The sequence below is a fragment of the Patiria miniata genome, unplaced genomic scaffold (genome assembly GCF_015706575.1).
Source record: "Patiria miniata isolate m_02_andy unplaced genomic scaffold, ASM1570657v1 HiC_scaffold_17, whole genome shotgun sequence".
In the NCBI taxonomy this organism is placed as follows: Eukaryota; Metazoa; Echinodermata; class Asteroidea; order Valvatida; family Asterinidae; genus Patiria; species Patiria miniata.
In genome coordinates, this window is record NW_024037055.1 from 13,222,807 (window position 1) to 13,506,473 (window position 283,667).

Below are 283,667 nucleotides of genomic sequence, written 5' to 3' on the forward strand. Positions count from 1 at the left end.
ACCTGGCTACCTTCCAGCGCAAAGGGTCTGTCGGCAGTATTTTCCCCCACCCCTCTCCGCATTCAAATTAGTCTGGCGAGGCCCCTACTCACCACTAGGCTTATCATGAGTGAGGTTTCAGTGGAACGGATGGTATTTAGACTGGACATAAAAATTAATTTGTTTTCAACAAAAAACTCGCATTTATTTCATTTCTACATCCGGTCAAAGTGATAAAATTATAAAAAAGGATGAAAACAGGCACCGCGTGGCCACCTGTTTGGTTATAAGTCCCATGCTAATTCCGTACCTAAATTTGGAACTAATTTATAATTCCCTATGGACGTTTAATTTGTATCCAACCCTGATGTGATGCGGGTATCCGTTCTGTCAGAGTATAACGATCCAGATCCAGATATATTTTACATAACCCTGCATATATTATACTTGATTATACGTTTTGGTCATCAGGCAAACCAATCGCACACAAGGAGAAGGAATACACATTATAAAGATCCAATATTCGTTTTGCACAAACCAGCATTTTGATACGTATTACATTTTAGATTCTGCAGCCATCGTATTGCAGATAAATGTACAAAAAGACGAAAAGGACAAACATAGGAACTTAGCGAAAGCTGCATATCTCATTTCAAATTATTTTGTGGTACAATTTATTGATATATCATGATTTAAGTAACTGTATGTTGTACTGGTATTTGTATTAGTTTCTGTGTGTGACCCGGATGGAGCATTTGTTGAGTTTTTGGGTGTGACCCGGATGGAGCATTTGTTGGCTGAATTTATAAATGAATAAATTATTCACGGTTGATTGACTGGTTGACCGGTGCACTGGTGTCCGCCAGTTGGCTAAATGTGTAACTTGCCATGGTCATGCGTGGTTTGCGTTTCAGGCTTCCCTATACTAATTACATGTACATTCCCGACAAGCTGGCCTCGTTTGCTTGTACGTCTGGTCCATTTGTTACTTTGTGTCGGTTTCGCAGTCGATCCTTCGAAGTCTAAGACCGAGACCAAGACCGAATTCGATACCCAAACCTTTCCTGAGAGCCACATCACTGGTGTGTTTGTATGTTTTCGGGGTTTTTATTTTTTAAAACCTACGGGCCTAGACCTTTCTTTCGTTTGTAAACACTATGCGTCATTTTGTATTGGCTGCCGCAAGGGAAGAAATTTAAGTTGTGGTTCGCAACAGATTTTGCCCCCCAAAAATTCACATATCACGTACCCAAAACAGGCATTTCTTTTACTTGCATGTATAATCTTTGGTAGTGTTTGTTGGTTATTTTGCGTTTTTAACAATCCAATGATGTGTTTGGAAACATTAATAACTATTCAATTTTGCAACTTAGACCTTCATTAACCCGTGTTTGGCAAATGTTCCAAACATGACTTTGCGCTTGCAAAGAAAGGTCCGTGTTCGATATAGAATGCTTAACATCAGCTTTGCTATTTTGTGCCGAAAGCTATACCTCCAAGGGAACCAATGATACCAATACCAAGTTCAATACCAAGACCAATATAGGACCCACACCATCGTTGTTTGCCACATTTTGTTTTACATACTATTTAATATTATTTAGACAGCTGAACCACCAGATCCCAGTCATGCAGTTGGACGAAGCTCTACGCTACAACTTTGGCCGCTACCAGACGTTGATGTTTGTTGTCGTCAGCACGGCTGGGAGTGTTCTTTCTGCCTGGCAGAACCAACGAATGTTATTCGTCAGTTTGTCGGATTGCGCGTGCGTGACAAACTGACGAATAGCATACAAACAGTGTGAAGAACAACCGGATATTGCAGATTAATGTAATTTGACAAACTGACGAATGCGTTTACGATCAAATAAAATCATATCGCACAACTTCTCTGATTAAATAAGTGACCTGGTGGATACTTAGTTTCATATTTTATTCAGAATATCTACTAACAGTTTTTTTATCGAAACATTAAGGGTAAAATACGGCGCCCGGAGAAGTGTCCAACTTCAAACGCGAATTACTCCAAACAAGGTTTTCGCTTATTCGTCGGTTTGTCAGCTCTGCGACGAGATGATGGCCATGGTCTTCGTATCACCGACAAGCCGGCCAGGTACCAGTGCAAGATCCCTCCATCTGCCGGCCATGATTAATGCATCTAACCGCTGGTATCGTGCTAACATCTCCGAGAGTCTGCCCCGAGACGACTACTCATCAGTCGTGATGAGTGACGTCCCGGAGTGTTTGGTTAACAGCTCGGAGACTGGGGACCAGACTGCCTGCACTGAGTGGGACTACCACTTTGAACACGGCAAAAAGACCATTGTTAGTGACGTAAGTTGGTTTCCATATTTTTCTCACATGCACCCATTGTCTGTCAGACTGATGTTCCAGAATAGGAGAGATATATACATTTGGAAATTGGTTGCAGGCAGGCGAACTCCGTGTCTAACATTTTAATGTCATAGCATTTAACTTTTAAACAATTTCAAAAACAATGCCTTGTACTCAGACATAATGGTGAAGTACGACTGTGTGCATTTATGAGTTAAACATGATGTTTAGTGTGTCTAACCAGAACCGTTCACTAAGCGTTTATATAAGATAAACACCAGTTAAACTCCAGCTGGACAATGCAATCGGTATCACGGTTTGTAAATTGTTTGCCTGAAAGTCCAATTTCTAGTACAAGCCGCTGCAAACTTCCACCGGCTCTTTGAGGCTTTTTTGGGTACATGGAAACTGCATATTAATGAATCTGACTAAACATTGAGCCACCTACACGCGTTACAGCGTTTATAAATTGTTGCAAAAAAGCGTTTATAATGTGTTCAAAAGGTAAACACTGGGTTTAGTTTTACAGTGTATGAACCTGATTTCACGCGAATTGTTGACGAATTTGTACAAAATAACACTTAATTCTAGTAATTCGTGTATAAACAGACCATAATTTGAGCTCATGGTAGATGAGAAACATCACATTACTTAAACTTGTTGCAGTATGGTTTGGGGGTATTTACCCCCCAATATTTTGAAAAGACTGCCCTTTTCCATTCAAATGCCCTTTTTTCACCGGCACTTATCCCCGCCCTAATATTTTGTAAAGAGTGCCCTCCCCCCCCCCCCCCCCCAAGTGCCCTTTTTTCAAGAGTGCCCTTTTTTCTGAACAAGTGCCCTTTTAAAAAAGAATTCGTGCCCTTTTGTGTCCCATCGGCCGTTCCGGCTCCCGGAACTTCCGGGAGCACCATATAATATAAAACCGATGACTGTGCACACTAATGGACAATATTATTGTCCATTAGTGTGCACAGTCATCGGTTTTGAACAGCGCCCCCATTGACAGATGGTACCAGCCATCACTACGGTATGAATTTCCTTGAATCAAAATTGGTGTCGGAAATGTAAGCCCAACCGCAGGCTCTTAATAACGGAGAACGATATCCACATTCGTGCGGCAGGACGCGTAGCGACTCGGACTTAATTTGCCTTATGAACTCGGCTTAGAGGTGCCTCGTAAAAAAGCCAAACTTGTGCCAGCCCCCTTTGTGACCTTAATCTTGCAATAATCTGCAGATCGCAGAGTGTTTCCAATTGTTTGCCCTCCGGTCATAGAACTGAGTGTGGTCTTTAAAGTTGAACCAACTTACTTATCAGGCTTCGGAGTGTGCCGACGACACGCGCTTGTTCCTTGCTCTATGGCTTTATCAACAACTTGATGCGGATACGCACGCATAGCGCATGCGGTACAGTACATTGTACCCAAGTACCAAGGGAGTTTGCTTTACTAGAAATGCGGTAACATATTTTGGTACCAGACTAATTGATTCCATTCCTCGGAATCGATAGCACCACGGTCTATCGAACATTTTGAAAGTAAGTCAGCCGTGGTCAGATTATCATAAAAATTTATTTGGTTTTTTTTTGGTGTTTTTTTTAACAACAGAATAATAAGGTTTCGTTTGCTCGAGACCCCGTTTGATCTCGAAACTTTTGATCCGAGACCGAGACCGAGATCGAGTTTTTTTAGTCGAGACTTTGAACTTGTCGAGATCTGAGAAAATCGATCTCGAGACCGGTCTCGATACCAAGACCTGCCTCGAGACCTACATCACTGCTCTGTTGATGGAACAAATGCTTCTCTGAAGTCAATGAAGGTCAGGACTGCTGTCGGATTATTGCTCTTAACCTTCTTGATTATCGCCTCGACAGTTGTTGACCCCGAATCCATTCTGGTTATCTCTGAGCTAGGTGTGGGTTGATCGCGTCGCGTAGCCGATGAGTATCATGCGGTTGAACATCTTGGCGATCGTATGTTGTCAGTTTTTACCGAGATCACCAGATTTGGGCACGGCTACTAGTACGGTGTTTGACAGCAACCACTAGCTGCCTGTTGACTTCGTTGTTGATCACAGGGCAAGGTTGCAGGTTTCCAGAAACGTGTTGGCAATCTAACCATTCTTGAAGACTTCCGGAGGCATAGGAGATATGCCGTCTGGGCCTGCGCTCTTCCCCTTCTGCAGTGTCCACTTGACCTTGGCCAGCTCAGTGGCGGTGAGTGGTCCGCCGTCGGTGTTGAGGTTAGTGAGGATGTCATCACTATCGTCAGGAAGCTTTGATCGCGAGCACTAATCTTAACCCGCTCCATCTCCGGAACACACTCCCTCATCGCCTTATCAGCATTTGCTGTGACAAACTGCTCACACCGATCACTTGGGTTGTTTGATTCCTCCAGAATCTGGAAGCGGTTGTGCACAGTACACCCTCACGTTGACATCCCAAATTATTGCTTAATTGCTTTCAGTGTGGGAATTTCCCTTGTACTTCCGGGATGCAATTGTTTTGTGAGCGGGCAAGTAGAGTCATTTACCTTAATACGCATGCGTGGAACCTATAAAGTGCATGGGTACATTTTCTTTCTTTAACTTTGTTATTTAATCAAGAATTGGTACTGATCGATGAAACAATTTTCCCCTGTGTCATGGATGTCTTGAGGATTGTTTTAAGTTAAGTTCGAGAATCATTCCGTTACCATGCGCATTATGGTCATTGACTGTACTTGGTTGCCGGAAAACAACGTACTTGCTTCCCAGTGTCACGGTCTCACTTCTCCGACGTGCTAGCTTCTCCGGATGGATTCGGCGGACAGTTGAGCTCGTTAGCGTGCACGTTACATGAGCACGATACATGCTGATGTGTCCGCTATGCTTACTTTTCCTCGGGCTTTATTACAAAGCCTATTAATAACACAGAGAGGGACATCCAAGAATGTGTTATGTAACACTTCCCCCATCATTCTGATTTGTGTTCCCGTCGTACGTCATGCATGTGTGTGTGTGCGTGTGTGTTCATGGAGGAATAATTAAGAACCAACTCCTTGGTCCGTGTTCCTTGCTCGTTCTTGGTTTATTTTGTCTTTATTTTTGCAACCATGCGGCTTAAAATAAATGTGCATTTCAAGTCTTTTTTTGGTTATTGGGATCATGGAGGAAGGAAACCATGTTGGGAGTTGTGCGCGCCACGAAAATTCTGGATTCGACTGGTACCCATACAAATATCCTATGATATTACGTGCACCAGTACAACCCCGAAGAACTCAGCACACAAATAAAGTTGACAAAAAAATGTACCCCACTGCGCAATTATGTGAAATTTCCCTTTCGGAGAAGCTAGCACACTGGAGAAGTGAGACCGTGACACTGGATGCTGCTACTGATCATACATGTAGGCTAAATAATGCAAACGAACCAGCAAAGTCGCGAGTGCCTTTGATTTATGGCTGAGCCTCTGTTAGTCTGATTCCTTGACCTGATTCCCCAACACCCCGACGTCTATGATTATCGTAGGTCAGGCAACCGCCATCAGGCTAAAAATAAATATGATGGTCCTTTTTTAAAGCTCGGCTTCATTTCCGCTTTGGCTTAATCATTGATATCATCTGACCTCAGTCAACCTCGTACCCAGTGCTCACTTTATTTCCAACCTTGTTTCCAATAGTAAACCCCGGATAGCAAGCTTTCTTCCTGTATCCTGATTCGATACCGCAATTGGCTAGTAATGGATTTTTATCGTGTACTTGGTGCTATTATTCGAAACGTACAGTACATGTTTTCGCGATCATTCGTCCACGCCTTCTCGAAAATACTAATTTCCTTTCCAATTTGCATATGAAATATGATATACTGCATGTTGTCTCGATATAAGATCGTAACAGTTTAATTTTAAAAATCGTGTTTTCGTAACTCACGCCGTGCTCGCGCTGCGACGAATTGACTCTGTTTTTACCCCAGACACCGCATACAAAAAGAAACGCTAATGTAACGCATATTCAGGCACCAGACTGTTGCTCATTTGCATACGTGTTCAAAAATGTTGCACATGCAAATGATCCAATACCAGGGTAAGAGAGCAGGTAGTGATGGGCGCGTACTGTTCGACACCCTGGGGACGAGGTTGGACCTCAGTATCCTCAGAAATAGTCAGAATCTTTTGGTCTGGGAACCAGACTGAGTCTCTTTGTTATCCGACTAAGACCGCTTTTGACTCTGACATGAAATACACGTTTCAATGGGACTTCCGCGTCTAGAATTTACTCATTATGATTTAGTTCTTGCGGCATTATTATCTAGATGTAGTGTAGCCGAATTCTTTCACAGAACGCGAGGGATCGTGTCGTCTCACTATAAATTGGTAAGTAGCAATAATCATTAACCCTAACGTTTATAGTGCTCTTTGGGGGGCAAGTACCGAACACCACAGAATATACACGTGTTGTGTACACTTGTATAAGAAGTGCATACTACAGCGTGTACAGAATTACTACTCAGTAGTATTTTGTAGCTTTATCAGGTGAGGTTAGTTAAAGCAATTGCTCTGCGGACAGGCTGTTATAGGGGGGAAATGTCTTCCCGGTTGCAATTTCACCTGCGTAAAGGATGTTGGAAAGCAGCACATTTAGAGTGTGGGCTTGGAAACTCATTATTGCTGGTAGTTTATAGACAGGCGCTTTGGATAACCTCCTTTGTTTAATTATGGATGATGAAGACTTTAATAGGCCTAATGGTGAAGGGGAACATTTCAGTCGAATGAAAAACAAAACGAAATCGAACGGTTACATATTGTATCGATTGTTAACAAAAACGAGGAACTGTGGAGATAAAACGGAGTTCAGTATAAACAAAAATATAGTTTAAAGGGATTTTACGTGTTGGAACTGTGCCGCACCCAATTGGGCTACAAAATGCGTTTTAAAGTTTACAAAATGCGAATTAAAGTTAACTGGAAAGAGCTTTTTTTTAAAAGTAGGTCTTAAACGCCCACACAGCCATCCTTTAAAAACTGAGCGTTTTGGACTTTTGTGTTATTCTTGCGAGAACGAATTTCGGGGGGCAAAATTTTGACTCTCAAAAATTGAGCTGTTGGATGCTAGTCGTTAATCCTGCGACACAATGTTCCACCAGTGTATCGCGTTCTGATGACGTGCGAGAAGCAACATTTTGTGTTTTGATGCTGTGTGAATTTTATGATACACACATAATGTTACAGTGTGCCGTATATTGAATGGATCGATCGACACGGCTGGAAATACGTAGGTGCGTGCCACAAAATGTCCATCGCGCCATAAGTAATCAATCGGTTTGTTTTCTCGTCTTTTTTCGGGAACGGTAAGACATCAGGTTATTTTCCTTTTAACCAGACCTGTGAAATAGGATAGGTAAATAATCCAAAACATTCAGGCCGTAATGCCCCTTAAAGTCATTCATAATGGTCAAACGTTCAGCGTTGACAGCTTAGTCAGAGTTTCCTGTTCAAGTCCGGGTCTGAAGGTTATTTCACTTCACCGGTATGTGGTGATTCCCCCGTGTGTGTTTTCCAGGAACGTACGTGGGTCCACTGAGGTCAAAAGGTGACGGGTTATTTGCTTTAGTTTTGATTGAAGCTGTCAAATGGCTGTTGTTTTGGGGATGAGGCTTCCTTACATTGCAGGCCTATCCCTATATTTCATCATTAACCGGCCGCCATTGCTCGTGTTAGTAAGGCGACGCAACATTTGAAGACCATGACCTTGAACATTGTATGTACGACCCTTTGACATTTCAATTGCATTGCATGCATTATGAAAATCATTTGACCGCAACTTGAACCACGCACTACTAACGCGTCATGCTGCACAGTTATGCACGTCGATCGTCAAGTATCCTGTTGAAATTCTGTTGAATGACTTCCAGTGGGGATTTCCAATATTATGTGGGCTTGTAACAGTACATGACATTATCATTGATAGACAGGTTGGGATATAATGTGTTACCACTGGAGCTTCGGCATGCCCGGCCATGATCCATTCCTACCAGGTTTTGGGGCGTGGTATGGGAACAATAAATTCATGTGACAGTATAGGGCTGGGTCGGAATTCTCACCAACTGGTCATGGATTGTTTTTGTCTCATTTTTGCCTTTAACTCCAAAGAAAAAAATCTTCAGTCCGGTGCAACTTAACCTTCCCTTCGGGCGCAGGATTTCTTAATCATTTATCGTTTGTGATATTTTATATTATATGACTTGAAAGAGAAGTTTTGATTTGGTATACATATTAAATCACTCTATAATTATTTCTATGGAACGATTGAATTGTTTCGAAACAAGCACGCACCGGCACCTATATACGTGTTCGTCACCTTTCATAATGTGGTTTTGATAAAATATTAAAATAATGGCCTTGTGGTTTGCCACCAATTAAAAACTTCACTTTCAGTAAAGGCATACCGTAAACATAGTATAACACTTTGTCTTTAAAGATCACACTGTTAATATGCAAATCAGTTGGGCCCAAACCAGCGCCTTGGTTCAAAATCGTCCCTTTGAGGTTTTGGGGGCGGTGCATCGCTAGATTGGGTACAAGTGATATGCATAAAAACAGTGGCCAGGTGAGGTTGCTGTTTGCACTGTATTTTTAATGCACTGCATGCATAGCGCCAGCTGCGCTAGCGAGGATATCGTTTACCGCGCTACGGCCGGATGAATAACAACTAGCGCCTTGACCAAGGCTAACGAATCAGTAGCGTGGCAAGGTCAATTTTATTGGGGGCGGGGTAGATTTGAAAAAAGGGCTCTCGCCCATCCGTATATACTGAAAGGTAGACATGTTTTTTTCACCGCTCATCCGGACTCCGTCAAATAAAAAAAACGAGGGGGGGGGGGGGGCTTGGCTGGACACCATCTTCCTATGGGGGGGGGGGGGGGGTTGCTGTTTAAACTGGACGATTATGGGACTATCGGAACAAAAGATGGCGAATTTTAATGGCAGCACAGTTGACGACGTTAGCGCGATATTCCAAGAAAAGACACTAGTTAAAAAAGGCGCTCGTTGAAAAAAGAAAAGGGCAGTTCTGAATAAAGGGCACTTTTTTACAAATGTTGGGGGGGGGGGGGGAGGGAACCACCCCCAACCTCCTCCACCCCCCACCCCGCCACCCCCATCCCCCGCTGGCTTTGCCACTGCGAATGTTGATGGTGTTGGTATAGGTTAAATTTTAACTGTAGATTGTTGCTTCTTATCAACTGGTGGAAATGCGAGTTATAGAACTTTCCACCAATGACAGTCAGCCATTTATGCATTCAGCGTGTGACGTAATCAACAGTCCAATGAAATTACTCGAGATATCCGCGCGTCCATGAACACGTTTAAATACCTACTGCTTTCATCATCACAACATGTGGGTGGAAATCAATTTTAGAACCCCTGTGATTATTGTTCCAGTTAAAAATACAACTTTTAAACTGTCAATTTCAGCTGTATCGTGTTTTTAATCCTATAATCACATTAAAGTGTAACCTTTTTTTCATGATTATTATTTTTTTAAAAGACAATTAGAAATATTTAGGTTGGCAACTGGCGGACAACTGGTAAATTTGAATTTGCATGCCATGTGTTTTTTGTCCGTGCATTTTAGGCGACGCACTTTAACAGAAATAACTAAACAAATCAATTTTCAAAATATATTGCTCTTTTTTTTCTGGCATTACAGCATGCATGCAGTTATGAGTTATCCATACCCAATTTTTATGGGGGATTTTTTTTTGTAAATTTATTAAACAGCTTCGGCTCCGGCTATTAATTCCCCAATATATTAACGTGTAACTGTCTCATAATAAAAAAAGCCTTTGAATGAGCAGATAATGAGTGGAGTGCCGTGTCTTTTTATTCTCTCGAAAGTATAGTTCAAATCTAGTTTTCTCTAATTTCTCTAAAGTAGGACGATATCCATAATCATAATTTGGAAAGGAGCGCATTGATTAACTAGCACGTTAATGTTACTTACATGTTCCTCCGTACATTTCAGGTTTTAGCTGATTGAATTTTCAACATGGTGTTTGATCAGACAGTCCACGTATGCAACTCCTCGACAGAGAAAATCTACGTGCGGACGACGTACGAGAAATGGCAGCAGCTGAAATTCTCCACGGAGGTCAAGCTTCTGTCCGGCACTACTACCGGAGGAGGCTTCAATCTTGAGCAGGCCCGGGGCGACTTCACAGAGGGTTTCACGGCGCTGGCCCCTCACCACACGCTCAAGATGATCGGCTCCTTTTTCTCAGCCGAGGCCGACCGGACGGATTCCGTTGAGGCTAAGCGGGTCAACATCAGCCGTAACTACCGGGTGCCTAACCGTCACGCCATCATAGTCACGCCGCAGAAGACCCTGCAAGTAGTCCGTGGAGGTGACCGATGGAAGAAACGATGCCAAGAGTTCTGCCCCTTCGTGTTCCGTAAGGATTCCGAAAAAATAATGTGACCTTTTTTGCTCAGAAATGATTGACCGATTAGCACACTTAAAATTTAACTCACTATATGAAGTGTCGTTCCCCCTATAACTTAAGGGGATGACACACCAAGGAGTAACAGCCTTTGAAGTGTTGTTTATCCTTGGAGGAAGTAATTGAAGAGGTTTTACAACGCACATACCGAAGGCATCTCATCTTTTGGGTGTGGTTATACGCATGAAAAAAAGACTCTTTACAAAACACAATCCTATTCATAAGATGAAAGTTACGTCCGGGTGATGCAAATTCAATATTGAGTTTTGCCCTTCACCGAAGTGTAAATGTTGCGGGTAGGAAAGTTTTCCAGTTCGTTCGTGACGTCATAGGCGTAGAATTTTCTTCGTCAACAGAGGGCGCTCTCAGCGCGCCAGCATTGTCACATATTTGTCAAGTTTGTAGAAATCCGTCAAAAGGTTCCTTTGATTTTGCATCATTATTCGATACGCCCAATGTTATTGAACCGCATTCGCATTCGCATTCAACTTCTGAGTGTACAAAACCCGTCACACATTTTGCTATGGTACAATACATGGGAAACAGTTAAATCGTCATCAAAGGAGTCCTTTTTTGTTGTCATCCGTCACATTAAGTTCAATAACAGCGTCATAAATCGACAACATGAGTACTACGTCACCAAGTCATGAAGATGATGTCAAGCCGGAAGATTCGGCCAGTCAGTGCAGCCATACGACAAGCACCTCATCCAGCAGGAGAGCCAGAATGGAGGCCATGGTGAGGAGTGCTGCACTTCAAGCAGAAGTTGAAGCTCTTAAAGAACAACAAGAGCTTGAGCTACAGGAATTGAGGCTCCACCAAAGGAGAACTGAGCTTCAAATGAAAACCAAGCTCAGCTGTGCAGAAGCGGAGGCAAAAGTTTATGCCCAGTTCGATGACGAGAAAACAACCCCAGTTTCTTCATCTCAGTCAACACCATCTCCCCCTGATGAAGACTCCCCATCGCAGCCCGATCCATCACCGCATGATGATGATACAAGCGGTGACACAGTCCCATACCCCATTGAAGATCATCAATCGTCAACGCCGCAAGAAACGCCACCCCCTACCGAAGCCATCCATGAGATGTTGCGACAATCAAAGCAACAGCAGCAGAGCCTCATTGAGACATTGCAGTTACCGAAAGCAGAGCTGATGTGCTACGAAGGAGATCCCCTCAAGTTTTGGGAATTTTGGAGAGCTTTCGAGGTGAATGTAGACAGCACGACAATAAGCAACGCTGCCAAGCTGACAAGACTTCTTCATTACTGCAAGGGGGAAGCACGCAGAGTGATTCAAGCATGCTCTGTGATGGAGTCGACACAAGGTTATGCTCGAGCCAAAACCTTGTTGAAGGAGAGATTTGGAAACAAATATAAAGTTGCTGATGCATGGATGAAGAAAGTCACCCGAGGCCAAACAGTGTCACCCCATGATGGAAAAGCCATCAGAGAAATGGCAGATGAGCTGAAAGTCTGCTACGAAACCCTCCAGGCTATGGGCTACGAAAATGAGATGGCACACCAGAGTTTTCTGAGAGACATTGTTGAGCGCTTGCCCAACTACTTGCGCTATCGATGGGTCCGAAAGGTCAGAGACCTCGAAAGGAAGGAAGATCGAATGCCGAAGGTGAAGGATCTTGTGGCCTACATAGATGATGTAGCAGAAGAGGAGAATAACCCTGTGTATGGTACATCTACTTGGGAGAGAAGCCGTGATGTTCCTCAGAAAAGACGCACACAGCCAAGACAGAGAGGGTCCTTTGCAGTGGCATCTGTACCAGAGAGAGTAGTCACCAGAGAGTGTTCTCTATGCAAGGGAGAACACACCCTATTTGGTTGCCAGCAGTTCAAGGCAAAGTCACCACAAGACAGGCTGAGTTATGCCAAGCAAGAGAGATTGTGCTTCAACTGTCTGCGCAGAGGTCACATGACATCAGCGTGCAGGCTGAACAGGACATGTACTGTTTCTGGTTGTGGAAGGAAACATACAAAATTCCTTCACATCCCGCAGACAATGCAGCAGCGTGAAGAAGCAGCGTCCCAAGCCAACACATCACTAGATGCCCCGGTACAGAATGGCTACATTGATTCAGCCGCTGAAGCAAGTTGCAGTAACGTCACAGGGGCCGGCAGGACCGTGCTGCCCATTGTCCCTGTTCGAGTGAAAGCTGCCGGCGGCAGTGTCTTCATCCGCACCCATGCATTGTTGGACACTGGTTCCACAAATACATTCTGTACAGAACACTTGGCACGACAGCTTGGAGTTGAAGGGGCCAAACAAAGGCTCAACCTGACAACACTTGACAAGATGGGCAGCTCCATAGACACCACAAGAGTGAGCTTGATTGTGGACTCGGGACCAGCCACAGACCGTATAGAGTTGCCAAATGTGTTCACCAAACACAAGATCAACATTCAGAGTACCCACATGGCCAAGATGGAAGAGATAGCTGGACTACCCTACCTGCAGGGTATTGACCTACCGTTTGCAGGCGAGAATGAAGTTGGACTCCTGATTGGTCAAGATATTCCGAGAGCACTGATGCCTCTCGAAATAAGAAGAGGAAAGGCAAAGGACGGACCCTATGCTGTGCGAACGGCATTGGGATGGTCGCTACATGGCCCAGTGAACAAAGTCGGCACAACAGAGCAGAACACTCATGCTACCTCTACCTTCATTCAAGGAGACATCGGCCTGGAAGAACAGGTTCATAAGTTTTGGAAGCTGGAGGCATCCGATACACTACATGATGAAAGAGGCATGTCAGTGAACGACCAAAGAGCTCTGAAGATGTGGAAAGGTGGAATAAGCATTGATGGAGGACATTATCAGTTACCAGTGCCATTCAAGCGTCATCCTCCATGCCTGCCAAATAATCGGTGGTTAGCAGAACAGAGGTTGCAGAGTCTTGCAAGAAAGCTTGGCAAAGATGACAGTCTCCGTCGTAAGTACCAAGAAGGCATCGAGGACTTACTCAAGAAGGGGTATGCTGAGGAAGTAGAGAAACAAGAATGTCAGTCTGAAGATCAGGCTATCTGGTATCTTCCTCACCACCCAGTTTTCCACCCCATGAAACCCGACAAACTACGCATCGTGTTCGATTGTGCAGCTAAGAGCGGAGGTGTGTCTCTCAATGATGAAGTTCTGCAAGGGCCAGATCTGACAAATAAACTTACCGGAGTCTTGCTGAGATTCAGACAGGGACCAGTCGCCTTCATGGCAGATGTGGAGGCCATGTTTCATCAAGTTCGAGTACCAGTGGAAGAACGAGATGTGTTGAGGTTCCTATGGTGGCCATCCGGCGACATGACTCATCAACCAAAGGTGTACCGGATGTGTGTGCACCTGTTCGGCGGGACCTGGAGCCCCAGTTGCTGCAATTTTGCACTGCGCCAAACAGCCGATGATAACCAAGACCAGTTCAGTCCTGAAGCTGTAGAAATTGTGAAGCGCAATTTCTATGTTGACGACTGCCTGGTTTCCGTCGAGTCTGAAGAGAAGGCTGTGAATCTATCGGATGAGCTGAGAAATCTGCTGCAAAGAGGCGGATTCAAATTGACCAAGTGGCTGAGTAACAAACCAAGTGTCCTGAAGTCCATCCCTACTGAAGAACGATCCAAGCAGTTGAAGGGTCTTGACCTAAACCTTGATGCTCTACCTGTTGACAGAGCCTTGGGCGTCAGCTGGGATGTTGAAAGAGACTGTTTGGGATACAAGTTGTCACATAAGGACAAGCCCCTGACGAGACGTGGGCTATTGAGCATTGTGTCATCAATCTATGACCCCCTGGGATATGCCAACCCGTTCATCCTGAGAGCGAGACTGCTACTCCAGGAGCTGACAAGAATGAAGCTGGGATGGGATGATCCAGTGCCAGAAGAGCACCGACAAATATGGCAAGGTTGGTCAGAAGAGCTAGCAGAGATGAAGGAGTTTGAAGTTAACAGATGTGTGAAGCCACATGGCTTTGGCACAGTGACAGAATACCAGTTGCATCATTTTGCAGATGCCTCAGAGAAGGCTTATGGAGCAGTGTCCTACCTTGTCATGAAGAACACCAGCAGTGAGCTACACAGCAGTCTGGTGATGGCCAAGTCTCATCTAGCGCCATTAAAAACAATGACGATACCTCGTCTTGAGCTTGCAGCAGCGACCCTTGCTGCTAAGCTTGATGTTGCAGTGAAGAGAGAGTTAGATGTACAGGAACCGATCCACTCGACATTCTGGACAGATAGCACCATTGTGCTGCAGTACATTAGAAGTACAGACGGGAGGTTTCGCACATTTGCAGCCAACAGGATAGCTACCATACATAATGCATCAGAAGCAAGTCAGTGGCATTATGTAGACACAAAGTCAAACCCTGCTGATGACATATCAAGAGGGATGTCAGCCGGTGAGCTTAAGAAGAGCACAAGGTGGCTACAAGGACCAGAGTTCCTCCTAATGCCACAAAAACACTGGCCGAAGGAACCACAAGTTATGGATCCCCTAAGACAGAGTGATCCGGAGCTTAAGAAAAGCAAGGAGCAAGTGCAGATATTTGCTGTAGATTCCGAAGAGAACAAGGGGACAGACAAACTACTCCAACACTACTCATCGTGGCACAGGCTGAAGAAGGCTGTAGCATGGATCTTGCGAGTGAGAGAGTACTTGCAGAACAAGAATGGACGTGTGCCAAGTGACATGAAGAAGCCACTAACAGTAGATGATCTTGACAAGGCAGAACAAGCAATCATCAGACACGTTCAACGACAAGCCTACACAGATGAATACCAGACACTGCACACAACCGCCAACCCTGTGAAGAAATCCAGTCCTCTCTACAGACTGGACCCAAAAATCAACAGTGAAGGAGTGATGTGCGTCGGAGGGAGATTGAAGAATTCCAAGCTGCAGACACAAGAAAAACATCCTGTCATCCTTCCAAAGAAGAATCACATTGTCGAGCTATTGGTGAGACACTTTCATGCTGTATCAGGTCACTCAGGGAGAGAGCATGTTATGTCGTTGATGAGACAGCGGTACTGGGTGATCGGAGGAAGAACCACAGTACGACAGGTGTTGCATGATTGTTTTGTGTGCAAACGCCGATCAGCTTCACCCAGCATTCAGAAGATGGCCAATCTACCTGAAGACCGAGTAACCCCTGAGAAACCGCCATTCAACTACGTAGGGGTAGACTGTTTCGGGCCATTTTTGGTCAAGCAAGGCCGAAGTCAAGTGAAAAGATACGGCTGTATCTTTACCTGTTTGGCGATTAGAGCAGTTCACATCGAAGTTCTGCATTCTATGGAGACCGACTCCTTTCTCAATGCCTTGCAGCGATTCATGGCCAGACGCGGTCAACCAGAACTTATCAGATGCGACAACGGCACCAATTTTGTCGGAGCTGAGCGTGAGCTGAGGGAAGGGATTAAACGATGGAACAAGCAGCAGGTCCACGAGTATCTTCTTCAAAAGGGAATCAGATGGAAATTCAACCCACCGGCAGCGTCCCACATGGGAGGACCCTGGGAGAGACAGATCAGAACAGTCAGGAAAATTCTGAACACTGTAATGAAGCAGCAAGTTCTGCATGACGAAAGCCTATCAACCATGATGTGCTTGGTTGAATCAGTGATCAACGGACGCCCACTTACAGTAGTATCTGATGACGCGAGAGATCCAGAACCCTTGACGCCAAACCATCTTCTCCTGTTGCGTCAGAACAGCGCATTGCCAGTCGATGTATTCCAGAAGCAAGACCAGTTCAGCCGTAAAAGGTGGCGACATGTGCAGTATCTTGCGGATGTCTTTTGGCGCAGATGGATACGAGAGTATCTACCCACACTGCAGCAGAGAGGCAAGTGGAACGAGCCAGTACGGAACATTGAGGTCGGAGACATCGTTCTCATTGTGGAGGATCAACCGAGAAACCAGTGGTCCTTGGGGAGAGTCGTCGAGATCTACGCTGGTGAAGACAAGCTGGTCCGATCGGCAAAAATAAAGACAAGGTCAACCACACTCGTCAGGCCCATCCACAAGCTATGTCTGATGGAGTCTGCAGAAGCCAAGGAGAAATGAGGTATCAACCTTTATATTGGAGTGCTTTACACCAGTTTTGGAGTACGGAGTAGGCAAGAGGAGAGCATCATTGTGTCATTTGTGGAATTTACACATGTAAATGATGTCATGCATTGAAGTATGACAGAGGTGCGAGCCTAGCGCCGCCTCTTTTTTGAGCCTTTGAATTGGCCACACTCCACCCTACATGTATCAGGCTGAATCGCACACCTGTGGAGCACCGGAACAAGTCAAGAGAGAAACAGTCATCTCGGACAATCGAACATTTCTGAGTTGGACTGCGCAATCTTCGAGAACATTGCAAGACATATTTTATCCATGATTGACAATGATCAGAGTGCCACTTTAAGTTTGTCAAATCAAGTGATTTTCAGATTTATGCAAGTTGCATTGAAATGTTGCTTAATTGTGTTATAATTGTTGTTATTACTGCATATGATTACTGCCCAAATTGGATCTCATCTTGAAATTCTACTGATTGTGGTAAAACATTTTTCAAGACACCGTAGGTATGTGATTTGTATTGCATGTGACAGTGTTGCCAATCTCTGAAAATAGTTTGGATTTGATTATGCATGGTTTGAATTCCTTGTGAAATTTGCTACTGCTCAAGAGAAAGTTACAGTGGAATTCTGAGTAGATGAAGCACAAATGCATGTATTTCTATCAGATCTGGAGTCAAGTTGTAAAACAAGCAGTTTTTCTATTTGCAGTTGATTTCCCCATGATGGATCAGTTAATGTTCAGCGTATTATAGCCACATGTTAAAATGTTCATGTTTGTTATTTACTAAAGTAGCAGTTTTAGAAACTAGTTCATAGTTCAAGTTAAAGGAGCAACATAGTTCAGTGTAATTTTAGTAAATGATCATAATTTAGTATTCTCATTTAAGGGGCCGGGATGTTGCGGGTAGGAAAGTTTTCCAGTTCGTTCGTGACGTCATAGGCGTAGAATTTTCTTCGTCAACAGAGGGCGCTCTCAGCGCGCCAGCATTGTCACATATTTGTCAAGTTTGTAGAAATCCGTCAAAAGGTTCCTTTGATTTTGCATCATTATTCGATACGCCCAATGTTATTGAACCGCATTCGCATTCGCATTCAACTTCTGAGTGTACAAAACCCGTCACACATTTTGCTATGGTACAATACATGGGAAACAGTTAAATCGTCATCAAAGGAGTCCTTTTTTGTTGTCATCCGTCACAGTAAACACAGACTGTATTACCCCCCCCCCCCCCCCCCCACCAGTGAAGTCAGAAAACATCACTTGGGTGGGACTCGAACCCACGACTTCGTGCTTTCTAGTGCAGAAGTCTTACCATTCTAGATCTGATCGTCCACCGACGGTTCGATTCTGATGTAGCAGCCGGGGGGGGGGGGGGGGGGGGTAAACACACTGCGTATACAGTGTTTATACGTCGGTGAATGGCAAAACCCTATATTGAAAACACAATTCATTGTATTATTTTAATTCGTAGGAGAAAAGAAAAGGAGTCCGTCTCTTTGGCAACGGCTGCGAGGAACTCCACCGAAAGTTAGAAAAACGGAAACATGCCAGGTCTGTGGCCGATGAGGGCGCTCGTCAAACAATCTCGAGATCTCTCTTGGTGAGGAGGAGCGTGTGGGGCTTCGACTTCGGCAACAACCGTGTATAAACCTCTGTGCATGACTTCGCGTAGTGATGCATAATTCACTAGCAAACTATACCTGACCGCTAAACGTATTTTTCCCCAAGTGGATCGAGTCAAGCCTTACAAGTGCGCCCTCTGTCGCTGCCAACTTCCCCTGAAATTGAATCTTCTGCACCGAAATGATCCATATTGCCGGCGATCCTAGGAGGGGGAGGGGGTGGGGACAGGTGGGACATGCCCCGCCCCACCCCAATATGTTTTGGGAGACGCAATGGCGATGTCCCCCAATATTTCTCGCATTGCATATAGATGTTTGTGTTTACCATCCACAGTGACCTTAATTTTCAAAATGTTATTTCCAGCTTGTCATAACGCAAATGTTTTATAATTCCAACACCCTTTTTGCGTGAATTCATCAGTGAACAGGGAGCACGTTCCCCTGTGCCCCTTGAGGCTTGCTCCCCCTCCCCCTGCCGTTCCTCCCCCTCCCTGAGGCTCCCCGTGATACGGCCCCTCCCCGCCCGGGGTTGAGGAACGCAGAAAATGATCGTTTCATTGTTAGAAACACGCTGTTAAGTGCCCTCTCTATAAAATAAGGCCCCGCTAAGTGTCCCATACAGATTAAAATGACCATCAGGCCCTTGTGTCTTTTAGCATCATTTCCCTTCATGTCCCAATTCTCTCAATACCACACAAGATCCAACAAGGACTGCTAATAAGTGATGCTCTTGTTAATGTGAGGCTTGTAAATAATTACTTCACTTTCGTACGCTTCTGTGTTTTTTTTTAAATGTATATATTATTTGTTTTATGAATGTTTACCTATTTTTTAAGTGATTTTTGTGCTCCAGTTTTAATGCTTTTTATGCTCTTGGTCCAAATATCGTTAGAGACTCTTTTTATTTCTTATTGCTGGACAATTTAATGGTACTTTAGTTACATTTTAATAATTAATCAATTTAATACACTAAGCAATACAGGACAATGAGGTTTTCGGCCTATAATGTTTGAAGTAATGATATACCTAAGACAGTGATTTATACATTTCACTGCCGACGTTTTGAGGATTCTGGGTATTTTTTTATTTCTATATGGCCGCAGGCACTCGTCCTCTAGAAAAGAAACGGTGGTCATTGCTTCATTTACCCAGCACCATAATAACTAAATAATCATTTTACTGTTCCAAAACGCGATATTTTGTTTTAGAATCCTTTCTTTCTTCCTTACAAGTGCAGACTTCATGGCTGAAGATAATCGCACTGCCAGAAACACCGGGGCGAACCCCCTTCTCTTAGCGATAAGTGTACTGGGTTCTTTAACGTGCATTAGACATTATACAACACACGGGACCTACGGCTTCACGTCCCATCCGAAGGACGAGCCTAAGTAAGTGCCTTGCTTAAGGACACAAGTGTCCGCGCCCGGGCTCGAACCACGTCACTGTTGCCTCTGAAACACCAGAACATGAGTCCGGTGTTCTTAACCGCTAGGCCATGACACTCCTGCTATCTCCTGGCTGCCCAAGAGCACTTAGATGCTTAAACAAAACTTAAGAATACAGTAAGGAAAAAATTGGAGGTCAGAAACAGTTGTTATACTGTTTTTATTCTATAAAAATTCATAACCTCAGAAAAAGTTTCACTTTTTTTCATATGGGTATGTCGCGTTATGGAAATAAACTCTTCTGTTGTTGCGTAGAAATTAGTGCAACAATAATCCATTTTAAAGGAATGGAATCACATAGCGTACATTTGAGGCGGTGAATGGCAGTTTATTGATAATGCAAGGGGGCACGAATGTTTCGGTTGGCTGTGAAGTCTGTGGGTGTTTTCGCATTTGAAGGACGTAAATTTTCCACGATGTTGTCCCTCAATTTTTGGGGGGGAAATTGTCCAAAATGTTCGTGATGCTTCTCAAAACAATATAGTAATGGTGAAATACGACTGTGTGCGTTTATGAGTTAAACACGATGTCTAACCAGAACCGTTCACTAAGCGTTTATAAGATCATCACAGCTCAGTCCATCTTCTTCGGCGGTGTCCTCGCCGGGTCCTTTAACTGAGCGGAGCCCTGTTTGATGTATTCGGCCGGAAGACGGTGCTGATCGGCGCCTCGTTCCTGGAGGGCGTCCTAGGGACCTGCCTGGCCTTCGTGTGGAGCTACCCTGGGTTTGTTGCCCTGTGGTTCTTCGTTGGTGTGTTCGAGCAGGTACGAAGTTTTATAGACATAAGCATTAATCGAGGTTTTTTTTTTTGGGGGGGGAGGGGAGGGGAGGGGGACAAACTCTCCTTGTGCACAAGATGGCACAACGACAGCAGTCGGATGTGTCCATTCCCTGTCCATGTTGAACAGCGCCCTTGGTTTCAGATAATGCCCGTGCCATCCTTTCGAATTCCCAGCGGTCGGTAAATTACGCAGATTTTTTTTCTGGCTAGGGTAGGCCTATACCTGCCCTTCATTGCCTGTCGGCAAACAGTGGCCCTTCGTAGAAATTGATTTGTTCTACCATGGTATAGACCATGTGACATTTTGTTTACAAAATTGGATGTTGTGGTTACGTCATGAAACATTTCTACAATAATTATGTCGTCCGCAGGCGGGATCTCCACTGATAGCTCGTCAGAGGGCGAAGTCAAGGACAGTGATGAATATGAATAGGGCGAGGGTATATCCCTCTGCATGACACCTGCCAAAATGTCGAACTCCCCTCTGTCTCTGTCGGGGGTTACCACTTTGGAGCAAGTTTCTGTGTACATCGACTGTATGGCTCGCAGCGGGTTCGTTCGGACTCCGTATGCCTTGAGTATCGTCACCATCCTCCCTCTGTCGATGGAACAACTGCTTTTCTGAAGTCAATGAAGGTCGGGACTACTGTCGGGTAATTGCTCTTAACCTTCCTGATAATCGCCTCAGTTGTTGACCTCTTCTCCCTGAATCATGCCATATTTTCAATGGGGAGCGCCAATAAAATCCTACAATCATTCAGACTATATTAACAACAAATGAACCCTTGTCACGACTATTTCTTTAGGGGGAGACCGTGTACATAATCCTTCTTTTTGCTAATGCAATTTTTTTTTTACGGAAATTATTTTTTTTTGGGGGGGGGCTAGACATTTTTTTGGGGGGGGGGGGGGGGGGGCTAAAGCCCCCCTTCTAGCCCCCGTAGAACCGCGCCTGTTCCGGAGGTATGCCGTCTGGGCCTGCGCTCTCCCCCTTCTGCAGTGTCGACTTGACCTTGGCCAGCTCAGTGGCGGTGAGTGGTCCGCCGTCAGTGTTGAGGTTTTGTGAGTATGTAATCACAACGTCATCAGGAAGCTTTGATCGAGCACTTATCTTGACTCGCTCCATCTCCGGAACACACTCCCTCATCGCCTCATCAGCATTTGCTTTGACAAACTGCTCATACCGATCACTTCGGTTGTCTGATTCCTCCAGAATCTGGAAGCGGTTGTGCACCTCCACGGCGTACTTCTCTTGTAGGTCTGCTCTTACCGCAACCAGAGGCGTAACAGGGGATTGGGAGCGTAGGGGCGTGGGGAGGGGGCTTGGGATACGTTTGTCGGCGAATAGGCAACGAGGACGATTTTGACTTGGTTGTTGTCGAACTTGGCAATCAGGATCCTCTCTAAGTGGAGGCAAACCCCCCTCCCCCAAAGAATCCTTCTGGCAAGAGGGCTGAGAAGCAGTCCCACCCATCCAGTAGCTGCCTGCATGCACTGCATTCCTAGCCGATGAATTGACGAGGTAGCTGCCATTCACTCTCTCGAACACAAGCGGGTCCGAGTAATATCTCCCCTGCTTCAGCACTCCAAAGATCTCCAATCCACACTCCAGGCGATTGAGGCGACCTCTTCCCCTGGGGTTTGGGGGCCACCGTCATACTGCCAGGCCGAGACATGACCAGCGCCGCAGCCTGCCGCTTTGCTCCTGTCTACTCCCGGGACTGGAAGTATATGATTTTTGGTTTTGGGGTTCCAAGCCGTTTTGGGGTTCCAAAGCGCATTTTTACTCCGAAAGGATGATAGATAAATGATAAAGTCTTTGCGACCGCGTTGCTTAAATGCTTTTTGATCTGAATGTTGTTGGATCAGTTTTCCCACCGTGAGTGAGTTGTTCTGATAATCATCGTATGCGGCGTCAGTCTGATATCAACAACTTTGGCTCATATTAGATTACATTATTTATAGATTGAAGTAAATAAATGTTTTCCAACAATTTCTCCACGAGTGCAACATATGTGCATTTTCCCTGACGCACGGGTAAAACGAGAATCGGGTTACCAGTAGAAGACAGTCCGAAGACAAGAAAAACCGCAACATTCCCTCTATTGTCAGCAACTCTAATCCTTAACAACACTTAACAATGTGAATATTTGTGGTGTCTGAACGGTAGGGCTATGTAGCTTTACGGTGTAAACTACATCTTTCGCGAGCGTCTGTCGAGCGTTAAAATGCACACAAACGTGAATTCTGTTTGGGTTATCCACGTATAGCCTGATTTTCATTTTGAAACTTCCCCACATTTGTCTGATAAGTTACTAAGTAATAAAGTTGATTACGCGCGGGTACCCGATCCTATAATTTGGAACCGGGTCCTGACATCAGCGGTCGGGTAATTGAGTGCTCGATTCTGATCGAAGCGCCCGACAACTTCCTGAAGGATGACGACGTGGTCTCGCTTGTAGCTGCACAGACCACGGTGAAGTCACCGTCAAATGTCAACGACAGCACCGGCAATGACGACACGGCGATATGCGACAACGGGCTTGGAACAGAAGTCAAGATTGACCCCGAAGGGCGCCCTCCAGCTTCTAGAGACACGTTTCGGTTTGCCGAGTTGCTGATCCGAAATGCGTTCATCATGTTCTATAGTTGGTGAGAACACTATTAGCAACCTCGATTTTGCAAAAGAATTACATTTCTATTCATAAAAACAATTCATTACATCGACTTCCTTCTCCACTAAAACAACTGCAGTGTAAATTTTACACCGGTGGTCACTCTACATGTATAATTGACCGGTGGTGTTTGCGGTGTGAAAGTTAACTTACATACAACATTTGCTTTTGCTGTAAGTTTCAGAAATGGATGGATTTGGCGGTTAGTATTTAATAGCAAATATCGTTACACCGACCTGTTTAAAGTTTTGTGATTATAGATGCTGGAAAAACGAAGAAAAAAACCGCTGTTTTTGTAGTGTGGTTCCCTGACCCTACTTCTGGAGACACCAAAAAGTATTGGGTCACCTGATGATCTGGATTCCTTTTTTTATGACCAGGGACTTTTTAGAGCGAAAAAAATTGCCTATATTCGCTGACGAAACAAAATGGTAGGCCTAAAACCAATCGCAACCAAATGAATTGATTTGCACATGTTTCTGTTTTTGTTTCTATAAAAACTATAACAAGCTTCAGTTTATGCTTGCATCTTAATTATAGTAGAACATACATACATACATATAGGCATTTTTATAGCGCCCCACAAAGATCGGAGCGCTTTACAAAAGCTGACGAATTAATTAAAGATACAAACAAAAAATGCATTGATACGGATACAAAAAAATATACAAGCAAAATAACATATGGCATGATTAAACAAATAAATGGGTTTTGAGTCTATTTTTGAAGAGCTGAAGTGTGTTGGCTTCCCGGATGTTACGGGGTAGGGAATTCCACAGCCGGGGAGCAGCAGCTCGAAAGGCACGATCTCCAGTACGCGACTTAGTTTTGGGGTTATGGAGACGTGTTTTATCAAATGATGAGCGGGTGGCATAGACAGATGTGTTGAAAGAGATGAATTCTCGGAGATATGAAGGTGCCAGAGAGTTGATACATTTGTATACAATGACAAGAAGTTTGAAATTTATGCGTGCTCGAATTGGTAGCCAATGAAGGCGACGTAACAACGGTGCGCTCGGATGGTCACGAGCAGCAAGAAAAATTAGTCTGGCGGCCCTGTGTTGTAGCCTTTGCAGACGAGTTAAGTCACCTTCATTGGCACCGTAAAGCAACGCATTTCCATAGTCAATCCGGGAGAAGATTAGCGACTGAACAGCCATTTTACATGTCTCTTGGTCCATGAAACGACGAATGCGTGATAAGTTCCGGAGATGAAAACTGACACATTTAACGATGGAAGAAACTTGGTCACTCATGCTCAACGGAGGATCGATGACAACGCCCAAGTTACGCAACGATTTAGATGGTTTAATCGTAACGTCGCCAAGAGTCAAAGTAACGTTGGAAAGGCGGGGGGGGGGGGGGGGCAAACCTAGCAGAAGCTGCAACGAAAAACTCTGTTTTTGACTCGTTTAGTTGCAGCTTGTTAGTTGTCATCCATTGCTTAATTTGTCCCACACAAGATTGTAGTTTGTGGAGTGCCACTTCGCATGCACCGTCCTCTCTCGGATCAAAACTCACAAGGATTTGCGTCGCTATACCGAACACCGCTATACAGAACATTCGGCTATATCGAACATCGTCTTTGGCTTCCGATTTTTCTGTGCAAAACGTTCTGAACATTGTTGTTGAAAAATATAAACAGAAAGTAACAATCATAAGTGGCAATCATTTCCCCAAGGAATAGAAGGGAAAATCCACCAATTGCTGTAGGTAGTAAGCTCAAAGCAATGTGTAATTACATAATTCAGTAGTCAGCATGTGTTCAAAACCGTCCTTCAGTAACTACAGGGTGAAGTTCTGAAGTTGAATTCGCAGTTAAACCTGCAAAGATGTGAGAGCCAAGTTATTTTTAGGAAGACATTTGGAAATATTATATGATTAAAGAATTTGGAAATTGAAAATATGATTGATTTACCTTCTCTTCAACAAAACTCGGGGAGTGGGACAAATTGGTATGGTACTTTAGATTTTTCCGAAATTACAATTTAAATGCTTAAATTTTAAGGCTAATGTTAATTAATAGCAAAATAGCATTATGTGCTTGTCAAGACAAATGGAATTACAATAATCAATAAAAGTAAATAATTTGTAATTCATCAACATAGGCCTATGCTTTTTTTTTTTATAGGTAAGATGCTTTAACCACATCCTTCAAACAGCACGAACATAGTATTTGAATATTCGTTTGTTAACGCATTACAAGGAAACCAGGCGCGGTTCTACGGGGGGCTAGGGGGGGGGGGGCGCTGTAGCCCCCCCCAAAAATTTTGTCTAGCCCCCCCAAAAATAAATTCCTTAAAAAAAAAAAATGCATTAGCAAAAAGAAGGATTGTGATGTACATGCGAACGGTCTCCCCCTAAAGAAGAAATAGCCGTGACAAGGGTGCATTAGTTGATATAGTGTGAATGATTTTAGGATTTTATTGGCGCTCCCCATTGAAAATATGGCATGAGCCCCCCCCCCCCCCCCCCCCCCCCCCCCACACTCACACACACCTATTGATTTTCGGAGGCTTAAGTGTCTGGACAAATTAACCGGTCAACATTTCAGCACGCCTCCCTGAAAAAATTCTGGATCCACCGTGCTAGCCCCCCCCCCCAAAAAAATATTGGTTCTAGAACCGCGCCTGAAGGAAACCAAACCAAATAGTATGTTGGTGAATTGGCGATTAAATGGTATACATGTAATAGGAGTTTAAGAGCAAGTACCCCCTCAACGTTGACACCCCAATGTATTATTTTCAGTGTAGGATCTTCCCTTGAACTTACCGGACGGATTTTTTTCTGGAGTCAAAAAGGCATTTACCTTAATTCGCATGCATGGAGCATATCACGTGAGTGACTTCTTTTCCAAAATTGTGTTCTGAAATAAATTTCACTTTTTTTCTGATTCGTGGCTCTGGAGAATTGATTTTTCAAGGTCGGAGTGACAAGTCCGATAACAGTACTCCGTTACCAACTGGCGCGTGTGACTGGGTGTCATTGACTATACTTGGCTGTACAAGGGCGTCAATCGCTTCTGAAAAGTGTGTGTGTGGGTGGGTGTGACTACAAATTTTATATCCTTGTGGAGACACACACACAATAGGGAACAAAACATTGTAAAGGTCTCCACAGGGCAATTTCTATAGATGAATAGGTCTCCACAAGGTTTTCACGAAATAGATATATGGGTTTTACTCAAAAACTAGGAATTTCCAAGGTGGGTTGATTCGTCGCAAATGGAAGAGTTTTACAAAAGGGATATTAAGTGCAAATTTCAGCCAAGGAAACTAATTCTGGTTAAAATAAGAGCATTTTGAAACTTCACTTTCAAAATTGAACACTTTACTACACGAGAACAAAGGAATGTCTCCACAAGGATACAAATTTGAGAATGGGTGTGTGTGTGTGTGGGGGAACCTTAATTGATCAGAACTAAAGCGAGCGCAAGACGCGAAGCCATAACAGCGTAGGGTCGGGGCCCGCTGAAGAGCCCGAACAAAATTTGGCTTATTCTAGATGCTGTGGTGCGATCTGAGGCAATTTCTGACCACTTTTCCCAGTTTTTTTTAGCAAAAGATAACCATTTAAACATCATTTTCGAGTTAAGAGTAATTGAATTAGCTTTACGGAGCTGCAGTATAAAATATAGGCTACAATTTTTATTCGGGGATGAAAAACAAGTGGGGGGGGACAAACGATATAATATCCCCACACTTTAAAAAGTGAGGGGGACTTGTCCCCCCCCCCCCCGGGCCCGCCGTCACCCACCGATTGACGCCAATGTGGCTGTAGAAGCGAAATACTTGCTTCCCGGATATTACAAGGATAGTTTTAGCGCAGGCGAACCAGCAAAGTCGCGAGTGCCTTTAATTTAATGGCTGAACCTCACTCTATCATGCATAAGCCGAGATCATTTCGACAATAAGGCACGTTTCAATTGTACTTTACTTCCGCGTCCAGAATTTAGTTACGATTCAGTTCTTGTTAGTTCTCGATGTAGTGTGGTCAATGTCCTCAACAGAGTTCGAGGGTTTGTGTCTTCTCACTAATCGGTAAGAAGCAATTTATCATATACATGGACTTTAATTGTTTTCTCAAATTAACGCGTACTATACGGACAGGCCGATTGGTCCTATAATTAGGCCTACACCGAATCTCTTCGTGATGGCACATTTACCTGCGTATTAAAAGGATGTGTTGAAATGAAAAGCAGCATATAGATAGCGGGCTTTAATTGGAAACTCGTATCGGAGGTAGTTTTCAGATGGCCGCTTTGAACATCCCTTATTTGATTGCGGATAATACCAGACTTAACATTGAAGGGGAAATTTTAGTCAAATTAAAACAGAAAGGAAATCCAACGGATACACATTGTATTGATTGATAACAAAAAAGAGGAAATGGAGCTAAATCGGAGTCAATAGACATGACACAGTACAGGTAACGTAATTTAAAGGTTGTGTGGGTGATAACGTGTCGTTCAGTTTAGTCATTCATATAAAAGTACAAGCGTTCAATGTTGACTATACGTACAGCTCTATCACAGTTTCCCGTTTCCGAGTCTGAGGGGTATTTCCATTCTCACCTGTGTGGTATTTCCGACTCCGGTTTTGTCTCCGGAACGTCATGAGCGTCAAGGTCAAAATGTGAAGGGTCAAAGCTTGATGGTTTGATTAAAGGTGCAAGCTTTTGTAGAGTATTTTTTTCTTATTTAGCCAAGACTTTCTTGTGTTGTGGGCCTGTTCTAGACCAATCCAGGCATGCTATCGCTTCTTTTACAAAGGCCCCCCTTCAATAGCGAAGACATTGTGCTAGCTATTGTTCAGACAATCTGCTTTTTACAACAGCGAGCATAGCATAAATAGTTTCTCCATTGAAGCTTCCTCGTAGAGTGTACAGCGATCACGTGATCACATGCAGTTTCGTCTTTATTATCAATAACCGGGCCCAATTTTCCAGCAGCAACATGAAAATGCCATCATTAAAACTTTATTTTCGCCAGTATATTTTACAGTTTCATGACACGGTTTGATAGTTGCAGGAACCGTACACGCAACTTGAACCTAGCGTGTATATTCGACAATATGTCTGGGAAGGTTTAATGATTATCCACCTTGTCAAGTAGACCTACACTAGTGCATGTTTGTTGAATGAATTCAAATGGAGAGTTTCTAAAATTGGTTCGTGGTGGATCATGCATTATCACTGAAATTTAGATACATTGTAACACTTCTCATGCATGCCCCATGATTCCTCACTACCAAGTTTTGTCCCCCGCTTATACGTACCTGTTTGTCACCTTTGGCTTCTACCAAAACGCATTTATACATAATTGCTCTGTAAATTGCAACCAATTAAAAACTGAACTTGAATAAGTACCAGAAAATCATAACATATAGAGACTATTCTTTTAACTTGTCATTGTTAACAGTCAGAACACGACATTCAAATGTATGATAGACCCGATCAGTATTGATAAGCTCCCGCGTACGCTTGTATACAAGCATACAATTCACCGTGTGGACTACCGAACAAAAGTTGTCCACATAAACCAGGTAGCAGCGACGTTGTGTGGACTTGCCCACGCCCACACAAGGTTTTCCCCTCTCTGGAAAACAGGTGTAGAGACATTTTTGGGTTAGGTTTATGGGTGGCTAAATGAGGAGAAACACTAAAGGGAATCATAGAAAAAAACGCAGTTTAATTCATTCGCAACTACGCACATGCTTCCACGTTTACAAGCATTGATTTTCGATATATACTGGTGATCAATGTTAACAAGTTTACAGCACGCCAATTAAGTCATAACTTTCCACCACCGATAGCAAACCACATGTTGCGTAATCATTAAACACAGACGCCTTAACTAAACTATAATGAAAATTAAGGTGGGGGAACTGGCGTTAAACTGGTATTTTTGATTTTGTTTTAACCGTTGCATGTCAAGGTTTGTATCCGTGCCTTTTAGCTAATCCAAGTATCATCCTTTGTTCAAGGGAGTGCTCTCCTCTTTTGTATACCCAACGTCTGATATTTTTTTATGCGACTCCTCGAGCCAGCCAATCGGAGTCGGCTTTAGAAATTGTGACGTTATTTCGACCAGAAATATGTGGACGAAGCCGTTAATAGGTCAATTTGGCTGCCATGTTTTGTAATACAACAATGGGTTTACGGAAGACCATATAGACTGGCGCCCACTTAATGATCTTCATCTTGAGGTCAATACGCAGTCTTGTGTTGCAAATCGACGAATCTGCTTGCATATCATAGACATCTGCTGCTGTGCAAGAGGATCATTCCATAGACTGCCTTTTAGCCATGGCACTTCAAAATTAATGAATCGATTTTCACATTGATTTTCTCATTATCTATAGCATTACCTTAGAAAGACATTTGCAACGAGTTATCAAACGAAAAGAAATCAGTTCAAGATAAGTAACAGTTTTTAGGAGACATTATTTGGTAATTTAGGATTTTTGCGTGCTGCTGTAAATTCAAAAAGACATCAATCTTTACAATGCTTTTGAACGACCAAATAGAAAGTGGAAGGAGGTGTCGTCTAATTCAAGAAAATTATAGTTTAGAAACGTTTGAACTATTTCCTTTAATTTCTTTTATAAGCAGGAATATCCAAATACCAAATTTGAAAAAGAGAGCAATGATGCTAATACATTGTGCTCCCACGTACATTTCACACTACAGGTAACAGTTTTTAGCTGATTGAATTTCCAATATGGTGTTTGATCAGACAGTCTACGTATGCAACGCCTCGGCAGAGAAAGTTTACGTGCGGACGACGTACGAGAAATGGCAGCAGCTGAAATTCTCCACGGAGGTCAAACTTCTGTCCGGCACTTCCACCGGAGGCGGATTCAATTTCGAGCAGGCCAGCGACTTCACGGAGGGTTTCACGGCGCTGGCTCCTCACCACACGCTCAAGATGATCGGTTCCTTCTTCTCGGCCGAGGCTGATGACCAGACGGCAGCAGCAGCCGGTGCTGGCGGGGCGGGTGCCGCGGAGACCAAGCGGGTGAACATCAGCCGTAACTACCGGGTGCCCAACCGCCACGCCGTCATAGTCACACCGCAGATGACCCTGCAAGTAGTCCGTGGCGGTGACCAATGGAATAAACGATGCCAGGAGTTCTGCCCCTTCGTGATCCGTAAGTCTACTTTGTTGCGAAACCTGAAACAATAACTTGACCAGGTTTTTGTTTTGTTTTAGAAATGATTGACCAATTAACACACTGAACATTAACTCGTATGGAAGTGGAGCTCCTCCTTTTCCTGGACTGTCGCGTAAGTATTGATGAGATACACCAAGAGACACACCAAGGAGTACTAACCTTTGAGGTGTTTTTTTTCATTGGAGGAAGTCTTTGGAGAGGTTTTTACAGCTCACATTACATAAGGATTTCATCTTTTGGGTGCGGCTATACTCATAAAAAGATTCTTAACAAGACATTCGCTCGTACCCCCGCCCTGCAAACAGGACGCTGGTAAGGGCTGACGTCATTTCAGCTCTCATTGGATAGATTTTGCACGACCTGTGACGTAGAACGCGTCACACAAACTAGCTTCCGGTGTAGCGTGAATATATCCGACTCCATGAAATGTGGACTCATTGGCAGTACTGCGCACGCGTGAGTACGATACTGTGCTATTTTTAGGATCATTTCGGTAGAGTGACCTGTCACGTGCGAGGGATCAACCAATAATAGGGAAATAGGGGTCCGATTTTCATAGGAGTCGAATTTTCATGTGACACCGGTACCCATCATGCGTTGCGCGCGCTAGCTGCATGCAAAGGTCAATCTGTACTTCCTTTACAAGATTCTGTGAAGCTCATCAGCCCTTACCAGCGCCCTGTTTGCAGGGCGGGGGTACTAGCGAATACATGGCACAAATCCTTTGTATTTTTTTAACTCACAGGAGAAAAGAAAAGGAGCCCGTCTCTTTGGCAACGGCTGCGAGGAACCACGCCGAAGGTTAGAAAAGCGGAAACATGCCAGGTCTGTGGCCGAGGAGGGCGCTCGTCAACCATTCAATAGATCTCTCTTGAGGAAGGAGCGTGTGCAGCTTCGACTTCAGCAACACCCGTGTATAGGCCTTTCTTTTGTTTGTAAACATTTGCGCCATTTTGCATGGGCTGCCGTAAGCGCATAAATTGAAGCCGTGGTTGGCAACATAATTTTTCCAAAAAAGTCCTCATAACGCTATCAACACATAGTAAAAAGGCATAGGCCTATGTGGGAATTATTTTGTAGCTTGGTTGAGAATGTTGTATTTTCAAGTATCAAATAATATTTTGATCTGTAATAACTCTTCTTGATTTTTGCAATGTTGGACCTTCAATAGTTTTGCAGTCCGTGGTTGGCAACATGCAGTTTGCCAACCTAGCGCAGGTCTATAAATTTCTGTGCATGACTTTGAGCTACTATTTCACTGGCCAACAATACCCGCCCGCTGAACGTCTTTTTTTTCCCAAGTGGATTAAGTTAAATCTAACAAATGCGCCTTCTGTCGCTGCCACTTTCCCTGCACAAAATTCTTGCTCAGAATTTGGGGAAGACAGAAAATGAGCTCTTTAAAAACACGTCCCAAACGACATCCACATATGGGTGTACGTTATGGCGTTTTTGGACTTAACTTTTATGTAAACATGAGACGAAAATGTAAAATTAGAAAAAAGGGGAATTTGAACGTTATAAAATTTGGAGTTTTTTTCCCTTAAAAAAATCTTTCAAAGCCTCAGGTAAGAAAAGGAAATAAATTCGGGTGCAAAACAGAGATTCGAACCCGCAACCTGGTGCAAAATCCTACCCTCCATTACACTGCTCGCAACTACGTGGGGAAACAAATAATGATATTCGCTCGTACCCCCCGCCCTGCAAACAGGACGCTGGGATACTCTGATGAATTCGCGCTCTGATTGGTTGGATTTGGCGTGACCAGTGACCTGCGCGTCATCAAGGTCGTGACTCTGCAAGGTTTAAAACGGCCGTTAAGACTGTTTTCATTACTCTTTTTATTCCAGTCTATGTTTTTTCTCGTTAAAAAGTGTAATAATGTAGGAAATTCTGTAAAACTTATCTGTGTTGTAAATTTACAATTCCCGTCCACTCGCTCAGACTCCAATTCGAATCACAAATGGTCGGATTGCATTATGCAACGCTGAAAATTTTGTCCACATGGTCCACATGGTCCGCAATGACATCCGGTATGGAATACGCGCAATTCTATAGGAAGTTTTCGGATAGCATTTGCGCGCATTGTCTAACTGCAGTCTTGAACAGCTGCAGCCAGATGCTTTATACATAGGTCATAGGCCATTTCCTTCACAAGATTCTGTGGATCTCATCAGAGTATCCCAGCGTCCTGTTTGCAGGGTGGGGGGTGCGAGCGAAATAATGATATACCTGCGTGCGTATCACAAAAGTATCGTAGAGGGCGCTAAACAACCATGTTTGTTCGCTCCTACCCCCGCCCTACAAACAGGACGCTGGGATACTCTGGTGAATTTACGCTCTGATTGGTTGAATTTTGCGTGACTTGTGACCTGTGCATCATCACGATCATGACTCTGCAAGGTTTAAAACGGCCGTTAAGACTGATTCCTTGGTCTTTTATTCCAGTTTAGAGATTCTTTTCGTTGAAAAGAGTATTAATGTTGGGAATTCTGTAAAACTAGTGTGTTGTAATTGCTCAGGTTCCGTTTCGAATCACGAATGGTCGGACTGCATTATGCGACGCTCAAAATGTTGTCCACATGGTCCGCAATTAAACAGAAATCTCATCCAGTATGGAACGTGTGCATTTCTTGTAGCATTTGCGCACATTGTCTAACTGCGGTCTTCAACAGCTGCAGCCAGATGCTTTATACATAGTTCATAGGCCACTTCCTTCGCAAGATCAGTCTGTAAAGCTCATCAGCGTATCCCAGCGTCCTGTTTGCAGGGCGGGTTCGTACCCCCCGCCCGGCAGGGGGCTACGAGCGAACCAAGTTTGCGGATGTCATTTGGGAGAAAAACATATCGCGGCCCGGTAAGTGTCCCCCCCCCACAGATTAAAATGTCTATTAGGCTCTTTTGTGTTTCAGCATTTTTTCACCTCCCTTCATGTCCGAGCTCTGTGCTAATAAGCCATGTTATTTTTAATTTGAGACTTGTAAATAATTACTACTCTTTCGTAAACGCTTCTGTGATATGTATTTTTACATTGTATATTATTATTTTTTTATGAATCTTTACCTTTTGTTTTGCTTATTTTTTTGTGCTCTGGTTTTAATGCGCTTTATATGCTCTTGGTCAAACCAATATTAACGACTTTTTTGTTTTAATTTCTTATTGACCTGTACAATTTTATTGTATTTTATGGTACTTAAGTTTTATTTTAATAATTAATATGCAAAATATGCAAGACACGAAAATGAGATTTTCGGACTAAGTAATGTTTGCATTAATTACTTACCCTAGACACTGATTTATAAATCTCCTTGCCTTTTTGTTTACTTTTAATCAAAAGTGCACTTCATTAAACATTTAAAATTGTTCATGCTTTTGCAGACAACAGAGGGCGTTGTTGCTGTGATGTCATTTCAGGAAGACACTGTTCAGTTGAGGGGTTTTCTGTTCAAAATGTGAACCCAAAATTTTGTTCATTTCTTGAAAACCTTTCTGAGGAAAGTTTGCCCATTGGCTTACTGCCATGTACTGGCACAACTAGGAATCACACACTTTTTGCTCATGAATATGTAAATTTGCATTAGCATAAAAATTACAAAAGCTCCAAAATACCCTTGAAAATGGAAAACGAAAATTAACAATCAGGTTCAAATGGACACTGAGGTGAATCAAGAAAATGAGACTGCATGGGCCCTTAAAAGATTGAATTTCTTTGGGGTAATATAGGTACCGGAGTCTTATATAGCCCACGTATCTACCAACAATTTGGTACTCGCTGGTAATTATGTCTATTTTTAAGGACAGGTACAAGCAGTTTACCTGTGGGTATCATCACTGCAGTGTTCCAGTGGTTCATGAGTTTAATGTGAATCTGTACAGGATCAAACAATTTTTTTTTGCTTTTTCGGGGCATTTCTTTACCAATATTTTTTTGATTAAAATGTTTTTAATTTTGAACATGTTATTTTATTTATTTGTGATTTGAATGCCCCCCCCCAAAAAAAAGGTTCGAGAACGTATCTTAAGGCTCCCTTAATTAAGTACACACAGACCCATTTGTTGCCAGAAAAAAAATGCTGCCCAGCACATGCTTGGCAACATCCAAGTGGTAGTAAGGGCTCTTATTATAATTACAGAACTGGCCAACTTTGAGCGAACTGTGTGACGCGTGTTCGTACGATACCCATGCCCTAAAAAGCAGTACAGACCCACTGATTGACAGGCATTTTACAGGGTCCGGGTGTGTTCAAGGCACCGGCGATTGGCAGTTGATTCGTGGACTGGTTGGAAGTAGTCCTGACTTCTAATTAGGTGATCCGAGTTCGAATCCCAGTGAGCGTTTTTCACTTCTCATTTTACCTTTTAAACAAAAAGTGAGAAATGAATATTTCTCACAAGACACAAAGCCTATATTGGGTTTGTTTGTGGAGAAAAAGACATCAGGTATGCATGTAATCGGTCATAAATGGTTGCTAAGGCAAAGCGTCTGTCATTAAGCAAAGCTAATCCGTTTACGTACTTAGACGATATAGCAGAGCAGTGAAATTCATGAACCACACAAAACATGGCCTTTTAAACGTTGTATTTATCCGAAAATATGCTATGTGTGATTGAAATTGCAACGGAAGAGAAAACTCTCAGCTTCATGTGAAAAAAAATCACCGTCATCGATGCCGAAACGTCAATACTGGTTACTGGTATAGCTGACCTTCAAGTCGGGAAGACATCGTTCGAAAACTTCCCCAAATCTATACGTATTTATATCAATTTCTAGGAATTTCACGAGTAGTTGAACACATCATCTAAGTATGTTCCGAATTTCAGCTTCTATAATCTGTTGTTGCCAACGCTAGTGTTACACCTTGAACTATCTCCAAGGAAAATAATGTCAACGAGGATTTTCTGCCTGCTCAACCCACGTGCATTGTTCAGCAAAGCCCGTAAACGTTACGGTTGACCGATTTCGGCCAAGCGACCCAATAACGTATGGCAGATTGGCATATTCATTAGCGTCACTCGGCGTGTTTTGGCGTGGGTCTCGGTATCGACCAATTGAAACCAGCAAAAAGGGTGATATTTATCAATAAATAACTCATGAAGGAGGCTTTTCTCCAAATTTGTACTGCACACAATAATGGATAGGAACCTTATTAATAGTCGTGAGGCTGGAAAAGATTGACAGATATTGCAAACGCCAGTGTTACAGCTTTCAAAAATGCACGTTGCCAGGCCTATTTTTTTCCAATTTCAACGAAAAGCAATTAACATATCAAAACGATTTTTTAGCACATACTTGGATCATTATAAGGGAAATAAATATTGAAAGTTGCATGACGATACGGTCTTCCAAACTGGAGAAATTAACTTTTAATGATTTCACCCGCCAACGTGAACATGTTTGTGTACATGTAGTTTCATTCAAAATAAAGTGCGTAACCTTTAGAAATCGCCCTTCACGACCACATGGCTGTAATGGACCTCTCAGAAGATGGGAAACGGATGTCGTTTGGGGGAAAAAATTGCAGCTTGGCCGTGGGTATAGTCTGATGAGTATCACCCGTTATCCACGAAGCCAAGTCTCCTGTATAACGTCTGATATGTCAAAGCATGCAGATTTATGCGATCTCGAGCCTCAGCCAATGGCAGTCGTCTTTACTAAATCGTGACGTCATTTCGTTCCAAAATCAAGACTAAAACTGCGATTGGTCAATTCGAATGCAGTTTTTTGTAATACAACAACAGCCGGGCGCGTGTCGCCTAACATAATACATAGCGTGTGACCGCAGCCTTTGTTTCTGTGTCTGTTTTTTTTTTTATCCATGTCTATGACGCGACAACAATAATCAACGACCCACCAATTATATGATGGGGATTTATTCAAGCGTTGTATAAAATAAAATACTACAAATCAACTTTTCAAACCTGAAGTTGAGTGTGATTGTCGAGCTTTGACTAGGAAATATTGATGGGAGGGGTGGGGATATTTATTCATATATACCAGATCAAAGTTGTGAACAATTTTTTGTCAATATCAATGGAAAATATTCATTCCGAAATTAGCAAAATTTTCAACGTGAATGTTTAACACAGAAAACATGTTATATACAATCAGATTCATTTTATGTCTTCATCAAACAAAATGACCACTGATGGATTAACTTACCACTGGTGGATAAAAGACCACTGGTGGATAAAATGGCCACTGGTGGATAAACTTACCACTGGTGGATAAAATAACATCTGGGGGATAAAATGACCACTGGTGGATAAAATAACCTCTGGTGGATAAAATGACCACTGGTGGATAAATGACCACTGGTGGATAAACTGACCACTGGTGGATTAAATGACCACTTAGGGATAAAATGACCACTTGTGGATAAAATGACCACTGGTGGATAAATGGTCACCGGTGGATAAACTTACCATTGGTGGATAAAATGACCTCTGGTGGATACAATTACTCCTGGTGGCTAAATGACTACTTCAGAAACGGTATCTATTAAACCTTAAACTTCTAGCAAAACAAAGCACCCGAGGATTATGACTTCCTCTCATTGCAATAAACAACATACTGCATAGCCATTCTTTGACATATTTTGGCTGGATAAATAACTCAACATCCTTCACAAATGGTATGCTTGCTCATGAAAAGAAAGTTTATTATCTACGGTACAATAAATTTAATACAATTTGGTCAACCATTCAAACCGGGTAACATTCAAATTTGTATTCACTTCATCACAAATCATCCACTTAGCTATTCAACTGAAATGTGACCAAAGCGCTGCTTTAGCATTGTTTGTGCCCCGATATGTGCGACTTCATATGCCCAGTTATGTGCGTCTCACTGCTGTCATTTTCGGGAAAAGAGGAATTTACCATCATTTCCTCGCGATGGTTAGGACCAAACCATCATGATTTCAACAGAAACGTATGCTTTGCATCAAGAAAATGATGAGACATTTTCAGTAGAATTAAAAAGGATATCTACTCAGCTGAAATTTCGACAGGTTAGTTCTTTTTTAGCCTATTTCAGATTCATTGTATTGTTCCTTGAATCAGCAAAGACCAGTGGCGTAGCTACGGGGGGGGGGGGGGGGGGGGGACACCCCCCCCCATGAAACCTTGTCGCCCCCCCCCCCCTGAGATTTTGAGTTTGGAAAAAAACTCATTGATCTACATGACGCCCCCCCCCATGAAATGTTTCAGCCCCCCAGCGCCCCCCACTGAAAAATTCCTGGCTACGCCACTGACAAAGACCCATCTTAATGGTGTCCATTACCTCCAACTTGTGAATCTTTTGATTACAACTTCTACTTACACATCTGAGTTTCATGAAGCAATTAGTTTCTCAAGGCAATCTGTCATGACCACAAATCATGGATGATTTGCAACATAAATGTTTAACCAATTGAATTTGAAGTGATTTGTTAACACACATGCTATGTGGTTTATCTTTATATTTTAAATATCAGGACAATTTTCAGATAATTTTCAGAAACTTAATGAAGCCAAATTCCACAGAAATCCAAGGGCTTCGTTGTCTAGTGATCATAATCAGTGTAATTTTTGTTTTCATTTTGTTTTGTTTTGTTAGTTGACTATTCTATTTATCTGTTTTACCAGTATTAAATGAATTTAAGCTTTGTAATAAAATTTAAACAGGTTTTAAAACCACTGTTTTTGCATCAGAGCAGTTACTTATAGTCATCAGAAGACGCCAATATTTCAAAGCAATATTTAAACTTCTTCTAAGTTTTAATAAACAGCTACTGACTAGAATCTGGGTATAACAGGAAATGAAGATTACAAAAGCGTGAAAACGTTCCATTCCTTGCTTCTTTGTCTGATGTCTAATTCAGTCCTTTGACAAACCGCTGTTTTTTGTTTTCTCGGTGCTCTTTTCACCGTCTAGGAAATTTTTTTAAATTAATTTAAATTTTTATCGGGGAGGTAAATTGGATCTGCATGGGTTAAGGTTTGTATAAAATCTTCTTGTGTACTATTTCAACAAACAATCAATATATCAGGTTATATGATCCATGATGAACAAAATTCACATTTATTTTTTTTATATTCCTCAACGTCACACTTGTAAAAATACTTGGGTGTTTATCACACGTGTGATCATCAACATGTTTTTAGCCTGATTGATCAGAAGTTTTGTGGGGAGATTTATACTGTAAAAAAAGTTTCCCCTTTTCTGGGATTTGCTGATGGACTTGAATTTCCAGGGAAACATAGGTAGACAGAGATAGAGTGTCTTTTTGATCAGTTAAACCACTGAATCATCGACATCCACAAGTAGGTCAGTGTCTCCGAAGTTCATACAGGATTGCAGGGGTGGCTGTGGAGAAAATACGGTTGAAACATTATTTGCAAAAATAATTTAACACAATAGGTCTGATGCACACCAGTTGAAGCAGTAATGTAGCTTTGGCAATTTTATTAAGAACCCTAACAGAGCTCAACCCATCAAACCCCAACAGCATGTTTTGTTGGAATCTGTCAGGATGGGTACAGTACCCCTAACCTGACAGTCTTTTACATTGGGTTGGCAAACCTCCAGAATCAAAGTCAGAAATATGTGAGTGCAGTTTCCCATATGGTGTTGGAATTTGCCAGGATGGGTAGTTCCTAGTAAAGCATGCTGGGGAGTTTTGGTTAATAGGCTTATTCAGCAAATGTTACAATGAAGCAAAATAACCAGTACTTGTCTGTTGTATGAAAAGCGTTGATTTTATTTTTCATTTTTTACTTTATAATTACAAGAGTTAACAAAGAACTTAAAATTAATTGGAGAATAAAAGCTGTAACCTCTACAATGATACCGTCTGTCATTTTCAACTGGTCCCGAGCACGGTTGAGCTCACCGCTGGGCAAGAGCAATCAGGGGAGAGGCAGAGATGGCACAGGGTTGAGAATTTTGAAGTGTTGAATGTTCGTTTTCACCCCAGCATTGCCCAGTGGCCACCCCAGAAATTTTGTCTAGTGTAAAAAGGCCTCAATACTCCTAACATTTTGACTTTCAGGTTTATTCCTGGGCCACACTGTATGTTATTATTGTATGGATTCCAATATAAGTGCTTTGAACAGAAAATTTTATATATACAATTTGACTCTTCCATTTGAATAATAGGTTTGGACAGCTCAGATACAAAAGTGCGGGTAATAATACGTGGAAATTGCAAGTATCTAGGTCATCTTTCCTTGTGATCAATTGGTTTCAATGATCAATGAGTTTCAGTTAACGATTGCTAAGCTCAATCATGACATTGCTTAGGCCCAAAAAAAAGTCTCCGGTTTCTGGTATAGAGCTTGCCCCAAAAGTGGTGCGGCAACGCGGTTTTTTTTTTACCTGTTTTTTTTTTTGCTTCAAATGTCGGCTGATGACTGCAAATGGTGCCCGACTAAACTTAGTGCAAATATAATGGGAGTCCAGAGAGGCTACATAAAGCTTATTCTCGATCATAACCCCAACTAAAAACACGTTAAAACTGTGCAGCAGCAGGATTCCAGTCAAACCAGTGAGTTTGGCGGTTTTGAGACATCATCTTTTATTGAAAAAAAACCCCCTTTTTCATTTTGCCGACGTGCATGGCTACGGCGACGCGCACGCATACCAGAAACCGGAGACTTTTTTTTTGGGCCTTATAGTCATTTGGTGATTTAAAAAAAGTTAAATAGGTCTCTCTCAAATGACGTCACTTCCTACATTTCAAATTTTGGGCATCAAATTAATATCATGACGTGAAATTTCAAGCAACATGCGCGCGTGTTAGAACATTTTAGACACTGCGCAAACATGCACCAGATGGCGTTGAACACGCAGTTGTAATTTTTGAAGATAGCTGTCTATGAGAGGGGTCTTCTTATCCCTATCCCAAGATAAAACAAGCCAGGGCATTTTTTCTTTTACTTAAAAACTTCTTTTACTTTTACTTTGCTTGCCAAGTAAAAGGTACCTACCTGTTTCTTTTGGCTGACATCCTCGTTGCAGGAGAATGGAGACGTCTGCAAATCCAGCATCTCCTCCTCTTCACCAGCTTCAACATCCTTCTGACTCGGTTCGTCCCATTTGGCTGCTTCTTGGGATGCTCCACCCTTGCAAGCAGAATCGGCATCATCCTGGAGACTTCCCCAGCTCTGAGCAGGCAAGGTTGGATCTGCCCACTTGTCAGCCAAGGCAGGGCTCTCAGATGAACCATCAACATCAGTAGAAGTCCAAGCAGGACTTTCGCCATCTACAATGGAAGCTGCTCCAGCTACGAGAGAAGCATCTCCAACAGCGTTGGAACGCCTAAGGCCAGACCAAGGCCTTTTGGTTGCCTTCTTGCTGGACTTCTTGGAAGAGCCATCAGAACTTGCAGAGCATCCAGAGCCTGCTGACTTGGGCCTCTCTTGGGATGATGAGCTTGCTCTACTGCTGGTACTAGGCTGGTTCTCATCACTGTCGCCATCTTTGAACTCACCAGGGCCGACAGCAAATATGGAAGCATCAACAGCAAGGTTGGAGGTGCTGCCATCATCAGGCTCAGACATTTCATTCCATCTGTTAGTCAGATTGTTAATACTCTAGATGAATTCATCTACTCAATCTGGGGTTACCCTTTTGCTTTATCAGCCTATGAACTAATATCTAAGGATTATTAAAAAGCCTATGTTTTATGTTAATGTTCACATACATTATACATGTTAAGATTAACATGATTTTGAAAGTGCTACATGTAGAACTTCACTAAAACAATAGTCCCTACATTTGGGTTTCGTTTTTTTTACTCACCCAGTATAACCCACACTGTGAAATTTATAATGCATTACCCAATAGTCACCGAGCACCAGAGACTGCCCTACCTATTACTCACTGTAGTGCCTAGGAACACTCTATGGTTTTATTGATGCTTCAGTGAGTAAACACAATGTTATACAATGTAGCACAGAGCAAATGGGTTACATTAATTTCATAAACTAACTGTTTAGGAGTTGTTAAATCTTTTTCTCCACTTAACCCTCCGAGGAGCATAATCACTAACATTAAAATAAATATTTACATAATCAGTTACTTTTGCTTACTTTTTGGCGTGATGCCTCTTGTACACAATGAAGACCACAGCAGCAATGATGAACAGGATAAGAAGACTGCAGACCACACCAAGGGCTACCTTAGCTCTACAGAAGTTAAAGGATCCATAAGATGAATGTTTCTTAGGGACATTTGATACAACTATCTACTGTTCTACTATCTTCTATCTTCTGTTTTAAGTATATAAAACAACTGAGGGAGCAGTAGGTGTGATGTCATTTTCAAAAAGACATGGCTCAGTTTAGGGGTTTTCTGTTGAAATTGTGAACCTAAAAATTTGCCGTTGAAACCATTTGTTAGAAAATTTTGCTCACTAGATTACTGCCGTGAAGTTACTGACACAACAAATCAACGCAGAAAACAAATATAAGACAGCAACATACCAAAACATTCCGGCAACTTTTGGTGCTGTAATAGCTGTAATAATATTATGAGGTTTCTGCCTGAAATGACATCACACTTCTGCTCATGAATATAGAAATTTGCATTAGCATAAAAACAAAAAAGGCTCCAAAATACCCTTGAAAATAGCAAAACGAATTCTAAAACTAACGTTATAAATGGGACACAAAATTTGGTGTATTTTTCAAAGATTGCATTAAAATACTTTTCATTGCATGGGCCCTTTGAAAAAAAGTGGTCAATATATGTCTGTTTGGCTTATTGTCTATAGTTAATTATCTGAAACATATAATTCAGGTTCAGAAACAAACAGACAGTATTGAATACTGACGCCCAATGCAGGTCGTCGCACACCGGATCATTCAGCGGACACGCACACGCAAATCCATCGAGGTGATCATAGCAGACGTATGGGTATTCACACGGTGTGGACTGACACTCATCGTAATCAGTCTGGCAGATGTCGCCCACCCAGCCGGGCTGACAGGCACAGAAGTAGAACTCAAAACTGCTACTTCTTGCTGGGGAGGTACAATTAGGGTCTTCAGTAGGACCTGTAATAAAAGTAATAATAATAATGGTGAATTAATAAACATACGTATCCACCATTATTGGCACTGTAATCTGCTATATCATTATCACCCTTGCTCATTGGGCCGATTAAACACTAAAAACAAATCTCAGCTCCCTGGGAATGATACAGCTCGATTCTGCCATCTTGGTGCAAAGCAGCTACAAGCAATAACAATAACCATCTCTGCTCATTTACCTCCTAGGTTGGGAGAAGCAATGAGCAAAAAAGTATCTTGGCTGGACCCCAGGCTGGACTCGAACCCGTGCAGAATTACCCACAGACCATGAGTTAAGTGCTCCAGATCAGATGGAAAGAGGATTGACAAACACGTTCATTATTTTGTGCAATTAAAGCTAAACATCTTTTCAATAAACACAAAGGAGATGTGGTTGTGAGGTTATGGGTTTCCTTACTTTTAACTCGGTGAATAGTCTACTGCTTGTATTTTTTTCCCTTGAACAATGCTAGTATTTTTTTCATAACAATCCTTTCAAGCCCTTGTCGTTTACACTAGTGTCAAACTACGCACTGATTTAGGAAGCAATTAACCCACCTCTGCAGATGCCTTCATGGATGCAAGGGTTAGTCAGCACGGCAATCTGTACCTCTAGTATCTGAGACATGGCTCCAGACAGGTCCTCCGCCAAGACAAGGAAACTATCCCTGCCGTGGTAGTTAGGGTTTGGAGCATAGGTGTACATGGATGTTGTCCAACTCATGTCCTCCTAGAAGGAGATAAACATCACAGTGAAATGTGAGGGACTTATAGTGGGGTACTTTCAAGGGTTCTTGGTTCAACTCCTTAAGGAAAATATAAATAAAGCCTGTAGTCTATAATTTGTCTTTACTTACCCCGTCATGCGGTACCTCAAGTCCACAAGGGATGGTTGGCTCTTCGCTGTCAACAGAGGGCTCACTGCAGTTCTGGGTTGAGGGTACTTCTTCCGACTGGTGTGTTTCTTCCAGGGTTCCATACGATGGAGGCTGAGTTATAATGGTCAGGTTATCGTTGATGTCAGGGTCATAGGCTCCAAGCACAAGAGTCAGATCCTTGTAGGCGACGTTGGACCCGGTGTTCTGCTCAACTATGAGCTGCCGCAAAAACAAAGCAAAACCTTTGTAAATACGATCTGATAAAAGAACTGTAACAAGCTTGCGTCCATTCACAAGGGTTTACACAACTCTTGGGGAGACTGAGAGTACACATACCCTCTTCCAAAATGTAAACACTGTTTTTCTTTCAATTGGTTCCATGAGAATCTAACAAGCAACTGCAAAGTTTTTTTCATCACTGAGTTTTGTATCTTACCTTGTAGCTTGCTTCTCGCTCAAACCCAAACCCAATTGAACAAACTTTTACCAACATTGACTGCTATTTAACATGATGTTTATGCCTGAGATGGTGAGGTCGTGGTCATGATTATGCTGATGTTTTATGGATATGGATATATTTATGGTTATATGATTTGCATATACTTATGATAAAGTTATTGTTGATTGACTTACCAGAGCATTCCGCCCATTTCCAACAATGCTCCCATCCTGTGCACTGAACAAGGTCGGGTTATCATTGACAGGCTTGACCTCAATAAAAATGTTGACAGTGGTAGACAGGGGCGCTATCTCAGCAAAGGTCTGAACTTCTCTCACTGACAGAAATAATGAGAAACTAGAGTTTCGCGTTTGTTGAGTTACAAACGCAGAGTGGTCGGGCGGACAGCCTTTTCATTATTCACTGCCCAGTTAAGTTAGGAATATATGTTTATGTAGAAAAAAGGATCACGAAATTAAATCACTTCAAGTACAATCAATGTTTCAAAAAAGTATCTTTAACGGTGTGATAAATTTCAGTAAACATTCTATGTGCACAAAAAGTTATTTCTGGCTTGATGACGTCATCAGTCAAAAATGGTTAGTGAGTACTGATAAAGTTCGGAGAGGATAATTTTTCATTGTAAAGTTAAAATAACGTATGAAAATATGGGAAATATAATTGTTCGTATCAATAACATCTAACTTCCGCTTTGATGACGTATTGATAACACCTAACTTCCGGTTTGATGACGTCACAGCATTAGAGATCCAAAGGTGAACATTGTTTTGGATATCATTATTTGGACTTCGAAGATATGACAGGGATCAAATGATAGAATTAAATTAAAACTATGATCTTTTTCAAATTCTCCTTAAAGTAACTTCCGGTCTGATGACGTCATGAATTTGAAACCTTGCCAAGTTAATTGTGGTTAATCAGAGAATGTCAAGGGGCAATTTGGTAAAATTTGGACGGATGGTTTTACGATTAAAGAAGGGAAACTCTATTTTATGTGCCGATAGGGGGCGCCCTTTCGGATGATGACGTCATCACACTGTTTTTTGCGTCTTGCATTCCTCACTTAACACTTTCATAATATATATGTCTGTAGTAAAATCCTTCCGCTTTTGAGTTATATTCAGTTTTTATTGCACTTCCGGTAACACCGGAAGTAAATGTCAAGCGGTTTTGCGTCCGGGAACACGAAATGTTTCCCACGGCATAGTCTACAACCTCACGAAAAAACGAACATGATACTCTATTTAGTTCAAAAGATATAACGCAAACTATTTTGTCAAAATTTGCCCTTAAATCGCTTGTAATTTGATACCTGATGACATCATGATGACGAAACAAAATTTATAACATCTTCGTAACATGGTACAAGTTCACACAAGGTTTTGTGATCATACCGTGAACCGTTCGGAAGAAATGTTGCTTAGTTTTGATGTCAGGCTAACGTCTTCATTTTGAATTCACCTAACTTTGACCTTCCGGTAGACCCAGAAGTAAAGGTCAAACGAGTTCACGTACAAGACAAAAAATGTTTAGCGATTAATGGTCTATCTGATCACAGAATACAGACATCATTGATTGTTTAGTTCAAGAGTTATAGGTGGAAGTAATTGGTCACTTTTTCAGATAAAGTTACTTGTCAAATTACTAAATTTGACACCTGATGACGTTATCATGACGTCATAGTAATATGCACCACTTCGGATGAGGGTCGATATATATTGCAAGTTACAAGTTCATACTATATACCGTTTAAGAGAAAACCCATGGGGAAGTATTGTCCGGAAAAAAGAAAGAGAGAAAGAAAGATTAATTGTAACAGATCCAACGAGTGGTCGGGTTGTGCCCGACCACTCAACAAGTAAAAATAAGTTGACTGGCAAAATGGATAAGATTGAGGATCCTTCTTAAACCCAAAATCCCCCAGTAGTCCTGTAGTCTCCTGAGAACGATCAAAGCATACTGTCGTGTTACAGAACCAGTTCTTGAACCAAGAAAAAATTGACTACCTGGTGCTAACGTGATTTCTTTACAACTTTCCACCACGCAAACCTTCATGTCTTACGTAAGATTAAGAATGTAGCAGTATAAGAGTCAGTTTTTTTCGTTCATTTTGATACCGGCACTGATTTTGTTGTTGTCAAAGTAAAACATTTAGCGTACAGATGACAAAACAACCCTTGAGTGGAAAGGGAAAAGGTGGCTATCTTGTGCAACAGTACGGACGGACACTATATATGTGCACACAATTAAGGTAGAGTGTAAGTCAAATATCTGACTGGACTAGGTTTGTTGTATAAGAGAAAGCATCCCAGTGTGGGCCTAAAATGACAGCAAGTTAAAAAACATAGACTTTTCCACATTAATGTAAGAAACACCGACATACTGGAACAAAAACCTGCACGCACACTTCAGGGGACCATTGACAGTGGTTCTGTGACAGCATTCATCAGACACACTATATACATGTATGTTGGCATAGGACTATTTCCATGGGTATTGCTTTTTGGTTGACAAACTCATGTGTCTGGAACGTACCATCTACTGTCAAATAATATCCAATATTATTCACTTGCAAAGGGATCCCAATTAGTCAGATACCAGCCTCCAACCACCCCCACCTTTTTGGTACCAGAGCATGAATGGTCTGCTGGCAAATTTGCTGTCAACATCTCCCACCCCTATCAATTTGGTCTGGCAACACCCCCCAAAACTTCCCTATTCACACCAAACACCCTACACAGTCTGGTATTGAATATTTACTGAAGTCTCACCAGTGATTTGCAGGGTGGCGGTCCCCTGACAATCCAGACATGGTGTGAAGCTCAGTACTCCATCCTTGGTGATATTAGCTTCTCCTCTCAGGTCTCCAATCTGGTCAACCTCAAAAGCAAGGATGTCATCCTCGGGGTCGCTTACTAGAAGTGTGTAGACCAAAGTACCTGCGGAACAAACAGGTATATGGAAACCAATTGTAATGTAGTTCTGGCAATGAGGCTAAAGTTCACTTCAAATAAAGGAGTGTTCACGCATATAATTAACCAGCAAAAAAATGTATTATTATTTAAAGATCAGGTAGATCATTTGCCATTTGTTCGTTTTGTTTGGGTTGAAGCAATAAAAGGGTCCAAATCTATCGGTGCTAACTAACCTGATGAAGTTTTAGCTCAGTGAATGCTGTATATTGCAAGAAGTTGGCAAGTCATGTTTTGAATTGCGCCCGAAATCAGCATCCAGGACACAATCTCATTCAGCCATCTGCAGCTACGCGATGGGACGCAAAAACCGACGAATAATAACGGCCGCGGGCGCGTTGTGTCAACGCTTGCACGCACCCGTTCACAGACTTGCCGAATTACAAACCAACCTGTAACGGATGTTTCCAAAGATGCCTCACTTGACACATCTTTGGAAACTATTGTTTTCTTCAAAATGACAGCATGCCAGAAAGAATAATTTCACAGGGAGTTTACTGCCATTAATTACTATCTGTAAAACAAGTACGCTTCTCAACAATAATTTTGTCAGTTACTTTTTGGAAAGCTGCAAATGATCTACTATTCTACTCTACCTTTAAAGGCTACGCATATAGACAAACCTTGGTCCTCATTCATGTAGAAGTATTCAGGCAGATCTGAGATTTCCGGCGGGTTATTTGGGATGGCAGTAGTGACCTGAGCCAGTGCAAAATGGGTCTCACGGCTGAAGAAGGGTGGGTCTGATGCCTGGCGTCGCTTGCGTGTCGCCTCTGTGGGTGATGAGACTGATGGAGACCTCGTAGAACAAACCTAGGAAGAACACACATTGCTTTGTCACATAAAAAGTCCAAATAGTAAATGAATTTATGGTCTGGTGGAACCATGAACAGATTATCTTATTTGGTGTTTCTACATCTGCTATCATAAACACAAACAAAACATACTGGATCGTTTACACTTCTTGCATTTGTTCCGATAATAACACCTCTCAAAATCCAAGGAAAAAATGTTCAGAAATGAACCTGTTGAAGTTTCAGCTGAGTGGAAATATGAGTTTTTGAGAAAATGGTAATAAACTGTGCACCACCTATTGATCACAGAACACGATTTTGTCCATAGCATTCTTCTAAAAATCTGTCAATTGACTGGTCTTTGAAAATCACCTACATTTCTAGATTTCTGCTAAATGACATCAAGCCACATGGAATAATTTCACAGGGTGTTTGTAGTACCTGAACACGATCTTTAATCCAAGTGAACTTTAAAAAAAATAATATTCCGGTAGGTTACTTTTGGGATAAACACGAATGATTCTATGTGCCTTTAACCAGTTTGCGCCAGAGGTCGTGTATACATGCAAAAGTTGTGTGATATTTGGAACGGATGACAGCTAAACACGCAGGGAGTGAGGTCGGAAATATTTGTCAGCGACCCACTCGCAGCAAGCGAGGCTGGAAATATGAGTGTACTGTCTAAGCAGACCTGCCAACCTTTGGGATCGAAAAACTGTATTCTGAATCTCCAAAAGTTGTATTTTTCTTTAAAAACTGTACTTTCCAAATACGAACAAATAAATGTGGCTGCAATGCTCCATTTTAAATAATCTTAATTCAAGTTATAAAAACAAATTACCAGAGGTCTCCCTGCGAGTGGTAAACTCAATCAATTTGCATGAATAAGGATATTGATCATATACCTTATTCATAAACAAACTGCTTTAAAAACTATTCAATGCTAGTCTACTTAAACATAAACTAAAGACTAGACTTCCTCATGTTTGAAATAAATAAACCTATAACGCAGGTGAAACATTCATATGACTTCCTAGTATAATCTAAACTTATTCATGTTTTATCACGTCGCCGCTAAGTGCCAGTTTGATTCTTGAATCATAATTCACGTGCGTGCATGCACTGAATGTTAAAAATAAGTTTTGTTTTAAACTTGGCCTGCCCGAAAAAAATTTTTTCTTGCATTTGCTGGCTGATTTATTTGGTTCGGTTTGGGCTACCTGCTTTAACTGTTGCTGATTTTTTAATTCGTTTCAGAACGTAGTATCAAACTATTCAAAAATATTTGACATAACGGGAACACCACGTGCACGCACATAGTGACTATCATACAAGAACGTCAAAGTGTATTCTGTGTATCGTGCGTGCACTGAGACAAAAAAAGTCTGTTGACTGCACGTGAGATCTGCCGTACGTACTCCTACTAGTATGTGTGTACGAATACAGACATTTATTTTTGCGGCGGGGTGCCACTGCTTGAAGTATCGGCACTCCGGGAATGGACTGGTTCTAGTTTGTGATACTGTGTACATAATGTACATCGAACAGTGGGAACAGCGAAACCAGATTCAGTTCGTGCATGCAGCACATCGTTGCTTGGCTGCTTGCAATTTACGTTGTTTCAGCCAATTTTATCTGGCAGAAATCTACACTCACAACCGCTTTGAACTAGGATTTTTTCAGGCGTTTCAAATTGGTCATAACCCGTATTTTAGTATTTTTAACAAATTCCCATACAAAATAAGGCAGAATCGTACTAATTGGCAGGTCTACCTTAGGGTGATGGCTTCAACCTGCCAGGCTTGAGGTCGAATGAAAAGTAATCCCGCGCTTCGTTCTGTTCTTGTCAAAATAATCCCGGCATGAATTGGTTAAAGGAATTACCTCAACATTGATTTGTGCTCCATCATCAGTGTAAGTTATCTTATCCACTTCACTGCATGTCTTGGCTGCATCTCGCCATTCAGCGTTATCTACACAAACAAAATATTACAGCTATGCCATTCAGCGTTATCTACGCAAAAAGTATTACAGCTGTGACATGTTTTTGTTCACACATTTGCACCCTTAACGGAGGTAAGTAGAATAGTTGGGACATGTCAAGAAGAGCACAGGCTGATCAAATTGAGAATCCACACTGCTCTCCCAAGGAAACAAATTTGGAATGCTTTGGATAAACTTTTACTTGATATGTGCACATCATATGTTCACTCAAGAATAGCCTGTTTCAGTGGTGGAACCATTGTTTTATTTGTATTAAAAATGTATTTCAAAATGAAAGTTATATTCCAATTTTGTAGACATGATACCCCAAAAGGAATCACTTATTTGTTGTATACTTGTATACAGTAGTTTCTTACCAACATCCCAGTAGATTAGTCTAGCCTTTGTGTCTGTCCAGTTGCCCAGTGAGCTGAGAGTAAGACTGATGACCAATGGTCCATGCAGCTCTGTCTGCCCAAGACTGGTGATGTAGAATGTTGGTTCATAGACAAAGCGTACCCTATAGAATGCAGCAGAAAAACAATAAGTCATTTATTTGCAACAGTGCAATGTGCGCAAATCTCTGTTGTGAATATGTGTGGTAATAAAAGAACTGGTTTACATTTTACCGCGTGAAACAGTGTGCTATGTCTGTCTTCAGGAAACTGCAGAACTATAGAGTGTCCCAAAATGCCCGCATCAATTTTTTGTGAGGCTCTATAGTATTGCTGCGGAAACACGTACCGCCATTATTTTTATATAATTTTAAAGCTTGGAATCTTCACTTTATCCCTGCTAAGTATTGGTTTGATTTTTAAAATGGGTTGGGTTTAAAATTAGTCGTGTTCAAATAAATAATTCAACCGTTTGCAAGGGAAAAAGAATCTGATGTGGAAATGCTTCATCATGTTCATCATGTGACGATCTTGTTGCCTCGTACTTTCTGTGTTTCCTTTTCTTGTCCATCCACGTGGACTACACGTTAAATAAATTCACAATGTTTTTCTTCATTTCAATTTTAATGTGTATGTAATATAAATCCACTGTTTTTTGTGTGTGTTATTTCCACAGCATGTTGACTTGAGTTTGCATCTGATGTACCGCATCATCCATTATTCTCCTTGAAATCAGTTGAATTTGATTTTGACATGCTTTTATTCGAAACACAAGTAATTTTCAAACTCTTTTAAATATCAAACCAATACTCGCCAGGGGTAAAGTTAAGATTCCAAACTTTAAAATGGTTGAAAAATAATGGCAATACGTGTTTCCGCGCTGATGCTAGAGCCTCGCAAAAAACGTTTCGGGTAGTTATCGGACATGCTGTACTAGAGATGCAGAGTTTACATGAGAACATGGATGGTCACTGGAGCAGGACTTTCATGGTCCAGAGTATACTACTTGAGCTCAGGCAAATTAAGTATAAACAAAATAATATGTATACATACATTTATAAATATCTCAGATCAATATTCAATTTCATTTGCCCAAGTAGTTCAGATTTGTTCAAACCAGAATGCAGAGCAGTTCAACATATTAATTTGAATCATAGATGTTTGAATGTACTGATTCCACAAAGTTAGTAAACAAGTACCCTCAATAGTCCAAGACAGATACTAGATACTTTAATGCATGAATCCAAATCCATATCATTGCGTGTATTCCATGGGAATCCACACTAAAATGGCTGGTTCGATTTTAAGCAAAATGAATGCGATTTTGTGATGTCCAAGCAAGGTTTTCACAGTGTTGCAAATCCATAAAAACATTTCCTTTCACTGCAATTTGGCTTGACATCAAGTTCACTTCACATCCACATTCTTGCAAAATCTGAGCTGGCTCTTATAAGCATGAGTGAATCATGTGCAAGCATGCACTGTGACCTCTGCTTATGGCTCTTAGCAAGTAGTTACACAGTATCAGACTATTCATAAATGTACTGATTTCCACAAAATCAGTTAACAAGTACCATACTGTTCCTGCAAAGTGCCATACTAACTTGTATTTTTTAATGAATTCTAAAACATTCAGGACATACAAAATTTATTGTTTGTCAAGTAATTTATTTTATTCAAAACTGACTTTGGGGAATCAGGTAGGGCAGGATTCTAAAAGGCACCAAAATGGGGTTCATTGTGTTTTTGAAAGAAACTCTTCAAATGGCAGTCAGACCAACCTGTGCCTAAGCAGTCTTGATGTGTACTGGATGGTGTTCAGGGGATTAGTGATGTAGGGTGTATACTCGAGCGGAGCGTCTGATGTGAATTCCTGGTTGGTTCTATTGACATCCAGGAGGCCTAGGATGAGTGAACCACCCTGGGGTAGACCTGCAATACAAATCAAGTTTGGAGTTCAGTCTTCAATTAATCAGCAGTCCATTCATTTAAGGATTCTGTGCACAATTACCTGCTCAATAGTTAAATAGACAGACTGATAGGGGACACCACAGGGATGCACTGGATGTGTCTTGATCCACTGGGTCTCTCAAACATGTTCACAAAGCATTCATGCAAGTCCATAAGGTAATGTCTGTATAACACACTGTCTGAAAAACAGCCTGCAAAAAGCAGGTGTTCTAGCACACATGGGCTGGTTTATTTCGTCGCTGACGCGCCACAAACTTACACCTTGTTTGACCCCCCACCCGAATCCGCGCCTGAATAGCCCTTCTGCATACACAATACAAGGCAGACAATGTTTTGTGTGCCCTAAAGAGCTAAACGTGTGAGAGTAGTCCTGTACGTTTCCCACGGCGCTGGATCACATAATCTGGATTAAAACAAACAGGTCCGAAGTACAAACATCAACAAGGAAAAACAAAGTGGTCACCGTGACATTGTCTACTTCTTTGGCTAATACTAGATTCTGTATTGCATTGTGCATTTGGGGTCAGGTCATAGTTTTGCTTCACAGGCTGAGGTATTCCTGCTACTGGTAAGCAGTGTAATCCTGTACAACCTGTTTGCGGTCAGTTGGTCTGGTGCCTAAAGTGTCTCAAGGATGCTCAGTTTATGCAGTTGTACAAGAACAAACGGGACAAATCCGACTGTAACAACTATCGCGGGATCTCCTTGCTGAACGTGTTCGGGAATGCTGTGGCTAGGCTAGTGCTCAAGAGGCTTCAAGTTCTGGGTGAGCTAATCTACATGGAGAGTCAGTGCGGTTTTAGATCAAGAAGGTCATTGATTGACAAGGTGTTTACCCTTCGACAGCTGCAAGAGAAATACAGGGAGAAGCTTGTGAACCTCTACACCGCATTTGTGGACCTCACAAAAGCCTTCGACATGGTAAGCCGAGCCAGGTTGTACAGAGTGCCGGAGAAAATTGGCAGCCCACCAACGTTGCTCAAGATTGTCTAGTCATTTCATGACGGGATGGAAGCCTGCGTCTCTTTCGATGGTGACATGTCGGACAGTTTCTCTGTCAGGTGCTAAGTAAAGCAGGGCTGTGTGATGGCGCCATATGTCTCTTCAACATGTCTCTACAATATCTACACCATGCTTTGGATGGCAACATTCTAAGAGTCTACTTGCACAGACGCTTTTAAGGCGGGCTTTTCAATGTGCAGCGTTTCCGAGCCAAAACTAAGGTGTCTCGCTCCACTGTCACGCACCTCTTGTTTGTTGACAATGCCACGCTCATTGCTCATGCAGCAGCCGATCTTCAGACCCTGCTGGATCGTTTCACTTCCTACTGTGCCATTTTCGGACTCATGATCAGTGAGTCAAAGATAGTCCTTATGTGTCAGGAAGTGGAGAGCCAGGCAACACCTCAGGTGTTCTGAGCAAACGGGAAGATGCTAGCAGTGGTGGATGAGTTCTGCTATCTCGGGTCCTTCATTTCAAGTATGGCCAGCATGGAAGCGGACCTTAACAGATGCATTGGACAAGCTGCGGACTGCTTTGGACAACTCACGAGGTACGTGTGGGCAAACAAGAAGCTTAGGCTGAAGACAAAGATCGCAGTCTACAATGCGTGTGTTCTGTCTACACTGCTGTATGTGTCCGAGGCCTGGTCGGCTTTTGCTTCGCAGATCACCAGGCTCAAAAGCTTTCCACCTGTGCAACCTGAGGAGGATCCTGGGTGTCAAGTGGTCGGATTGAGTGTCAAATGCGGAGGTTCTACAATGCACTCAATGTGCGAGCGAGCACACCATCCTCACAGTGCGTGCCGGCTCAGATGGTTCAGACATGTCTGTGCGATGCCACAGGACCTTCTTCCCAACAGAACCCTCTTCTTGAGCCCGAGCTCAAAGAAGACCACATTTCCAAGACTGCGTGCAGGACGACCTGCAACACTGGCAGATAGAGATGGAGAAGCTAACTACTGAGAGAGGAGCATGGCGGAAAGCGGTCCACGAAGGGGCAGCTGTGGCAAAGAAGAAGTGACGCAAGGAGGGATGGACACGCCGGAAACAAGAGAACCAAGGTGCGGTGGCACAATCCTCATGTATGGTACGCGGCCAACAAGCATTGCATATAACATGATTTGTACCTACCTCCCTTTGTAGCCACAGTGAAATCAAAGTGGTTGCCTATATCCCTCTTTCTCCTCCTCTGACCTGTCGATGATTTCAGGACGAGGTCTGTACCATTGGGTGACGTCATCATCATATCACTGTCCTCTAGATAGATCAGAGAGCAATACCAAACAAAATTGTAAATTGCAGCCTTTACCAGCAGTACATGTGAAGACTTTATTTCTAAAATGCAATTTACGCCACTTTATTATCTCTTCGAATTCTGCTCTCTCCTGGCAGTCCACAATATCGGAAGACAATAAAATGCAAAATCAAGTTTAGAAAAAGTTGTTATACTGCTTTTAGTCTTTAAACTTTGATAAACGGCCAGATTTTGCTCTCTTTTTGTCAAATGGATATATCACGTTTTTGAAATAAACCCTTCATAAACTGACATTCAAAGTTGCCAGTATAATGACCAATTAAACAAGTGAACTTTGTCTGGCTGCAGTCTGGAAGTCTATTAGTTTTAGAGTCATGCTGGTTCATCACAGTGCTCTATAGCTTCTCATCCTAGAGGATATACTGACCCAGTATAGTGCTTGTTCCTGCTGGTGTTGTCACGCAGAGTTTGGCCGCATTGCACACCTTCAGCCAAGAATGGAGACTCCTGCGCATTAAAAAGAGAATAAATGTGAATGCAATCAACAGGGATTATTTCAAAGAAGGCAATTATTAATGTTGGCCATGGTAGTGATGGTTCAGCAGAGGATATATGTCTACAAAATACCCACTCCACGAATGGTAAGGTAAAAATCAAATAACTTGACACACTGCCTGTATACACTTACTTGCCAGGTTCCATTTTGAACTTTGGTGGGATGTCAATTATCTGGGTGGTGTCCTTGGGTATCTGGAAGTCATCCAGCTTGTATCTCTCCTCCCGGTGCCCGGCTCGTATGATAATCAATCCGTTCTCGATGGCCACGGAGCCGGAGGAGTTGCCTCCAACCACCATGCAGGGAATGATGTCATCTAGGAGGTTGGCGGAGCTACTCACGCAGTACTCTGGGGGTGGAAGGGGCATGGATGGTCACAGTTAATTAAATGATATGATCTCTATGAACTGTAGATGGTGTTGGGTGACTATCATGAGAGCTCCAGTGTGAGGGACACAGTGAGTGCATGTACAGATTCAGGGCGAGACTAATTTTCATCACTAGTAAATTTTCATCTGGGGCGGATTGCAATAACTGCTCTTAAAGCTGTCTATACGCATAATAAGACGATCTTAAAGCTCTGGCTGTCAGTTGGTCTACACCATTGCAATGACATGGTCTAAGTATTAAGACAATCATTAGGCTGGGTCGGGCTGGCTTAAAGCGGCTGTAGTAGGGATACAACTAATGTGCATTTCAAATGTCCAAAACCAGGATTGCCTTCACATGGTGGCAATGACATTCAAGTGTTCATTACATCTGTCTGTCTTTCTCATTGGTGATGGGAAACGTATGCACTGATTGCCTACAACATGATTAGAGGAGCAACAGTTCAACTTACTGGTCCTGCGATGATTTGTGTCAAAGTGGGCAATGAAGTAATATCGTGGTTGTCAAACTCGGTCCAAGAAAAAGTAAAAAGAATCACTCTCTTCCCCAAACAAATCAATGTGACTAAATCATTTGACAGAGCAACACATTTTGCAAAAGTCGTACCATAGCGAGCCACAGATTTATCCTTGGATTTAGACCAGGAGGTCCCAGTCTTGGTTGGGTCGGTGCTCTTCTCCACATCGGGTGGGTACACTTCCTCCTTAAACTTCTCGCTGAACATGGAGGTGGTGTTGACGTCATCTGCAGCAGGCTGTTCCAGCAGAACAGTTACACCTGAGAAAGCAGCCAATGTTCAAGTCACATATTGTGCATGGTGTTATGATACCATTGCTCATCAGATCTATGTCATGTCGTTTATTTGTTTGTCTGTACGTCAGTCTATCTCTACCTACCATCACATTGTACTATGGTTTCTAAGCCTGCTCCTTTGATAGCCTTCAGAGTCACATAGTAAGTAGTGATGTGATGCAGTAATCCTGTAACATCACTGTAACACTGTCTATGTGTTTGTCTGTACGTCAGTCAACCTCTACCTACCATGCATCACATGTTACTATGGTTTCTAAGCCTGCTCCTTTGATAGCCTTCAGAGTCACATAGTAAGTAGTGATGTGATGCAGTAATCCTGTAACATCACTGTAACATTGTCTGTGTGTTTGTCTGTATGTCAGTCTATCTCTACCTACCATCACATTCCACTATGGCTTCCAAGCTTGCTCCATTGATAGCTTTGAGAGTCGCATAGTACGTAGTGTTGTGATGTAGTAATCCAGTCAGATCAATGCTAGTAGCTGTCTGGTTTAGCCCAACGTTGACAAAGTCCTGCAGGTCTGTGGTCCCTCTGGAGGTTCCTATGGCCCAGTAATGCTCCTGAAAGTCAAAGTTTTCCAGTGCCGGTTGAAACATCATTCATTTCCTAATCTTCGTAACTGTATACCATTTGTTTTGGGCTAAGACTCACAGATCTCAAAGGAAAAACTATTGAGCATCTTGTGTTGCAGTGTCCAGTCATACTAACAAACACACATACCGGTACATGCTGTTGTCCTTCCTAGTCTCTTTATGGTCTCTTGATGCATTCTCTCACTTTTGACTTGTTAAATATCAAAGTTCCATTTTGGTTTACATCATTAGTACTACATCCCTTTGTTGCCATATGGCAATACCCTTCGTGAGCCACCCTTTGGTCTCCATACTCATGATAAAACTTTTTTTCAGAACGCTGCATTTCGAACTGTTAAATATATCTGTTGAGCTGAATTTTGTATGTGTCACGTCCCATAAACATTAAACCTGAATCTGCAGGACGATTTCTTACAAAGATCAAAATTTGGAGAAATCTCAAATTTTCTGAAATCATGAACAAACCTTTATTGGACCTTCTGCAACTCCACAGATCATATCAAGGGGCACCACAGACAGGCCAATGTTTTTTTACTACATTCACCGTAATGTAAAGTTGTAGACTGCTCTTTGTCTTTAACACTTAAATAATTGAATTTTTAATGAGTTAGGAAATTGTGCATATGCATGGGCATGCAGACCTCCAAGTCAATTATTAATTGTGACAAAGTGTCACGCAACTTAACAAGGAGAATTTTTTTTCTACCTTTACGCCACTCTCCATGTCCAGGAAGCTCCACAAGACTTGAATGATGGAGGCCGAGGACTGGTATGATGTGGGCTCAAACTCATTGAAGTTGGAGTCGGTGTAGAAAAATATGTCCAGCTCTGCTGGGGTGTCATCGATGTAGAAACCATTGGAGGAGGCTATCACTGATTTGCCGTTGCCTAAGTAGGATTGGACTGTCAAACATATCAGAACAAAATCTTTCACCACATATGCTAAAAAGTTCTGGCCCGAAATGTGCAAAAGATCAATGTGTGATAGAATTCTACACACACTGCCCACAATTAACCCAAACATGCAATGCGGGCTTAGGTCATGTGGCTCATGACCTCTGTATTAAGAAATCCAGTAATTGGAGGAAAACTTTGACAAACAAATGACAACTGGGTTTGTAACCAATCAAAATAAACTTTACATGAATCAAAAGGAAATTTTATTCTCTTTACAAAACCACTCCCCCACTGTACTGCACCTCGACGTTCGGTTGTTGAGATATGTTGATTAAACAACTGGTAAGACATCTCTCAAAAGGAGTCATTTTCATAATGAAAAGTTGATATAGGCAAACGGACATAAGCTCAAATACGCGCATCACTGCATACACACACTATTACAGAACACACGTTACACAACAGGCGCGCACATTTATATACAATGTACATAATACACGCGCGCGCGTGTGCCTATGTGGCTAACCATGGGCTGACCATGGACTAACTAATCAAAACACTGACTGGATAGATTTTTCAAGCGAAAATGGTCGTCGGAATTTATTGTCCAGTTAGCATGCTTCTTATATCAGCGTTAAGGGAATTTTATTAACTTTATGAATGTTGTCACCCCAAGGTTGCTGAACTTTTCGTTTTGACGCTGTGGTAAAAAACACTAGGACATGCGTGCTAAAAAACTAGTTTGCGCTTCGTGATGTGTAGTATTGAATAGGAGCGCAAAGCGTGGATGCGTTTATTTAAACTAAAATGGTCGTTATTGGCCGAGCACTGTCATTGCCAAATTTCATCCCTATAGAGAGCTGAAGATGTCTTCTTTCATATTCTGATCACCCCAGATTTGTACGTTGCCTAGTTTTAAAGATATGCCTGTTTTGGTGTCTCAACAACGCACGCGCACATATACAAAGCGTGTACACGCAGTGTTGCGATGAGCAAATGTCCAAAACTTTTCATTATGTGCTCCTCTCCATATACCCTACATTTTTAAGGGAAAAAAGTGATCATACTTGTTTTTACTTTTCCAAGCAAAACATACATAGACTTTAATCCAGAAGAATGAATTTTCTGATCTGCAAAACTTGTGCAACGTTTCTGAAAATACAGGGTTTTAATGGAAAAAATGGGCTTCCTTTTGGTCTGTTTTCCTTATTAGAGCTTGTGTAGAAACCTCTGGTCCAGCAGCTGATGTGTGCTACTTTTCATTCAAAGGCACCAGACTAGATATAGCTGAAGTGACACAAACACCTTTAGTTGATAGAGAAAGCCAGCACAAAAAGATGTAAATAGTTTTTGTGTAAAGAATGTAATGTTTCTGTCTCTGGATAGTGGATACTAAAATTTAATAATGCTTATATTACAAACAGAAGCAAATAGTTTGATGTTGAATTTGCAATTTTCATAATGGATGTGCAACACACGGGTTATTTTACTTCTCACATCTAGGTTCGTATGTCATCTCTTAATAATGCAAGATTTTTTTTCCATTTGGATTTAACATCGTCGAAGATCAAACACACCATATCTTCTGAAACTGATTTTTGTCAGTGAATGCTTTGACTTTATATCAGACAATGAACTTAATACTGAAAGGAGAAAATCAAACATGAGATTTAATGTATAGGAAACTGGGTCCTCGCGACAAAACACAGAAAGAATTTTTTGTTAACTTCAACAACCGAATAAAAACACAATCAAATTTACACCCAGTTTAAGCACTCCCTCAGAATATCTAATACAAGCAATTTCTCAGCAAACCGGAAGACTGCAATCAATACTATTTCCTTATAACTAAATAGGGTCTTTTGCTTTTCACATATTATTAAAGGTACAGTCCATCATTTGCAGCTATATCCAAAAAGTAACTGACCAAATTACTGTTTAAAGCATACTTGGTTTAAAGATAGTAATTGGACTAAACTCCCTATAAATTTATTCGTTCTGGCAAGCTGTCGTTTTGAAGAAAACAATGAAAGAAGGCCATTTCCAACGATGCGTGTAAAGACGCACTCTTGGAAATCTCGGTTAGCAGTTCGTTTTTTTAATTTGGCGAAGCGCGTGCAACCATTGACACAATCTAAACACAGTTGCTATAATTCATCGGCTAAGTGCACGACATTGCGTAGCTGCAATCGGCTGAATGAAAACGTGTCGTGGACGCTGAATTCGGGCGCAATTCAAAACATGACTCGGCAACTTTTGATTTGAAATCCAGATCCTAGAATCTTGTTTTTGTCAGAATATACAGCATTCACTGAGCTAATACTTCATCATCAGGTTCGTTGTTAAGCACCCATGTTTACATTTAAGCACTTTTGTTGCTTCAAACGAACATAATGCACAGATTACAAATAATGGATGCTACCTTTTATGAGCTCACCTGTCAAGAAGAATGGAAACTCTTGTCCCTCTTCCCTAGGAGCAGGTGTAGTTGCATTGGTGTTGTTATCAGAGCTGGTCCAATTCAGGAGTTCCAGCCTGGGCAGAGTGAGGTTGGTGAGTGTGAATGTGATGGGTGCAGCGTCCATGGAACATGAGGGATCACACTGGTAGCGATCACACGGATTGATGCAGGGGACACATGGCTCTGCAACCTGTACAACATAGAGGCAGAAACAGTGACTCTGCTTTATAGCTATTCAAAGTCTGGGTATGGCTGGCAAGATTCATCTTCTGGTTGTGATTTTTCAAACACAATGCAGAAATAAGGAAGGTGAACATAGTTGTAATCTAGTCAGTCATATGTCAGCCACAAGTCATCCTGTCTCATGCACGGTGACACGCTATTCAAATGAACTGTGACAGAGACATTCATTTGTCACTGTCATCTCTGAATTGTAAGTTGTGACCTGGCTTAAAATTCTCAATTATAAAGGCTGGTTTATACTTCACACAAATGTGATGAATGCAAAGCGAAAATGACATCAGGAAACATTCGGTACAGAGATACCGGATTTGAAGTGTGTTATACTTTCTTGAATTCACACTCCGAATACTTGCCATGATGTCACAAATTTGCTTTCACTTTCACGTCAAGTACGAACCAGCCTTAACTCTAATAAAAGGCATCACTGACGATCATGACCCCCCCCTTTGAAAAGAAATCTTTTGAAATCAGATAAACCTGCCCAAACTTTATGAACTGACATAAATTTTGCTTCGTAGTGGTTAGCTAATCCACAGTTCATTACCATGCAGCCTTACCTCCAAGAGCGTCAATCGCTTCTCGAAAGTTGGGGGACATACCTCGATCAGAACTAATGTGAGCGCGGAGCCCTAACGGCGTGGGGTCTAAAATATTTTGGATTCTAGACGCTCTTTGGTGCAATCTGGGGCAATTTCTGACCACTTTTACAGAGTGAGGATGTTTTGATAGTTTAAACCTCATTTTCGAGTTTGGAGTCATTGAATCAGCTAATCTGAGTGACAGAGTCAAATGTAGGCCAACAATTTTTATTCGGGGATGATAAAAGTGGGGGAGGGGCGGGGGGGGGGGGGGGGGGGGGGCAAATGATATGATAATAACCCCATCCCCCACTGATCGACGCCCATGCTCACCTCTTCAAATGCAACAATATCTGTGGCCCCTGCTTCAGAGCCGATACCAGCAAAGTAGCGTGAGACAGGACTGGTTCCAGCCCTGAATGGTGCCCCGTACCGACACAGCTTGCTCTGATCAGGCGGCATCCTATACATCACAAAAAAGGACAGAGTATTCCAATGAATGGCACGGATACACATGCTATAGTACTGTTAACCAGCAGAAGCAGAAAACCCAATGAAACTTGTAGTTAGAACATTGAAGAGAACATTAGACAGACCTCATATTTCTGAGTGTTGCCGAGACAGATGGAGGATTGAAGGGGTCCAGTAGCTCAGCGACGTAGCTGTCTCGATTGAAGACATGAAGGATGAGCTTAGTGGATGAGGACAGGACAGGTATGCCAGTCACTGAGGACAGCAGCTTACCACCAATGTAAACTTCAAACGACCACTCATCCTGTGACGAGGAAAAGGTGGAATGATAAAGGAAAGAGTCTCCTTTTTTTAGAAACTCCTCAACTGAGCTCAGAATCACTGTTCAAAATCAATGCTAGCTCACAAAAAATAAAAGCAGTAACAGTTGTGATCAAAGGATAATAATATCATTAACTTTTACTATTTATCTACCTCCTCAGCATCGAAGGGCATAACCTTGAAGTTGATGGCATAATGACGTTCCTCCACGGAGGGGTCAAAGTCTAGATCTACGACACTGGACGACATCGGCCACTCATCCTTGAAGTAACGGCACCACAAGACTGCCTGCGATACGTTGCCGTCTGGCAAAAGAAATTCATGACAATATTTTGTGATAATATCAAACTTAATACAAAATAATGATCAGCTGGAGACTTCTTGGATGGATGTGACAGGAATGCTTTGGCCTCGCATCCATCCATCTGTTTACAGTCCGTCTATCCCCAACCTCGAGGGTTGGACTTCATGATGATCATGTCTACTTGGCCGGATTGCCTTCTTCCAATCTACACGGTTCAATGCCAGATTGGCATTGATTTGTAGACATTGCAGGTCTTTGTTGATGTTGTCAATCCATCTTTTCTTTGGACGGCCACTTTAGATAGTTGCCAGCGATCTGGTAGTCGAGAATCTTCCTTAAACCAGTTGTCCTCAGTCGTACACTAAAGGTGACCAAAGCAGGCAACAACCACCTCATCAACTCATGAATACAAATCCATAGACTGCTGGGGCAGTTTAGGGCAATCTAGTGAGTAATAGGCAATTTGGTTTCAAGCGTGGTAGTGACTAAAGGGTTATCACAGAATGCTTGTGTACACTGTTCATGGGTTACAGATGTTACAGTCTCAAACTGAACTCAGAACAAAGTGGTAGGAAAACAGTTTTTCAAGGGTTCAACATGATTATTGTGCTCAAGTCTGGACAGCAATAATCCACAGTCACAGGCCAATCAACTTACTTGGATAGAGTTGCAAGCCGCATGCTCTCTGCTGAATCCATCTCCCCTTGTCCTCGTCAGAGACACTGTCTCCATCTTCGTCTGGTTCCTCAATAGACCAGGGTTTATAAGCCTCTGTGGTGAGCAGTGGCTTGGTGGCTTCGGTTGTGGTAACCTCTTTGACAGTTGGAACGGCATAGGTTGCGTTATAGTCCTCAGTGACACCCAAGAAGTCTGCACAATCGCACAACGGGCAGGCAGACTGCGGAAAGGAATGTAGGCGATAAGGCCAAAAAAAAATAAGTCGGTCTCTGGTCAGCGCGCGCGTCGATTTTAATCATGTGCGTCAATCTTTTTTTTTCCCAAAATGTTCTGCGGTAGCTCCAACAGCGCCCTCTATTGCCGCACCTCCTCATTTTTTTTTTTATCAAAGAGCACCATCGAATGGGAAATTGCACCAAGGCAAATGATCGAGAGCACCAAGTCAAATTATGGAGGACACCAATGTACATGAGGACACCAAACCCCCCCTCCCCCCCCCAAAAAAAAAATAGCACCCCTCCTTGTCTGTACAATCCAAGCTTGAAGAAAAAAAAGGAAAAAAAAAATTAAAAATAAAAAAGCCGCGTCCCCGCGTCAATTTCGGAACTTTGGTCTGACCAGAGACCGAATATTTATTTTTTGGCCTAAGAAGAAACCATAATTTCATTTTCAGTGCAAGTTGTTTTGGGTTGTTATGCGGCTTTGCAAAGAGGTGAAACTGCGCTTTATAGATGGATGTGATTGCGGATTGTCCAAGCCTTTATTACGAGCTGACGATCAAAGCTCTTCTGCCTACTTTAAATATCAATGCAAGTGAATAAGACAAGGCCCCATTGTGATTGAAATACAAGCAGAATACGGTGAGCGAAGTCGGCTCCACAGAGTTTTAGCTGCCCACTGCTGCCACAACGGTTACGGGGCTCATGAGTTTGTTTTTAAATCACATATTAGATAAAATCTGAATCAAGTTATATATTTTCAGTTTTCAAAGTGATATCTCACTGAAATCCACACAGACCACAAAGAGACTGTTGACTTATTACAATATTCCAAATCAAATGCAGCATATTGTTCTCTTCATTAAATCAACTGTAGATGACAAGCGATATACAAAAATAACAAAACTCACCAAGGTCTCTGACATATCAATTTTGTACTAACCTGGTTGAGAGGCTTGATATAGCAGCACTGACATATCCCTTCTTGCCAGTTCTCCCGTCCACCAAAGTCATATTCCCCGATGACTCCATCCGGGCCATCCCAGAACAGAATGCTGGTCACACTGTGCAGGTCAGGCGAGGCAGCTTTCAAGTCAAACTAGAAATCCAAATGACAAAATAACACGTTGAAATCCAAAAGACACTATTCTTATTAAACAATTTTGTTTTTCAATATGGAGGTAAATATAGCTACCTTGTATAAACTCCCCCCCCCCCCCACAGTAGTGTGGTTGGGGTCTACGAGCGAATACTTGCCTGTAGAGCGAATACTACATATGCATTGTTCCCTATGCCGGCAGGCAATTTGCTAAGAGTTTTACACAATAGCGCCCTCACGTGTCCTACCCACGACGCCCTGTGACATGTGCACTACGTTAGCGCCCTCTTTTTCTCAAGCGTTACTTGCGTAAGCACTCAAGGAATCGAGTATAGTGGGGAAGGAGGGAGGGGTGCTCTACAGGTAAGTATTCGCTCGTAGACCCCAACCACACTACTGTGGGGGGGGGGGGGAGTCTACATCACTCTACTTACCTGTAGAGCGAATACTACATATGCATAGACTCGCACCGAGTAAGGCGGTGTGTATACGCGAATTACCGTATGTCTACAGGGGTGTAGGACATGAGGCGTGTCCAAAGGCAAACAACACCAACCAAAAAACCTACACCCCAGACGCTCTAGGTTTCACCTCGTAAGGGGAACCCAAAGAGCTCGTGCGCAAAAAGTCAGGGGGGTGTAACCATTATGGGGATGAACCCATGATAGGTACACCTAATTAAACTTAATGCCCATACAAATATATATGTATATTTATATATTTATATGCTCACCCGTTAGTGCTTCCGTGAGGCTCGACTGGCCGCCAGCAGCACTTCTCTTCCAGCCTTGCCATCTGCCTGGAGGACATCCTTCAGGTAGCATTCGGAGAACGTATTAGGGTTCTTCCAGCAGGCTGCCTTGACGATGTCACCTAGGGGGACACCCTTAAAAAAGGCCCACGAGGTGGACACTCCCCTGACCTCATGCGCTCGAATGGGTCCCTGGGTCGCTGGCCAGCCGCCCGGTACGGAACGGATAGCTGTCACTATCCAGCGAGTGATTGTATCGCGGGACGCCGGCCCATGGGGCGGGGTCGTAATGATGAACAATTTGTTGTGTCCCGTACGAAGTGACTTCGTACGGTTGACATACCACTTAAGTGCTCGAACTGGGCACCAAAGTTTGTCGTTTGTCTCGTTCGAAAAAGACTCGATGTCCGGGACAAAGATGTCCGGGGGCGTAAAGGTCTGCGACTGGTTCTTTGCGAGAAAACCGGCCGTAGGGATCAGGCGGACACCCCCCGGTTCCCACCGGATGTGTCCTGTCTGCATCGATAACGAGTGTAGTTCGCTACGTCGTCGGGACGTAGCGACAGCCAATAGAAAAGCTACTTTGATGGAGAGTTGTAACAAAGTTGAGCAATTCATTGGTTCAAAGGGAGCCTTCGCCAGTGTAGATAATACACTGAAGAGGTCCCAAGATGGGATTAATGTGCGTACTGGGGGACGAGTATTAAACATCCCCTTGATCAGTTGGCTAATTGCAGGGTTGCCGGAAACGGAGGAACCGTCCGAAAATCCCTGATGGATCACGGCAACGGCCGATCGATAATTTTTGACCGTGGCCGTCGTGAGCCCACTGTTAAAAAGGTATAGGAGAAAATCCCCCACTTCCCCTACAGAAGTATTGGGGGGATGAATGGATTGCCGTCTACACCATTTAAAGAAATGGCGTAGTCGGCTATCGTACACCTTTCTGGTTGAGGCTCTACGGGACTAAGCTGCAATTGTTGCAGCTCGTCGCGAAAGGCCTGCTGAGCAGAGGGATCGCGTGACAATACCCAGCACGTCAGGTGAAGATCCCCCGGAGCCTGGTGACTGATTCCCGAGCTGGGCTGATAAAGGAGATCGGCCCTCCTCGGTAGAATTACCGGGCGGTGAACCAAGAGTCGGACGAGCCGGGGAAACCACGGCTGGCGGGGCCAGAACGGGGATATGAGGAGAATACGGCAATCCTCCTGCTCAATCTTGGTCAGCACTCGAGAAACGAGGGAGATGGGTGGGAAGGCGTAGGCCAGCCGCACCGACAGTGCATCGGTCCGCCACGCGTTGGGATCTGGGCCCCTCGCGCAGTAGATCGGTAGCTGATTGTTCATTCGCGACGCAAATAGGTCCACATGCGGCCGGTCGATTAGTCTGAAGATCGACTGAGCCACCTGTGGGAGCAGTGACCACTCTGTCGGGGCGATCCAGCCTCTGGAGAGAGCGTCGGCTGTGACGTTCTCTTCCCCCGGGATGTGTACTGCCGACAGTGCTATCCCGTGATGTATGCACCTGAGGGTGAGATCCCACGTTAGTGTACCCAGATGGCCTGACTGAGTGCCACCCTGGTGATTGATGTATGCCACCACTGTGGCGTTGTCGCATCGTACCAGGACTGCTTGCCCTCTGACGTCCGACTGGAAATGTTTTAGTGCGTTGGTGACTGCCAGCATTTCCAGGATGTTGATGTGGGATGATTGATGTGCGGGGCCCCACACGCCCGCGACCTGTCGCGGGTGGAGGGTAGCCCCCCAGCCGTACCCTGACGCGTCGGTTGTGATAAGTACCGACAGGCGGGGCGGGCGGAAAACGCAGCCCTGCGATATATTGGCCTCGACTAGCCACCAACGAAGGTGGGGGACTAGCCAAGACGTAGTGGGCACCGGATGGTCGATCGGGTGCCAGCGGGGTCTGTAGAAAGACAGCAGGTGAAGTTGAATTGGCCTCATCCTCAGCCTGCAAAAATCCACTAAGTCCACCAGACTGGCCATAAGGCCCAACAGCCTGAGCCAGGCTCGGGCCGGAGCCACTACCGTCGGGAGGAAGAGGGACACGCACTGCCGAAGGTTCAGCAGGCGGTCCTCTGATGGACGGGCCAGTCCCCTGCGAAGATCGAGGGATGCACCTAGAAAGGTGGGAACCTGAGAGGGGACTGGGTGGGATTTCTTGGTGTTGATGAGAAATCCCAGGTCGGAAGCAAGGTGCACATTAGTTGGAGCGCCGCTTCCGTCTCCCCTCGAGAACAACCCACTACTAGCCAATCGTCGAGGTACATGAATATCATGATCCCTCGTCGCCGCAGTGCCGCCCCGATCGTCTTCACGATCCGGGTGAACACCCGCAGAGAAGTGGATAGCCCGAATGGGAGCACCACAAATTCGTACAGTATATCTTTGTATACGAAACCTAGGAATTTGCGGTGCTTCGGCCTGATCGATACGTGAAAATACGCGTCTTTCATGTCTATACTGGCCGCCCACGCGGGCGTGATGATCGATTCGAGAATGGTCCGTAACGTTTCCATGCGGAAACGTTTCGGACGTATGAACGTGTTGAGGGGTTTTACGTTCAATATTGGACGCCATACGCCGGTCTCCTTCTTGGGGGCCAAGAAGAAGGTTGACATGAAAACTGCCCTGGTCCCCCCTTGGGGAACAACACGAACTGCTCTCTTTAGAAGGAGGGCGTCAATCTCCTCCTCGAGGGAGCGGCGTTTTGCTGTGTCTGGCGGTACGGGCATTGTCCGAATAAGCATGTCCGATGGGGGGGGGGGGGGGGGGGGGTCCTCGTAAACTCAAGCGCGTAACCGCTGCTGATCGTTTCGAGGACCCACCGGTCGGAAGTCACCTGCACCCAGGACCCCACGAACTCCTGAAGGCGGCCTCCCACAGGTCCAGCGGCGGGAGGCCGTTCGGAGACGCATAACTCATTTGCACCATGCCCCGGTGTACCGGTATGTGGTTGTGAATAACGCGGGCCCACCATCTTATCGGCGCGCCCACGAAATCCACCACGGGCCGCCCTGACTGGGGGGCGGCGTCGGGGAATGACAAAAGAAGGTTGTTTCTTTGTCTTGTCCGCAGTTTTCAACTCGGCCGGTTTCTTGAGATTAATTATCTCAGTGGCCTTGAGGCGCTTTGCTTCGGCCTCCATGGCCTCCTGGAACTTACCAGAAAATAAGTCCGGGCCTGAAAGCGGAAGTTCGTCGAGATGCTTACGTGCTCCCGGTGACGGGAGGAAAAGCGCATCTAGCACATTGGCGCGGCGTGACGATGTTGCTAAGGTCGACACTCTAGCAAACTGGTCGAGAGTGGAGCACAGGCCGCGATCGAGGCAATGGAGAGCAGCCACCATCATGTCGGCTGGTATCACCGAATCTTCTTCATATCCCAGTGCCAGGTACTCTGATAGGAGAAGAAGAAAGGACGTCGCACGCATACCCATGCGTGCTGCCGAGTCCATTCTACGGGTGACATCCTCCAGTTTTCCACGGGTCTTGTCCGTAAAAGGAACTTTGGATGAAGCTGTCCCTCGGTCAGCAGCGAGTTTGTCAATGGCTGAGTCCGGCAGGACTGGAGTTGAGAAATATTTCTCAAAATCCCCTGGGGGAAAATGATAATACAAGTCTACGCGCTTAGCGTAGGCACTCCATGTCTTTGCATGCATTATCCCATCGATGTGGTCAACGCACACGCGGTCCAGGGGCATTGTGGGAAACGCCCGGACCGGTTCTGTCGTCGGCCCCGATCTCTTCTTGAATGACTGACGCTCAGGAGGAGGAGGAGGTTCGGTCCCAGCAGGAAGATTCAGAACTCTGATCATATCCCGTTGGACCAAGCGGATTTTTTTTATTTTTTTTTATTTTTAAATTTTTTTTGCGGGTCAGCTCGCTCTCGTCCGCCGAGTTGTCAGAGTACGGGGGCGAGTTGTCACCGGGGAATGGGAACCAGGCCCCGGGGGCGAAGCAGCGCCGTCACGGTGTCCCGGTATCGAGCCCCGCTTGGACTCTAGTGACACCGATGGGTGTAAACTAATACCGGGCGGTGACGCCGGTGCACGGCTCTCCGTGCACGGCATTGTCCGCTGGTCTGTAGTCACCCCACCACGGCCGTGATGACTGGCGGGTGGGGGCTGTAATTCTGGAGGGGACTCTGGCGCACGGCTAACCGTGTGCGGTATGTCCCTTTGGCCCGGAGTCATCCAGCTGTGACCGCAGTCTCCCTGTCGGCCCGACAATGAGGCCGCGAGGGAGTGAAAAGCCTCCAAAAAATCATCACGTGAAATCGGGTCGCCACCCTTGTGGCATTTCCCACGGTGTGATCGACCCGATGACGGCGAGAACGGCGGTACTTTTTCAATTTTTTCTTTTTTTGAAGAATGACTCCGAGTAGTTGCCGAGGATTGCGGGGACACGGGGATGCCCGAAGAACGAATAAAATCCGATGTAGAGGCATGGCCCTCCAAACGTAGCGTTAACGGTTAAAGGGATTCGGCTCTACGCTATCAATAGCCCGGGCGGCCGACAGCGCCCCCACGCCGGTAACATAGGCGGGTGCTGTACGGTCGATTAGCCGGCCATATAACAGCCCATCCCCAGGCATCGTGGTAATCACGGGGCTGGGTGGGCCTGGGTGCACTGAGCCATGGAGGAGTACTTCCTCCGGCTGCGTGTGCCACGTAGACGGGCCAGGGACAGGCACGGTGCGCCCCGTAGCGGGGCCACCTTTTGCTGTACGTCCCTTTTTGGGTACTGCCCCGGCGTCAGACAATTTCCTTGTCTTGCCGGTGCATTTCCCCTTCAGTTGGGCGGACCTGTGAATATTGACCGAAGACGGTGGGGTTGTACGGCCCCCCGCTTGGTCAATGGGTCCGTCAGCTCCGACAGCCAGCAGTGGCTGAAGGGGCCGACTAGGGGACTGCTGCCGCGGTGACGTACCATCACCGGTGCAGTCCCCCGAGAACTCGGGCTTGTCTGGTGGGATGTACGTCCCTCCATTATCGACACACCCAGTCCTCCCCAACTTCCTAGATTTACTCATTTCTTACTTCACTTTCACTCAAATACTTCACTAGAACAACTCTACAATAAACACTTTCTCTTTATTTCTTCTAAATAGCTTTCTCCAAGCAAAAGAGGTACCAATAAAATAGTGAAATTCAGGTCGATTGAAATTCCACGTTAAACCTCGCCTGCGGCTAAGAGAAAAAGAGGACGCTAAGGTAGTGCGCATGTCACAGGGCGTCGTGGGTAGGACACGTGAGGGCGCTATTGTGTAAAACTCTTAGCAAATTGCCTGCCGGCATAGGAAACAATGCATATGTAGTATTCGCTCTACAGGTAAGTAGAGTGATGTAGACTTTTATTTTTGGGTTATCCCTTCACCAACATAATTATCAACCCCCCTCCCCCTAAATACCAATTGTTCAAAAACCCAAGTTTGAAATCCATTTGAAAATTTTGCGAACTATTCATGGATTTCCCTGAAAAGTACTTTATGATCTCAACTTTCTGGATAAAAATCACTGAATAGACATCACTACATGATTTTCATTGAAAATGACTAACCAGAGAGATATTATTGGACAGGTTTTTTGGGGGTTGAAATATCTCTGAGAAATCAAGAGACAGTAATTGGCAGATAGAAGTAACTGGTTAGACATGACTGAATACAAACCTCTAAAGGTAAATCAACGGATGAATTAAAGTCACTCCAGAGAACGTACTGGACAAAAAATGGTAAGCAAAAAACAAATCACCTTAGTGTAACATTCGATAGTTGCGAGCTTTCCTGCCAAACATGAGACTAAGCGGTTGCAGTTATCAGTTGAGAGTTACGCGGGCAGGCCCTACACGTTCGTGCAACACAGAGGTAATTTACGCGCAGTTTGTGAGGTAATGTATGCAACGCAGTGCTCATGAGGTAATTCATATGCAGTGCAGTGTATATGGACTAAGCAGTCATTTTTCTGGACTGGACACGTGGCCGTTCTAGACCAATGACATTACAGCATTGAAGACACGATTTAACAATGATATGTATTTTATTTTGTTACACTTGATCTAGTGAGTAGAGGACTGACCTCATATTCTGAGCTCCTGACAATCTGTGCATTGGTGACGTATGCTCCAGACAGCATACGAGGCCCTTGAGTGTCTCGCTCCATCTTCACTGTCAAACTCTCCTCAGATGCAAAGATCTGGGTTATCAAATCACCAAAAAAAGGGGGAAAATGTGAATTAAGCACAGAACCATCCACCAAAATGGCCAGGAAAATGCCGCAAAAGTAAACTCTCAAATCATCTTTTGGTAATTAGAAATTCCTTTACTGTTGTCCTGAATTTTGCACAATTTCTCCATCATTAAAAAACATGGGCTTGGCCTCCACAGTCACAGGGGACGCTGCCCCAACACTACAGTGAAGTCACAACATGGACCATCAGCTCTAGAAACAGAAGGATGCCTACCTACCTACCTAAACAACAATAATGTTGCAATACTAAACTACACCAACAGTTATTTATCAGCTGTTAGCATGAAATATTTGGTATGTCTTTTGCAGTGCCTTTTGTTTGCAAAAGATGGTGAAAAGATTTCCAAGACGATTTTGTCAGCCTATCTGTTGTGACTGGAGGGGGAGTGCGGCCTTGTAGTTAGGGTTCGTGACACACGATCAGAGGGTCAGGGGTTCAAATGCAGCTGCTGGCCATATAACGTTGTGTCCTTGGGCCAGCCACTTCACTTCCACTCACCTTTCTCCAGGCAGGAGTATACAGGGGTACCAGCATTAGCTGGGGAGTAACCTGCAATGGACTAGCATACCATCCAGGGTGAATAGAAATGTTCTCGGTCGTTTGATTCCACTAAAATTGGATATAAACGTAGGCCTGATGGGTCATATTGGCATGATTAGTTAACAACCATTGGATTTTGTGTGTCTAAATTGTTTTTAAATCCTGATAATTTTCAGTATGCAGTTTGTTCATTTCATTTCAGAAATGTGTAATGCCTCCACTTAGTAGTTTTCATGTAACAATTGTTTTGTTTTCTAAAGTGCTTAGTCATGTGGAAATAAATGTTTCTGAAATGAAATGAAATGAAATGTGACACACTTGACTTGACTTTACCTGTTGTGACTGGTACTCCAGTTCCCAGTTCTCCCTGTTCATGCTCCAGAGTCCCTTGAAGTCCATCGCTGACCACTGTGGATCAGTGAAGGGAATGTCTCTCAGCGGACAGGGTGGGCCCACTGGGTTGGGCAAGTGTAGGATTGTGCCTGTCAAAGTCAAGTCAAAATGTGAATTATAGATTTTAAGTTATGGATTAATTTTATATTAGTCCCAACCTCTCTTTTACTTAAATAACCCCATTTATATTTCAATAGCCCCTTCAATATTTCCATTTACCAGCAACTTGGGTTCTGTCTCCGCTGTCAGTGAGGTCCATCTTGAAGTCCATTCCATCAACCACCAGTCCTGCAGTCGGCTCAGACAAGTCAACAAAGATGGGTCCCACTTGGGTCTGGATACTATCTCCTGCCTGGTTGACAGCTAACAACTGGACAAAGTAAGGGTGGTTCATCTGGAAAAGAAAAGCAGATTTAGAAGTTGAATTAAAAGGAGTAAAAATAGTGATTTACATTCAATATGTTGCTTTAACTCAGTATAAAATATATCCTATATACTTTTTTTACAGAAAACATAACAATTTTAATAACAGATATGCAAAAATATGTTGCCCAAGATCCAAATTAAAAACACATGCATTAAATCCCAGTACAGAACTGTTCAGTAGTGTAGCGAGAAATGTTTCATGGGGTGGGTATTATACAAATATTGAGTGGCTAAGAGTGGAATGGGAGGAATATCATCATCAGGTAAAATCTAGAATTTTCTGTTTCACGAGGTGAAATAATTTTATGGCATTGCTGAAATTTTCTTCCTAGGAGACTCAACAATACAAATGTCACTCCACAAAACAATCAGCATGTCTAGGAGGTGAGGTACCTTTAAGGTTTACGCATTTTTCCAAATAAAAGTTAAGACAATTTCTCTGCTAATGTTTCAGCAGCATAATGAAATCAGCCTCTGTTCTTTGTGAAACCTACTGGTTGGCAAGGACATTGGACATTAACCCTTGCACTCTGACAGCCTGTTGACTTTACAAGCAAAATGTGCAAATATTGAAGTGTTTTGGATAGTGTAGCAAAGCAAGGGATATGGTCACTAGTATTGTTCATGCTTCACTATTTCTCAAATTTCTTACCTGTAGGTTCAAGTCCACATATGTAAAATCTCCAATATCCGGGCCGAGTACCAACCAGTCCTGGCCAGGTACCGGCATCGTGTTGTTGTCGTCTTCGACATCACATGACGCAGCTTGCACGAGACGTATGTTGAATGATTTGATTCCACTCTCATCATCCCTGAAATCCTCCCATACCAATGGGATTGACTCGATGCTGTCCGTGTATGTCACAGGCTGCAGGGAGTAAAAAGAAATGGAGGAGTTACAATGCTCTGATGAGTGTACAATGTGAGTAGAAGACTGGTCCACCACACAGCCATACCAATGGGATTGACTCGATGCTGTCCGTGTATGTCACAGGCTGCAGGGAGTGAAAGAAATGGAGGAGTTACAATGCTCTGATGAGTTTACAATGTGAGTGGAAGACTGGACCAGCACAGAGCCATACCAATGGGATTGACTCAATGAATAAACTTAACATTGTTCCAGCAAGCACTTACCATGCCATAGAACGGTCCGGCACGCAGTCGACCCTCAACGGGTGGAGTGATATCCACAGAGAAGTGACTGGTAGAGGAGTTACACTGACCTGCTTCATTCATCCCTGAAAGTAAGGAAATGGGTAATGAAACGACAGACAGAGCGTCACAAATAGGTTACTACGTGGGCACATATCTGCAGTATTTGGCACAAATTACAACTAGAAAGAAGAAATTCTTCAAAATTATCATCCTCAAGTGGACGTATGTTATAATCATTGATTTGTAAATAATTTTGTTTTTAGGCAACCATATTTTTGAATATCCAGCAAATTTTAAAACTTCTAATACATTTTTATCTTGCACGTCATATTTCAAGTGTGTTCAACAGTGGAATTTGCCGGTTTAGATTGCTTTTGCAATAGGACTGTTTGTCACTCACCCACAACAGTGACATAGTAGGATCCTTCCTGCGTCAAATTCAGACCCTTGACATCCACAAAGGTGTCTTTGCCCACAAAATACATGGGCTTCTCACTGAAGGTAGCCTGGGATTGCGCCGTCCCCAACAGCATATCCAGGCAGTCCATGTCTTCAGGTGGGATGGAGGCAGGGGAGGGTTTGCCCAGGCCGACGTAATAGAGCAGGATGGGGAAGGTGGACTCAAATTTGCCCCACTGGAGCTCCACCTCAGACAGGGAATTCACAAAGTCTGGGATTTCAACCTCAGTCACTATAGGTGGCAAAACAACAACAACAAAATATGACATTGAGTTGATAATGCCAATGCAGACAGAATAAATTCCTAACCAAAGAATACAAAGTTTTACGCATTGTATAAATCAGTGGAAATTTCTGAAAACTTATAAACATCAGTTTCCTTGGGAAGCAGCCTTCGACCCAATACAGGGTGGTTCGAAAAAAAAAAGGACACCCACTTTTGACAGCAATTTTAACCTACTTGATGAACTTATTTTAAATATTTTTTTCACATAAAAGTGGTAAGTATAGGCCTTTAACCATGAATGGTGAATAAAGCTTAGTAAAAGTCGCAAAAATAGTGATATTATGCTAATTTGAATACAAGTCAGTTTTGCCCACGGATTATTCTATGTAAATTTGACGTTTTTGTAGTTCATAAATATTAAAAAAACTTCCAACCAAAAATATATTTTGCCCAGGTAACTTTTATTGAAGCTGTCCAATTATTCATGTCAGTGTTAAGATTATCTACTCAATGAGCTGTCGGCTTAAGTTCATTGTTGCATAACATTACATAACATAACAATCAAATGGCATGCCCTTTCAAATGTTAAGATGGGCTTCTTGTTAGCGCGTTTTTTTCAAATGATAATGTTCAAGCATGCATTGGTGCATTCTGCGTTGAGAGTACATGTAAACCTCTGTGGACACACAGGTTTCGCATATGAAATGTTCAAATTACCATAACTCAACAACAAAATGTGCAAATGCAACGATTTTTGCGTCACATTTGCTTACAGGTCAGTACTTTAACAGCTACTAATCAATAGTTAAAAATAAATTTTAAAAATAGGTGAAAATTGGTGTCAAATGTGGGTGTCCTTTTTTTAACCACCCTGTATGTACAATCTCAACAGCTAATTAATGGGGTCATTGGAAACACAGCAACAGAGTTGATATTTACCAATGACTTTGCTGTCCACACCAACGTTGATCCCAGTTGATGTCACCTCTGCCGTGGAGAAACTAGCGCTGTGTCCCCTGACCGTCACGTAGTACGTAGAGTCTAGGGCTTTGAGGTCAAGATTTCTGAAGGTGACCGTTGTGTTCTGACCGACGTAGGTGAAGGGCACTGTGTTGTCCCTGGTCTTGGGGTAGCGACGGTCGGTACCAACAGCTGCCTCATAGTAATCCACAGTTTGCTGGGTGGTCTGGTCATTGGTAACTTCATCATTGCCTAATGTTGGGAACAGCGGAAAGATGTTAGTATGATTCAGCAATGATAAGCACAAAACAATGGTCAGGTATGAGTCCCCATCATTTTGAATTATATTTGGTTGAGCTATAATGTTGAATATTTTTGTTGAATATTTTGTTCAGGCTAAATAAAGTCACTATGATGACACATTAAGAAGTGGAATTAGGTATTGGGTTACAAGATTCAACTTCAGCCATACAATTTATTTAGAATTATGTGACTAAGGCATAAAGCACCGTCGACCAGGTTTTGAAAGTATTTCAAGCATGGCTTTTCGAATGATCACCCAAGCATGGCTTTTTGAATGATCACCTATGGCATATGCCACTTTACACGCTGGCACTAATGTAAAATAATTTCCAAACTTACACACAAAGCAAATGGGATTGTTGCTGGCCTGGTGTTTTTCTCTGTCAGTAAAACACTCAGGTTGAGGGGGATTGGTCAAATTTTTTTTATAACTTTGGAACATGTGAAAGAATACTTTTCAACAATAATGGAGAAATTGAAAACTTAGCAAAACTGTACCCCAAAATGGAGCATCCCGATTTTTAGAAGGGTTTATTAAGGGAATGATTTCACTCTTTGAAAGACAAGCCTGGTCAACAAACCTGTATGCTCCACGGATTCCTTGGGTTGTGTCCCCTCTCCAAAGCCCTTCCAGCTTGCCGATATGCTATCAGTCTCCTTCTGGTAAGTCAGATCAAAGCCCACTAGGAGGCCATCATAGACCTGGCCAGGTATCAAGGGATCACGCTTGACTGTGATTCCATCAGATCGGACCGTGACGGCCAGGCCCAGGGCGTTGGTAGCCCGCACGACGGAGTAGTAGGTCTCATCATCTACCATTTTGACGTCTGTATTGGAATCTGATGTCAGCTCTGTTTTAATGAAAGAAAGTCAAAGAGTGCCAGTAGTTAACTAATTGAGTTAACTCGTAGAGTTATGAGATTGACAAGTTGCACAGGGTTAGCAATCATCATAGGTATGCCAACTAAGAGCATCTCTTAGATCAAAAAGAAGTGGCAATCTAAACATATATATCTAAACATATACATGACAATATTTTATCCATAACAAATGTCATAAAATGTATGCAGAGATTAAGATTTTGCCTGTATATTTTTTTGTAGACTATAGTATGGTTTATAACAGTCAGAAAAAATGAGAATGCAGAAAAATGTTGGAGGAATGTGGCCTAGTGGTTAGGGTTGGTGACTCATGATCAGAGGGTCAGGGGTTCAACTCCATCTACAGACCATACGTTGTGTCCTTGGGCAAGCCACTTCACCCCCACTTACCTCTTCCTCTACCCAGGGGTATAAATGCCACTAAAACCGAAGATAAACACAGGCCAGATGGGTTTATTGGCTGTGTGTGCATTCAGTGCTCTTTTGACAAACGGGGTTAAACAAATGTCTGAGCACCTCAACTTGTTTAATATACATGTAAGAGTGGTACTGCCTATTCTTATTGCATTTGACAGATTTAATAGTCTTTACTTTGAGCAAAAATCAAAAGAAAATTTTTCCTGGAAGTGATTGAATATGAATATACTTTTGTATTACCTCCAACATCAGTCAGTGGCTGAATTTCTTGCTCATCGATTCTATAGATGGCCCACTCGTACTTCTTCATTGGACACGGATCCCCGCTGAAATCCCAGGATGCGCTCATCTCATGCAGCGAGGTCTGGAAGTCTGAGTCTTCCAAGTCTACATCAGTGATTCCATCTTTGACTTGGAATGGTCTGAGAGGTTGAAGTCCAGCACTGAAGCGGCTCACATAGATGCCATTGGACACGGCAGTGCTAGTCAGGCCGGCTTCGTTGTAGCCTCTTACTGTAGCGTAGACCCTACGGATGCTACTCAGATCAATGTTGGTAATAAGCTCTGACGTCTGGTCCCTGGACACCTCGTAGAAAGGTTTGATCTGAGACCCTCCTGGTGTGGTGCCCAGGGCAACCTCATACTTGGTGATCTGGGTGTCTTCATCGGTGAACGGCTGCCACAGGATCTGCAGCTGGGTAATCGATTCCAGACACTCTCCGTCCAAGCTCAAGCATTCCTCATCGTTTGTACAGTCCCATTCTGGCAGGTCGATAGGATCACTGAAATTGTATCTGTACACACCAGACAGCTCCACTACAAGGCCATATGATGGAGGTGTATCGTCGATCTCAATAGGACCAGAGAATGCCATTGTGCTTTGGTTGACAGCATTGAAGGCCTCCACCGTGACATAGTAGACTTTGTTGTGAATCAGATTCAGATCTGCAAAGAACAAAGTTGCATTTCTGCAATTACCTTCTGGTCACTGAAGTTTGAAGAGTTTATTTCTAAATTACGATATATGTCATTTTGTTCCCTTATGGATCCTGCTCTCTCCTGGCTGCCAAAAAGCAATTTCTATGGTTATTATTTACTTAAGGAAAACTAAAGAATACAATAAAGCGATTTAAAGTAGATTTAGTTCTGATAAGAACAGCTTAGTTCTGAGAAGAATTTGTCTTGCTTATTATCTACTTTCGCTAAAGTAGGTTGGAAGGCAGTGGGACTTCTCGCAATTATCTTCACGGAGGCTGAGTGAGATAAGTTTGGTCTCAACGTTTCAACTAGCCTACTCCCTAGTCATCGTCAGGAGCCTGCTCTAGTCATCGTCAGGAGATGACTAGAGCAGGCTAGAGCAGGGAATAGTTGGCAAAGTTTGTGTTGTTCACGTGAACACACCCGAGGTGCTCACAAGTTTATACACATTCGAAAGTAAAATTTTGTGTTTTACAGAATTGTGCCATCATTCATTGGAGAGGAGACCACACATCGCCATTTCCTTTTCATGCATGGAGTCAATTACTGACAACAGTACTAGGATTTTAGTTTGAAGTGTGCATGCATGGCTAGTATAAAATGTTTGCTGAAGAGCTAAAAATCCATTTACTTTATTTCTCACAGATATTCTTAACCTAACTACTTTATTGACTCCATGCATACAGGGGCATCAATCGCTTCCAAAAGTGGGGGGGGGGGGGGAGACATACCTTGATCATAACTAATGCGAGCGCGAAGCCCTTACGGGGTTGGAGTCATTCGAGGGTTGGAGTTGGAGTCATTCAAGGTTGGAGTCATTGAATCAGCTATTCTGAGCTTTAGGCGGGCCCCGAAAAAAATGATTCTAAATGCTCTGTGGTGCGATCTGAGGCAATTTCTAACCTCTTTAACCAATATTTTCTTAACAAAAGATAATAATTAAAACATTATTTTTGTGATTGAAGTAATTCAATCAGCTTTTCTATTCCAAGATAAAGGCGTGGGGTTCGGGGCCCATTTAAGGGCCCTGAAAAGTTTGGATTCTAGATGCTCTGAGGTGCTATCTGAGGCAATTTCTGACCACTTTAACCAATATTTTCTTAACAAAAGATAATAATTTAAACATTATTTTCGTGATTGAAGTCATTGAATCAGCTTTTATATTCCGAGATAAAGGCGTGGGATTCGGGGCCCATTTAAGGGCCCTGAAAATTTAGGATTCTAGATGCTCTGTGGTGCGATCTGAGGCAATTTCTGACCACTTTAACCAATATTTTCTTCAAAAGATACATTGTATATAATAGGGCCCTTGTAAATGTGACACACGAGTTCAAAAATCTGGGGGGACAATTTGATATTGTGTCCCCCATCCTTCAAAAAGGGGGGGGGGGGGGGGAGACATGTCCCTCTTCTCCCCCCCCCCCAGGATTGTGACGCCCATGCATGCACATACCCCCTGTGCAGTTACAAATGGAGAGTTGGGAAGACCACTGGGAGGGACTGTTGCACATATTGCCAATGTCACCTGATGTTCCGTCCCCCAACACACACAAATTATAAATACAACCAAAGAATCCATTGTTTATGTGCAGAGTATGTGTAGCCAGTACAAGCACATCCTGCCAAGCTGCCTGTCTGTTGAATACTGCAAGCACTATTAATGATGATGACATCATAAAACTAAAATTCTATTCTGAATGCAGACTAAAGCCGCATCGAAATTACATGGTCAATGGCCAGCACTAATGCACACACCTATGGAAGCAACTGAAGCCACTATCCATAGTGTAACATTCCCAACCATAGCCGAGTACTTTAGATGCAGCAGAAAAAAATCTAGTTAGTTGAAAACCAACCTTTGATGCTGTAGTGAGAAAGATGCCCGGGCAGGTCACCGGATAGGAACACTTCGTCAAGACCCTGTGCTGTGCCAACAGACATGCGGTAGTGGCCAATGCCTGACTCAGCATCCAGGAAATCAGACCAGCTACACAACAGGGCACTGTTGGCATGGATGAAAGCAGGGCACTGGACCTAGGAAGAAAACCAACACAAGTATGCTGACAAACATGAGTCTGTGGTTAGCTCCACCTCTTGATCAGAGTCTCTTGTATACTGGTAGTCTCCTTATAAGCAGATGAAAGAGGAAATTTACTCTTATCATCATGCTTCCCCCTAGTTTCAGTGTAGGAAAGGATGAAGATATTGCTATAAATGAAAAAGGTCACTTCTGCTTACAGGCCAGTTATCAAAGGAAATAATAAAATGACCGTCATTTGGCAATGATGTTCTGCAACAAAGGATATACATACCTGACCAACACTAGGCGGCGTGTTGTCAGCAGTCATACTAGTGGTATAAACAGTCCGCTTCAGCCCAACGCTGTTGATTGCGCGTACAGTGAGAATATTGGGCAGCCCTGGAGACAAGAAAACAAGGTGGTTACTCACTGGCCAAATTAGAGGAGCTGTCGATCTTCAGGATTCTTCACAGGTCAATCACAAGTCCTTGTAACAGCCTCAAGTCAAGTCACAAGCTATTTTATTGTGACAAAGGCAGTCCTTTGTCATTGATCATTGTCGTTCTGATGGTAGATTTGTGATGTGACTTACGGACTGATAACTGGAAAAAATGTGTTCATACACCCCATACTCAACTGAATTGATATTGGTTTGTGCACATATGGACAAATATTAGTTGTGCCTACTTTGGTGGGCAGGTGGCCTAGTGGTTAGGGTTCGTGGCTCATGATCAGAGGGTCAGGGGTTCCAATCCAGCTGCTGGTCGTATGTTGTGTCCTTAGGCAAGCCACTTTACCCTACTCCCCTCTCTCCACCCAGGAGTATAAATGGGTACCGGCATTAGCTGGGGAGAAACCTGTGATGGACTAGTATCCCGTCCAGGGGGAATAGGAATATTCCCAGTCGTTTCATGCTACTGAAACCGGTGCTAAACCCCAGCCTGATTGGCCACGTACATTGGCTTGTGACAGACTTTACTTTTACTCTACTACTTTGTGTAGTGCACGAAAACAAGTACTCTCCCACAATGTGTCCTTCGCAGCCAGGCCCATCACCCCACCACCATATCAAATACAAAATACTTATGTATAGCTTTTGCCGTTGGGGCGGGGGGCAAGTGCTCGCAAGGGGGGGGGGGGGCCAGCCCCAACAGGCCCCCCTCCCCCCCTTGGCGATAGGCCTGCTTGGAGCTCTTGAAAGTTGGCATAATTAAAGCTCTGTCTAAAGTTTGTGAATGGTGTCCATACCAAGGCGAACATTCCAGTTGAAGCCAGTTCAAGTGGAAATTGGTGGCTAGCATGGTTTCACGCTGGTCTGACTGGTTTCACACTGGTTTAACTGGTTCAACACCAGTTTAACTGGTTCCAAGTAAAACCAGATTATTGGTTTCAACTGGGATTTTAACCTAAATAACTCTGAAACAATTCCAATTGCCATACCCATGCAGCCAGTCAACAAAACTGGCAAGAGACCCACTACATGTACACATCCCACACAGCCAGTTGGGTGGTCGGACTGACCAAATGCCAGATATACAAACAGGGAAAAATAAAGTTTAGTATTCAACAAGAATCCTCACTCTGTCACACCATACCTATATCTGTAGGAGTTATCAGCGCTAATGGAACGTAGGATTTGTTGGTTGGTGTGACTGGATACACATCGCTTCCTCCTGGGTACTGGCCCATGGAGAAATAGGTAGCAGTAATATCACTCTCTCCGTCTGTGGCATCCCATGTGCCATCGATGGAGTCTGTGTTGGGTTGATACAGGACTCTACCGCCTTCTAGGCTCTGTAAATTAAACAGAATATTATTCAATTTGTCAGTTATGTCAATGTGTAGATATTAATATGAACTGAGGTCCGCACTTGAATACTAATTTTTTAACCAGACAATAAGAGTAGATTGCAAATTAACCCTTAAGAGGCAAACTTTATTTGCTAAATATATATGAAAATTAGAATTTGTAAGTCTTCACTTTGTTTAGGTGTAAAGCAACAAACTTTTTAACTTTTTGCTATTCAATTGTTAGAAGAGAAGAAAGTAATTATTAGAAATGGTAATGCCTCATCATAAATGCTCAGAAAACAAAAGTGAGACATCAATTATATTTTATATACCTTATTGACCTACTAAAGGTGAGTAGCCCAGATTAAGTACAACAGATACATACATTTCAACATGTGCATCACCTATTGGCATAATCATCCCAAAATCACAGCTTAGTGTTATTGTCTAGGTCGCACCAGGAGCGTACAGTGAAAGACAGGCAATTATCTACTCACCAGGTCCACGCTTGCATCGTACTGGCCCAGGTCAGTGATCATAATCTCTGGTGGAGTGATGTCCACTGTGAAGCCACTGGATGTGGATTCTAAGACATTGTCTGCATTGGTGATGGCTCGTAGTGTGCTGTAGTAAGTCACTCCGTGCTGGAGGGGCAGAGGGGACTGGGCCTTCCCCTTGGCAGCCAGTCCTAGAGAAACGAAAAATTAGAAAACAAGAAAATGTTAGTTAAAATTAAGTTTATGAAAGATGCAAAGCGCAGGAGTGTCATGGCCTAGCGGTTAAGAGCACCGGACTCATGCTCTGGTGTTTCAGAGGCAACAGTGGCGTGGGTTCGAGCCCGGGCCTGGACACTTGTGCCCTTAAGCAAGGTACTTAACCATTATTGCTTCTTCCTTCGGATGGGACGTTAAGCCAGAGGTACCGTGTGTTGTATAAGGCCTAACGCACGTAAAAGAACCCAGTAACACTTTTTGCTAAGAGAAGGGGTTTGCCCCGGTGTTTCTGGCCTCCTAGTTATACTCTCTTGTGGAAGTCCTTAGGAGAAGATCCAACTAAGTAGCAAGTACCAAGTACAGAATTATGTGACTAGCCAAAATAAGTTTGCAGTGAAAATAAAATAATATGTTGCTTCGGGCTGGTTCTTAGCTTACTTTTCTTGCATATTATCTTTTAAAGCTGTAGCACAGCAAGAAATATGTTTCATGGGGGGTGTTCTAAAATGTCAGTATGTTGGACAGCAGTGTTGATGGTTTTAACCATGTCTGCATACAGCACGCCACGTGCAAACAGGTCCAGTACGTTGATCTTTATGTGTGGCTTCACACCCCCTTAATACCCCCAGAATGGACACTGCATGGGGCATACTCATTTATAGACATTGGAGGGAAAAGAAATATGAAATGACCCTTGTGTCCAAGTTTCATGGAATTCTGGCGAATACTTTGACAATGAGAGTAATTTGAAAAACTGTAACATACAGACATACGGACAACGGTCATACGTGTCTCCCAGCGGATAGACAGTTCCGGGGTAGGAACATTGTTGTCCTTTTGTCTCTATTTCTAAAGATTTCACTTGTGGGCCACCCTTTTTTCCTAAAGATTTCACTTGAGGGGTACCTCTCTCTTTGTTCAAGTACCCCACAAGTGGTCCATGGTAAGTACACATAGAATTTAGGACTGGTAAGTGTCTCCGGAAACATTCGTTTAGGCAACACAAATATGTTGTCGAAAGTTATCCCTGCATTGCTATTAAATGTCGTTAGATGTTCAGCAAAGTCTTACCTGGTTCCCCTTCATCACCGCCAGGCACTATGCCATCTGAGGTCAAAGGTTGTATATCCTCACCCCCAGGGGTTGTACCCACTGCCCATTCATAGTGAGATATGCCATGCAACTCACTCTGTATTGGAAGACAGTTATAAGAGTCAGCAAACTGTTCAATTATTCTCTAAGGTTAGTGAATTTCCGACATCAGACAAGAATTTGGGGAGCAAATTTTGCAACGTTGATTTCAACCTGGTGAATTTCACTGCGAGTGGTCCTTGGCATTAAATTCCCTTTTCAAATGCATTTGCGCGAAGTTTAACTCACATTTATGCAGGCAGAGTTGAACAAAAAACCAGTTTTGCATCGTGAACAGGTTGCGCAACAAATCCTTGGTTTACAGTTTGAAAGTTTATGATTAAAACTACGAAGTCCACTCTACCTCAAAGTCATCAAACCAGACAGTGACGGTAGTTCTCTCTTGCTGTGCATCGATATCTTGTAGCATGGTTGGACCATCAGTAACGTAACCTGTGAAAAAGCAATGAGGAATGGAAATCAAGTTTATAGAGAATCCAATGAAAATATCCTAACTGTGTAAAATAGAGTCCTTCGTCTCCATTGCTTGATGTGCTCGTATGGCACATTTGGAAAGGCTCAGCTGACTACAGATAGGATTGGAATCAGTGTTTTTCACTCTCAAGATTTTGAGTTAGGGAATAAATAATTTAAATCTTAGAAACCATTTTAGCCTAGGGTTGATCGAATTACAGTCCTTTTGACTCAATCCAGGCACGCTATTAATTTCATCTCAAAGGTCTCCTTAAAAGGCGAGAGCATTGGGCTGCTGTTGTTCAGATAATCCGTCATGGTGCATTTGCTTTGTACAATAGTTTGTACAATCAAGGGCGGATCCAGAGAGGTTACTGCCGGGCGAGGGGGAGGGAGGCTGTGCCAGGGGGTGGAAGGGCTCTCACAAGTGAAAAATGACCTTATTTGAGAACATTTTGGTCACTGCCGGAGGGCGCGGTGCCCCCTCCACACCCCTCTGGATCCGCCATGACAGTTGCTGCACTGTTCAACACTTGCTGCAAAGTTTTGTGACGTCAAATACCCTTTGCATTTGAAACTGGCCTTTACTTCAAAAGAACCCACCTGTCTGATCTTCCTCCACCACTCTGATTGGTGAGGAGCAGATGACAACACTGAATGCCCCTGCACCGTTCTGACTTATGACACACACACGTCATAGTGTATTACTTCATAAGAACCCACCTGTCTGATCTTCCTCCACCACTCTGATTGGTGAGGAGCAGATGACATCACTGAATGCCCCTGCACCATTCTGACTCTTGACACACACGTAGTAGACAGGCCGACAATCCACGGTGAACGCCTCATCACTACATGTTGATGGGTCGGTCAGTTGGAGATTCAGGTCTGATATGATACCATCGCTCTTGGGGCCCAGGGAGGAGAAATGTTGGATGTCTTCAGAATCTAAAGAAATGATTTATGAAAGCAGCAAATTCAATTTTTTTGGAGGGTCATTTATGCCCAACCTCCAATTTTCTTTTTTTGTGCTGAAAGTTTACATCTTGACATTGATGAGCTATAGAGACTATCGGATATTGTAGCTGAAGCTGTTTTCTGACTCGGCAAATATGAAAGTTTAAAAGGCAAACCCAATACTTTGTCCTCAGACTTAACTGAAATTACTTTATGAACATCATCATATCTTAAAAATTCATTAAAGAGCCATTTTCCCTTGAATTTACCGTGAACTAAATTTTCACGGATTTTTCAACATATTAAGGGGGATCAGGAGTCCGTGAAAACACCCTTAGGAAAGTCCTTTGTTTACCCATGGATATACACCCAGTGTACCGTTATGTATAACCAATGATAATACTCAGTGGCCAAGGTCATTAAAAAAACGTGAAGATACTCTTACAGGATTAGGCCTCCAGGAAAATATAGGATTGGGTTTTCAATCCCCACCTGATTTCGTGAGTTTTCCCCAGAATATTTTTTCTGGGGTTTTCCTCCCACCTCTTCAGCTGAAATTTATTCTCACTGTCTCCTCTCTGCAGGTTTCTTCAGGCTTGCGAGCTACAGTTGCTAGGGTGCTTTTGAGGAATCCTTGGTTTCATTACCAGAAATAAATAAAAATAATAAAAACTGTTTTTGTTTAAAGACATTAGTTTGTATGTTTTACTGACATGGAGCAGTTCCCACTGACACCCAGTAGCTTTTGATGCCACTCTGTCCATCTACAGCCAGCCAGGAGGCCTGGATGGTGCTGCGACTGTTCTGATACAAATATCCATTGACGACTTCTTCAACCTCCCCGTCCAGATTGCCTCCGCGGACATATCTCATCTACAACAGAAATCATGATCCCTTTGGGGTTATGGGAGGGTTTTTGTTTGTGCACAAGTCTATGGGAATGTCTCCGTAAGGTACCAATTTTGGTAATAACAATCTCTCTTTCTATCATTCACAGCTTGATTGAATATATCCATACATTACAAACTGTACGGATGAACCCCAGGAATAGTAATGGATGAAAATAGAACAAGGATGCTACATTAAAAGATCCATGTGATGAATTTTTCTTAGTAACACATTTTGTGCAACTTTCTACTCCTCTTAAATATATGAAACTATTTGACATCCCTTTTTGGGTTAAATTTACTGAAAAGTGCACTTCTTTACACATGTACACAGTCAATGCTTTTCTGAACAACTGAGGTTGCTGTTGCTGTGATGTCGTTTCGGGAAGACACAGTTTTCTTTTCAAATTGTGAACCCAAACTTTGCTCATTGACTAGGCTTGCTTCTTGGCTTACTGCCATGTACTTAATACAACAAATAATCACTAAAGAAAATATAATTTACAACAGCAAAATATCCAAAATTCTAGCAACGTTTTGTGCTGAAATAGCTGTAACATTGAGGTTTTTGCCTGAAATGACATCACACTTTTGCTTATGAATATGAAGATTTGCATTAGCACAGACACCAAAACGGCACCAAATACCTTGAAAATGACAAAATGAAAAAAGGCTAAATGGGACACAACGGTGCATTAGGATTGCATTAAAAATAACATTGCCTGGGCCCTTTAACTCACCAATGGAGGAGTAGGATCTACCCTGATACCACTGGTCTCGTGAGAGGCTACCAGTTTAGCCTGGTTCTTTGCCTTAACATGTGTGATGTAGATAGACCCGCTGCGCAATGCCAGACCGGTCTGTGTGTGGGACTTGGCGTTGGCGTCCGGTATTAATTCAAAGCTGTTGGGGTTTGAGTCTGAAACAAAGGAGAAAAAATTTGTGTATAAGCATTCACAAAACAGACCATGTCTAAGATTTACAACTTCTCTTTGAAACATTATCTCACAATTTAACACTAATTTTCCTAATCTCACCTGCGGGAAAGATCTTGATTTTTTTCCCTTGTCGCATCTCGTATATAGCCAACTCAAAGGATTCAATGCCAGACTCATCGTCAAAGTAGTCCCAATGTACAGAGAGATTGTTGAAATTTGCCTGCATGTAAAAAACAAGACATCAGAAATGAATTCTCTCACTGTACACTTTCTTATTAGACAATGATGCAATAGTTCAAATTCAACACCAGCCTCTGTCTGAGTTAATGTGCTTAAAACTGACGGGGCAAAACTGATAGAATCCAACCATATTTTATGATGTTGAACATCATTAGGAGGTTCATGGACAGAGTTCAGAATCTTAGTTAATACTGGAGGGGTCAGGTCTAACTCACCAGGAAGTCAGCATCAGGTGCTTCCAGGTGTGGGGATCTGATCTACCAAGAGCCCATTAGTGAGCTGGGAGTTTCAGTGCCACTGAGGGTGTGACCAACATGATGCTTTTTAACTCACCTTTAGAGTAAGCGTCTTAACCCACCACCAGCCGATCTCCAAAAGTTAGCAGGGGTCAGGTCTACCAAGAACCAGTTCGTCCCAGTATTAATGTCATTTTGCAGCTGAATCTGATCATGTTAACCCACCTGGATGTCAGCATCTTAGCCCAACACCAGCCCATCTCCAAAGCTTTGTAGCATTGGGAGAGTCAAGTCTACCAACAACCCACTGCTATAGGGTTATCAATATCACTCATCAGTGCTTGATGATAATAATGCGTATTTATAAAGCGCACGTATCCACCAGTATTGGTGCTCAAGGCGCTACATCATTATTACCCTGCTCATTTGGGCCAATGAAACATTCCAAATACCATCTCACTTGGGAGTATACAACTTGATGCTGCCATTTTGGCGCAAAGCAGCTAAAATCAACCACAATAACCATACCTGCCCTCACAGGTACCCATTTACTCCTGGGTGGAGAGAAGCCATGAGTGACAAAGTACCTTGCCCAAGGGCACACGCACCATAGCAGCATGCGGGACTCAAACCCACAATCTGCAGAATTACCTGCAGAAAACAAATTCAATGCTCCAGACCACAAGGCCACGGCACTCCACAATGATCTACATGAAGATGTTAACTCACCTGACCACCACCAGCCCACCTCCTGGAGTTCACAGCATCGGCAGAGTCAGATCTACCAAGAACTTATTAGCAGTCCTTGGTGATACTAAGGTTCTCAGCCCAAGGTTCTCAGCATTGGAGGAGTCAGGTCTTCCAAGAACCCATTATTGGGAGTATCAATTTCACTCAATTCCTGACGATGATGTTAACTCACCTTGAAGTCAGCATCTTGACCCACCACCAGCCCATCTCCAAGAGTTCTCAGCATCGGAGGAGTCAGCTCCCCCAAGAACCCATTAGGAGTATCAATTAATGCTCCTACTTACAAGATGATTATAACTCACCTGGAAATCAGTATATTGACCCACCACCAGCCCATCTCCAAGAATTCTCAGCATCGGAGGAGTCAGGTCCACCAAGACCCCATTAGGAGTATCAATGCTCCTACTTACAAGATGATGTTAACTCACCTGTAGGTCAGCATCTTGACCCACCACCAGCCCATCTCCGAAGGTTCTCAGCATGGGAGGAGTCAGGTCTACCACAAACCCATTATTAGGAGTATCAACACTCCTACTTACAAGATGATGTAAACTTACCTGGAAGTCAGCATCTTCACCCACCATCAGTCCATCTCCAAGAGTTCTCAGCATCGGAGGGGTCAGGTCTACCAAGAACCCATCCGTTGGAGCATCAATGTGATTCAGTGCCTGGTTGATGGTGCGCAGGTTGACATAGACCTGGTCCTTGTGACGGAGATGGAAGTGATGCCACTCAATGGAGGCTGTCTCACTGCCTACTGCCTCTGCCTCATGGATGACCTCAAAGTCATTGGTGTCATTAGAGCTAACCATTGGATTCAAAAAAGATTATTCATACCTAAAAAAATTGATGACTACTGCAATATCTTTTCTAATAACCATATTAAATCAAATGAACAAACATTTACACTTCCATTAATTTGGATTACTTGAGTCAATCAGCTCTAAATCTCTATCAGATCAAAAGCAATCAGATACATGTAGAGACTAATGCAAGCATATCACGAAAGTATAAAGTCAAAGTTTCAACCAATACAACTTCACCTGCCATCGTGCTTGCGATAGATTGTAACCTGGTAGTCATCGATACCAGAGTCAGGATCAGAAAATCCTTGCCACTGAGCCTCCACTGTGGCTGGCTTTGAGGAGAATTCTAAATCAGTAGGTCCAGGCAGCAGGCCGTCATAGACACTGCCTTGTAGTGGTGGAGTCAGATCCACAGTCACTGAGGAGATAGAAGATATCAAAAAATCAATATATGATCCAGATAACAAAAAAAGGGGGGAAGTCTAGATCTGTAGGTCCTGGCAGCAGGCCGTCACAGACACTGCCCTGTAGCATTGGAGTCAGATCCACAGTCACTGAGGAGACAGAATATATCAAAATATCAATATATGATCCAGATAACGATAATTGAGGCGAATTCTAAATCAGTAGGTCCAGGCAGCAGGCCGTCATAGACACTGCCTTGTAGTGGTGAAGTCAGATCTACAGTCACTGAAGAGATAAAAGATATCACAATAACAATGATCCAGGTTACAATATTTGAGGAGAATTCTAAATCAGTAGGTCCAGGCAGCAGGCCGTCATAGACACTGCCTTGTAGCGGTGAAGCCAGATCTACAGTCACTGAAGAGATAGAAGATATCAAAAAATCAATATATGATCCAGATAACAAAAATTGAGGAGAAGTCTAAATCTGTATTCTGAAGGTCCTGGCAGCAGGCCGTCGTAAACATGCACTGTCTTGTAGTGGTGGAGTCAGATCCACAGTCACTGAGGAGATAGAAGATATAACAATAACAATGATCCAGGTAACAATATTTTAGGAGAAGTCTAGATATGTAGGTCCTGGCAGCAGGCTGTGATAGACACTGCCTTGTAGCATTGGAGTCAGATCCACAGTCACATGAAGAGATAGAAGATATCACAATATCAATATAGCAGTAGTTTCTCAAGTCTTTTTCTCACTTTCGTTTTAAACCAGATTAGTTCTGTCACTGTTGCAGTGTTAACTTTGTAACATGAACTCATTGCATTAACTGGCATTGCTACTAAGGAAATTTTGGCTTTGGCCATTATCAGCGACCAGTCTCCTGTTATATCATCTTTAAACACATCATTTTATTTTTTGATTAATGTCTTTTTTGTGTGGAGTTGACCATCTTTGTATGTTAAATTCTAAATGCACAATATAATGTTACAGTTATTTTTTGCTGAATTTGTGGTGACCACCCCCGCGCGAAATTTGACCTGTCAACATTTCGTCATACTTTCACGTGTGGCTGGTACCTGTACATACTATGTGTTCCACCAATAGACTTTTCGTTGGTTTATGAGCACGTTCCCTTTTTCTAACGTTGTATCGTCGACCTTACGTATTTTAGAAGTGCCAAGTTTGCCAGTTTTCATCATCGTCGTTCTTCATCAATTTCAAGTTTTCCAGTAGTTATTTAGTACTCGTTGTCTTAGTCCGTCCGTCAGTAACTATGTGAATGTTTGTACATACACACTTGTGGAACTATCGCCCGTTCTATCTTGCGGTAGTCGAGACAACGTTGGCCAGCCGCCGTGCGGAAGAACAGTGCAGGAAACACGCATCGAAACAAGTTGGGATGAGTTGACACTAAATTCATCAATGCCAAGAGTTCTTCTCTTTTATGTGATCATTGCTTTATTTGTGTTAAAAAAGTCTGAGATGAAATCTCTTGCACCAGTACAATGATTTATTGGTCATTCTATAAGGTAAGGTACCAAAGTGAGACATTTCTCCTGTCCCTGTTAACTTGGTACTTTGCATTTTGCCATCCAACTTTCATTAAGAATGACTTCAAATGATTGTTTTATTTGGTAGGTAGTTTGCTATTTATAATCACTCTTTGAGAAAAACTTTGTTAAGAGTGTGTCCACAATTGTAAAATCGTAGATGTCAGATGTAACAGGGACAGGAAAAAAGTTGACCCCAAATATACGAGCCTTACGAGGAGTTGAGACAATGACCCCTTTGAGGAGTTGTATATTCCAACCATGAATATCTATTCATGGAGAACTAAAACACATTTTATGGACTGATGCTTTAGTCAGCCTTCTCTTTCTAATAAGCTAATATTTTTGATCAGATGTGCCCAGCGTGAAGATGAAATCGTGATCACCATGGCAATTCCGGTAAATATATATCAGATACGTGTTCAATAGGCACACAGCAAGGGCTTGCTCACAAGTCCAATTAGAAAATTCCATTGGGGCAGAATAAATTTGCAGCATCGTCATCAAGCGCAATAATGCAATCCAGGATTGAGGACACTACCCTTCATTTCACCACCTGACACCGATCTGGTAACATCTGAAAAAGATGTTGCCTAAACGTCTCCTTGTTGGCTTGATAAGCCTTTGTCTTATGATCAGATGCACTGGTGGCAATGAGAGGTGTGCGGCCTCCATTAGATCTACAGTCACTGAAGAGATAGAAGATATCAAAAAATCAATATATGATCCAGATAACAAAAATTGAGGAGAAGTCTAAATCTGTATTCTATAGTTCCTGGCGGCAGGCCGTCGTAGACATGCACTGTCTTGTAGTGGTGGAGTCAGATCCACAGTCACTGAGGAGATAGAAGATATCACAATAACAATGATCCAGGTAACAATATTTGAGGAGAAGTCTAGATCTGAAGGTCCTGGCAGCAGGCTGTGATAGACACTGCCTTGTAGCATTGGAGTCAGATCCACAGTCATATGAAGAGATAGAAGATATCACAATATCAATATGTGATCCAGATAACAACAATTGAGATGTCTAGATCTGTAGGTCCTGGCAGCAGGCCGTCATAGACACCGCCTAGTAGCGGTGAAGTCAGATCTACAGTCACTGAGGAGACAGAAGATATCAAAATATCAATATATGATCCAGATAACAATAATTGAGGAGAAGTCTAGATCCGTAGGTCCTGGCAGTAGTTTCTCAAGTCTTTTTCTCACTTTCGTTTTAAACCAGATTAGTTCTGTCACTGTTGCAGTGTTAACTTTGTAACATGAACTCAATGCATTAACTGGCATTGCTACTAAGGGAATTTTGGCTTTGGCCATTATCAGGGTCCAGTATCCTGTTATATCATCTTTAAATACATCATTTTATTTTTTGATTAATGTCTTTTTTGTGTGGAGTTGATCATCTTTGTATGTTAAATTCTAAATGCACAATATAATGTTACAGTTATTTTTTTGCTGAATTTGTGGTGATCACCCCCGCGCGAAATTTGACCTGTCAACATTTCATCATACTTTCACGTGTGGCTGTACCTTTACATACTATGTGTTCCACCATAGACTTTTCGTTGGTTTATGAGCACGTTCCCTTTTTCTAACGTTGTATCGTCGAGCTTACGTATTTTAGAAGTGCCAAGTTTGCCAGTTTTCATCATCGTCGTTCTTCATCAATTTCAAGTTTTCCAGTAGTTATTTAGTACTCATCGTCTTAGTCCATCTGTCAGTAACTTTGTGAATGTTTGTACATACACACTTGTGGAACTATCGCCCGTTCTATCTTGCGGTAGTCGAGACAACGTTGGCCAGCCGCCGTGCGGAAGAACAGTGCAGGAAACATGCATCGAAACAAGTTGGGGTGAGTTGACACTAAATTCATCAATGCCAAGAGTTCTTCTCTTTATGTGATCATTGCTTTATTTGTGTTAACAAAGTCTGAGATGAAATCTCTTGCACTAGTACAATGATTAATTGGTCATTCTATAAGGTAAGATACCAAAGTGAGACATTTCTCCTGTCCCTGTTAACTTGGTACTTTGCATTTTGCCATCCAACTTTCATTAAGAATGACTTCAAATGATTGTTTTATTTGGTAGGTAGTTTGCTATTTATAATCACTCTTTGAGAAAAACTTCGTTAAGAGTGTGTCCACAATTGTAAAATTGTAGATGTCAGATGTAACAGGGACAGGAACAAAGTAGCCCCAAATATATTACCCTTACGAGGAGTTGAGACAATGACCCTTGTCATGCTTGTGAGGAGTTGTATATTCCAACCATGAATATCCATTCATGGAGAACTAAAACACATTTTATGGACTGATGCTTTAGTCAGCCTTCTCTTTCTAATAAGCTAATATTTTTTATCAGATGTGCCCAGCGTGAAGATGAAATCGTGATCACCATGGCAATTCCGGTAAATATATATCAGATACATGTTCAATAAGCACACAGCAAGGGCTTGCTCACAAGTCCAATTAGAAAATTCCATTGGGGCAGAATAAATTTGCAGCATCGTCATCAGGCGCACTACTGCAATCCAGGATTGAGGACACTACCCTTCATTTCACCACCTGACACCGATCTGGTAACATCTGAAAAAGATGTTGCCTAAACGTCTCCTTGTTGGCTTGATAAGCCTTTGTCTTATGATCAGATGCACTGGTGGCAATGAGAGGTGTGCGGCCTCCATTAGAGGGGCGTGTCCTCCTGCTTGGAGCCAGTGGGGTGACAAATGCTATCGAAAACTCAGCGACAAACTACAATGGGCTAAGGCAAAACAGGAGTGCATCAAGATGGGAGGTGTCTTGGTCATGCCACAGTCTCAGGAGGAAACTGAGTTCCTTCAGACCAAGCTGAACCCCTCATTTTGGATTGACTGCAGCGACCAAAAAAGTGAAGGTTAGTAAAAGTGAGATCATTTGAAAAAGTAAATCAAGTTATTTTTTTGGAAACAATTTGATCATGAGAAATCTTGCATGTTGCAATCAGTGAGCTCATGTGACCCATTGTTAAAGTTTGAAAGTGACAACGTTCGTAGAAATAAAACAAAAAGGAAGGAACTGATCATTAATCATTCCGAATTATCCTTTTCCATGCCACACCAACTAAGATTACAACTTAACAGACTTTTAAACAGTCAACTTAGTTGTTGAAAAGCCTTTTAACGACAGAAAACAATCTGAACATTCTGTGTGTCTGTTTAATAGGTTCATGGGTGTGTCAGGACGGCACTACTGATGTGAAGTACAGAAACTGGGGGGATGGTGAACCTAGTAATGGCAACAACCAGGACTGCGCGTTGCTACAAAAATCTGGTCAATGGAATGACCAGCAATGTGCAAGAATCCATTCTGTAATCTGCAAACAACCTGCTCCATTGATACACTTTTAAGCAAACGTAGGACCATTGGTAATATATATTTACAACCCAGAAATGAACCTACCCATTTAATGAGAAAACCTTTGCTGAAAGTAAGGAAAGGACTATTACCAAATACCAAATACCCAAATTGTTCCGCTTGACTAGTACTGTTTCAAAGAAAACAACTATTGAAGGTGGTTTAAAAATGTTGGCATTTGGGCACACTTTTATAAATGTTTACGATATTCGTTAGATAAATGCAAAGATCACCCATCAACTGTGACCTTGACGTCACCTACACTATTAACTGGCTCAAATAATGAGAATCATGTCCTGAGTACTGATTTGGGGATTGGGTGCAATTCAACATATGATACATGGTAACTTTGGAGTGGGAAGTGCTATCATTTCGCTCTTTTCACACTCAGCCATTGGGCATGCAGAGCCTCGATCTGGCAACTTTACACAATAAAAATAGCCGGTTCAGTGATCTGAGCCCCGACACGGGAATCACTGAACCGGCTGTATTTATTGTGTAAAGTTCCCAGATGGAGGCTCTGCATGCCCATGGCGGAAGTGTGAAAAGAGCGAATGGAATCAACTTACAAGACCCAACATTTCTCTGTTTTCTAAAAACGTATGGCATCAACTGAGCTGAAATTTGAACAAGTCAGTTGTAATGCGCCCTACTTAAGACTTTGAGCATTTTGTTGCTTCAAATGGAACAAATGCACAAAAAGCAAATGATGTAGCGTTACACAATACTGCAAGACGAACTGATCAATGGCCAGAAAATGAGATACAATATGACTAAAAAGGTACATGGCTACAAATAAGACATACAGACACAGTAGCAGTACTACAGAGTGGTAAAAACAACTTTACACTGTTTCATAAGGTGCAATTTTCTCGGAATTGGGGAGGCATGTTAAAATTGATATTCCTCAACTACAGCATGCTCATGGTACGTGGTGAAAATGACGGTGAAAATAAAGCCTAAATTAAGAAATAATGATGGTTTAAAGAAAAAAAAGGTCAAAAACCAGTTTGTCCAACCATACAGTAAGTCTATTCAACACAATATCATTTCGTGCACAAAGAGCATGCATGACTGCCATGTACAGGGTCAGAAAAAACGAAACCTAAATGTTGGAACCAATGTTTTAGTGAAGTTCTGCATGTAGCACTTTCAATATCTAGGATATGAAAGCCAAATTCATAAGCTTTCTTTTAATACCACAGCTGCACTTTTAAATGACAACAAACGACTGTTAATCAAATTTAAACCCCCCAAAAATCAAAAATACATAATACAGAATGGTATTGTAGTGTTTTAGATCCTCACGATTGTGTTCAATTTGTACTCCACACTATTAATGTATTACTCATTGCTTTTCCATGCACATAGACATCACCCACACATACAAGTGTGTATTTGCCTGCAACCGGGGACACCCTATTGTCCTTTTTTTGTTTGAACATTTTAGGAAGACCTCCCATGTGTTTTGTATACACAAATTTAAACTGGGGACCTCTCAGAAATTGGGGACCCTATTGTCCTCTAAAGAGTACCGAAGTGTGATGTCATTTAGAACCAGTAAGTGTAGTGCAAACGAATTGGAGTACGCGCGCGTGTTGGTTCTCGAGCTGAATCACGCCCTAATGTCTTTCACATACATTTTGTGCACGTAATGAATTCACTTCGGTACTCCTTTGTTCAATGTCCCCTATTGAATGCAGAAACAAACTCAATGTCAGTGCTACCAGTGTGTATTGTTTTCTCATACAGAGCATATGACTTCAATTATTGCCCACAGGTTGTTAACCTAAAGGTTCTCAGTACATGTATAGCTGAAGTTACTAAATCATTGTGCCGAGTTGTTATCACTCATTTATAGTCATCTACATTTCTGTGAATCAAGGAAACCAAGACATGACAAAAGGGCCTGTCACACTGTCTGGGATCATATGCACTCTCACTGCGTCCTTGAAAAATGGCTGGGGCGCAACAACAACTACTAGATAGCAGTGAGAACTACATAGGTCGCCTGATTGGCGCCGGAATTTTTGAACATGCTCAAAACAATCGCAACACCTCTGCGCTTTGGCCAGGGCACCACAATGATGCAACTCGGGCGCTGTGCGAGCGTGAATCATGTGACATTGAAGTGGCATTGAGGCAAGGCAGTCGATGTAGTCTCAATGAGAAAGTAACACAACTGCGATGAACTTGTCAAATACATTTGAAACTGGAATGCGGATTGACCGATTAGTCGTGGTATTTATACAGTGCAAGTGACGTCACGTGAGCGTATTTTGGTCAGATAGAGAGCGTGACGCAAGCTACTAGGATGTATCAACAGCGAGCAGAGTGTAGTGTGAGCACAGTGACAGTGCAGCGGCATCAACTAGATCAAGTAATTGGGCTTGACAGGGGCGCATAGAGAGCGAGTTGAGAGCATCGTAAGCGCGGGAGTGAGCGCAGAATGAGCGCAGAATGAGCCATTTTCTGGCCACTTAATAAAGAAATTTTCTTGTGTCCTTGCTGCGATTGTTAAATTTATTAAATATGTTTTGTCGCCTATGAGAGTGCATATAATGTGACAGGCCCTTAATGAGCAGTTATTTGGTTCAATTCAGTTCATTCATGCAATCATGTAGTCGGTCAGTATTCAGTAATCCCTCAGCAGTTTTTAGTATTTGTTCCATGTTCTCTATTCGTAAGTTCGCTTTTTAAGCACTTCAGTCTCGGTTTATATTTTAAAAATTGTTGTCGAATAAAGTCATGGTTAAGTCCTCAACTAAAGAAGTGTGTATTGACTACATATTACTCAACAAATTGGTAACCAAGTGAGCACAACAAATCGGTGACACAGTGAACTTACTAGACAATTAAACTTGATCATAATTGAATTGCTACAACATCGATGAACCATGGCTATACTCCCAACACCACTGTCAACCCGTCCTTCACTGCGGTTAGTTTAAAATTGCTACCTTTCTGCCAAATGACCCACTCATTTGGTTCATGCAAATTTTTATATGAGGCCCAATTTTTAACTTGTGGTGTGGCTTCATAGAGGAGACGCAAAATGTATATGTAATCTTTTCCCTTCAAACCCTCCATCACACAAGAGATGCTGTACATTCTTATCCACCTCCCTTCCATCCAGCCCTTCACAACATTGAAGGAGGAGCTAATCAGGAGGACGTCCGAATCAGAGAAGAAACGCTTACAAAGACTCCAGACAACTGAGGAGTTGGGCCACAGGAAACCATCCCAACTTCACAGAATAATAAGCAACTCATGTTGGCTTCCGATGATGTCGACATTTAACAGTTGGCCACACTGGCAGAGAGAATTGTAGAAGTTGCCCCTATGTCCACCCTGGTTCCCATGGTAACAGCTGTGGAGAATTAACCAACACAGGCTACTCGATTCCAACAACTGAATGATCAAATAGCCATACTAGTGAGTTGTAGTTCTGAAGATAGCACACTGTTGAAATGCATGTTCATCAATGTTGCGTCAGTGCCACAAGGCATAACAATAAGCGAGACTTTGAAAACTGAGCCATTGGAAACGAATTGCACCTAAAGTTCTGTAGATATACAATGTAGGTTTTTGAAAATGTATCTTTAATGTGACGTCACACGGTATATTATGACATCATCATGACGTCACTTCAATTTTCATCCATTACACATCCTGGTCCAGGTAAATACCAAGTTACAACCAAATTGGACATTCAGTTCTGTAGATAAAGACATTTGAAAAAAGAACCTTTAATAATGAAGATGTCAAATATCATGTGCTGAATTTTAATCTATAACAATATCTCGGTTTAGGTACATACCAGGTTATAACCAAATCGGAATGACAGTTCTGTATTATAAAATATAGACCTTCAAAATATGCACCATTAATGTGATGTCATGTAACACGTGATGATGTCATGATGACATCAATGTTCAGTACACATCTGCAGGTGCTGGTCTATGAGTGCGCCCAGCATAAAGGCAATCGGATTGATGTGTACATGTCGGTGCTCTTAGTGCAATGCACGATGAAAACGTGTACAAGGAGTCTAGGGGAAAACAGATCTAAACAAAATCTTAACGTAAATGAAGGCTGTTTCGGCAACTTGCCGAAACAGCCAATTAATGGTAGAGTAAGATTACTTGTTTATGATAATATAATAATGATAATGGATTTGGCAATCAATTGAAACCAGTAATGACCTCTACGATTTTCATGGTGACTATTAGGAAATTAACCACAACGACTACTATGCTTGTTTAATACTAAGTCATGGAAGGCAGAAGTTCCAACAGATCATCCTGAGACGCACACAAAGTTAATACAATGTCAATAAATACCTCCATCCGAAGAAGCAGACACGTTGAGTTTATCATATCCACCATGGAAGGCTACCAGCGTTGAGTAGTACGTCTCCCCGTGCTGTAGGGTCACATAGCCAGAGCAGGCGCTGTGCTCGTGGCGAGAAACTTGAATAAAGTCCACCATGTTACTCAGGCCAGGCTGGGTCCCTACCGCCCACAGGTAGGAGAAGATCCCAGACTCGGGGTCATACCAATTGTGCCAGTTGGCACAAATCTGGGCAACAAAGCAAGGAAAAGAATGAAACTTTGAAAGAACTTACCAAATAAACAACCCCATCAAGTTGAAAGCTATATTCAAATTATACAAGTTTACCATTCAGTTTAATACATTCAGTTTTATTAATTTCTTGGTGGTAATTTAAACTTATGCTGACCCTGTTGTCAGGAAACTTCTCTTTTATAGAATCAAATACCGGTATTGTACGGCAGCAGCACTTCTAAATGAAACTTTTTAAAAATCTTTTTTTTTTTTTTTTGAATTCTAAAATTGTGTATAAACACCACATATTGACTATCATCTTTTGAAAGCTCTACACCCAACCTTTATGATCAGGATTTAAAACTTTCACTTTTCAGGTGATGTTTAAAGATGTCAGATGTCTGTGCTTGCAATATGGCCACAGTGGTCACTGAATGATTTACAGCAAGATCAATCGGTTGTGCCTAATTCCTTACAGGTACAGAGCCAAAATGCTAGACCACCACATGAGGCTTATTACTCTTTGCACAAAATGAGCCAATATAAAAATGGTCAGTGAGACAGCAAGCAGCCATATCACCTCCAATCTCACAGTGCATTGTTTAATCCTATCTAATATTGGCAATGAATTCCATAGTCGAGGCGTTAATGATTTCACTTCTCAACACACTTAAACAGCCCATGTATTATTAGCTGATATAAAATATACAATTTTGAGGACACTTTTAGAGCTCACCTCATTCCTGTCCTTGGTAAAGACCAGATCTCGTCCAGCATAGGGTCCATCAAACAGGTCACCAGCGATGGGTGGACTGTCATCAACCAGAATGGGCTCATCCGCGTGATCGATAGTTCTTAGGTCGACTGTGAAAAGGAAGAATATGGGAAACAGTTAATACTTCTGCACACATTGGGTATCTCTTCAATCGGAGGGATGGATAATTTGTGTTTAGAATAGGTTATTTTTTTGCTGACAATTGGGGTTTTTGATGCCCATCATTCTCCAAAATACCACTCTAGGTTTTTCATATACCGTCTTCCAAAAGTCCAATCTTTATTTACCGTTGTTGACTGCTCTGACTTTAACCCAGCAGGGTATGCCGTTGGGTATCTTGAAGTCCATGAAGAGCTGTTCAGCCAAGACGTGAGCCTCCCAATCACGCAGTGACTTATCCCTAGGAGTCCTGCCTGCTGCTAGGTGATACTCAAACAGATGAGAGTCCGGATCGCTGGGCATTTTATCAAAATACAATTATGTGTGAAAACTTCTGAATGAGTATATGTGTATGTGTGCAACTATACAAGAATTCTACTTTCTTTTTAGGCATAAAGAGGGCAATCTGTAGTTAAAAACATTTTGACTTTTAAAACTTTCGTGGCCATGCCACAATAGTGCACACCTTATGCTTTCTCCTGACATTACAACTTCTGACATCAGTGGACAGAGTTGTAATTGAGTCAATCACAAGTCAATTCACCAGTCAATTCCCAATTCAGGTCAGAAATAACAAGAGATGAACCACAGTTCATTTAAATAGCTTGTGAGTTGACTAGGGACCGGATGACTTGTGATGGACTTTAATATGTTGACTTGTGATTGACTTTTGACTGACTTGTGATTGACTTGTGATTGACTTGTGATTGACTTGTGATTGACTTGTGATTGACTTGTGATTGACTTGTGACTGACTTGTGATTGACTCTTGATGACTTGTGACTGACTTGTGATTGACCCTTGATGACTTGTGATTGACTTGTGTTGACTTGTGATTGACTCTTGATGACTTGTGATTGACTTGTGATGACTTGTGATTGACTTGTGACTGACTTGTGATTGACTCTTGATGACTTGTGATTGACTTGTGATTGACTCTTGATGACTTGAAGTGACTTGTGATGAATTGTGACTGACTTGTGATTGACTCTATTACAACTCTGTCAGGGATTTTCTTATACAGAATGTGAAAACCTTCATAAGTGTTTGAGCAACTCAGTGCTGCCTGGAAACTTGTGAGAAAACAAGCCTCCTCACGTGGGACGTGAACCCTGCACCTCATACTCAGTCATTCAGATGTGATTGAGATACTTGCACTAGTATCCTGGAGGTCAAGGGTTTGAGTCCCAACCGAAGAAGGTTGTCATTTTTTCAGATGAAAAAGCTCACAGGCTCTAGCTCTCCTGAAAATGAGTGCTTGATACAAATTTCATATGAGGCTTTTACAGCATATGTTCTATGAAGACAAATAATTTTAATTTGAAAATGTTTTGAGTAAAAGCTTTTTTTAATCTTGTTAAAAACAAATACACAAACTTTTGCCCCCAAAAATCTGACTGCTTACGTTGCGTTGACCTGCAATCCAATTCTACCAATGGAGGAGTCATAGGTGATGCCATCGATGCTGTAAATGATGGGCGGAGAATTGTCAACAATCAGAGGAGTGGTGTGACACACAGTGAGAGCCATAGGACCGCCAAACTCTACCTTGTTGAGAGCACGCACCGTGATGAAGTATGCATCATCTAATGACAAAATGGAAAAAATATTAGATTGTGCATTGACAGTTCCAATGAAAGTTTGCATTAGCCCTTCCCATCTTGTCAATCTTAATTTTTTGCATATAACTGAAGAAATCCTAAATTTCCTAAAATATAGGCACACAATAAAGCAAAATTTCAGTTCAGGAAACTGAATTCTCTGTACGCTTTAAGTCGATAACATAGTATCCACACACACACACACACACACACAAATGCAGGAAAAAACACTGCATCTAGTCACCCTTTATATATGGATCTGCTACAGATTAATGCTTTTTTAGACAGAATTGGGCCAACAATTAATCAAATTATTGAAGCCTTTTTACATATTGTGGCATGATTAATCCTAACAAATTAGCAAATGTGTAAAACCTTGATCATTAAATGAAGTATTACCTAGTAGATTGACATTCACAACCAGACCCCGGTGGGTCCATTCTGACTCATCAAACAGATGAGTGTGGGGATCAATATAGACCATTCAATGGACGCCCTTGGGAAGATAGTTTCACTACCACTAGAGAAGTCAATAGTTGTATACAATCATGGTCAATTAAACAATGTATATACGTTGATAATCAATGAAGATTTACCTGACAGATTAACATTGACAACCAGACCCTGGTGGGTCCACTATGACTCATCAAACAGATGAGCATGGGGATCCATATAGAACACTCAATGGAACACAATGGGAAAGTAATTTGACTATACCACAAATAATTGCATACTACCATCATGGTCAATCCTTGATGAAGATTAACCCGGCAGATTGACATTGACATCCAGACCCTGGTGGGTCCACTCTGACTCATCAGAGGATCAATAAAGAACACTAGCTAGAACCTCTTGGGGAAAATAGTTTCAATTTTCTTCTCAAAGCAGTCAATAGTTGCATACTATCATGGTCAAAGCAATTAATAGTTGTATAGTACCATGGTAAATTAAGCAATGCATAAAACTTTGATCATTGATGGAGATTTACCTGGCAGGTTGACATTCACAACTAGTCCTTCATGGATCCACACTGACTCATCAAACAGATGAGCACGAGGATCAATTTGGACCCCCTTTGGAAAAGTTTCGCTATACCACTCAAAGCGGTCAATAGTTGAACACTATATCACGGTCAATTGCAAAATGCATAATACTTTGATTGTTGATGACGATTTACCTGGCAGGTTGACATTGACAACTAGTCCCTCGTGGGTCCACTCTGACTCATCAAACAGATGAGCGTGGGGATCAATGTGAATGCTGACATCATCCTCACAGACAGCATAACCAATGGACCAGGTGTAGCCGTAAATACCGGTCTCGTTGTCATGGAAACCATCCCAGTTGGCTGAAAAAAAAAAAAGGAAAATGTGGCATAATAACTTTGAATACTTTCTAACATCACGGGACAACTCGAATTAAGTAAGTTGTTTCAAGCTAATGTGCCCCATCTTGTTCACCGGGCAAAAAGAAGACGCGTTGCTAGACGTGGGCACATTTTGGAATGAACGCATGCTGACGTGGAAGCACAAAAGTGTTCCATTGATGATGTATACACAGCAACGTGTGTAAAATTGCCCCGCGGGCAAGATGACGCATATCACTGTAAAACGCCTTATTAAAGTGAGGATTTAGAAACAGGCTGATATGTTTCTCTGTATTATTACAGTTGTTTGGTTTTGAGAAGACCGGGTTAAAGGCATGTAGGAACATGGGTACTTACCTGGAATTGTACCTTTTAAAACTAATGACAAAAACTACCTTCAAAGTGAAGATGGGACTGGTCCCAATACCCTGTGAACTTATCCATCAGAAATGGTTTTGATCCAAAGAAAACAATAATTGTAGGTGGTTTTAAAAAGTGTGCCCATAGCCACACTTTTTTATGTGCATTACCAATGACATCTAGTCAAGAGTCCCAAATTTGTTTGCATATTTAAATTTTGTTTTCTCCAACTGTAAAGTGGCTACTGAACTGAAAGTTCAACAGGTTATGTATAAATAAGCCTTTACCCAATTTTGTTGTTTCAAGCGAAAAAGTGCACAAAGAGCTAATGATCCTATTAACATAAGAAACGATGTGCTGCACTCATCTTCAAAAGAATGCAGTACTATCAGAGATGTGGCACAATCACCAAACTCTTGATCCTCCATCATGCCGACCTTATTACAAGTCTCGTTACAACTAAAGAATGCAAGCACACATGGAAGGTGTTGAATATATGCAGTAGTGTTGCACTGAATGTACAAGTGAAGCACACCTGTATAAACTCAGATCTGTAAGGTCCTCCCCCTTTTTCCTACCAGGCCCCGGCCATCCCTTACCTGCCATGAAGGTATTGCTTCGGGTATACAGCATATCCACTAGTTCCTCATGGCCGTTGAATACTGTCATAGAACCAGAACCATCAGTGATATACCTGTAGATAAGCATTGAGATAAAATAAACGTTGTGGATGCAATTAGAGAAAAACACAAAACAGTTCTCTTCAGAGAAGGTTTTTTCCATTGAACTGTTAACCAATAATAATAGAAAGGCCATGCACATATGGTGCATACACTCTTGTTTTACTATACTCTCAAGGACAATGCTTTGTGTTTTCCTTTGTCCCCGTAATATAACACTCTCCCATATAAGCACACAAACTTACTACAGAGGACCGTTTTGACCCAACTCCCGAGGACTGAAAGGATTTGTTGTTCTCCCTTGTGTGTCAGTCCTCAGGGGTTTTGTAGAACATATACAACTATACAGTACCTGTCCAAATATTCTAAAATCCACACGGCAATCAAGGGTCCTTTACATAGAAGGAATGTTAACTCACAAGTTTGGCTGTAACTAGTACAACTATATTTTTATGGAATAATTTTCAGTTGAGGACCATGAATTCCATCTTCTTGAATTACTGAATCTCATTAACCCATTAGCACCTGGTCAATACACTGTAATTATAAAATCAAAAAGTGGCATTTTCAGGCGCTACATGTCACTATGAACATTGGGATTCCTTAAATTTTCATGAAAGTCCACTTCTCTAATGAGAGTTAATGACAAAAGAATTCAGCACGCTCTAGAACAACATCTTTTACCGTGAGTGCGACTGTTCCTTCATGCAAATTTCAGCGACAGGAGAATTTATTAGGGAGAGTGTAACAATTACAGTATACAATTGTTGACATTTTGAAATTAGTTCCATTTCTGCTTTTACATGCAGTATGATGACTGACCCTGTACAGTGCCACTTTTTATATTTTGTGACTGGATATTAGCATATACAGGGTGAGTCAGGAAAAGCAGAACCCAAACCCCCCAAAATAAATTTCACATTTATAAAATATGTAGAACCAATCATAATAATGACTGGAAAGTCAATTTAATAAGCTACTGTTAGAAGAAAAAAATACTGAAAATGCTCAATCCAAAGAATATCACAATTTGAACACAATGACTCTAAAAACCTCTTTCGTCCCAAAATGCATTGCAAGAATCGTCGTCACAATTGGCTTCAAACATCACCAGCGATGAAACCTCAGTTTAAAAGTTTAAAATATTCAACAAAGCCCTTTTAAAGGCCTGTCTTTGATAAAAAAGTGGATTTTATAGATCATATTGTTTGCCTAACTAGGTTTGTTAGTAAAGATATTGTGTACTACAGTTGTTGACAGTTGTTGAAACAAGTATTCTGTGTTATTTGCTTTGTTCTTCCAAGCAGTCAGAATACACAATAAACTGTTTTTTTTTTATGGAACAGGTCATTGTGTTTAAATGGTGATATTCTTTGAACAGATTGAGCAATTTCAGTATCTTTTTTCATCTTAAAGTAGCTTTTGAAATTGGCTTTCCAGTCATATATGTTTGGTGCTACATATTTTTTTAAATATGAAATACATTTTTTTTGGTTTTGGGTCCTGCTTTTTTTAAAACTCACCCTGTATAGGTTGTTATTGTGTAACTGCAGATTATTTATATTCTAATGGCAGTGGTTTTACCGATGGTTATCTAGCGGTGTGTCTTCAATGCATCGTCTCTCCCATTCTTCTGGTGTGAACTCCACGCACGCTTCACGCACCACCTCATCCCTGGTCCCATTCATGATCAGCCCTGGCTCCGGTGTTGTGAAGTCCGCTACGATGCCAACGGACGAAATTATGTTCTCATACGCCACGTAGTTCAGCAGCTCTATGTTGAAGTAGTAGAGGTTGGTGTGGTCTAGTCGGAGGGACTCGTGGTTGAACTCTACAGCGTGACCCACACCGAGGCGCTCATAATGGGTGAAGAGTCCCGACTGAAATGCAACGTCAAGATTAAATGCATGCAAGTTCGGGGGCTGTGCAGGATTTGTTTGTGATTCATTTATTATTAGTAAATGATTGCACCTTCTTGAAACTGATGGCATGGATTTACCAGATTTAAAGTTTACAGTACAATCCACAACTTAAAACACTTTTTAAAAAATAATTTATTACATTTTCACTGCAAGAGAGCACAGTTGTTCCTACAGCCTGTACAGTATGGGCGTAGTCCAGTCCATCACAAGGCCCTGCAAGTCCATCAAAAGTCATCTAATCAAATGAGCTTCGACAAAGGCATTCCTTTGTTATTGGTCACTGTTTCTTGTGACTGGAGCTGTTATCAACGGCGGATCAGAAAAAACTCAACCCCCTTTTTTTTTTTAAGTGACAAAAACGAACCCATTTTTTTTTTTTAAGTGAGATTGCAAAATAGGCAGCCACTGCATACACCACCATCTTTTGTTTAAAAAAATGTGTTAAAGTGGTCAGAAATTGCTTCAGATCGCACCACAGAGCATCTACTGTAGAATCCAAAAAACTAAGCGGGCCCCAAACCCCATGACGAAATTTTTTGATTCAACTTGTTTTGAGGAACAAATTTGTTTTTGTCCCCCCCCCCAAAAAAAGTGTTCTGGATCCCCCATTGGTTGTGATTTACTTGTGACTGGACTTGTGATGGACTCAACTAAACTCCTGCTGTACAGCTTGGTTCATAGGTGCTGCAAAAACAGAAGCTCAAGTGAATTTATAACTCCACAGCAACTGTTCACAATGCCAATTCACAAATGAAAGCTGATATATTTTAACCTCAGCAACTTTTGATGAAGAATGGTTTGTGATGTAAAATTCATTTGGCATTCATATTCGCTTTAGCATGAGGTATAAACTGGCAATTACTTGCATTACACTCGCAAGTTCATGCAGTCATGTTTTACTATACTCCTGAGAACAATGCTTTGTGTTTCCCTTTGCCCCTGTAATATAACACTCTCCCATAGACTAAGCACATAACCATACGATCGAGGACCGTTTTCGACAAAAGACGCAACATCCGAGGACTGAAATCTGTTGTTCTCCCTCACGGTCCTCGGGGGTTATGTAGTACATGTACATTTAAACACTTGATATCATGTAAACACTTAACAACTTTTCATCTGCAAAGGAAAGGAATGCCTTTGCAAATGTGAATGCCAAACGAAAGTGGACTTCTAGGCCATTTAGGGAGTCAGGTTGGCGTAGCGGTACTTTCCTCGCCTTCGGGTTCGAATCCCGCCTGGGCCAATATGTGGATTGGGTTTTCAGTCCCTGCCTGATTCCGTGGGTTTTCCCCAGAATATTCTTTTGGGCTTTTCCTCCCACCTCTAAAATTGTAACTTCTTCTCATTGTCTTCTCTCCATTTATCCATCCTGTTATTGGCGCTTGCGCTGTTGGATGTGGCTGAAATAAAATAAAATAAATTCTGTTGACCGAGATGAAACCATTCTACCGACCTCATGAACTTCGACCCCATGACCCTCAATCTCCTCCAGCAGTTCACAGGTGAAGTCCCGATAGTCGTAGTTGATACTCAGACATTTGCTTTCTGGGAGGGCCAGGCAGTCCCTCGCACAGAAGTTGGGGTTGCGATGGATGATAGTCGACGTTGGCTTGGAGATGAGGCGGCCTTTTTTGGCAGCGGTGAAGTAGTCAAGGTCATTGTCTGTCAATAAGAACAGTGAAAAGAATGTTTGCTAACTTCCTTTTGGAAATATTGTTGTATTGAACAGCAAGACTCCAGAAATTATTCCATAGGCTGTGCAGCAGCGTATCCAGCTTTTGATGTCAGGGAGGGGGCAACCGCACATCCGCGCCAAAATGTAGACATGTTTTTTTCTCTGGACACTTGTCCTCCATAAAATGAGAAAAAAAAACGGGGGTGGGGGGGGGGGAGGGGGCTGGTACCCATCTTCCAAATGGGGGTGCTCTTCAAAACTGACCTTTCTTATGCATGCTACAAATAATATGGACATTATCACGGTGCATTGTAATGGTTGTTGAGCGGGTGTTCTGTGGTGGGATTGATGTAAGAAGAAGTCTATAAACATTTATTTCAATCATTGCTGACAAAAAAATAATTGTCAAAAAAATCTGCCGCCCCCCCGGATACGCCACTGAGGCTGTGTAAGTGTACTGTTTCATGAGCTTCAGTGATGAGAAAGAAATCCTTAACAGAATTTTGGTAACACATTAATTTATTTTATGTTGTGTAAGTCCTTTTCTTATCTGTTAAACTTTTAGTACTAATCATTCCTAAATGCTGTAATGTTATTATATAAATTTATTGATGGGCTTATCATTCAATTTTAATTTGTTTGGACCTTAGTTTTTAAATTTTATCACTTAAATGATCAAATTGTTTATAAGCAGGAATATCGATTCAACTGGCTCTGTTTTGATGTCTGATAGTCGAGCAGTCCCTCTGCATGGCAATATTTGTGCATAAAGCCCATACACACGGCTGGGATACACGATACCTAACGGCTAGAATAAACCAATTAGAGCACGGGATTTCTAGCCCATTGGCAAGCAAGAAAAGTTTGCAGCATTCCATTCAGGATGAGGTGATTTTCAGCCAATGAGAAATGGGCGGCAATGCACATTTGGCGGCAAACCAAGCCGTGTTGCGCATTTTTGGCGGCAAACCGAGCATGCAGTCACTTTTGTCTCAGCCTCCAACGGACAAACACTGGAATAATTGAATGCGTCTCCAAAATTATGCTTGTATTATTATTGTAACAATTTAGGTTTTTCCCATTTTGTTTAGTCTTGGAGACCATCGCAAGTTAAATTCGTATGTATTCCAGCGCTGATGACGCCTGACACCTGACGCTCACGCGAAGACACTGTGGCTAATTGCTTTGGCACATTCAGGAAGTCATATGTCGGGTGCGAACCGCTACAGTACAGTATGCATGTGCACAGGCTGTGTGTCCCGTCCACTGAACTCTCACAAGTAGTAAATATTCACCCTCTTTTGTTGGCACACGGAGCCCATACTTACCCAATGTTCCAATTTCATCCTTCTCTGTGAGATCAATGGTATTCCACGGTACAATCTGATCGCCCCAGATTTCGGGGCCGAACCCGACCCCTTCCTTCTGCATCAAGAGGACAGAATCGTCGTACACCACAGCCGCGGCACGGAGTATGTACGGGTGACTGGTGGAGGTGAAGTCTGGCGTGATGCGACCCGTCGGCAGAGTGATGTCAAAGGTCGGCAGGCTGCAGGTAGCCGTGGCGGTGCCTCCCCCGTTGTTCATGGCATGAACGGTGAAGTGGAGAGGATGGCCTCCTAGCAGAATCTATAAACAATAAGAACAAGAACAGTAAACTTGGTAAAACTGGTTGGCAAACTCTGACTCGTAGATATCATCTTAACTTAATAGGAACGCCTTCTTTCTTGTAGACAGCAACCAATACAGATCATTTTGCACATTACCAAGTGTCGAAAGCTAAAATGGAATTTGTTTTTAATAATCTCATGTTTACCTTAAACCCTTCTGAATCTTGTTTGCATGCATGTTGCTTTTTTTGGCCTAAACTATCAGGATCCTTATTACTATTGACATTTAAATTAATTTTTCCACAGTGATCCTAAACAACTCAAACATGCCATGGGTGTGTCTTCCCTATGTCCCCTTCCTGTTAAATTGTGTGCATTGACCAATTAGATCTTGACTTTTGTTCAGGTGACAACAGTAGCTCGGTCAAACTTAATCACAAGCATTGTGGGATATGTATACAAACCGAAGATTGGCATGCAGGGCCAATGGCCAAATCCACAACGGATTTTATACAGTGTAACAACCCATACGAGACAACTTTCAGTTTCAATAGGCCTAAGACGTAATGACGCCACACTTTGTCTACATGTGCGCTTTCCTATGTAGTAGACAGATATTATGGACAGAGCCAATAATGTCACTTATGTGAGGACAGAATTACTGTCAAGCAGTGAAGGCAATGCTTACTTGTGAGATGATGGCTGAGGGTCCTCCAAACTCTGTCCTAGTGAGAACATCGCTGCCTCCTGGTGCTGTGCCGACCTGGTAGAAGAACGTGACTATGCTCTTGTCATCAGCTGCGACCATCTCTAGCTGGAAGGCTGGCTCTGTGTAGTCTAGCCCAGGAACCTGCTCCACGCCGCAGTTGTTCCCTCCTGCACTTCTGGCTGCAACATCCTTTTGATAAAAAAAGTTAAAAAGCCATTTTAGGATATCAAAAGATTTAGAAACATAATTGTACACTTCCGTGTTAGACAACAAAATAATTACATGTACCATAACAATATGGCACAAAATCGCTACACAATTGATCTTTATCTGTTGTATATGCTCACTGTTTCCAGCAGTTGCATATTCAAACCAATATATTAAATTGGCTTGCCATAAAGCTAGAAGGTAGAATATATCAATTGCAGCTATACAACAAGTAATTATTGTTGAAAGCTTACTTGATTCAAAGATAGTAATGGCATTAAACTCCCTGTGAAATTATTCTTTCTGGCATGCTGTAATTTTGAAGAAAACATTGAAAAAGAAAATTTTCAAAGATACGTCTAAAGAAGATTTGTGGAAATTTCCGTTTTCAATTCGGCAAAGCCATGAATGGGTGTGCGCAAGCGTTAACACGATGCACACGCAGTTGCTGTTAATCATTGGTTCAGAGCGTGACATCACGTAGCTGCAATCTACTGAATGGGAACGTGTCCCGGACGCTGATTTCGGGCGCAATTCAAAACATGACTCTGCAACTTTTGAATTAAAATAGAGATCCTTCATCAGGCTTGTTGTTAAGCACACTTCTTTAGATTTTGAGCACTTTTATTGCTTGAAACGGGGAAAAATGCACAAATGACAAATTATATTCTCTACCTTTAAGAGTTAAAGGGGCACTGCGTCCTGAAATCCCTGAAAATGTTATGTGTCGGATTGTTTGCTTAGCCTATTTCAAACATCGGTTGAAAGGAAACCAACCTAATGTCTCACCGTTCCTGAGAAAAGACGAAAAAAAACCCTGATTGTTTACATCGGACACCACAGAGTATGATTCGTGTTTCCTGTCGTTTCCATACAATATGTACGATACACATTGATTGTGTCTAGTTATTACACACGTCCACAGCTGTGTGCTCACGGACAGCAGTGACCAATCACTAATGCACAATACGTGATTTCTTACACGTCCGCAAAGGCAAACCCTTTTGGCTGGAATCAAAACTAGCACGAACAGCCCAACTTTTTGGGGTCGCAAAAGTGGAGCCCGAAAGACATTCTCGCACGAATAACAAGAATATGCAGCCTTGATTAACCCTGTTGTTTGCCGTAACATGCACAAGAAGTTTGTGTATGTTCTACTTGGGCTTGTATTTAGAGTACACTTTCAAAATTCAATCCATCTAATTTAATTATGTTCATCAAACATGCATATGAAATCAAAAAGTCTGCGCCCAGGATGGCTTCAAAGCGTCTCCGCGTAATTAGCACTCTAGTAATTTAATATAGCTCTATGGCCATGACAGACAATGAGAATGATTTGTCATGTCCCGGCAGCATTTCCACTGTGAATTCTGCACCACTATGGCAAATTATGCTGGAAGTATAGGGATTAGATTGTGATCAATTGAAAAAGAAAAATCCTGAAAACAGACGAAATGTCAGAAAAATGCATATCTTTCTATACAGCTACTGTCTTGTTCTCAAATTCAAAAGGTCAGATTTCAGACAAAAGTTTGAAAAGTCTCAAACCAGGTTGGAGGTAAAATGTGACCTGCTAAGGCTAAATGAGGAATGTCCCCCAAAACTTTGTTATGAGTTTTCGGCGCCTGAGGTTGCCTATGTGTTAAAAATCATGTCAAAATTAGATTTTGGAAATTTAAATTTTTGAGTAACCAGGATTTCTAAGATTCACACTTTTCATTTGGATTTTGATGCTGTCTGAACTGGCCTTAGCATTGGCAATTATAGGCCCTTGCTTATCCAGAAAAGGGTAGCATGTGCTTGAAATAATTTTTTTTTTTGGTGTTCAGAAGAATTCAGGCTTGCCTTAGGCACTTGTTATATCTACTTCACAGTATTTACCCCTTGATGAATACATAAAACCAAAGTGCTGGGGCGGTTTGGGGCGGTATAAGGAGTCACAGGCAAGGCACTTTGGGGCAGTACAGAGACTGGTGGGTTAATGAGATTGCCTCCAAATTGTGAAACATTTAAGCACTTCTGTTGGATCAGCAGATTACCAAATTTGATTATTATAAGACTTTAGTCACACTGTTAGTCTGTTACCTGAGAGGAATATTCTGAGATCTCTGGTGGTGATGGGTCAGGATCCTTGGTCTCAATGTGGAATATGGTGCCACCAATCGGTCGAGTTTGGTAGCGCCACAAGTCCCTCTTATAAAGCGTTTTCTTTCCAAAAACGTAGTTGACGGTCACTTTGCCTCTGAGGACAAGGGTAAGTGGGATCATTTCTACTTCCAATTTTAACCTACAATGAAAACAGAAAATAAAGAAATTCTAGAGATTCAAATAGAGAAAAGTATAAAAGAGCAGGTTTAGATATAGGTCACGTTCAAATGACGTCATTTACTACAGACCATCCACGAGCATCGGCTTTTTAAGCGTCAACTGGCATAACGCCCATCAGCTGCGTCGTATTTTGTGTATGGAACATTTTCAACACTGCGCAATGCATGCTAGATTACGTAAAAACACAGTTGCACTTCTCCTACAGAAATGGCCGTCATTGAAAGAGCCCCATTAAATGGAATAATAGTGTGGGAGGACTGGGAGAGCATTTTTGAGCTGTCTGGTTTAAAACCTAGCAGGGGCCTGGTCACCGATAAGGCGAGGGTCATTATGAGCAATGGGCCGATTTCTCGAAAGTCGAAACTCGTCTTATCTTGCGACTCATCTTAGGACTCAGGATGGGTCCCCCCCCCCCCCCGCTCAAAGATCAATATTATAGCTAAGACGCTTCCTAAGACTGATTTTTTACTAAATCCATTTTAGGCCAAAAAAAAAAGTCTCCGGTTTCTGGTATGCGCGCGCGTCGCCGTAGCCATGCGCGTCGGCAAAATGAGAAAGTTTTTTTTTCAATACAAGATGATGTCTCTAAACTGCCAAACTCACTGGTTTGACTGGAATCCTGCTGCTGCACAATTTTAACGTGTTTTTAGATGGGGTTATGATCGAGAATAAGCTTTATGTGGGCTCTCTGGACTCCCATATATTTGCACTAAGTTTAGTCGGGCACCATTTGCAGTCATCAGCCGACATTTGAAGCCAAAAAAAAAAAAAAAACAGGTAAAAAAAAAATTAAAAAGCTGCGTCGCCGCACCACTTTTGGGGCAAGCTCCATACCAGAAACCGGAGACTTTTGTTTTGGCCTTAAGCAAGACGCATCAATTTGGTGTTTGTTTCACGATTGTTTTTACCGCTTGACGAAACAGTCGTTAAAAAGAAAAGTGCAAATCAACGTATGCATAGAACACAAACTCCTGTCACAGAAATTACTCTGTTCAATTAAATTCACATGCCAGGTATTTCTACATATACCAAAGATGTGATAGAGGCATTCTTACTCATGGAGTCATGTGATAGAGTCATTCTTGTAAAATTAAATTTTGTAAGCTATCTACCCACCTATAAGAAAACCTTTTCAGCTCTGTTTCTGCAGCAGTTTTCTTCCTCGAAACTATAACTCTAGACTAAAATTTGTCTTTAACAAGAACAAATTGCAATGATTTCTAGACGATATACACATTAACCCAAGAATTAATGTGATAAGATGACCCTCAAACAATCTTAAGTTAAGACGAGTTCAGCCGCATTGCTAAAGAAGTTAGGGCATGTTCAATGCATCAAAAGTTTGGTGACATTAATCCTAGGACAAGTCGCGAGTTAAGACGAGTTACCCTTCTTAAGGCCTTTCTTACCATTTCATGAAATCGGCCCCACTGCGGCCCCTACCTGGTTTTAAACCAGTCGTTAAAACTGCTTCATCGCACTAATAATCCCATTCACAAATACCTTTATGGTCAAAAATGCAGAAACTTCCAAAATTCTGACAATGTTTTGTTTGTAAACGTTAGGCTAGATTGGTATCCATGCAGTTTTTGAGCCTTGGCTGCTTCTGATTTGAAAAAAAAAAACAAAAAAAAAAACATCCACAGACATAAAACTTCCAAGGTCTTACCCAACATCCAATGGAAACTTTGAGAAGAATATCTCAGCTGTTGTGGGGAAGGTAGTTCTGAGCATCTCTGCAGTGAGTTCCATCTCTCCACACATCGGCCCGAGACATATACGAACGCCGGCTGTTGCATATGCTCCAGCTGATAGTATCACCCCACCCTGTGAAGCATGAGACTTTCTATGATCTTCAGTAACACTACTACTTTTAATACTACAAAGGCAACTGGAGTCATTTAACTATAACTCCCTGACCGTCTTTTGTCTTCAAGTAAACTTGAATCCTCGATCCTGATTGGTCAATTCATGGCATAAAGCTGTGCTACATATAACCATGTAGCATGGCCTCGGTCCATACTGCACTCTGTGTATTGCGCTTTTCTAATATTGCATACACCATGCACATAGGGTAACAGCTTAAAAGTTTGTGTACAGCGTGCGTGTTTCATCCTTATTGTGTGTAAACTTTGCTTAAAGATAAATTTGTTATCGCGCTCACGCTCGTGGAACACGGAAAATGTAGTGCGTCTGTGACCCACATACCTTCGGCCTCGTGGTATGTGGGACAAGGACGCACTACATTATTCCGTGTTCCACTCGCGCTCGCGGGATAACTTATATTACTTAGTACTGGACCAAGTCTGCCAAAATCTATCACTGACCCTGCTTCACATAATGCTTCAGGACCAAATCCAGTGAAATCCACCACAAGACCACCATTACTATCGGTGGATTTTGATGGACTTGGGTGCAGATTGCTTGAATGTAAAAGTCCCCCCGAAGGGGAGACAGGTTATTATGGAGTTGGGAAGGTTACGGTTCAGGTAAGAATTACAGGAATGCCAAGTGTGTGACCATGACAGAACCATTATTTGCATAGCATCACAGAGGAATTATAGTCAAAGTCCACTTTACCAATAGCTACAACACTCACACTTATTTACTTTGTTTTTTGTTTACAATGCATAAGACAGTCTGTACATAATGTTTATTTTATTTATGACTGAACAGTGAAGAGCAGATTAGCTACGATATAGTTATATAAGGAGTATGAGGTTGAAAGGTAACCTCTGCACCATGTTTTTTGCTCTGAATCATAATGACATTCAAGGTGGCTGTTTTGCAAAACAGAACAGGTTTACATTCACTTCAAATGACAAAGGAATCAGAAAATCAGTGGGGGAATTTTATCGGTCACAACATATGATGATGGTAAGTAGCACATGATCAAATGTGTATTTCACTGATAAGTCATGAGTTGAAACCTAGCTGTTCAAGTGTAAAAGCAGTATTTGAAAAAAGTGTGTATTTTACCGTGGCATGCATTGAAACAAAGTAGACAGACATTGGTATCTCCATTTCACAGAAACCACCAGCTTCAACATCTGAAACAAAAAGCAAACAATATTGTTGTCTCTCAAAATAATGCACTTAATTCACAGTGTTTCATTGAGACTCAAATCATTGCCAAAGCTTATTAGAAAGGGTTTTCAAGCAAATCAAATACATTTAGCCAATGAATGAACTACAGGGGGAGGGCTCATGGCGGTTGGGGGTTCCCCAAGTGCCCCCTAGAAGTTTAAGCCTAATTTAATATGCCACTGCAGTTAGTGTGCTGGATATGTCATCATTTTGTGTGGTACTTCTTGTGATGCAATACGCAACTCACTATCTGCTACGGATATATCGTGCGCTACCCGTCGTTCGTGTAAAACGTACAGTAAACTGTCAATGTTCATCCTCTTTTCTGATAATTGAATTTGGGTGATTTTATTGAAAAAGGATACGTTTTTTTTTAAAGTGATGCCATTTATCTGTATTTCAAAGCAGGATTAGTCGTAGATACAACGCTTTCACTGGAGGCCACCAAAGTTTTTTATTGATAACTGTTCCGATGACTGGGCATATGCATATGCTACAAGATCTGAAACAACGGAGTGGTCGATAATGGTAATTAAGTACTGCTATACACAGCTAAATATATGCGTACACGTATCCATTTGGATGTGAAATCATTTTTAACAGTCCCAACTTGGCCACCATTTCCACAATGTTTGAGTCACAAGCAAGGGTATTTTGATCACATTGACATCAATTACATAATGAGCAGCAAGCACTAAATTGTAGAAACCAACAAGGAAAATTGACCTCTTCTTCATTACATTCATGGGTCTGAGCATGATTCCGTATGATGACATATGCGACAGTTGATTACATATTCAAATAGGGCTGAGAAACGACGATAGTCAATGAGGGTGATACTTACAGAACTGTAGCCTTATAAAACCACCAAGGACGGTCGTGTATGATTTCTCGAAATACACCCCGTCTTTCAGCGGGTAAGTAATTTTGCCACTCAGCACAATGTCAAACTGCTCGAACGCATCTTCGGCAATGCCTTCAGTGACTACATCAATCAGTTCTTCTGTCTGAGAGTGGGTGGAAACAAAATGTAAGAGCTACATCAGCAAACTCAACTGATAGGATTGCCTGGAATTGAGAATCCATGGGGTGTACGCAGGTGTTTTACTACCACATGGCAGTGTTATAGTACTCGTACTTGGTACTCGTACTCGAGTACTACTCGAGAACTTTTTTGGAGTACTCGTACTCGTACTCGTACTCGAATGTCAAAGTCCAGACAAATACATTTAACAGAAAGCCGTGAGTGGGTCTATATATCGGTCTGATTGGGCCTGGGCCAACTACGCACAATAAACCAATTGCCGTATGGCTGTATTCGGAAATGCGAGTACTTGTACTCGGAAGTACTAGTACTCGTACTCGGAAGTAAAAGTACTCCTACTCGGAGACCCATTCTTGTACTCGGAGGTACAAGTACTCGTACTCGGCAACCTAAGTACTTGGCAGTACTCGGTACTCGGAAAAAAGTACTCTACTACAACACTACTACATGGCTTTTTTCTGTATGCAAAATCTATTTTCACAGCTCTTTCTAAGGGTGGCAATTTCTTGTTAATGTTGGGTTGGATTGGGTGGGTGGGTAGGGAGGGGAGTTGGAAAAACCAGATAGGGAAATTTGAAAACCCTCTTATTGAGATAGGTGGTGGATTACCATGGGTGGTAGATGACAGTGGAGATAATACAAAGCATCTACAATGTATATGCACTTGGAAAAGGATTAGGGGTGGGCCATTGCCGTTGGCACATTGGCATCCCACAAGGAGAAACATTGGGGGGTGGGAGGACCACCCCCCCAAAAACAGGTTTCTTTCACACAAATATATGCTCAAATAGAATGTCCTAAAGACTTAGTATAGCAATGGCAACCAAAATGTATCTTACTCTGCAATCTTGCTATAGTCTGGTAACTGCTTGTAAACGATATAATAACTTTGACTTGGAGTCATTGTTACACGAGAAAGCCCACCTCATTTTTAACACAAGAAACTCTTAAAGGGCAATACGGCCTGAAATTTCTGAAAACTTTTATGCTGTGGACTGTTCGCTTATTCTAATTCAAAGGTCCGGTTGAAAGGAAACTAACCTAATGTCTTACCATTCCTGAGAAAAGAAAAAGAAAAACACCTGGTTGTTTACTTTAGATGTGGTGAACATTTTGAGGCACATAATAAATTTTAACTCACAAAGGTTCTGTAAAGAGAGCGTAAGTCCTTCATCAATTGAACCACAACGATCGGGTCGATGTTCTGAAGATCCAGCATTGCTTCCAACTCCCCAATGGTCATGTTGGCTATGCGCTTTTCGAGAGCATCAAGACCTTTCACTGTTAGACATCAAACAATCAAAGGCACATTAAAAGCCAAAAATAACATTTGCTAAAAAAAACCCATAAAATTATCAAATTAATTTCAATTTAGCTAATTGTAATAAGTAAATTATAGTACTGATGAAGCATTGGGCGAAATCTTAGGAATATTGTAACACTTTCCAATGATCACCGGCTGAACAATTGTTGGAAAACAGTTTTTTTCCATATGCCGCATCCAATAATTGGTATGAGCCAGCTATTGACATTATGCGCATGTTCAGTAACACAATGTACGTGTATTTTTTTTTTTATATGCACGACAGATGCATATTGTGCATTGTAACCTAGATGGCTTACTTTCACATGAAACTTTAACAACCAAGAATTCTGTATCAAATCTCAAAATGGCCACTACCTGTGTACACAGCACTGGGTTTTGGCTCCACAGTTTTGCCATCCATCACAGCTTTAAAGGGTTGCCTACTACATAGTGCACGCTGCGCAATACGATCTTTGCCTACTACAACGACGTTCCAGTACCCAGATGTATAAGGCCAAACCTCACTGTTTTTGAAACTACGTCAAAATTGCTTCATTCAAACTTCATTTAATAAACAACTTACATGTTAATCCTCCACCGATGATAACGTTTCCTTGCCATGTAGCACTGACAGCCAGGCTAAGGTCCAACAAACTAGCTCCCCCTACAACAAAACAAGGCGCATTAGATGGTTTTGAAAATGACTGGCATGAGTCTAGTTATTTAGGTGCACGTAAGTCCTTCTATAAATGAACTGGTTTTTTTCATGCGTGTGATACCCGTTCATGCCATCTGAATTGCAATTGTTTGTTTCCCATTGACCATTTACAATGACACATGATAAGTTATGCAACCTTTGTATTAATAAGGGAATACATATGTGCTTGGCAGGTCTTAAACAAGTACGTTTAACCAGTTCACGCCAGGAATATTTTGACAAGAACGGAACGAGGCGTAACGTACCTGACTCATGTTCATCACTCACTAAACCAGTCATCATCTTCCAGTATTACCTGAAATCCCTGAGAGTGCTACGTCCCTTCTCTTTCTGCTTGGTACAGACGTTTCGTCTTCGTTACCAAAGACGAGTAGACCCATGGAGCGACGGCTTGATGTGCCTGATTCAGGAATCCCTATAACAGCAAGCACACAACTTCATTCAATTTCACCTTGAACCTTTGTTTCGTATCAATTTCAAGGTGTCGACATTAATCCACCACTTCTTGAGTATGGGTTTATAATCAGTTTTGCATCATAGTCATAATTTGCGATTCCTTTTTTTAATATATATTTACAGGTTTTGAACAGCCCGACACCCACAAATAGACATAGGCTTCCTCCTCCTCAAAATCTTCCCCTTTGTTTGCCCACTTTCGGATTCCTACCACAGACATGTACGAACCGTGCCCCCACTTCATCCTGTACTCAGTTTCACAAGTGCTCTTCTGCCATTATAGGGCTTGACAAAATTGTGTTAATTCACAAGTCACTCACAATTATGTCCTCCAGTCTTAATTCATATTACAATTAAGCACTTTAAATCAACCGGGACAATATTCCTTTCTCGTATTTTATCCCACTGTTACTTTGGACCTAACTTGTGATTGGTCTTGTGACTGACTTGTAATTTGACTTGTGACGGACTTGTGATAAGACTTGTGACAGTCCTGTGATTTGACTTGTGACAGACTTGTGATTTGACTTGTGACTGACTTGTGACTGAGTTGTGATTTGACTTGTGTCTAGCTAGTGATTAGACTTAATTGTGACTGACTGACTCGTGATTAGATTTGTGACTGACTTGGTGATTTGACATGTTGTTGACTTGTGATTTAACTCATGACTGGCTAGTGATTTGACTTGCGACTGACTAGTGATTTGACTTGTGACTGACTATAGTGATTTGACTTTTGATTAGACTTGTGACTGACTGGTGATTTGACTTGTGACTGACTAGTGGTTTGACTTGTGACTCTAGTAAGTGATTAGACTTGTGACTGACTAGTGTTTTGACTTGTCACTGACAACTGATTTGACTTGTAACTGACAAAAGTGATTTGACTTTTGATTAGACTTGTGACGGACTAGTGATTTGACTTGAGACTGACTTGTGATTTGACTGGAGACTGACTAGTGATTTGACTCGTGACTGACTACTGATTTGACTTGTGACTGACTAAAGTGATTGACTTTTGATTAGACTTGTGACTGACTAGTGATTTGACTTGTGACTGACTAATGAATTGACTTGGACTGACTAGTGATTTGACTTGTGACTGACTAGTGATTTGACTTGTGACTGATACCCCCGTCACACCGGAGGTGCGGTGCCACTGCGGAGCTTGTACGGCATAAACCGCAGTGGCACCGCCATGATCGCCGTGGTTCCGCAGTGGTTCCGTCATTGATTGCTGTAGCACCGCGGAAAACTGTAAAAACCACGGACCTTCGCGGTGGCACGGTGGAAACTTTGAACATGTTCAAAACTTCCGCAGTGCCACTGCGGGTTGGGCCAATCCGCAGTGGGATCGCCGCGGCACCGCCATGACTGCCGTGGCACCGTACAAGGACCGCAGTAGGACCTCTATCACCGCCGTGCCTTCGCAGTACAACTGCCGTGCAATTGCGAAAAAGTAGACTGGCGACCCTACGGCGATCCCGGGGCGGTTCTACTGCGGGTTATGGCATATATAGCCGCCGCGCAGACGTCATGGAGCCGCCCTGCTGCCGCAGCGCCACTGCAGTAGCACCGCCAGGCCCGCAGTGGCACCTCACTGGCCCCGCAGTGCTGCCGCCAACACCGCAGTCCTGCCGCAGTGGTAACTCAATGGGATCATCATGTCCGCAGTGACACCGCCGTGGTTCCGCCCTGGTTCCGCAGTAGCACCGTGAAGAAAAACACATGTGTGACGGGTAGGGGAAAACTGTGAAAAACTACTGCCGGTGTGACTACGGTGATGGCGGTTTTGACCAAAAACTGTAATGGCACCGCGCCTCCGGTGTGACGGGGGTATGACTAGTGATTTGACTTGTGACTGACTAGTGATTTGACTTGTGACTGACTAGTGATTTGACTTGTGACCGACTAGTGATTTCAGTTATGAATGAATTGTAATTGAAAAAAAAAGTGACTCACTGGGCTTGACCACTTTCTCTGGCTGCAGCTTTGTCATGGTGTTTTCCTCTGCTGAATATGAGGTGGAATTTTTACTAAGAATAGTCTTAAAGTATGCCCTGGCCTTGTCTATAGGGTTATCTGTCACCTCATCCATGCTGTCCATTCCCTCGGCAGATTCACTGGTACTGTGGAACAGAATCACAGACAATGGCAATAAAAATGGCATTGCATTGAACTATCAAGGAACAATTTCATATAAGGCAAATGTGCTTTGGATGCGCTACTGAAAACCAGCTGAAAATTGTGATCATAAGTTACAGGAAGCATACCAATGTCAACAACTGACATCACTACAATGTAATATACACAATGCTGCCACAACCAAAAATCTTATGTTATTGCAACACTATATATACCAGAGTTGTAACGAGTCACTGATTTTTGTGACTCGAGTCGAGTCGAGTCATTTTAAAGAAGTGACTCGAGTCGAGTCGAGTCATTAGGTCAACAAGGTCGAGTCGAGTCGAGTCGAGTCACAGAGTGTGGTCGAGTCGAGTCGAGTCGAGTCAAGTATTTAGATCGAGTCAATTCGAGTCACAAATATTTGAACACTAAATTACAATAAAAAGCAACAAACACAAGAGAGAAAGAATACAAGGCACCAGTCTATTACGGAAATCCAAAGACATAAAGTATGCTGTATGGTACCCAACCAACAGTTTCCATTGCTAGCTCACGTCACAGAAAAGAAGATGTGAAACTTCGGTTTTATAACTGGTTTGGCTTCGGGTCTAGATTTTGTTGTTCGCTGATCGCTGACAACGTTAAAACCTAATTGCATTATACAAAACTGTTTCTGATTATTTAAAGGTGGGCCCGTCCGTATCCATTTTTTTGTGTGAAATCGGGACATGAATTTAGCCAGCGTTCCACCAAGAACTTCAAAATCGCCCGAAACCAATGATGAAACCACGGATTGAGAAATGCGTTTTAAGTCTGGTTCCGGGTTTAGCATTACATGCTATAGAACCACAAGGTGGGAGTCCGCGACACGGTGTATGTTTGTTGTTTCATTATGGAGGAAGGATACAGACTGCCGCTGTATATAAACGTACATTATTCGCGAACATTAACGTGACGTGAACAAAAACTGGCAACGCGAACGGCGCAGCGTAAGTCATTGCAAATATTTTTCGCAAGTAAGTTTTGCTTTTATTTTGGGACTCGAGTCTTATTAGCCTTCCTCGAGTCGAGTCGAGTCATTCTGATGAGGGACTCGAGTCGAGTCGAGTCATTTGCTCGCAGTGACTCGAGTCGAGTCGAGTCATTTACCCGTCGGGACTCGAGTCGAGTCGAGTCGCCAAAAAATGTGACTCGAGTCGGACTCGAGTCGAGTCATTGACTCGAGTCATTACAACTCTGATATATACAGTGGTGGGATTGGAGGAAAATGAAAAATCGACGAAATAATATGCAGAGGGTTAAAGGGTCATTGAGGGCCCCAGAGCAACATAAGGTCTTTGGTATATGTAGGTATATCTTTGTATGTTATAAGCCTTAAGGCACCCCTTCCAATATCATTTGTTTCGATAAATAAACTTTCATACATAAACCTCAGGAATTCCAGATTTCAAAAGGGATACTTTATAGAAATCCCGAAATTGGTAAGATCCTGCCAAATCTCACCCCTGCTATATATAATATTTGAGTAAGCCAATGAACTTCTGCATTTCTTCGTTAATCAGGCTACAGCTTCAAAGAGTAAGTCTTTTGGGAGGCATTTGATGGTTGTCAAAACCACTAGGTAACCATTTAAAATTGCCCACTCACAGGTCGTCCACACTTCTCCTCTTCCTCCTTGTGCTGCTGCCTCCGCCTTGCTGATCAGCACAATGTGATCCTGAGAACATTGCATCTCTGAGAATGACGATGGGTTCATCACACACACCCTGCCAGCACAAGCTGATGTCTAGATCCACGTCATAGATAGTATTGTGGGGACGCTCCACGTCATACCTGCAAGGAATAAGAGTCTGTTACAGAGGAGCAAGCTTGATAAAAAAAGTCAAGTGGTTGACAATAGTATACAAATATAACATGGTTTGAAAGTGGAAAATTAGGCAAAGAGTTAGGCAAGGAGCCTACATGTATGGACTGCTTGACATGATTGACCTTACCTGATTTTCAAATCTCCTAGCTTTTTCTCAAAGGAATGAGCTGTGAAAATAAGAAAAGGATTTCATAAATAATAACAGATGAAAAATGTAACGGTTGTTCTTTGATGTACATTTTTTTTTCTCGCAAAGTTTTGTTGGAAATGTGAACATGCACAAAAAACTCATTCATACCATTGAATTTGTTTGGTGGAGCTCTCTTTTTGGTTGTCTATCTCAATGTTTTACTTAAAAATTGTATTCGTTGTGGAGATTAAGAGTATACAAATATTGAGTGGCTCAGATCAGCGTGGAATGGGAGGAATATTATCGCAAGGTAAAATCTAGACTTTTCCATTTCACGAGGCGAAGCTGAGTGAACTGGAAAAGTCCAGATTTTACCGAGCGATAATATTCCTCCCATTTCACAATTTAAAGCCACTAAATATTTGTTTTATATTACTGACACATAGATCCTTGTCATTTGATATATTTGAACTTTTTTTTTCAATACAAAACTGGAGGAAAACGTATTTCTCTCTTCCAAACCACCCCTTCACGAAAATGTTTGAACCCAACGCTGTAGCGCTGGCTCTTTGGAACAATACGCACTATGCGCAACGCTGAACGCGCACACTAGCATGCATTTGCACACAAATACAGCGTCATGATCCTAACTGTTGAATAGTATTTCCGATTCCCCATGGGTGGATAGTACTTTTTGAGCCGCGGCGTGAATGGGAGCAATAACGAATGTCACGTGATGTGAGTTCCACCAATCAAATGACTAGGATCTGTATGTCAGTTATATAACAAGTAATATAGACATGGGCTTGAAATTTGGCCAATGAAATTCATACACTTTAATATCTTACATTACTTTCATGTTTGAAAAGACTGTAAGTTGATAAATCAGTTTTGATGGCAAGGTCAATTCTAAATTCCAGCGCTTCTTACACTGCAATAGTTGTATGCTGAGCATCTCTGTGTGACTCCATTTCTCAAAGCCAAATGAGAAGGTGCGAGCGCAGGGGTCCAGCCTCATCCAGACTGAGAATGACCTCTGAACTACGCCCAGGTCAAGGTTCAAGCAGCAACCCACCCCGAGACAGGACTGGTCCAGGGAGCAGTACTGGGCGATGGAAGATGGCAGAGAGAGGGAACTGCAGCCTAATGTGAGAAAAATTGTGGTTCTTTGCATTTAAAAATATTACTGATTACATGGGGCATTCCCAACCCAGCCCTATATTCCCCTCAATCTAGAAGTCCCTTACGAGGTTTGTAGATCTGGTTTCAAACAGAGTAGTAGCTGAGTCAAGAACAAGCCAAGCACAAGTCAAATCACTCATCAAGTTACAAGCAACAGGGGATGAACATAACTGCCAAGGTTGTCTTTATAATTGCCGTAGTGCATTTGAAATATAGCAGGTTGTAATTACCCACTCTCATGTTTCATTATTGGCATGATTCACTCATTATTTAACTAGAAACATTGGTTTCTGCAGAACATACTGTTAAAAATGAGGAGAGATCATACTTGCTACACTCACAGGGAATAGGATTGTGTTGAAAGGAATTTGACCATCCGAAAGTGGACTAGCAGCCGATTTCACTAAAAAAGTGCGAAGCTTGCGCCATGCGTAGGACTTACGCAACAAATCTGTTGTGCAGCTGTGCAATAAACTTACGATCGATTTCACAAAACTTGACATAGCTGCAATGTTTTAAATAATCTAATATCTTGGATGAGGTTGATAAGGCTGTTTGTGTGTGAGTTTGTTCGTTCACAAAAACGTTGTTGAATCACTTTAGCCTGTCAGTTTTGTCCGACTTTCTCCGGAATCACGCAGCAACTCTAAAAAGTCTGCCACAAGTAAAATAGCAATTTATTTACTTCAAACACAAAGCTGTAGGTGTCTTGTATTAACCTCGGTAAGTTGTGCAACGACAGGCTCCACGATGATCACGATCCACTTGTAAAATAGGTCATCGCTACGCCACAACTTATGCCACCTAAAATGATTGTGCAAGTTACGCCATAATTTGTTGCGCAAGTCGCAGACTTACGCAGTATGAGACTTAATTTCGTGAAATGTGTCAGAACTGAAATGATGCGCAGCGTGAAATGTTGGGTAACTTACACAACCTTTTGTGGCGCAAGCAGAGTTGCGCCATTATGTAAAGTTTTGTGAAATTGGCTGCAGATTTTAATTCTGCCAGTAGAGAGTAAATTAGTTTTTAATGGGTCTTCCTTTTTATCGCCTGAAGACTCTGCGTACAAATAACTGCAGGACACTTCATTTGCACTTGTCAATAGCTTTTCTTAAGCAAGAATTACAGATTCTGCTGGCAGCTACTACAACCACAGGATTCAGAGAACAAAGTAGTTAAACAAAGTAGTAGTTTTCAATAAGTTAAATCACACACTTAAAAGATACTTGCCTGTTGTTGTCGGTGTGATCTGCTCTGGTGGACCGCTACATGGTTGAGGTAGGAGAACATCAGTGCTGACACCGAGACGGTTCACCACCAGGCCACTAGCATAGTCACCAATGCCACCAACTGAGAAGCAAACACAAGGTGACAACATCAAAACTAAGAACAATCTTTACTCCCATCAAAGAGTACAGGTACAAACCATACAGCAGTCAGCTACTTCAAAATGTTGTCCCCAACCGAGAATCAAACACATTGGGACAGAGTTAAAACTCGGGGGGAACAGGAATTCAGCTAAAACTTATTTTTTTATCATCTGTCAGATTTGTCGACTACTATCGATTGTTGGTGAAAATAGGCTTTTTCATTATAATAAATTGGGATGATGTTTGTAAATATTGTATGTAAATATGCTTTATGTCCATTCCTGGTGGTTCACATGGTTAACTTTTAATTGAAACTATATTCAAGAGTGGCCAGTTTTCCTTTTCCTTTTTTACTTTCAAATAGGTTCTTTTCACAACAACCAAAGTGTTTTGCAGGACAACAGAGGATTTTTTTTAAATTTAGTACACCCTTCACAAACCTGTGAGAGAAGAGAAAATACTATGGCCCACCCCAGGATTTATGCCCTTGTTGGTTATGCTCTTAATGCTTACTGATTTCTATGTTATAAATTGTTTTTCCTGCCAATCGCTCATAGTTAACAACTTACAGTAGAAAGAAACACCTTTCTCGAAGACCTGCTCACAGTGCCTGGCTTATTGGAATTGCCAGATTTCTTGTTTAAAATCCGGTTTTGAGTCCTGGTTGTAAACACAAGACTTACCCAAGTCTTGAGCCCACTCCAAAGTGCCGTTAGGATTACAGAATGGTATCGGTGCTGTGAAGCCCTGAAGGATGACAATGTCAGGAGCACAGACTCCAGCGATGCAGAGTTGCAGGGAGAGGGAGAGGAGGAAGTTACGGTTGTCTGTGGTCTTGTCGACGGTGAAGGTGAGCAGGACCACATCACTCAGCCTTTCCCTTGTGACTTTGCCCCACTTGTAACTGCAATAAGGCCAATTCACCATTACTATAGCTTTCTGCAAGTTGTCTTTATTACATATTTGAATGGTGCCATGTTGGTTTTTCACCATAATGCGCTTGCCATTATTTCACTTACATCATATATGATAAGGCAGTCATCAAATTCATTTTGTTCGCTCATCACTGAGGACTTTTCTCTTGTCAAAAATCAAAAATAAATTAGGATGACTTTCGACCTTTTGAATTAAGGTCATATTTTAGACAAATCTGGGAAGAGAATTGCTCTACATTACAGAACCCCCACCCCTAGTAATGACGCAAGCTGTTGTGCAAAACAGCCACTCTTTACAAAAGTTGGCACAATATAATGCATCCTCCATTACTAGGGAGCATCTTAGAGCAAGCAGCAAATATATGTACCTAAATCAGTATTTACTCTTCCCTGCTTGCATTGAAGAGTCAACTACAGAGTCACCCATACCTCAAAAGAGTGACATTGTAACTCCAGTTCTCAAATCCAACGCTCAGTTTGAAATCACAGGGGTCTACGATCAGCCAGGCCCTCAGGGTGCGACTGATGATGCCGAGGTCTACTGCTAGACAACACTCCACCCCCAGGCAGGTATCTGAATAGTGACATACACCCCCTGATGGAAGGGTGGGCAGAGAGGGAAGGTGCGGACATGCTACGGGGAAAACAAGAACAAATGGTGATACTGACATAAGAGAGGAGTTTTTTAGAATAGCTACGCTCATTTGGCAATGTTTATGTTGTTTATCGTCAATAGGCTAAATAAAGTTACACTGCTGTCACTTGAGCTGTACTCTAGCTGAAGTAAATGTGTAAAACGAAATGTAATTGATACTTTTTTCTTTGACATCTTCAGAGAAGTTTATCAGGGATGAGATTTGGGGAAAATGAAAACTCCACAAAATAATCAGTAGAGGAGTTAATGGTCACCAAAGGTCCAACAGCAGCAACATAGGGTCTATGATATATGTTTCTATTTTTCATATTAAATGCCGCGGGGATGTGGTCATTATTACGTACCACCAGTCAAAATTTCTGCTCCATGTGGCATCCAATTGACAGGTAAGTTACATTTGTATTGGTTCAAAGTCAATTCATAATATTGTAATTCTATCTAATTATGGCAATCAATTCAACACTACAAATCCCAGAAAATTTGAAAATAAGCTTCGTTCATGCATTCTGTAAAGTGAAGACACTTATTAATTAACAATTATCATCAATATACTTTGCAAAGTTTCAAACTTAGAAATGGCGCTTTTAAAGAATCTGCAAATTTTCATCACTTAAGCACAAATAATGAGAATTCTTGACAAAATTTGCAACAGAAATATGATCAGCTGTCACACCCACAGCAGACTGTCCCTACCTCCAGACTGGCCAGGCAGGATGACTGGTGGGCAAGGTGAGGCCGAGACTAGACGTGATGGTAAGCCAAGAGCCTGAGCAACAGCCTCGAATCCAGCATCCAGGCTTCCCAACTGAGAAATGGAGGTTATACCTAGCAGTGATCAAAACAAAATAGCGTATTGTCATGTAGCTGATACCTAAAAAACCCACAAGAGGGTAAATTTTGCAGCGAGTGTTTCGTGACTCCAAACTCAGTTTGCATAGTCATTCACACTATGAACTGGCCTACATTCCAGTCCCAGCAGGATATCTTTCTCAAAGACAGAATGACATGGGCATGAACAGGAACAGACAAGCAGACACAGAAGCATGGATTTAAGCAAAAGGTTTTCTTTCAATGTAAAATTACATTTAGCCGTCCTACCTGGTAAATTCTTCCAGGAGATGGTTCCGTTGGGAAAGCACATAGGAAGAGGAGATAACGCACCATCTAAGATCATTAGTTGTCCTGTGCAATGACTATCGATGCAGGCATCTATAGACAGACTGACTGATATCTGACCATCCATGAGAGCCAGTGTGTATCTGCATTATCAAAACATGCAAAAACTGCTGGTCACACAAAGAACTTTCAAGGGTTCAAATGGCAAACTCCTTCAAATTCAATGAGAGGTCATATGTAGAAGATTTGCTTGTTAATGTTGGCATGTTTATCTCAGCAATGTTAAGCGACTAGCAAATTATACTGCACGACTATTTAAAATGAAAATCAAACAAATAAAAAGTTGTGTGCATTTATCATATTATTAATCAAAACACTGAGACAGTCAATTAATATACTGCAGACCCATCCCATTATCAATACATTTTCTTAGATTTGAGATCTTCTGTATGCAAAGTTACACGTTACGCACAATAAAAAAACAGTGTTATTACCCAAGTGTTATAAAGTTTCCAATGGTAATCTCCTGACTGGTGTCAAAGTCCAGGTGTGAGAGGGATTTACTGTACTGCCAGTTGCCAAACTGTAGGGTCAGCTGGCCCAGGCATGGATCTATCTCCAAAGAGGCACTGAATGAGTGATTCAGCGGTCCAAGGTTCACATCCAGGCAGCAATGCATGCCAAAGCAAGTGTTGAGGATGCCACAGTGAGCCAGGGAGGTCAGGTTACTGGGAACCTGCATGCTGGGGCAATCTGGAATAAAATATGACATCACAAATTATAACATTCGATTCAATGGTTACGCTGTAACATTTGATTGAACGGTCCTAGGTTCACGCACTTTGTATGCTAAAGCAAGTATCGAGGATGCCACAGTGAACAGTGAGCGAGGGAGGTCAGGTTACTTGAAAGCTGCATGGTGGGACAATCTGGAATGCAGGAGCTAGATTGCACTGTAACATTTGTTTGTGTGGTTCAAGGTTCACATCCAGGCATTGTATGCCAATGAAAGTGCTCAGGATACCACAATGATGTGGCAATGCTAAAACTGACCAAAAGCGGCAAGAACATAAAGGTTCTTTTAATTTTACCCTAAGTTAGATAAATTGAGACCACTAAATATTCAGCAGTCCGAAGTTCAAATCCAGGCAGTTAGTACTTTGCATCCGACATTTGCCTCAGGTGGCTCATCTAAACTGAAAGTTCCATGCTTCGAGGATCTGGAATCTAGTAAACTCCAGCAAAGTACACTCCAGCACAATAAGATTTGCGAAGTGAAGTAGGCATTAGGAATAACTTTGTGGTAGCACCTTGCAACAGGAAATCTCTTTGTGAATTTGTGTGGATCTGTGGTTTTCGTCTGCTCCCTTCCACAAACACTGACTTGCTTCACCACTTCCAAGGCACAGAACCACACTTCCAGTTGGAATGCCTTGGTCTCCTGCCCATGGGCAGAGCATATTTCAAGCAGTTCATCTCAGAACCACACAAACTCGAAGATATTTATTTTCACGTGGTACAACCGCAAAGTTACTCTTACCGTCATGGGCTTCTTGCACAAGTACCCCCTTATCGATGGTATGAAAAGGAAATTGGAGGAGACCACTGGGAGAGCCATTCAAATGCAACGCCGTCACTGCCTGATGCTCATGCACAGACGCTATGGCTTCGTGAACATTCAGAATAAAGTTAGTTGTGCGCACTTAATGTTATACGCGCTAGTGAAGCAGTATGCGCACAAGTGGTGGGTCTCCCCACTCTAATGCTCTGGGTCACGCACGACTCCCATAGCATTATAATTACTAGTGCAGTGCCTTTTGAAAATGTGCCTGTTCGGGGCACTTGAGAACTGCTCGTGCAAACAGTGCACACGATTCAATGATGTTGTTTTCACACATAACGTGTACATATGGAGACAGAATGGTATGCAGTGCTTGGTGGTCTATTCACCCATACTGGACAATGGTATCGCCCTACAGTGAGGGTTCCTTAATCGACCGCAAAATGCATGTACGTGCCCGTCCTTTTTCCATTGTTTGCGTCATATTAGGCACGCGCGCTTTAGCTTAAACGTGACGTAAACAATTGAAAAGGACGAGAGTGCATGGTGGTCTAGGCTATATACTGCCAAGTTTGCCTAAAACAATGCTGTTTTTTTTTTTGCAGCTTTTATGAGGACCACTTCCAAACAACTTCAAATTTGACACTGCACATTCTGGGGTCCTGAGCAATACACCCACCGATTTTCAACTTCAGTAACATTAATAAGAATACTAATTTAATAACTTATCCTTGTAAAGCACCAAATACGTCACAATTGACGCTCAAGGCGCTTCACAGAAATAAAAATGAACCAGTTGAAATTGAAAAACAATCTAAAAATTATACAAGGAAAAACCTTTAAAATAACTACATGAGCATGAAATAATTTGTCAAAAAAAGGCAGGTTAAAACGGACAGAAGCAGCAAAGCAAACAGCGAAATGACCATGATAATCAGACTTAAAGTAACAGTGACCGGTTGTGGAGATAATCAAAGTACAGACAGACAGACACGGAGAGATTTCCGGAATTATAGTTAGATAAAGTTTGGTATGGCACTTTACATACCAAAACATATTTCAGTCTGAACTTACTGCCATAGGACTGGGGTGCGGGGTTGACACACGGTGCATCACTGAAGAAGTCTGGGGCGATTCCAAGCCGAGATAGAAGAGCCAGTGTTGCTCCTTGGATGACCTGTCCCGATAGAGTTTCTACGAAACCATCAGCTGGATTGAAGTATTAAATGGGATCGTAAGTTTAAGCAGGGCAGCTGTGGAAATGTGAAGGTTAGTGTATGGACTTTCTGAACAAAATCCCCTCAAAGTTGACAAGAAGAGATATGAGAGACACTTTCTGCTCTGTGCGAAAGCGAATACACTATGCGTCTGTGCGCATTAAAACAAAAATTTGTCGTGTCAGTGCAACAAGGTCGTATCTCCTAAAATGGTGTGTGATGTCATATACGTGAAACGCAAGTTTTCAATGTCAAAAGGTCGTATCTCAATTAAAATACCCCGGATGTACAAACAAAGTCAATGGACGTTGCGATACGCGAGATACGACCTTGTTGCACGGAGAATATATTCGGCTGAGATACGACTTTGTTGCAGAATCGAGTAACGACCTTGTTGCACTGACTCGAAATAGTTTTCGGTGTTTATTTGCAGTTTTTGCACAAAAGTGCCCACATTTTTTTGTTGAAGTTACATCTCACAATGGAGCTCTTGTGAGTAATCACACATAGTCATCAACTGTTCCTGCACAGAAGTGTGTTAGTTCTAGGGACTCAGCATGAAGACAACTTTGAATTGGGCTGACATAGGCTTTGCTTAGCTGGGTTGTATTGACTTGGTGTTGGAATTACAGAGTAAACACAAATTTATTATAGGATGTCATTTTGCATTGGGCAGATGTAATTTCAAATAGTAGGTTTTGCCCTTTACTGATGTATTTTTGTATACTGATGTGTTTTGCATATTTGTCCGAGAGCATGTTAGATAAGCTTACGTAGGTGGGACTCAAACCCACAACCTCCTGCTTACTAGTGAAGGCATCTTACTTCTTGATCACTGTGCTTGCCGTGGTCGACTGGCCCAGGGGTTGCTCAAGTGGTGAGACGTTTGTCTTGAGAGGTCTTGGTTTCAAGTCCCATCAAAACTTGTTAACTTTTTCTGACAAGATCTCAGACAGATCTGCAAGTATACATGTCAGTGAAGGGCAACACTGGTAGAACACCGGATCTGTGACTTTGTTGGAGCTTAGTTGGATTAATTTTGAGTTCCAGTTTTCATGTGTAAGGTTAAGGGGGTTGGGTGGATTCAACTCACCAGAGAGGGTATAGTTGCTGAAGCCTGGGTTGCAGATAGGAATGGGGATGTTATGCTCTATGTTGATGTCAGAGCACAGTCCATCGACGCAGTATTCTAGGGTCATGCTGATCTCAAACTCTTTGGTGTCGTTCAGCTTATCAATAGAATATCTGTCAAATGTACACATAAGAAGGTCTGTCATGTCAAGACTTCAATTGTTATAAATTATGAGAAAGGATAGCATAATGACATTGTGTGCAACTACATACTGAATCTCATATTGAAATGTTACAACTTTAATACCACACTTCTGAAATCATTTGTTAAATTGAACCTATTCAAGTAATGAATTGATTAAATTATTTACTACACTTTCCACTTATCAATTCCAGTATTAAAAGAGAGATCTGTTTATAATAATTTGGTAACTGAACAAGATGAAGTGTCAAAGAAACTACATGTTCGTTAATGTAGGTGCAATCAATGATACAGATATAGGTACCTCAAGTTCATTACAGAAGATATGGACTCTGTCATTTCCTCTCCTACAACAGGTAAAATAAAAGGATTATTAGAGTAGAAGTTGATATCTGTCTGTTCCATGAATTGAAAATGATGTTTACCCTGTTACATTGTACAAAACTGCCATGACCATCTACTAACATTTTTAAATGAAAGTGTCCTTCTTCAAATTCAAAAAAATTATGAGTCACATTATATATTTTGTCACTGACACCACGAAGTAACGCCAAGTCCACTTCAGTGTTACTTTGTGAAAACTGCTTTATGACAAATGTTGGTTTCACGAAGTAACACTCAAAGGTGCGCCGCGCATGCACATCGGACACTGGCACGAACGATTTTCGTTTTCACAAATTTACAACACTATTTAATACGGAAATGCTATTTGGATGAAAAGGTTTTAAAACGTTTGACAGGTATGGCTGTATTCTTGTAAGATAACAGAAAATGTTAATAAAAAGCCTTCAAACTGGTGGAATAAAGATGAGTGTTACTTTGTGAAAACGAAGATGCACCAAGTCAGCGCATAGTGAACATGAGTGTTACTTCGTGAAAACGAAAATCACTTGGTTCTTTAAAATATGCGCATAGCGCGTACTCCTGTCCACTTGGGTGTTACTTCCTGGTGTCACCGACGATTTGTTTAATACCATGTGCAAGTACATCATCCCTTCATAAAGTGTGCCCCTGTCTGATTTCAAAGCTTCTTCCTCTTTTTGCTTTTTAGTTTTTGGTCTTAATACTTTGTCCGCAATACGGTATCAACACCAATTCTAACCACTGTCAACCCTGTTTATTTCTCTCTTTTTCAGCTGGTAATAAAGCGTGTCAGTCTCGCCAGTCCAAATCGCATTTATGTGAACGTCTTTGTACCAAACACTGAAAAAGTCCAGTCGCAGACTCCCGGGTGAATTCCGATTGAACGGAAGTCGAGGTCAACAAGTTTAATTTATAATAGTCATCAATTCACAATATTTTCACAATATGTTGTAAATTATAATGCTTTCTTTCTTTTAGAAATGTGCATTTATTGCCCTGGATTGGATGGCCCCAGGCAGGACACGAAATGTACAAAATAGCATGCTACACACATTGTAGATCCTATACATGTACATGGTGCCCGGATGTGCTGTATTCTCGTCAAATCTTGCAGGTTTTTCAGTAAGGTCAACTTACATGCTCTATTCCAAGGCTGTTCAGCTGCCTGACCATTTTAAACATACTCTATATCCTCGCCCGCAATATGAAGCTCTTACCCCACTGATAGCTGAAGACGGACCCATGGAACGACCACTTCTCTAGACCCAACGAGAAGGTGAAGTCACAGGGGTCAAACTTGAACCACGCCGTGGCCGAGACATCAGCTATCTTCAGGTCCAGGTCCAGGCAGCATCGCAGCTCTGTGCACGTCTCACCAATCACAGTGCAGTTGCCTAGGATACTTGAGGAACTGGCACAGACATCTTGTGAGAAAGACAGTAAAATAAAGGTCAGGATAGTATGGGCTCCATGAGCCAACAAAAGAGGGCGACCTTTTACCTAGCAACGACGTCCCATGGGCGGGATATTTAGCTGGTTAATGCGCACCGTTCCTTTGTGTGTGAGGCACATACACCAGGGGATTTGTACTATGTACACGCAGTGGTACAGCTGCTCTTCGCGGCAAAATTGCAGTCAGGCAAGATGGCATCGGTCGGTCACCCGCAACTGTACTTTCTTTGCTGGTGAGGGGGTACTTGTGAAAGGAGCGCAGGGGCGGTTCTACAGGGGGGGGGGGGGGGGCTAAGGGGGGGGGGGGGGGGGCTAAGGGGGGCTGTAGCCCCCCCAAATTTTGTCTAGCCCCCCCAAAATAAATTTCATAAAAAAAGTTGCATTGGCCAAAAGAAGGATTGTGATGTACATGCGAACGGTCTTCCCCTAAAGAAGAAATAGCCGTGACAAGGGTGCATTAGTTAATATAGTGTGAATTATTGTAGGGTTTTATTCCCGCTCCCCATTGAAAATATGGCATGAGCCCCCCCCCCCCCCACGCCTCCCTGAAATAATTCTGGATCCACCGTGCTACCCCCCCCCCCCCCCAAAAAATATTGGTTCTAGAACCGCGCCTGACGGAGCGGATAGGGATTCACAGCAGTAATCAGTTACATGTCTACCAGTAGAATATATCAAATTTGTATTCAGATTTGATGCCAAGACTTTTTTAGGGGTATTTATAGATTAACCTTATTCAACAACATAAAAAATGAATGGAAGAAATATCGAGACTTCTTTCCTGATGCCAAACACACCTTAGAAATTGCCCAACTCGATGATAATACAAACATACCCATAAATAACATTACAATTTTTGAATTATCTATTTGTTAAGTTGTATTTCAATTCAATTGAAACACATCTATTTTAATACCAAATAAAAAATATAAGCAAAGAATACATGAACAAGTAAATGGAATTGTTGAAAAGGTGTCCATAAATAACTGAGATTATCTATTTGTTAAGTTGTATTTCAATTCAATTGAAACACATCTATTTTAATACCAAATAAAAAATATAAGCAAAGAATACATGAACAAGTAAATGGAATTGTTGAAAAGGTGTCCATAAATAACTGAGACAGTCTACCCATTTTTAACACTTTTCCGGTGTCACATGAAATTGGAACTCCTTTGAAGTCCGGTCCCTTTTACCATTTTATTGATTGAACGTTCGCAATCTTCACTTAGGCATGCGCAATACCAACGAGTACGTATTTCATGGAGTCCTAAATTCACACTACACCGGCACCGCAGCGTTCTGCACCACATCACGTAGTACATGCCACGCTCGTGCCAATCTCCATAAAAGGAGATTTTGTTAGTACTTCTCAGTCGTCTCGCTAGAGGCACATACCATAAACATATCCAGAAGGGTGTTTAAAAAAGCAGGAAATCGTTGGGAATTTATAAATTTTAACTTGTTTTGACTTTTTGACCGAAAGGTATTTATGAATTGGAATAAATATGCACTTATCGGGTATTAAACAAGTACGTCTAAGACCAGCTGGGGGCCTGGTTGCCGATAATTATTGACGTCCATGCCCAAGCCGGTTTTAAACGTATTTGTTAAAAACAGGCCAAGCACATTTTTATTCCGTTATATTAATTACAAGGGGAAACCTCAAATCAAACTTCTTCCAACTCACCTTGTCTGTGATAGGTGCATGCCTGTCCTGTTAGAAAGCTGCCCAGATTAAGATGACGCAGGGCTGCATCTATGGCAAACTGACCGATATTACCACCGAGGTAATCCAAAAAGCCTGATATGGTGCCATCTCCTGTAAGTTGAAATATAGCAAAAAATAAACTCAAAATCAGGTCATTCCAGGATTTCCATGCCACTCTAAATACCTAAAAAGGTATGATTGTTTTCTAAGTGCAAGTTGCAATTGCTGTGACTCAGTGGCGTAAGTAGAGTTAAACTTTTGGGGGGAACCTGGTGATGTGCTTTTTTTCAATGGGGGAGGGGGGGGGGGGGCCTGATGGCAAATGATACATAGCTTTGTTCCATTAAAGATGGGGGAGGGCGCCACGTAGTTACACCACTGCTGTGAACTACATATACAACATGTCCAAAATTAACAAAAATGAGAAATTTCTAAATCATAATTGTTTTCTGCAAAAAGATCTATTCCGAAATTAAAGCTGTGCCTGTAGAGGCAATAATTCAGGCATTGCAGCCAAATGACCACATTAAGAGAAAGTAATTGAACTTCCAATAAATTAAGAACAAACACTGGGACATAATGCTATTTGTTATGATGCAACATCACCAGGAAGTTTAAGACATACCAGGCAGAGTGAAAGAAGCCTCCCTGTTGCACAACGGTATTGGGAAACGACTGCCCTCCAATAAGATCAGTGTGTCACATTCTCCATCTATGCAGAGGACTAGGGACAAGTCCACCTCAAACTGCTTTTCCTCAGTGATCTTTGCCACGCGCCATCTTCAATTTACAAAAGAAAATGATAAGTGAGTCAGAATATTATATTACTGGAAGCTTTACCCCATGATTTCCAAATTGTATTCTCATGCTCACAGGGTGGTCGGGTTTTTCGATACTTAGTTATGGGATTCATAAGCATTATGGGTCATAGCCACTGTTCATACCTGACTCTCAGCACACTGTTCATACCTGACTCTCAGCACACTGTTCACAACTTCCTCCATGACATCACCCAGTGGGTAATGGAACAAGGTCACACTACGTTCCCACTTCTCAAAGCCCACAGACAGGGTGAAGTTGCAAGGGTCCAGGATGACCCAGGCATTGACGCTGCGAGTTGTTATCTTCAAGTCCATCTCCAGACAGCATTGGATGCCCAGGCAGGAGTCGCTGACAGTGCAAGAGAGGAAGTCGGGGAGCTGGGTGACGTCAACAGCTGGACAGGCTGGGGAGGAAGAGAATCAATGACACATATTAAAAGTGACAATGCAGGGCTCGGAATAGGTGACAGTGCAAGATAGGAAGTCAGGGAGCTGGGTGACATCAACTGCTGGACAGGCTAGGAAGAGGACCAAGGACACATATTAAAAGTGACAATGCAGGGCTTGGAATTGGTGACAGAGCAAGAAAGGAAGTCAGGGAGCTGAGGGACGTCAAGGGCTGGACAAGCTAGGAAGAGGACAAAGGACACATTTTAAAAGTGACAATGCAGGGCTTGGATAAGTGACAGTGCAAGAGAAGAAGTCAGGGAGCTGAGTGACATTGATGACTTCACAGGCTAGGAAGAGGACCAAGGACACATATTAAAAGTGACAATGCAGGGCTCGGAATAGGTGACAGTGCAAGATAGGAAGTCAGGGAGCTGGGTGACATCAACTGCTGGACAGGCTAGGAAGAGGACCAAGGACACATATTAAAAGTGACAATGCAGGGCTTGGAGTTGGTGACAGTGCAAGATAGGAAGTCAGGGAGCTGGGTGACGTCAACGGCTGGACAGGCTAGGAAGAGGACTAAGGACACATGTTAAAAGTGACAATGCAGGGCTTGGAATTGGTGACAGTGCAAGAGAGGAAGTCAGGGAGCTGGGAGACACCAATGACAGGACAACATTAGAAGAAAAGAAACAATGACAGTTAGTGACAGTGACAGTGCAATGCAGCGATTTGTCTTGGTGACAGTGCAAGGGAGGAAGTCAGGAAGCTTGGTGACACTAATGACAAGACAACTTGAGAGAGAAAAGAATCAGTGACAATTAATAATAGTGAGTGACAGTGGTGCAATGTAGAGATTTGAATAGATGACAGTGCAAGAAAAGAATTAATGACAGGATAACCTTTAGAAAGAAAAGAATCAATGACAACTACTGACGGTGATAGCTACAATGCAGAGAGTTTGAATTGGTGACAGAACAAAGGATGAATTCATTACACTGCCTTAAAATGGAACTGGACAGTCTTATGGCATGGAACACAATCAGTGGCCAGGACAGAAGTCATGGCCTTTATAAGGGAAGGTGATAAATTAAATGACATGAGCTTGCCATCATCATGAGAAGTGGACAAAAGAAGTGGACAGAAAAAAGGGTGTTTCAATACTGAAGAGAAATTCTGGAGGGTGGGAAACCACCTTGAGACAAGCAATGACATTGAAAATGACACAGTATGACAACAGACATTTTGGAATATAGAGAACTACTTCAAGTTTATGGCCTGACAACCTGATGAGGAGAAAACCAACAATAGTACCTCAAGGAACAAAGTTAAGCAATGTAATTGCCTTGGTCTAGATCAAACTAGAGCAAACTAACATTATTTTAACAGCAAAGGTGCTGGGTCTCATGTTCTAACAACTAACCCACACTTTCTGTAATAAAATAAATAAATATCAACTTACTACTCCTCAATGTCCCTGGCGTTCCTATGCCACACTGACCAGTGTGGAGATACTCCTGTTGAAAAAAGAAATTAAATAAACAATATTAATTGAACAATTTAATGGTCAATTTCTATTGTGTTAAAACATAGTTTCCAAAACTTAGCTCCAAAAGGCGATATATCCATCTAAAAAAAGTAAAAAATGTGCATAGTTATAAAACTTTAAAGAATAAAAACAGTATTACAGCTGTTTCTAAACTGCATTTTTTTTGCCTTATTGTTTTCTTAGGTTGTGTCAAGTATATAACAGCCATTGAAACTGACTATGGACAAGGAGAGAATGGGATTCTAAAAGGGAACAAAATGGCATATATCGCGTTTTGGAAATAAATTCTTCAAATTCAATATTATGTTTAAAGCCTTATCCCAGGGGTAAACTTTCAAACGAGTATAAAGTTACACTTGGCCTTAGTTTTGTAAGACATAATTTGTCTAGCATTCTGTCATTGCATTGGTCATGTTAAGCAAAATTCAAGATCACTTATTGCTAAATGTCTTTGAATTCACTCACACTCAAGCCAAACTTTTCCAGCACCAGATCAATGGCAGAGTTTCCGATGCGACCGCCGAGATCTCTTATAAATCCCCCCACTGTGCCATCACCAGGTAAGGTGAATGATGTGGCATTGATATTGCACAGGGGTATAGGGACCCAGACATGGTCTAGTACTGGAGTCATGGTGCAGGTGTCGTCAATGCACAACATCACGTTCAGCGTCACAGAGAAGACTTTCTGCGCTGTCAGCTTGTCAATGGAATAACTGTAGATAAAGAACAAAATTCCAAACTTTTATTAAGGGAATAAATGTGTGCTTGGGAGGTGTTAACGCTATGTTTATGACTGGTTGGAGTCTGGAATGCTGATAATTAACCGAGGCGAACCCTTTCAAAAATACCTTTTCGGTAAAAAAAATCAAAACTTTTCGGTCCAAAAGTAAAAACAAGTCAAAAATTGACAATTTCCAACGATTTTTTTCAACAAATTTTACTTTCTGGTTTTCGAAACACCCCTCTAGATATAATTATAATGGAGTGGCCAGCTAAGATGTAAACAGCTCCTTTTATGGAGATTGGTGATCGTAGCAATAGCACTGCAACCAAACTATTCATAGGATGGGATATGTGCTGGGAGATGTACATTATTATTGGGTTTTGCCACCCACAAATGTATCTTATAAAAACTTATTTGAGTGCACTTGATGCAGTGATTATTTCCAAACAAAGCCTGTGAGACAAATTCACAAGCTTACTTGGGTGGAACTCGAACCCCCGACCTCCTGCATATAGACAAGTGCAGAAGACTTACCACTTAATTCAAACTGATATCTTAATTAACAGCCAAAATGATTATATTTGTTGGATGAAATGAAAAATCACATGCTGCATGCATGTCAAGGAAAAAAAATACTTAATCATTTTTAAATTCTATGATATTTTCAAGTAAAAAGGGCATGGCACGAATAATAAGAATGATGATTGCCAAAGTTCAGAGCTTCGTATGCAAGACTTTTTGAAAGGAAGCACACCTTAATTTCATGGCATTTCCCAGTTCTGTTGTTTCCATTTTCCCCCATGTGTAGCTGAAGAGAGTGATGTTCAGTTCCCAGTTCTCAAAGGCCACATACAGTTGGAAGTTGCAAGGGTCGACTTGAATCCTTGCACTCAGCATGAGTTCAGTGATGACAAAGTCAAGGTGGATGCAGCATTGGATGCCAAGACAGTGATCGTCGATGGTGCATTGGACAACATTCTCCAGGAAAGGTAAGGAGATCGTAGGGCAGTCTGATTGAAAGAAGAAAGAACAGCAATGCCTAAGAATGACAATGATTATCTTAAAAAGTTCTATTAAATGGACCCCTTAAAGTAGTATATCATTTGCAGCTATCCAAAAAGTAACTGACAAAATTATTGTTAAAAAGCATACTATTTAAAGATAGCAATGGCACTTAACTCCCTGTGAAATTATTCTTTTTTGCATGCTGTCATTTCGAAGAAAGCAATAAGAAGGCCATTTCCAAAGATGCGTCTAAAGATGTATTTTTTGAAATTTCCGTTAGTAGTTCATTTTTAATTCGGCAAAGCCGTTAAAGGGTGTGCACAAGCGTTGACACGATGCACACGCGCACGTGGTTGCTATAATTCTTCAGTTCAGTGCATGACATCGCGTTGCTGCAATCGGCTGATGAATGAGAACGTGTCCCGGACGCTGATTTCGGGCGCAATTCAAAACATGACTCGGCAACTTTTGAATTGAATTTGAGATCCTAGAATATTGTTTTCACGGAATATACAGCATTCATTGAGCTAAAACTTCATTAGGTTAGTTGTTAAGCACCCTTCTTTTGATTTTGAGCACTTTGTTGCTTCAAATGAAAGACACTGGGTATGCACAAATGACACATGATATACTCTACCTTTAAATAATGAGAACATCACATTCAATTTAAGTCCACGAATAAGGAATGACTCTCAGTGCTTCATTACTGAACTTATAAAACATGTTGGGTTTTTTGTAGTGTTAAGGGGCATATAAACTACACAGGTTATAAAAAAAAGATTTTGTAAAAGCCGGTTTATGCTTCACACACACATTTTGGTACAAAGCAAATTCATTAGGGTAAAGGCAAATGACACAATGAACTTCAAGTGTTGACAACATGAAATTCGTTTTCCCATCAAGTATGAACCCGCTTTAAAGGTCTTGATAAGCCTTGTTCACTCCCAGATGCTGAAGGTTGTATAGTCACTCAAACTATATCTTCAGTATTGTTCACAAACTACTACACTCTGAAATAACAGGTCTGAAAAATGAAAGTACTTACGACTACTAGTTGCCACTGCCGGTGGTAACTCACAAGTCTCTTCAGTGATAATATCCTGCAACAGCAAAAGGATTACTTCAGGATATCAAGTTATAAGCCTAACCACCCCCAACCCTTCAAAATCCAACTGCTATTTTGTTGGAATCTATTGGAGTGAGTACTGCACTAGTAAACTGATTATGCTTTACACTGGGTCAGGCATGCCACCATAATCAGAGACCAACAGTTGGGTGTAGAGTTTACAATATGGTGTTGGGCTTTGCAAGAGCGAGGAAGGTTCCTTAATCACTCAAATGAGCTAGGGTTAAGCTGGATCACAAGTTCATGACAATTTACTTAAGAGGAGCGTTAGAGGCAGAGTGAAGGAAGGAAGTTTGTGGGGTTGGCTCTCTGACTTTTTAAAAAAAATAAAATGTTATAACACTATTCAACAGTGCAACGGCAAGACTCCAACTAAAATGAAGAAACATTTATATTTAAAAAACAGACAGTGCAAGGGGTTTGAGTAGTCTCAAGAATTACAAGTGCAAAAAGCAATATGTTGCTTAACTATCAAAAGGCGTCGCAACAATTTTTCGAGTAGGAAAGCCTCAAGAAAGCTAGCAGCCACTCAGAGTTTTGGCTAAAAGAAATAGACATTCACTTCTGACACATTCAGTTCATAATAACTTTAATAGGCACGGTACCAATGGTTCACATGCTAATGCAACCAAAGAGATCTCGTACCTCAAGATTCAACTTTGTCAGGACCAGCTGGATGGCTGCCTGTCCCACATTGTCTCCCAGCTCCTTCAGGAAACCTTTGACCGAGCCATCTCCAGGCAACGCCAGGGAGAAGTTGGCATTACACAGAGGTATTGGGATTCTCTGGTCAGCCATGATGGGGAAGTCTGTAGTGATGCCATCGATGATGAGAGAGAAGGCCAGATCTACTTCGTACTCCTTGGTGGTGTCAAGCTTGTCAATGGAAAACCTGGATAAATAGACATGACATTTGCAACTCGCCCATGATTACTTTTTTACTGAACATTTGGCAATTGACAACGTGAAGGAATAGTGCATACTATTGGGAGACCTCTCACAACAGCCATCTTGCAAACATGTATACTCAGGCGCGGATCCAGATGGGGGCACACCCGGCCCGTGCCCCCCCTTTTTGCAACTGTTTTTTTTTTTTTTTTTTTAACGAGTCATCTTAGGGCGGGCGGGCATTAAATACATCCCTTTGAGAACATGGCTATCTTTTTCCTTTTTGAGGAGTCATTATGGCGGGCGGACGGGCGGTCATCAAATCAATCGCTTGGAACATAACTATTATACATATTTTTATAAGACACTTTTTTATTTCCCGGCTGGACTAGGGGCACATTTAATACAGCACTTGCATTTAATGCTTCATGTCAAAATGTATTCCAAAATATATTCTAGAGTAGAACCAAGGGCGGATCCAGGGGGGGGGGGGCAAAGGGGGCCATGCCCCCCCCCCCCAAAAAAAAACGAAACCAATTTTTTTTTTTTATGTGACATCGCAATAAAGGCAGGCAATGAGTACACCACCATCTTTTCCTCAATAAAACAGTGGTTAAAGTGGTCAGAAATTGCCTCAGATCGCACCACAGAGTATCTAGAATCCAAAAAAATTTCGGGGCCCTTAAGCGGGCCCCGAACCCCACGCCGTAATTTTTTTGACCCACTTTTGGGGGGGACCAAAACTTTTTTGGGGGGGGGACCAAAAATTTGTTTTGGCCCACCCCAAAATTGTGTTCTGGATCCACCCTTGAGTAGAACATGTACCGGTACACGAAATTATGTAGGCTATGTGTTTTTTTAATAAATGAAGAATAAAATCGCCATCCCCTTCTTTTATTTTCCCGGCCTCAGAGAGAGATTTACGTCTGGTTCTCTACAAAACCTTTTTTTTTTTTAAGCAAAATGATTAAAAAAAACCTAGTTCGTTAAAGTTTGTACTCGAAGTTAATTCTTTTGTAGATTCCAGGGGAAATTTAATACGAATTATGCTCGGTTTTTCTTATTTTTAAATGAATATGACATCCCTCAAATAATAGCGTCAAAATATATTCCAAAATATATTCTAGAATAAAACATTTTCACAAAATAATGTAGGCCATGCATTTTATTTTTTAGATACACGAAGAATTAATCGTCATCCCTTTTGCCTCAAATAGAGAGACATCAAATAAATAGGGGTTATTTTAATACGACTTAGTATATCTTGTTCTCTCGATTTATTTTTAAAGTAAAACGATTTCAAACACCCTAGCCCATTAAGTTCTGAACCCTCAGTTAATTCTTTTGTAGATTCCAGGGGAAATTTTAATACGAATTATGCTTAGTTTTTCCTAATTTTAAAAGGAATACGAATAAGATTATCAACAGCCCTTTGACTTCAAACTTAATTTCAAAATGTATTCCGAAATATTTTAGAGTAACATTTACAAAAATAATGTAGGCCATGCAGTTTTATTTTTTAAATAAGCGAAGAATAAAATCGTACTACGAAAAAAGACATCGGGAGCCCTACATTTAATGAATTATTTGGACTTGGAATATCATCCCCCAATCGTTTATCTATGTGCATGTACACAACACGGAGGTGAAATTTCACGTTCAATTCAGTTTCCCACATTTTTCGCATAAAGGTTTCCCCTGTCTCTGAGAAAAAAAAATGCCCAAATAAAATCTCAGCTCCGAAAAGCCTTTCCAGAGAATGATTGATAGCCGCATTGTTCAAATTGATACAATGCCACTCTTGTTCGTTACAAAGCATATACATTTGGGTTCAGCTGTAGGCCACCGAACTTTAAGGCCTTTGATAACAGCTCAGGAATGCTGCCACTTTCGGGAAATTTGTGCAGACAAACTTTTTCATATTTTGGAATTTGGAATTTTGATGCAGTTTGCATTTCCGTTAAATTAAAGGTTGTTTTTTTTTTTTTTTAAGAAAATCGGAGCCCCCCCCCCCAAAAAAATACAAATAAACGATTTTCCTCAGGCCTTGACATTTCTTGAAGTGATTCGACAACACTTGCAGAATGCAGACGATTCATTTCGTCTTAAATTATTTAGCCTGCAGACTTCAAAAGAACATGGAAAAAAATGGTGGTTAAAGTGTATACAAGTGTATATACAAAGTAAGTATATATGTGACCGCAGTTACCTCACATTATACTGGGACACAGGCGGCAGTCTTTTTGAAGTCTTGACTAAACATTTAAACGCTACGGAGAAATTTTGCTAATATCATCAATTTTTTTTATGACAATCGAGATGGTTTTGAAATAAAGTTTTATTTCTTCTTTTTGTTTGTAAAGACTATTCGTAATGTAATACTCAGCAGGCTTATAAGTTAAACAACATTTTTCAAAGGAATTGGGACGGAGAAATTTTCTGGGCCGGTTGATTTGCTCAGCCGTGGGGTGGGGTGGGGGTAGGGGCTGCTTGGGGCAGGCTGTCCCCTAATGAAATTCAATTTATTTTATTTTCTTTGTTTGCAAGGCAAATTTCTGGGTAGAAATGTATGTTTTAATAGTAAACATGACTTTTTTTGGCTCGCTCGCTCCGCTCGCTCGCAAAATAACACATGTTCATTTTTTTTTTCACCCGGGGGCTGTCATCAGCACCTTCTAATTTTGGGGTTCATTTTCAACTTACATCAACAGTGACTTTAAATTCTATATTTGATAGGCAAAAATAGTGTTATTAAAAGTAAAAAATAAACATTGTGAATTTTGCTCTTAATGGCTTAAAGTACTCATGATGTAGGAGACAACATCTAAAATCGTAGAGCTTCCAGTGCCCTCAACCCTGCCCGCAAGGGATTTCGCGCTTCAGTCTCGTTATGTGTGCAACGCGCACAAAGTTTTTGTGCCCCCCTTTTTGAAAATCCTGGATCCGCCCCTGTGTATACTGACTGGAGTGCACACTGAAAAGAATATGCGAAATACACAAAACCAAAGAATGTGCCGGTTTAGTAAAGATTATAACATATAATTTCTGTGTATCCCATATTTGCTGTAGTGATGGCTTACAACGACACATATTAAACTGGTGCTTGACCACTTCTGAAAATGTAATTGTTTCCAAAAGTAACAGGACAAATTCTTATTACTACACAAACTCACTTCACATCAAGAGCATCTCCAATCATGAAACTTTCCATGGCTCCCCACTCGTAAGAAAACAACGATATGTTGAAGAACCACAACTCTAGCCCGACAGACAGTGTATAGCCACAGGGGTCGATGATAAACCAGGCCTTGGAGCTGATCTGAGTCACCTTCAAGTCTAGATTCAGACAGCAGTGGAGACTCGTGCAACGGCTGCCGATACGGCAAGACAACTGGGGAGGGGTGGGTGGAAACTGCACGGGACAACCTGGAATGGAATTATGGCAAATGGCAGAATAACAGTTTGCTATTACCTATTGTGAACAAACATTTATTAAAGTATTGAAGTTCAAATTCCTTTCATGTCTTTTAAGAATATGAGCATTTGTTAAAATATTATTTTTAAGACAAATTGGTCTTAAATTGATCATTTGATTAAAGGTAGCGTCCTCATTTGTAATTTGTGCATTTTGTTTGTTTGAAGCAAGTGCTCAAAATCTAAACAAGGGTGCTGAACAACTATCCTGATGAAGTATCAGCTCAGTGAACGCTGTGTATTCAGAGAAAACAATATTCCAGTTTTTCGATTTCAAATCAAAAGTTGCTGAGTCATATTTTGAATCGGGCCTGAATTCAGCATCCGAGACACGTTCTCACTGAGCCGATTGCAGCTACGCGATGTCGCGCACTGAACCGACGAATTATAGCAACTGCGGGCATGTGTGCGTCGTGTCAACACTTGGGCGCGCTACGCCGAAAAAAACGAACTACCAACGGAAATTATATGCATCGTCGGAGAGGCCTTTTTTCATTGATTTCTTAAAAATGACAGCATACTAGAAGAATAATTTCACTGGGAGTTTAGTCCAATTACCATATTTAAACCAAGTGTGCTTTTCAACAATAATTACGTCACTTACTTTTTGGATAGCTGCAAATGATGGACTGTACCTTTAACAATATAGGAATAACATGTTATACACAAACTCAAAAGATTAACATTTTCTGTGTAAAGATATGAATGGGACTTACTGTCATTACCAGCCGGCAATGCTGGAGGCAAACTGCAAGGATTCCTGGAGAGATAGTTCTGGCAAAAACAAGCAGTACAACAATAAGTAAAAGCACTGAGACTTATCTACACACTGCCTTCTTAAATGGCTTTGAGTTGCAAAGCTATAACTACATCTACATGCAGAATAAGGCAGACTGCATCAAACCCAGGATTTGTATTGTGGGAGGTCTCATCAGTATTCAAAACATTTTTTTTAGGGGGGGGGGTTAATCTCATCTCACGCAAAGGACACTGTGAATACGGACCATTAGAAATACATTGTTTGTGTAGTTGAATGACAGAATCACGGCTTGCTCATCTACCTTGAGGTTGAGATAGTCCAGCAATAGGTCTATAGCTGCATCCGTGACTTCATCTCCCAAGTAATCCAGGTAGTCACCGATGGTGCCATTGCCAGGTAGGGTGAAGGTGGCATTGGGGTTGCAGATCGGTATGGGTACATGAGCTGCCTGCAGCAGGTGGATTGGTCGACAGGTGCCATCTATGCACAGGGTTACTGACAGGTCAATAAGGAACTCCTTCTGCTCACTCAGCTTGTCAACATTGTATCTGAACATAAATAGTTGAAAAATATGTGATTCAGAATGTTCATGTAACTGTTCCATCTCAATCGCTTACAGATTGAACTGGCCATTCTTGCCCGAGCGTGCAAATGGTTTCGTACACACGTTCCATGACCAGTCTGAGACCCCCTCCCTCTTTTTTTCATAACAGTTTTTCAAAACAGTATTCCAGCAAAAAAAACTGTATTGTTCTTTTTAAAACCAGTTGAGGTCGAGTTTATTTTGACAAGAACGGACCGAGGCACGGGTTTAATATTCACTCGACCGAAATGCCAGGCGGGTTGAAGCCATTACCCTGGGGCTGCAGAGTCATATACCGGGCCTCGGTTGGTGGCTGTGGCTCGCTGACAGATAATTTCCGGCCTTTGTTTTTGCGGGTTTTTTAGTCATCCGATCTGACATTCGGAAAACTTTTGTGTGTATATACGGCCGTAAGGCGAACTGGTTAATAAAATTAAGTTACGCCACTGCTTAATTATAAAACAAGGTAAATCTCCACGAATGTTGATCATAAGTGACTAATATTATTGGTGTTTATGAATTCCCAATAAACTTAATGAAAATCAACCGAGTGTAACATCTAATTCTATTTAATGGAATTTCTTCCATCCATTTGAACACAGGAATCCAAGTGTGCATACTTACGCTATGTAGACAGAGTCACTGATATCCAGCACTTTATCCACTCCCCAGTCGTATTCAAAGAGGGTGAGATTCTTGGACCAGGACCCCAGCCCGACAGACAGCTGGAATTCACAGGGGTCTAGGAGGGCGTAAGCGGTGGTGGACAGCCGAGTGAAGACCAGGTCAAGCGAGGCGCAGCATGTCAGGCCCAGGCAGCGGTCATCCACTGTGCAGGTCAGGAAGTTGTTTGGAGGTGGCACTCTCAGAATTGGACATTCTGTTGTGGACAGTGGAAGAATTGGTTGCAGATTAACATTTCTGGTAAGGTATAATTCAGACGTGTAATCTTCAAGTCCAATTTATAACTCTCAGGGATATAAAGTGGACTACATTTTGCCTGAAATTTGAGGTATGAAGGGAATTTACTCGTTCATTATTAGTTTATTTCAACTAAAAATGCCCTCAGAGACGGCTACTGAATGTGGCGACTCTAGATCGTTCAACCTTGTAAAAAGTGTGGACATGGTCACAAAATAATAAAAATTATCACAGTTGCGGGTATCACAAAAGTTTAAAATGGGATTTGCTTTGGATATGTCCTGAAGAGAGTTGACAAATCTTTGCAATATAATAGACTCATTTCTGATTAAAAGGTAAAATGAATTGCAGTTTAAGAAAAATAACCTTTAAACATGTACAGTATGATTACATTGCCTCTTCCTCAATTCAATTTTCAGTGTTTCAAGTGTTGGTGCCATTACATGCAGAATGCTAGCAGGATAATCTTCAACTAGCTTATAGGAAGCATGCACAAACTCAATGCTTTGTTTGAGAGGGCTCTTATGTTCGTCATTGCTGCATTGACCCCTGTGAATTCCAGCTGTGGGTGGCTTGTGCGTAAAGCGCTCGCCTCTCACCAAGGTGACCACAGTTCAAATCCTGGCCGCGGATCACATGTGAGTAGAGTTGTGCGTTGGTTCTCTCCTGTGCCACGAGGGTTTTTCTCCGGGCCCTCCGGTTTTCCTCCCTCCGGAAAAATCAAACACTTTCGATCTCAGGCTGTGCTCCGTGGTCATACTTGGGTCGATGTGGCCGGCAGCCATAGGTGCCTTTACGTGCCAGCGGCCCGACCACGTTGTAGCCGCGTCCTTCGCAATTCAGCATACCAGCTGCGAGTAAGGATGATTAATAGCCTCCCAAATTATTATTATTATTATTATTATTATTATGCTACATAGTTACTCTGAACTTACTATTTTCACTCGGGGCAAGGACCTCCATATCACACTGCTGGTTACTCACATATTGCTGAAAGAAATAGTCAAAATATGGAGAATTAAAAACACTTTATTTTAAACATGCATCTGTTTGTGTGAACTACTGCACCAGTTAGTTATTTAATAGAAAATCCATCTACATATTGGAGAAAAGTTCAAAAAAAGCTGCCGCTAGTTATATTTTTCCCGAACTACATTGCTGGTTAATTCAACTAAGTAATTTTTTTCATGCTGCCAAATTTTGTCACATTTCAGAGACTACCACTGCACAACATTGTCTGCAAAAAGGACATTTTCACTTCATGAACAGAAGTGCCAGTGAACTTCCTTGCAACACTGACAATTTAGGAAAGCTTAATTCCCAGCAGCGTCGATTTGTTTTGTACTGGCATGTGAGTCATTCTAGGGCCCAAAGTGTGACATTTTTCTTGCCCTGTTACCTTGGTACTTTGTTATATGCCATCATTAAGAACTTTTTATTAATAAGGTAGGTAGTTTGCTATTCATAATCACTCTTCGAGGACGACCGCATTAAGGAGTGCATCAGAATTATAAAATCATATATGTCAGATGTAACAGGGACAGGAAAATAAGTGGACCCCAAATTTATAGAATGACCCATTTGCACAAAGTAGTAATTGAATTTAATATCAAAAAATAATACAGCATAATTTCTGTAAGCTACCTGGATTCCTAGTTTTCGGAGACCAGCCTGAATAGCCAACTCCCCGACGTTCCCGGCGAGCTCCCGGGCAAGACCTGCAAAGCTGCCATCCCCTGGCAGCTCAAAGGAAGCATTGAGATTACAGAATGGGATAGGTACCAGGGAATCCTGAAGGACTGGTGTGGTTGTACAGTCACTGTCGATGCAGATGGCGATGTCCAGAGAGATCTGGAAGGATTCCTGGGCATCTAACTTGTCGATGGTCAGACTGAAATGGCAGAAAAGAAGATTTCTTTACGTATATTGCACAATAGTGCATCAATATAATCTTATCAGATAGGAATTGGCAAGCCGACCTCAGCAAGTGCGTAAGTTGAGTGGTTAAGACATCAAGCGGGAAGGATGTTAATGGAGGAACAACGCAATCAAATGGTTTGTTTAACGTGACAAAAAATACTGACTTAAGAAAAAATCAAGGCATGCCGACAAAAACTTTGTTGTGTATAAAGTATTAGGAAAATACAGGTCTAAATACAGGTCTACATGTTTTGATGGTCCAATAAAATGCAATACAAAGTTTTATTAAATAAATAATGTATAACTAAAATTGTCTGGAACAAAATACTATGAATTAGCAAAGGACAAAGTATGAAGAATTGGCCAAAGCAACTATTGCCCAACTCTGGGACTGCAAACTGGCTTAGAAACAAATTTTAAAAGTTCAATATTAGTTTTCAATTTCAATTTAAAAATTTACTTTCAATTTAAATTTTAAATTAAAAAAATTAAAATTAGGTTTAATTCAAAAAGAATAATTCATTTCAAATGTGAAATCGGATTGCTAAATAAGATGTTTTGTCCCGTCATGAGAACAGCAACTTTTAATGGGCCTCTTAAATGGGAATACCACTTGCTTTGTGACTTGTTTTCAAAATTAATTACTCTTGTGTTATATGTTATATTTTTGTTAATATTCAAGGCTCAAAAAACAAAAGTTAATATGATGATTAGACACTCTGATCTTCACGAAAACTGTGAAGCTTAAATTTTGCTTTTAAATTTACACGACTATAGAAATTGATGATGAAGCTTATGGAGTATGAAAAAAATACCTCAGAGTGATAGGATCTCCAATGGTGATTTCTTCCAGCTGACCCCACTGATAGGACAAGATTTGCAGATTCAGTCTCCAGCTGCCTAAACTGACCGCCAGCTGATAGTTACAGGGATCAAAGATGAAGGAGACCTGGGTGCTGATGGGACTGATCCCTGGGATGGGAAGCTCCAGACAGCAATCGAACCCTAGACACTTCTCTGGAAGGGTGCAGATCAGGTTTTGGGGCAGGTGGGGAAGTCTGACATCTCTGGGACAAACTAGGGAGGGAAATGAAATATGCCGTCAATGTGAGACAATTTATATAGACAAATAAAAGCCTTCAAAAGGGTCTTACTGCAAAATCAGACGAAAGCAACATGCCTATCTGAAACAATGACGAGTAATTATCTATAACAAGAAATGAACGGAAGTTTTAAAGTAACAGAAAGTTCCATGGCAGGGAATTAGTCTCACTAATGAACTCACATGATCAGATCAGGGATAAACTCAGAACTCTAAAGAGGAAAACTGTACTGACTTACTTCTCTGCCAACCATTCTGAGTAACTTGTGGACGGACACATGGTTCACGGCTGATGTATTCCTGAAAAGAAATGAGAGTTGTATTATCTTAGTATTATTCAGAAAATGAAATTTATTCAGACTTTTTCCTTTTAATTTTGATCTTTTAATTTGTTCTACAAGGTCCTCAGTCATTAACATGCTTTTAAAAAAAAATCTGTATCAATAGATGGAAAATTGTTTTTACACAAACTGTTTTGACGTAATATGGTTTATTGGGTGCGTTCGATTAGCTCTGATGGACTTGGGTTAGCCCCGTGCCATTCAATAAGCTCTGACGTCATTCTCGGGGCTCACCAGGGTCAGCCACCACAGACCCTGCTTGTGGAGCAGAGTAAATGGTAGAAATATGTCGCACGCATGCATTGCTCATTCCAAGAATTGGACAAATATGGCGGCCAGTCAGTGGAAAGGTCGTGTGGACCCAAAAATCAACTTTATTTGAAGTGTTAACAAAATTATTATTGATCTCATTGCGACTTTAGAGGTTATAATTCCAGCCTGACAATCAATCATAAAGTAGACTCAGTACGAAAAGGGTGTTTTGTCAATGGCTATAGATCAGGCCTCAGCTATGGTTGCACGTGAAGATCGTCATGGCCTGTGTTTGAGCATTCGATTAGCACGGCTGTTGTGGCTAACGACAGTCAATCCAAGTGAGCTACTCGAACGCACCCTATATAATTCAGTACACTCAGTACAAGACTTACAGACAGTCCTAGATGCTCCAGAATTGCATCCACGGCAGATTCAGCAGCATTCTGGCCGACCATCTCCAAGAAACCCTTGATAGTTCCATCCCCTAATGAATAAAATTCATGCTTAAAATGATCTCCCCTTCAAACTTCATATCGGCACCGTTTTGACGAAGAGACAAATCTGCGCACACATCTGCAAGACCAAGTTCTGAAAAAAATCGCATCTGAAGTTGGTCCATTTTGCAAATTGCGTTTTTGTATACATTTCTCCTCCAAAATTGAAATACATAACTGATGCGATAGCCCAGTAGTTAAATCGCTCAAAAACATGTGTTTCATAAAATCATGTTTAATTAGCAGACATTAATTACTATTCCACACTGCGTCAAACGAAAATTCTACTTCATCATGCGTAATAATTGTACCATATGTTTATACACAGAGCTCGCTTATGTAAAATGATATTTAATAATACAGATTCGTCACTTAGTCGAACGCAAATAGTATAGGCTACATAAATCTAAATATAGCACACATGTAAAATCAATGAGAATCGGTGACAAATAGAGATTCGTCACTTTGTCAAAACTGAGAGTGTCAGATTATTTACTTTGAATAATTAGCATACTTAACGAACCATGCAATTGCGTGTCTTGAAATTTGGTAATCATGTACAGGCTGTCACGGAATGTTAGAATATCCAAAAATGGACAGATCTATCCATCACTTAATAAAAACAGTGACAATATGATGGTCAAAAAAGTTCACATGAATCGTACAGTTCAGAGGTCAAGACGAACTTTTATTAGGTATTGACCCTAACCCTACAAACCTGCAAAATATATTGATTCAAAAATACTCAAGATATAGGACCACACAAAAAATTCTAAACGATGTCAGTTTTCAACAAAGTACTGCTGAAATACGAGGAACCTGTGGAAATAAACTCACCAGGAAGTGAGAATGTAGCGTTCTCGTTGCAGAGTGGTATCGGCACTCTGGTCTTCTTGAGGATGTCAATAGAGGGCGAGTCACAGTCTGAGTCTGGCAGGCACAGGGACAGTGCTAGGTCCAATACAAACACCTTGTCCTCAGTCAGCTTGTCAATGGTGTAGATCAGGGTCAAGGCTTTGCCAATCTTCAACTCTTCCTGGGTACCTGGGTTCAATTTAAAAAAAAATGTTCAGATTGACATGATTTGCATGGTAAAACATCTGGCTCAATCTGGTAGGAATTTTGAGAAGACAAGCTATATTCAAAGTTATATTGGATTGTATGCGTTTATCCCAGAAGTAACCAACCAATTTATTGTCAAAAGCTTATTTGGATTAAAGATGATACCGATACTAAACACCCCGTGAAATTATTCGCTGCTGTCATTTAGAAGAAATCAAGGAATGTCGGTGATTTTCAACAATCAGTCAATGGACTGATTTTTGGAAATAAAGAGTGCTATATATGGATGAAATTATGTTTCGTGATCAAAAGGTTATGCATGTTTTTTTCACTGTTGTCTTCAAATGTGTAATATCTACTGAGCTGCAACTTCAATAGGTTAGGATTTGAACATTCTTGTTTGGATTTTGAGAGGTGTTATTATTAGAAACAAACAAAATGCATGAAAAGCTAATGATCTTTAACTGTAAAATGCTCTGAATTCTGGGACCGGTACTTTCCTCTCGGTCAACAAGAGTCAACAATTTTTAATTGTGTTAACAGCTGAAGAAACACACAATCTGCATGGATAAAAATCTCCACGGTAAGAGAACTGTCATCGTTTTCACAAAGGGACGTAAACATCGTACTTAAACATTCTGACATACTTCTGTAAGCAAAATACCATTAATTTCTAAATTACATTAATGATGCCAGCGGCAGGCATCTCTATAATTGCATTTTGCATTTTCACAAAAAGACGCGACCATGCCTGTTCCTTGAACACGTGCAAAATGTATCGCACGGAAAGGCGTAAGCCTAAAAAAAGGTCAACCGAGATTTTCATTTTCAGGGAAGGACATCTTTGATATATCCCTTCCCTATGGAAAAACACATTGAACAGAAGGGCGTAAATGTAGGAAAACTGGTATTTTCATTTTCATGAAGGGACACACATCTTTACTAATTAATTTTGGCCCATTAACCACTGTGGTAATTCTAATTACTGGGTTCACATAAAATTTAACCTTTTAAAGAATCATGTGCAGGTTTCTCCTTATTACATAAACTAGTTGCAAAGTAGTAGTTTTTGCAGTTTTAAAATAGGAGGAAAATTCTCTTGTGACTATTTCGAAAACATTTTTTCCTTCAAAATCCACATGCCCGTCCCTTCATGAAAACGGTGGCGAATTGATCAGCAAAATGAAATGCACTCACCCCAGTGGTAGTCAAATATGGTGAACGTCAAGGACCACATTCCCAACCCAAAGGACAGCGTGAATTCGCAGGGATCTAGAATTAGCCACATGTTGACTGACAAGACAGTGATTTCAAGATCCAGTTCAGTGCAGCATCGCACACCAAGGCAGCGATGTGCAAACTCACACGTCACTCCACTGGGCAGTGATGGCAGGCTGACATCAGTGCATACTGGGTGAAAATTCAAACATTGGAACGAAGAAATAGTTGTAAGAAACAAGTCAGAGTAGGCAGTGTGTACTGCTGTGCTGAATATACCAAATATTTGAATTTTCGATCATCAGCAAAATTATCCCGATGGGACTGTTTTCAGATTCAAATATTTAAAAAAAAGGTTAGTGGCCAGGAAGAGATGATGAAAACCCCCACTTTGTTCTTTTAATCAGATCAGTAACGTGGGTTTTTTGTGTGTGCAATATTATCATCATTTCATTGGGAAAAAAAGTAGCTTAACGCTAAATGGCCCAGTTCAAACAACTGGGCCATTGTTTGAACATGGTTTGAACATGTCTAGATCTGGAGGCTGAACTTTACTGTGATAAGGATTCTACTGCAACTGCTGCAATTCTCTTGCTCATTGAAGTATAGGCGTAGCCAGCGGTGGGGGGGGGGGGGGGTGTTAATAATTTGTAAAGGTGGGGCGGGAGGGGGGGCGGGAGGGGGGGCGGGAGGGGGGGGGGTGTAAGGGGGTATTTACCCCCCCCCCCAATATTTTTTATAGACTGCCTTTTTCCAATTCAAATGCCCTTTTTTTCAACAGGCTTAACCCCCCCCAATAATTTGTAAAGAGTGGCCTGTTTTTACGAAGTGCCCTTTTTTTCTGAACAAGTTCCCATTTAAAAGAAGAATTGGAGCCCTTTTTTGTGGCATCTGCTGTTTTGGGTGTCTTTTTCTGAATTTTGCACATGTATCGCCGTGAAAAGCACCATATATTGGCCCTTTGTGTGCATAATCGTCGGTGTTGAACAGCGCCCCCATTGACAGATTGTACCAGCCCCCCCCCCCCCCCCCCAATGCTTTTTGATTTTACGGAGGCCAAGTGTCCGGAGAAAAAAAACTGTCTACATTTCACCACAGATGTGCAAGTGCCCTTTTCAATTTTTTTTTTATCCCCACCTCCCAATAAAAATGACCGTGCTACGCCACTGTGGAGTGTACTACCTATGTGACCTGGAATCCCGAATGACCTATTTGCAGCTCCTTGGAACACCCCAAAACGGGTGTAATTCCGGGGAAGGGGGGGGGGGGAAATGCCCCCCTCCCCATAAAAAGTTTGCGCCATCCCCCCCAATTGACCCCCCCCCACTGAAAATTTGACATTCGGAGAAAAGCACAGCCATATGAGTTACCATGATTAGCTGGAAGAACATAAATTCCCCTTTTCCACGATTTTTTGCATACTTTTTTCCAAAACTTTTTTTTTTTTCGTGAGTGGCTGTTTATTGTAACGTCCCTAGAAAATTATTGACTAATGTATCCATGATAATCCAGTAGAAATTTTCTGAACCTAGAAATGTTCTTTCCTATGAACTTTTGTTGTTGATTTGCATTCCCATGGGGTCCTAGAACAAATTCAGCTTGGTTGCCCAAATGGTACGTTTGGGCAACTCTGCTAATTTGCATAAATTCAAAATGGCCGCCGGACGCCATCTTGGAAATTTATCTTTTGAACCACTTGTCCTAGAATGATGTATAATATATCCATTAAGGGGTTTTGTGATGTGTAGAATCCATTTCTGGGGTTATTTTTTTAATTCAAGGTCAAGTTCAGGTGATAATGGCCAGTTCAAGGTCGAATTTGACCTCTTGGTGGACAATGAAAAAAAAATCAACTAAAACTTACACTTTAATAGTTAATGATGCCAAAAATAGATAATCAAACAATATCAGCCCCAATTACCCGTAAAAAATGGTGAGAACTCAAATTTGTGTTATTTTTTTCCATTTCAAGGTCAAGGTCAAGGCTAACTGTCACATTTGTTTTAGATGTTTTGGCACATAAAGGACCCTATACATTGGAGTAAATCTTTGCCGGTGAGTGGGGGAAATTCGACAGGCAGGCTGGAGGGGGGGGGGGGGGGGGGGCTGGACACCACATTACACTAGGGGGCGCCCTTCAAAATATAGATGTAACAATATATTAACATGTATACTCACGCTTACGGTACATCAAAACTGCGCATTTTTAAAGCTTTTTTGCTTTTAGTTAAACACATTGGGTTTGTTGGGATGTTCGAAAAATACCTCAAGATCCGCATTTTGATTTCCTCATCACGAAAAAGAGGGGTGGGGGTTGATTCCATAGCCCATCCCCTCTGGTATACAAGTTGGGGATACATGTATATACAATGTACCTCCCATTCCCCTCCCAGGATTTTCGCCCCTGACCCTATTTTTCTATTCTTTTCTTTTTCTTTAGGATTTGAGATGGCTAATGCAGCACTTGATGATGGGAAGTGCCTCCTCTCAACTTGCAGCAGGTCTGGACCCCTCAAAACATTCAAGCTACAAGCCGTGAAGAAAGTGATTGAGTGCGCAATAGAGCGATATGACCACGAGTCTCTTAGCAGAATGCAGACTATTTTGGACTCTCAAGGAGATCAAGCATCGGTGGAACTTCATAAAAACTGTTATTGTTCATTCACCTCAAAGGATCATATCAAAAAACTTGTGGCAAAGAAGAGGAAGGATGGTTCAGTTGATATTGATGAGCCACCAGTTGCCAGAATAAGAAGGTCACAAGTAATAGAGTTTGATTTCAAGAAATAATGCTTGTTTTGTGGTAAAGCTTGTGAAACTGTAAACCAGTGATGTAGTGCCTTGATGCTGGGCCTTGGCCTTAAGGCTGCCTTAAGGCTGGATTTTAGGGCCTTGGCCTGGGCCTCGAGGCTTGAGGGCAAAAGCCTTGGCCTTGGCCTTGGCCTTGAGGGTTCAGGGCCTTGCAATTTTGAGTCAAGGCTCTTCAAGGCCCATAGATTTTTACATTTTCCAGATAAATCTGTTCGTAATTTTGCTGTTACCATTTTAATTGTATTACCATGGAGGAGGGAAGCACCCTGTAGATTTGTGTGTTTGGCACACTTCCACTTTTGTAGCATCACATTTTGTTACCATTGTAGTAGATTTGCTGCAAAAATATTCCGTACACTTGTGGGGCTAATAAGATGATCACTTTAATTGCACATAACTATGGAATAGATCTGATTGGTTGTATATGTCTCCCTGATAAGTGCTAAAGATTTGCATGTATCTGTTTTAGATAATGCTGACATTTCTGACCATGTTGGGCCAGCAAATAAAAAATTCCCAAATCAGTTTCTTGGATCCCCTTTTGTTACACTTGGGAGAATTGTGTGTCAATATAGAAGTAAATCATTATTTTGTTTAATTAAACCATATTGAAGACCTGAACTTATACTTTAATAGATACAGTGCAGTCATAAAATGGCGTAGGCCTATGTGAGCATGTTGATTGCAATTAAAGAAATGTTGTTCGTCGTAACGAGCACTTCGTGATGATAAGGGCGGATCCAGGGGGGCCAAAAGGGGCCATGCCCCCCCCCCAAAAAAAACGAAACCGTTTTTTTTTTTATGTGACGTCGTAATAAAGGCAGGCAATGAGTACACCACCATCTTTTCCTCAAAAAACATCGGTTAAAATGGTCAGAAATTGCCTCAAATCGCACCACAGAGCATCTTGAATCCAACATTTTTTCGGGGCCCTTAAGCGGGCCCCGAAGCCCAAGCCGTCATTTTTTGACCCACTTTTTTTGGGGGGACCACAATTTCTTTGCCCCCCCCCCCCAAATTGTGTTCTGGATCCGCCCTTGCGTGATGATGTGTCATTCATGTGACTATAATTAGTTCTATATCAGTGGTCATTTCATAAAACAGGGCCTTGGCATTGGCCTTGGCCTTGAGGGTTAAGCCTTGGCCTTGGCCTCGAGGCTTGAGGGTCAAAGCCTTGGCCTTGGCCTTGGCCTTGAGGGTCAAAGCCTTGGCCTTGGCCTTGGCCTTGAGGGTCAAAGCCTTTGCTCCAACACTGCTGTAAACCCTAAACATCCTGAAAGGTGGGAAAGGGTAGTACAGTGCGAAAGAAAAGGTGTCAAAGATGCTCCACCTTTCAAAGCTGTTGTATTGCAATATTGTAATGACCGTAATGATGTGTGGAGTAGGGAAGTTGCTTTGCGTTGTCATGGTGTACATGATTTATCTGCCGCTGAGGCACAATATCATGTACGCTGTTATGACGAATTTAGGAAAATGCCCGTTTATTCTGAACAGACCCCCACACTGGATGATAAAGCATTGCAATTGCTTGTTGATGAGATGTATATTAATCGAAAGATATATACTTGGACATCCATTGAACTACACGATAAGTATGTGAGTTATGGTGGTCAGTTGACACGAAAGCAAATGTTTACTAAGCTGGTTACGCACTTGGGTGATGATGTTGTAGTACTTTGCATTGAAGGTTGTGCATCCATTGTTGGATTCCGTGAGTATGTTGGTAGAATTTTTAAGGTTTCCAAAGTAGACACTGTGGATGAGGAGAAAGAGGATGCCTTGGTAAGAAAGATCACAACGGAGGCACGTGGTATTCCAGTCAACAACAAAAACTATGATCTTGGTGATTTCACTCATGCCAAGACAAAACAACAAACTAGTACTACACTGCTTAGGTTTATCTCCAAGCTAATATCAAACAGTGAAGTCACAAAAACATCACTGAGTCTTTCGCAATCCATACAATATCAAATTACCAAAACACGTAACCAAACAACACTTGGGTTGGGTGTCAAACTACACCACAAGTTTGGTAGCAGATATCTCATTGACATCTTAAATGAACATGGATGCACTGTGTCTTATGATGAGGTGCTGCGGTTCCGCAAGTCGGCGGCCAAGTATGTAAGTGACAATTCTGCAACGTTGCATGGAATGATGGGGCTTAGTCGGACAGTCGGACTCGTATTTGGCTGGTATGACAACTTCGACTTGCTGGTGTCAACTCCAAATGGTCGACGTGAGACACACGCCATGGCAACAGAATTTCAGATGCACCCAGCTGGGATTATCGAGACTGGCAGCACTCAGCCTGGTGTCAGTACTCTCATCATTCCTCGCCTCACGACCAAGCAGTCTAAGTCTGTGGGCAATAACAGGGCCATTCCACTTATGCACTATACTGGTCCGAAGAAAGTGAAGCCCCCTGCAGTACCTACTAGCAAGACTGGGATCAGCTACGCCGACGTGTGCGCTCAGCAGGCCAGTCTGGTGGCTGCCCAAGAGAAGGACACGCAGTGGCTCAACAGCCTGAGTCAGGGGCAAGATGCTATGGAGTGGAATGGTTTCAACAATCAGCTAACCAGGAGCCAGGGCGTACTCAAACCTGGGACCACCTATATGTTTGGTCCTCTGATTGATGCACCACCCTCTCACCCAGACACTATCCTCACAACGCTCACTTACATGCAGAGGTCACTGGTTGATATGGGGATGGCATATGTTCATGTTTGCATGGACATGCAGTTGTATGCAGTAACCAAACAGGTGTGCTGGTATCAGCCTATGCAGTTCAAAAATGTCATCACCCATCCTGGTGGGATGCATATTATACAGTCGTTCATTAGCTGCATCGCGAAGCTGATGAAAGGTTCTGCGTTGGAAGTGTATGTTGCCGCAGCATATGGGGGGCTGACAGGTATTTTCAATGGAAAGTCTTGGGTGAAAGCCATGCGGTCATTCCGTGGTGTATCAGCAGCACTCTTGAAGCGCTTTCTGTCAACTGGACAAAAGACATTTGAGCAGATAGAGATGTATCTGGAGAGTGCCCGCCTCCATCCCACTGGCAGACACTGGGTGGACAACTTCCTTCTCCCAATGCTCCTAATTCACCAGTTTGAGCGTGCAGAGAGAGAGGGTGACATCTACTTGAAGCATTTGACCATGAAGCGCATGATGAAGTACTTCTTCCTCGCTGGTCATGTGCAGTACGCCCGCTATCTCATGCAGTACCTCCTGGAGATGCGTGCACTCCATGTCGAAGACAAAGTGGACCTTGTCTGTCGGCACCATGATGGATACTGGAACGCTGTCTCTGCTGACCAGTTTGGTGAGCAGACTGCCATCAAGATCGGTAAGGGAGCTCTCAAGGGCATGACCCTTTCTGCTGAGCTAGTTTGTGAGTGGATCGACGCCTTCCCTATCACTGTTCACGTCGCAGACCGTGTGGACTTTATCTACTATGACTATACTCCAGGCCAATCGGCGCAGAAGCAGCACAAGGAGGAGTTGAAGCACCGGCGCATCATTGATGCACATGATCGGGGTCTCATTGATGCAGAGGTGGAGAAGTACCCACACCCACTGGAAGATCACCGCCCTCATCTATACAATCCCGTCACTGGCCAACGTGCCTCCGCTGATGTGAATGTGGCGGATTCAATTGTGATTGGAGAAAAGATGGAAAGCAAATACATTGCCAGTCTCCCTGACGGGTTCTACAGTGCAATTAGTAGCCCCATCAAGACGATGCATATTCTCAAGAATCAGGGCAAGGGCAACAAGGCCAAGCCAGTAATAGACCTTGAGAACATTTTTCTCCGGCTATTGCTGATTGGTCAGCGGCGGCAGGTGGAGCTTGAGCCTCTGTTTGCCTACGAGCTGTGTGCTGTGCCGTCATCGCTCATTGATGGGCATGGTTGTCTCCGTAAAGCCAGTAAGTCTGGTCTGGTCAAACGCCTCGGCGTGCTTGAAGTCTCGCCATCACCTGCTGATATTGTCATCGTGGATGTTTCACAACTGTTCTACCACATTGTGTGGCCACATGGTGGCACTGCCTCAGATCTGATTGCGTCCATCCATGGTCGTTTAAATTGCTATCCAGATGGTACTGAGAAAATTGTTGTCTTTGATAAGTACCAAGATGTCTCTGCCAAAGATCACGAGAGAATGCGGCGAGCTGGTGAAGTTATCATCGACTATGAACTATCCATCACAAGTCCTCTGCCCAAAAGAGATGTAATCCTGCATAGCAAGAATAACAAGCGGATGCTGGCGAGCATCTTGTGTACCTTCAATCTAGGAGATAAGGCGACAATGGAGACCCAGGACGATGGTGTGTTTGGTCATGATGAGGCGGACGTTACCATGATATCATATGTTCTTCAGGCTGCCAACAGCGACAAGGGTGTGATCAGTGTGCTTAGTGACGACACAGACGTATTTGTTCTGCTGGTCTATTGGGTCTATCGGACGAAAATGCAGTGCAAGGTGCAGATGGAGCGATGGGATGGGACAGTGCTAGATATCAATGCCACCTGCGCCAACCTAGGACCAAAATGTCTGCAGCTGCTAGGCATGCATGCCCTCAGCGGTTGTGACACAACATCATATCCCTATGGCAAAGGCAAGATCGGTGCACTAAAGACCTTGCTCGCTGGGGACTTCCAAGGTTTGGCTGATGTACTGGGTGAGAAAGGAATCGAACGGGCAGATTTGATGGAGGCAGCAGAACCCTTCTTCATTGCTCTGTATGGTCAGCCGCCAGAGACACCTATGGAATCTGCTCGCTTCTCACTTTTCACCAAGAAGAAGAAAACTCCCAAAGTCATGGCCCTTCCTCCAACATCTGCCAACCTGTTGCAGCACGTGCTGCGGGCTCACCTGCAGGTCATGTTGTGGAAAGCAGCAGGACACCAAGCCCCACCAGACGAGTCAGCTGATATCACTCACTTTGGGTGGGAGATGCGGGATGGCATTCCCGCTCCTGCCATTGCTCAGGGTGATCCAGCTCCACCAGAGTTAATTGATGTGATTCAGTGTCAGTGCAAGGCACAGGGCAAGAAGTGCAGCACCAAGGCTTGTGGCTGTCAAAGAGAGCATCTTTCGTGCACATCATACTGTAACTGCTCTGGAAAAGAGGGCTGCTGCAATCCGTACACTAGGAAAGGAGATGCTCAGGCTGGAGACGAGGGACGTGTGGAGACTCGAGAGATCGAGGATGATGAGGGGGAGGATGTTGAGGGAGAGGATTCCGAGGATGGTGTGGAGCAGGACAGTGAAGACCATGAGGATGTTGAGGGCAGTCTTGTTGATCCTGATTACTTAGATGATGAATGGGAGTAAAGGATAAAGATTATAGGCGATACCAGATATATTTTTGCAGCATAGCATGTATATAACTACATGTAGATAACTACCTTTTTATTTATTGTTTAAGAACAATCCTTATAACATGATCCTGACAATGACAAATAATGTGACATATGTGCATGGATACCAATAAATGAGATTGAAAGGTACGTGTTAGTCGAAGTTTTCATTCATTGTCCACCAAGAGGTCAAATTTGACCTTGACCTGACCATTAGCAACTGAATTTGACCTCGAATCTTAAAAATAACCCCAGAAATGGATTCTACATACCACAAAACCTCTTAAAAGAGATATTATACATCATTCTAGGACAAGTGGTTCAAGAGTTAAATTTTCAAGATGGCGTCTGGCGGCCATTTTGGATTTATGCAAATTACCAGAGTTGCCCAAACGTGATATTTGGGCAACCAAGCTGAATTTGTTCTAGGACACCTTGGGAGTATAAATCAACAAAAAAAGTTCATAGGAAAGAACATTTCTAGGTTGGGTCATTGCGTCTATAGGAATGCCAACTGGACTATGATATATGTTTTGAACATCGCCCCCATGGGAAAATGGTGTCCACCCTCCTCCATTGGGTTCTCTCAATTTCTAGGAATCCTCACAATTTGTTATTTCATGAGCAGTTGAACACTAATATCATCTAACTCTATTCCAAAATTTGGCTTTATCTGTTTATTTCAGCTTAATCTGTTGGCGGGTTAATACCAAATTCATTAGCATAAATCAGCGTAACTTCGCGTGGGTCTCGGTATCGACCATGGAAGCCTTCAAATTTTGTTTTACATTAGTAACCCTCCTATGAAAACATGCAGCCTTGTTATTACTTGGGTCAATATTGGTCAAGACCCCCATTGGTTTGTACTCAGTATGCCAGGAGGTGAGGAAGCAAATTTTGACCGATTTGTGAAGGAAGATGTCATACAAATTTTTACTGCACAGTGCACACCATATATGAATAGGAACCTTATTAATATTCCCTAAGAATTGAAAAGCTTTGACAGATATTGCAAACACCATTGGATACAGCTTTCAAAAATGGACGTACCGGTGTCACACGCAATGTGGGAATCTGGGTAAATTCGGAATTTGTCCCCAAGCCTATTTTTGCAATTTAAACAAAAAAATACTTAACACATCCTAACAATTTTAGCACATGGTTGGATCATTATAAGGGATATAAACTCCGAAAGTTGCATGACGATACAGTCTACAAAACTGGAGAAATCGATTTACAAATATTTTGCTGCGAATAACAAATTGTCTGTGGAATGGTTTTTGAGCTTGTTTCATTCAAAACGTAACCCTTACAAATCGGCATTCGCAACCACAAGGCTGTTTTTGAATGCACTTCCCGTCAAGCCTGCAACTCATGCAAAAATACCACAGGTCCATTAACATTTAAATTAAAAAAGTCGTGCCTACTTCGCGCCCTATGCACGTACCAATTGGCGCACGCGATGTGTCTCCCTCCCACTTTGTCTAATGAAAGTGGTCACAACGCACCATGTTTTGTACATACACAGCGTCCATACACTTAATTACGAAATGACAAAAGTCGTGTCTGTGGAAAAAGGCATAGCAGAACACGAGTAATTAAAAGAATCTACCACGTTTCTTCTGGCAATGCATAGAGGTCTCTCTTTCTCTCTCTCTCTCTCTCCCTTTCAAAAGGAGGCAAACAACAGAAGCAGCAGGATGCAATAAATTAATATCGATTCCTGACTTCAACTGCTTCAATGCTTCAACTGCTTCATGATATATGTTTTGAACATCGCCCCCATAGGAAGATGGTGTCCACCCTCCTCCATTGGGTTCTCTCAATTTTAGGAATCCTCACAATTTGTTATTTCATGAGCAGTTGAACACTAATATCATCTAACTCTATTCCAAAATTTGGCTTTATCTGTTTGTTTCAGCTTAATCTGTTGGCGGGTTAATACCAAATTCATTAGCATAAATCAGCGTAACTTCGCGTGGGTCTCGGTATTGACCATGGAAGCCTGCAATTTTTTTTTTAACATTAGTAACCCTCCTATGAAAACATGCAGCCTTGTTATTACTTGGGTTATTGGTCAAGACCCCCATTGGTTTGTATTCAGTATGCCAGGAGGTGAGGAAGCAAATTTTGACCGATTTGTGAAGGAAGGTGTCATACAAATTTTTACTGCACACCATATATGAATAGGAACCTTATTAATATTCCCTAAGGATTGAAAAGCTTTGACAGATATTGCAAACACCATTGGATACAGCTTTCAAAAATGGACGTACCAGTGTCACACGCAATGTGGGAATCTGGGTAAATTCAGAATTTGTCCCCAAGCCTATTTTTGCAATTTGCACGTACCGATTGGCGCACGCGATGTGTCTCCCTCCCACTTTGTCTAATGAAAGTGGTCACAACACACCATGTTTTGTACATACACAGCGTCCATACACTTAATTAAGAAATGACAAAAGTCGTGTCTGTGGAAAAAGGCATAGCAGAACACGAGTAATTAAAAGAATCTACCACGTTTCTTCTGGCAATGCACAGAGGTCTCTCTCTCTCTCTCTCTCTCTCCCTTTCAAAAGGAGGCCAACAATAGAAGCAGCAGGCTGCAATAAATTAATATCGATTCCTGACTTCAACTGCTTCATGCATTCAACTGAGTACTGGTAGATATGCCTCTTACATTTGTGTTCTTGATTAAATGTCAGTAACCAGTGAGTTGCTGTTGAAAATTTTCCTGCAAAATATATTTTGGGTACTTTCATTAAAATTTGATTTTAAAAAATCTGGTTGAAAAGCCAAGCACCACTAAGGCTATTATGGGCGAATGGGCCGGTGGCGTATGGGATAACCAGTTCTGCACCAATCCAAGATATGCAACATGTGAGCTTGTTTTCATAGCCTACGACCCTCTATTCTGCCTTCAGATCGGATCCAATGGTCGCATCACCTCCCCGTGCCTCACTGATAAGCACGTCTTGATGGAGTTACAGGCTCAGGGTCTGGTGTCTTGTGGCAAGGCCTGCCTCTCTCATCCCAAATGTAGCTCCTTCAATCTGAAGGACCAAGGCCAGGGCAAGATGGTGTGCCAGCTGAATGACCTCGCCCTTCAAAATGCAGCTGCTGAAGATGTGGTGAAAATTGACAACTGCTATGGCCTGGATCTGTAGAAACTGGTTGTATGACGCAATATATCCTCCAGAATGCTCTAATGAACAGGTAGATGACGTGACATTTTCATGGCAAACACAAAGCGTAGTAGTGGCTTACATTTTCACACTTGAGAGTGAATAACCTTTTTTGTAGGAGATTTTTTTGTGTGAACTGCTGAGACTTTGGAGGGAATTACAATATCAGAGACACCCACAATAGTCTGTAAGTACAAACTACTTATTAGTGCTGGATGTGATTGGCTTAAAAAAATGAATGGTAATTTTTGCTTTGTAATTTGAACTGTTTGTGGTAGACATGTTTAGCAAATATTGTGTGGTAAAAAGAGGCAAAATGTCCATACTTTTGGCTTTTATTCAAAAATACACAAGGCATAAAAGGACACATTAACAGTTATGAATGCATGGCAACAGTTTCAAAATTGTGTAATGGGGTTTATGAGCACTCAAATTTATTTCACTTTTTATTGTTACCCTTTTTTAAAGAAATCTGGAAAAGAAATAGTCAGTTTGGTTTCATGCTGTTGCACTATTGACAACTAGTCTTTCATGATACCGAAAATTTTAGCAAAATTTTGCTCATAAAATGTTCTTTTCTTCCCCATGTACCTACTAGAAAGAAAATGTTTGATAATTTGGTGTATACTCAGGACAAATCTAAACCAATCAGGATATTAATTAACCTTCCTATGCAAACATACAATCTGTGCAAAGTTGTCCTTACAGTAAAAATCAGTCCAGTGACTGTTTAATGTGCACCCTGTCTACATAAAGCGGTGCTGGCTGTGGCTGTTTATGTAACTTGATACAGCTAAGATTTGACTGTAGGTGATTGATACGAATGCTGTGCCTACCAGTAATCTGCTTTTGTCTGTTGACTGAAATTGACCAGTCAGAGTGCTTACTTGAAATAAGATCCGACTGTTGGTTTCTACATGTGTAAAAGGCCTGGCAGGGGAAGTGGATACAATTTTTAACTGTCTGTGACTGTTCAAACAGCAGGTTAAACATGGACAACATTTTTGACATTTTTATTGACAACAGATATAAATTGCACGACTGACTTTGTTATAGCAGATGTATGTCTGTGATGTTATATTTTGTCTTAAATACTGCATTTGATTTAAAGAGTTGATTCTTAAATTTGTTAACTTTGCACTAAAAAACATCTCCATTATACCTACCGATTCATTGACAGAAATCTTGCTCAAGATTGAACTGGTATCAAATACCCTGTGAAACTATTTTGCTGCAAATGGTATCGTTTGGAGGCAGTGGCGTAGCCACCGGGGGGGCGTGGGGGGGGGGCGACCGCCCCCCCCCATGAAACCTTGTCGCCCCCCACTGAGATTTTGAGTTTCTAAAACAATTATCATTGATCTACATGACACCATGGGCGTCAATCCTTGGGGGGACAGGGGACATGTCCCCCCCCCCCCACTTTTTGAAGGGTGGGGAACACAATAACAAATGTCCCCCCCCCCCCTATTTTTGAACTCGTGTCTCATTTACAGGGCTCTATTATGTACTACAATGTATCTTTTGCTTAGAAAATATTGGTTAAAGTGGTCAGAAATTGCCTCAGATAGCACCACAGAGCATTTAGAATCCAAAATTTTTTGGGGCCCTTAAGCGGGCCCCGAACCCCACGCCTATAGCTCAGAATACCGATAGCTGATTCAATGTCTCCAACCTCGAAAACGGAGTTCAAATAATTATCTTTTGCTAAGAAAATATTAGTTAAAGCATGGAGGAAAGTGGTAAGAAATTGCTTCAGATCACACCACAGAACATCTAGAATCAATTTTTTTTCGGGGCCCTTAAGCGGGCCCCGAACCCCACGCCGTAAGGGCTTCGCGCTCGCATCAGTTCTGATCAAGGTATGTCCGCCCCCCACTTTTGAGAAGCGATTGACGCCCCTGCATGGCGCCCCCCCATGAAATGTTCCAGCCCCCCAGCGCTCCCCCACTGAAAAATTCCTGGCTACGCCACTGTTTGGAGGAAAACTAACATTGAAGGTGGTTTCAAAAAGGGTGCCCGTTGCAAACGTACGACATCCAACGACTGTGCATGCATTGTCTCTGTTTTCAACACAATGTAAAGATGTTACTGAGCTGAAGCTTCAACCTGTTATTTATTTTGCAGCCTGCTAGAGATTTTAAGGCTTTAAATGAAAACAAAATGCACAAAAAGTGAATTAAACTGTATAAAATATGCTGCAATTTGTCTGTAGACAACTCTCATGAACGAAAGAAAATAACAATCTACAATAAAAAAAAAAACCAGCTGTTTTGGGCATGTATGAAGAGCCAAATTTGTCAAGGGATGGCAAAAACTATGGGAAAAGGCAATTTGTTTTCTCCACTCAAAACAATGTACTGCTTGTGATGCCTCTGGTTAAAAAATAATTAATGTGAATAGTTGTTAAGTAGGCAATATTTGATTAATGTTTTCAAGATGACATAAAAACCAAAAAAAATACAAAATGAAATAACATTTTTCACACCTTATGGACGATATTTTAGAATTAAAAGTAAACAACTGGAGAAAGTGATTGTGTTGTTTCTTTGAAACGATTGCTTATTTAACAGTATCATAAGAATATTGCTTTGTTTCACTTTCGCTATAGTAAAAGTTACTGAAGTGACATTTTTGGTTGACTTGTAAAAACAGTGAATTGCGAATTCAAAATAAATGTGATTGATGTGAAAATATGAATCCAATCTCAAGGTGATTGAACTTTGATAAAATTTACATTTCTGAAACTAATGACCCTTCCTTCCCCAGAAATGAATTCTCATGGTCGGGTTGCCAAACTGTGTTTAAGAAATTCAGGGTATGAAAATCCCAACTTGAACTCATGAATATTCAGAATCTCGTAATTGTTTTTAAAGGCACATAGGAAATCTGGTAGTTACCAAGAAATGAACCAACTGATTGAATGTGAAAAAATGTTGCCTAAAGTGAAGAAAGGGCTGGTACCGATACCCTGTGAAATCATTCCATCTATGATGGGGTGGGGTGGGGGTTAGGGGGGTTAAAAACAGATGTGAAATATATTGATACAAAATACATCATGTGTACAAAGTGGATTTGAAGCAAACTGCCATTAAAAGACCACTGAAAAAGCAGAGTTGTCAGGAACACAAAATAGCATCCATTCTTGACCTTGTTTGCTTCGTGTATTCCATTTCCATTCTATTTAGTCTTTCATTTTGTGTTTTTATTTACTTTGATATTAAGAGGTTGTCTCAAAATGCAGTATTCAAAGTCGTGCGTTTAATTAGATAGAGCTTTGAAACCAATAGGCATGTAGACCACTGACAAAGCCACGTTGTCGTGGAAACAAAAAAACATCAATTCCCGACTTTGCTTGCTTCCTGTATTCCATCTAGTATACATTTAGCAAGCCTCTTTCAATTCGTTTTCTTTATTAGCTTTTAAGATAAAAGTTAAATGCAATATTCAATATCGTGATATCAATGAAAAATTGACAAAACAGCATCGTCAGGGTAAAGAAATAGCTTGATTATTCCTGACTTTGATTGTTTGCGTGTGCAGTTGAGTAGGAAAAGCCTCTTTCATTTTGTGTCAGTTGCTGTTAGAAGTTTCCCTGCAAAACACACAGGGGCTCTAGCTCTAGATCTACACTCAAAACACAGGCACCTCTAAGGCTATTATCAAAAAAATTACATATTTGCTCAGCTGAAGATCTCCACTTATCAGAAACAGAATGCATGTGTTGAGTGTACTGCTTCTCGTGGCTGGATTTGAAGCCACTTTTGCGACTGTTTGCCCAGTGGGCTCGCACCGATATGGAAAGGCTTGCTACTTTGTCATCAAAGAACTAAAGAGTTGGTATAAAGTACAACAAATCTGTGCTGCTTCTCATGCAAGCCTTGCAGTTCCCAACTCATCGGAAGAACAGACATTTATATGGGAACTACTCCAACGGGAGTTTTACCCTGATGGTCTAGGTAATGGAGCCTGGATCGGCTGCAATGACATCAACCAGGATGGTGTTTGGAACTTTCTTCCCCATGTACCTACTAGAAAGAAAATGTTTGATAATTTGGTGTATACTCAGGACAAATCTAAACCAATCAGGATATTAATTAACCTTCCTATGCAAACATACAATCTGTGCAAAGTTGTCCTTACAGTAAAAATCAGTCCAGTGACTGTTTAATGTGCACCCTGTCTACATAAAGCGGTGCTGGCTGTGGCTGTTTATGTAACTTGATACAGCTAAGATTTGACTGTAGGTGATTGATACGAATGCTGTGCCTACCAGTAATCTGCTTTTGTCTGTTGACTGAAATTGACCAGTCAGAGTGCTTACTTGAAATAAGATCCGACTGTTGGTTTCTACATGTGTAAAAGGCCTGGCAGGGGAAGTGGATACAATTTTTAACTGTCTGTGACTGTTCAAACAGCAGGTTAAACATGGACAACATTTTTGACATTTTTATTGACAACAGATATAAATTGCACGACTGACTTTGTTATAGCAGATGTATGTCTGTGATGTTATATTTTGTCTTAAATACTGCATTTGATTTAAAGAGTTGATTCTTAAATTTGTTAACTTTGCACTAAAAAACATCTCCATTATACCTACCGATTCATTGACAGAAATCTTGCTCAAGATTGAACTGGTATCAAATACCCTGTGAAACTATTTTGCTGCAAATGGTATCGTTTGGAGGCAGTGGCGTAGCCACCGGGGGGGCGTGGGGGGGGGGGGGGGCGACCGCCCCCCCCCCATGAAACCTTGTCGCCCCCCACTGAGATTTTGAGTTTCTAAAACAATTATCATTGATCTACATGACACCATGGGCGTCAATCCTTGGGGGGACAGGGGACATGTCCCCCCCCCCCCACTTTTTGAAGGGTGGGGAACACAATAACAAATGTCCCCCCCCCCCTATTTTTGAACTCGTGTCTCATTTACAGGGCTCTATTATGTACTACAATGTATCTTTTGCTTAGAAAATATTGGTTAAAGTGGTCAGAAATTGCCTCAGATAGCACCACAGAGCATTTAGAATCCAAAATTTTTTGGGGCCCTTAAGCGGGCCCCGAACCCCACGCCTATAGCTCAGAATACCGATAGCTGATTCAATGTCTCCAACCTCGAAAACGGAGTTCAAATAATTATCTTTTGCTAAGAAAATATTAGTTAAAGCATGGAGGAAAGTGGTAAGAAATTGCTTCAGATCACACCACAGAACATCTAGAATCAATTTTTTTTCGGGGCCCTTAAGCGGGCCCCGAACCCCACGCCGTAAGGGCTTCGCGCTCGCATCAGTTCTGATCAAGGTATGTCCGCCCCCCACTTTTGAGAAGCGATTGACGCCCCTGCATGGCGCCCCCCCATGAAATGTTCCAGCCCCCCAGCGCTCCCCCACTGAAAAATTCCTGGCTACGCCACTGTTTGGAGGAAAACTAACATTGAAGGTGGTTTCAAAAAGGGTGCCCGTTGCAAACGTACGACATCCAACGACTGTGCATGCATTGTCTCTGTTTTCAACACAATGTAAAGATGTTACTGAGCTGAAGCTTCAACCTGTTATTTATTTTGCAGCCTGCTAGAGATTTTAAGGCTTTAAATGAAAACAAAATGCACAAAAAGTGAATTAAACTGTATAAAATATGCTGCAATTTGTCTGTAGACAACTCTCATGAACGAAAGAAAATAACAATCTACAATAAAAAAAAAAACCAGCTGTTTTGGGCATGTATGAAGAGCCAAATTTGTCAAGGGATGGCAAAAACTATGGGAAAAGGCAATTTGTTTTCTCCACTCAAAACAATGTACTGCTTGTGATGCCTCTGGTTAAAAAATAATTAATGTGAATAGTTGTTAAGTAGGCAATATTTGATTAATGTTTTCAAGATGACATAAAAACCAAAAAAAATACAAAATGAAATAACATTTTTCACACCTTATGGACGATATTTTAGAATTAAAAGTAAACAACTGGAGAAAGTGATTGTGTTGTTTCTTTGAAACGATTGCTTATTTAACAGTATCATAAGAATATTGCTTTGTTTCACTTTCGCTATAGTAAAAGTTACTGAAGTGACATTTTTGGTTGACTTGTAAAAACAGTGAATTGCGAATTCAAAATAAATGTGATTGATGTGAAAATATGAATCCAATCTCAAGGTGATTGAACTTTGATAAAATTTACATTTCTGAAACTAATGACCCTTCCTTCCCCAGAAATGAATTCTCATGGTCGGGTTGCCAAACTGTGTTTAAGAAATTCAGGGTATGAAAATCCCAACTTGAACTCATGAATATTCAGAATCTCGTAATTGTTTTTAAAGGCACATAGGAAATCTGGTAGTTACCAAGAAATGAACCAACTGATTGAATGTGAAAAAATGTTGCCTAAAGTGAAGAAAGGGCTGGTACCGATACCCTGTGAAATCATTCCATCTATGATGGGGTGGGGTGGGGGTTAGGGGGGTTAAAAACAGATGTGAAATATATTGATACAAAATACATCATGTGTACAAAGTGGATTTGAAGCAAACTGCCATTAAAAGACCACTGAAAAAGCAGAGTTGTCAGGAACACAAAATAGCATCCATTCTTGACCTTGTTTGCTTCGTGTATTCCATTTCCATTCTATTTAGTCTTTCATTTTGTGTTTTTATTTACTTTGATATTAAGAGGTTGTCTCAAAATGCAGTATTCAAAGTCGTGCGTTTAATTAGATAGAGCTTTGAAACCAATAGGCATGTAGACCACTGACAAAGCCACGTTGTCGTGGAAACAAAAAAACATCAATTCCCGACTTTGCTTGCTTCCTGTATTCCATCTAGTATACATTTAGCAAGCCTCTTTCAATTCGTTTTCTTTATTAGCTTTTAAGATAAAAGTTAAATGCAATATTCAATATCGTGATATCAATGAAAAATTGACAAAACAGCATCGTCAGGGTAAAGAAATAGCTTGATTATTCCTGACTTTGATTGTTTGCGTGTGCAGTTGAGTAGGAAAAGCCTCTTTCATTTTGTGTCAGTTGCTGTTAGAAGTTTCCCTGCAAAACACACAGGGGCTCTAGCTCTAGATCTACACTCAAAACACAGGCACCTCTAAGGCTATTATCAAAAAAATTACATATTTGCTCAGCTGAAGATCTCCACTTATCAGAAACAGAATGCATGTGTTGAGTGTACTGCTTCTCGTGGCTGGATTTGAAGCCACTTTTGCGACTGTTTGCCCAGTGGGCTCGCACCGATATGGAAAGGCTTGCTACTTTGTCATCAAAGAACTAAAGAGTTGGTATAAAGTACAACAAATCTGTGCTGCTTCTCATGCAAGCCTTGCAGTTCCCAACTCATCGGAAGAACAGACATTTATATGGGAACTACTCCAACGGGAGTTTTACCCTGATGGTCTAGGTAATGGAGCCTGGATCGGCTGCAATGACATCAACCAGGATGGTGTTTGGAACTGTCCTCTGAGAGGTGGTGAGACCAACGCGTACCAGAACTGGGGGGAAGGAAATCCTAGCAACCAGTACAGCGGAGCTGATTGTGCATTGATTGGTGACAGGGCAGGTGGCATATGGTGGAATCAGTACTGTAATAATCACAGATATGCAACATGTGAGCTTGCTATCATCGACTACGACCCTCTATTCTGCCTTCAGATCGGCTCCAGTGGTCGCATCACCTCCCCGTGCCTCACTGATAATCATGTCTTGATGGAGTTACAGGCTCAGGGTCTGGTGTCTTGTGGCAAAGCCTGCCTCTCACATCCGAAATGTAGCTCCTTCAATCTGAAGGACCAAGGCCAGGGCAAGATGGTGTGCCAGCTGAATGACCTTGCCCTTCAAAATGCAGCTACCGAAGATGTGGTGGAAATGGAGAACTGCTACGGCCTGGATCTGTAGAAACTGGCTGCATGAAGCAAACTCAGATATGAAAGATATCCTTCAGAATGCTCTTATGAACAGGTAGATGAGGCTGTCATTTTCAATGCAAGTACATGTACAAAACGCAGTGGTGGTTTACATCTTCACAGCTGAGACTGAATGACTACTTTGCTGGAGACTTGTTGGGAACTGCTAAGATTTTGGAAGGATTTACAAACACTCGCAATACAGTCTGTAAGTGCAAAATATTTATTAGTGGATGTTGTGACTGGTATATAAACATTAATAGTAATGTTTGCCCGAAAAGTAGTTGTGCACCCTTTGATTTGTTCATGATGTGAAGCAACAGTTTAAAAAAATGTTGTGTGTTAGGATCAACATGACAAAAAAAATAATATCAGCACTCAACTTTTACTTTGCACCTACAGAAGAAATAACTATTTTGGTTTAATGTTGATACAGTAATGCTACCTATAATTAATGTACTGAAGGTGTTTATAACTGTCTGTAAATAGTTCACTGTGAAACTTATTATTGGGAAGCAAATATTTGGCTATTTTTTTTAAAGTTATTTTTTTTAAATCAAAGTCTTTAACATTAAATGACATCATCATGACATCAGCTTTTGTGTAATATAGAATTACACATGCAATGGATCACATCGTTATGACATCAGTTTTTAATGCACATCTTCAACAATGCCAATGCTGCCACAACATTATTTATGTGAAGAATAGGGTTGAAAAAAAAATCAAAATATCCTTCCCAAAAGATATATTAATGTTTTTCAGCATTTACATATATTCTAGTCATGTATCATCAGATAATCAGTTCTCTACTAAAAAATGTTCTTTACACTGAAAGTATGTGACATATGGTCCATATGACATCAATGTTTGAGGTACCATACACACACATACTGTGTTTTTGCCTAGGGTCGTTGTCTACACCAAGTTTCATCAAGAAATGAAAGAATAGGGAAATGAAAATGTACAGAAAACAGTGTACAATGTCTGTGCCGGGAAAATTGGCCTTTTTGTCTCAGTCTGCAGAAAAGCTTCTATAATAACAAAGATCAACCATAAAAGTCATCAGCTATTTTTAGCTGTTAATTAATGGGAAACAACTGTCGAAAAATGCAATATTCCTAACAGTGTTCCCAACTCTAAATACATGCACAACGCCCTTAAAGCAGCGTTGTCAGGGAAACAAACTATAACAATCTTCCACTTTGATTGCTTTGTGCATTCAACTGAAAAGAAGAAGCCTCTTTCATTTGGCATTCGTTATTAACTGTCAGTCGCTGTTGGAAATACCCATACAAAACACATTGTGGTTCTAATAAGAATTTGTTTGAAATTACTGGTAGAAAAGACTAGCAACACTGTATGAGGCTAACATACATGGCTGGCATTTTCAAGGCAAATACAATTGACAGTAGTGCCTTAACTTTCAACCGCTAACAGTGGATAACAAATTTGTGTTGCAGATTTTTTTTGTGAACTGCTCGGTAAATTCGAACGCAGGAGTCTGTGAGTAGACTAAGCAGTGTTTGGAACCAAGACTTCGCAAAAGAAGTGGACGTAAACTGGCGAGACTTGCAAACTCTAAATGTTAAAACTTCACAAAAATTTGCCCCCTCCCCCCAAAATGATGTCATTTAATGTTTATTATTGTACTAGTTTTCTAGAGGTTTCTCTGAAAAAGAAGTTTTCTTTACACCGAGTGGATGTGACTTGAGATGGTCAATATGATATCAGTGTTTGAGGTATGGTTTGCATAGGTCTATGTCTGTTTCAGAACAGAACATGTAGGGCTTTTCCACATTATTGGTATTTTGACGACTGTATGCTTTTTTGGCACTGTACAGTTATGTAAAAGATAATTTCATTTACCAAGTGTCTTTAATGTAAAATTTTGCTAGAGATCAAAATATATCAAAGTTTAAAGGACAGTTGATGACTTCATCTTGACGTCATCTCAAACTTTGCATACTAGCATGACTAGTAACATTATCTACATGTACCTTCTACCAAGATTCATGACGTAGGACTTACCCTTATTTGTTTTCAAAATTGCATTTTTATGATGTCATGATGTGCAATTATCTATGACCTAATAAACCTATTACAAAACAAATGTTTAATAAACATGTAGCATGCTGTGTAATAGTGAGATATGGCAACAATATTCAATTATTTCAGAAATCTATACAAAATCACATGATTACGTCACCCCGTCACCTCAAGTTTCATCTATAACAAATCCCTATTTATAAACACAAAAAGTTTCAATGCAATGAGACTAGTTCTCTAGATATAGGACTTTGAAAACGCACATTTATGATGACATCAAATGGCCCATGATGATGTCATGGTGATGGCACTTGTAAATGCACATATTTACAATGTGATCTAAGTTCTGTGTCAAGTTTGGTGTCGATCTGAGGAAAGACTGTATCAAATTTTGTGAGTAGAATCCAAAATGAGAACTTTAAAAATTCATACAAAAATAAACCAATAATGTCATCGTGACGTCATTTCGGATTTTGCATTTTATATTTTCTACTTTCCCGCCAAGTTTCATGATGACAGGACCTTCCCTTATGTGCTTTAAAAATTGCATTTTTGATGACGTTATCATGGCGTCACACACTTTTCACATTTTTGTGCAAATATCTATGACTTAACAAACCAAGCACAGAAAGATTTTTGAATTTACTAAGTTGCGTTCGTGAGATACGGCAATGAACTTCAAAATGTAAAAAAATCCATATAAAATCATATGACATCATCATGATTTCACCTTAATTTTCATTTATAACACATCCCAATATGTGTACGTACAAAATTTCGACCCAATCTGCACGCCATGTAGTTCTCTATATAAATGACATTGAAAAATGCACCTGTGATGACATAACTTGGCAAATGATGACGTCATCATGGCATTACTTGTCGAGACACAACTTTGCAGTAGGGAGTATGTCTATGCTAACTTTGAATGATGTATGACAAAGATGAAAAGCAAAAGTTGCGTCCAGAAAAGACGCGTACAAAGTCTATGGGATTTCGGATACAACAAAAAGAAAAGGAAGAAGAAGAGGAATAAGTAGAAGAATAAGCAGAAGGATATTAAGTAGATGAAAAAGAAAGAAACAAATAAAACAAAAGGAAAGACTTTTCTGCAATTGTGCAGAAACCTCCCCCCCCAAAAAAAGAAGAGAAAATGTGCCTTTTATTGGTAGTGCAAAGAGAACCTATGATCGTAACAACCGTGAAGGAGCTTGATGAACAAAACCTTTTGCATTGAACAAGCTGACAAAAATGTTAAAAATGACGAATAAATTGCACACAAATACACAATACTTCACTAAACAGAAAGTAAGTGAATAAGATAAAGAATAAAACTGCATGTGGGTACCATTAAATCCTGTATGTGTTGGTCTCTGAAATATTAAATAATAATCAACGTTCCAACTGCTCATAAAAAATCTGAACAGCTGAAGGGACAAATGTGTTAGTATACCGCTTAGTTCTAATCCTCCACTGTAAAAGACATTAACTCCTTGCACTTTTGGTACATTTTTCATACAAAGGGTGAATTTCATCTGACAGAATCATTTCAGCCTTGTACAGCATCAGAGATTTATACAGGTTGTCAGCCACTGATTGATCCAATTATTGTCCTCGGCCAAAGCAGCATTGCCAGGGAAACAATCTAGTAACAATTCCTGACTTTGTTTACTTCGTGTATTCAAATGAGTAGGGTAAGCCTCCTTCATTTTGTGTTCGTTAGTAACTGTCAGTTGCATGAACTTTCCATGCTAAACACATTGTGGTACTACACTCAATTCAGATCTTAATTACCTTCTTCATCTGGTGCTATCAGCGCTGTCCTGTCGCATGCTCCATCATTAATCTTATCCCTGAGCCCGATGTACTCCAGTAAGATGTTGATTGCTTGCTGTCCAGCACCCTTGCCGACTTGAGTCACAAAATCTCTCAGAGTGTCTCCACCTAATTAACAAAAAAATGTTACAAAAATGTATGTATGGACGGAGGAGCTATAGACCTGATGACACTAACAGATAACTTTGCCAAACATACAACACTGACATATAGTGACTGTCTTTAAATATAGAGGTAAAGCTATTTTTCTTGGGTAAAAGATGGTCTGAGGTGCATTTTAGTTGAGGTGCGTTTTAGTTGAGGCCCCCCCACTCCCAACAAAACAGACCTTCAAATTTAATTGCTAATTTGTAGCATGTAATAAGGGGATAATAACGTGATGGAACTGTTATAAATGTTTGGTTTAAAACCTGAAGGTGAGGGCTATTATTGGCGACCTGGTCCCTAACCGCTTTTAAACCACATGTTTATAAGTGCTCCATAACAGTACTATCCCCACTAATAAAAAGCTTTTTTTGCCGGAATCCATAAAAAGTAAAAAAGTTGACCAACTTCCAACAAATTCTGCTTCATGTTCAGGCCATTTCAATGTTATGCATTGGGCACACGGTATGTCTGCTCAGTATTGCCATATAATCATATGGTGATCATATCAGTGGTTTTCAACATTGGCGGTTAAACATTAACCAGTGTTTTAACAGTGATTTAAGACCGCCCACATGATGGACTCTCGACCAATAGGAATACGTAACATCAGGTGTAAGTGCTTCTAGCAGCTTTCCTAGTTAGGGCCTGTTAAACTCGGAAAGAATACAGTACTTCTAGTGGTTCACTCTTATCTTTTTAATCCCTTTGTCAACAAACTGGCCCCTGTTATCAGATACTGCTGCTAATCCCCTGCACTTATCAGCTGTGTGACAACATGTGTGGATTTATTACACTAAGACCCCGTTCCCACTTGATCCACCAATTGGTGGATCTGATCCACCTTTTGCCAAATTGCCGGATCAGATCCCCCAATTGGTGGATCAGATCCGGCAATTGTGTGTAGTGGGAACGCTAACCGTTATAAGGTGGATCAGGATCAGATCCACCTTTTCTGATCCACCTCTGGACCAGGATACAGATCCCCCAATTGGTGGATCAGATCCGGCAATTGCCGGATCACGATCAGATGGGAACGCAAAAGGTGGATCTGATCCGGCAATTTGACCTGTTAACATCCGCCCGGTGCACGAGTGGCGCGAAAATGTTGCGGTCTCATGAACGAAGAAACACACGTTTTCAGGCGTGTAGCTCATGTGAACATTTCCAGCGTATACAACATGCACAATAAACAACCGCTGAACTACGGGCTAGCACCGCGCATGCAAAAGCGCACGTGGTATCCTAAAACTACACTAAAGGCCTTATTTTTGTTGCGTGTTCGTCCATTACTAAACCTTTTTCATTCCTGAAATTTTACTTATGTTTCCATCCATAAATGACTCTGAGTCCGCACTCACCAAAAGACTTCACTTTGGCACAGAATCATGGAAAAGCTTACGAGTATGCGATGAGAATAGTGCCGATAACGCGGAGTACGTACGGAGGTGACAAATCTGAAGTATTGATTATAGAAAATTGGAAAATGATGTCGTAGTACATCATGTGACCGTTTCTAACCAATGAGAAGCTTCAGAACCAGGGAATCCCTTATCGATGCATTGGTTTCTGCCGTGATGTCACACAATGAGCGGCTCTGTTGGATTTCACCTGTTAATTTATGCACGCACGGATCCTCTACGGATCCGTGATTAATGTTGGTGAATTCGCGTAATTTTTGTCTGTGAATTCTGATAGTGCTGTTTGAAAACTGACCCATCCTGGCCTAGCATGCAACCATGCAACAATGGCACTCACACAGAGCGCGCGTAATTCCGAACTCAGTGACCTTTCGGACCCAACATTTCCGTACGAAAAGGTGGATCAAGCATATAAAGTGGGAACGCGACTTGCGGTTTCGTTGCGGTAAGATAACGATCACACCAAAATGCCGGATCTTGATCCACCTTTTTGCAATTCAAGTGGGAACGCGGGGTAGTGTTAGGGATTATAAAGCCACCTTTTGGACAAAGGATTAAGATAGATTAGAGGGCTGGCCAGTTTACAGTTAGATTGACTGTTTTCTCTCAGAAGTTTCTAGTGGAGGTTATACTCGCAATGAAACTGTCTCAGGCATTTTTTGAATCACTTCGAATACCCCAATAAACAAAAAGTTGGCCAACAGATTAAATGTGTTACAAAATCGTACCAGGTAAGGAGAATGAGAAGTTGGCATTGCAGAATGGAATTGGAACCCTGTAGTCCTGGATGATGTCCACATCAAAGATGCAATTATCGGCACTCTGACAGATAGATGCCCCAAAGTCTATCTCAAACACCTTCTCAGCGTCCAGTTTGTTGATGGAGTAGCTCAGGGTGATGGGACCAGCAATGATCTGCTGCTCTTTCTTGCCTGCGTATGTAGAAACAATAATTAGTCTACACACCCAATACTTGTAACACATCATTTGCTTATGTATTAAGAAGAGTGCAAACCATAAAGCAGTCAGATTTGTGTTTTTCTGTCAGGATTGGGAAGAGATTGTTCAACTTTGGAGAAAAAGTATCCACATTGTGTTCTTGCAAATTGTGTTCTTGCCAGGCTGTTCCACCTGCAAGCCTTGGCTGTAATATGTGAACAGCCTTGTACCCTCCTATAGTACTTTTAAAAAAAAATTATCCTATCTATTAACGTCAATTTAATTAATTAATTAGGATCAAAGTATTATTTTGTTACTTGTGATACTTACCTTCATTTTTTTTCTTTATTTAAATGTCACTGTATTGTACTCAGGCCTATAATGAGTTCCCTTTGTATTGGTTTATTGGAGAGTTCAAAATAAATGTCTATTGAATTGAATTGATACTAAGTGTGTTTCTTCTTAATTTCTCAATGTATGCTGCCACACGCATACATGTTCAGTATGTACACATAACACTTTGAGAAAAAAGAACTTGCAGGTGACATGTCAAACCCCAAATGGGCCACACACGTTAGTTTTTGAAAATTGTAATGGAATAATCACAGACTTTCTATAATCTACCTTAAAAACAACTTGACTCACCCCATTCGTAGCTCAGCAGCAACTTCTTGTACTGCAAGTGCTGAAAGGCAACGTAGAGAGTGAAATCACAGGCATCTACTTCCACAAAGGCATTGAACGAGCGGCGGAATTTCAGGTCCTCGATGTTGAGTTCCAGACAGCAGTCCAGACGGAGGCAGTTCTCACTCAGGGAGCAGTAGGCCACTTTGGCCAGCTCCGGGGGGAACGCCGGCAGTGTGAAGAACTGACAAGCTGCAGCAACGAAATAAAGAAGATTTATTTATCTTCAGTCCCAATGACATCAGTCCATCATAAAGCCACAACGTGATAACTGGCCATGCAATTTGCAAAAGCAGTGGCATTAACAATTCATTGTATGCGTTTGAACCATTGTCCTAAAGTGCCCTGCCTGTGTCTCCTTATACCGCCCTAACCGAAGGTTTTTTCACTAAAACAAGCCTTTTTTATGATTTTGCAGAAGCTGCCTTTTACAAGGCTTATCAGTGTTAAATGTATTGAAAAAGGGAGAGATATATTAATAAATTGTAAACAACAGCAAACACGTTAAAAGCAAACGCAAAGCCCGATATCCTTAATTTGAAAAAAAATTTTTTTAAAGAAGATAGCATAGACAACTTTGGCCAAAAGATCGCTTTATGTTTGCACTTTACTGTACATTATATAAAAGTGTCAAACTCAATAATGAACGAGTCAATGATCTCTTGAAGGTGTGCCTTCAGTAACTTCAAACAAAGTGTTAGAAAATGTCAAAGAAAATTGCTGCAATGTACCTTAAAACAATGAATGGCCATCAGATGCTGAAATTCTGTGCAAAATGTTCCCAGTAATGCGGTACATTTTCAGGTTTTGCAGAGGATTCCCTTTCTCCAATTCAACACTAAGGGGACCTAAACTCTGGTGTGATATTTTATGCTGGCAAGTGCTGGCAAGTGCTGGCAAAACCACGTGGTGCATGGGGATGGGGGACATATCAATTAATTTGCTATAAACCTTTTAATTGAGACTTTTCCACTTACTTCTATCATCGTGAGATAGTCTGGCTTCCATCTCCATCCTAGTTCCTGTGGCGTCAAGGTGTCTCTCCTCCAATGTTGCAATCAGCTGGGTTTTACTCAAACTGGCTGGGGTTGGACAGGGCTCCTTACCGTTTAATAGTTCCTAAAAGTGATATGCAATGCTGACGTTGAGCTTATCATAATGATAATATCATAGGCGACTTTTCCATAGACTTGTGCACAGACCTAAAATGTCATCTTAACACTAGTTTACCTTATCTGTTCTCCATGAAATTTGGTATAGATATGTTTTGGACGATGAGCAATCGATATAGATGGTTTGCGACAATAAAATTCCTTGTCCTAAGGGTCATTAAAACAATAGGGCGACACCAATTTTCACCCTAATAAGGCCTGTCGCCCTAATGCAAGCGCGATTAGCAAAATATTTCGCCCTAATACAGTATTCGTAACTTTATTATTAATAATATGATAATATCATAATACTATTATTAGGGTTTGTGTTTGTATAAATCTACTGATTTCATATTATCAGTGAGTATTTAAATTATTTAAAACACTGTGCAGCCAGGCCAAGTTTTTTTCAAAGCGATCCCACGTTTATTGTGCAACAACTGTGTTGATTAAATCCGACACATGGCAGCAATTACACCCTTTTTTGTGAAATTGACTGCTGCTGCATCACAACGACTGACTATAGTTTGCATAATCTTGCATCACTGCTTGTGACTGGGGTAATAAATGTATAGTGTCAACGTACTTTTGGTATGCCAAGCTCATCCAGGACAAAGTTCAATGCAGCTTCTGTGCCTGCCTTCAGTAGCTCCTCTGCAGTGGATTGCATTATCTTCTTCAGGGCAGCACGGGAGAAATACTCATCCAGGTCAACTGAAACACAAGACCAAGAGGGTAAGGGTTGTGGGACAAAGTTTGTCACTTCATACTGTGATTTTAGTGGTCTCATGGAACTGTCATGACTCATCACCGTTTTGGCAAATCTGTGCACACAGTTACAAAACCGAGTTCTGAGAAAATCCCATTTGAAGTTGGTCGATTTTTCAAGTCACATTTTCGTGTACATTTCTTCACCCAAAATTAAAAAATATATAACTGATGCAATAGCCAAGTAGTTAACCAATATAAAAATGAGTTTTCATAAAATCATGTTTAATTGGGAGACATTCATTACTAAAGATATTCGTCACTTCATCAAAACAGAAATTCTACTTCGTCACAAAAATCTAGCATACGTTTGTACACAGTGCGCTCGTGTGTCTAAATTTTATTTATTTTAGAACGCATTTGTCATTTTATCAAAACTCAAATAATGGAGGCTACATCAAACCTGAACAGGTGCACATGTGTAAAATCAATGAGACTAAGTGACGAATAAAGTATTTGTCACTTTGTCAAAACGAAACACTTTTATTACTTTGTGTAATTAGTGTAATTAACGAACAATGACATTTTGTGTCTCGAAAACTGGTAATTATGTAGAGGACATCATAAAATGTTAGAGTATCCAAATATCTCAGATTGCTTAAAATCTCGGTTTTGGATGGAATCGTCACTTCGTCAAAGAGATGACGATGTGTCCATGTAAATGTGACTGAAATAGCATTTATATCACTGAAACAAAACTTGTTTCTGATAACTTTTTAAATAATTATACAAATACGGCACAATTAAAACCAACATGGAACACTTCACTGTTCTGACTGAAAATGTTGGCATACCTAGAGTGTCTCATACATGACAGAGTATTAAAGATTTCAGTAAAATTGATTCAAAACTGCTGTCATTTTGGCATGTTTAGAAAAAAACAGTCAAAATGTTAAGTTGGCAGTGAGTTTAATATCGATTTCTTTCAATCTATGATACATGCATGTATGGGATGTATCCAAAAAAAGGAAACCCAGATATAAATTTAAATTATAAAAAAATCCAATAAACATTTTCAAATAGGTAAAGATCATGTGAAACGCCAATGCTTCCTCTTTCTAATGATACCCGATTGTGTGTATGTGGCCACGGATGACTGAGCATTCATTGTTATTCTGTCAAGGGTCAAAACCTGTACTTGGCCAAGTTTTACCTGGCTAATTGCTGGCTGGTTTATTATGCAAAGGTTGAAATGGACTAGACTTCCTGCAGAGCTTTGCATGGAAAGAGGTGGTGGCCACGTTGAAGGCATTGGGCCATGAGGGGTTAACTACAACAATGAGAGTTGTTAAATCACTGTGTAAAAATTGAAACATTGTTTTGAAGAAAAGAATGTCTCCTTTCTTTAAATTAAGCCGTTCCACGTACGTGCCCAGAATACCAGTTACCCTTTTGCACAAACTTGGCCGAGTGCAGGTTTTGACCCTTGACAGAATAACAACAAATGCTCAGTCATCCGTGGCCACACAATCAAGGTATCATTGGAAAGAGGACACATTGCTGTTTCACACGATCTCTAACTTATTTGAAAATATTTTTATAATTTACGTTTACATCTGTGTTTCCTTTTTTTTGGATAATGTTTAAAGTAAGTCTTGACCATTGTGATGAACGAAAGCGTTTTTTATGACCTTTGTCTATAGCATGACATTTAAAAACAACCATGCCCCATTCATTGCACCAGTCAGTGTTTCCCCAGTGTAGTTTGGATCAGTGTTGTGTCAAGTCCATCACAAATCATCGAGTCCCAAGTCAAGCCACAAACTACTCAAATGAACTATGACAAAGGCATATCGTCACCGTTTTTACCAACAGCCACATATGTAAAAAATTACCATTTTTTCAATTTTGATATGTTTCTGTAAGCATTACATCATGAATTTCCAAATAACATTAATGATGCACGGGACAGATATCTCAAAAACTGGATTTTGCGTTTGCACAAAGAGCCATATACATTTTGGCCCCTTGAACACGTACAAAACCTTTTGAACAGCAAGGGCCAATATGTAGGAAACTTGAATTTTCGTTTCACGAAGAGCTACATATCTTTGTTACATTCTCAGCTGCGTTGAACAGAAAGGGCCAATATGTAGGAAACTTGAATTTTCGTTTTCACAAAGAGCCACATATCTTGACTAATTAATTTTCACTAATTCTAATTAATACAGTAGTATTAATTCTAATTACTGGGTTCACGTATTTATCTTTTATTTATTTATTTATTTATTATTTATTTATTTATTCTCATTATGTAAAAACACGTAACAATTCAGCTCTCATAGAATCATGTGAAGTTTTTTTTACTGCACAAAGTTGTTGCAGTTTTAAAATATGAGAAACCTCTTTTGCGATTATCATGAAAACAATTTTCTTCAAAATCAACATAATATATATAGTATGTGGCTGTTCGTGAAAACGGTGACGATATATGCCTTATTGGTTTCTTATTGTTCTATTCCATTACTTATGAACGGACTTGTAAGTTGACGTGTGATTTACTATGACCTGTGAGATGACCTGTAAGATGACTTGTGACTTCAACACTGGTTCAGATTGCACAGCTAGGCTTACTGTTTGGCCATGTAAAGGTCCCATTGGGATGACAAATGGGTAAGGGTACGGCAGTGTCCTTCAGTACATCGATGAATGCCAAGCACTCAGCATCTCCCGTTTTGGGGCAGAAACCGACAGCCATACTGACAAGTAGTTGAGTTTTGCTCTTCTCAATGCCATACCTTTGGAGAAAAATGCAATCATTAGAAACAGATGGTTATGCAGCTCAAAATATATTAGTTGCCCAGCTTGTTAAACTGGGGGTGATTGCCTTTTTTATGGGGACCTTTTTTGGGTTTGCACTCTCTGCAATCTCTTGTGTGGTATAGCGTACAGTTCCACGTGCTCCAAACCCTGTTCCAATTGTCCATTATAAAGTATTAAAAGGGGTGTTTGTTTACATACAATTACCGGGTACTGATTCAGTTATACATAACTGGAAGGTCAGAATCTAGATTTATAAATGCTTATCAGACTTTAGTCTTGGAAATACAGATCTTCTGTATGGCCAACTGCTATTTATAAACCCCTCTGTTGCAAATTACCTTGATATGACACTGAACAGTAGTTGTGAGGTGAAAGTTATAAATTATGAGTATACAATCATCTGGGGGCCAAATGATCCAACACCAATTAAAGAGGCATTCAAACTTGTGCAATATCTACCTCAGATGCATTTCCACGTCGTCAACAAATGGGATGTCAAAGGGCACGGGCACTTCCCATTCTTTACCTGGGAAGGAACATTATTATCGATGTCAACATAGAACTACCCAAACATATAAGTATACCCATTAGTCATTACAAAAGCAAATGAACATGTGGTGATATTATATTATTCAATTTTTTTTTTAAACCAAAATGTTTTATTATATTCATCAGCCTTTTCCCCTTTGGTCAGGCCCTATCATAAACTAAACTGAGATGACTGACTTACCAAATTCAGCATCCAGGATCTCAATGGTGTAGTTCCACGTGTTGACGCCGAGTACAAACTGGAACTCGCAAGGGTCAAAGCGCATGAACGCCTTGAAGGCCAAAGATACCATGAAGAGTTTGACGTTCATACAGCACTCCACGCCCAGGCAGGTCTCGTCTATCTTACAGTACACATTCTTGGGCAGGGAGATTTGAAGTAAGGGACAACCTACAATATATCAAAAGTTGTATATATTTTCTGAATGATATACCTGCTGCTCATTTCTTTGCTCAACAGTGTCAACTTTGTTTACATGTGCGCTTTCCTATGGGAGCTTGGTGGCTCTCGTCCCCACATGGCTCCTATTGGAAATTTAAAGGGCACATATGTACACAAAGCACGATGTCATTATGTCTTAGGTCTATTGACCCCGAGTACATGAACGTTTTACAGGAGTGGAAACAAAATTAAGTCATATTGAAGGAATGTATTTCAGCAACATTTTCAATCCTGGGCCAAATTTCATGGAACCAATTAACCTGTTGCGGTAGAAATGCGTCAACGCAGCTTGTGAAATATTGTCCAATTACATGATATACAAATGGACGTGTTACACACAAAATCTGAGATAAACAAAACTTAACAAAAATTCCGTATGGTGTCTAAAGGACGTACTCGGCTAACTCACAAACGGCGATAGCTCAATTGCTGAACAGAAGAAAAAACAATTCAGCCAGGAATAGTAAACATAGCAAATATCTATATGTACTGGGATAATTATTGGGGGCACAACGCCATGATGATGTCAACCCCCCCCCCCTAAAATCCCCCCCCCCCCCCCCCCCCCGATTGCTGCCCATGCTTTTGATCCTCAAGTGGTTTAACCAGTTCTCATCGGAGGACCTGATAACACACACTGGCTGTTTTTATACACAGGCACGGCTGATGGGTTGTGACATCAAGATTGCCTTGACTCGCCTACGGGTGACGTCCAAACATGCTAATCCCTCGTGCCTTTTGTACACACACACAAAGTCTGTGTAGTCTGTGGAGGCGGACCGTGTGTTAATCTTGAATTGACCGTTGTGCACAGCCTATTGTTGTACAATTTACACTCCAGTGCACACCCCCGAGTACTGAAACACATAAGGTCTCGGCAAGAAATATTGTACAAATACTATTGAAATAACTCTTGCGAATCAGCATTTGTGGCATTTGGCTGTATATCAGCAGTTGGCTAAAAATTTTGCCTTTTGCGAAAATTGCAAAATATTTGGCAAAAATAATTCCGGCGTGAGGTGGTTAAATCGTTGGATAATTTAAGGTCTGAAACCACATTGCTGAATCTCAATCCCTTATTATCACGAGTCGTCAGTGACTATGATACAATACCCATCACAGACAACTATATAATATCACAAAAACAAGAACTGCCCTATTCAGACTTAGACTAAACACTTACGATCCTCGGGTTGTTTGTATCGCTGTATCAACGTCTTCCTATCTCCCTGTGAGCTGAGACCACGCTGTTGGAGTTCAATCCTTAAGGAATCAGTCGTCAAAGACTCAGGTAGGACGCAAGGTTTATCACTCACCAGTTTCTAGTGTTGAGGGAAATTAAAGTCAAACTGACATAGAATCACTTTGTTTCAAACTGTTTCAAATAATTCTACTATAAACAAAGACTGATGCCATCATATGACGAGTTGAAACACAACCCTTTGCATATGATGAGTTCATATGTTGACTTAAACTGATACCGATAGTGAAGGAGCTCAAACTGAACAACGCATTGCTTAAGTTTAATTTCACTGATGTAATGAAATCTGTATGCAATGAATTTAATAGGTGCAACCTATCATCTGCAACCACAATTTGAAACAGCACAAACACTGGTTCAATTGTCATTTCCTTACCAACATGTCTGCTTAATCATTAGCTCATGAGGGTCGACTCTGGTTAGCCCCATGCCATTCGATGAGCTGACATCATTCTTGGGACTCACCCGGGTCAGCCACCACAGACCCTACTCGTGGAGCAGAGTCAGTGGTGGAAATACGCCACACGCATGCATTGTTCATTCAAAGAAATGGACAAATATGGCGGCAACAGTGGAAAAGATCAGATGTATGCCAAAATCAACTTTATTTAAAGTCTAAACATAATTTTTAATTGAGCTCGTTGCGACTTTCGAGGCCGCTAGTTCCAGCCCGACTTTATACCTTTTGCCATTGACAGAAATTTAAAGGTAGTGAATCTCAAAGTGAGGCCACGGAGGAAGGAGAGCTAAAACTCAGTCAATGATAAGACTCAGGATCATGATGGCCCGCGCTGAGCGTTCAATAAGCCCGGCTCTTGTGGGTAACCCATCTGCCTTTACCCAGGTCTATCTGGGTGAGCTACTCAACACACTAGCTGTGTGGTTAAATGGCTGAATTGTTGTCAAATTACACACCATACAGTCACATTTGCGGTCAATTGCATTTCTCTCAATATTTTCCTGACAATGTTTCCCTCTGTGCTTAGTTGTGAAACAAGGGAATTGAACCCAAGTGGTCCAGTACTTAATAGTTTTTAACTATAGTAGTGTACACTGATCTCTATATAAAGACTGGATAGCAGATATCCATACACCAGTCACACAGTAGACTTTGTATATTGACCAATTCTCCCCCGTCTCACGAAGATGGCCGTGTATAATACGAACGCTCTGCGCGTATATACAGCGCGCATTGTATCAACAGTTGACGCACATTTTGGTCACGTACACATATTATGACGTTCTAAAAAGGACACATTTCCGCAGTGATTATTATTTCCAATACGCCGAAAAAGTGAACTGCAGCATTAAAAAAGTAAACCACAACGTTAGAAAATTTGTCAACCAAGGTCAGTGGTGGTGGTGGTCAAAATATAAGTTAAGTGAACCGCAATGTTACAAAAGAAATCATGCTGTCTATAAAGATGGCAACTTGTCCTTTGTAGATCACCAGCCGGTCTCAACGGTCTAACCAATATGGCGTCAAATTCATTCATTGTGCGGCTCTTTATCCACTATCCAGTCTTTATATAGAGATCTGTGATAGTGTATACCACTGTGCAGTTGGATGAAGTTTGTCAAATTAACCAGTAACCATAAAAATATTAGGGAACTTTAAGTATAAGGAAGTGGTTTCACAACTCTCCACAAAAATGGATGAATTGTTGGACTTACAACAATGGTCTTAACAATGGTCAGCAAGGCGTCTGATGTCTCCTCCAGTCCAAGCTTACGTGCAAATGCCAGGATGGATCCAATCTTCAAGTTCCTTAGAGTGAAGTTCTTGAAGGGCGACCCAGAGCCAGTTTTTGTCTCAGGGAGGTTGAGTGCTTCCTTAGTCTCTTCCTTATTCTCTGTAAATGGGGGGGGGGGGGGGGGAATAACACAATGTTGTTTTCTAATGGTCAGTTGCCAAAAAACTTGCTTACATTCGCTCAACAGCCAATATGACACCATGCTCAACATGGTAAATTCAACATGAACACATACTTGCTTCCAAACTTTGGCCCATTAAAGAACAGTGATGATACATATCTCACACAATATCTCTAAACATTTGATAATAATTATAAAGAATGCTCTTATTAAAGACGATCACATAATGTAACGCATGTTCAAGGAAATATTCCTTGCTTTAATATTGAAATATGAACACATGTATTGAGGTATGCTCCTATAAGCTTTGCCCATATCCATCCTTATAATGACTTCTTGTTCCCATTTTTATTTGATATTCTACTGTTTATGGAAATAAATGTTAACAACACACTTCCTCTTAGATAAGAGAAAGGAAGAGAACATCAGAAAATCAGATTACATGTGCAGGCAACGTCTTCATTATCATGTAAAGTTATCGCTATTTTAAGCAGATCAACATCACAAATTGAAGTCGTTGCCACAACATCCAGATTCTGACAGGCCAAATGTAACAATGCGATTTCAGAAGCTGCCTGAGGTCTTTGGTCTTTCTTGTGACTTACCTGGTGATACAGCATTATCTAGAGAGGAGGGCCGCTTGGGAGGTTTCTTGCTGTTATCAAGTGGCTTAGTGTTGGTCTTGGGAGGAGTTTTGCGCTTGGGGCTGGTGTTCTTCTTCTTTCCTTTTTTATTTTCTCGGTTTAGCAAAGAACCCATCTTAACTGTCTCTCCCTACACAGAGTAACAAGAATATCTTTTTTTTTCCCTTACTTTAATTTTACTATTAATATAACGAAAAAAGACTTCTTACAGAAATTTTTCATGAGAGAATTTAAGACATTTCTTCAAGTTAAAGAGCACCGGCCCTGCCAATAAATTATTGACTGCGAAATTGCGAATGATCATAGCTTGTTTATACTCGTACTTGCTACTAGCTTAAAGTTGGTATATACATGCTTTATGGGTGTGGCACCCCGAAAAATAGATTTTCAAAATGAATTGATAATTTTTTTTTTCAAATTGAATTGATAATTTTCTAGCAAAACATTAGATATGAGCTTTCCAATGAGACATCAAATGACAAAAAAAAATCGGTCTATGATAGATGCTCAATTAATTAATTTCAACTTTTGAATTAGCAGGGTCCCGCTTCTAATTAAGTTCTGAAGCCAGCAGAACGGGGACATATTGTGCACATACCCTACTGCAACAGTGCAGTTAAGAATAATAATTTCAACAGCTGATCCATGCAATGTATGTTTGTATATATGGTAAACAGCTACAGTGTCGTACCGTTGCAGCCGCAATGCAATCATGAAGCACACGTAAAATAAGACTTGGAAAACAACCGATTTTGCGATCCAGTGAGAGGAAAAGACGCACAATAGCAGAGATGGTGATAGAACTTAGAACTCTGGTGCAGCCAGACCAGCCTGGCTGTACGTAGGTCTACCACGATTTGCGGGGCAGTGTCGCAAATGGTCACGACCATCGTATAGCCGGACCAGGCAAATACATAACGCGTGATTCCAAAATTAACATACATGTATATAGCTAAAGCGTCACTAGACATGAATATTTAGAGCATTACGGTCCAAACTTTCTGAACTGGAAATGCACTATTAAAAAGTAATTTTAAAACTTTTTATAAAGGCCTTGCAAATGCAAACAAGCAAATTTCTGACAGGACATTATATTCCCTTAAAATTTGTTCGGAAAAGAAAATCAAAGTTTTAAAAAAGTATGTATACATTGGCCATAAGACTAGACTTCAAACTTTACTCCTAGTAGACTACCGGTACGTCACTTTAGTTAAAGTTCATTAATCTGATAGAACCAGTTCTATGTACATTCCAGCATTGGCCAATTGCACATTGTGAAGCTGTGTTCTGTATTTTAATCAATGTCACAAAACCTGACAAAGCTGCGCAATTTTTCAATGTTTGAAATAATCTGTATGAGCAATATCGCAGTTTAATGAAAATAATGTGAAGAGTTTGTTCCAAAATACGATAAACACCGGTTTTGTCAAATTTTTTGAATCCCGCTCTCTCCAGGTTGCCCAGTGTCAGTTTTGACATCCTTTACATAGTTGCACACAATACTGAAAAATGTAGTTTAGAAACAGCTGTTACACTGTTTATGTTCTGCAAGTTTTCATAAATGTGCAACTCTTTCACTTTTTCAATGTGGTGTAAGTATCAAGTTTAAAAAAAAAAAATATGCTACAGGCCTTATGCATGTACCTTCCAGACCAACTTGTATTCATCACAGCCTTGTATCCACTGGGGTATCTCCAGCGGCCTCTTGGCCAGATAGTTGGTCGGGTCCACGTAGCCTTCCTTGGCCGCATCATCAGCCGGCGTGGGATCATCATTCAGGCTGCTGTCTAGGATAGAAGCCAGGCGGTTGGGCTTGACCTTCTTCATGGAGAAGTGGATGAAGTTTGGCGGTGCACAGGAGGACGTGGAGCGGATCACTTTGCCAATCTTCCTGCCGGCTATGACCTGGATGGGAGAAGGTCAGGATTTTGAAAATACACAACGTCTAAGCATGAAAAACAGATGCTGCTTGGTCAAAGGCACATCTTCCTGAAATTGCCAATGTTTTTATGTTTTAGATTGTTTACTCATAGGCAACTAACCTAATTGTCGCATTGTTCCTCAGAAACAAAATAAAACCGGTTGTTTACTTCTGACGCGATGGACATTTTGTGGCATATGCATACATATATTTCCAGCCGTAAAATATAAGTCTCCTTCATGCCCCCAGATTCTGTGTCCTTGGCAGAGGATTTAATGTATGAAACTATAGGGTACAAGTCATGCGTGTGGACTGACTGCGTGACACATATAGAGAGTACAATTTTGTACAACCATACATGCAGCACAAATACACACAATGATACGGAGAATGCGATGCGCTGGTGGAACATATGCGACTGGAATTACAAGTAGGTTGTGAGACTGGGATCATGAGAATGGTTGTGTGGACATTAATATCCTACTTTTTAATGTTCTTTCCAATAAACACCATTTCATTGAAAACGTGTTTTGTAGTCCAATTGGGGGCTTTCTAGGACGTAATGTCCATTTTAGGCTAAATGAATGTAATGTGATCCAACTCACAAATCATATTATCAAAAATTTCCAAATGAAAATTAGTTTATCTGCACAAGATTTTGGTTTATTGGTCAGAAGATTAACCCAATCTTTAGTAAGTGTCGTTACCCATATGTACAACTGTTCAAACTGCATGTGGCTAAATGTGGCAAATACTGCACTACCAACTCAGCCTGAAACAAACACACATGTCAAATTCACACCAGACTAGTCTACACTTACAGTTTCTCCCTTGGTGGCAGAGAGGGTCCGGTTGGGCTTAATGTTGTCAATGTAGATCTTGATGTTTCGGAAGGCTCCACCCCGGGCCAGCAGGGTAACCTGGTAGGGTTTGCCTGCACTTTGGTAAAGGAGGCCTGAAAATGGTGCAACCAGCTGCGAAAAAAACAAGACAAGCAAGAGTCCATCATTGTTATGTTTATGGAGGATTTTGAAACTGCAGTTTAAATGTTGATTCTTTATTTTCAAAGATGACAAACAGTACATTGGAGATTTGTAACCGAGAACATCAGCAGTGATTGAGTGACTCAAGTTCAGACTCGGACTCGATTCCGGACTCAAGTCCACTTTTGTAACTCATGACTCGGCTTGGACTCGTAGCCTTTTGGACTCGGCTTAGCTCGGACTCGGCTAGTGACTGACTCAGACTACCTGTTGGACTCAAATCAAGTCGATTGAAACAAAACTCTGTATAAACTTGAGAAAAAAGTTAACGTTATTTTTAAAACGGTCCTGCGTCTGATGTCTGATCGCTTTTAACTCTGCCTGCATGGAAAAATCTCTTTTAGATACCTTAATACTAGGCTGTAAAATAAAATAATTGCAAGAGACCGATGCGACAGTCAATATTTTCTCAGTGTACTCTTGCACGCACGTGTTCTGCAGTACAAACCAGTTGTAAGTTGGCTCGGACCGGACAATTTGGACTCAGACTTGAGCCAGACTCGGACAAAAATGGACTCGGACTTGGCTCAGACTCCAGCCTTCATGGAATCAGCTCAGCTGAGACGAAGTGGACATGACTAGATCGATGGACATCAGGCATAACAGTTCAGGTTTGTTTTCAGTAAGAGTATAGGCCTAAGTAAGGATACTCAGAAGACTCTTAAACTGATAGCCACTGCATTCTCCCAGAATATAGCAGTGAAATTATCAAGGCCAAGGTTAATTCAGACCCTAAATAAACTCATCTTTGCATACCCATGATCCTTGAGAAAGCTCCAGATCTACACCCTTGTCGGCATAATGTCCGTTGGAGTCGGTTGGGTAGAAGCCCCCCGACGCACAACCCTCGGGGCCTGCAGGTTCACGGAATTTCCTTGGGAAGCTCTTGTGGGCCTTGGGTCCAAAGAGTTTCATGATGAGAGTTTGAGACTCTTGATATCTGAAGAGACAATTGCCAATCAAAGCAAGTTTAACTCTATGCATTAGACAAGCCTATATACATGTACTGGCCTACACATGATTGGTTGAACGAACATGTTGGGACAAATCAGTCAAAACCTTTCAAACAACAGAAAACTTTCTTGTAACACAGTCTTGTGTTCCAAATCACACCAGCAAACAGTGCATTTGCACAAAAACCCATTTCTACAAAACACTCCTTAGAGCAAAGATGAGAACCACAAGTTCCTCAAAATTCATCCAGCAAACATATGGCTGACTATCAAAGCCTCTTGACCAAGTATATCTTGTTACTGACCAGAAATGTAGTGAATTGCTTGGCAAGTTGTTCGGCGAAGTAAGAAGTAAAAAAAGTACACGTTTAATGTCCCCGTCTGTTTCCTTTTTGGTAGCCTCCTGATTTTTTAATTTTTTTTTTACCACATGCAAAAATGTTAACTGATCCATCTTGCAAGTCAAAACTTTTAATTTTACACTGTCAGTCACTTTCCACATCATGCATTTGACTTTGCGATCCTCAGTCCAAACCATCCTTGACTCCATGGGCTGCTTGCCGCGCTTTATTACAAACAAATTATCGCGATGCAGAAAGAAAACTTCTTTCGAGATCCTGCGTGATTTTGTTTCCGGACGCGATGCATCGATAATGTATAGACTGGTTCTTGTTTCTCAACACAAGTGCATTTCAAACGACAGAAGGGAGTCGGAACCAGGGCAGCTTGAACTGGTTTCCGCTCTTATGAATTCTGGCCATACTAATCATGAAAGGAACCAAGGTAGGATATGCATGACGTGACAACAGTACGCATGACGTGACAACGATTTCGCCGCACTCGATCTCGTAAATGATGAATTTGGGTTTTGGTTCACATCACCGCACACTGGGTACAACCATTCAAACGAGTCAGAAGTTTAACGTGTTCACCAACGCTGGGGGAATCGGAAAGGAACGGGAAATTCACTTTTCATCCGGATTGTAAGTAAACTAAGTTACCTTGATCTTAACTCTCGATCTCTAATTGTATTTCAGATGGCATATCTAGTAATTTGGGGGCTGTTTTTAGGGTGAAATCTGTTGTTCTGAGGTGTTGTTAAATGAATGAAAGACGATGTTGGCCATGAATGTGCATGTTGCCTGGATTTGTGGTCACAGACGTCACTGCAGATATGTTATTGTTGGTTGGAAGTCTTATCATCAAATAGGTTTATAATTTTTCCCTTCTCTCCCTCTCTATCTCCCTCTCTATCTTTTTAGTCGAGGTCAATATACGCAAAAACAAGCTCTTAATTTCAGTAAACCGAGATGAACGTTTAGTCGACTTCGTATATAGTGCCACTTTGTCGAAAATTTAATACCATGTTTACTCAAAATAGAGATATAAATGGTTGTGTTTATAATTCTTGTAAAACTGTGCTACAATTTAAACTATACTGTACGAACTATTAAAACCATTGTCAATATGTTTAATTCTCTTGTCCAATGTCGCTTTCATTTTTGTGTCGTGGAACAGAGGAAAAACCAACGCTTGTCGGAAACATAAAAAAAAAAATGGCAGCCATCTTGAAATTAAAAAATGAAAAATAAAAATCCCCTCCTGCTCCTTTTTTTCAAACCTGGACGCTAAACACGTTTTTTTTTTATGTGGCCTTATAATGAGGATGAACACAATCTTTGGAACACAAAGGAGCGTTTTGGTTGTATACTCACGAATTCTTCAGTGTCAGATAGGCTTCTTTGATACTCTCAATGGTATTGACGACAAGATCGTACAGCTCAAAGAACGGCGCTAGCAAATCTGTAATGGGTTCTATCGGACCTATCAGCTCTGAAATGATTGACTTGATCTCATCAGCGATCCGTTTTCTCAGTGTGTTCTGAAGGATGAGATGAAAACAAATAAATATCATGAACATTCTGAATAAGATAACAATATGACAGATTATAGACCTAATTTTCATGACTTGTTACAATCAGTGCATCTTTTTGTATGTAAAATTGAGCGGCAGCACAGTAAGCGAAAAGTAACAAGAACTTATGCGAACAATAGGTTATGTAAAAATGCAGGCATCATTATAAAAAGCTGAAGCTTATGCCTTAACACATAAATGCAAAACTGAAAAATAATTCTGATAATTTAGAAAAACCTGAAGAAAGACCAATAAACCAATTGACTACTACAAACAAACACAAACAATAACAAAGGATGGGATCGGTATTGTGTTGAGGAGGCATATAGGCTGACGTGGTGTGGTCACGTGGAGAGAAAGGATGATGCCAGCTGGGTCAAGAGGTGTACCAAAATAATCGCGGGTGGGCCCACACCCGTAGGCCGACCGCGCAAGACATGGCAGAGCTCTGTGACAGATGACATGCGTCTGCTTGGAGTCAATGCAAGGGACGCGACGGACAGGGCCAAGTGGAGGAGAGCCATATAGATATAGAGAGAAAGCAGGCCAACCCAGAACAGACCAGACAACGGCCTTAAAACCGACGACAGACTGACAAACGTACAACAGGGTTCAAAGAGATTACATAATAATGAGACAAGATACACACTACGAGGAAAGAAAGGGCAGAAAGCTGATCGTGATGGAGAAAGAGAAAGAGAAATATGCTATGTTAAATAATGGGACAAAAGATGGTACATGAAACTGACTTTAAATTTGCCTTCTGAGGACTGAGAGTTTATAGACCAAGTCCATTCCACACTTTGTGAGTCACTTACAGTGCTCACTTAAAATCTTACCGAGTCAATGGCACCACCAGTTAGCTTCTTGATGGGATCTGAGGAGTCAGCAATCTCATCCACCCAGATGGCAAGATCCCTTGAGATGTTACCCAGGTGTTCTTTCAGCTCTTTGAGCATATCACCGATGACCTTGGGCAGATCAAACCAGTAGGGCCTCTGACCTGTGAAACAGGGAATAGTGGACACAATGATTCCGTTACATCTCTTAACGCTTTGAAGAATATCATCAGCTAATAAGGTCTATTTTACCTGGCCTCAGCGTGTTTTTTTTTTTGGGGGGGGGGGTCATCAACATCTGAAATGGAACTGTTTATCTCTGGCTTTGGCATGATCTCATATCGTTCATGAAAACCTACGAGACTGACAATCCGGAGGTTGCAGTGGAACTGCAATGTGGTGGTCGCAGGTTCAAACCCTGCTCCAGCCAAGTTTATTGAAACAATTACTATAATGCACTTATCCAGTTCAATTCCATTTGCTCCCTTTTTGTTGTTAACTGCTAACAAGGTCTCATCTTGAGCTTAGGTCCTCAGCACTTCATCAACGTTATTCCGGATTTACGGATCCCTCTCTTACCAACGTTTGATATATGGACATACAAATGTTATGCATACCACGTGCCAGCCAATCAGAGTCGACTTTAGAAACATTGACATCATTTCGATGAGAAATGTGGGCTAAGCTGTTGATTGGTCAATTTGGCTGCCATGTGTTTGTAATACAACAACGGGTTACCAAGGATCTGGCAGAAGTTACCTGCTGATACAGAATCATCGAGGTCAAGACCAAGTCTTGTTTTGCATAATTAATCGCTGAATCTGCTCGCATATCAAACCCTTGCTGTACAAGGCAATATGCCATAGACTTACCGTTCTGCATGAACTAACAAACATTTCAAACTTATTTAATCACAACTTTCCCAAAGTACCTCACCTTCCTTAAAGAAATTGGCTTCGTCAACCGCCATCTTGGCTTCAAGAATGGCATCAACAGCTGTCTTGATGCTGAGAAGGAAGGATTATGAAAAGAGAATTATAATGACCACAAGAATTTATCTTCATTTTCCTTTTTTCTGTAAAGGTACAACTTAATAGAACCTTTTTTAAAAGAGTTTTTAGACTTCTTTAGAAGACTCTAAAAGACACCATAATATGATGTCGTAAACTGATAGTCTACACATAAATGTTGTTACATATTTGACTATGTGAACACCTGGGCCCAATTTCATAGCGCTGCTTAACTAGTTCGAGCCGGAGGCCGTGTATACATGCAAACATTTTCCGAAAGTCAGATCGCATGACTGAACCCGACCTTTCCGAAAGTCAGATCGGATGGCTGAAAAACCCGCAAGGACAGAGGCCGGAAAATATCTGTCAGCGAGCCACAGCCACCGAAAGAGGCCATAAATATGACTCTGCAGCCCCAAGGTGAAGGCTTCGATCCGCTTCGCATTGTGGTTGAGTGAATCTTCAACCCGTGCCTAGGTCTGTTCTTGTCAAAATAAACCCGACCTCAACCTTACTGGTTAACAGCCAATTTTGTACTAATACAGATCCTAAGTCTATTTCACAGAGACCATAAGCAGTCAGCACAGCGAGAGCACCCTCAACCACCGAGGAAAAAGTTGCTTAAGTCGGTGACGTAACAATAGACAACTCCATGCACGCTCAACCATTAGCACATCCATGCCATGAAATAGTGCTTAAGCAGCAGCATGCTTTTCAGCTATAGCAAGCACAACTTTTCTGCTGACTGTTAAGCAGCGCTATTAAATTGGGCTCCGAGTACTGTAACCTTTGTTTTGTCCCTGATCAGGTGATAAATCACTCACTTGATGATTCCTTTGAAGATATCCCCAATGGCTTTCAAGGGTGACTTCAGTAAATCTCCAATGGTATCTGTGATTGACTTGATGGAATCCCAGATCTGCTCGGCTGCCCAGGGCAAGGTGACTGTGATTGCTTCATTGACAGCCTGCACACACACAAACAATCCAGAATTGGCCATGACTAAAACACTGACTAAAATACCAAGAGGCCATCTTACTTTGAAATGGCATTGGAAGAGATTTCCATTATGCAACATGTGTCTGAAATGATCTAACAGCAGATCATTTTACAATGAAGTGCTGTGTCAATTTCTAGATTCTTACAATGTATGCTAAAGTATAACATTACTCAACCTTATACATGTATCGGGGCTAGACGTTGTTATGGGTTGATATACGTACCACCCAAGCTATAACCCGCCGCCGTGAGAGGGCACTATCACGATCAACCAATATCACCCACGAACCCATCAGAACAACGTCTAGGCCACTTTCTAAAATCTCCCCCTGAAAAATAGGGGAAACTATAGTGCGCATGCGCGACTTCTGCAGGCAATTACTGTTCGTGTTCATGCAGTCCCACACATACTAACACACAACAAAAGAGCTGACCAGTGAAGTTGCACAAATGTCTTGCTGTATCTTTCACATAACTGGAAGAAATTTGAGAGTTTGCTTCAGAACCGTATGATATTTGTTTAATGCGCACTGCATATATAAGGCCAAACAGGTGCACGCGCATTACACAACCAATAGGAATTGGCCCAGACGTTGTTCTGACAGGTTCCTGGGTAATATTGATTGGTCGTGATAGTGCCCTCTCGCGGCAGAGGGTTATCGCTTTTCAAACCATAACGACGTCTAGCCCCTAGACTACCTGTTACATTCCAGTTGCAAACATGCAGTGCAATGAAAATGTATACATGGGTAAACAGAGTATAAGCACCGGACCTGGTAGAACTCCATGACATCCGTCTTGATGTCACTGAATAGTTGCGCAGCCCTGTTGACTACATCGATGACCCCTCTGATAGAAGGAGGAAGCTGGTCTGGGTCAAACTGGGACAGTCTGGCCACTGCATTTGCAGACAAAGATCTTACATCCTGCACAGAGAGAAAGGAGGAAAAAAACTCTCAACTGCAAAGATCATCAAGAAGACACTTAGGTCAGGAGCATAACCAAAATTGGGTAAATATAGATTTCTCTCTTTATTATTACATGTAAGTGACCTAACAGCCAACAAAAGTCTTTTGACTTATTTCCATTGGGGTCCTACCGTGCCTTGGTAGAGGATGAGGTAGGAAATTGCACCTGTGTGGGGGAAACCCCCAGAATTACTTTGAAAGACTACAAACACAATCCACATGTTGGCCCAGACGGGGATCAAACCCTCTGTCAGTAACAAGCCATTTTTGTTTAATTATTCTTATTATTTAGCATGCTCTCCCCTGGTTAATTATTTTGTGAGCAAAGAAACGAGATTAAATTTCAAGTATTTCCATTTTCTGATATTCCATATGAATTGTCCCTTTGTCTGTTATTTGATTGTGTTGGCCATGATCAACATACAGGTATTTTAGATTAAAGGTGTAGTCCATCATTTGTAATTTGTGCATTTTGTTCGTTTGAAGCAACAAACGTGCTCAAAATCTAATGAAGGATACTGAACAACTAACCTGATGAAGTTTCAGCTCAGCTTCAGCGGTATATTCCGAGAAAAACAGCATTCTAGGATCTTGATTTCAAATCAAAAGTTGCTGAATCATGTTTTGAATTGGGCCTGAATTCAGCGTCCGAGACATGTTCTCACTAAGCTACGCGACGTTGCGCACTATCCAACGAATTATAGCAACCGCGCGCACGTGTGCGTCGCTTTGCCGCAAAACAAAACGAACTACTAATTCAAACTTCCTACCGTGCGTCTTAACCCTCCACAGAGTGACCTGGTTCCATTTTGTGATCAGGTGACCGAATTTTTTGAACAAAAAAAAATTTTTTTAGGGCCAATGACGGTCTCCTTCCATCTAATCCTCATTCAACCCTTGCCAAATAAGCTGGTTCAATGAACTTTGCAGCCAGGGCTTCACCCAAGCCATGTCAACAAACTTTCGACCAGGCCTCCTGCCAAGTCTCATTGAAACATATACAAACACCTGTAACTTGACACAGCCATCTCCCTTCAGCCGCAAACCACAGCCGCCAGTCAAATATCTTTTAAGTGCACTGTCTGGCAACTGACTGGACACTATCTGGCACGTGGCTTTTTGTTGTTTTGACATGAATAGAGTCTTGCGTAGTGCTGGGAAGTACCTGTGGCCCAAAGGGCCCCAGTTGCGGAGTTCATGTAAACACTTTTTGTAAACGCTGCGCAGGGTTAAGAAGCACCGTTGGAAAGGCCTTTTTTGTTGATTTCTTCAAAATGACAGGTTTCCAGAAAGAATAATTTCACAGGGGGTTTAGTCCCTTTACTATCTTTCAACCAAGTATATGTTTTTCAGCAAGAATTACGCCAGTTACTTCTTGGATAGCTGCAAATGATGGACTCCAGCTTTAACTAGTTAATCTCCCAACTGGCAGTCAGCCTCTTTAGGTCGCCGTTACAATATTATCAATACAATCCACCGACTGGCTTTCAGACATGATGAACGTAGGGTTACGATAAGTCCTTTCAAAAAAGCACTTACCCCAATTCGTCCTGGGATGCCCTCCAGGGTCTGCTCAAGATTATCAAACAGCATGCTGACCTTGCTGTCGCCATTGAAGAGATCCACGACCATGTCCACACTTTTCACAATGTTGCCGACTACTTTATCAATGACGATATCATACACCTTGGCCAGGTCACTAATACGGTCAACCCCAAACTCCTGAAAAATAGATTTTTATGTTTGTGTACACTTAACTATTATGGAGTTCACCAAGTATAACAATTATTCAGTGGTGGATCCAGGTGGATGTGGAGGGGGGCGCCCGCCCCCTAGCAGTGATCAAATTTTTCTCATATAGGGCAATCTTTCACTTGTGAGAGCCCTTCCGACCGCCAGCACAGCCTCAGCCCCCCTCCCCCCCCCCCCCCCCCCCCGGCAGTAACCTCACTGGATCTGCCTTTGACTTTATACACATTTACATGTACAATCATTTTTTTCCCAAAGTTGGTAGCTATGTTTTGAAATTCGGAAATTTTGTAAGTAATGAAGCGGTTTTAGCTCTTCTAATTTAATAACTCTCATTTTATACAAAGAAACAAAACATCTTTTCAGAAAGAGTTGCTGTAAAATTCGTCTTCTGGTTTGTGCACTTTATGCTTGTGTATGCAATGGCAAGCCTTGTATGCACCCACCATTACGCGCACACGCACACACATGCATCAAGCCTCACTGGCTACAATTAATCTAAATACATGTATACTGAGGGGAAAAAGAGCAAGATCTACCCATTCTATAAGTTCACTTTTGATGAATAACCAACTATCACCCAGATCGCATTGCAATATAAAATTAATCCCTTCTCGTGTAAATCTGATATTGAAAGTTTTGATCCATTTCCATTTTACTTTACCTGCAAAATGTTGAGGTTGTACTCAATGTTTCCATTGAAGCAGAAGCGGGCACGAGCAACATCCAGGTTCATACCCACAAGTCCAACCAGTATAGTGGCATATGCCTCATCATACAGATCCACGCGTAGATGGCCACTCAGTGGAGCTGTCAGGTGGAAATACAAGGCAGTTATCTTACCTGTTGTGGTGCACATAAAAAATATAGCAGGTTGGACGTCTTCATTGCATTTCAACTGACATCCAGGCTATTAATTCTACTACCACAGCGAAAAAATTAAATAACACGTTTTGAAAATATTTTTACCTGACGGAGGAAGCTGAAATTTCCATATTCCTTGTGTCCAGAATTATGCCTACGCTGGGTTTAGAAAGGGTAAATACGTCCGTGGGCGACATGTTTACCTAAAATAAACAGCACATCCACACTTTCGACAAACTCCCCGTGTGAAGACGTATGTGCGCATGCAACACAATTGATGTGCCATGTATGCGTGTGTGTGCAGGGTGTGCATGCACGCACACATGTAAGTCTTTACACAACATGTTCATACTGATTATGTTTTCGACAAAAGCGTGAACACATTTCAACTCCAGCGAGCACAGCAACTCTTTTGTGATATCAAATTTGCTTGAACCGGCCTGAAGAGAATGAGAGATGGGCCAAGCTTGCTTCAATTTGTTGTAACATATCTCAGAAACAGTGCTACGCAATAGCACAGAACAGCAAAGCTGATGATAATGATGCTTCAGACTTATCGTCACCTTTAAATACACACCATGTGACATAATTAGCCCATTCTTACCAATGCTCATGTCAAGCTTGTTCCTGATGGTCAGACCAAACTCGGCTCCAGTCTCTGAGCTGCCGATAATCTCCTTCCAATCCTTGGATGGACTGGCCAGCTTCAACTGAATGCCCTCAAAGAAACCTCGCCGCACACGGCGCCTGGAAGGCACACTGGCTACCTCTGTGGCCGCTACTTCTTGTGAAGAATTCGGTCCAGATACACTGAGGAAGAATTGATCAATCATGGCATTGGAAATTCAACATGATCCCGCGTGGCCTGGCAGACATAATAAGGGCATCAAGTTATACTCACTTTGCTTATATAAAGTGGGAGGAATACAAGCTACTTATCTGCAACCTTACTACATTACTTTCTACTTAAAACTGGCAACATTTTCACACAGTTCTTTCCTCAAGGAAAAACAATATTAGTATATCAATTAAGCAATATGACAATCCTTTTTATCCTCTGCATTGACATTAAAATTGTATTCATCAGGCTACAGTTTGTGTATTCCAACAAAAGGTCAACTCACCCCTCGGGACTGAGAAACTTGGTGATGTTTTGCTTGCCGCCATTTGGGTGAATCTTGTAGGACAGCGACGCCTCATATCTCACGTGCTCATCCTCATTTTCATCCAGGGCAGATTTCAGCATAATCTCTGCTGCCTATGCACACGAGATTTGATCAAATAAATAGAACCTTACAATCAAATGTCATCATGCACCACAGTGGTTTTCAAGTCTTAGAAAGGTCACTCTCAAGTAACAAGCTACAACAAATGAGGTATGACAAGACATTCTTTTGTCATTGTTCACCCCTTACTTGCAATTTGACTTGCAACTTGACTTGTTACTTGTAATGGTATACAAATATTGGGTGGCTCAGAGTGGAAAGGGAGGAAAATTATCACAAGGTAAAATCTGGACTTCGGCGAGTGAAATGGAAAAGTCCAGATTTTACCGAAAGCTAAATATTCCTCCCATTTCACAATTTAAAGCCACTCAATATTTGTTTTTATATAACTGACTATCATAGATCCTTGTCATTTGATTTACAGTTAAAATGAACTCCTATTTCAATACAAAATTGGTGGGAAATGTATTTCTCTCTTCAAAACCACCCCTTCACGAAATGTTTGGACTTAACTTTGTAACTACTGGTTCTTGGGAATAATACGTGCTATGCGCAACGCTCAAGGCACACACCAGCATGCACTTGCTCACAAATACCGTGTCTGGAACAAAGACGATCCTAACTGTTAAATAGTCCAATTCAGCATGGGCGATTGGGACTTTTTGAGCCCTGGCTTGAATGGAAGCAATAAGGAATGCCATGTGATGTGAGTTCCACCAATCAAATGAGAATTAAGGATCAGTATGTAAGTTATATAAACTTGACTATATGGCACTGTCATCTACTACAGGTATTTTACAATCAATCTAGCAGCAGTGGATCAAACACCAGAAATAATTTTGGGGGCAAAATCAAAAATTCAACATGTTCAAGTGCAAACAACATTTAAACAATGACAAACTTACAGACTGCAGATTTGCAACACAACAAAACTGAATATGCCTTAAAATGTAAGGTCCCTGCATGCAATGTTTATATCATATTTTGCAAATATTTAAATGATTTTTTATTGCACTGAGACATCAAACTGGAAAATTACATATTGAGAAACTATTTTATCCTCACAGGCAACTGCCCTAATTCGTTTTGTTTAGGAGGTGGTTAAAACAGACATTGGTCCAACCATGCGGGCAAAACAGTGTTAATTGAGTCAAACTTAATATTAATGACTGACGATTCAGGCTGGACATTTTGTTCACCTTGTCGTGATGGTAGTCTCTCATGGAGTGTAAGCCAGCCCTTTTCAGCATTGGATGAGTAGCGCTGTGGTTGGTATAGCTCTGGATGTGAGGGAAGGAGCGATGGAGCCCAGCATTGCCCAGAGCTTCAATCAAAGCCACCGTGTCATGGTGAAACTCCTCTTGCTCATCCTCAGTCAGTGATGTCAAGGTCTTCTCATATCCGCAGGGATCTGGTTTAAGATATGAGTCATTCTATAAATTTGGGGCCACTTATCTTTCCTGTCCATGTTAAGGCCCTGTCACACCCTCTGCGAGCTTATATGCGCTCTCACTGCGTCCTTGAAAAATAGCTGGGGCGCTTAAACAACTACTAGATCGCAGCGACAACTACATAGGTTGCCAGATGGGCGCCAGAGGGTCTTAATGGTCTTCGATGAGTGCCAAGGTCTTTGAACATGCTCAAAACAATCGCAACACCTCTGCGCTCTGGCCAGGGCGCCGTAATGACGCAACTTGGGCGCTGTGCGAGCGTGAATCGTGAATGAAATGGCATTGAGGCAGCTTAGGTGCAAGGTAGTCGACGTAGTCTTCATGAGAAAGTAACTCGACTGCGATGAACTTGTAGAATAATTTTTTTTAACTGGACTTTGTATTGACCGTTTTGTCGTGGTATTTATAAAGTACAAGTGACGTCACATGAGCATATTTTGGTCGAATAGAGAGCGCGATGCTTGCTACTAGGACGCATCAACAGCAAGCAGAGCATAGTGTGAACGCAGTGACAGCGCAGTGGCAGCGACTAGATCAAGTAATTGGACTTGACAGGGGCGCATAGAAAGTGAGTTGAACGCATCGTAAGCGGGGGAAGAGCACAGAATGAGCGTAGCTTGAGCTTCTTTGAGACAGAAAGTTGTCATTTTCTTGCGTCCTCGCTGCGATTGCTAAATTTATGAAAAAAAATTGGTCGCCGTAAGGTCTTCTATGAGATCGCATATAATGTGACAGGCCCGTTACATCTGATTCTATCATTTTATAATAATGATGCACTCCTTCATGCAGTCATCCTCCAAGAGTTATTTGAATAGCAAACTACCTACCCAACAAATAAAAAATCATTTGAAGCCATTCTTAAAAATACTGAACGACAAATTAAAAAGTTCCAACATAACAGGATTTGACCCAAACCTTGTCAGGCATAACCACTACACAGGTCCATGAAGAAAATAACGATCCACGATGCAGATTCAGCCTACCATTGCAGTGAAAAAGGAGGCATTACTGAGAGCCGATCAAGTTACGTTCGCTGGCAAGTTGGTTGTGTACTAGCAAAATTTGTGTGCAAAGGAATGTTAATGCGAACACAACTGTGGATCATTATTTTCTAATCAAGGACCAGTGAAGTGGTTATGCCTGACATTGGGTTTGGGCGAGTCTTAAGGGGACTCAGTGTGTCACAGGGACAAAATGGCACATTTTGGAATTCAATTTTTAGAGATACTGGTCCTCGTTGAAAACTTCGTCCAGCCCTATTACAACAACCTATTATAAAATATAGGGCTGAGTTAACTCCAGCTACACATTTACTTCATATATGTGAACTGAAATTATCCTTATAGTGCAAGATGATTACAATTCTTTCAGCTCTGATTTACAAATTTAAATACACATACCAACAAATTCGAGATCTATATGTAAACTGAAATAAAATCCCATGTCAAAAGATGACCCCTTCAGCTCAGAACTTTGGGCTTACCATGAACGCCGAGTTTGTCTTCTATCCTGATGACAATTGATTCTGCCTGATGTTTGTATCCAGCCTCCCATCGGTGACCAGCTAAAGCGCCGAGCGCCAGCACAGCAACTCGCTGTATCTCAGGGTCCCGAAAAGGTTCTAAAAACAATCGAGCAACAGTAGCAGATCAAAAAGCAGTTGTAAATAGAAAGGAATACTATTTGTTTTCGGTTTGTTATTGGTGGCGCTGTTTGCATGGTGGAGGGTTGGGTCAGCAGCAAGATCAGCACGTGCAAGTGGGTACACGGTAATAGCACACGGGCAGTTGCCATCCAGATCTCAAACAGAGAGAGGATCGTGAAAGGCTGGCTCCGGGAAATCCCAGGCTCCATTTTTCAAGTTATAGAGAGTTCACTGATTAATGGTATTCATTGTTCTCAAGAAAGGATAACAATCCAAGAAACTGTAATTTGTGTGTCATTGTCTCTTATTTTTTTTCTGTTCTTTCATGAAATAAAAAATTGAACCCCCAAAACACTCTTCAAAATTATAACCAATGTCAATTAATAACATTTAAGACAAATATGTGTGGTTATCAAGGAATTATTTTCGGGAAGATCCCTGCCCCCTTCAGTTACTCAATTCAAATTTTGTGTTGCTTGGTTTAAAAAACTCACCTGGAAATTTTCCAGGCTGGAAGACAATATCTTCAACAGTCTCCAGATAATGCTATAAATAAAATCAAAATATAAATTGACAGAAAAATATGGTAAGTGATTTACAAATGATGACCTTACACTGCCCATTACCACCATCCAGTAGAGGATTTGGGGGTGGGGGGGGGGGGGGGGGGTTAAGGGGTTGCACCCCACCCCCAAAGAAAAACAAATCAGGTGCTGAGTTTGTTATCGTACTAGTAACACGAGGCCAAAATAATATGATGCTAAAGTTCCTAAATATGTTCTGGAATTGCCTTAGAGAAATAAAAAGAATCGTAGAATTCAAATATTTTCCGGGGGGGGGGGGGGGGGGGGGAGGGTGTGGTTTGCGCCAGACCCCCGTGGTAGAGCATGCTTTTGTACACCTTACAAATCCCCCCTCCCCCCCATTTTTCGGAAAACTGAGGGAGAAATTGAAAAAGAAAGAAACAATTATAACTAAAAAGGAGACCTTGTCTTACCTCTGATATGGTGTGTGAGAAGCCGGCAGAGGTCATCAGAAGTCTATTTACAAGCTCCATGTTCGGTTTTGGAGACAGAAGGATAAGATCCGTGAGGAGTGACTGGGAGCTATCAGACAGCATTGAGACGAGGGCATCCATCATGTGCAGTCTGTCCTGTTTGTCACGGATACGTCTGACAAGAAGGAAAGTTATGAATCCGCATTCACAAAATACGATCCAGAAACTATTAAAGGGAATATACATCATTTGCTTTTGCTTTAATTTTCAGAAATGGATGGAATTGGGGGGTTGGAAATATATAGCAAATATAGTTACACTGACTTTTTTGAGGTTTTGGGTTTGAAAATGCTATAAAAACCAAGAAAAACAATCATTTTCCTGTAGTCTGGTTCCCTGACTCCATTTAAGAAGAAACAGAGCAGTTTACATATATTGGGGATTTGTAAGGTAAGGGAACCAGTCTAGCTGGCTTGTACCCGTTCATAGGTGTGTAATCGATTGCAAACAAGTGCGATGGTCAACTGGGGCCAGTATTTGAAAATAAAGCCAGTTTTTTCCAACGCTGATCGGCAGATCAGCATTGGAAATTGATACGAAAATACCACTTTTCTTGAAAATGACAGTATACCAGGTGCCATGATTTTACAGGATGCTTTACACTGTCATTCACTAACAGTCCAGCAAGGTATTTCAAAATGATTTGGTAGTTTTATTTTTTGATGTTTGCAAATGTTGTATTTTCCCTTTAAACCTTGTTAAAAATACAACAATGGAAGGGAGTTTAACTGGACTGATGATAGATGTCAATTAGGCATCACCTCTGAAAAAAAAAATCAGCAAAATTGATCCACCATGACATGCCCATATTGGAGAAAAGTGTTGAAATTTGACTTGCCATCCATACAGTCCAGTATCTACACAAGCTTTGGAAAAAAAGTGCTTTTTGACCATAAACTCTGAGCTGTTCAACATATCAACTTTAAATTTAGCATGAGATGTCGTATTATGATTCTCCCTCACATCTGAAAAAAATCCACAAAATTAATCCACCGTGACATGCCGATATTGGGAAAAGTGTTGAAATGTGACTTGTCATCGATACAGTCTAGCTAGTACCCACACAAACTTATAAAAAGTGGGTTTTTTTGGCCATAAAATCTGGACCGTTCTACATATCAACTTTCAATTTAGCGTGAGATAGTCATACTGTGATCCTCCATCACCTCTGAAAAAATCAGCAAATATGAAAAAGCGTGTGTACCTTCTAAATACAATTACCTACTAGATAAGATTGTATAAAAAAATCTAAATATTCTACATCTGAGACAAACACAAACTAATGTTAATGAGCATTATCTACGACAGCTAGATGAAAAACAATTCAAATTATATTATTATCAACAAGATAATCAATTTTGAATGTACTGTATACTCAATCAGTGGGGGACGGTTTTTTTTTTTAAGTGGGAGGGGAGATATCATATCGTTTGTCCTCCCCCCCCCCTCGTCCCCCAATAAAAATTGTGGCCTTCATTTGATTCTATAGCTCAAAATAGCTGCTTCAATGACACAAACTCGAAAATGATGTTTAAATGATGATCTTTTACTAAAAAAAATTTTTAAAATTAGTTAAAGTGGTCAGAAATTGGCTCAGATCCCACCACAGAGTGTCTACAATCCAATTTTTTTGGAGTCCTTAAAGCTGGCGTAGTAGTTCTGATCAAGGTATGCCTCCTTTCCCACTTTTGAGAATCGATTGACTCCCTTGTGTATACTTTTTATTGGAATAAACCATTATGTTATTGTTTTAACTTGTTCTGGGATTTTTTTTAAAAACTTGCTGAATGAAATACCTGGACAGTGGTAACTTATACATGGGAGCAACAAGCTCACTCAGCTGTTTGTCAGGCACTGACAGCAAGGTTTGCACCAGAGCCCGGAAACACTTGCTGCGATCATTGGAACCTGTTGATGAAAGAAAATGTATCCCACTTATTACTTTCAAAACCACAATGGGTAAACAAATTAAACGTCATTATGTCATGATCAAATGAAAACAACAATACTATTAAACCTGGTTGGGAAAAAAACTCGTTGTCCTCATTAATTAATCTCCAAAACGTGACAACACCATATGCCCTCTCCTGGCTGCCCAAAGTAAGTTTTGATGGCTGTTACATAGTTAAACACAAGTTAAGAATACAATAAAACAAGAAATTGAATTTAGAAACAGCTGTGATTATATTGCTTTTATTACTTTAAGTCTCTTATTATTAAACCAAGTCCAAATTTGTCACTCTTTTCAAAAGGATATCAGGCACGGATCCAGAGAAGCGTTTTTAAGGGTCAAACACCCCCTTGCTCTGACACCAATACACAAAAAAGATAACAAGTATAGTAATAATAATTACCTATATGTCTGCCTGTCTGCAGCAATCTGACATAATTGTTTTTAAGGAGCCTGAACCCCCTCCCTTCAAAAAATCCTGAATCTGCCCCTCGATACATCACATTTTGGAAATCAACTCTTCAGTCATTTGTCTACACCAAAGTGTATTTATTTAATATAAAGATTACTGGTAGCACCATGTAAGAAATCTCTTTTGTGAGTTTGTGAGGTTCTGAAAAGAACCGGGGGAAACTCAACATTTTGGACAGTATGCTCTGCTGGTCATCAGGACAGCATACTTTTTGAAACCTTGAGTTTCCCCCGGTTCTTTTCAGAACCACACAAACTCACAAAAGAGATTTGTCACATGGTACTATCTTTATTGCTATGCTCAACACACAAGCATTCAATGAATCAAATCATCTAAAGCTTCACATGAAATGTTCAACACACAAGCATTCAATGAATCAAATCATCTAAAGCTTCACATGAAAAAAAATTCAAGTTGTTAAAATCCCTGAGACTTTAACTGACTAAAGCAACAACAAAGACCCTGTATAAGATTTTGGGAATTGGGATCAAGTCGATATTTGCTCTTTTTAGAGGCCACAGACAAGTTCTCAAGTAAATTTGTTAACAGTATATTCTGATGATTTGCACTAATTTTCAAATCAGATCTAATCAATCCTACTTAGAGAAGATTCTTGACCATGGAGCCAGATTGTCAATAACATGTGCAAGGGTACTACCTTTCAACTGTGCTGTCCTCATACAGGTCAAGTTCCCTGCGATGAATTGCTTCAGTTCCGTTGTGTTGAAGTTAAGGTGTCTGTCTGGTGTCTTAGAAAAGAAAAAGAATTTAAACAGTCAGCATTTTAAAACAACAATACATTACTTGAATGGGCATAGAATGTTTGGTTATTTATGATTAATACTGGCAACAAGTAGTAGCAAACCATTCAAAAATGTGGGACTACCCAATACTGCGCATGAGAGTCTCCAAAAGTAAGATAGTAAAACATACAATAGAAGAAAATAGGCTGGCACATAAAACAACCAGTCATGGATACCTATTTAGCACGTACAGCATCAGTCAAGTCTACATGTGCCCAAAAAAAATCTGGTACCTGGTTTCTATTTCTACACATTCTCCATAGTCATGCAACCAGACTACTGAATGGTCAATCTTTTCAAACAGTTGCATGTGTACCAGTCTAGTCTTAGGCCAAATAAAAAAAAATAAAAATTTAGTGTCCTGTCTTTTTGAAAAAAATGGAGGCCCCGTTTTTCCCCTTCCAAAATGGCCGCCCAACCATTAAGGCCTGAAATCCCCCAAAATTTCATGTTTTGGATTGTTAACTTATCCTATTTCAAAAATCTGGTTGAAAGGAAACAAACCTAATGTCTTACAGTTCCCGAAAAAAGACGACAAACCCCCAGTTCTTTACATCGGATGCGACGACATTTTTTTACTCACCCACACGTATTTCAAATCATGTCTTTTCAATGTGCATACATGCTGTGAGTGGTACATAATACACACATTACAAAATGTAATTTCTTACGCGTCTGCAGAGTGCGAACCACTGTGCAACTGGATCACAACTGCACTCAACAGCTCAATTTTCTGGGTACAAAAATTTGCTCTTGCGTGGTTTTCGCAAGAATAACACAAAAACTCCCAGTTTTTAAAGGAAGGTTGTTTGGGCATTTATATTGTACTTTTAAATGCTTTTTCTTTTTGATATCATTTTGTAACGTGTTTTGTAGCCCAACTGGGCGCATTCCAGGCCGTAATGTCCTATGGGATATGATGTTCTTGTGTCATCATTGTTCCTTTATGATCACAATGATCACAAGTTTAGCTGTTCTCCCTTACCATAATTATGTGTATTGAGTCCGTGACAATATCCTCATCATCGGGTGGCCCTGAAGGTGACTGGTAGTATGCTTCTCGGACGAAGGTCAGCTGCCCTTCAGAGACAGTCCGCATCTCAGGAAACTCTGAACAAATAAAAGCTCATTTTACAAAGCAAAACTGACCACTTCTTTGAGAAAGTAAAAAGATAATAATTTGGGGCTAAATGATTTACCTTTACGAGCCAATAGCATTTTCTTTTCTTTCGTTATTTCTTTAGTGTATCATCAGACCCTCTAAAGCTACACGATCCTATGCACTCACCTTTAATTTGTGTTTGACAAGGCGCGCGCGTTGCAAGCTTTACCTGCGCAAATTATGGAGGATCAAGGATACTCTTTTGATTAATCCATGTCGAGAGCAATCCGGCATCTTGCGCAAGTTTACTATACTCCCTCCTGAGCTTTCCCTTTGAATGAAGGCCATTCATTCATCCATTCAGCAGGGAGGACAAAAAGTTGCACAAGCGTCCAGATTGCGCTTGACATCCATGTATCCTCGACCCTCCATAATCTGCGCAGGTAACGCGTGTGCGTTGATTACATCAGTAATACCACCTCAGAAGCAAACAAGATGCTCGGGCTACTTTGTAGAAACCTTTACAGCTGATCCGTGGAGGTGAAAGAGACTGCCTATAAAACCCTGGTTAAACCTAAGCTGGAGTACTGTGCCAGCATCTGGGACCCATATCACCAAGATCATAAAAACAGGCTGGAAGCAGTGCATGATATGCAGCGGAGAGCGGCAAAATTTGTGTGTAAAAACTTCCGATGGAAAAGAAGCGTCTCTTCAATGCTCACAAATTTGGGATAGAAATCACTGGAGGAGCGCAGAGCCATTTATAGACTCACACTTCTAATTACAAGGGAGCGATCCATTCACCACCAAGCAGCAGTTGACACAGACCATTACCGGGCTAAATCAGAGAAGGGAGGAATAGCAACACGAAAATCTTCTACAATCTCCTTTACCCATCCATCAGCACAGAAAGATTGCTTCAAATATTCCTTCAGGACCACACACCTGCCTGCTAACAAACATTGTTGTAAGGGAGGCTGCAACTGTTCAAACCTTCAAGACCAATCTTGGCGACATCCAGATATCATCTTTAATAAGGGGGCCCATCATTAGCGTCCGCTAGCCACCACGCACCTGCAACTTACATATTCCATAGCAGATGCACAAATTGAAGGTGAGTGCGTAAACATTTTTTTTAATCAAAGGCTCATTAGACAATTTGCAATTGTCAAAACAAACTGCCAAATTATCGAAAACAAAAGTATCTTTAGATTAAGCAAGAACTTACATCATGTGTTCACATCTTGAGTTACACGCCTTTATTATATTCTATCAAATTTATCAAATCCTGCATTGCTGCATGCCCGAACATGAGTGTGCCATGACAACATTCACGCTGATGAACTGCATGGAGGGTTGGGGTGGGGGTTGGACTCCATGATCCAATGGGGGCGCTATTCACTTGTGAAAAAAAGGTACTCGTGAAAAAAAGGGCACTCGTGAAAAAAGGGCACTCAAGAAAAAGGGGCTCTTGTGTGAAGCACTCGTGTGAAAAAGGGCAATAGTTCCCCCCCCCCAAAAAAGCACCTTTGTGTGAAAATGTATCCCCGTACACCCCCAGGCCCAGTTTGGGATGCCATTTTTGGTCCAAAAAGAGGAATTCTGGGCAATACATTTTGTAATTTAAATTTTTTTTTAATGTAAATCCAAGAGTTTTCCTACTTTTTCAAACTTTACATTACATTTTGAACACTGTTAAAATTTGTGAAAAATAAGTGAGAAGCAAAAAATCTTCAGTAAATGGTAGCTGTCAATATTTACTTTGAACTAACATTTCTTTTTCTTCATATAATTATTCCCAGAACAAATAAGGGGATGAGAACAAAACAGCCTGGGAAAAATAGATGAAGATTTGCAATTCAATTCAAATCATCACATATTTCCACATATCAGGATCAGACAATTACTGATAATGTCAAGTGTGCAAGAATCATCCTGATGTCACAAAGTATATAACAAATGCAAATACAGAATACCAAAAAAATATGTAAATACAATAATTATATTATATGCCAATGTAAAATAATAATTGTCCAAATGTATTTACCGATATCATCTCCTTTTTCTTCTTCAGTTCTGTGTACCCCATGCTCAAATCTGTAGAATGTAAAACAAAGAATTCTAGCATTTATTTATTTAATTTACACTGACTTGAGTATGTGCCATAATTTGATTGCACAAACATTGAAATGTGGACTGATGGTAAATGGTGATTCCACTAGTCACATGGGCCATCTGGAAACTTGGTGATATCATACTGTGAAAGTAGAGTCTGAAAGTACGCCATTTTGTCTTTGAGTCTATAATTGTCAACAGAATGATTTCTAACTGTAGTGTAATCACCCTAAGAAACATTCGTCTTGGAATTTTATCTTGGCATTCCACAAGAAAAAATGATGAGAAATCAGTTGGAGATGGTAAAAACAAATTTAGTTATGACCTACATCAGGATTTTTGTACCTATAGGTGTCCTCAGTTCGATCACCTTTGTTTTCACATGGCGTAGTTGCATGAGAACGAAAATGATAACGACACAAAGATTTACCTACCTACATCCGATGGAGTCTAGATTAAGTTGGGCTTATTGCATGAATACAGTTCTTATCAATGGTCATTACAGATTTGTTTGTAAATAAAATTAGTCGTTCAAGTTTATTAAAAAAAATTGCCTGTCCCAAAAGACATTTAGTCTCCTACATTGACGTTGAAGTTTTTACCCCACAATGACCATCACAAAATTATTTCATATAAATTTTCATCTTTGTAGGAGTGCTCGGAGTTCCACTATCATACTCCACTTGTATTTTAGATTTTCGGAAGCTTTTGTTGTTCACTTCGTCAGTGTACCTTGCCCAGGCCTTATTTTATTTACACCAATTTCATAGAGAAAGCTCTGCACTATTTGCAGTCATGTAGTTTAGGACATCTCTAATGTTTTACAAGTTCCGTTCATAAATCAAAACCTTGCCCTCTTTCCACAAATATTCAACATGTATTCTTAGCGAACTATTCAACTTATCATTTCAAACACATAAAGTGACTTTTCCTGCATGTTCCATCGCCAAACGTTTAGGTATTTATAGTCCCCCAAACACGTCTTTTCGTTCTCTAAATGGAACGGGGTCCTAAATTACACAATTGCCACATCATTTGTGTTAAACTACAGGGAAGAAAAGAATTCCATATTTGGACGTCACTTGACACCCTGCATGTGTACAAACCCTATGAGACTGGTCTGAAAAATTCTAAGCGTTTTCTGACTAGCTGATATGCTTCAATATTTTCCCTGCTAAATTAAATTTGACTTTTAGGACTGTTTTTGCTTTCTGATGGTTGATTGTCTTTGCAGGGAAAGATTAGTGACGTCTGTACCGAATATGGAATTCTTTCCAAATGAGGAAAAGACAAACATGCATGAATCTGGGACTGAGAAACATTTCAAATTTTGTTAGGAAATACTCAAAAAAATTGTCTTGACACTCCATAGACTTTGTACACAACCACTGAAGTGGCGTCAGGTTGGAACATTTTTATCCTATGGAGATAAAGTACTTCATGGTTCAGCTTTAGTTCCAAGTCATTTACTGAAAGGTTCAGTATTTGCCAATCAACAGAATCCTCACGTCCTTCATCATACGTGTAAGTGCAAACCGTACCGCTGCGACATTGTGTTTAAAAAAACATTCGTAATGTACGTGTACGGTTAGACCCGTCACAACGTCGCGGTTTGGTCTAGTGTAAGGTAACACGTGTAGGCCTACACACCATTCTACCTATACCATGGTTGTACGTAGGGCTATTTGGTTCATTCACTTACTCAGTTATTACACAAAAGTCTCTTTCTGACATTTCTGTCGGGTTTGAAATATTCCGAAAGGTTGGTAGAGTGCTTCAGACGTCACGTCCTTGTAACAGCTTTGTTTAAAACTCACTTCTCCCGCCAGTAACAAACTGTGAAACCACCGTCGTAAGTGCAAAATGTAGGCCTACTACTGCCAAAAAACAATGGCCGACTGTCCAATTCGAACAAATTACACCATCGGAATAAAAGCGGGAAGCAGACGAGAACAGTCGCGGGCGTAATACGGTCCAATTAACCGGATTACCGTGTATCATTGCGCTATGGTTATCCGCTGTTTGAGTTTTTTTTTATATCTTTGGCGAAAATAATCAAATCTGTTTCAATTTTGATGATATTTGTAAGTATTGTCTATTAATAAGACAGATAAAGAAGTCTTGATATTCAGACAATAAAACGTCCTATTTTTCTTCAACCGGCGAAGGAATACAGGACTGTTTTCTGATAGACCGCAAGATCTATTCTTATTGGTCAGAAGTAGTCACGGGTGATGAACACACCTGTCATCTCTAATATTTGGAGAGTGAATAAACGAATTCCATTGGACGTGATATCACACCTCATTTGCATAATTTAGCATACGTGACAGACCAATAAAGTTTTACTAATTATGCTATAGGAATACAGGTATAGCTCACACAATCTGAATAGTGTCTAGGGTCAAATACACGGGACTCATTGATTTAAATGAGCCAATCGAGTGTAATTTTTTTGTCTTCTAGAATAAAAAATAAAGAAAATAATCGAGGAAATTTAAATTTCAATCTTACCCCGGTGCGGACTCCCTTGGTGCGTCAAAATGCTCCATTATCTTCACCATTGTAGGCAGTTGCATACCCTTGTGATAGTGGATCTCCTAAAGTTACAGAGGGAAGATCAGTCGAATCATTTACACATCAGATTCACATATCAAAACAATTCTGTGCAATTTGATAAATAATTTATTGTTACTGACATCTCAATTATGCCATCTGTTTTATATGAGCTTGCTTATGGGATGTCCTGTACGCACAGATTTAACAAAATTTTCCCTGTTTGCAAAATTTGACATGCTAATTACCTTTTGGTGTTTGGATTTGCCGTAAGGTATTGGGTGAGTGCGTCTAGTCTTAGTGAAGACAATAATGCCATCATTGCCCGGTGCCATCTGAGCCGTGTAGGACGACTCGTGGTGACCCTCGTGACCCGTCTCATTGCAGTCGTAGCTCCAGCCGCTTTCCTTCAACTATTGAAATGTAGCACAAATAACATCCCCCTGTTCATCAATCTTTGATTTTATCGACCCGATACAAAAGTACGCGAGAAATGTTATTTCGACGCAATTTTCTCATGTTAGTTTGAAGTGCGCCACGTTTAGAACCTCCGCCCGATTTTGTAAAGTTTGGACTAATTATTCGATGACACTCAAATTAAATGTTGACAAGTTGACTTTCCACAGCAAGGTTTATTGAAAGTAATGTACCCTATTAGCTGATTCAATAATACAGTACATATATTATAAGCAGATTATAAAAAAAACCTGTCGAAATTTCAAAGCAGTAGATATGTATATATATATATTTTGAAAACTCGAAAATGCATAATCTTTTTTTGCTCGGCATAATTATGTTTCCGTTGAAAGTGCGATGGTATAATTGCCATAACTATTGCGAAGAAACCATGATAATTCTTTTCTCGAAAATGACAGCATACCGAGCGAACTGATTGCACAAGATGCATTATCCTATTATTTAGGCCTACTAACAAACAATCAAGTAGGATATTTTTATTATAATTTGATAGTTCCATTTTTGAATGTTTGCAAAATGGTTTCCATTGCGTTTAAAGTTTTAGAAGTTTTGTTTTAACACTAATTTTGAAACTCGCCAATAGAGGTTTTAGTGACACTAGGAAAGTCGGGGAGGTGGGGGAGTGGTGTAGCCAGGAATTTTTCAGTGTGTGTGTGTGTGGGGGGGGGGGGGGGGGGGGGGAGGGGGACCAGCATGTTATGAAGGGTCACCAATGGTGGACCCAACAACACCATTTTCCCCAATTTTCCAGGCCACCGCAAGTGCTGAAACTTCAAATTCACATTTCATAAAGCCGTACGGTTCAGGGAAGTCACAAATAGTTATCTAGATTCCTCTTCGTTTTAATGACTCAAACAAACACTTTAAAAAGACACTTCATTTGCAAGCGGGAAATTTCTGATTTTTTTTTTGGGGGGGGGGGGGGAGTCACCTGGGGGAGGGCGGACCTGGGAATTTGTGAGGGGCACGTGCCCTCATGCCCCCCCCCCCCCCCCCCCCTTATATGCCACTAAAAGGGGAGGGGGAGAATCGAAGCGCGTCACTTTAGGGACTACTGACCGATCTGAGGTGCCCACTTTTTGGGATTACTTGGCTGCCTTTCCATCATCACGGGAACGCTCACAGCTCGCCTTGGTATTTCACACAAAACGCAGTCTTCTTAGTGGCGTGTTCAGAGCTTTACGGAGCACACGCGCGATGGGCGTTCAGTCAAAGAAGCGCCCCATCAGTAATGCATAATGACGAACAAAACCATTGCCGTAATTTCAAAAATGGGATTGATGTATACCTTGCCCTCGGGAGGATGTTGCAGATTACTCGCCAACAAGCTGGCCAGACCTTTCTTGGCCATTATCACCTCTTTGTCCTCATCACGTGGGTAGTACACCTGACCGATCGCTCCATTCTCGCTGACGTCGAATGAAAACCTACCAGATTTCGAATTGATAATTGAAAACAAGGTATCCTTACAGTTTCGGATATTCATGATTCACTTCGGGAGAAGTAATCTTACATTTTAGAAGATCTGAAGTAATTTTTTCCCCCGCTTATTATTTGTACCTTGTCGTGTGTGATGTAGTGAGAGCTAACCTATAGTGTGCCCACAGTTCTCATTAAGAAAGAACTTGCCATAGATCATCGGTAAGCATCCATGAAATTAGAAGTATAAACCATCCCAAGCACGCTGTCACTGCACGCTCGCTGACGTCGAATGAAATGGCTTCAATGGCGAGAGCATTGTGGCAGCTATTGTACAAAGCAACTACCCCATGACGAATTACCTGAACGAATTTGCATTGTCAGATTGTAACAGACGTTAATTACAGAGAGGGCTCCGTTGACCAACGGGTGATACTCAGACTAATAAAATGTATGCAGTACAGTGGCGTAGTCAGGAATTTTTTAGTGGGGGGGGGGGGGCCGCTGGGGGGGGGGGGGCTGGAACATTTCATGGGGGGCGTTATGTAGATCATTGATAATTTTTTTAGAAACTCAAAATCTCAGTGGGGGGGGGGGGGGGGGGGGCGACTGGCTATCGCCCCACCCCCACGCCCCCCGTGGCTACACCACTGATGCAGTAGCGCATCTGGGAGGAAGGGGGTCGCGCGCATCCCCCCTCCCCCGTTCAGCCTCTGACTACTGTTGTGAAAGTAGTAAACATTGGCCAAACATAATAAATGGAAGCTAAAGTTCCTATTTTTTCTCAAATTGCTTTAGAATATAGTAAAGAGCACCGTAGATTTCAAAAAGTTCCCTGCCCGGGCTGGGGGGCCGGACCCCTTAGCATGGTGTGACCTTGGCACGCCTCTCCCTAAATTCCAAAGAGTGAAAATTCACTCCTTTCGAGTGAAAATTCACTCCCACAGTCGGAAACTAGGGACTAGAAGTTTTAGAGTGAAGTTTGTTCAATCGTAAAGATCGAGTTTTCACTCGAGCTTCGACTGAAGTAGTTCTTTTTTTCCAGACTATTTCAATCGATAATGAGAGTGATATCACCCCCCCCCCCCGTTACGTTTCCTGAATCCGCTAATTAAATCCGCCCCTGGTAGGATACCTGATTCAGTTTTTAATAATGTCTCTTCCACACATGTTTACATCCATGAACAAAAATCAGCCATACTAAATAGCATTAGTATCATCCAAATTGAGACATAAGAAAAATGTATATATTTTGTTAGAGTTTGCTGGTGCCAAGGTCGTGGGACTCACCAGCCCCGAACTACTGCGTGCCTGGAGTGACAACTAATCAGATACATGTATATCGGTACTCCTATGAATATCCGGGTCTGTGTTGGGTAGGGAAGCCCCGTCAAAAAATGGGTCCTTGACAACTCACCACTCGTCAAAGTCTCTCTCCTCGCTCACAGGAACTGAAAAAAAACCCATTATTTGAACAACAATTACAACCAGGGCAAAATAGGTGTATTGGTTTAAGTTGAAATGACCTTTACACACGTCTGTTACGCGTTGCCATGAACTAGCTTGTGGCTGTGCATGTGAACAATATCTTTATTTTATATTTCAAAATCAACAAAGGCCTACTTAAAACAACAAAGGCCTAAATTTAAGCCAAAAGTGAGGGCATACGTCAGGTGCGTAACCAGGGTTTTGTTTGCCAGTTGCAAAATCGAAATTTCGCCCCGTCAGTCTATTTTCACCGTCCCGAGTTATCTTTTTTTAATCTCTAGCCCATTACATTCTGCTACTCTGCAACCCCATTGATACGCTACTGGGATACGTTCCAAACTAAAAGCGTATTTGTCCTCCTCGAGGGCACTAGAACACTGCACGGCTACTGCACTGGAAATTTGGTCAATATTGCCGTGGCAGTCCCAGATTCAGTCAATATTCCTAAGCATCCGGGTTGATCCTGTTCAAGTTGTTTGCCGACTTTTAAAGGTAAGGAGGATATGTCACTATATAATTATATGAATAATTGATAACCCCATTTTTGGTTGCAAATCTATTTCAGGCTCGCGTGAGCTCCAGGCTACATGTAGGCCGGTAAAAAAGAAGCATTTTGACATGATTGATCACCACGATAATAAAAGATGACAGATGAAGAAATCGGCCATTATAGGCCTAAATCGAAAATACGGGGCCGTATCGTAAGTCCGAAGCCTCATAGGTCCGACGCTTCATAAGTCCGAAATTTCGGAGTTATGAGGCGTCGGACTTATGAGGCATACAATTTATTCCGCCTCATCATAGGTCCGACGCCTCATATTAAGTCCGACGCCTCATAAGTCTCACGTCGGAAAAACGAAACATATATACGAGGCGTCGGGGCTATGAGGCGTTGGACTTATGAGGCATCGGACATATGGACCTTTATTTGGTTGGGGTATGCGATTTTGTCAGACTTATGAGCGGACCCCGAAAATACAAAGGCCGGACAATTTATCTCTAACTCCGCCAATTTCTGTTGAGGAGTCTGTGGGTAAAAAAAACTTTAAGGAAGAACAGTTAGTAACCATAACTAGCCACATCGGGTCTCTATTGCTTCTCTCGACCCGAATGGGTAGCTGTGAGGGCAGAGATGGTTGATATTAGCTGCTTTGCGCCGCCCTGGGAGCTGAGATTGTCTTTGAAATGTTTTCATGAACCCAATGAGCAGGGTAATAGTGTTGTAGTGTCTTGAGCACAAAAAATGGTGGATACGTGCGCTATATTAATACATATTAAATAATGTTTTTGATAACATTTTAACTGTTTAAAATAATTAATGAATTTTATATTACTGGAAATGGGTCATTTGGGAGACATTCCCAGAGACTTGTGCACAAAATGTCGTTTTTGTCACCTTATTCTACCCCACGAATTTCGGTAAATTTACGTTTTGGACGAGCAGTCGATGTAGCCTATTTGTAACGGCAACATGTTGCCTCTAAATATAGGAGAGAGACATTGAAATGTCTCCCTAATGCCCGAGGCTCCCTTAGGTAAATTTAATGACAACAAAATGTCTTCCAAAGGTACAATTAACAGGTGTATTGACTCTGATAATTTATAAATAAATAAATAAACAGATTCGGTATTTTCCCTTTTGTAATTGATGTCCTCAATTTCGGCACAAAGAAGCAACCCTATGTGACATTTTGAAGGAATAACAAAATAAGAATAGCAGAGAGAGGATGCCTTGTGATGTTATAAAAAGTACGTATGTATAGATATATATGCAGATGATACATTTACCTAGCTGCTCCTCGCTGGTGACAGCCGCGGAGTGAACCCGGAGGTAAATCTCTTGTTGATCGCCGTGAGACCTCACCAAAATGAAACCGATCTGAAGCACAAAAAAGGAACCAAATTCGTTATACAAATTCGTTGTACAGTGTTGCTGTACGAATATATTGTTGATTGGCTGGTGGTTACATAATCATATTACATTGATATTCCTCAACATTAATTGCCATATCGGTTAAAAAAAATTTAGCGACCGCTGCTGTTATATGAAATCCTTTTTTTTTGTCGGGTTGGGGAATACTTGCGCACTGAACTTTCTGGGGGTTACTTTCTGCCTCGTGTTGTCCAGTGCTCATTATTTTTTTTTAGTGGGCGCGAAGGCGCCAAAGCCAAGAAGTGGGATTAATAGCGATACCCACCTTGATGTAATGCATGCTTTCATCAAATGCAGGGGCGGATCCAGGACCCTCGAAACATATAAATGCCCCCCACGCGACATGAAAATAGTGCCCCCTATCTCAAGATTGAAAACTGGCCCCAGAGAAAGTAGTAATGCTCTTCACGCGAATAAAATGGTCACTGAACTGGCCATCAAAAGCAACAGCGCCCCTCTCACGATAAAAAGGTCTCTGTACATAACTAGGTAAAAGAAACGCAAAGAGCAAGATGGACAACGTATTCATAAACTTGTTCCTCGTAATATAGGTTTATTACGAAATGAAATTGACCATGTATTCTTTTCCCCCACTTTAACACCGACGGAAGGTGCCCCTTTTTCTGAGCAAGTGCCCCTTTTTGGTGTACCCCCTCCCCGTTTGAAAAGCGTTCCGCCGCCCCTGATCACAAGTGACGTCATAAGTGAAGATTAAAGCCTTCGAATAGCCTATCTAATCACTTTGACATAATACTGAGTGATTTTGTGACTGACTTGTGATGGGATTTGTGATGATTTGTGAGGACAAACTTTTGTAACTATATACCTTGGATTCCACCTGCATTGTCCGAATCTCCTTCAGGTCCGTTGAGGACTGGTAGGTGTAGATGTATTCGGTGTCCGGTTTGAACCGGATGAAACTGGCCGGGACTGGATCGATCGAGCCGGCAATGACGACGACGACCAGAATGACTTTGAGCAGGGTGGATGTACCCGACCGGGGATTGGGCCTACGTGAGTCGGTAACGGCCATCTCGGAAAATCAGGGCCGACCCGGGATGGCTGCGATAGTCCGGGTGCCCGTAGAATAGGAAAATATTTAACAGTTCCTAAGAAGATAAAATAAAACGGATATTTTTGGATATAAAAAAGATGATGTCGAAACCCGTAGGTGTAGTTTACATTAATAGGTTTTTTTTAATGAATACTTTAAGGTTTAGTAACTAGTTTAAAATTCGAACCAGCCAACCTTTCCCGCAAGCTTGTTGGTCGAGTGGTAAGACGTCTGCACTAGAAAGCCGGAAAACATTGTAAAAATGTCGTGGCTTTATTCCACATTTAGGATGTTCATAGTTGGGGCTACATTTACCGAACGGGCTACATTTAAAACAGGGTTCAGTGGCTCCAGCTACAATAAGGTCTCGGACTACATGTAGGTGCCGCACAGACGGGTATCATTATCTATTATAACCTTTTTTTACGATGACTAAAGGAGAGTTTCAGCCGCGGAATCTATTATTGGAAAAATAATTGGTCACAGTAAAGCCCGTCCGGTATCAGTATCACGACAAAAATTGGCCCAAAGGACTCATAAGCAGACTTTTTTACCTTGTTTGATCGATTGCAGCCGTTTGGGGGTACCGTCAGCAGCACCAGAACTTAAGCTTCATTCGTTGTGGGCCAAGCTCGGTTCGCGGATTGGGCAGGACACATTCGACATGATACCTGGAGATAACCTGTAAATGCCTGCCAAACACTAGGCCTGTAGTTTTGCTGTTTAGCTCATCGGTATCGTATGTACGCGCGTCACAAAGTTCACTCAAATGGGTCTTACTAGCACTTTGATGTTGCCATGACCTATAGTGCCAGGCAGCGATTGTCTTTCTAACAACAATGGGGTCTGTGTGTACTTAGCTATGGGAGCTGAAAGATAAGTTCTCGAATCTTTATTGGGAAAACATTCAAATCACAAATAAATACAAGAAACATGTTCAAAATGACGATAAACCTTTTTTATCTGGAAAAAAATGTTGAAGAAATGTCTCCAAAAGCAAAAAGGTTCAGACCTTTGATCCAAAGTATGGCACCTAAGGAGTTTGTACATCAATGTGAAGTAACGTCATTAGCAACAGCGCCCCTATTTTTAGTCCTTATCCCTATCCAGGCCCCAGATGTGTCCTAAAAACTCAGTCAGATAGGTAACCAGTACGTCACAAGTGAAAGTCAGTCAGTCAGTCAATCAGTGAGTCAGCCAGTGTAAGCGAGGTATATAGCCTACAAAGGGGACACTAGGATGGCCATTGGGACCAGCAGTAATAACAATGCCAGGCCAAGCGTAGTGACTTGCATGTCATACTAATGGTCACCTAAACCCAGAAACTCCTGTTTCTATGTAATTGCTCCAGCGATCCTTGTGCCTCCCTTGAACCACCAAAACTGCAATTTTTGGGCATTTTCATGTCGAGCTACGAGCGACCTGTGCGTCCACTGGGCCACTTGCCTGCCTCCCCTGCGTTTCCCGTGTGCAACCTACGGCAACCAACGCCGAATGGAGGCCCAGCGGTCGCCACAGTCATCGTTCAATGCACGCTATTGGTCGGCCAAAGGAGGCACAAGGGAGGCAGAAGCAACGGTCATATTGACAGTAATTTGCAACAGAACTGAGATCTAATAAGTGGCGACCATTGGCCGACCATTGTGCATCCATTCTGCAACCACGGCAATGCTTGTGCCTCCCTTCTGCCACATTTGAGCCACCTTTTAGCAACCAACCTCCTTGGCGACCTTTGTGCGACTGTTTTGAACATGTTCAAAAATTTACGGCGACCATGGCGTCCATGGCGATGTCTGAACATCCTGTGTACCACTTTTGAACGACCTGGGCAACCATTCGGCCTCCGTTGAGCCTCCAACGGCGACCTGGCCAGTTTTATGTTCGCACAAGGGAGGCCCAAAGGTCGCAGCCCTGAGTAAAGGGGGTCTTATTAAGCCGATGGTGCCACCTCTGATGCATCCGCTCTTCGTTTTGGAGTCCCTCAAGGATCTATCATTTTGTCATCTATCTATCAATGTACTTTGCCCCAGTTAGCGATGTTCTTCGCCAGCATGACGTCAATTTTCACCTGTATGCTGATGACATCCAAATCTAAGTGTAATTTGACCCACAAACCTCCAACGATGCAGAACTGGGGCTGTTCAAGGTCTCTTAATGAGCAGAAAACTGAATTCTTCATCGCCTCATCTAACTACAGCTACAAACGACTAGGGTTAGTCTCGATAGTCCGAAGTCCCATTGGTCTGAAGTCCCATTTGTCCGAAGTCCCATTGGTCCGAAGTCCCATTGGTCCGAAGTCCCATTGGTCCGAAACATAATACTGTGTGGTTCCACGTGTTCAGTATGACTAACTCTAACCCTAACCTAACCCGAACCCTAACCCCAACCTTAATTTTATGGGGCGTCGGACCAATGGGACCTCGGACCTATGGGACTTCGGACCAATGGGACTCCGGACCAATGGGACTTCGGACCAACGGGACGTCCGACCAACGGGACGTCGGACCAATGGGACGGTTATACCAATGGAACGTATAGAGCAATGGGCCGTCGGACCAATGGGACTTCGGACCAATGGGACTTCGGACCAATGGGACTTCGGACCAATGGGACTTCATACCAATGGGACTTCGGACCAATGGGACTTCGGACCAGTGGTACGTCGGACCAATGGGACGTCGGACCAATGGGACGTTTATACCAATGGAACGTATAGAGCAATGGGCCGTCGGACCAATGGGACTTCGGACCAATGGGACTTCGGACCAATGGGACTTCGGACCAATGGTACGCCGGACCAACGGGACGTCGGACCAGTGGGACGTTTATACCAATGGTTCGAGCAATGGGACGTCGGACCAATGGGACTTCGGACCAATGGGACTTCGGACCAATGGCACGTCGGACTAATGGGACTTCGGACCAATGGGACTTCGGACAATAGAGGCGTCCCCACGACTAGCCCACCTGACTCCAAGTAAACAACAACACACTCCACCCATCACCTTCTATCCGGAATCTCGATGTTGTTTTCGACAACACCATGTTGATGAGCGATCACGTCACGTCTATCTGCAAATCAGCTAACTTTCACCTCCGAAACATCACTACAATACGAAAATACATTGATGCTCAAGCCTGTCATGCTGCTGTCCGGGTACTTACTTGTACTGTTAAGATTGGACTACTCTAACTCCCTGTTAAATGGTCTCAAACAATCCGACTTAGTCAAGTTACAACAAATCCAAAATAGAGCATCTCGAATTATCTTCTACCCAAAACATGTTCCCACTTCTCCACTGTTCAAACAGCTGCACTGGCTCTCAGTAGAGAAACGAATAATGTTTAAAACGGCCTTGAACATGTCTCAATGCATTTCCAGAATTTTCCCCATGTACAATTCCAATTCATTAGACACCAGACCAATGAAGGGCAACTTAATGCATCAATTAAAACAAAGTGTTCCGCACGTCAATTTTTTTTTCAACATTTCATTTAATAATCTACGACATCATGTTACATTTACTGGGCATAATCAATTTTGGTATGGGCTGCAGTCAAATACATAATTAGTGCCTAATTATCCCGTTAAAGTGACCCAAATTTTACTGCACTATTAAAATGCATTCTTTGTAACTGCCTTTTTTCACAATTTCATTTTATAATCTACGACATCATGTTACTGGGCACAATTAATTTCGGTATGGGCTGCAGCCAAATACTAATTAGTGCCTAATTAGCCCGTTAAAGTGACCCAATTTTTACTGCACTATTAAATGCATTCTTTGTAACTGCCTATTTTTGTACCGTACAATGTAGTCAAAACTCACAATTGCATTGTCATTATCTACGACATCGTGTCACTGGGCACAATTGATTTTGGTATGGGCTGCAGCCGAATAATAATTAGTGACATGCGTGTGGACAACTGACTTTTGACCATTATTCTCTAAACCATCGCCATTTCTTAATTTAGGTTATATTTTCAGCGCCATTTTCACCATATACCACGAAGATGCTGTAGGTTAGGAATATCTTGAAACAATTTTAACATGTCTCTCCAATTCCAAGAAATATGCGTCTGAAAAAGGGTATTTGTTTGGACCACCCGCCATACTCGCTTTTTGTATTTTTCATGTAATTTTGTAATTTCATGGTAGTCATTACTATAGGCTCGACATACGGGCATCGCATTAAAATATAATAGTAATCTTGTTAGCAACGTGATATCGATTGATGGGACATCGTTAAATTGCTAATAGAATGATAGGCCTAGTTTTGAAAAGGTAATTAAACTTCAAAATTCAGTTTTTTTTAAAACTGCGGGACATGTTTTTATTGAATTCATGATTAATTAGTATAGCACATTATGTCATATTTTTTACAATTGCCTTTTTTGGCTAATTAAAGAAGGATATATTTTTCATATTTAGATAAATTTAAGCTTTACCTACGAGAAATCCATCGGTAACATTTTTCCATCTATTCAATGTGGCGGCCATATCGGATTTCAAAAGAGCCACCATCTCTGACCTAATTTACTTCGTCGTTGTGGAATTATGCTATACACATACAGCAACCGTATGATGTTGAAGAGCAACTTTATAAGTTAGAAATAACATAATTTATGTACGGGTGAAAGATCTGGGCCCAATTTCTTGGCTCTGGTAACCACAGAATTCTGTGCTTACGATCACCATTTTTGTGCTAACCGCGCAGGCAGGAAAAAAATGTGCGCTATTAAATCCTGTAAGCACAGAATCCTTAGTTACGAGGTGTACGCAAGCACATGATCCAAAATTCTTCGCTAATCCGTGAAATACGCTTACCGTAAGCACACAATTTTTTCTGCTACAGTAAGCAGAACCAAGAAATTGGGTCATGTATCCCCATCTGTTATCAAGATGTATTCATTTTAATGGAACATTCTGCTGTATTAATGACAGTGCGTTCGGAGATCCAGTGTAGTTTCAGGCATGGCGTCAACTCCAAATGAGTCCGTCAACTACGACCAGGATAAACGGGGCTGGGCCATGGTGGCGGCTATGTTCACCAGTGCGTTTGTCATCATGGGTAACCTAAAAGCGCTGGGCGTCCTCCTCATTCCTATCACCAACGACTTGGACAGCGAGCTGTGGCTGGTGGGCTGGATCGCAATCTGGTTCAACGCGGGCCAGGACTGCTTTGGTGTGTATACCCTAGCTTTCACGTTGTTTGTTGAGTTTTTGATCTGGAACACGATACCCTGTGGAGACATGTGCATAATAGGGAAAACAAGATTGTATACTTCCCCACAAGCTTATCGCGAAATAGATAGATGAATTTTACTCAAAGACTAGGAATGTCCAAGGTGTGTTGAATTGAAGTATTTTATGTATGGGATATTAGGTCCGAATTTCTGTCCAGGACATCAATTCTGGTTTAAAAAGGAGTATTTTAAAACTACACTTTCAAACTTTAAAACTTTAGTACACGAGAACAAAGAAATAACTCCACAGGGATACAAATTCCAGTTTTTGTGTGCTGCATACTGATGGTGTCATTGGGGTCGAATGTATAAAGAGTTAACAACTAGTCTATGCCTTTACATCCAATATTTAAAGGGATCGTGACATGAATTTTATTCGGGAACATGTTTTGTGCAAGTTTCTATTCCTCTTAGATGCACGGATACTTTTTGCCATCCATTTTTTGGGTAATTCTTCTTTTTTGAAAAATGCTCTTCTTTAAACATTTAAAACGTTTCCTGCTTTTTACGACAACTGAGGGAGATTATGCTGCGGTGTCAGTTTATGGACACACTCTTCGGTTTAAGGCCTTTTGCTTCAAATTGTGAGAAAGTTTATCTCAGGGACTTACTATCATGTTTTAAAGTAAGAACGAATCGCACAAAACAGAAAATTTGCGATGGCAAAATATCCCAAATTCTGGCAACTTTTGTTGCTGCAATAGCTGTAAACACAGACATTTCCGCCTGACATGACATGACACTTTTCCATGAATATGGAAAGTGGCATTAGCATCAAACCAAAAAGGCACCAAACAGGCCTACCCTTAAAAAAGGTAAAACGAAAGTTGAATATAAAGTTAAATAGGATAAAAGTGTGCATTTTTAAGGCTTGCATTAAAACATCAGTTACATTACATGGGTCCTTTAAGCATTTACTCGTATCTGTATGAATACGAAGCATACGCTTTAACTGGAAAGCATTTGCTAAGAACTGAACTTAAGTATTGACTTTTTAGCTTTTGATAGTGTCACGGATGTAGCCCGATACTGTTTCTTTCAGAAACTTTCCTTTAATTTCCTTCTGTATACAGGGTGAGTCAAAAAGAAAGTGACCTGGATTAACGATTTTTTTCTTGAAAAACAAATCATGAAGCATGTTTCAAAAGAGCGTGACTTTAATTTGTTCTTCCACTCGTCTGAACAAAAAAGAATTACTGAAATTGATACATGCTATCAGACGTTATGCATGTTCTGGAATGCCATTGGAAGCTATTGAGGTGAGTGAGAGTTACAGATTACACACAGGCATTCAAATACAAATGGGATTTTAATCATTTGTGTCAAGACCGTGAAACATTATTTTTATTATCAGATCTTGTGTTTTTAATTTGGGGTACAAGTCAAGGCTTTTTTTTGCAAATATTGATGGCGATTTTTGTCTGCTTTCCTTTGTAAGTTTTATGCTGGACAGCTGGATTTTGTGATCGTTTTATTAAAATAGACATAACTTGTGATGACAAGTTACGTGAAATGTTCAGAGTTACCAGTCAATAACATTTATCCCTGTCATTTGTATGAAACGCGGCGAGCCACATATTTATAAAAACATTTTTTAAATTTTAATTCGGTCATTTTCTTTCTGACTCACCCTGTATATACTCCCCCCAAACCTTAAAGGGCCTACATATAGTTTGTCTTATTTTATGCCTGTTCGGAATTCGGAATACCGGCATGCACGTGAAATGAGCCACAGCCAGCGTTAAATAGCGTGGCACTTTAATACTGGAACAGCCTAGATGACTCCTTAGAATCATTACCCTCCTTCTCTATATTTGTTAAAAACCTGAAAGCTCATCTTCTCGATTCATATTCACATAATTAGTTATGATTTATGAACTTTTTGTTTCACACCATGTGTTTTCTAGGTTGTGTCTTGTGTGTCCGATTGTATGTAGGTGTGTCATGTATTGTCACTGTTTTTTGGTCATGTACGCGTGTCTGTCAATAGGTTAGGGTACAAAAGAAACTCGCTTTACCTTATACCTAAATGTTGTAAATTTGCTTATCCAGTATTTAAGATATATGTATATTATACACTTCTAATTCCTTTTTTTTAATTATGTTTGTTTAGGCTATATAATATTGTAACACTCTATGAAACATGGCAACATTGAAATAAATGTTCTAACTGCGTGTGTATGGGTGTACAAGCATTACATTCACTGTCTGGACTTCCGAACAAAAGAGGTCCACATAAACCAGGTAGCAGCGACGTTGTGTGGACTTGCCCACGTCCACACAGTGTTTCCCCCTCTCTGCAAAACAGGTTTAGAGGCATCGCATCATGCCCAAGAAAAGGTGATGTCCCATCGGCTAGAGCGCCTGCATGACATCTCTCAGTCGAGCGCCTGCTGCTTGTGTGAGTCAGTGCATGTTTGGTTTGGGAGCATCCATTAACTCCAACCACAGCATCTGTGTAAAACTGAAATTAAGTTGGGTGCTGATGTATACGGTTATATGAACTCTTTTTCAGGGCCTCTTGTGGGAGCTCTTTGTCGCCTAGTGGGTAGCCGTCCCGTGATGGTATCTGGTGCACTGCTTCTTACGATGGGCTTCATCCTAACGTCTCTGTCACCCAACGTCCCACTTATGATCATTTTCATTGTCGCATTTGCAGGTGATTAAATTCAGTTGAAACTAAACATACTTGTTTCAGACCGCTGCTCAAACTGTCTTTTTTTCACATGGAAGAGGGAAAATAAATGAAGTTCACTAAACAAAAAAAAAAACACCAAAAGTTGAAAAATTGTTTTCAAACGCTTGTGCGTAAAAATCAGTCCACTTTAATGGATGTACCTTTTTTAGTACATGTATATACCTTGAGTAAAGTCTGTCACGAGCCAATGTGGCCCATCACGCCAGCGTTTATCTCCTGTTACAGTTGCATGACACGATTGAGAATATTTCTATTCCCCCTGGACGGGATGCTAGTCCATCACAGGTTACTCCCCCCAGATAATGCCGGTACCCATTTATACTCCTTGGTGGAGAGAGGGAAGCGGGGTTCAAGTGGCTTGAACAAGGACACAATATATGACCAGCAGCTGGATTCATGAGTCACGAGCTTAGCCTTAACCACTTGGCCACATTTCCCCAAATGTACACATATACCCATATATAGTTTGTAAATTATGCCTCATCAAAACGAGGGAATACACTTAGCTATATTAAACAACCCAACGAGCCATCCCGACTTTCATTCGACTTTCATTTTGTTTGAAACTTTTTTTCTCCAGGTTTTGGTTCTGCATTGGTTTGGTACAGTTGCTTTTCCGTAATGGCCTCTTACTTCAAGGAGAAATACCAACTAGCTGTTGGTATATCGATGATGGCTACTCCAATTGGTCTGATGGTTTACGGGCCCATGACCCAATTGCTTCTGGACACCTATGGCTGGAGAGCAACTATGCTCTTGCTGGGAGGTTTCTCGTTTCATCTGGTGGCGTGTGGTCTGTTGGTGCGACGGGATCCATCTTCTTCTTTACCAGACACTGAACAGTACCAAGAGATTTCGGTAAACGATGATGAAGAAAGCAAGGAAGAGCGGGGAGATGGTAGATACGAGAGCATAACTGAAACCTCCGACGATGAAGCGCGTGCAAAGTCAGACTTTCGTAACAGCGGGGTAGAGAAGTGTTATCAGGGCTTTACGGCAGCACTGGATTTCGCAGTGCTGACCAATGTGAGGTTCATCTTGCAGACCGCCGCTCATTTCACATTCAGTTTCTCCTACGGCGGGTACGTGGTGTTCATGGTGTCGCAGGGGCAAATCTCGGGCCTGAGCGTCCACCAGGCGTCGTTTCTTCCCTTTGCGCTGGGAATTGGCAATATCATCGGCAGAGCATTGCAACCACTCTTGCAGGTGATTGGTGTTGTACCATCCATGACATGCTGGGCGTTTTTCGGGTCGTCCCTCACAGGCGCATCAATGATTGCAAACGTCTCCATCAGCTCCTTCTTCGGACAGTTTGCCGTGACTGGACTCACTGGGATAGGTATCGGCGTACTGTATCAGGCTATTGACGTCTTGTTGCGGTTCCTGTCCACGGACGACCGATTGGTTAATCTCATGGGCTGGCAAGGAGTGTTTGCTGGCCTAGCTGGGGCGCTTGGTGGACTGGTCTCAGGTTTGCTTCATTCTTACCATAATAAGCCTCCTAGATTGGTCTAAACTCACAATCGAATCCAAAACTATTATGGAGTAATGCATTATGCGCAATGTTCAGTACTTATAAAGAACATCTGCTTGTGAGTAATTAATAGGGCCTAAGTTAATAAGTTTGCAATCTGTTAGCCCAAGCATGGGTTGAAGTAACACTAAAAGCAATGCCATTGTCATTTTCTGTATACAGGTTGGATTTATGAGTGGACGGGGAGTTTCAGCATATCCTTCTACGTGTATGGTGGAATGACTTTTATATGTATTCCGTTGTTCCTCGCCGATGCTGTTTATGCGAAACGGCGCTCACACTGATGGGCCTGGTTATGATGTCGACGCAGAGACGCGGAGCACGTCCCAGACAAAACCCACCTCCATCTGCTTAATGTCACTGTTCATAATGACGCTGTAACCCGAGTCCATTATGTTGCCCCAGCCCTCTACCTAGATGTAGCCAGAGCCCTTAATGTAGCCCCAACCCTGTACCTACTAGCACCAATCATGTACCTACACGTAGTCCGAGCCCTTAGTGTAGCCCCAATTAGCCCTGTGCCTAAATGTAGCCCAAGCCCTTATAATGTAGCCCCACTTAACCCTGCACCTTATTGTAGCCCGAGCCCTTAATGTAGCCCCAACCCTGTACCTACTGTAGTCCGAGTATGTAGACCCAATCATGTACCTACATGTAGCCCGAGCCCTTAGTGTAGCCCCAATTAGCCCTGTACCTAAATGTAGCCCGAGCCCTTATAGTGTAGCCCCACTCAACCCTGCACCTAACTGTAGCCCGAGCCCAAACCCTGTACCTAAATGTAGCTCGAGTCCTTCATGTAGCCCCAATCCTGTACCTCAATGTAGCCCGTGCCTATGTGTTATAATCAAGACTGTAACTTGTATTCCGGACCCACCCTAGCGATCCCCAACCAGCCTAACTCCAACACCGATGCCATATGAATTTCGGACTCCTGTGAAATCTGTCCTCGTTTACGTTATAAATGACCCCGACTCTCACACGTGACCTGTAGCTGTATAATCGTATGATATCAAATGGTCTGGGAGGTGCAATGGACCCTAAGCTCAGGTTCAATCAGAATGGCTTTAGAACAAAGAGGATCAATTATTGTGGCGCAAATTATGGACCTCCGGCGCATCATAGAGGAGGTGAAGCGGAATAATCTCTCTGCTACACTGACTTTCATATACCTTAAGAAAGCCTAATTCGATTCAATACATCGCGGCAAAGTGATGAAGATACTCAAAGCTTATGACATGCCCCCGAATCTGCTTTGTGCATAGAGTCCAGTACACTAACACACGCGCCAAAGTGGTGACACCAGAAGGAGAAATGGAGGAATTTGAGATCGTGGCAGGAGTTCGGCAAGGTGACAATCTTGCACCCTTCCTCGTCATTATTGTACTCGATTACGCCCTGCGCCAATCCACGAATGGACTAGAGAATGAACTTGGCTTCACAATCGCATCAAGGAAGTCAAGGCGAGTCCCGGCTGTGAACCTGACAGACCTGGACTTTGCAGATGATGTCTGCTGAGCGAAACTGATCGAACAGGCACAGGAGTTGTTCAGGCACAGGAGTTGCTGGTGGAAAGCGAGTGCCGCAAAGTCGGGCTATCCTGTAACGCCAAAAAGATAGAGATCACACATACAATTTCACAGAACATGCCCCCCTATATATATTACCTTAGAAGGACGGGCTTTCAAGGAAGTAGCAGATTTCAAATATCCAGGCTCTTGGCTGTACTCCACTGAGGGTGATATCAAGATCAGGGAGGCCCTAGCCTAGACAGCCCTCAACAAAATGAAATGAGTGTGGAACGCAAGCATAACAAGACAGGTAAAGCTGAGTTTTTTTTCTAGCCACAGTTGAATCAGTGCTGCTCTATGGTGCGAAACATGGACTTTTTAAGTCCTGTCCTGGAAAAGTCACTTAACGGCACCTATACTCGTACACTGATAGCTGAACTCAGCATCACCTGGAGAGATCATTTAAATAACCCTGATCTGTATGGGGAGCTCCCTAAGGTTGTGTACAAAATTGCCTTCAGAAAGATGGAATTAGCAGGACATCACCACTGTCATCCTGAGCTACCCACGAGCCAGCTAATACTCTGGGAGCCGACACATGGAAGAAGACACAGAGACAGACCAAATGCATCATACATCAATGTACTGAAGAGGGAAACAGGGGTGGAAGAGACAAATGAGCTAGATGCATACATGAGGAATCATGACGAATGAGAATCCGTGCAAGGACTCAGCTGTGGCCGACTTAGTGAGTCAGTGAGTAGCTGAAGGGCTTGCTCCCTTCATGAACTATTTTAATTTTGCGCGCGTATGCTCGCATACGTACATGTATCAATGATTGGCAGAGTCCCTCACAAGTCAGATAATGGTTCTGATGACGACACAAACATGCATACCTCTAGTATGGGCTCCATGCATACCTCTAGTAACGGTCAGAAAAGGAGAGTTGGGGAGACCTTAACTGGTTTCCGGTCCATCCTCTGCGGACTTGGAATGTATCCGAAGTTATTTGGAGCGGGGATTAGTCTGGGAGACCATCGAAAGATAAATTCGAGTCAAACGCAAAGACGACGCCTGACACTCACGCGAAGACGCTGTGGCTAATAGCTTTGGCACATTCAGGTAGTCGTGCGTACTTCGAGCGCAAACCAGTATAGTACGTACACGCCGTGTGTACCATACGTCCACGGGACTCTAGAAGTGGTAAATAAGTGCCCTCTTTTGCTGGCGCACGGAGCCCATAGGGTCGTTCATTATTTCCCTAATAGTCGCCTCTAGAGGTACTGACGTCAACACCAACATACCCCTAGCTAGGGGCGATAAGTAGTATTAGAACCACTGGAACCGGAAGTTAACGCAACTGGGTTGTTTATATCCAATGGGCGTTAGTAGTAATTATGGGTGCGCGCGCGTGTGTATGACCAAGTCATTAATGCATTTACGAACAGGATAGGGCTAGGGGCGACCAAAATATACATGCACTAGAGGTGCCTATGTTGGGTTTGTGTTGTCGATCGAGAACAAGGCATTGGATATGCATGTAATGGACCACGAAGAAGCCTGTCCGCCGTGTGGGGAAAAGAAATCGCGGGCGGGATGAAGCTCATTCATTGGCGTTACGGGGCATGCAAACTATAAATAAATAATAAGAGTTTGCCAACAATTATTTGTAAATAATTGTGTTGCAAAACAATTTATTTGTAAACGATGACATTACGTTGACAAATTAGTTATGTTGCAAAAAATATTTGAAAATTAAGAGACAAATTGACAGACTCTTCGTGATCCTGCCTCCGCTCTAAAAGCGCCTCTAAAGCTCACTGACCGTCAATGAAGTAGGTAAGAACTTCATCAACTGTAGCCCCTGTCAGAAACAACGCCTTCACTTCCACAAGGGGGCTACCCTTGAGGGTGTCGAGAATGAACTGTTCCTGCTGTCCTGCTGGCACATGGTAGCGTTGTAAGCAGTGTTTATGGCAGGGACGTACTCGTCTATTGGTGTGCTCTGCCCAGTAGGCCTATCCAGGTAGACTTGTGCCGTTTTTTTCAGAAAGGAATGGTGAGAGATCTATGAAAACTTAAACAAACAAACAAACACCCCAACACCCCAACAAACAAACCTCAGGCGTTTATAGACAAAACATTGGCTTTTATGACTTTCGTACAAGCACGGCTGTGCATCGCCATCTTTGAATCACGTGTACTTATATTTAATAAACCAACTTTTCGAAACTTAGAAAGCATATCGTGTTTATCAAACTCATTTGTATCACCACAAAATATACATTCGCTATTCCAATTATTACAATCATACGGCTATTGAAAAACAATCCTCTTTATATGAAATCAAGGAAAATTCAGAGAGCTGAGTCTATGTTTTACTTTTTACTAGATTTCTTGGAATGATGAGAAGTAGGGCAATGTGGGAATATTACCAATGGGTACTTTGAACAGCGGTTGATCGAAATTCCAACGTTGTCCTGGTTCGGTAGTAGCACGTGTAGTTCAGTCGGAAAAGGGGGGTATCGTGCACCCTCGGAAATCAATTTCTAATCAACGTGTCTAGGTCAGAAAAAATGCGTAGAAAACGATTTGATATGTTAAAAAATTCAAAAAATGTCCCACGTATTGTTTTTATGCAAATTAGTGCCGCCATTACCGAAAAATCTATTTTTAATTATATCTCGGCCAATATTGCTGATAACTGAACAAACTAGGTGTCTAAACCCATGTTTTCAAGGTCAGAGATCACAACAAAACTATTCTGGAAGTCACCACATGTGTCTGTGGCATAGGAAAATGCAAATTAGTGCCGCAAATACCGGAAAGTCATGTTTTTGGCAAATCTCGGCCAATATAGCACATAACTACACCAGTAAGGTGTCTAAACCCATGTTTTGAGGGTCAAGTATCATTAGAAAACCATTCACGAAGTAACTATGTGTGTCTTTGGCATGAAAATATGTAAATTATAAAGTGTCGGTTTATCAGATATTTGATTTTTAGCCAATATTTCGGCCAATATTTCACATAACTACACAAGTAAGGTGTCTAAACCCATGTTTTGAGGGTCAGGTATCATTAGAAGACCATTCACGAAGTAACTATGCGTGTCCTTGGCAGGTAAATATGTAAATTCAAAAGTGTCGATTTATCGGAAATTTGATTTTTAGCCAATATCTCGGCCAATATTGCAGCTAATGTTGACAGAAGGGTTTTTGATAAGCAATAATGATCAAAGTTTATTTTAAGCCATCATATTTAAAATAAATTGTACTATTGGCTGAAATTGAATATAATATTGGCTAAAAATCAATTTTTTGATAAACCGGCAAATTAGAATTTACATATTTTTATGCCAAAGACACACATAGTTACTTCGTAAATGGTCTTCTGATGATACCTGACCCTCAAAACATGGGTTTAGACACCTTACTTGTGTAGTCATGTGCAATATTGGCCGAGATATCGGCTAAAAATCAAATATCTGATAAACCGACACTTAATATTTTACATATTTTCATGCCAAAGACACACATAGTTACTTCGTGAATGGTCTTCTAATGATACTTGACCATCAAAACATGGGTTTAGACACCTTACTGGTGTAGTTATGTTCTATATTGGCCGAGATATGCCAAAAACATGATGTTCCGGTATTAGCGGCACTAATTTGCATATTCCTATGCCACAGACACATGTGGTGACTTCCAAAATAGTTTTATTGTGATCTCTGACCTTGAAAACATGGGTTTAGACACCTAGTTCGTTCAGTTATCTGCAATATTGGCTGAGATATAATTAAACATAGATTTTTCGGTAATGGCGGCACTAATTTGCATAAAAACAATACGTGGGACATTTTTTGAATTTTTTAACATAGCAAATCGTTTTCTACGCATTTTTTCTGACCTAGACACGTTGATTAGAAATTGATTTCCGAGGGTGCACGATACCCCCCCTTTCCGACTAAACTAGTGTTGGAACTTTGGTAAATTCAGAATAAGTACAAGGCAGAATGTTGTCCGTTGCTCTACTTGGTCTTTCTCCCGAGTTTAAAATATAGTAATTCACGGCTGATTCCCAAAATAATTTTGTGGGTTAGGTGGTAACAACATAAAGAAATAAAGCCGATGAATATTTAGATACCTCCCTCCAGCAGCGACAACATTTCCACTTTGCCGCGCAGTGTTGGAGTACCCACTTTGCCCTGGGCAAATTCCGAATTAACCCAGATTCGGAAATTCCCTGTCCACATTGCCTGTGACAGCTTTAAAGGGGTTCTCTTTGTATCTCTGTTTTAAAAAAAAACTTTCTCTGTTTTTTTTAAAAACTTTTAAGTTGTTATTTCCTCTCGGGCACATAGGGGTGGATACTAAATGAAGTTCCCTCCCGAAAGATTTCAGCTGTGCGATGGCCCAGTATTTTACTTTAACTTTTGAAGTTGATACCAAAAAAACTGCTGTTTGCCACAAGGCCAGGTATATACATTAAAATTTGACTCATGTTTACACACTGTGTTACTAAGCAACATTGATTGTTTTTTTTGTGTACTCATAATGAGTTAACCCAGATCTGTTCAAGTTTGAAAAGCTCTGCAGACATCTTTGCGAATGGGTAGAAGGAAACAAAGGAAAAAAAAACATTGACTTGGGAGCCTGGCACGTACGTGATTGGCAGAGGTAATTTGAGCACCTTTCACATCAGCTATAAAGACTATTGAGTTTCGGTCCTGAGCTGAGCAATTGCATTGGACTAGAGAGAGAAATGCATCATCTGTGCTGATCATCAAGTGACCACTTTTAAGGTAGGGTATGAGATGTGCATGATTTAATTTCGTCGTCAATGTTAAACAAAATTTGTGTTTGTCTCGCCTATGCATGTCTGTACGTGGGTAAATACGTACGTGGGTTAATCCTGCGTCGACTAGTTGACATTGGTTGAACCCCATTCTCCATTCCCTAGCTTAATCAAATTAACCCTCGCGACTGCCCATTGCAATTCTATTTTTCCTTGCCAAGCGAAGCACCAGATGACTCGAATGGACTATACAAAACCGTAGATGCACTCTTGAAAAGGCCCTAGATTCCATCTTACCACCGTAGGTTTTAGTCAGAAATTCAGATGTTAACAGTTACACCGGCACTTCATTCCGTAGCTCGCTTTAACTGAATATTTTATTCCTTGGTAAGAAATGAATTAAGATCTGATACTGCGCCAACTAACACATATGCCTACAAATACTAAAATAGTCGTAGCCATCACATGAGTTTCTTCTGTGGTAATTCCTCACAAACGTTGAATCTGTCCCGAATCGTGTCTCAACTCTCTAGTGACCATCTTGTAATCTACAGTGGAATCTCGATAAGTCAAACCGCAGGTGAATTGGCTCAAATTTTGAGTTAAGATGAGTTTTGAGTTACCCAATGGAATTTCTATTCAACAACAATTGACGGGAATTGTGAAACAATACAGTAATACGCGCCAAGCGCGGCCTGTCCTATAGTTCTACACATTAGTTGCACATGTGATAGTATAAATGACCTGTATGCTCACGTGAAAGCTACCTGAAAGCATGGCTTAGCCAATTTATCTTGGTCAAATTAGCTATTATGAGGCCAGACGTAATTAACCATTTTTATGGTCAATATTCCACCAAAGCTTTGGTTAACTTAATGAAAACTATTGAACCAACAAACTTTTGTTATCGCTGACCTATGCCATTGGTTACATTAACCGACAATATGGTAAAAATAACCAATTATATATAGTTAACCATTTTTTGGTTATCAATTGACTAAGGTTTTCACCAAACGATTGGTCAAGGTAACCAATATGTCGCAACCAACAGAAATAATAACCAGTTGACCAACCGATGGGTTTAGATCTAACCAAATTAGTGGTTAAGACAACCAAAAGTAACATTACGTACAAATACATTTGGTTATTTATAACTGATTTGTTTTTTGAGTGTATAAATGCGTTGGGGAAAAATCCATTTTGAGCCACTGAGGACAGCTGCTCTATCTACTGTGGTCCTTTACATATTCCTTGTCAGAGATATTGCTTTCTATTTTGAATCAGGCTTTTCCACCCTCTAAGAGTCTAAAACTTTCGGGTTGCGATACGCCAGTGTACAAATAATTCATAATTAATAAGTAAATTATTGAAGTAAAAATAAGTTAAATAATTAAAGTAAATTATTACACAACTAAACGTGTGGATTGCACTTTTTATTCGATGACTCATTACCAAAAAAAACCCATCCGTTTGTATTGCTGTAGAGATTCCCAAACAGATTCTGTTTTTCGGGGTAAACTTCGACAATAGGACGGGGAGAGTAACGTTAATCATCAATGCGTTGTTCATAATTCTATATTGTACGTGTAACCCTGTTGGGAAGCTGAAAGGTTTGTCCGAGCCTGGAGAGTAAATATTGTATCTAAGTTTAGCGTCGAGCATGTTTTCATCTTGGAGCTTCGGACAGGTAGACCGTAGTTTAATGATTCATGATGGCAAGATTGCACATTTACACAAAACAATACAGTGCGCAAGAAGTTCCCAAATCTATATAATTATATAGACATACTATCCGGAGATTTTATCTTCAGTGTCTGATTGAATTCCTTAGGCCTTTACTCAACAAGTAAATGTATTTATTTTGCACTTAGCCCTGGTTTTTGGATACAAGCCAACTATTAATCTGGCAAATGTGCCAAATTCTTTTTCCCTGACCTAATTAGCTTGATCATCCCACTTAGTTTGTTCCCCACAGCCTTACATCAAAAAGTCAGTGAGAGATTTGCATATGCAAAGAAAATACAAGCTTTTAACCAAAGAAAGGGTTTGTTTAGCCTCACTTTGGTGCCTGTTGCAGCTGGGCTGCACTCTTAATTATGTCACACACTAGCAAGTGAAATAGACATTTGTTCATGTTTTAAATGTTATTCACTTCTCATCCAAATTGACAGTTGGTGTTCTAAACAGTGTATCAGTGGCGTAGCACGGTCATTTTTATGGGGGGGGGGGGGTTAAAATATTTTTGGAAAGGGCACTTGCAAGGGCACTAAACATCCTGGATTTGACCAAGCCTCCTGGATTTGACCAAGCCCATGGGGCTTCAAAACGCGCTTTGAACGAAATGATGTTAATCAGAAAGATCATGTTAAAGTAATATATAAACATCCATACCACAATCCCTTAATTCACTGTGTGTTTTTGTGCATTTCTTGTGTTTTTCGTGCGAGAATGAATTTCGGGATCCATTCTTGCGACCGCCCCAAAATTGGGCTGTTCATGCTACTTTTGATTCCAGCCGTAAAGTGTTCGCCTTCTGCGGACGTTATGTGACACACACAATGTACATTGTACATTGACAGAAAACGACAGGAAAACGTATGCGTATACCTCGTCGTGTTGTATCAACCAGATTTGTTTGTCTTTCTTTCCCGAGAACGGTATTAGACATTAGGTTGGTTTCCTTTCAACCAGATGTTTGAAATAGGATGAGTAAACAATACAAAACATGAACATTTCGGGGATTTCAGGAGGTAATTTCCCTTCAACTTCCTCATGTGCTGGGCATAATTTTATGGGAAGGCCGTACCAAACCACTTGTTATGGTTTACATGCATGTGCCTTTTGGTTTCGCAAAAGTATATATGGAGCGGGGTTGCGACCCCCCCCCCCCTCCGCGCTCTTCGCACCGCTCTTAAGTTAATTAGTCTGACCAAAAATCACTCTTCTGTTATATTTTCATGTTCCACATGTGCCAAGGCATCAACAAAAATGGTTTTATTTATCCATTTTTAATTTGAAGTACATTTGCACAGCTTCAATTTGATCTGCTTTCGTGTGCATGTACTTTTCAATGGGAAAAGTTAACAATTGGGTCTACCTGTGTTGGAAAACGGACATTTTTGTGACGAAGGAATGCCCCATTTTCATGAACCTGGCGTCAAAATAACCGCAAGACATCTGAACATCTGTCAAAGAAACTTTCAGGATTGTAAAAATGTTTGCGACGATAGGAGCCAAAATGTACATGGACAGTTGAGGCCCCACCCCTTTCTGGCTTTTCCCGCCGGTCTTGAGGTAATTAGTCTGACTTGAAAGCACTCTTAAGTAATACTTTCAAGTTCCACAAGTGCCAAGGCATCAATACAAACTGCTTTCATTTTCTTCTCTACCGTTGCGTTGCAACGTTATCAGCGAAAAGGAAAAAGAGGGGTGACGGCCACGCCCACCCTCCGCGCCTTTCGAGCCGCTCTTAAGTTAATTAGTCTGATCTGAAATCGCTCTTAAGTTATATTTCCATAATCAGCAAGTTCCAAGCTATCAAATGATACTGTCGCGCGCGTCGTTAAGTTATCTTTATCCGGTTCGTTAGTGTGACGTCACCTCCAGCACTTTCTGCACGATTGGAACCGGAAGTTGACGCAGTTCGAGCGTTTGCAGCCAATGGGCGCTAGTAGTCAGTGGGGCGTGCGCGTGTATGACGTTTTTACTAACGAGCCGGATAGTGATTATACGCGCGGCTATGATCTGACGGTCCTTGGTAATTACCGTGAGTTGCAGGCTCAGCCATTGGAGCTATTGAATCATCGCGGGGAGAATCCGGCTCAGCTTGCTAGTCCGAGTATGTAGACCCAATCAAGTACCTACATGTAGCCCGAGCCCTTAGTGTAGCCCCAATTAGCCCTGTACCTAAATGTAGCCCGAGCCCTTATAGTGTAGCCCCACTCAACCCTGCACCTAACTGTAGCCCGAGCCCAAACCCTGTACCTAAATGTAGCTCGAGTCCTTAATGTAGCCCCAATCCTGTACCTCAATGTAGCCCGTGCCTATGTGTTATAATCAAGCCTGTAACTTGTATTCCGGACCCACCCTAGCGATCCCCAACCAGCCTAACTCCAACACCGATGCCATATGAATTTCGGACTCCTGTGAAATCTGTCCTCGTTTACGTTATAAATGACCCCGACTCTCACACGTGACCTGTAGCTGTATAATCGTATGATATCAAATGGTCTAGGAGGTGCAATGGACCCTAAGCTCAGGTTCAATCAGAATGGCTTTAGAAGAAAGAGGATCAATTATTGTGGCGCAAATTATGGACCTCCGGCGCATCATAGAGGAGGTGAAGCGGAATAATCTCTCTGCTACACTGACTTTCATATACCTTAAGAAAGCCTAATTCGATTCAATACATCGCGGCAAAGTGATGAAGATACTCAAAGCTTATGGCATGCCCCCGAATCTGCTTTGTGCATAGAGTCCAGTACACTAACACACGCGCCAAAGTGGTGACACCAGAAGGAGAAACGGAGGAATTTGAGATCGTGGCAGGAGTTCGGCAAGGTGACAATCTTGCACCCTTCCTCGTCATTATTGTACTCGATTACGCCCTGCGCCAATCCACGAATGGACTAGAGAATGAACTTGGCTTCACAATCGCATCAAGGAAGTCAAGGCGAGTCCCGGCTGTGAACCTGACAGACCTGGACTTTGCAGATGATGTCTGCTGAACGATACAGATTGAACAGGCACAGGAGTTGTTCAGGCACAGGAGTTGCTGGTGGAAAGCGAGTGCCGCAAAGTCGGGCTATCCTGTAACGCCAAAAAGACAGAGGTCACACATACAATTCCACAGAACATGCCCCCCCCCCTATATATATTACCTTAGAAGGACGGGCTTTCAAGGAAGTAACAGACTTCAAATATCCAGGCTCTTGGCTGTACTCCACTGAGGGTGATATCAAGATCAGGGAGGCCCTAGCCTAGACAGCCCTCAACAAAATGAAATGAGTGTGGAACGCAAGCATAACAAGACAGGTACAGCTGAGCTTTTTTTCTAGCCACAGTTGAATCGGTGCTGCTCTATGGTGCGAAACATGGACTTTTTAAGTCCTGTCCTGGAAAAGTCACTTAACGGCACCTATACTCGTACACTGATAGCTAAACTCAGCATCACCTGGAGAGATCATTTTAATAACCCTGATCTGTATGGGGAGCTCCCTAAGGTTGTGTACAAAATTGCCTTCAGAAAGATGGAATTAGCAGGACATCACCAATGTCATCCTGAGCTACCCACGAGCCAGCTAATACTCTGGGAGCCGACACATGGAAGAAGACACAGAGACAGACCAAATGCATCATACATCAATGTACTGAAGAGGGACACAGGGGTGGAAGAGACAAATGAGCTAGATGCATACATGAGGAATCATGACGAATGAGAATCCGTGCAAGGACTCAGCTGTGGCCGACTTAGTGAGTCAGTGAGTAGCTGAAGGGCTTGCTCCCTTCATGAACTATTTTAATTTTGCGCGCGTATGCTCGCACATGTATCAATGATTGGCAGAGTCCCTCACAAGTCAGATAATGGTTCTGATGACGACACAAACATGCATACCTCTAGTATGGGCTCCATGCATACCTCTAGTAACGGTCAGAAAAGGAGAGTTGGGGAGACCTCAACTGGTTCCGGTCCATCCACTACGGACTTGGAATGTATCCAAAGTTATTTGGAGCGGGGATTAGTCTGGGAGACCATCGAAAGATAAATTCGAGTCAAACGCACAGACGACGCCTGACATTCACGCGAAGACGCTGTGGCTAATAGCTTTGGCACATTCAGGTAGTCGTGCGTGCTTCGAGCGCACCAGTACAGTACGTACACGCCGTGTGTACCGTACGTCCACGGGACTCTAGAAGTGGTAAATAAGTGCCCTCTTTGCTGGTGCACGGAGCCCATAGGGGCGTTCATTATTTTCCTAATAGTCGCCCCTAGAGGTACGGACGTCAACACCAACATACCTCTAGCTATGGGTGCGCGCGCGTGTGTATGACTAAGTCACTAATGCATTAACGAACAGGATAGGGCTAGGAGTACCAAAATATACATGCACTAGAAGTGCCTATGTTGGGTTCGTGTTGTTGATCGAGAACAAAACATTGGATATGCATGTAATGGACCACGAAGAAACCTGTCCACCGTGTGGGGAAAAGAAATCGCAGGCGGGATGAAGCTCACTATTGGCGTTACGGGGCATGCAATATTAATAAATAATAAGAGTTTGCCAACAATTATTTGTAAATAATTGTGTTGCAAAACAATTTATTTGTAAACGATGACATTACGTTGACAAATTAGTTATGTTGCAAAAGGTATTTGAAAATGATGAGACAAATTGACAGTGTTTGTAAATAATGCAGTGGCAGATACATTTATTTATATATAACACAAACTGGAAATTAAAGGGACAGCTCCGAATTACACCGCCTCCTGACTCTCTTACATCCTCATGCTAAATCCATCAGCACCCAGGCTTCCTGTAGAAGCTACTACCCGTCTAACTGTTTCCGCCGTATCACACCCCTTCCCCCTCCACCTCCCTCCGCCCCCCTACAAGTGTCAGAAGAGGGATTTGACCATACAGACAAATTAATTAACTGTTGATCAAGAAAAGTACATCACAATATGTCTCCTCTTATTTTGTTTTAGGAATGATGCAGAAAGAAATGTCGCCATTCGATTTTCAGGTATTTGTTGTGAAGTGACGTGAAGGTATACATTGAGGCTTCCTTTGTAAGGACTGCATAACATCCACTCTCGTATATCAATAAAAATTATTGTTCGATGTCATTATTTTAGGTGTTTTATCTCTTTGAAAAACTAAAAAAAACTGTTTTTAAATAACAACAAAACCACGAAGTAATTTTTTTAAATTGTGCAGGCACTCCTTATCCTTGGCATAAACCCCTAGGAGTGTTATTTATGTTTTATTCCAATCCTGGGGATTGAAATATTTGCCAGGCTATCAGTCATTATGGCAAGACCCCATTTTAATGCTTAAGAGCAAATGATTCCAATGCCTGATTCTTTATAATGGAGATAACACCGACTGCTATCCTCATTAACAGTCGTTCCATTACCGCAGCATCAAGTCATCGGACAACCGGTCCCTAGTACAGAGAGCCTTCGACGTCTGCGACGAAGACAACCTCAAGCATGAACTCAAGCACATCCAGGCGTCACTATAACGGAACAGCTACAAACCCAACCGCATCAAGATCAACAAACCCGACCAACGGGTCAGGTCCTTCCACTGTATCTCCCTCAGTCACTCTTCCGTACATAGTTCCAGCTTCTCATCATCCCAACGCATCTTCCGACAAGCCGGTGTCAAGGTGTACCACTCATCAACAAGCTCCCGGCATGCTCCACACTTAAGGACAAGCAGGACTCCTCCTCCAAGCCGGGAGTCTACCGCATTCCATGTGAATGCGGCAAAGTGTACATCGGGGATACTGGTCGGAACCTTCCCACTAGGCTGAAGGAAAACAGAGCGCATGAACGACGAGGAAATTTTTGACAAATTGGCCATTGTCAAACATTCCCACATCAACGGCCACAAAGTTGATTGGGATGCGGCCGAACTCATCACACCGATCCAGTCCTGGCATCCAAGACGCATACGTAAAGCCATCGAGATCCGCAAGCACAACACAGTTCCACAAGACATCTGGTTTCACCTCAACGACATCTGGCTCCCATTCCTCCAGGCTGATGGGTCTCCTATACCCTAGGTCCTCCCTCTACGGAGACTGCAACCCTACTGTTCAACTTCAGTGGGCACCAAGCTTGCTCTAGGATCCGAGCTACTTGGCAACCACACAGGATGCAACCTCACACTTCATCGATTTCGCTTTTGCTACTTTTTTGTTTACTTTCTTGGGGTTTAGGCACTCTTCTGAAGACGGTCAGAGCATACAGACCGGACCGTCGAGTTTGTACCTCTGGTTCTTTTCAAAACCATTCTCTTAGTTGAGAAATTATTTGCACATGGTGTTTCCGCAAACCTTTCATTCATTGAATTTAAATGTTCCTGGCTGCAGAGCTCTGTTTTTTTTCTCTTCGTGTAACAACAAACTTTATACTCTTTCACTTAGAATGTCGGTGAGGGGAAAAATGACACACAACCACAGTTTATGTCCTCCAAACCAATTTCACAGAATTCGCCAAAATGCAAACTCTATACTTTTTATCCAAAAAATTAACTGAACCACAAATGATACCATTTTGTGTTCGGACTTCTCATAATTCATGGTTGGATGAATTGTGCATTACCAATACCTCTTGACGTAAAAGGGAAGGAAACTACGATATAAATTATTCAAATTCATTCAATTTGAGCTAAAAAAATAATGTATTGTTTTGTGTCGAATGAATTAGGGAAATGTTATTAAACACCATGGGTAGTTATGTCTGAATAGGTAAAACAAGACAGTATATACATGCATAGCCCTTGCAATAGATACCCAGATCTGCATGGCCTTAGAATTGAAATTGGTTTCTATGTCGAATCTCAATACCTGCCTAATAGTTTTAAGACTGACGTGGATGAAATTTAAAAAAAAACCTCTTTTGTTACTACTGGACGTACGGACCAGGACGTTTTTGGTTTCTAAGGAGATGACGCCAATCAATCATTATCGTGTCACAATCACGAGGCAAAGTTGGAAATCCCACTTTGTCCGGCTTGGCAAAGTGGGAATTTTAATACTGCCCGGCGAAGTAGAAGTACATCCAAAACCTATTGACAATTTTACGGAGCTTTCAACGTGCTTTGATGTTTGTCATGCGAATATTTACACAAAAGCATAGGGCCCCTACTGTGCCCATTCCCAACAACCAAACTGCCCATTGTTAATTTTCCTTCATTGCACTGCTACTGAACCTGGTCAAAGTGGGAATTTGTTAATTTGATTTACTTTTCTATATGTTAGGGGTGTTGAAATGACCCGTGGGTAATATTCCCATATTATACGCCATTACCGAACCCGGACAAAGTGAGAATTTCGGAATATTTTGATTTAATTTGCTATTGATGATAGGTGTTGAAATTACCCATTGGTAATATTCCTACATTGGGGAAATGATGCTAATGTTACTTTGGAGCTTTCTCGTAGGATCTGATCGAGGGATAGTATTTATGTTAGTTTTTTAACACCCCGTTCAAAGCTAAAATGTTGGCCAAAAAATACTGTAATTCATGCAAATTTCCAATTTGTTATTAGTTTCAATGAGTGTGCAAATGTTGCCATTTAATGTTGGCACCTCGCTGTTCTCTGTTGTAAAGCTATAAAGTTGCATTGTTATTCATTGTTATTCAATTATTTTGCTTACTCTTTTCGTCCATTAGACTGTTTGTAGCCTTGTAAATATTGTTTGTCACAGACTGATGATTCTTACTTTGCCCTACTTTGCACCATGTAGAAATGCGGCTAAGTAGCTATTAGTTTAGTCGGAAAGGGGGGGTATCGTGCACCCTCGGAAATCAATTTCTAATCAACGTGTCTAGGTCAGAAAAAATGCGTAGAAAACGATTTGCTATGTTAAAAAATTCAAAAAATGTCCCACGTATTGTTTTTATGCAAATTAGTGCCGCCATTACCGAAAAATCTATGTTTAATTATATCTCAGCCAATATTGCAGATAACTGAACGAACTAGGTGTCTAAACCCATGTTTTCAAGGTCAGAGATCACAATAAAACTATTTTGGAAGTCACCACATGTGTCTGTGGCATAGGAATATGCAAATTAGTGCCGCTAATACCGGAACATCATGTTTTTGGCATATCTCGGCCAATATAGAACATAACTACACCAGTAAGGTGTCTAAACCCATGTTTTGATGGTCAAGTATCATTAGAAGACCATTCACGAAGTAACTATGTGTGTCTTTGGCATGAAAATATGTAAAATATTAAGTGTCGGTTTATCAGATATTTGATTTTTAGCCGATATCTCGGCCAATATTGCACATGACTACACAAGTAAGGTGTCTAAACCCATGTTTTGAGGGTCAGGTATCATCAGAAGACCATTTACGAAGTAACTATGTGTGTCTTTGGCATAAAAATATGTAAATTCTAATTTGCCGGTTTATCAAAAAATTGATTTTTAGCCAATATTATATTCAATTTCAGCCAATAGTACAATTTATTTTAAATATGATGGCTTAAAATAAACTTTGATCATTATTGCTTATCAAAAACCCTTCTGTCAACATTAGCTGCAATATTGGCCGAGATATTGGCTAAAAATCAAATTTCCGATAAATAGACACTTTTGAATTTACATATTTACCTGCCAAGGACACGCATAGTTACTTCGTGAATGGTCTTCTAATGATACCTGACCCTCAAAACATGGGTTTAGACACCTTACTTGTGTAGTTATGTGAAATATTGGCCGAAATATTGGCTAAAAATCAAATATCTGATAAACCGACACTTTATAATTTACATATTTTCATGCCAAAGACACACATAGTTACTTCGTGAATGGTTTTCTAATGATACTTGACCCTCAAAACATGGGTTTAGACACCTTACTGGTGTAGTTATGTGCTATATTGGCCGAGATTTGCCAAAAACATGACTTTCCGGTATTTGCGGCACTAATTTGCATTTTCCTATGCCACAGACACATGTGGTGACTTCCAGAATAGTTTTGTTGTGATCTCTGACCTTGAAAACATGGGTTTAGACACCTAGTTTGTTCAGTTATCAGCAATATTGGCCGAGATATAATTAAAAATAGATTTTTCGGTAATGGCGGCACTAATTTGCATAAAAACAATACGTGGGACATTTTTTGAATTTTTTAACATATCAAATCGTTTTCTACGCATTTTTTCTGACCTAGACACGTTGATTAGAAATTGATTTCCGAGGGTGCACGATACCCCCCTTTTCCGACTGAACTATATAGGCAAGTCCCACTTGCCCGTGTTCAGTAGAAGCACAATATGGAAATATTGACATTCCGATAATATCAACAGCCCTTATCTATAGCAAATTGCAATAAAATTGACCTAAATTCACACTTTGCCCCAGGTTCAATAGTAGGGCAATGTGGGAGTATTACCAATGGGTACTTTGAACAGCCCTTATCTTTAGCAAAGTACAATACAATTGCCCGGGTCTGTAGTAGGGAAATGTTATCAATGGGTACTTAGCCCTTATTTAAAGCAAATTACGTCAAAATGTCCAGTAATTCCCACTTTGCCCAGGTTCTGTAGTAGGGCAATGTGGGAATATTACTGATGGGTACTTTGAACAGCGGTTGATCGAAATTCCCACGTTGCCCTGGTTCTGTAGTAGCACGTTTTGGAATCTGGGTAAATTCAGAATAAGTACAAGGGGGAATGTTGTCCGTTGCTCTACATGATCTTCCTCTCGAGTTTAAAATATAATAATTCACGGCTGATTCCCAAAATAATTTTGTTGGTTAGGTGGTAACAACATAAAGAAATAAAGCCGATGAATATTTAGATACCTCCCTCCAGCAGCGAAGGGTTTGCAGGTGATTTTATGAAGAGTTATTGATGTTAAGTACATATAGACAACATTTCCACTTTGCCGCGTAGTGTTGGAATTCCCACTTTGCCCTAGGCAAATTCTGAATTAACCCAGATTCGGAAATTCCCTGTCCACATTGCGTGTGACAGTTTTAAAGGGGTTCTCTTGGTATCTCTGTGTTTTTTGTTTTTTTTTGCATCCAATTTGTTATTTCCTCTCGGTCACGTAGCGGTGGATATTGGGTGAAGTTCCCTCCCAAAAGATTTCTGCTGTGCGATGGCCCAGTATCTGACTTTAACTTTTACAGGTTTATACATTTAAATTTGAGTCATGTTTACACACTGTATTACTAAGCAACATTGAATATTTTTGGGGTGTGCACTCATAACAAGATAGGCCGGGTGTGAACTCGAACCCGGATCTTTTCAATTTTGAAAAGCTCTGCAAACATCTTTGTGAATAGGTAGAAGGAACCAAAGGAAACTTTGACTTGGTAGCCTGGCACGTACGTGATTGGCAGAGGTTATTTGAGCACCTTTCACATCAGCTATAAAAAGTATTATCAAGATTGAGTTTCGGTCCTGAGCTGAGCAATTGCATTGGACAAGAGAGAGCAATCCATCATCCGTGCTGATCATCAAGTAATCATTTTTAAGGTAGGTATGTGATGTGCATGGTTTTATTTCGTCGTCAATGTTAAACACAATTTGTGTTTGTCGCGCCTATGTATGTCTGTACGTACGTAAATACGTACACCACTTCCGGCAGATGTCCGGACGCCCGGACGCATGTCCGTGTGTATGTATAAAGTAATCTAGTTTCAAATAATTGATCTCGTTTGAAAAGTTGAAGTCCCATTTGAACCAAACTTGGGTCATAGATGCAACATGGGAACCTCCATATGATCTTGATATCAAAGGTCCCATACCGAGGTCAAACGTCATCTAAAGTTGAGTTGTATATAGCCTAAATATTTAAATTTGTCTCATTTGAAAAGTTGAAGTCCAATTGCAACCAAACTTGAGTCGTAGATGCAACATGGGAACCGTCATACAATCATGATATCAAAGGTCCAATACCGAGGTCAAACGTCATCTGAAGTCGAGTTGTATATAGCCTAAAAATTTAAATTGGTCTCATTTGAAAAGTTGAAGTCCAATTGCAACCAAACTTGGGTCAAAGATGCAACATGGGAACTGTCATATGATCATGATATCAAAGGTCCAATACCGAGGTCAACGTTATCTGAGGTCAGGTCGTTAAATTGCCTAAAAATGTAAAATTGGTCTCATTTGAAAAGTTCTAGTCCAATTGCAACCAAACTTGAGTCATAGATGCAAAAAGAACCTCCATATGATAATGCTGTCAAAGGTCACAAACCAAGGTCAAATGTCATTTGAGGTCAAGTTGTTAAATAGGCTGAAAATGTACAATTGCTCTCATTCAGCAGCTGAATCTTAATTGCAACTAAACTTGGGTAATAGGTGCAACATGAGAACCTTCATATGATCATGATGTGAAAGGCACATGCTTAGGTCAAAAGTCATTTGAGATCTTTTTTAGCAGTTCATACAATTCCACCCTCAATACTCCCCACAATTATTTCTACACTGGTCAGGGCCCTCTCATCCCCATTGCTACCCTTCCCAGTGCCACCCTACAATGCACACCTCACTCTGTTAAAAAAATTGAACCCCCCCCAAAAAACACATTAATTTGGAAAGTGGTACCTTTGTGGTTTTCATATTTTCATGGTAACACATTCATTGTGCAAATAATTATCCGCAGCCGTAGTATACATATACACACCTTAGTTTTATAAGTATTGTTCCCAATGAATAGGCCTACGGTATTGCAGTATACTTTCCCTTATTTGTGCCTTACTGCTTTTAGGCCTACTTTGTTGCCAAGGTGAAATGCTAATACGTTAAAATGCTAATGCCCGATGCCATGTTGCTCACTTTGGATGAGGGCAAATAGTGATTAGCACTTAAAGATGGACTATCAACGGCAGAATACCAGTTTGACCGTTTTTCGAAGTTCTATTTTATCGACATTAAGGACGGGAACCGCTCTAATCGCTGGGTGGATCTTTTTCAGAGGAATACCGACACCCCCCCCCCCCCAATTTGGTTACGATAACCAATATGTGTTTAACCATCCGTTTGGTTAAAATGACCAACATACCTTTGATAAGCTTTTGACCATTTTTTTATTGATAAACACGTCAACCAATTCATGGTTTGTTTATGACATCACATTTTTCTTTATCAAACCCTACCAATACGAAATGGTAACAGAGTATAACCAATAGTGGTGTGTCACCTGAACCAAGGATTTGGTTTTCATCAAATTTTTTACCAAATCTGATTGGTTGATGGAGTACCGGTAACATATTTCCTTGGTAAAGTTTAACCAATTTTGGTTGGTTAATCCTGCGTCGACTAATTGACATTGGTTGAGTCCTATTCCCCATCCCCTAGCTCAATTAAATTAATTCTCGCGACTGCCCATTGCAATTCTATTTTTCCTTGCCAAGCGAAGCACCAGATGACTCGAATGGACTATAAAAACAGTGGATGCACTCTTGAATAGGCCCTAGATTCCATCTAGGGCCTATAGGGCCAGATAGTGACCATCTTGCAATCTACAGTGGAATCTCGATTAGTCAAACCTGAGAGGAATCGGCTCAAATTTTGAGTTTTGAGTTATCCAATGGAATTTCTATTAAACAATTATTGACGGGAATAAGTTTTTACTTTGAGTTAGAAGGGTTTTTGAGTTAACAGGTTTTGACTTATTGGGATTTCACTGCATATTGTTCTCACAAAGTTGTGATGCTATAAAGTGTTACGCGCCAACCACGGCCTGCCCTAGTTCTACACAGTGGTTGTGCTTGTGAAAGTCATGCCCTGATTACGTTAAGGCTACGTGAAAGCATGGTTTAACCAATTTTTTTGGCCAAATTAGTCATTATGAGGCCAGGTTGTGATTAACCATTTTGGGGTCAATATTCAACGAAAGCTTTGGTTAACTTAATGAAAACGATTGAACTAACAAACTCTAATAGTCAGTTACCGCTGACCTGTGCATTGGTTACATTAATATAGCCAATTATAGTTAACCACTTTTTTGATTATCAATTATCTGCGGTTTTCACCAAACGATTGGTCAAGGTAACCAATATGTCGCAACCCACAAAAATGGTAACCAGTTGACAAGCTGATGGGGTTAGATCTAACCGAATTAGTGGTTATGACAACCAAAAGTAACCTGACGTACAAGTACATTTTGTTATTTCTAACTTATTTGTTTTTGAGTGTATCAATGCGTCGGGAGAAAGAAAATAACAATTTGAGCCACTGAGGACAGCTGCTCTACCATGATCCTTACGCCCACGCACAAATATAATTCGAAATTAATAAAGTAAAAATAGGTTTTCCCGGCCAATTTCGCAAAAAAGAGAGAAAAATTCGAATTAACCTTGATAGTGACCAATTTGAAGCAAGTAGCACCCTGCTGTTATTACCGCGGCGCGGTTCGTATTAGGTTTCAGGCGTTCAAATTCGTTTTAAGACCTGACATTTTCATGTTTAACACACATGATTTATCATGTTTAAGTGATCATTCAATCTAGCAGTCGGTTTGGTTTAGGGTTATTTGCCTGAGATTCTTGTTATCGTTTTCATTTCCGCGCATTCTGTTTTGCACTTTTCTCTTTCAGAAATATAAGCCAACGTATAAGTATACGATGCAAGTTTTTTTTTAAATTTCGTGCACCTTTTCACTATTTCTGCTTCATGTCGTGGTCCATGTTTGTGTTTCTGGCCCCTCCTCTTGTCAGGTTTTTCCCGTCTGCCAGATCTCAGATACGTTGCTACAATTGAGCTGGCAGTAGATATTTTTTTATGCCAAGATTGTATGTAAGTTCAGGATAGTCTTGGGCATCAAACAACGGTCTACAACTGAAATTCTCATGTAACGCCCATGAGCTGGCATATTGATATTTCTAGTGCTTCAATCTAACAGTTTACATGGTGATCAGAGTAGTGGCAGAGCCTTTTGGGGACAGGTTTTTATATCTATATTTCCAAATTGGAACAAAATCACTCCATCTTATTCTAACAAACGACTTGACGACAGAGACATATTTCGAATTAGTTTGCCTACGTTTCACATTTGCTTGCTTATGATCAATTCGAATACCAAATCGAATACCAAATGTACACAGCTGGAATCTCCGGCAAATTGGTATGCTGGTTTGTTCAATTTCAATTTGAATGCCCTATCGTTGAAATTGCATGATTAAAATGTAAAATCGCATGTTCTAAAGTGAAATTGATTGGTGTTTTTAAGTAATTGAATGTTGATCTCAAAGTACATTCAAAGTCGTGCAGAAACGGGTATTTGCTCGCCAATTTGGCCGCCAAGTCTGGTAACTTTAAAGCTGTCCGGGAAAACCTATATTGCACAAGAAAACGTGTGGATTGCACTTTTTGTTCGATGACTCATAAAAAAAAACACCGTTTGTATTGCTGTAGAGATTTACAAACAGATTCTGTTTTCGGGTAAAATTCGACAATAGCATGGGGAGACGAACCTTATTCATAAAATGCATTGTTTATAATTCAATATTGTACGTTTAATCCCGGAGAGTAAATATTGTTTCTAAGTTCGAGCATGTTTTCGTCCCGAAGCTTCGGACGTTTCCTTAGGTTAATGATTTACACAATTTATTTACACATTATTTACACAAAACAATACAGTGCATAAGAAGTTCCCAAATCTCTCTCTATATATAGACCTTCTATCCGGAAATTTTATCTTCAGTGTACACTCTAAAAACAAATTGTTAAAAATAACCAAATATATTTGGTCACGTTACTTTTGGTTATTATAACCAGTAATTTGGTTAGACCTATACCCAGCGATTGGTCAACTGATTATTATTTTCAAGGGTTGCGACGTATTGGTTACCTTGACCAATCGTTCAAAACCCTTAGTCAATTGATAACAAAAACCAAGTGGTTAAATAGAATTGGTCACTTTAGCCATGCTGTTGGTTAAATGTAACCAACGGATATGTCAATGATAACAAAAGTGTATTGAAAATCTTGTTTATTAAGATATCCAACATTTTGGTTGAATATTAACCATTGAAAAATGGTAAATTGCGTCTGGTACAATAAGGGCTTATTTAACCAAGAAAAATTGGTTAAACCATGTTTAACGTAGCCTTCAAGTCATCAGCTAGGCATGACTATCACATGTACAACCAATGTGTGGAACTAGAGTTGCCGCACTTTGCGCCGAACACACTATAATAGTTTCACAACTGTTTGGAAACAGTTTAGATTGCTCGATGGACACTGGAGAGTGGAGACTAGACTCGGTGAAAGACTTAAAGTTCGTGAGGAATTACCACAAACGAAACTAATGTGATAGCAGCGACCATTTGTAGGCCAATGTGTTAGTCGACGCAATATCAAATCTTTAATGCCGCTGTATACGTCTACGTAATTCGTTTTTAGCGAAGAATAAAATATGCATTAAAAGTGAGCAACGAATCGAAGTGCCGTTTCGAAGCTTTCTTCGATCTAGTACCTCCTAATAGGCTGTCTAAAACCTAAGGCGGTAAGAATGTTTTTCATGGTCCATTTGCGTCATCTGGCGTTTCGCTTTGACAAGGGAAAAAACATGTGGTATAATAGGGCAGTTGCGATGATTAATTTTATGTATTAATTCATTTTTTAGAAGGCTAGGGGGGATGGGGGTTCAACCAATGTCAATTGGTTGCAGGACCGTATCATTGGTTGGATTAACCAACCAAAGAAAAGAAGATTTTTAGGGTGTATAGGTTTCATTTTTAAGAATTGATTTTAGGTTTTAGTCTTTATTTTAATATTTTTTTAAGTGTTGGTTCTCTGGTCTTAGTGTTTGGTCAGATTGAACATGAAGTTTCTGGTTTTAGGTTATTTTGAGTTCTTGTATATAAGTTCCTTTTTATATTTTTTTTTAAATCTAGAATTTGTGTCTGTGTCCCTGGCCTTGCGACCGTTCCTTTCAAAGATCCAGAGTTTAGTTTACAAATGTAGTTTGATCAGTTAAATCCCCGTAGAGTCTTTTTGTGCGAGTTTCCCCATAGTGTGTCTTTTATTTTCCAGGTTACACTTGCAACAATGTTCCTAACGCGACGAGGTGTAGGAGGGTGTGCCATTAGACTTGTGGTGTTACTGCTGATTGTTCAGCCACTTCGTGTACTAGGTAAGAACATAACTTCAAAAACCTTATGACTGACGTACAGAGTTGTAATGACTCAAGTCAATGGGACGTATGTATAAAAAAAACTAGTATTTGTTTTACTACCTATTTTCAAGCATTTCGTCACCGTTCTCACGAAGGGGCAAATTTCACGAAAAGTAATTAAAATCTTAATTAACCTAATTAACGAAATTTTATGGGCAAATTTGCCAAAAGTGCCGTTTTGCGTTTCCACGAAGGGGCGAATTTCCGCACTGTATGATATTAATACATTTTCAGTAAATAAATACATTGTAAAACAATTGCGCGTAGGCCTATATCACGAAAGGGCGAATTCCATGCGCGTGCAATAAAACGTTTTCACGAGGGGCGAATTTCAAGAAGCATGCGCACTGATCTCTATATAAAGACTGGATAGCGGATATGCATACAACCAACCTCGTCCCCAGGGTGTCGAGCAGTACGCGCCCACCACTACCTGCTCTCTCACCCTGGTATTGGATCATTTGCATGTGCAAGATTTTTGCACACGTATGCAAATGAGAACAGTCTGGTGCCTGGATGTGCGTTACACATTAGCGTTTGTTTTTGTATGCGGTGTCTGGGGTAAAAACAGAGTCAATTCGTGGCAGCGCGAGCACGGCGTGAGTTACGAAAACACGATTTTTGAAATCAAACTGTTACGATCTTATCGAGACAACATGCAGTATCATATTTCATATTAATATGAGCAAATTGGAAAGGAAGTTAGTATTTTCGAGAAGACGTGGACGAATGATCGCGAAAACACGTACTGCACGTTGTGAATATATAGCACCAAGTACACGATAAAAATCCATTACTAGCCAATTGCGGTATCCAATCAGGATACAGGAAGAAAGTTTCCTATCCAGGGTTTACTATTGGAAGCGCGGTTGGAAATAAAGTAAGCACTGGGGACGAGGTTGGCATACAACATTCACACAGTAGACTTTGCATATTGACCAATTCGCCCCCGGTCTCACGAAGATGGCCGCGCATAATACGAACGTTCTACGCGTAAATACGCGCGCGTTGTATCAACAGTTGACGCGCATTTTGGTCACGTACACATATTATGATGTTCTAAAAGGAACACATTTCCGTAGTGATTATTATTTCAAAAACCCCGAAAAAGTGATTTGCGGCATTATAAAAGTAACCACTACGTTAGAAAAATTGTAGTAAACCTTGGTCAGTTGGTCAGTGGTGGTGGCCAAAATATAAGTCAAGTGAGCCGCGACGTTACAAAAGAAATCAAGCTGTCTATAAAGACGGCAACTTGTCCTTTGTAGATCACCAGCCAGTCTCACCAATATGGCGTCAAATTCGTACATTGTGCGGCTCTTTATTAGCTATCCAGTCTTTATATAGAGATCAGTGAGCATGCGCAGTGGGGAAGAATCTGCGCGTTTTGTACAAAAATGCATTGCCTTAAACCGCAGAGGGCGAAATCTCCGCGTAGTCACTTTAGCGTTGTCACGAAGGGCCGAATTTGCTAATTGGTCTTTTTTTCTTCGTTTTCCCGAACAGCCACTTCTCTGAATTGATTAATTCTGCAAAATAATCAACTATTTTTCTTAAAGTTTGCTACATTTAGGAAGATTAGAAGCTCTTCTTTCCTCTGATACCTAAATCTTGCATATTTTTTGCATTTTTAAGTTTCAAATTGTCAAATGAAAAAAGGACCAACTTTAAACGCGATTATCTCGAATGTCTGTTTAGACAGTGAAATACTAAATTTGCCTCTTCGTGGAAACGATGACGATTTACTTGCATTGGTATGAATAAAAATGAAGCTAATGCTTTTACTGGAAAGCATTTGCTGAAAGCTAAAAGTATTTACTTTTTACTTGTTAGCTTTTGCTAGACCAGAAGTGTTTACTTCATTTCGTATGAACATAATACTTCAGATTTCAGGAAGTTAATGGTAATTTTCAAGGTTGGGTAGGGGCTAACTTGACAATACAAAGCAAATACTTCTGCACAAATATTGCTGCATTTATTAATATAAATCGCGCCAACATTAACACAAAACGTTAAACAAACTACATGTAATATCGTACACTTTATTTAGAATAACATTTTATACGAAATGTAAATATGTTTTTATAATTTATTCCATTACTAGTAAAAAATTTAATTTTGCGTTTTGTTCACGATATGCGAAGTGTTAGCGTAAAATTCGTTTCGGCATAGAATGATTTAGGATTAGTTTTATCCAACGGCACTCCAGGGGATAGTCTTGAGTATCACCCGTTATCCACGGAGCCAAGTCTGATATGTCCAGCATGCATATTCATGTAATTCGCGCCTCAGCCAATCGGAGTTGTCTTTACTAAACCCTGACGTCATTTCATTCCCAAATTAGGTAATAAAACTGTGATTAGTCAATTCGAATGCAGTGTTTTGTAATACAAAAACAACCGCGCGTGTATCGCGTAACATAATAAATAGCGCATGGCCACAGCCTTTGTTGCTGTGTCTAGCGGGATTTTGTATCCATGTCTAGACCAAACAGCGGGTGAATGACCGAAGACCCGACAAAGAAAGCGCCCGCTGGTTGGTAAAAATCTAGTTGCAGTTGTCTTGTTAAATTAACCTGCGAATGTGTTCAAAAATCCGTTACGTAGACAACCCTGGGGACTGAACAGTTTATTAAGTCACTAATCTTTGCAAAATATTGATTGTTTTGGTTTTATTTCAATAAACAATAACCTTTGTGTGTTAAATTTTAGTTTGATTTTACCCCCGCTTGAACACGTGTCTGTGCTTTTTTTTTTAATGCAATTGCAACGTCTACATGACACTGTGGACCTTTACAATGAACGCATATTTTCTGTATTCTGCAACAGGCGAACAGTGTCTTCATCATTTTGCTACATTTGAGGATGAAATGTACTACAAGTACCAGTACTACATGTACTTGATTTGGACTATTACCCTATACGTATAAACCCTTCGGCTAGGTTTACACTATGTTCCCGGCGGCCACGGCAATCACGTTTCTGGCCACCGTGGACAAAACGCATGGGGACGGGATGGGCAAACGTGACAGTCCGTGATTGCCGTGGATGCCGGGTCAGATTTTTAAACTGTCAAAAAAATTTGCCACGGCAGTCACGGTGCGGATGAGAAACCTAGTAGGGCGTAGTAAAACGGGGTGGACGCAACAAAACGTGACAGTACGTGATAGGCCGTAACAAAACTTGGAGACGGCCCGAGGTGGGACGGGAAGCATGTGCATTCCCCGGCATCTTACCGGTCCTTTCAGGTTTTGTCAAGTTTTGTCACGTTCTGCCGCGTTTAGCGGGCGTTTTATCCCGGTTGCTGCGCGTTTTGTCACATTTTGCAGGGTGTACGGTAACCGTTTCGTCGCGTTCAATCACGGCGCGTCCAGATGTGTGATGGTTTACAGGCCCGGTGCGATGCGGCAAGTTGCGTTCTACTACGGTCTGATACGGCGAGCGCGGTCTGGGAGGGAGTATAAAAGCATACAATGATTGCTATTGCTTGGGAGGCTTTCTTTTCATACCGTGGGGATAAAACTGCTCCGAAGCTGCCCGACGTACACGTTTCATAATTCGTAATTCGTGGGAACGAATTAGTAATTCGTTCGCACGAATTAGTAATTCGTGGGAACGAATTCCTAATTCGTGCGAACGAATTAGTAATTCGTGCGAACGAATTAGTAATTCGTGCGAACGAATTAGTAATTCGTGCGAACGAATTAGTAATTCGTGCGAACGAATTAGTAATTCGTGCGAACGAATTAGCAAACTCCCAAAAAAAAATCCACCCTGTCCCTTCCCGGGCTTCATACATATTCATTCGCCAAATTGCCGATTTTTTTTTTACCCCAGAGGCAATAGTGCAAAGAACGGTATTTCACCTATTAGTTTACAGTCATGTTATAGATTCAGACCCCACAAACAATTTTTAGGTGACCTCTGCCCTCGTTTCTCCTTGTTTTATCGGCAGACGCAATATGATGGAGATTTGAGTAGAAATCTATGGGTCTGTTTTGTAATGGGAAATGAACATACTGTATGTCAAGCAATATTAACTCTTGTATACTTATTACACCCTGCTGTATCCACTTGGACTTGTATAGCCACGTTTTCAACCTGTTTTTACCAAGACCAATGGTCACTGTTAGAGAGTGATGCTTGTCCGATGTGTCGCTTATATATTCTTTCACGTTTGCGTCTGCCCTTATAAATATGAACATTAAGATTGGAGGCCATGCAAAAAAAAATCTTTGGGGTCAGACTTCATGACACGTTGTGTAATAATTATTAAAATACACTCCTTTTGCTCTAATTAGACTTCAGTCATGAAAAATGACATCTGGAAAATTAAACATGATAAACAACGGCAATCAGAGTACACAAAGTTCATTGACCTCGCAAAAGTCATCAGAGGTCAAATATGAAATGTCTACATATCTAAAGTTCATATTATGGCAAGAATGCCCAACATTTAGATATGGGTAATAAAAAGTGGTTTTTTGAATAGTAAAATCCCCTTAACATCTATAAATAGGATGCGCAAAGTTCATTGACCCCTTGAAGGCCATCAGAGGTCAGATAGGATATTCCATACCTATGGAATTCTTTTCATAGCAGGAGCCCCTTAACATTATGACATGGGGCTTGAAAAGAAATTGGGGTTTAAAGGGTATATCGTATAAATAACTATAAAAAGAGTTAGTGCCGTTAGTACAAAGGTCATTGACCTCTGGAAGGTCATCAAAGGTCAATTGTGATTTTTTTCGCATTTGGTCGTTATTCACATTGTATGAAGACTATACAAAGACTTAGGCCATAGGAAAGTTATATTGTCAAGAACAATAGGTATAGAGTATTCGAAGGTCATTGACCCCTCAAAGGTCACCAGGGGTCAGATATGAAATGCCTCCATATCTGAAAAATGTTGTCATGGCATGAAGAACCAACATGCGACATTTCATGCTTTTATCACAAAATGCACAATTCTGTCCCTATGCCGCACCACTTTTAAGGACGCCAAGAACAACCAAGACAAACAGACAAAATCAAAGCACTAGGAGGAGTCAAATTATGTTTGGTCTCATGAACTTGGTCTCATGAACTTGTTACATAGTACTTGTTTACAAAATCAATTACAATAGTTCTTGATCTCAATCTCAATCTAACTCACAAAACAAGTCTTACACAAATCATATAACTTGGATTCAACTTCCAGCTCTTTAAATTGTAACAACGTTGCCAATGATAACATATAATCACAAAGTTTGTATTTCTAAAAATGTTCCGGTTCCTAAGATTCCCAGGTTCCTAATATTCTTGGTTCTAATATTTTAATCAGGTTCCCCGAACGCCTGGCCAGTGTACGGCTGTGTAGTGAACTAGGCCTCCAAATTGCACTGACATGAAACTGTCGATTGCAATAAATCAACGTGTGAATTACACGATGAACACGGTGATTAAAACTTTGAGATTACGAAGACTAATTTACCCCCAAATCACTCCTTTCGTCAACATGAAATAAACTAACACCTAGCCCTGCGGTAGCAGAGAACTTGCATTGTGGCATTAGAATGTAAAAAAAAAAAAAAAAAAATTTCGCTCATTTGAAACTAAAATGTTGGTTTTCAAGCACAAATCCATGCACACGATACTCACACTTTGGTGTGCACGGCAGAAAAGGGTTGATATTCGCGCGTTCACGGCACTGAGTGCGCGTTTGTATACATTTTTGTAGGCAGTGTGCCAATTGTACGGTGCCTCGTAAAAGACATCTCACTACAGAAACGTCCAGCAGAGCCTAAGTATACCGTGCGGCATCTTAACCTTCATAATAAACTGTACTGTGCCTTGTGTTCCTTAATCGTCCATTTTGTGGGTGACTCGAATTGACTCAAGCATACATTTTACTCGACTCGACTTGACTCGATCACACACTTTTACTCGATCGACTCAGACTCGAATCGACTGGATCTTTCTCACCCAATGACGCGACCGACTCGACTCAGTCGAAAGTCGAGTCACTTAAAATGACTCGACTCACTCGAGTCGCAAAATCAACTCCACTGATGTAATTTTGCTGAGACCCAGACTTAGTTGCGGATAAACAGACCATCAAATTGCAGCTTTCCAAAAAGTAACTGACGTATTGTTGAAAAACATGCTTGGTTGAAAGACAGCAAGGGGACTAAAATCCCTGTGCAATTCTTTCTGGCAAGCTATCGTTTTGAAGAAATCAACGAAAGAAGGCCTTTCAAACGGTGCGTCTAAAGACATTACACACAACACAAGTGGAACTACAGATATAGTGGTGTTTACCCGACTTTCCTCATGCAGTGTTGCCAACCTCTTCGTAAAAAAACTTCGAATTCATTCAGTTTAATACTGGTAATATGACCTCAATAATGCTTGCTGTACATGTTGAACTATTTTTTGTGAACACTTTTTTTGTCATGAAATAAAGTTCGAAATTAAAAAAAGGTGATGTCCGGAAATTGGGCACAAATTCGGCCGAGTGTTCCCCAACGTGGCGCACTTGAACAAATGTCGGAAAATCCCACATTAACGTCTGAGAATTCCTGATGAATTCTGATAAATCACGACTACTATCTCGACTCTCCTACGCAACTAAAAGTTAATAGGCAAATTGTTTTCTTAATTTCGTCTCCAGTGCTTACTTTATTTCAAACCTCGTTTCCAATAGTAAGCCCTGAATGGGAAACTTTCTTCCTGTATCCTGATTCGATACCGCAATTGGTTAGCATTGAATTGATATCGTGTAGTTAGTGTTGTTATTTCCAACGTGCATTACGTGTTTTCACGATCATTGTAATTATAACGTCCACGCCTACTCAAAAATACTTTTTTTTTCCAATTTGCTCATATTAATATGAAATGTGATATTAAATATTGGCGGGATATATTGTAACATTTTACCTTCGAAAACAGCGCGACGAATTGATTGTGTTTTTACCCCAGACACCGCATACAAAAACAAACGCCAACGTAACGAACATGCAGGCACCAGACTATTCCTCATTTGCATAATTGTGCAAAAATGTGCACATGCAAATAATGGAATAGCAAGGCGAGAGAGCAGGTAGTGGTGGGCGCGTACTGCTCGACACCCTGGGGACGAGGTTTAGGAACAACGTTAAGGGAATCTGGTGAAATCTCCTCCTGAAAAATGGGGGAAACTAGTGCGCATGTGCGACTTCTGCAGGCAATTACGGTCCATTTTCAGTCCTGCACAAACTACACATGACAAAAGAGCTGACCAGTGAAGTTTCACAAAGGTCTTGCCGCATATTTTATTGCACTGGAAGAAATGTAAGAGCTTGCTTAGGAACTACTATAATTTTTTTGAATTGCGCCCTGCATTTATAAGGCCAAACGTGTTCGCACATCACAAAACCAATACGAGTTTCCCTAGACGCTGTTTCTGTCAAGTCCATGGGCGATATTCGCTCGTACCCCCGGCCCTGCAAACAGGATGCTGGTATAAACTCAGCAATGATCTTCACAGAATCTTATGAAAGAAGTGGCCTATGACCTATAGATAAAGTATCTAGCTGCAGCTGTTCAAGACTGCAGTTAAAAAATGTGCGCAAATGCTATCCAAAAACTTCCCATAGAAATGCGCCCATTCCATACCGGATGTGATGTCTGTTTAATTGCGGACCATGTGGTCAAACTTTTGAGCGTCGCATAATATAATCCGACTTATACGTGTTTCGAAACGGAGCCTGAGAAAGTAGCAGGAATTGTAAATTTATAATACAGATAAGTTTAAAGAATTTCAACATTATTACGCTTTTCAACAAGAAAAAAATCTCTAAACTGGAATAAAAGAGTAATGAATCAGTCTTAACGGCCGTTTCAAACCTTGCAGAGTCGAGTTATGACCGTGATGACGCACAGGTCACTGGTAACGCAAAATCTAACCAATCAGAGCGTTAATTCATCAGAGTACCCCAGCGTCCTGTTTGCAGGGCGGGGGGTACGAGCGAATGGGCGATATTGGTTGGTCGTGATAGCGTCCTCTCGCGGCAGCGGGTTATCGCTGACGCGGGTTTTTGCGTATCAAACAACGTCTAGCCCCTGGACTAGTCATTCACATAGAGAATGGACTACAAAAAAGGTGACACGCGCTCCGTATCATGATACGCAATCTTGGGCCGGTTGTTGTTGTATACTATTACAAAGCACTACATTCGAATTGACCAATCAAACCATTTAGGCCTAGTCCTGATTTAGGGATTAGCTGGCGCGCGGCTTGCATACATGTGAATATCTGGAGATGTCAGACGTTCAACCTGAGATAGATAGGGCTCCGTGGAGAACGGGTCATACTCAGACTACGTTGGGGGCCGCGTAGTCCGAGAATTTGGGACTCGCAATACTGTGTCATACATTGATCTCCATAAGTCTAATGGAGATCTACGAAAGCCCATTAGCGCCACTGCAAGTATACATGTTGCGAATTATTTAATTCGTTATTACGGATTACTAATTCGTTATAACGGATGATTTAATTCGTTATTACGGATTATTAATTCGTTATTACGGATTATTAATTCGTTATTACGGATGATTCAATTCGTTATTACGGATTACTAATTCGTTATAACGGATTATTTAATTCGTTATTACGGATTATTAATTCGTTATTACGGATTATTAATTCGTTATTACGGATTATTAATTCGTTATTACGGATTATTTAATTCGTTATTACGGATTATTTAATTCTTTATTACGGATTATTATTTCGTTATTACGAATTACTCATACGTTCTGAGTCATTACTCGGCAAGTATGGCACAGGAGTGCGAGCCTTTCATTCGGGGCCGGTGTTAGGCAAACGATGTATGCAAAGATAGCGCCGCCTAGGCCCCTGGTCACGTGTGAGAACATCAGACTTAATTCGTAATAACGAATTAAATAATCCGTAATAACGAATTAATAATCCGTAATAACGAATTAAATAATCCGTAATAACGAATTAATAATCCGTTATAACAAATTAGTAATCCGTAATAACGAATTAGTAATCCGTAATAACGAATTAATAATCTGTAATAACGAATTAAATAATCTGTAATAACGAATTAATAATCTGTAATAACGAATTAATAGTCCGTAGTAACGAATTAATAATCCGTAATAATGAATTACCTTATCTGTAACATAATAAACTTGCAGTGGCGCAAATGGGCTTTCGTAGAGATTGATGATGTCATACAAGAAAATAGACTGGCACACGAAACATCCAATCCAACAACTCTTTAGTACTGCATCAATCAACTGTCAGCTGACTGTGCCAAAAGAAATTTCTATAGGATGTCGGGTACTAGGTCACTATTTCTACACATTTTTCCTTAGTCAGGCACCGGACTAATGACCAAGAATGAAGAAGTCAGTCTAATCAAACAGTTAGACCATGGACGGACATGTATAAGTTTAGCTGTAGCCTCATTTTGCAACTGACTTCCTTTCTTGTGCAAGCCACTGCCAAAATTAACATTGAAGAAAAGTCTCCTTTAAAAATTGAATTCAGTCTTCAAATTTGGTTGGTGAAATACTGAGAAACTTTTCTTTTACCAAGTAAAAGTTTTGAAGAAATTTCCTGGATAAAGAGTGAGTAAAGTTTGCCTGATCTTCTTTTGCATCGTTTTCAGCAAGTTAAGGTCTAACGTCAAGGTCTTACGTAGGGCCTAACGTGGCGCAGCTATCGCTATAGGCCTGACGTGGGACGCTCTGATAATTCGCCTGTAGCGCCTAACTAGAGCAAAAGTTTTAACCTAAGTTGAGAGAAATTTAATCAAGGTCTAAACACTCCCTTGCATAAATGACGAATTTATCTACCCGTTACAAAGTTAGAAGAAAAATTTATTTCGGCGTGATTTTCCAATTATTTCGAAGTAAAGCCTGCATTCCTGTATCGATGTATTATCGCGGCATCCCTATTAATATTATCGCAGTATGGGAAATTTCTCTTTTTGCGTTGCCAAAACTCCTTCATGTGGCGATTTCTATTCAGTTCACCAAGCATAAAGGACTTTTCGCCGAGTGGTATAAAAAGGACGACTAAAAACGGTCCGTTTCGGGACTTTTAACGATTTTCAAGTAATAAATATTTATTAACCATAAGTTAACGTTTTAAAGTATAGGCCTACCGTATAGGCATTTGGACATAAATCTTTAATCGTGCTCTGTCCATGAAAGTTCCATTGTTCCTATTTAATTCTACAGCTGCAAAATCAAAATGAAGTCAAAGGACGATATTTCCACGAAATCGTAAAAAACCTTTTATGGAATCAAAATAAGGACAGCGTGCCAAAAAAATTAAACGGCACACAGTGTAAAGTGAATGGCGCCCCCAATCGCAAATCACTGGACTTGTCTCAGTGGCTTTTGTTCTCCTTTCGGGAGAGGGGTTAGTCTGAGTATCACCCGTTATCCATGGAGCAAGACTCCTGTATAAATTTCTGATATGTCTAGACATATACATATATGTAAGCCGCGCGAAGGCCAATCGGAGTCGACTTTACTATATCGTGACGTCATTTCATTTCTAAATCAGGACTAAATGTTTGATTGGTCAATTCGAAAGCAGTGTTTTGTAATGCAACAATAGCCGGGCGCATTATCGCGTGACATGATACAGAGCGCGTGACGCCGTTTTTAAATCTATTGTCATTATTATGAAGGTTAAAATGCCGCACGGTATACTTAGGCCAAAAAGGGTCTTTGGTTTCTGGTATACAGCTTGTCCAAAAAGTGTGCGGCGACGCGGCTTTTTTTTGTTTTTACCTGACTTTTTTGCTTCAAATGTCGGCTGATGACTGCAAATGGTGCCCGACTAAACTTAGTGGAAATATATGGGAGTCAAGAGAAGCCAGATAAAGCTTATTCTCGATCATAAACCCATTTAAAAACACGTTAAAATTGTGCAGCAGCAGTATTCCAGTCAAACCAGTGAGTTTGGCGGTTTTGAGACATCTTTTTCATTGGAAAAAAACTTTTTCATTTTGCCGACGCGCGTGGTTACGGCAACGCGCGCGCATACCAGAAACCCGAGACTTTTTTTTTGGCCTTAGGTTCTGCTGGACGTTTCTGTAGTGAGACGTCTTTCACGAGGCACCGTACAATCAACCTCGTCCCCAGTGCTTACTTTATTTCCAACCGCGTTTCCAATAGTAAACCCTGGATAGTAAACTTTCTTCCTGTATCCTGATTGGATACCGCAATTGGCTAGTAATGGATTTTTATTGCGTACTTGGTGCTATATATTCACAACGTGCAGTACGTGTTTTCGCGATCATTCGTCCACGCTATCTCGAAAATACTAATTTCCTTTCCAATTTGCTCATATTAATATGAAATATGATACTGCATGTTGTCTCGATAAGATCGTAACAGTTTGATTTCAAAAATCGTGTTTTTGTAACTCACGCCGTGCTCGCGCTGCTACGAATTTTACCCCAGACACCGCATACAAAAACAAACGCTAATGTGTAACGCATATCCAGGCACCAGACTGTTCCTCATTTGCATACGTGTGCAAAAATCTTGCACATGCAAATGATCCAATACCAGGGTGAGAGAGCAGGTAGTGGTGGGCGCGTACTGCTCGACACCCTGGGGACGAGGTTGCCGTACAATTGCCACAAAGCCCACAAAAATGTATACAAACGCGCCCTCAGTGCCGTGAACGCGCGAATATCAACCCTTTTCTACCTGCACACCAAAGTGTGAGTATCGTGTGCATGGATTTGTGCTTGAAAACCAACATTTTAGTTTCAAATGAGCGAAATTTGTATTTTCTTTACATTCTAATGCCACAATGCAAGTTCTATGCTACCGCAGGGCTAGGTGTTAGTTTATTTCATGTTGACAAAAGGAGTGATTTTGGGGTAAATTAGTCTTCGTAATCTCAAAGTTTTAATCACCGTGTTCATCGTGTAATTCACACGTTGATTTATTGCGATACGACAGTTTTATGTCAGGTGCAATTTGGAGGCTTAGTTCACTACACAGCCGTACACTGGCCAGGCGTTCGGGGAACCTGATTAAAATATTAGAACCGAGAATATTAGGAACCTGGGAATCTTAGGAACCGGAAACAGTTTAGAAATACAAACTTTATGATTATAATTTATCATTGGCAACTTTGATACAATTTATAGAGTTGGAAGTTGAATCCAAGTTATATGATTTGTGTAACACTTGTTTTGTGAGTTAGATTGAGATTCAGATCAAGAACTATTGTAATTGATTTTGTAAACAAGTTCCTTATAACAAGTTCATGAGACCAAACATATTTTGACTCCTCCTAGTGTTTTGATTTTTTTTTAGCTGTTTCGGTGTACACACCGAAACAGCTCTTGTTTTTGGCTTTTTCGCAATTTTGCGAAAAAGCCTTTGTTTTTGTTCTGGTTTTTTTTTTTTTGGCTTTTTCGCAATTTTGCGAAAAAGCCTTTGTTTTTGTTCTCATTTTTTTTTTTTTTTTTCCTTCTTCTTTTTGTCGCCAAAACCCCATAGACTTTGTGCACGTTTTTTCTGGCCTCCACTTTTGGCATTAAACTTTGTCATACATTATTCAAAGTTTGCATAAGCATAGTCCCTATAGCAAAGATGTGTCCCGAAGATTGACGTCATGGTGACGTCATCGACTAATTCATTTACACCACTCTTTGTCCAAGCAAAGACCCTAATTCAAACAACAATGTGGAATGATGACGTCATGATGACGTCATCCTGTGTTGATTGATAGGCAATTAAATTGTGACACTTTTAATATTTAAAAATGCATAAGAAATCAACCATACGCGTCCGCAGCATTCTGTTGCCGGCAAGTGGTAGAGTAGGTTGAGGTCTTTATTTCATTCAGTGTGCGTGAAATCACGTGACCCTTGCTTCCGGTCGAAAAAGGCCAAAACCGGAAGTGGCTTATCATGTAAAAGTGGTAATAGATATGAACTTGCTTTTAACGGTGTTAGTCTCTTGGCCAATAGTATTTTTCAAATCATTTACCAATGACGTCATGCAATCTTCGAGCGCCCTCTAGCGACAGGTTGAAAATTTTCAAAAATGTATTTTGAATAGATGTCTGTGGCGAAGTTTGTCAGAATCGCCTAAATATTGGTGTATAGGATGACCTTGACCCCCTTAAGACGTGTGAGAAGTTTTAGGCGTATGACGTCATCAGACCGGAAGTTATAATGAAAAGACCCTTTTTCCTTTGAAAATTCCTGAAAAACAACCATGGCAGTTTTTATATTTGTTTTTACTTAAATTGTCGATTTAAGGGTAGGTCTAAAACATTTCAAAGCTTCCAGGCAATAAGCGAACTCGAACATGGCATGCGCACGCTTAAAACATCAAGTTGACAATATACCTCTGCTTTAAAACATGCACAGGACGTCCACAATGTACATGTACATGCACGTACGTTGTACATACGCACATGTACATCTTATGTCAGTCAGCCTGCAGGGCACGTGTTGCTAAGGTCAAACCCTGACCACAGTGACCGTTTTAGCCGATTTTCGGCTAACTTTTACAGACTTTATGTTCATGCATAGTCAGAGACGTATTATTGATTAAAAAAAATCACAATGCGGAAAAGCCCTATGTTCTGTTGCAAACAGACATAGATCTCTAGTTTTTTTTTTGGCTTCTTCTTTTTGTCGCCTAAATCCCATAGACTTTGTACACGATTTTTCTGCCCACCACTTTTGGCATTAATCTTTGTCAGACATCATTCAAAGTTAGCATAAGCATAGTCCCTATTGCAAAGATGTGTCCCGAAGAGTGACGTCATGGTGACGTCATTAAGTGATTTATTATAGATTTTTGAATATTTAATTTTTCCCATAGACTTTGTACACAGAAATTTAGAAAAAAATGTCGATTTTCAAAGGGCATTTTTGACTCTTTGCCAGAAATTCATTTGCACCAATCTTTGTCCAAGCAAAGACCCTAATTCAAACAACATTTTGTAATGATGACGTTATGATGACGTCATCCGGTGTGTATTTATAGGCAATTAAATTGTGACACTTTTAATATTCAAAAATGCATAAGAAATCAACCGTACGCGTCCGCAGCATTCTGTTGCCAGCAAGTGGTAGATTAGGTTGAGGTCTTTATTTCATTCAGTGTGCGTGAAATCACGTGACCCTTGCTTCCGGTCGAAAAAGGCCAAAACCGGAAGTGGCTTATTATTTAAAAATGGTAATAGATATGAACTTGCTTTTAACGGTGTTAGCTTTTGGCTAAAAGTATTCTTCAAATCATCTACCAATGACGTCATGCAATCTTTGAGCGCCCTCTAGCGACAGGTTGAAAATTTGCAAAAATGTATTTTGAATAGATGTCTGTGGCGAAGTTTGTCGGAATCGCCTAAATATTGGTGTATATGATGACCTTGACCCACTTAAGGCGTGTGCGAAGTTTTAGGCGAATGACGTCATCAGACCGGAAGTTATAATAAAAAGACCCGTTTTCATTTGAAAATTCCTAAAAAATCAACCATGGCAGTTTTTATGTTAGTTTTTACTTTAATTGTCGATTGAAGGGTAGGTCTAAAAATTTCAAAGCTTCGAGGCAATAAGCGAACTCGGACATGCCCTGTGCACGCTTAAAACTTCAGGTTGACAATACCTCTGCTCTAAAACATGCACAGAACGTCTATATGTACATGTACATACACGTACGTTACGCACATACATCGTATGTCAGTCAGCCCGCAGAGCACGTGTTGCCGAGGTCAAATCCAGTCCACATCATAGTGACCGTTTTAGCCGATTTTCGGCTAACTTTGACAGATTTTATGTTCATGCACGCGCATAGTCAGGGACGTATAATAAAAAATCATAATGCCGAAAAGCCATACATGTATGTTACGTATTTAAAGGTGCAGTTTTTCTGCAGTGGGATTTTCCACAAGTCTTTTCCTATACAACACTGATATCTTACTGAGTAGTTCTGAACTTCAGCCGAGAATTACTATGAGAAGGAAAGAGAAATCGTATTTTTTTTTCGCGCTCTCATTCGATTGAACATATTCCTAATTTTTTCTATTTTTTTTAGCCCGTTAACTTTGAACACGTGTTAGCCCATTGACTTTGTACACGTTTTCAAGCCACCATTTCTATAACTTGGCGATCTGGAATCGTCATCAATGTTACAGCCAAGGAAGACCCTCATACAAAAATTATGCCAAGACTATGACGTCATCACCTTATTTTTTTTTATTGATTTTTGAAAATTTACGTGCATATTATGAAGTCTTATATCTACAGAACTGTAAGTCTGATTGGGCTGAAACTTGGTATGTGGCTAGACCGGGATGTGTTGTAGGTAAAAAAAAATAGGTGACGCCATGATGACGTCATCCGGAGAGTTTATATGAATATTTGAAGTTTTTGACCTTTTAGCCATGTCTCATGAACGTAGCATGCAAAATTCAAAATTCTTTGTGTATTTGGTCTGTGAGGTAAAGGGTATTTGCACAAAATTTTGAAAAAAATATCTGACATCATTATGATGTCATAAAAATGCGATTTTTCAAAATACATATAAGGAAAGATCTGACTGTCATGAAACCTAGTGGGTAGGTAAATAATGGTACTAGTATACAAAGTTTAAAGTGACGTCACGATGACGTCATCGTTTGGTTTTTATAATTTTTAGATATTTATAATTTTATTCTACTTCCACAAATTGCACTTTCTTTCATCGGATTGACATTAAACTTGGTTCAAACCAAAATCACAATGACAAAATGTGCATTGAGAAGGGTCTTAAGGATGACGTCATTGCAGGGCAAGTGACATCATTTGATAAAATTATACTTTAGGAATTATTCTAAGCATTTTGAACAACCTTTCACTGCATGAAGTACTTTGAAAATGACTGCAAAAGTACAAACGAAACAAATATTTGTAAAATGCGAAAAAGCCCTGTGTTCTGTTTGCAAACAGACATACAGCTCTAGTTGGCTTTTTCGCAATTTTGCGAAAAAGCCTTTCTTTCTGTTCTCATTTTTTTAGCTGTTCCCAATTTCGATTGGGAACAGCTATTGTTTTCGTTAAAGTTTTTTTTTTTCCTTTTTAGCTGTTCCCAATTTCAATTGGGAACAGCTATTGTTTTCGTTAAAGTTTTTTTTTTTCCTTTTTTTTTTTCTTCTTTTTCTTTTTCCACTTTTCCCCATAGGTTTTGTACACGTTTTTATTCTACAAGCCACTTTGGCAATTATTTTAAATCCGATCAACTTTAAACTCAGCATAGTTATTAACCATCATCTAAGGATGTGTCCCGAAACGTTTCGTCATGCTGACGTCATCACGTGATTTATTATAGAATTTTGAATATTTAATTTTCCCCATAGACTTTGTACACAGAAATTTTAAAAAAAATGTCAATTTTCAGGGGGTATTTTCGACTCTTTGCCAGTTATTCATTTACACCAATCTTTGTCCAAGCAAAGACCCTTATTCAAACAACATTGTGTAATGATGACGTCATGATGACGTCATCCGGTGTATATTTATAGGCAATTAAATTGTGACACTTTTAATAATTAAAAATGTATAAGAAATCAACCGTACGCGTCCGCAGCATTCTGTTGCCGGCAAGTGGTAGAGTAGGTTGAGGTCTTTATTTCATTCAGTGTGCGTGAAATCACGTGACCCTTGCTTCCGGTCGAAAAAGGCCAAAACCGGAAGTGGCTTATTATTTAAAAGTGGTAATAGATATGAACTTGCTTTTAACGGTGTTAGTCTCTTGGCTGATAGTATTCTTCAAATCATATACCGATGACGTCATGCAATCTTCTAGCGCCCTCTAGCGACAGGTTGAAAATTTGCAAAAATGTATTTTGAATAGATGTCTGTGGCGAAGTTAGTCGGAATCGCATTAATATTGGTGTATATGATGACCGTGACCCACTTAAGACGTGTGCGAAGTTTAAGGTGTATGACGTCATCAAACCGGAAGTTATAATGAAAAGACCCTTTTTCCTTAGAAAATTCCTGAAAAATCAACCATGGCAGTTTTTATATTAGTTTTTACTTTAATTGTCTATTGAAGGGTAGGTCTAAAACATTTAAAAGCTTTGAGGCAATAAACAAACTCGGACATGCCCTACGCACGCTTATAACTTCAGGTTGACAATACCTCTGCTTTAAAACATGCACAGTGTGTCCACAATGTACATGTACATGCACGTACGTTGTACATATCGTATGTCAGTCAGCCCGCAGCGCACGTGTTGCTGAGGTCAAATCCTGTCCACAGTGACCGTTTTAGCCGATTTTCGGCTAACTTTGACAAATTTTATGTTCATAGTCAGGGACGTATTATTGATAAAAACAAATCATAATGCGGAAAAGCCCTATGTTCTGTTGCAAACAGACATAGATCTCTACTTGTATGTCTATGGGTCCAACAGATAATCAATATTGGGAACAGCTCTGTGGTTGTTCACAACCACAATTTCTAGTTTTTTTTCTTCTTTTTCTTTTTCCACTTTTCCCCATTGGTTTTGTACACGTTTTTATTCTACAAGCCACTTTGGCAATAATTTGAAATCCGATCAACTTTAAACTCAGCATAGTTATTAAGCATCATCTGAAGATGTGTGCCGAAACTTTTCGTCATGCTGACGTCATCACGTGATTTATTATAGAATTTTGAATATTTAATTTTTCCCATTGACTTTGTACACAGAATTTTAAAAAAAAGGTCGATTTTCAGAGGGCATTTTCAACTCTTTGCCAGTAATTCATATACACCAATCTTTGTCCAAGCAAAGACCCGAATTCAAACAACGTTGTGTAATGATGACGTCATGATGACGTCATCCTGTGTTTATTTATAGGCAATTGAATAGCGACACTTTTAATATTTAAAAATGCATAAGAAATCAACCGTACGCGTCCGCAGCATTCTGTTGCCGGCAAGTGGTAGAGTAGGTTCAGGTCTTTATTTCATTCAGTGTGCGTGAAATCACGTGACCCTTGCTTCCGGTCAAAAAAGGCCAAAACCGGAAGTGGCTTATTATTTGAAAGTGGTAATAGATATGAACTTGCTTTTAACGGTGTTAGTCTCTTGGCTGATAGTATTCTTCAAATCATCTACCGATGACGTCATGCAATCTTCGATCGCCCTCTAGCGACAGGTTGAAAATTTTTAAAAATGTATTTTGAATAGATGTCTGTGGCGAAGTTTGTCGGAATAACCTAAATATTGGTGTATATGATGACCTTGACCCACTTAAGACGTGTGCGAAGTTTAAGGTGTATGACGTCATCAGACCGGAAGTTATAATGAAAAGACCCTTTTTCCTTAGAAAATTCCTGAAAAATCAACCATGGCAGTTTTTATATTAGTTTTTACTTTAATTGTCTATTGAAGGGTTAGTCTAAAACATTTGAAAGCTCTGAGGCAATAAGCAAACTCGGACAAGCCCTGCACACGCTTAAAACTTCAGGTTGACAATACCTCTGCTTTGAAACATGCACAGGACGTCCACAATGTACAGTACATGTACATGTACATGCACGTACGTTGTACATAGTACATATCGTATGTCAGTCAGCCCGCGCTCAGCGCACGTGTTGCTTAGGTCAAATCCTGTCCACGGTGACCGTTTTAGCCGATTTCCGGCTAACTTTGACAGTTTTTATGTTCATGCATAGTCAGGGACGTATTATTGATAAAAACAAATCATGATGCAGAAAAGCCCTATCTTCTGTTGCAGACAGACATAGATTTCTACTTATATGTCTATGGGTCCAACAGATAATCAATATTGGGAACAGCTCTGTGGTTGTTCACAACCACAATTTCTAGTTTGTATCTTCTTCTTCTTCTTCTTCTTCTTCTTTTTGTCGCCTAAATCCCATAGACTTTGTACACGTTTTTTCTCAGTGCCACTTTTGGTATTAATCTTCGTCTTACATCATTCAAATTAAGCATAGTCATAGTCCTTATAGCAGAGATGTGCCCCGAAGAGTGACGTCATGGTGACGTCATTGACTAATTTATTATAGATTTTTGAATATTTAATTTTTCCCATAGACTTTGTACACAAAAATTAAGAAAAAATTGTCGATTTTCAAAGGGCATTTTCGACTCTTTGCCAGTAATTCATTTACACCAATCTTTGTCCAAGCAAAGACCCTAATTCAAACAACATTGTGGAATGATGACGTCATGATGACGTCATCCAGTGTTTATTTATAGGCAATTAAATTGTGACACTTTTAATATTTAAAAATGCATAAGAAATCAACCGTCCGCGTCCGCAGCATTCTGTTGCCGGCAAGTGGTAGAGTAGGTTGAGGTCTTTATTTCATTCAGTGTGCGTGCAATCACGTGACCCTTGCTTCCGGTCGAAAAAGGCCCAAACCGGAAGTGGCTTATTATTTAAAAGTGGTAATAGAAATGAACTTGCTTTTAACGGTGTTAGTCTCTTGGCTAAAAGTATTCTTCAAATCATCTACCAATGACGTCATGCAATCTTCGAGCGCCCTCTAGCGACAGGTTGAAAATTAGCAAAAATGTATTTTGAATAGATGTCTGTGGCGAAGTTTGTCGGAATCGCCTAAATATTGGTGTATATAATGACCTTGACCCACTTAAGACGTGTGCGAAGTTTTAGGCAAATGACGTCATCAGACCGGAAGTTATAATAAAAAGACCCTTTTTCATTTGAAAATTCCTGAAAAATCAACCATGGCAGTTTTTATGTTAGTTTTTACTTTAATTGTCGATTTAAGGGTAGGTCTAAAACATATCAAAGCTTCGACGCAATAAGCGAACTCGGACATGCCCTGCGAACGCTTAAAACTTCAGGTTGACAATACCTCTGCTCTAAAACATGCACAGAACGTCTATATGTACATGTACATACACGTACGTTACGCACATACTGTACATCGTATGTCAGTCAGCCTGCAGAGCACGTGTTGACGAGGTCAAATCCTGTCCACATCACAGTGACCGTTTTAGCCGATTTTCGGCTAACCTTGACAGATTTTATGTTCATGCATACGCATAGTCAGGGGCGTATAATAAAAAATCATAATGCCGAAAAGCCCTATGTTACGTATTTAAAGGTGCAGTTTTTCTGCAGTGGGATTTTCCACCAGCCTTTTCCTATACAACACTGATATCTTACTGAGTAGTTCTGAACCTCAGCCGAGAATTACTATGAGAAGGAAAGAGAAATCGTATTTTTTTCGGTCTGTCATTCGATTGAACATATTCCTAAGGGTCAGAATATCAAGTAATATTTCATAAAAATGTTTCAGTTCAAAGGCAAATTACAAATTAAAGGTGCAATTTTTCTGCAGTGGGATTTTGTTTAGCCCGTTAACTTTGTACACGTGTTAGCCCATTGACTTTGTACACGTTTTCAAGCCACCATTTCTATAACTTGGCGATCTGGAATCGTCATCAATGTAACAGCCAAGGAAGACCCTCATACAAAAATTATGCCAAGACTATGACGTCATGATGACGTCATCACCCAATTTTGTTTATTGATTTTTGAAAATTTACGTGCATATTATGTTGTCCTATATCTACAGAACTGTAAGCCTGATTGGGTTGAAACTTGGTATGTGGCTAGACCGGGATGTGTTATAGGTAAAAAAACCAATTAGGTGACGCCATGATGACGTCATCCGGAGATTTTATATGAATATTTGAGGTTTTTGACCTTTTAGCCATATCTCATGAACGTAACATGCAAAATTAAAAATTCTTTGTGTATTTGGTCTGTTAGGTAATAGGTATTTGCACAACATTTTGAACAAAATATCTGACATCATTATGACGTCATAAAAATGCGATTTTCAAAATACACATATAAGGAAAGGTCCGACTGTCATGAAACTTAATGGGTAGGTAAATAATGGTACTAGTATACAAAGTTTAAAGTGACGTCACGATGACGTCATCGTTTGGTTTTTATAATTTTAAGATATTTTAAATGTTATTGTGCTTCCACAAATTGCACACTTTCTTTCACCGGATTGACATTAAACTTGGTTCAAACCAAAATCACAATGACAAAATGTGCATTGAGAAGGGTCTTAAGGATGACGTCATTGCAGGGCAAGTGACATCATTTGATAAAATTATACTTTAGGAATTATTCTAAGCGTTTTGAACAACCTTTAACTGCATAAAGCACTCTGAAAAGTGACTGCAAAAGGACAAACGAAACAAATATTTGTAAAATGCGAAAAAGCCCTGTGTTCTGTTTGCAAACAGACATACAGCTCTAGTTCTTTCTTCTTCTTCTTCTTCTTCTTTTTGTTCCACTTCAAATGCCATAGACTTTGTGCACGTTTTTTCTGGCCTCCACTTTTGGCAATAAACTCTGTCATACATTATTCAAAGTTTGCATAAGCATAGTCCCTATAGCAAAGATGTGTCCCGAAGATTGACGTCATGGTGACGTCATCGACTAATTTATTAAAGATTTTTGAATATTTTTATTTTTCCCATAGACTTTGTACACAGAAATTAAGAAAAATTTGTCAATTTTCAAAGAGCATTTTTGACTCTTTGCCAGTAATTCATTTACACCAATCTTTGTCCAAGCAAAGACCCTAATTCAAACAACATTGTGTAATGATGACGTCATGATGACGTCATCCGGTGTGTATTTATAGGCAATTAAACTGTGACACTTTTAATATTTAAAAATGCATAAGAAATCAACCGTACGCGTCCGCAGCATTCTATTGCCGGCAAGTGGTAGAATAGGTTAAGGTCTTTATTTCATTCAGTGTGCGTGAAATCACGTGACCCTTGCTTCCGGTCGAAAAAGGCCAAAACCGGAAGTGGCTTATTATTAAAAAGTGGTAATAGATATGAACTTGCTTTTAACGGTGTTAGTCTCTTGGCCGATAGTATTCTTCAAATCATCTACCGATGACGTCATGCAATCTTCGAGCGCCCTCTAGCGACATCTTGAAAAAAATTTAAAATGTATTTTGAATAGATGTCTGTGGCAAAGTTTGTCGGAATCGCCTAAATATTGGTGTATATGATGACCTTGACCCCTTTAAGACGTGTGTGAAGTTTTAGGCAGATGACGTCATCAAACCGGAAGTTATAATAAAAAGACCCCTTTTCCTTTGAAAATTCCTGAAAAATCAACCATGGCAGTTTTTAAATAAGTTTTTACTTTAATTGTCGATTTAAGGGTAGGTCTAAAACATTTCAAAGCTTCGAGGCAATAAGCGAACTCGAACATGCCTTGCGCACGCTTAAAACTTTAAGTTGACAATGCCTCTGCTTTAAAACATGCACAGGACGTCCACAATGTACATGTACATGCACGTACGTTGTACATACGCACATACATCGTATCAGTCAGCCCGCAGCACACGTGTTGCTGAGGTCAAATCCTGACCACGGTGACCGTTTTAGCCGATTTTCGGCTAACTTTGACAAAACATTCACAGGATGTCCGCAATGTACATGAACATGCACGTACGTTGTACATACACACATACATCGCATGTCAGTCAGACCGCAGCGCACGTGTTGCTGAGGTCAAATCCTGATCAATGTGACCGTTTTAGCCGATTTTCGGCTAACTTTGACAGATTTTATGTTCATGCATAGTCAGAGACGTATTATTGATAAAAAAAATCATAATGCGAAAAAGCCTTATGTTCTGTTGCAAACAGACATAGATCTCTAGTTGTTATTTTTGGCTTTTTCGCAATTTTGCGAAAAAGCCTTTCTTTTTGTTCTGATTTTTTTTTTTTTGGGCTTTTCCGCATTGTTGCGGAAAAGTCTTTCTTTTTGTTCTGATTTTTTTTCTTTCTTCTTCTTCTTCTTCTTCTTCTTCTTCTTCTTCTTCTTCTTCTTCTTCTTCCTCTTCTTCTTTTTTTCCCAAAACCCCATAGACTTTGTACACGTTTATTCTACACGCCACTTTTGGCATTAATCTTTGTCATACATCATTCAAAGTTAGCATAAGCATAGCCCCTATAACAAAGATGTGTCCCGAAGATTGACGTCATGGTGACGTCATCGACTAATTTATTATAGATTTTTGAATATTTAATTTTTCCCATAGACTTTGTACACAGAAATTAAAAAAATAATTGTCGATTTTCAAAGGGCATTTTTGACTCTTTGCCAGTAATTCATTTACACCAATCTTTGTCCAAGCAAAGACCCTAATTCAAACAACATTGTGGAATGATGACGTCATGATGACGTCATCCGGTATTTATTTATGGGCAATTAAATTGTGACACTTTTAATATTTAAAAATGCATAAGAAATCAACAATACGCGTCCGCAGCATTCTTTTGCTGGCAAGTGGTAGAATAGGTTGAGGTCTTTATTTCATTTAGTGTGCGTGAAATCACGTGACCCTTGCTTCCGGTCGAAAAAGGCCAAAACCGGAAGTGGCTTATTATTTGAAAGTGGTAATAGATATGAACTTGCTTTCAACGGTGTTAGTGTCTTGGCCAATAGTATTTTTCAAATCATCTACCGATGATTTCATGCAATCTCCGAGCGCCCTCTAGCGACAGGTTGAAAATTTTCAAAAATGTATTTTGAATAGATGTCTGTGGCGAAGTTTGTCGGAATCGCCTAAATATTAGTGTATATGATGACCTTGACCCACTTAAGACTTTTGCGAAGTTTTAGGCATATGACGTCATCAGACCGGAAGTTATAATGAAACGACCCTTTTTCTTTTGAAAATTCCTGAAAAATCAACCATGGCAGTTTTTGAGTGGTCGGGCACAACCCGACCACACTTTGGATCTGTTACGATTAATCTTTCTTTCTTTCTTTCTTTCTTTCTTTCTTTTTTTTTTTTTTCCGGACAATACTTCTCCGCGGGTTTTCTCTTAAACGGTATATGGTATGAACTTGTAACTTTCAATATATATCGACCCTCATCCGAAGTGGTGCATATTACTCTGACGTCATGATTACGTCATCGGGTGTCAAATTACAAGTGATTTTATCTGAAAAAGTGACCAATTACTTTCACCTATAACTCTTGAACTAAACAATCAATGATGTTTGTATTCTGTAATCAGATAGACCATTAATCGCTTAACAGTTTTTGTAGTGTACGTGAACTCGCTTGACCTTTTCTTTCCGGGTCTACCGGAAGGTCAAAGTTAGGTGAATTCAAAATGAAGACGTTAGCCTGACATCAAAACAAAGCAGCATTTCTTCCGAACGGTTCACGGTATGATCACAAAACCTTGTGTGAACTTGTAACATGTTACGAAGATGTTGTACATTATGTTACGTCATCATGACGTAATCAGGTATCAAATTACAAGCGATTTAAGGGCAAACTTTGACAAAATAGTTTGCGTTATATCTTTTGAACTAAATAGAGTATCGTGTTCGTTTTTTCGTGAGGTTGTAGACTATGCCGTGAGAAACATTTCATGTTCCCGAACGCAAAACCGCGAAGTGCATTTCACTACAGACATATATATTATGAAAGTGTAGAGTGAGGAATGCAAGACGCAAAAAACAGTGTGATGACGTCATCATCCGAAAGGGCGCCCCCTATCGGCACATAAAATATAGTTTCCCTTCTGTAATTGTAAAACTATCCGTCCAAATTTTACCAAATCGCCCCTTGACATTCTCTGATTAATCACAGATAAGGTGGCAAGGTTTCAAATTCATGACGTCACCAGACCGGAAGTTACTTTAAGGAGAATTCGAAAATGATCAAAGTTTAAATTTATTTCTATCATTTGATCCCTGTCATATCTTCGAAGTCCAAATAATGATATCCATTACAATGTTCACCTTTGGATCTCTAATGCTGTGACGTCATCAAACCGGAAGTTAGGTGTTATAAATACGTCGTCAAACCGGAAGTTATGTGATATTAATACAAACAATTATATTTCCCATATTTTCATACGTTATTTAATTTTAAAATGACAAATTATCCTCTCCGAACTTTATCAGTATTCACTAACCATTTTTGACTGATGACGTCATCAAACTAGAAATAACTTTTTGTGCACATAGAATGTTTACTGAAGTTTATCACACCGTTAAAGATACCTTTTTGAAACATTGATTGTACTTGAAGGGATTTAATTTTGTGATCCTTTTTTCTACATATATTCCTAACTTAGCTGGGCAGTGTATAATGAGAAGGCTGTCCGCCCGACCACTCTGCGTTTGTAACTCAACAAACGCGAAACTCTAGTTATATTTGTTTTTACTTTAATTGTCGATTTAAGGGTAGGTCTAAAACAATTCAAAGTTTTGAAGCAATAAGCGAACTCGGTCATACCCTGCGCACGCTTAAAACTTCAGGTTGACAATACCTCTGCTTTAAAACATGCACAGGGCGTCCACAATGTACATGTACCTGCACGTACATTGTACATACGCACATACATTGTATGTCAGTCAGCCTGCAGCGCACGTGTGGCTGAGGTCAAATCCTGTCCACTGTGACCGTTTTAGCTGATTTTAGGCTAACTTTGACAGATTAAATGTTCATTCATGCGCATAGTCATGGATGTGTTATTGATACAAAAAAAATCATACTGCGGAAAAGCCCTGTGTTCTGTTGCAAACAGACATACAGCTCTAGTTTTTTTTCTCTTTTTTTTTTTACTTCCACTTTTTTTCCCATAGGATAACACGTGTTTTCGTTCTACACCGCACTTTTGGACCTTTTTCAAATCCAATTGACTTCAAACCTGGCACACACTAAGACCACCGTCTGAAGATGTGTGCCGAAACTTTTCATCATGCTGACGTCATCACGTGTCACGTGACGTCATCCTAAAAGAGCATACTTTAAGGCCCTATATCTACAGAAGAGGAAGTCCGATTTGGTTCAAACTTGGTATGCAAGTATTCCGGGACGTGTTATAGACGAAAATTACAGTGACGTCATGATGACGTCATCGTGTGATTTTATTTAAATAATTCCATTTTTGGACCTTTTACTCATATCTCATAAACGGAATGTGGTAAATTTGAAATTCTTTTTGTAATAGGTTTGTTAGGTCATAGATAGATGCACAAAATTTCGTAAAATGTGTGACGTCATGATGACGTCATCAAAAACGTGATTTTTTGTTTCACATATAAGGATATGTCCGATCGTTATGAAACTTGGTGGGTAGGTAGGTATAGATAACAGCATTCAAAATCTGAAGTGACGTCATCATGACGTCATCATCTGATTTTTTATGAATTTTTCAAATTTTAATATTTTCTTCAAATTTTGTAAAAATTATATAAAATACGGTCCGATCGACTTCAAACCCGGCACACACTTATACAACCAACTGAAGATGTATGCCGAATCATGACGTCATTATGACGTCATCACGTGTCACACGACGTCATCCTAAAACTGCATGGTTTAAGTCACTATATCCAGAGAACCTGAGGTCCGATTGGGTTCAATCTCGATATACAGATATTCCAGGAAGCGTTATAGACAGAAATTGCAGTGACGTCACGATGACGTCATCATGTGATTTTATATGAATTCTTCAATTTTTGGACCTTTTACTCATATCTCATCAATGGAACGTGGTTAATTCGAAATTCTTTTTTTGCAAAAGGTTTGTTAGATCGTAGATAGATACAGAAAATTTCAAAAATGTGTGCCGTCATCATGACGTCATGAAATTTTTTTTTTTCTTTACATAGTATGGACACTTTTTGTATAGAATATGCATGTGCATGTTCATTCGACCTGGATGAAACTAATACGGCAGTCATTAATAAAACGTTCGAAACAGCTCAGTGTTTGTACACAAACACATTTCTAGTTTCTGTTTGTCTTGGTTGTTCTTGGCGCCTTTAAGTGGTGCGGCATAGGGACAGAATTGTGCAATTTTTGATAAAAGCATGAAACTTCGCATGTTGGTTCTTCATGCCATGACAACATTTTTCAGATATGGAGGCATTTCATATCTGACCCCTGGTGACCTTTGAGTGGTCAATGACCTTTGAATACTCTGTCACCACC

The 283,667-nt window shown here is 41.2% G+C and overlaps 8 protein-coding genes across 9 annotated transcripts; 5 read left to right on the top strand and 3 right to left on the bottom strand.

The window, feature by feature from the left end:
* The first annotated feature begins 6,496 nt into the window (after nucleotides 1-6,496).
* Nucleotides 6,497-10,768, top strand: LOC119724041. The gene is made up of 2 exons (XM_038194963.1): nucleotides 6,497-6,666; nucleotides 10,316-10,768. Exon 2 carries the CDS (start codon nucleotides 10,340-10,342, stop codon nucleotides 10,766-10,768), a length of 429 nt encoding a protein of 142 aa, XP_038050891.1. The 5' UTR covers nucleotides 6,497-6,666; nucleotides 10,316-10,339.
* Nucleotides 10,769-11,414: 646 nt separating this feature from the next.
* On the top strand, nucleotides 11,415-16,859 carry LOC119724042. The gene has a single exon (XM_038194964.1). The coding sequence runs from the start codon at nucleotides 11,415-11,417 to the stop codon at nucleotides 16,857-16,859; it is 5,445 nt and encodes a 1,814-aa protein (XP_038050892.1).
* A 6,305-nt stretch (nucleotides 16,860-23,164) lies between these two features.
* LOC119723894 lies at nucleotides 23,165-32,227 on the top strand. Of its 2 annotated transcripts, none has more exons than XM_038194797.1 (3): nucleotides 23,165-23,366; nucleotides 30,080-30,540; nucleotides 31,310-32,227. In XM_038194797.1, exons 2-3 carry the CDS (start codon nucleotides 30,111-30,113, stop codon nucleotides 31,426-31,428), a joined length of 549 nt encoding a protein of 182 aa, XP_038050725.1. In that variant the 5' UTR covers nucleotides 23,165-23,366; nucleotides 30,080-30,110; the 3' UTR covers nucleotides 31,429-32,227. The 2 variants fall into 2 exon arrangements, with proteins under 2 accessions (XP_038050725.1, XP_038050726.1); XM_038194798.1 differs by lacking the exon at nucleotides 23,165-23,366 and adding an exon at nucleotides 27,285-27,429.
* Nucleotides 32,228-37,752: 5,525 nt separating this feature from the next.
* Nucleotides 37,753-182,373, bottom strand: LOC119723897. Its single transcript, XM_038194800.1, has 100 exons — nucleotides 182,252-182,373; nucleotides 181,492-181,633; nucleotides 180,476-180,706; nucleotides 179,620-179,823; nucleotides 177,285-177,434; nucleotides 154,153-154,365; nucleotides 152,731-152,937; nucleotides 151,792-151,883; nucleotides 151,043-151,103; nucleotides 150,517-150,778; nucleotides 149,426-149,672; nucleotides 148,717-148,771; nucleotides 147,485-147,740; nucleotides 146,579-146,825; nucleotides 146,234-146,291; nucleotides 145,217-145,469; nucleotides 141,801-142,047; nucleotides 141,075-141,129; nucleotides 139,779-140,034; nucleotides 138,764-139,013; nucleotides 138,212-138,266; nucleotides 136,508-136,763; nucleotides 136,164-136,318; nucleotides 135,518-135,649; nucleotides 133,593-133,799; nucleotides 132,317-132,359; nucleotides 131,833-131,984; nucleotides 130,597-130,731; nucleotides 128,456-128,714; nucleotides 127,944-128,104; nucleotides 127,539-127,670; nucleotides 126,620-126,824; nucleotides 125,939-126,159; nucleotides 125,116-125,235; nucleotides 123,631-123,843; nucleotides 122,698-122,737; nucleotides 122,351-122,536; nucleotides 120,539-120,705; nucleotides 118,416-118,535; nucleotides 117,986-118,066; nucleotides 117,238-117,377; nucleotides 115,896-116,058; nucleotides 114,944-115,014; nucleotides 113,634-113,791; nucleotides 111,722-111,923; nucleotides 109,409-109,618; nucleotides 108,439-108,739; nucleotides 106,889-107,097; nucleotides 105,095-105,390; nucleotides 103,430-103,524; nucleotides 102,282-102,452; nucleotides 100,909-101,089; nucleotides 99,632-99,798; nucleotides 99,306-99,433; nucleotides 98,347-98,584; nucleotides 88,885-89,065; nucleotides 88,399-88,645; nucleotides 86,715-86,835; nucleotides 86,418-86,596; nucleotides 85,504-85,663; nucleotides 84,557-84,781; nucleotides 83,724-83,812; nucleotides 83,300-83,417; nucleotides 82,013-82,203; nucleotides 81,320-81,518; nucleotides 80,017-80,123; nucleotides 79,561-79,738; nucleotides 76,967-77,671; nucleotides 76,010-76,279; nucleotides 75,105-75,377; nucleotides 73,881-74,171; nucleotides 73,460-73,563; nucleotides 72,978-73,193; nucleotides 72,119-72,293; nucleotides 71,840-71,988; nucleotides 70,795-70,911; nucleotides 63,795-63,950; nucleotides 62,613-62,853; nucleotides 61,805-61,956; nucleotides 61,456-61,634; nucleotides 61,193-61,322; nucleotides 60,015-60,228; nucleotides 57,387-57,583; nucleotides 56,464-56,647; nucleotides 55,880-56,050; nucleotides 55,016-55,232; nucleotides 54,755-54,834; nucleotides 54,204-54,329; nucleotides 51,882-52,032; nucleotides 50,083-50,225; nucleotides 49,607-49,695; nucleotides 47,552-47,741; nucleotides 46,728-46,895; nucleotides 44,130-44,272; nucleotides 43,476-43,715; nucleotides 43,177-43,348; nucleotides 42,381-42,603; nucleotides 41,638-41,733; nucleotides 40,534-41,116; nucleotides 37,753-38,911 (listed from the first exon to the last, which is right to left on the bottom strand). The coding sequence occupies exons 1-100, from the start codon at nucleotides 182,333-182,335 to the stop codon at nucleotides 38,840-38,842; spliced, it is 17,952 nt and encodes a 5,983-aa protein (XP_038050728.1). The 5' UTR covers nucleotides 182,336-182,373; the 3' UTR covers nucleotides 37,753-38,839.
* On the top strand, nucleotides 172,696-173,433 carry LOC119723896 (low affinity immunoglobulin epsilon Fc receptor-like). Its single transcript, XM_038194799.1, has one exon. It carries the CDS (start codon nucleotides 172,696-172,698, stop codon nucleotides 173,431-173,433), a length of 738 nt encoding a protein of 245 aa, XP_038050727.1.
* Nucleotides 182,374-184,984: 2,611 nt separating the features above from the next.
* LOC119724044 lies at nucleotides 184,985-190,255 on the bottom strand. The gene is made up of 6 exons (XM_038194965.1): nucleotides 189,929-190,255; nucleotides 189,123-189,301; nucleotides 187,371-187,509; nucleotides 185,927-186,136; nucleotides 185,656-185,722; nucleotides 184,985-185,171 (listed from the first exon to the last, which is right to left on the bottom strand). The coding sequence occupies exons 1-6, from the start codon at nucleotides 190,080-190,082 to the stop codon at nucleotides 184,985-184,987; spliced, it is 936 nt and encodes a 311-aa protein (XP_038050893.1). The 5' UTR covers nucleotides 190,083-190,255.
* A 1,344-nt stretch (nucleotides 190,256-191,599) lies between these two features.
* LOC119724045 lies at nucleotides 191,600-222,994 on the bottom strand. The gene is made up of 26 exons (XM_038194966.1): nucleotides 222,750-222,994; nucleotides 221,779-221,869; nucleotides 219,920-219,953; nucleotides 218,372-218,510; nucleotides 216,855-217,019; nucleotides 216,565-216,650; nucleotides 213,983-214,032; nucleotides 211,819-211,943; nucleotides 210,689-210,779; nucleotides 209,404-209,515; nucleotides 207,548-207,722; nucleotides 207,045-207,096; nucleotides 206,389-206,526; nucleotides 204,654-204,865; nucleotides 203,353-203,486; nucleotides 202,833-203,038; nucleotides 202,029-202,174; nucleotides 201,155-201,337; nucleotides 199,421-199,573; nucleotides 198,473-198,615; nucleotides 197,575-197,645; nucleotides 196,639-196,802; nucleotides 195,600-195,766; nucleotides 193,688-193,871; nucleotides 192,710-192,862; nucleotides 191,600-191,872 (listed from the first exon to the last, which is right to left on the bottom strand). The coding sequence occupies exons 1-26, from the start codon at nucleotides 222,954-222,956 to the stop codon at nucleotides 191,600-191,602; spliced, it is 3,654 nt and encodes a 1,217-aa protein (XP_038050894.1). The 5' UTR covers nucleotides 222,957-222,994.
* Nucleotides 222,995-227,953: 4,959 nt separating this feature from the next.
* Nucleotides 227,954-233,972, top strand: LOC119724046 (monocarboxylate transporter 13-like). Its single transcript, XM_038194967.1, has 5 exons — nucleotides 227,954-228,164; nucleotides 230,741-230,884; nucleotides 231,504-232,394; nucleotides 232,620-232,665; nucleotides 233,720-233,972. The coding sequence occupies exons 1-5, from the start codon at nucleotides 227,954-227,956 to the stop codon at nucleotides 233,970-233,972; spliced, it is 1,545 nt and encodes a 514-aa protein (XP_038050895.1).
* The last annotated feature ends 49,695 nt before the right edge of the window (nucleotides 233,973-283,667 follow it).

What these genes read in the sequence shown, in the direction of transcription:
- LOC119724041 (XM_038194963.1), top strand. Translation starts at nt 10,340, where the DNA reads ATGGTGTTTGATCAGACAGTCCACGTATGCAACTCCTCGACAGAGAAA.
- LOC119724042 (XM_038194964.1), top strand. Translation starts at nt 11,415, where the DNA reads ATGAGTACTACGTCACCAAGTCATGAAGATGATGTCAAGCCGGAAGAT.
- LOC119723894 (XM_038194797.1), top strand. Translation starts at nt 30,111, where the DNA reads ATGGTGTTTGATCAGACAGTCTACGTATGCAACGCCTCGGCAGAGAAA. An exon ending in GTTCTGCCCCTTCGTGATCC is followed by an intron (nt 30,541 to 31,309) that starts GTAAGTCTACTT and finishes TTTAACTCACAG; the next exon opens with GAGAAAAGAAAAGGAGCCCG.
- LOC119723896 (XM_038194799.1), top strand. Translation starts at nt 172,696, where the DNA reads ATGCATGTGTTGAGTGTACTGCTTCTCGTGGCTGGATTTGAAGCCACT.
- LOC119723897 (XM_038194800.1), bottom strand. Translation starts at nt 182,335, where the DNA reads ATGCAATCCACTGCAGAGGAGCTACTGAAGGCAGGCACAGAAGCTGCA. An exon ending in GGCAGTGGCAACTAGTAGTC is followed by an intron (nt 140,035 to 141,074) that starts GTAAGTACTTTC and finishes TCTTTCAATCAG; the next exon opens with ACTGCCCTACGATCTCCTTA. An exon ending in CCGGACCGTTCTATGGCATG is followed by an intron (nt 73,194 to 73,459) that starts GTAAGTGCTTGC and finishes TACTCCCTGCAG; the next exon opens with CCTGTGACATACACGGACAG.
- LOC119724044 (XM_038194965.1), bottom strand. Translation starts at nt 190,082, where the DNA reads ATGGGTTCTTTGCTAAACCGAGAAAATAAAAAAGGAAAGAAGAAGAAC. An exon ending in AGATAATGCTGTATCACCAG is followed by an intron (nt 189,302 to 189,928) that starts GTAAGTCACAAG and finishes CCCCATTTACAG; the next exon opens with AGAATAAGGAAGAGACTAAG. An exon ending in GATCCTGGATGCTGAATTTG is followed by an intron (nt 185,723 to 185,926) that starts GTAAGTCAGTCA and finishes GTTCCTTCCCAG; the next exon opens with GTAAAGAATGGGAAGTGCCC.
- LOC119724045 (XM_038194966.1), bottom strand. Translation starts at nt 222,956, where the DNA reads ATGGCCGTTACCGACTCACGTAGGCCCAATCCCCGGTCGGGTACATCC. An exon ending in GCAAATCCAAACACCAAAAG is followed by an intron (nt 216,651 to 216,854) that starts GTAATTAGCATG and finishes CTGTAACTTTAG; the next exon opens with GAGATCCACTATCACAAGGG. An exon ending in CCAAGGGAGTCCGCACCGGG is followed by an intron (nt 214,033 to 216,564) that starts GTAAGATTGAAA and finishes TACATTCTACAG; the next exon opens with ATTTGAGCATGGGGTACACA.
- LOC119724046 (XM_038194967.1), top strand. Translation starts at nt 227,954, where the DNA reads ATGGCGTCAACTCCAAATGAGTCCGTCAACTACGACCAGGATAAACGG. An exon ending in CGCGGGCCAGGACTGCTTTG is followed by an intron (nt 228,165 to 230,740) that starts GTGTGTATACCC and finishes ACTCTTTTTCAG; the next exon opens with GGCCTCTTGTGGGAGCTCTT. An exon ending in TTCAGCATATCCTTCTACGT is followed by an intron (nt 232,666 to 233,719) that starts GTATGGTGGAAT and finishes CTTTGTGCATAG; the next exon opens with AGTCCAGTACACTAACACAC.